Source organism: Rhinolophus sinicus, linkage group LG07 (assembly GCF_036562045.2).
Source record: "Rhinolophus sinicus isolate RSC01 linkage group LG07, ASM3656204v1, whole genome shotgun sequence".
Lineage (NCBI taxonomy): Eukaryota > Metazoa > Chordata > Mammalia > Chiroptera > Rhinolophidae > Rhinolophus > Rhinolophus sinicus.
In genome coordinates, this window is record NC_133757.1 from 55,152,002 (window position 1) to 55,434,065 (window position 282,064).

The 282,064-nt window shown below is 54.2% G+C and overlaps 2 protein-coding genes and 2 long non-coding RNA genes across 13 annotated transcripts; 3 read left to right on the forward strand and 1 right to left on the reverse strand.

The window, feature by feature from the left end:
* The first annotated feature begins 4,585 nt into the window (after positions 1–4,585).
* On the forward strand, positions 4,586–235,922 carry ZMIZ1 (zinc finger MIZ-type containing 1). 10 transcript variants are annotated; one of them, XM_019749483.2, is made up of 25 exons: positions 4,586–5,179; positions 52,156–52,273; positions 70,733–70,820; positions 92,061–92,142; positions 128,331–128,439; positions 134,442–134,555; positions 141,980–142,085; positions 201,441–201,585; positions 210,351–210,465; positions 211,454–211,671; positions 212,649–212,847; positions 213,810–214,100; positions 216,711–216,893; positions 217,807–217,884; positions 218,560–218,734; positions 219,253–219,394; positions 220,939–221,149; positions 222,298–222,403; positions 223,344–223,504; positions 224,579–224,646; positions 224,955–225,023; positions 225,487–225,731; positions 227,017–227,183; positions 230,588–230,845; positions 232,335–235,922. In XM_019749483.2, the coding sequence occupies exons 5-25, from the start codon at positions 128,380–128,382 to the stop codon at positions 232,440–232,442; spliced, it is 3,219 nt and encodes a 1,072-aa protein (XP_019605042.1). In that variant the 5' UTR covers positions 4,586–5,179; positions 52,156–52,273; positions 70,733–70,820; positions 92,061–92,142; positions 128,331–128,379; the 3' UTR covers positions 232,443–235,922. The 10 variants fall into 10 exon arrangements, with proteins under 10 accessions (XP_019605042.1, XP_019605044.1, XP_019605045.1 ...); XM_019749485.2 differs by having other exon boundaries at positions 213,828–214,100; XM_019749486.2 differs by lacking the exon at positions 230,588–230,845.
* Positions 235,923–251,188: 15,266 nt separating this feature from the next.
* LOC141572947 (uncharacterized) lies at positions 251,189–264,148 on the forward strand. Its single transcript, XR_012498536.1, has 3 exons — positions 251,189–251,319; positions 256,389–256,547; positions 263,077–264,148. It is a non-coding gene; the product is annotated as an uncharacterized LOC141572947 (long non-coding RNA).
* Positions 264,149–267,257: 3,109 nt separating this feature from the next.
* PPIF (peptidylprolyl isomerase F) lies at positions 267,258–274,202 on the forward strand. The gene is made up of 6 exons (XM_019749505.2): positions 267,258–267,556; positions 268,808–268,838; positions 269,386–269,474; positions 271,155–271,251; positions 271,794–271,869; positions 273,171–274,202. Exons 1-6 carry the CDS (start codon positions 267,365–267,367, stop codon positions 273,304–273,306), a joined length of 621 nt encoding a protein of 206 aa, XP_019605064.2. The 5' UTR covers positions 267,258–267,364; the 3' UTR covers positions 273,307–274,202.
* Positions 270,986–278,707, reverse strand: LOC141572948 (uncharacterized). Its single transcript, XR_012498537.1, has 2 exons — positions 278,570–278,707; positions 270,986–272,010 (listed from the first exon to the last, which is right to left on the reverse strand). It is a non-coding gene; the product is annotated as an uncharacterized LOC141572948 (long non-coding RNA).
* Between the last annotated feature and the right edge of the window lie 3,357 nt (positions 278,708–282,064).

A 282,064-nucleotide genomic window follows, 5' to 3' on the forward strand; every position in this document is an offset into this window, starting at 1 on the left:
ACCCTCTGTGTACGTGTTTTCCTGTCCCTACCTGGCTAGCGGCTCTGAGGGCATGCCCCAAAGCAGGGCCCCCCTCATACCCTGAAGTTCACTGTAGTTCAGTCCAAGTGTTGAAGGCTCAGACCTATAGAAGCATAGGGCAATCAGAGGCAAAAATGCCATTGGACGTCCCTTGTGTGTCCTGTACTCTCACTTGACACATGGAGAAACAGAGGCACAGAGAGTCTATGCTGTGCTCAAGACACACAGAAAGTCAGGCAATGGTAGGCTGGGAGCAAGTGTCCCAGCTCCTGAGGCACTCTCTCAGTCTACTCTTTGGGACCTCCCCTTGGAAGAAGAGCGTGGTCTGGGACCTATGAGAAGATAGCATGCTTGGAGGAAGTGGCTGGGAGAGCCAAGGCCAGGAGGCTGGGAAGGCGTGACCTCAGAGAATCGAGGGGCGATGTGATTGGGATACAGGTAGCCTGTGGACCAGGGCAGCCTGATGTGCTGAAGGGCACGTCCACTTTTGGCTGGACCCAACCACCTACCCTGAGAGGCAAAGGCCTCCAAGCTGGGCAGCAACCATATGTCTCCTGGATCTACCAGGATTAACCCCACTGCCATGGAAGGGGGCCCTGATCATTCCCTGGGAGATGAGTGAGGGTCTTTACCCCAAAGTACTCAGATCATCTTGTCTGCAACATAGCTGGTGCTGAGATGAAGGCAAGTCCCCATTCTGAACACTGAGGCCCAGCCCAGACCTGGACCAATCCCTGCCCCAGCCAATGAATAGCTGTGCGATCCTGAGGAGGTCACTTAATCTCTCTGAGCCTCTTTCCTCAGAAGGGAATTATACTTTCTGGCTCATGGAGAGGACAAATGAAAGAATATTTCCAAAGTGCTTGGTGTACTGTTAGCACTCAATAAGTGTAACTTTCCTTTAGCCCCTTAGTCCTCTGACTCCCTTTCAGAGAGTGAGGGGTGGAAAGTGGAGACAGAGAGGCAGTTCTGGAGAGGTAGGAATCTACCCCCATGTGTGCCAATCCCCTGCCCTCCATCCCACTGAGACCCCACAGGCCGAGGAGACCATACTCACTGCACCCTGCATAGGTCCTCTGCTTTGCCTCAGGACCACTGCCTTTTTCCTCACACCCTGGACTTCCTGGCTCCCTGCTCCCCAGGGCCCAGGCCTACCAACAGCCAGCTTCCCCACTGATAGCTCCCAGAATGCAAACTAATTAATAGCATTTGAGTCTGCTTTCCGAAAGTGGGTGTGGGCCACCTATACTTGCTGAGTAGGACCCATCTTCCAACTCTCAGTGGCTGGGAAGTAAAAGCACTTTCCTCTCTGCTCAGACCTCCAGGCCCACAGAGGCCAAGGCCAAGAAGTTTTGGGCTCATGACAGACAATCCCCAGAGAAGCCTGACCATGGTCATAGACCTTGCCCTTGGTTTACAGAAGCCCAGAGAGGTCTAGCAACTTTCCTAGGACCACACAGAGAGTCTATGGATGAGGATTCAGAGCTGGGGCTGGAGAGGCCAACAGAAAACCTTGCTAATGAGAGACCGAGTTTGAATCCTGATTGACCTTTGGCAAGCCACTCGCAGTGCAGTTTTCCCTGAAGGGGGGATAGTAATAAAACCTAATTCCAGGCAATGTGAAAATTCAATAAACTAATGCTAAGAGGCCCTCACCACAGTACACAGCACACAGTAGGTACTAAATAAATCATAGCTTCTTCCAAGGCCCCACAGGGATCCAATCTGTCTTGTTATTTTCCTGAAAGATGAATAGAGACAGCAAGGGCCTGAGTCCCAAGGACTGGAGCCCAGGGTCCCCAGGAGGCCTGGGCCCAGGTGAGATTTCTGGGACTTGCTGCCATCAAATGCCACGTTTGCCTAGCTGGGAAGAGGTGAAATTCCCCCTGGCTCCTTACTACTGAGTTGGGTCTGCTTTGTGTGCTGAGCTTGGCTCCTCGGCCCTCTGCAGTAGCTTCCTAGTTTTCAAAGGTAAAGGAAACTGGATGGGGTGGGAGTCCTCTGGACAAGAGCTTTTGAAATGAGTGGTCACCCCCAAGGTCATCTGCATCCTCCACTTCCTGGAAGTGGTGAGCCCTTGCCAATTCACTGAGTAATGTTCAGAGGATTGAGCATCCTGACCTAGGTGGTCATCAAGGCAATTGGAACTGGTCTAGTTCTTGGCTGAGGCTGCATTCTTACCCTCCAGGTCCTTAAACATCAGGAACTCTGCCCTGAGGTTTTGGACCTAAGAGGGGGGTGGCTTTGTGGCTGCTGCAATGCTACAGATTGCTGGAGGTGTGGGGGAGGGCTGGGGTAGCTGTGGCTCCAGCCACCATTCAGCAAGCTGAATTCCCACCTTCCAGCCCTGGGTCAGGACTTCAAGGGTTTCTTAGGTTGCCCCACTTAGGAAGCTGGGCCACCCAGATGCTGAGGTGGAGGGGATCCTTCCCACAGGGATGTGCTGGGACCAATCCTTTCTGGTGTCCCTAGAGGTCTAGAAGTGCTTTCATACCATCCATCCTCCCCAGGGATGCTCAGCTGCCACCTGTGGGGGAGCAGCGTGATAATAGTCCATGTGACAGGTCAAAACACTGAGGGCCAGAAAGGAGTGCCTTCTCTTGCACCTAATGGCACAGGGAGGCAGAATTTCCCCAGGGAAAATCAACAAGACTCCCGGCATCCCCACGCCCCCCACGTCCCCGTGGACCTGAGCTGCAGTCCTCTGAGCCCTCAGGAATCCAGGCTGAGTTCGCTGGCTGTCAGACTAGTGCAGCTTTGAGAATGAATTCAGGGCTGGCAAATTCATTTTGCCTCCTCTCTCTTGGTGGTGGAAGGAGTGATCTCGCCGGCCCTAAAGGAGTTCAAGCCGAGGTCAGAGAAGCCCTCTAAAAGATGTTCTAAAATGAGGGTGAGGGGGGTAGTCCGGCTTGCTCCCCGCGTTGGCCCAGCGTCGGCGCTGATCACTACCAAGGAGGCCGGAGACGATCCGCGAGTCTGCGTGGCACGTCCGCTCTCCCAAGCCGGCCTCGTCAATCAGGCAGCGGCCCTGGCCAAGCCGGGACGTCTTCCGCTAGTCTCAGGCCCCGGGGGAGACCCCCGCCCCTGCTGCCTCCTGGTGTCCGCCTCTGGCGGTGTCATTGTTCTCTGACGTCACGCTGCGGCCCCGCCTCTCGTCACCCCCCTTCCCTCTCCCCCACCTCGGGCTCCTGGCGCCTGAGACCCTGCAGCCTCCAAAGCTCGGGTCGAGTAGGGCTCCCCCCGCCGCCCGGCCGGGGCTGCGCCCCCTTGCGCTCTCCCCAACTTGCCTTTGTTATTCCAGCTCCCTTCCTCGCCTCGCCTCCAACACCGCGGCGGACTGCAAAACACGGAGCGCGGAGCCACCGCCACACCTGGAATCCGCAGCGGGCGCCAGGCCGAAGCCTCCCCCGTCTGTGCCGCGAGGGGAGCGCGTGCGGGCGCGCTTGTGTGTGTTCAACCATGCTGCGCGAGTGCTGATTATGATTTGGGACTGAGGGTGCCGCACATCATGAGTGGTGGGCTTGAGGAAAGGGTGTGGAAGAAGAAGGGAGGAGGACGTGTGTGCTTGTATGTGTACGTGAACGTGAGGATTTAGTGCACAGGGTAATGTTTTGTGTTTTGAGTGTATGTGCGGTTGGTTGTACAGCGATGTGTGTGTGCGTAATTGCATGTCTCTGTGAGAGTCCTTGCTATGGCAGTGTACACGCACATTTATGAGGGCAAGTGTACGTGTGTGTGTGTGGAAGCGTGTTTGTAATGCTGAGTGTGGGCGCGAATGTGTACGCGGTTTGTGTAGGAGTTTCCGTGTGAGTGGCAGTGGACCTGAGCCAAGGTGGGCGCGCACTTAGATGCTATCGGGGGTGGGTCTGCGAGGGGAACGCCGCGAGTGGGCGCACCCAACTGTGCCTCGTGAGTGTCTTCTCTCTGAGCGACCCGTGGGGCAGTGCCCGGCTCCGGACAGAGGACTGCCCCCACCCCGCCCGCGCGTTTTGGGGCCAGGGCGCTCGCTGCCAGGGCTCGGAGAATCCGTGCGCCTCTGGAGGCATGCGTGCTGGGGACAGACCCTGCGCACCTCTCCTTCCCAGCCATCGGTGTACCTCGCTCCAGCCTCCACCAACATCGCCCTTGGTGGTGGGGGTGGGGGGTGGGGTGTCCTCTGTTCGCCCCACAAGCCTGTCCCCAGGCTTTGGAAAGAAACCCAAAGCCCGCCCCCCCCCCCGCCCCCCGGGCCAGGCTTTGGCGATCCTGTTAACAACTCGCTTACACCCAATTCGGGTACCAGACCGCGTTCGCAGCCTTAAGTGCACTCCCGTCGCGGGCATGAGAACTAAGGAGGACATCCAGTGAGCTGGATGATTTTAGCCCCCTCCCCAACGTGATCCCTTCCTAAGCTCGGCATTTCTCTCCTACTCCAAACTTGCTGGGTCGGAGGGGGCGGTCAGAGAGCGGGGATGGGGGGACGGGGGGGAGAACAGTAGAGGGAGGTGAGTGGCGGGGCTGGGGTTGACGCGCGAAGCCCATCACAGCCAGAGAGGGGAAAAGCTTGGAGAGGGTCCAGACGGAGGAGCGGGGAAGAAAGAAAGCAAAGGAAGAGAAAGGAAAGGCGAGGAGAGAAAGAGGAGAAACGGAAAGAGAGAGAGCGGTGAGAACGCAGAGAGCGCGCGAGCAGAGCCCAGCCAAGCGCTGGTGGCGGTGGCGGCGGCGGCGGCGGCGCTATGCGCCGCTCCGTCCGTAACTCCGCACCGGCTTTTGCAGGCGGCCGGCGGCGCGGGGCCCTTTGGAAATAGAATAGCCAATGTAATCTGACACTTCAACTTGCTCGGCTCCGGGCGAGTTGATTCACTTACTCACCCCCTAACGCCGAGTTCCTTTTCACTGTCTGTGGACATTAAAAAAGCGAGCGGCTGCGGGCGCCCGGGAGAGCGAGCGGCCGGGCGGCGGGCAGGCGAGCAGCGGTCCGGCGGCTAAGCGAGCTAGCAGCGCCAGCGCAGCGCGGTGACCCCAGCCCCGGTCGGCGTGGAGCAGGAGCAGGAGCCGGAGCGGAGCTGTGCTCGGCGCCCTCGCAGCGCTCCTCCCGGCCCGAGCCAGCCCTGCCCGGAGGCGGCGGCGGCGGCAGCGGCGCGTCCTCCAGCGGCGGCAGCGGCGTTCGCAGCGCCTGGTAAGTTTGGGGCCAGACCCGGGATCCCGCTGGCCCTGGGCCTTCCTCCCGCTCCCCCTGGACTCTCGGGGTGCGAGCATGGGACACCGGGTGCTAGGGCTTTTTCCTTTAAGCGTCCAGCGGGGCCCCGCAAGCTGGGCGAGTGGCCGGCGACGGGGCTCCGTTGCGCTCCCCTTGGTGGCAAGGGGCCGAGGCCCAGGCGACCGGAGAAAGCCAGGCTGCGCGGAGCCGGCTTGGGCTGCGCGTGGGGACCGGGGCTTGTCGGGTGTGCGGGGCGTGAGTGCGGTTGTGCGCGCGCGTACCTGCTGTCCGCCTCCTGCCGGTGCGCCTCCAGCCCTCGTTCTGTACTCTGGGGGCCGGGCAGGACCGGGATTCGGGGAGGGAGGGAAGGACCCGGCTAGGACCACCTCGGTCTCCCTCGCCTCCTTTGGGGAGACGCGAAGTTGTGCGCCTGTGTGGACGAAACCGCCAGGGACGGCGCCGGATTTCTGGTGGCAAGGGGTGGTGGTGTTAAGTTGAGCATCTGAATTTTCAAGGAAAACACACACTTTTGTAAATGGGAGGTGGGGGGCGCGGTTAAGTTGTTTGTGTGTGAATTGCCCCGGGAGACGCGGCGCAAGGTACGAGCGGGGAACACCGAAGGGTGTGCGTAGGGGCTTCCTATAGGTCTTTAGAAGGTGGAGGGGCGTTAAGGGCAACGCCTGCACCCGGCTGCCCCGGCCAGGAGGGGAGCCGGGAGGGAAGATGTGCGTGTGTGTGCGCGCGCGCGCCTTGCAAATACGAAAGTAATTTCCCCGTGTTCTTTCTTCCTCTTAGTCTCCGGCGGCGGCGGCGGCGGCGGCGGCGGCGGCCCCGGGGGAATGGGAGGCCTGCCGCGGTGGAGGTTGGGGGGCCGGGCCGGGGCTGGAGCTGGGGTGGGGGGGGCGGGCTCTGGGAGCTTGTTTCACATTCCTGGCGTCTAGGCTGGGGAGAAAACAGTGGGGAGCGCGGCCTCGATGTCTGGGGCGCGGGCAGCGGCTCGCGACGCCCCCTCGCCGGGGACATCTGTCCAGGAAGCCAGCCGGGCGGCGAGAGGGCGCGGTGCGGAGGGCAGGTTCCCCGCCCGGCAGCAACCGGGGCGCGGGCGAGGGGCGGCCGCCTTCCTGGCTATTGTGCGCCAGCAGATTTTCACGGGAGACTGCCCCAGAGCCGCTGGAGAAGGCCGGGAGCCGGCCTCAGCCCCGGGTTTAAAAGACACTCCAGGAATGTAAACAACCCGGGCGGGAGCGCGCCAGGGCAGTCGGCCCGGGTCCCCCACCCCTCCCTGGGGGACAGTCTGACGGCGGGGCCGCCTGGCCCTCCCCCTCTACCTGCAGCAAACTTTTTCTTCCTCTGCTTCCCTTCCCACCTCGCCCCGCCGGCGGGGTACAGAGCGAGAGCCTCTCTCTAGGCGCGGACCGAGGGCGTCTGGCACTCGGTGTGGGACCCCGGAACCCTGGAGGTCTGGCCCCTGCTTGGGTGTCCGGAGTCCCGGCTGCGCCTGCCTGGGAGCCGCCTGCATCCTGGGCAGGCAGTGCCGGAGTAACTGGGGCTCCGAGAGCCTGCTCGCCTCCCTCCCTCCCCCCCTCCCTCCCGCTGCTCCTTCCCCCGCTCTCCCCCTTCTCCTCTCCTCTGACTGCTTTTCCAATGCCCTGACATGAGGGAGGAAGATTTAACTTGGCAGCCCAAACAAATGTTCTCTCAGAGGTCCTCCAAGAAGCTGGCGGCTGGGCTGGCAGGGTGAGGGCACTGCTCCGCCAGCCTTTTCCTCCTCCCTGCTCTGCCATGGTCATTTGGAGCCTCCTGAGTGGACAGCCCAGGGCCTGGGAGAGTAGGGCCCAACCCCACAGATTTAAAAGGACACTGGGAAGGCACCTATGGAAGCCTCTGGCTTGGCTCTAGGCAAGAGCCACCGGGAGCTACCTTCTGGTACCAAGGGTTTTCTGTAGGACTTTCTTGAGCAACAGTTTGTCTCCCTGCTGCAACCCCAGGACAGGGCCTGGTAGACCTGAGGGCTAAACCGTGCGGACTCCTCCCCCTGTGGGTGTGAGGACAGGCTGGTTACACAGGGCAGGGCAGGAGGCCAGAGGCTGTTCCCAGAGGTGCCTGGGTTTGCTTATTTTTGTTTTTTTGAAGGTGGAGATAAAGAGGCAGGCACTGTGGCTGCAGAATGGGTAGCTTGGTTGGTGATGAACTCTGACTTGCCTTTCCTGGCATTTGTATGGTCCCAGGAATTTAAAAGTTGCTTGTAAGCTATCTGGGAAATTTAGAAGAGGGAGCAAGCCCTTAACTTTCACTGTCCTGGCTGCCTTTAGAGGGGGTCCAGAGTGGGTGGAATTCCTGGCCCCTTGCTTGCCGGCTGCCTGGCCCTAGTGGTGTGGTTTGTGAATGCCCCAAGCCTTGTGCTGACCTTTCTTTCTTCAAGTTGAGGATGTTGAAACACCAGCATCAAACAAAAGACACATTGAAAGCTCTATCTGCCACAGAGCACGTGTGACTTTGGGGCCAAGGGAATGCATTTGGAGGGAGATGGTGTTTTCTTCTGAGTTTTATGATTTCAGTTGGGTTTTGTTTTTCCCAAAAGGACAGAAGCATCTCCTTGTCCCAAGTCACGAGGTTATGAAATGCTGTTTTCACATGTAAATCTCCAAACTTTAGACTTCTAAGTGTTGGTGGCAGTGACTTTGGGGGGGTGGTGGTGTGATGGGGGGAGCCTTAGGGAGATTTCAGAAGTTTTAAATGGTTTTTGGATTGAGTTTTGAGTTATTCAGGGTATGGCTCACAGAGGACTTGGGAATAAGAAATTGCTGGACTTAGGGGAAACTTTGATAACTAGCCCTGCCTAGGCAGAAAAGGATTGCTGGCTTCTTTGTGGGGACAAAATGTCCCTTTTTCCTCCTAAGGAAAGAGGGAAGGCGGATCCTCCTTTTCACAGCCAGGAGCAAAGTGAAGAAAGGTCCAGAGACTGGGGTTTGGCCACGGAACCACAGTTTCTCTCCCTCTCTCTCTCTCTCTCTCTCCCTCTCTCCCCCTCCCCTAGTGACAGTCACACAACATTGTGTCCATTCCTGGCCCCCAGAGATGTGCCCCAACTGGACAAGTGTCCACTGTCAACTCATCCTAGAAATTGCAGAGGGAAGGACCCAACTGAGAAGAGCTGCAGACTTCACTTTTTTTCCTGATTGATAGAGATGGGAGGTAGATAAAGAAGGAACACACTTTGAGGCCTGCTGTGTCCTGAGAGTTTTGTCAAAACGGTACCTGTGTGTGAAGTCACCGATGCTGAGTTCTCTGTCTGTGGCCATCATCCAACAGGCAGCTGTTACCCCAGTCTTAGGGAGAGACGTTGCTGTAAGAAATCCGGGCACCTACAAGTTAATTTCTGGAAGCTTTTTCTGGGCACTCTGTCATGGAACCAGGAAGCAGGGCCTGCCAGGCCGCCACTGGGTCCCATACGTTTTCATTCATAACTTTGCCCCCCAGCACCCTTGCCTGGCTCCTATCTCTGCCTCATCTTTATGAGGTTCCTTAGATTTTGTGTGGACAACAAAGGCCGGTCTGCTGTAATTACCCTGGACACTGCTGCAGCCTTGCCTCATGATTACTCTGACCTCTCAGCAGGACACAGTGGCCTCAGCCCCCACATTGGTGTGGGGGGCTCTTTGTCCCTAGAGCCCCTGAGTTTGGGAGGAGGCAGAGCCTGACGGGGCTGTAAGCTCTACAGCTTCTAAGGTTGATTCTGAGGTTGGGCCCTGCCCTCAGAGAGAATGAAGGGAGGCTGAGAAAACCAGGCACAGGCTTTGGGAAAAGTCCAGAAATCCATCATGATTATGTGGGTCTTCCCATTACCTGAGGAGATGAGGGAGAGGTGTCAGGAGGCTGTAGCTGGCTGGCTGCTTTGGGCCAGTAGATTCACTGTGTTGGGCCTCTGTCTCCTCGTCTGTAAAATGGGTCCAAAGGCAGAACCCCTCCTATCCACTTGGTTGCTGTGATGATGAAGCAGATGTTACGAGAGCCCTCGGCATGTGTCCCCTAAAGGCCTGGCAGGCTCTGGGCACAGAATGGATTGAACACAAAGGGGTTGGGTTGGAGGTGCTAGAAGCATTTTCCAGAAGCTGCTTTCCCATGCAAGCCTACCTCCCTGATAGCTTACTGTCCTGCCTTGACTTGCATGCCCCCCATGACAGGGTACTCACTACCTATGGGCAGCTTCTGCCTTCACTGGACAGCTGGCTATGAGCATGCTCTACTGCATGGCAGACTTTCTAGAAATCAACCTCTCCTGATCCTCACTCTGGTCGTGAGGTACTGGAAGTCCTCTCGACCACTACTCGTTCTTTCCTGAATGATCACTGAGGATCAGTACTCCCATACTGATGCTGGACGGGCGTATACCCTTCAAGTGGCTACTTCCAGCCCTTGTTGGGAGTGGCCTATGGGGACTGGGGAGGGGCTGCCTGAGGGGCTCACCATGGTCTGTCTTTGTCTGCTGGGTTCACCTCTTGGCGCTTTCTCTCCTTGGATTGGGTATGAGGAGAAGGAAGGAGATACATAATGGGGTGAGGTGGGGTCTGGGGCCCAGCACTGAGGCCATAGGTACTTCCTGAGAGTCCACAGTATGAGGACCACGGCCTGTGAGAGACCCAGAAATGTCTAAGACAGTTCCTGTACCTTAGGAGTGTGCAGTTCAGTCAGAGCAGGAAGAGCAGTCCAAATAAATAATTAACCACCAGCACCTGGCTGCCTGCCATGGGGCGGGCACGCAGTGACAGTGATAACCAGCACCCCTCGCCTTTGGTAGCACTTGGTGTATTTGGAAGCACTCTCCAACTTTTTTTTTTAACCCCACTAATAACATGTACGCTAGCTACGTTTTGGAATTACTCCATTTAACAGAGAGAAAACTGAGGTGCACAGACGTGAGGTGACTTGTGGCTAAGCCAGGACTCACCCTCAGTCCTTGCAGATGCCAACACTGGGCTGCCGCCTTCTTAGTCCACCGACCAGAGGACAAATGGATTGTTAAGGATTGTTACAATACAGTCTCTTTGTACTTTCAGTGTCATTTTTTGGTGTCTGACAAAAGTGGAAACGGCACCCACCCATTCTTTCTACCCCCCTTATCATTTCCCAACTACTCCAGTGGACCCCGAGAATGAGGATGGGAGCCTGAGGTTAAGGAGGAAGAGCTGTTCCCAGGAAGGGTCACAGATGGGCCCTACCTGTCCCCTTCCCCCCTCCCACTTTTGGCAGCACATGACCCACACCTTTCAGCAGCTGTGCCCCCTGAGCTTGCTCTGAGCCCCAAATCCTGCCATGACTTCCTGGGCACACATGTCTGTACATGGGCCTTCACCCCCATCCCTGGCCCTGGAGCAGGAAGCAGAGCTGTTTCTAGGCCCCAGGTTCCTGTGCAGCCCAAGGCTCTTCCCTGGGCTGCAGTGGTTTCTATAGATACAGACATTGACTCAGCCTGCCCCTCCTCTGGCTGAGTCAGTACCCGGGCTGTGTGGAGTAGCCGCCCTGTGCAGGGCCCTTGAGTTCCTTCTGCCTCTTGACACAGCCCACCTGCTGCCCATGATCTGTGCCTAGGTTTCTGAAGCTCACCTGAGCTCCACCCCAGGACAAGGTTGTAGCTCGTAGGGTCCAGAGCAGGGAGCAGCTGGGCTGGCTGAGCTGGCACCGCCCCAGGAAGCCTGGCCCAGCCTGGCACACCTGTGCAGGTAATGACTGTAGCCTGGGAGGGCCCCAAGTCCCGCCTGTCAGGCCCAGCTGCCGGGGTTACTGCAGGATCGTGCTGGGGGAGGCTGGGGTGTCTGAGCTAATTAGATTTCTTAGATTTCAATGCGCCCCTAATCCTGTTAGCCTGGCTGTAATTGTAACCACTTGAAGGTTTCAGCCGTGGCAGGCTGTTGAGGACAGACGGTGTGGGGACTCCACTCTGCCCCAGCCCAGGCTTAGACAGCCGGCTGGGGACTGGGGACTCCCTTCCCAGACCTCTGGGGTTGGGGGCCTGAGTGATGGTAGGTGGTGTGCTTTTCTGTAGAATCTTGGCATCACGGACTGTCAGAACAAGCATGGCTCTTAGAGATCATTGGCTCCAACCCTTCACTGGGCATATGGAGAAACTGAGGCCTACAGAGAGGCAGGAACTGGCCCAGGACCTCGATGGCTGGTAGAGGCAGGGTGTCAGGGACTTGTGGTAGAATGACTTTGTGATTTTTGCCCCTGGAGACTTCAGGGCAGGTCTGGAATTGCCCAGGGACTGGTGAACCCTCCAAACATGTCTTCCCCCAGAAATAGGGGCTGGGGACTTCATTTGTCTGAAGCCTGCTCCCCAGTTGGTATTACACCCCCACACACACACACACCCTGGAATTCTGGGACCCACAAGTATTCCAACCTGTGCTGGCCAGGGTTTCTGCTGAGGACAGACACCTGCGTCACCCAGGACTCCCAGACATGGAGGTTTTGTCCCTCCTTCCCCACCAGTCTTTCCCAGATTCTTGATTTCTTGGAGGGTCCAATTCAACGCAGATGATTGCTTTGCCAGAAAATGTCAAAGTTATTCTGATGGGGGGTGGGGGGTGGGGGGTAGGGATTGTTAAAATACAATCTCTTTGTATTTTCAGTGGCTCTTCCAACATCATTTTTTGGTGTTTGACCTAAATTGAAACTGCACCCACTCCCATTCCTTCTACCCCCATTATCATTTCCCAACAGCTCCAGTTGTCCACCCACAGAGGTTGGCGCTTGCAGGGGTTGGGGGTTGGAGGTTGGGACAGCTGTGCCATCTTCAGGACCCCTGCCCAGGAGGGTCCTACCCAGCAGTCACATCCTGTCCTCTTTGCTCTGGAACAGTGGGGTGAGATGTTTGAAGCCTCCTTCCACTCCACAATGTCCCTGGCTTTGTGTTTTGCACCCCTAATCATGTAGTATAGAATTGGGAGGCCACAGGGTTTATCTAGTCTGATTGATCCTTTTATAGCCAGAGAAACCAAACTATGGGAAGAAACAATGGGATGTATTCAAGGGCAGCAGCGACTTAGTGACAGAGCCAGGCCTGGAACCCCGTTTCTCCAGCCCATTAGTTCATTAAACATTTATTGAGCATGTACTGTTGGCCAGGCGCAGCCCCGTTAGCCACCCTTCAGAGCTCATAAATAAATGCTGTTCTGTCTTTGACTTGGGAAGGGCCAACGGAACCTGGGGAGGGGGGGAGCAGGGCCCATTCTGAGCTCTCAGGGTAAAGACTAGGATGGGACGTTTGTAGCAGTACCCACAAATCTATGCAGCATTAGAGCCCCAACCCAGCAGCATATTTCTTGAAAGGTAATAGTAGGTTGGTTGTATTGCAGATTTGAGGGAAGTAAAACTGAAACCCTCTAGGTAGCGTGAAAGGTTTCTCATCTGCCCAGGCCTGTTTAGTCCAAGAAGATGGGTGCTTCCTTCTGCCTGCGCCCTTCCCCCACACAACCTTCTACATGCTGCCTTTTGTCCTTTGCAGGGCTCAGGGCCCTGCTGCCTTGTTCCTGCAATCACTTCCTCTGTGGATGGAGAAGCAGGGAGCAAGCCCTCTTGCTCTGCCCTGGGAATCACCTGCCTCAGGCCCAGGTGACGGCATGTGAGGAAGAGCCAGCAGGCTCTGGACAGGATGAAGGAGGAGATGCCAGGTGCCTGGACCTTGCCCAGTCAGCTGGCTCTCACCCAAATTCCCACCCTGCTCCCTGGTGAAGCTGGGGAAAGGCAGCCAGCTCCAACCAGCCAGCACTCTGGTTGAGGGACAAACGGGGCACAGAAACCTGTGGGAAAGGGTCCTGAACCCCTTACTTGGCATTTGCAAGTGGGGAGGGCCCTTCCAGGCTCTCTGTCCAACCATCTTGTTTTGCAGGTGGGGAAACAAAAAGCCCAGAGAGGTGAAGGGACTTGCCTCAGGTCACACAGCAAAAGAGCTCCCCTGTACCCAAGTGTCTCACCAAGGAGGACTGAGTGGTCTGAGTGGGAAGGGGTAAAATTTTCTGTTGATGTGGTGCTTTGAGGCTCCTGTTGTTGTTTATATTTTTAAAACAACTTGCCAAAGTCTACCATAACTATCGCAATAGCCAGAATTTCTTGGGCAGAAATTTCTTTAATTTGTGTGAGTCTCTTTAATTTGTGTGAGGCTCTTCTTAGATTGCCTGGGTTCAACTCTCAGCTCCATCCTTTGTGATCTCTGTGATTTGGGGCAAGTTATGTTTAACTTCTCCAACTTTGGTCTCCACATCTGCAAAACAGGCTTACTAATAGTGTAAAAATAGCATACTGTCTTCCCCATAGGTTGAGAAAATGGAGTAGAGACAGTGCCTGGCACATAGTAGGTTCTTAAGAAACGGTAGCGTCAGTCATTATCATGACCATTGCTCCCATGATGCCTGGTGTAGCTATTAGCATTGTATTGCCTCCAACTTACAGATGAGGAGACTCAGGTCAAGTAGATTGCCCAGTGCCACCTGGTACCTCAGCACCAACCACAGCCAGTCCTGGGATCCAGGCTTTCCTGAGCCCTAACCCCTGACGTGATCCGATTTCCCCTTTTAGCTGGAAGGCCTGGCGGGTTGTCTCTGATAGGACCCTCCTCCACCCTGTGATAACCCGAGTTCATTTTAATTCAACCTACCCTTGAAGCCTATTCCCCTTAGAGAGGTGTTCAAAAGGTGGAGATTTGCATCTGGGTTCCTGCCTCACAACTCTGTTTTCCTCACCTGTAAGTTGAGGCTAGTGATTATACCTCCTTCTCAGGCTCTTCCTTTGGGGTGCAGAGGAGAGCATGGAGGGACCGGGCCTTGTCAACCATAAAGAACTATTGTGCAGAATCCCTGTGAACAAGAACTGATTATGGGACCTTAGGCTGGCCACAGACTCCTGTGGGCCTCAGTTTCCTCATCTGAAAATTGTGAGCCGAGACCACTTCAAGGTTTCCCAAAGTGGGTTCTCAGCCACACCATCCCACTTCTGGGAAATTGCCAACCCTGTGCCTCACCCAGCATTTCCCAAACGATAGGACACTCCTCCTACCTTCCTTTTTTATGCAAAGTAACTATTGAAGGTACCAGTGAAACATCTTGGGAAATGTCAGGCTAAATGACCCCTTCCAGCTCTGGCATCTATGGTGCTGTCTAGTGAATGGTTTCCCTAAGAACCACCTTCCCAGGTGGGACTGCTCCTGCTGGAGAGGACGAGGACAGCTTCCATGTCGACACACATCTCCCCCAGCCTCCTTTCTTGGCAGTTCTACCTGACTTCTACCCCCCTCAAGCCTGCAGTTCTCTGTCACTTTCTCTGGCCTCCTTTTCTTTTATTGTTACCAGACCACAAATCTTTTTGTGGTTGGGCAGTCCTAAAAGCAAGGGCAGCTTGGCAGAGGGGTGGGTCCTCTGCCATGTCCCTAGAGATGTCCAACCATGTCCAACACTTGCCGGCTGTCAGATCAGGAAGAGCCTTGAACCCAGCCTGCAGGGGCCATGAGCCCCTGAACCTGTGTGCACACCTTTGCAAGCATGTATTTATTCGGAGAGATGGCCCACGACTTTATTGAAATCCTTCAATCAATTTGGATGCCTGAGAGCAGTGTGAGAATCTTGGCCTTCATCCAATGGTCTAAAATTACCCTGGCCCTGAGTGGAACAGGGCTGTTGTGTTGTCTTTCCCCACCTCCTGCCCACAAACCTTTCTGGTCCGACTCACTTGTGTCACCCCCGTAGCCAGGGAGGCCCTGTGTTTATAACTCCTGCTTCTACTCCAGCCAGACATGTACTAGTGAGGAAACTGAGGCCAAGGGACACTGAGGCCGAAGGACCTGATCAAGGTCACTGACAGCGGTAGGCTCCTGGGACGCACGCCCAGGGAATTGCCTCCTGCGCTGGCTGAGCTCACTGCTGAAACCATTCCGTTTCGTCCTCTGTGAGATGTACTGGAGCATCAGGATAAAACCTCCTGAGAAAGAGCTGGGTACGGATTAGGGTAAAGGGAGGAAGTCCCCGCCCACTCCCTCTTCTAGGCAGGCGGGGCAGGACTGGTTTAGGGCTGACCTCCCCTGGGTCAGGAGGCCAGTTTCAACCCTGCTGACTGTTTCATCCTGCTCAGGTTAATGTTTCGTCCTCTGGGCCGTGGCACCCACTGGCATTTACACACAGAGGAGCGCTCCATGGTGGTGGTAAGAAACAGTTGTGAGCCCGTAGCTGGGGGTGGCGTGCTGCTGTTAGTAGGCAGAGGCAGCCTGGGGCCCTGAGGGGAGCTCTGTCCAGAGCTGGGTTGCCATCGTGGCAGACCCGCTGTGTGACTGTGGATGAGTCACTTCACCAACCTGGCTCCCAGTCCTCACATCTGACTTTCTGGGATTCTGAGGAGTGGGCTCTGTGTGTTGGGCTTGGGGACTCCTTGGTCATCAGCCTCCCTGCCCAGTTTGCTCAGCCCCCTTGAGCTCCAGGACCCCTTTGTGTTTCCAGTTCTGGAAAAAGGACCTCAGGTGTGATTTCTTGCCTGGTGTTTGGTGGTAGGGCTCTGGATGAGAAAGGAGCTTCCTTGAATCTGTGAGTTCAGTACTGATTTATTTCTTGCAAAAGGACGCTGACTCCTCCCACCGAAGCCTGGTTGACACCTTCATGTTTGCTTGTGCTTCGTCTGCAGGGGTGATCCATTTAGGCAGAAGGAGTGGAACTGCTTTGAGGGTTGCAATCCCTGTGGGCCCCAGAATCCTCAGAGCTTTCTGCTTTGTGGATGGCTGCCCTACTAGCCAGCTCCTTAGAGGTGGCTGGGCCAGCGTGATACCAACTCTTCCCGCCCTAGTCCCCAACCCAAGGGCTCCAAATACTACTATTCCTGGTATTCACGGGAACTTTGATTCTCAAGATCACAAGGGAGCTTGGTGGCCACCTCATCTAACGCCTGTAACGTAGCATCCCCACAGAGCACCTTCCGGTGTGGACTTCCATGCCTCCAGGGACAGGCTGCTCCCTGCCTCCCAGCGGTCCCCTCCACCTAAGAAGTTCCACTTTCTGTGGAGCTGGAAAGGATGCCTCGCCCTAGTTCTCATCTCAGGACCGTGTGGAATATGGTGAACTCGGGTCTCGGGAATCCCCTTCCTTACTCTACATCAGGGAAGTATCCCCAGAGGCCTCTCCTCTCTAGGCTCAATCCAAGGCTGGAGTGGGCAAAGTGGACTACCTGGAGGAGGCGGCCTTCTTCTATCCCCTTAAGCTAGACACGGTCTAACCCAGGTCGTCAAACATGGAAGTAGGCTGTGGAGATCCTAACAGTGGCTCATTGGGGTCCAAGAGAAGGAAAGTGGCCTGGCATCTGTTTGTCAGGTAGGGTCAGACATGCTGGAGGGTTCAAGAAGGCAGTCTTATCTTCTTGCCTCTCCGAACGTGCTCACCTGCCACTGGAACTGGGGCCCCTTGCTGGAAGGGGAACCAGGGAGCTTTAAGTAGTACTCCTTCCCCGTCTGTCTCCACTCACCTCTTTCCTGAGCCCCTCTCTGTCTGACTTTGCTCCCTGCCACTCTGTCAGGGAATATCCTGCCTGTGTGTCCTGAGGCCCCAGAGACCTGGGATGTCTGCAAAGAGCACTGGATTTGGAGTCAGAACTGGTGGCGCTGCCTCTCACGGATGGTCTCCCTCGGGGCTATTGCAGGAGTCAGAGGGGAGGGCCCACACTTTGGATGCTGCACAGTGTCTCGGCGGCAAGGAGTGTAATGTTTTATTACCGTGTGTGGTGATGATAACGTCAGCACAGAAAGGCCTTGGAGACCATCCAGGCCAACCCTCTCATTTAGCAGTTGAGTCTGACCCCAGAGGGGACAGAGGCCGCCCCAAGGTCGCAGGGCAAATCCGTGGCAGAGCTGGAGCTGAAACTCAGGCGTCCTGACCAGCCCCTGTCTTGTCATTGGACAGAAATCCTTTTCTGGAGTGAGACACAGCAATCCTTTGCTGGGAAGTCCCTGTATGGCTGTGGCAATGGTGCTTGACTGGCTTGGGCCTTACTATCTGCATCTCACAAAGGATTTGGGCCTTACGCCCTGGCTGTGCTCACTGGAAGTGCTAGGCCCGGGGTGGGAGGCAGGCAGGGGTTCCCTAGGGTCCTCATGAGACAGCTAGCTCCCCCAGCCTGGGCCCCACTGCCTGAGGCTCCTACCCTATGTCAGGGCACCCCCTTCACTTCTTGGCTCAGACTGGGCTCCCTTGCACTCTGCCAGCTATGACCGTGGATGGGAACAGGGTCTCTAGGAACTTGCCTGAGACCCCTACCCAGGTGTCTGGCCCAGCTGACTGCAGAATGTTACCCTGGCCTGGGACCATGGCTTGAATGTGTGGCCCTACTTTCAACCTGGTGTGATCCCTCCCAGGACTCTGAAGATCCAAAGGTGCCCAGACGGTTGGAGTAGGAAGGACCTAGGCAACCAGCTGTTCTCATCCCCATTTCTCAGACTAGGAAACTAAGGCCCGGAGAGGGAAGGAAGCCAGCTGCAGAGCCAGCATGATACCCACTTTTCCTGCCCTAGCCAGCCTGGCCTCCTTCCATCTCCACTCCCTGAGGTGGATTCCTTGGATGCTCCGGCCTAATGTGTATGAAACAGGGACACTGGGCAGAACAGCAACTGCTGCTTTTCCTTCAGGGCTCCTCTAGTCCCTCAGGCCAGGCTCTGCTTCCCTTCCAGGTTGGGGAGGTATAGGGAGGGGGGCGCCCCTGGGAGGGCAGCACGTTTCCTGTAGGTGGGTCCTTGTGCCCGCCTGAGAACAGTTTTCTGTCTGGTCTGGAGGCCCCAGTGTTCTGCCCCTAGGATCCTTCTGGACCTCCCCTGGCCCAGCTCCCCCATTTATCAAGTTGATCGAGCATCTACTATGTGCCAGGCACTATTCCAGGCCCTGGGGATACTGTAGTGAATTTGACAGAAGCCCTGCTTATGTTCTCGTAGGTGAGACAGTTAGTAAGTCCACAACTTAATGTGTGATGTCATTCTGAGTTATGACAAGTATTTTAAAGAAAAATAAATCAGGATAAGGAGAGATGGGTTCGGGAATTGGACTTCTTTAGATGGAATGATCAGGGAAGGTTTCTCTGAAGAGGCTGCATTTGAGCAGATAGCTAGATACCTCAGAGACGTAAGAGGGTAAACCTGTGAACATTTGGGAGAAGAGCACTCCAGGCAGATGGCACAGCACGTGCAAAGGCCCAGTGGCAGGAGCATACGTGGCATGCTCTGAGAAAGACAGGGAGGCTAGTGTGGCTGGATGGGGGAGAAGGAGGACGATAGAAGAGTACGTGAGCAAGGTAGTCAAGGACCAGGCCACAGAAGGCCTTATGGAGCATGGCAAGGGCTTCTGACTTCATGCTTCGTGATTTAGAAGCCACTGGAGGATTTTAATTACAGGACTGAGACTATCTGATGTGCTCTCTAGCCAGGCTCCTCTGGCTAGTGAGCTGAGAATAGACTGCAGGGCACAAGGGTGGAAACGAGGAACCAGCTGGGCAGCTTTGCCAGTAACCCAGATGAGGATGCCAATGGCTTAGACCAGAGTGCCCAGATCCGGGACGTATTTTGAAGGTTTACAAGGTTATGCCCAGAAGCCCATGGGGAGCGCAAAGCAGGCTGAGAAGTTGGGGTTGGAGAGCTGGCGTAGGTCTCCAAGTCCTGTGGGTCAGAGCACTTTTCCTTTTATGCCTGTCACCTCCCATGTAGCCATAGGCTACTCTGTCGTAAGGTGTCCATTTAACAGCTGGACAAATAGAGGCACGGTGAGGTATGCCGCATACCCTAGTCTGCACTTGTGATTTTGCCGTTCCACGTCTGGGCTCCGTCAGGAATCTCTTCCATTCTTCTCCTGCACGTTCATACCCTCTATCCCATGCACTATTGTTTTCTCACATGCTGGCACGCTCCAGCCCTGGGGACCTAGCCTGTGTCAGTTTCTCCATCCACACAATTCTATCTGCTTGACTCCTATGCATCCCTAAGAGCCCAGCTCAAAAGCCGCCACCTCTGTACTCTCTTCCCTTGTTACTCTCAGACACTGGGGATTTCTTCCTCCACTGAAAATTCTCTGGTTTCTCTCCCTCTTGCCCTCCACTGCCTGGGATCAACCGGAACTGAGACTTGGTCTGTGCCTCCCTTCACACCCCCTCTTTCTTTCCGCTCTGTGTCCTCCCAGCCTGGCTCAGGGCCGGCACAGAGGAGGGAACAAAAACATTTAGTGTATTCCTGGAGCAGTAGCTAGTTACTATAGAAACAAGGAAGTGTTGCAACTTCCCTCACTTTTGAGGTTGGGGTCACAGAGGGCAGCTCTATCGTGGCCCCGCAAGATCATCCCAGGATGACCATCCTAGGGTTCTTATTGATTCAAAATCACCTTTGCCATCCCTGGGCCTCAGTTTACCCATTAGTAACATGAGGGGCATTGGGATTGCTTGGCTCTCTAAGGTTGTTTCCAGCTTTAATGTGTCCCGTTCCTGTGTCTCTAATCCTACATACATAACCCTCGGCCTTCTCCGAGCCTCCGTTTCCCCATTTGGTTCGTCTCTGTCCAAGAAGATACCTGTCTGAGGCCGGCCAACTCTAGAATCCCAGAGTTTCAGAAGCCAGGTGGCCCTTGATCACTAAACTGGCATTCTTGTGACTTGCAGAGGCACAAAGAGGGAAGTCCTGCTTCTCAGGTGGCAGCAGGGGGGTACAGGAAAGTGGGTTGGTGGGGAGAAGCCAGGCCAGCTCGCTCTGGTCTGAACCTGCATAGGCCCTTGGGTTTCTCCTTCCCTCACCTTGAAGGTGGCTAGAGCCAGTGTTTGCTGGGTGGGTCTTCCCTCTGCTGGACGCTGTCCACTCGGCATTCTAGTGCTGAGCAGAGGAGCTGCCCCGAAGGCTGCCCACAGCAGTGAAGCTGAGTGGGTGGGCAGTGCCTTCTGGCTGTGTCTCTTCTCTCTCCACTTCATTGCTCAGAAGCCAAGAGTTAGCCGAGCACAAAACCACAGCAGGGCCACCGGCACCCTCCACAGCCCTGCAGCACCCAGGCAGGGTGGTTCTGGGCACTCCACACCAGCCACACAGCGCTCAGACTGGTGAGGCCAAGCGTCTGAGATGCCCAGCATGGGGCCAGACCCTAAGCCGAATCCCCGCCTGCCATTTGCGCCTTCCATTGGGCTCAGTGGGCAGAGGCCTCAGCCTGGTACACTCCACCTGAGTCCCGCCTGGCGCTTAGGAGTGGTTAGCCGTCCCCATCGTCCCCACCAAGCTGAGAGAGTGACTGGGGATAAGAAGGCCTCTGGGGCGCTGGGACCTGCTTGCTCCTCTGTAAAATGGGTGGGGCGTGCCTGCCACCAGGGCCGCGGGGAGGGGCGGGGAGGCTGAGGACGGCATTGTGTGCCCTATAAAAACACTTGTGAGGCTTGCCAGCTGGAGGTGAGCACAAGCCTCAGCCAGAGGATGCCCCTGTGAACATCTTGTTCGGGAAATGAAAATCCGAACCATTTAAGAATGAAAATCTGGCTCTGTGTATGAGAAGTACCTCCGCTCTGTTCTGAGCAGTTCCCAGTGGCCAGGGACCCATGTAGCCATCCTGCTGTGCTTTCCCTGCCTATCACTGCTCCTTTTGTGTTGAGTGTTGGGCTGAATAACATCCCCACAGCAGCCCTGGGCACTGCAAGGGGCCTGGCCAGGGTCAGGAGACCCACATGCCATCTGGAACACGGTTCAGCTTCCTAACTTAATCAAGCCCCTGGCTCTCTCTGCCCTCAGTTTCCCTCTGTGTGCATTGAGGCCCCTCTTCCAGCTGGGACTCTTCATGGAAGGCTATGTGAGCATTTTTACTTCCAGGTGAGGCAAGGCTTCCTCCTCCAGGCCCTCAAGATCAAATGTTGTCTATGTCACCTCTGCTCACCAAGTTCTCACTCTGTTCCGCAGGGGGCTGCCAGCTGTCACCAGGGCTTTGGCCTTCAGCATGTGGACAGTGGCCTGAGTCTCTCAGCCCCTCCTCACCAGCATGCCTCAGTTTTGTCAATTTCTCCTCCTGGGGCCTCTCAGGTGTCCCCCTCTGTACTCAGCCAGGCTGCTGCATTCCCCCCACTGGACTGTCCCCTCCTTGAGGGTACCAGCTGAGTCTTATTCCTGTATCCAGATGGCAGAGCAGAGGTGTTCAAGAAAGCCCCGATAGCTAAATGATGGAATGGAAACCCTCAGCTCTCCAGGTAGTTCCAATGTTCTCAGCACATGGGTTTCACTCTGCTGTGTTCCCTCGCCTGGAGTTTTGTTCAGTCTATAGGATCTTTTCTTAAAAAATCAATTTTTTAGTTAACTCTAAGGCCAGAACTGGTTTTCTCTACTTTTGGCCAATCCCCATCTTTCAAAACAGGTGCGCTTTCTGACTTGCATTTTTGCATTTCCTTGATTTACCTGTTTTGAGCCAAGTTATGTTTTCCTTCTTGGATTCCGTATAGTAAATAATGCTCCTTCTCCTTTTATTCAGATTTGTCATGCCCAAAAGTCAGGGAGGGTGAGTAAACATTCTGCTTTGCTTGTTCTCTGCTTTGTTGTGTTTTTAGCTTTGTGTACTAGATTTTTATCTGCCTTTTCTTCCTGCGTGAACCCCAGGCCTCCGACAGACACTCCATCTTCCCAATGCTTGTTCAGTGGCACTGTGTCTGCAAGGACCGCCAAGTGGGATCGTGCAGGGATACACTGTACAACGTGGGGGACACCGACACTGTAGGTCCCATAGGTTATACGTTTTAAATAAGCTCCTGGCGGATGGTGGCGGAGTGTTTTGAGGACGGCGAGCCCTGTAAAGCTACGGTGAGGACCAGTAGCATAAGTGCCACTGGCACCCAGCCCCGGCTGAAACTTGGGAGTTGTCCTTAACTCCTCCCAGGACTGCAGCCAGTGACATCGGGTTTCCATGTCCCCACTGCCCTGCCCGGAGCCTGGCCGTGGGGGTACACAGTCAGGGAACTGATGCCTCTCCACTCCACCTTCCAAATGTTTCCGAAGTCACCTCTCCTCTCTATCCCATGCAGCAGCCTTTTCCCTCAGGTGTCAGCCTCCAGCCTCCCCTCTCCTGTCCTCCCTCCACTTGGCCGGCTGCCAGTGTGACCTTGATAAAAGGCACCTCTGATCCTGTTACCTCCTTTGCTCTACTTAAAACTCCTTCGTGGCTCCCGAAGACCTACAGCCGGCACTCAGGGCCCTTTGCTGTCTGGCCCAAGCTGAACTTTCGCTTGTGTGCTTCGCACATTCTGTTGTCTGCTCTGTCTGCCTGGTGAACTTCTAGGCAGCCTGCAAAGCCCTGCTCAAGCCTTGGCTTTTCTTTGTGCACCAGTCAGATCAAGTGGGTTGGTCTCTGCCTTTGCCCCAGTTCCCCCAGCACTGTTTTCTGACCACTGTTGCCGTCCTCATCTGGCAGGATCGCAGCTCCCTTCAGGGTATCCCAGCCAAAGTTAAGCTCTGACTCCCGACACCTAGCTCCGTGCTTGGTATCTAGCAAACATTTCAAAATGCTTGTGGAATAGGTGAATGAACAAATTATAGCTACACTTTACACAGAGCTGGTAGGTTTTGTGATTTGGATATACCAGGGGTGCCAAAAAAATGTCAAGAAGTGGACACTGGTCAGCGTTGTTCAAGCAGTAATTCGCCGTAATCAGAAGTGTCTGGATGCTGATGGTAACCACTTTGAGCACCTCTTGTAATTGCAGAAGTCAAACGTGACTTGTATTCATCTTTTGTTTTCGGTATATATTGAGTATTACAATTTTAATAGATTTTTCCTTTCTTAAAATGTGTACACATTTTTTGGCACCTTCTGTGTATATATTTGCACTGTAGATGGGGGCCTTGGAAGTGACTTGTATACTGTGCTTGAGAAAGAATTAAAAACTTGAGTCCTGGAGTCACAGCTGCCCGTGTACATGGTCTGAGCCCTTGGCCCCTTCTTTTGCCCTCCACCCACTCCCTCCCCAGTTAAAACCAGAGGGGTATCTGGACTGGCCCGGTTTCCAGGAGCACCTCCTGGCAAGGGGCGTTTTGCCCAAAGCTGCGGGGTCTGAGGCGGCCTGGGCATCGTCTGTGCCTGTGATGCCGCCCTCTTCAGCTTGGCTTCCTGGGAGAATTAGCTCAGCAGCAGGAGCCTGGCCAGGCCACAGGGCCTCTTGGGCAAGACTCCGTGGGCAGGGCCAGGGTCTGGAGCCTTGTAAGCACAGCCTACACACCAGGCGAGTCTGAGGGCAAATGGGCTCCAGCTTGCCACAGTGCTTGGGGAGGGCAGGAGGGAGGGCCACCCTCCTTTGGGTAAACATGAGTGTTCAGGCCTGCCTAGGCACATCCCTGTGCTATGTCAGTTAGAGGCGCAAGACAGCATTTCCCTGAGCTGGGAGTTGCCAGGTGTCAGCCAGAGGGTGACAGGGAGGGACACTTGAGAGTCTCCACAGAACTTGCCTAGGACTTGGACTCGCCAGTCTTTGCTAGAAGCAGAGCAGAGGCTGCAGGAGTTTTGGGGGTCCCCAGGCCAGTCTGATGGCTATCCTTCCCATCCCTGATGATCTTTTCTCCATGTCAACGCTGGCAGCTCCCCAGGACCTGGGAAGGGTAGGCAGACCACAAGCAGGGGACTTCACAAAGCCACGACTGAAATCAGAGCTCCTATCTAGCTGTCCCCACTGTAAATGCATTTTAATCTACGTCACTTGAGGCAAAGCTCACATCCTTGGGAACACCCACTGTGTACCAGGCAGGGTTCTTTGGGGTTTCATGGTTGTCACAACAGCCCTCAAGTGGGTGGTGTTACCCCATTTTAACCAGGAGGAAGCTGGAGCTCAGAAGGGTGAAGTTGCTTCAGGCCCCACAGCTACTAAAGGGACTCTGGTCTCTCTCTCCCTACATATGGCCCCTTCTCGATTTTTCTTTTTAAAGCCAAGCCCATTGGTGCAAATGAGTAACCCTATGGCCATAGTTACCAGCCCTACTTCTGACTGAAGAGCCTGGTCAAGTTCCTGCTGCCCTGGAGGCAGTGGACGGCAGCTGGGAGCCCGGAGCAGCTGGCAGAGTTCATTGTCGTCGAGGAAGGAATCTCCGTGATCCATGGCTGGGACATTGGCACATTGTGTGATTCTCACCTCACAAAGCTGGAGCCGATGGGCCCGCTTCGGTGGACAGTGTTCCCTGTGCACTTGTGTCAGCACAGAGTGAGGGCCATGGCACTGACGGAGAACTCCAGATGCCACCCGTGAGCCCCACACTGAGGGCAGGAACATCGCTCGCTTTCTTTCTCTGAGATGAACTTGGCTGAGGGTTTCTTGTCTTTTCTAATTTCCTGTTGGAATCCCTGCCTCATGCCAGGGACAGCAGCAGACGCCTCTCCATGGGCCCTGAAAGCCTAGGGCCTAGAAACTCTAGGCCTGTGATGTTTGATCAGACGGGAGTCAGGTTGCAGTTAGGGCTGCTGGACCCTGGGCACGTGGGGTGCGTGCTGCGTGCTAGCCAGAGGTGGACTCCCATTCAGGGCACATCAGCCATAGGTGTCTTTATCTGTCAATAGGGATAACCCCTGGCTTTGGAGGGCTGCTGGGAATGTCACCTCCATGGGCTGCACCTGGAACAGAGAACCACTGGCCCTTCCCAGGACAGGGGCCAGACCTGCCTCCTCCTTTGTCCCTCTCCCACTGCCCATCGCTCCCCCTCCCCCGGCGCCACTTAGTCACCCGCACCCCTTTGCCCATGCACACGTCCACGTGTGCTCACATGAGTCTCTGGTGTTCGGAAGGGAAGGGCCAGGTTGTAGAGAGACAGGGTGAGCCCAAGTGTAATTTTATTTCTGTGGCTCTTTCAAGCTGTCACAGTAAATCTATTTTACTTGTCACTTTGTAAATCATTATGCAGGACTAAGCCTTTAAGGCCTCTGCAGCTATCGACACCCTCACCTCTTCCCTATCCCGCCTTCTGAACGTCTGTTACTGGTCTGGGCACTGGACCTACCATTGTCTCTTCAAGCATAGTTAGAATGAAAGTGGGGACCTGGGAGACAGCTCACCCGTTTCCCACTTTACTGATGGAGAAACAAGCTCAGGAGGGACAGGGACTCCAGGCTCAGTGCCCGGGATTCTTGATTTTTTTCTGATGCCCTGAAGCAGTGGGGAGGGAAGCTACTGACAGAAACATGGGGCACTGCATTTGGAGGGCTTTTCCTCATCACCCATGGGGGCCTGGACCCACTACCCACCCTTGGCTGTGCCAGACTGCTCAAAACCCACAGAGAGCTCCAGCTTGGAAGAGGTTTTGAACGGCAGGGTTAGGGTGGGCTGCCCCCATGTGCTTAGAGCCAGAGAAGGACCTTTTGTGCCCTCCCGGGCTGCAGGGCCAGGGACACAGGCTGGGGCGACTGGGAGCTAGAGGTGGCAGTGTGGTTGGAAACCACACTGGCATGTGGGAACCCAGTATTTATTTCTTCAGAAACCCATGCCCTTCTCCAGAGAAGGCTTCAGGATGCAAGAACAATGAAACCATTCGCTGAAATGTTCAGAGTTGCAGACAGTGGCCTGGGCCTGCTAGGCTGAGAGCCAGCAGTATGCATTGGTGCGTTTCCCATTGCGGCCCATCTGGAGAGGCCTGCTCAGAAAAACGGGGGGAAGAAAGGCGCCCACCCTCAAGGCTGACACACATTTCGGGAGCTGAGGCTCAAGGAGCAGTGGCTCTGAGGGGCCAGGAATGGATGTGCCCCCCCACCCCCCCTCCTCGAGCCCTGGTGGGTCGGGCTCAGCCCTGCTTCTCATTTCCGTTTCCTTCAGGGTAGACTGGCCTACCCCCCAGTCCAGGGGATTCCTTCTCGTCACTTGGGTTCCAACACTTCCACCTTCCAGTCTGATGGTGGAGGCCCGGCCATAGAGACCAACACTGCCCAAGCTGCTTCCACTACTCCCCCACCCAGACCTCCTTTGTCTTGAAACCTGACAATCACTCGCCTATAATTTCAGTCCACCAGGAGGCCCGCTGGAGTGGCTTCTTAGGGTAGAGCCTTGTGCTTGGCGCGGGAGGGCTCCCTATGGAGAACAAGAACCTGACTGGGCAACTTCAAGCATAGTTGAATGAAAGTGGGGACCTGGGAGACAGCTCACCCTTTTCCTACTTTCTCTGTCACAGCCCCCACCGTACTGGGGGAGAGGGGGGCGGGGCAAGGGGCAACTGCCAATTTATTTTCCTGTTTCTAGACTCAAACTCCTAGAAGACCAAAGCCTTACCTCTTGTATCCCCTAGCAGGGGGCTGGGGGCACGGGGGCACACAGGCTAAGATCAAATTTCTTGAGTGGGAGGATGGCTAAACAAATTTTCTGAGACCCTGACATAAAGGAGTTTCACAACGTAAATTGGAAACCAAGCCTTGGCTACTTGGCAGAATAGGCACGATACATACTAAAAGCACCAGAGAAATTGGCTAAGTTCCAAGGAGAACGTGAAAGAAGTGAGCGATGAGAATGGGCTAGAGTGGTCAGGGAGGGCATCCTGGAAGAAGCAGCCTTTAAGGGTGGGTGGTGTTAAAGATGGAGAGTCTTTAGCTAGAACAATGCAAGGAGGAAGTTAAGGAAAGGCACTACTGGGAGGTGGAAAGGCCTGAACAAAGAAAGGGAAGTACGGTGTTTCCCCCAAAATAAGACCTAGCTGGACAACAGCTCTACTGTGTCTTTTGGAGCAAAAATTAATATAAGACCTGGTCTTGTTTTACTATAACATAAGACTGGATCTTTATAATATAATGTAATGTAATGTAATGTCATATAATATAATACCGGGTCTTATATTAATTTTTGCTCCAAAAGGCACATGAGAGCTGATTGTCCAGCTAGGTCTTATTTTCGGGGAAACACGATATGCCTACCAGGGTCTAGGGGAGCTCAGCCTGTGCTCATATCTCCAGGGGACTAATCTGGGTCCAGCTTCCAGGGATGGTTGGGACCCCAGAGGGAAGGCAGGGTTAGGAGTGTCCCTTATACTAGACAGGGGAAGGGCACTGTTTTAGAAGATTAATCAGGCTGCAGCAGGTTCTCAGACAGGTAAGTGGAGCCCCTCAGGTGCACTTCAAGACCAACCACCCTGTGCTGGGCGGAAGGGCAGGCATAGTGGCACCGAGCGGGCTGGCCGCGCCTCCCACCGGCCCCTCCATACTGGTGAGGAGTATGTGGGAGCAGCAGGGGTTTTGAAGGTCTGGGTGCAGGCTTGGCCCAGCTACTCCCTGGTGACATGGCCCTGAGCCTCTGTCCTCAACCTGCAAAATGGGGAGATTTAACGCCCCCCACCCAGCCTGTCTGCCCAGCTGCTATGCGGAGTGAGGCACAGGGAAGGGACAGTCTTTGTGAGCTGACATTGTCAGGTTTCATCCGGTTCTGGAAAATCGGTGGCCACAATGACATGGACATTTCATGGCTGCTGGCCTCCCTCAGTTCTCCAGATTGGAGGGGGCCTGGGCACCTGAGTTTTATTATCAACAAACCCTGTGACCTTAGGTCAGTCACTTCCCCCCTTCAGGCCTCAGTGTTCCTTAAGTTCTGCCTCCCTGGGCGCTGAGAGTCTTGGTGAGAGTGTGCTGAGTACACTGTGGCTGGGCTTCCCTGTTAGGAGACTGAGGCTTGGGCGTCCCTCTGTGGGCAGGGCTCCACCCTGCCTGGCAAGCCCCGTTGTCACGACAGCATCGTGACGCCTCCTTCTGAGACTTGGAACCTCCTCCAGGATTTTGTCGTGCGTGTCTCTTGGTCTCCGGCGACCTCTGTGTCCATTGTGTGTTTCCCCGGCACTTCTGCACACTCCCTGGAAGCCCCGTATTAGTCTAGTGGGCAATGAGCCTTTATCAGATCCCCCCACCTCTCCCCACCCCACCTCCAATCCCTGAAAGCCTTGCACAAGTGATGCTCCTGGCTGTTTAGAAATCCTGACACCAGCTGGCAGAGGGGCGGTCAGGTAGCTCGCTTTCCTATAAGACGGGGTGGGGTTTTTTTTTAGAACAGATTTTGTTTTTCTGATAAAAGAGCCCCTGAGAGAGTGAAGAGACAGGGTTCCTACTGGAAACAGCACCCCCAACGCTGCTTGACTATGATGCAGGCAGTGGAGGCGCTGAAGCTACCAGCCAATAAGACAGGCTCCTGGGGGCTTTACAGTGGGGGAAACTAAGGCTCAGAGAGCTAAAGGGACCATCCTGAAGCCTCCACCAAGAGCACCTGGTCGGCAGGTCCAGACTTCAGATAATAATAACGATAGTCATTTCATTTTTCTTCACCACCACCATGTTCTGGAGATTTACTAGGGTCTCAGCACTGTGCCCAGTCGTCCGTGTGCATTATCTCATTTAATTCCCCAAAGAACCCTCCAGAGGAAGAGATAATTTTTATCCCCATTTAACACACGCATAAATGAAGTGGTGCTCAGAGAGATTAAGGTCACAAGGGTAGAACGTGTCAGAGGCAGAATTTGAACACAAGTCTCAGGCTCTAGAACCTTCTCTCCCACTGCCCTCCGCAGACCCCCTCACGTTCCCCTGCATGCCTCACGGAGGGCCTCTCCCTGGGCCAGCCCCTGTGAAGTGTTGTGAAGACGGTTTCCTCTTTCTAGGAGGTGTGGGTGCAGAGGGCTTTCTGTATTGGGGAGATAAAAGAGCCCGTTTGGGATGATTTTATCAGCGTGAGCAAAGCCAGTTTGACTTACAGGAAGAAGCCAGTTTGCATTTTGGGAAAGAGCTGAGTGTAAAGGCCGTAGTGAGCACTGGGAGGATTTATAAATAAACAGTTGACCGAGGGCATGTGTGTCCCCAGCTGTATAATGCCGGGCTCATATTGACACCACAGACCTGTTCCACACGTCACAGCTGCCCTTTGGACAGAAAGGGCCTAATTGAGTAACAGCACGCTGCTAGAAATGCCAAGCAACCGTCTTCCGACCTGGCTTCCCCGGGCACAGGCAAGCGGGGTGAGGCCGGCTGCAGCCAGTCCTGTGTTCCATGGCTGCTGGCATTGCAGGTCAGGTGCAGAGCCCACCTGTGATGACACGTGGGGACTCAGAAGTCTGGGCAGCCTCTGTTCTCCCCACCGCTGGGAGGGAGGCTTGAGAGCCAGGTTCTAGAAGTTTGGGCTGGTGACCAGACAGCCTCCAGAACTGGTCCAAACCCTCACTCTGCCACCAGCAGTCCTTTTGCTTTGTGGAGACTAGATTCCTTGGCCGTGAATTAAGTGAGGTAAAGTCAACAGTAAACTTATCGGTTGTCCTTGCCTTGCCCTGGGAAAACTGGGTGAGTTGGGGAAAGTGCAAGGACTCCTGGGCTTCACTTTCCTCAGGAAAGCAATGAGTCTGGATGTTGGTCAGGGGTCTGGGACCCTCCTGCCAGAGGCCCCACGGGGTCCAGGAGCTCCAGCCCCCAGTTCCCAGATCAGCTGGATTCACATCCTGCATCTTCCACCTGCGAGATCTCAGGAATTCCCCTTCCCCCTCAACACCTCGGCTTTCATGGGTATAAAGTGGAGATAATGGAGCTTGTTAGAAGGGTGAAATATAATAATGAATGGTCAGTGCTTAACGTAGAGCCAGGTACATGGTAAATGCTCATTAATAAATTATGGCTGAAATACCTATTTCAGGAGAAAAATCCATTTTCAAATCAGAACATTATCTATTAAGTCAAATACTCTGATTTGATTCCTGATGACAATAATAACCGTAATACCAATAGTTAGAAGACCACCCCTGCAAGACCTGTCTGTTCATCCTGCGTCCTTATAGAACTTCCACGTTAACCCTGTTCACTGCCTATCCGACTCTCTGCGAACTTCACCAGTTCTCACCTGGCCTTTCAGATTTCCTGGAGTCTAGCTTCTCTCTGCTCCGATAAGAATCATCGCACCGCCTCTTATCTGACTGCTCTGAGGGCAGATGTGTTGCTTCCCCTGCCATCCGTGGGCCTGTCTGTTGCTTTGGTAATGGAACGTACCTAACAAATTCCACTGCATGAACAAGGACCCTTGGGACTGGTGTGCCCAGAGACCCAGAGACACCAGCTTCTTGTCCCCGTTTTGCAGAGAGATATTATAATTGGGCAGAACTTGGTGCAGTTCGTTAAATCTCCACTCAAGTGGCGAGGTGGGGATTTGAACTTGGCTCCTGGCCTGACCTCAAGCCCTCAGCTTCTCACTGGCCCTGCTGCCTCTGAGGGTTCCTGGAGGATGGGTTGGGAGAGGGGCAAGAGATGCGTGCTGTTGGGCAAATGTTTGCAGAAGGAGCTAGAAGGGAGAGGGCTTCCCCAAACCTCTAGCGTAGAGGTCAGGGGTGGGAAGAGGAAAACCGGCCCTGAAACAACAGGCCATGTTCTTGAGAACTTCTTGACCCAAACGCTGCCTTCGGGATTGATAGACGCTGGCTCCTTTGGTCTTAGCCTACTCTTAGATGCATATGTTCATTCCACATGTGGGCATGGGGGACCTGCAAGGAGGCAGCACTCCACAAGGCTTTGGGGCCATGACGGCGACCAGAACAGATAAGCCCCCTGTGTGCAGGGAGCCAAAGGGAGAAAAACGGGTCAATAAGCTGATCAATGCCTCTTTTATAAATTATGATAAGTGCTAAGAAAGAAACAAGTGGGATGCTAGATGGGGGATCACTAAGGGGTAGGTGTGGGGGGCCTGTAGGCAGGAAACCTTTCTGAGCAGGGCCAAGAGATGATGAGAGTGGGGAGGAGAGACCTGCAGGCAGAGGGAACAGCCTGTACAAAGGCAGGCCCTGACACTGGAAAGAACTTGGCATGTTCTAGAAACTGAAAGGAATCTCGTGTGGCTGGGAGACAGTAGACAAGAGGTCAAGTGGCCTGAGAGGAGGTGGGCACCACCCACATCTTCCATCTCATCCTGGGTCTTCCACTTGCCCCTGAATAGCCGGTGGAGCTGCCAGGCTTGTGTGGGCATGGGCCCATGTCTGCTCTAGAGTTCCATACGGGACTGGCCCCCTGCCCCAGCCAAGGGGCGGATGACAGATGACGTCAGTGGCTATTTCTACCTCCCACCAACCACCTCCATCTTTGCAGCATGAATGGGAGGCCTGAGCTCTTGATCTGTCTTCTGCTCCTCTCTCCACAGGGATGACACCATGCTTGCTACTCTCCACCACCTGGTGTTTCAGTGACCCTCCTGCTGTCACGGGGTGAGGAGAAGGTGGGGGGGTGGCTGTCACCGAGGGTCCCAGGACAAGCCCACATTCTCCCACCTGAGGTCAGCCCTGGCCCTGCAACCTTTATTTACTTTGGTCCTTGCTCAGAAACTGGTAGCAAACTGCCTGGAATGAAATGTGAAGAACTCAAGATAATAATAAAATCAATTGGACTGTTTCCCCAGTAATTCTAGAGACTGATGCATCATTAATGTTGGTGATACAGTGTCTGTCAGATCACAAACTTCTCAATAAATGTGCAGCTGGCAAGCTCTGGTAGAAATTGGAGGCAAGCAGAGAATGAGATTTGGGGCCTTTGATATATGGGGTGTCAGCGGTGCGGTGAAGTTTTTATCAATTTCTGTCACTTTGGGCTTTTGTGCTCACTACATATGTGGTCTTCATGGCACCTCTCTGCGGGCTCCCTGGATGCTAACTGTCCCTCTAGTAGTGTGAAGAAGAAGAGCTGCTCGAGGGGCCTCAGTGATCCAGTCTGGAACATTCCATAGGGCCTCATTAACAAGGGCTTCCCAGGCAACCTGGCTAGATGGATGGGCAAAGCCAGAGGCCTTTTGGACCTGACCCCATGGGTTACTTAGTCACTCCACAAGCATTTATTAAGTCCCTGCTGTGTCAGAACACTACTGGGCTCTGCCCTTGTGGGTTCTAGGGCCTTTGATCGAAGCCTGTGAAGGGGGGGTAGGGGGAGTGGCCAAGAGTTCGTTTCTACCTAAAGGTCAAGCGTCAGGGGAAACTGGAAGGAGTACCGGAGCTAATGTGGTAATCAGTGTCTGCAGAGCAGACCCGGGAGGAGGGTCTGTTAGTCAGGCCCAGAGCGTGATGCACCCTGGAGTTTATGGGGGAGCAAGGCATTGGGCAGGGCCAGGCCCCAGCAACAGTGCAGAGGAGGAAAGGAGCACCTTGGAGGCAGCAGAGCATGGTGGTTAGTGCGTGGGCTCTGGAGCCTGACCGCTGGGGCTGAATCTTAGCTCCCCTACTTATCAGCCAGGCAACCTCAGAGAAGTGACTCAGCTGTTGTGTCTCAGTTTCTTTGTCTGTAAAATGGAGGTGTGGTAACAAAAGTGCCTTACCTCAGACGGATCTTGTGAGCCTACATGAATGAATGCTGGTATGGAATTTAGAACAGGACCTGGTCCATTGAGAACACCTGACCAATACTGGCATTGCTTTTGCACAGTGATCTTGGTTAACCCTACAGTGACCTGAGAGCCCTACAGATAGGATTCAGAGAGCTGGAGGAAGGCATCCAAACTCACACCACTTGTAGGAAGCAGAGCTGGGATTCACGTCCCACTGCTGCTGAGGCTGGGTTGGGCACAGGGAGAAGAGGTGGTGTGGGGCCAGGGCTGACACCCTGTGAGTTCATTAGCAGGGAGGTTAATTAGCAGGATGGGCAATGGGTGGCTCGGGCTTTATTTGTTGGTAGCTTCTAGGGGCTGGAGAAATTCTGAGACTCAGTACTTGCTTTAGTGTGGAGCATCAGAGTTAGCTCCTGGGGTTGGCAGGAAAAGGTGGGCTCCACCCAGCCGATGAGCTGACTGGGAACCACTTTGTTAGCAGATCCCAGCAGTGGACTGGGGTTCAAATGCCCCAGCTGCCCCCTGCCTTGGAGCAGGCCCTGACAGCCAGCAAGACCTGCAGCCTCCTTGACACCCACCCCAGAGCCATGGCCTTGGAAACCAAAGCTAGCGGATCCCTGGGCCCTAGGGATGACCGGGGGGCTTACATTCTGATGCAGCCATGGCCGCCACAGACCTGCTGGGGGCCCACCCTGAGGGCTGGGACTTGAGTGTACCTGTGCTGGAAGGCCAGTACTCCTTGGGCACTGGATACCCCGCCCCACTGGACAGGGATCCTCCCCCCCTTCTCCCCTCCCCCCCCACCCCCCCACCCCCGCTTCATAGACGAGAACATGGAGTTCTCTTCTATGGCTGCACGGGAACTCCAGGATTTACTCACTGGTTCTTTATCTGTGTTTGCTTTGAAAGGAAGGCTGGTTGCGAGGCCCCATGGGGCCTCAGGAAAGAGGAAGCAATCTTGTTAGACTGGGGTGTGGAAAAGACAGAGGGGCCTGCACTGGGAGGTGGTGCTTGGGCCAGGTCTGCCCCAGGCTCCCCGCGCCTCTGTAATCCCTGTGGGCTCTCCAGGGGCTGAGCCCGGGACACTGGGACTTGGTCTAGATTAGGGAGGGTGGCTGGTCCTGCATTTCACAGGCGGCTTGCCTGGGACAAATTTCTCTCCTCCATCCCACCTCCCACCATGGCTTGGACTTGGAGGAAGTGTCCTCTCCCACCCAGAGAATGCTCAGGCCCCTGTGAGAGTGGGGGCTGGGGGAGACGGTGAGAGAAGCTGCAAGGCACAATAGCTGCAGGTGCATTAGAAGGAGGAGCAGGTGGCCTTCTTTTCACTACCTGAACAGCCTGGTCCTGGAGGCAGGTAGAAACATGGGTGCTGGCTGGTTCTACCCTGAGTGGGTCCCACCACCACTGTTACAGGACCGGAACAACTCCTCAGCCCCTCTGAACTTCACTTTCCTCATTACCAAAGTGGAGGTCCTCATGCCCACCTGATTGTAGGTACGGTGGACCATGCCCCGTGGTGCCCGGAACACATCTGCTGTGCGTGCCAACCCTGTACCAGGCTCTGAGTCACTGATCCTGGTTTCACCTAGGAGCTCAAAGCCTCAATAGGGAATAAGACAGGCCAGCAACTTCCTACAGCAGCAGAGCCTAGTGGCCATGCTGAGAGCTCTGCAGAGTAGAGCAGCTCGGGTCAACCTGCTGGGAAGGGCATTCGGGGAGGGCTTCCCAGAGGAGGTGACCTTTAAGTCACACCCCAAAGGATGAATCAGGGAATGTTCAGCAGAAAGGAGACAGCAGAGGGCATCAGATCTGGGTAGGCAGGAGGTAAGGCCAGGGAACTCAGCGAGGGCCTGATCACATCTCAAAGGGCCTTAAATGCCACCTGTGCCTTAGAGTTTATCCTTAACACAGGGTCAATAAAAAATGATTTGGGGGTGAGGAGTGACGTAGCCAGATCAGATTTATAAAATGGTCACTGTGGAAGCTGCTTGGAGGATGTTCTCAAGAGGCCCCGAGAAGTCCTGCCACGGTCCAGGAGAGAGGACATGAGATCCAGTGCTGGCAGTGGCCTAGGCACAGGGGCAGGGGGCACAGCAGTGCTACATGGGGCGGGGGAGGTCAGCACAGGTACAGGGTGCTGTGGTATCTGAGGGGAATGAGTTCCAACTGCCTTGGGGTACCCTCGGCCCTCGGGGCTTCTGCATACAGAACCTCCTGAGCTCTTGTTTAACCGTGCAGATACCAGGCCTCACCCCCGCACATCTGGGCAGGTGTATTTAGAAACCTGGGTGAGAAGTGCGGGTCTGATGAGGAACACACAGGCTGGGAACGCCGAGGGCCCCGAGAGGACAGGCGCCGCTGAAGGAAAGGGGTGGAACTGACTACAGGTTGCAGAATCTTGAAGTGCTACATGGGGTGCTGCAGCTGGTGGACTTGGCCAAAGAAAGGAGAGAAGTGGACCGAACCCTTCCCTTGAGTTAATTCAGCAGACAGTTACAGAGTACCCTTCCTGTGCTGGCCCTGTGCGTGATCAGGGCAAGGTCCTTGCCCTGGGGTTGCTACTGACTGTCTAATAAAGGGGGGCACGTAGCACTGTCAAAGTGCTGCACTCACTGCTGGAGGAGGCAATGGAGTGAGTCCTCTGGGAGGCGAGGGAAGCCCCCGGCCAAGAAGCGAGAGAAGAGCAGCTGCAGAAGCTCAGGGCAACAGCCGGTGTCAGAGGGGCAGAGTCCTTACAGTCGGACCAGCGGGCCTGGACTTTGTTCTCATCTGTGGGCAGCAAGTCAGAGAAGAAAAGCCAGGGGTTACCCTCTGGATCCTGGGAGGTCTGATGTCCTCACCCAGTGGCCTTTTCGGGGTAAAGGGGGAAGTCAGAGCTGGCCAGGCACTGCCTGTCCAAGGAGGGTGACTAAGGGATGTGCCAGACCTCTGACAGCCTGTATTTTTCTTCTTGGCATGGACACACTCACGGGAGCCGTGGGGTCAAAGAAGAGCCTGTTTATCCAGGAGGAGGTGCCCTCTCCAGGCAGGTGACTGGCACCTGCCCTTCCAGTGTTAAAGTCCATCTGGGTGAACCAGGCCAGGGAAGGAGGGAGGGAGGAGGGTGGCCAGGTGACAGCCATCCTGGCAAGTGTGCCCTGTCACCCCACATGAAACAAGCCATGGGGCCCCAGGGGCCAGTGCTGTTTCTTGTGCTGCTCCCCCTTCCCCCCCACAAACACATACACACAGTGAGGATCGACCCTCACCCCTCCACGCTCTGGGGACACAATATAAGAAGTGAGGTATCAGTTATTGACCACCAGCTGCCACAACACAGAGAGGTGACTGGGGACCAGAGAGGGGAAGTGTCCTGCTGCCATTCACATATGTAGGGAGATGGACCACCAACCAACTCCCAGGCTCCCCCATGGCACCACTGTCCCCAAAGCTTTGGGATGCATAGGTTGGGCCCCCTCATGGCTCCGGATCTGGCCACCTTCTCTGTAGCTCCTGCCTTACTAGCATCTCTGATCCCCGAGTGGAGGAGCTATCTGCCAGCAGTAAGCTCTCTCCTCGTGAAATCACAGCTCAGGCAGCTTTCTTCACCTCCCTCCACCCAAGGAAACAAACCCCGAAAGTCCTGGTCCTCGCCTGTGTTGGGCCAGTCGTTACCAGCCAAGTAGAAGATGTGTGGTGAGAACGAGGACATAGTGAAGTCCTGAAGCCCTCCTGACAGGGAGGCAGAAACCCCAGCTCTGGAAGTGTGTAAACATGGTTATTTTTAGCCCTTGGAGGGCTGTGGGCACAGCAGCGTGACCTGCATTTGGCTCAGCCCCGTCCTGCCCCACCCAGGAGAGGAGGCCTCCTTTGCCTCCTCCCACCCTGCCTTCTCCCCCATCAGCCTGGGGGGTACTCCAGTGAATTCCAGACCCTCTAAGAGAAAGAGCTGGTGGGAGGTGTTCAGCAAGGCTGCCTATGGCCTGGCTGAGGCCAAGGCCAGCTCACAAGGGGCAGGATGTGGTTTTCAGAGGAGCGACATTTCAAGCTGCAAGAGAAATATTGGAGCCACACAGTTTCATGCGTTTTCCATGGGTTCTTATTCCCTTAATCCTTGTACCTTCCGTGATCTAGGCGTCAGGAGGCCTGGTCCCGTATGAATGTGCTGGCACTTTCACTGTTGTGTGAAACAGGGATGTGGGGGGCACCTCTCAGCGCCTCATCCATGCCTTTCCCTGTGAGGTGGGGTAGTTCCCACCCTTGCTGTTGGGGAAAAGGAGTGAGCTGATGAGATCATGGATGTTCACTCATCTGCTCATTCAACGAACACTTACGGAGCATGGATTTTGTGCCAGACACTATTCCAACTATTGGATATAAAGCAGGGAGCCAGCCTGACAAGGGACTGACCCTCCTGGGCCTAATCTCGGGAACGGCAGATAAGTATATCCATAAATAATAGTCATGTCACAGCACGTGCAATACAGGAATAATATGGAGTGATATGTTATGGGGTGACTGGGGTATGGAGGGGGCATGCATTTTAGACAATCAGGAAGGACTCCCTGAGAGACTTAAATAAAACAGCGCCAGCCACAGTCGGGGGAGAAGATGGTGAGAAGGAAGCAGGTGCAAAGCCCCCGGGGGCAGGGAAGCCAGTGGGGAAGGAGGTTAGCGATGGTGGTAGAACAGGCAGTGTGCTGGGTGAGACGAGCAGGGCTAGATGCACAGGGTGTGTGGGCTGTGGGGGCTGCCTTGGGGAGGGCTATAAACAGGAAAAGATGTACTTTGCAGCTACAAGGAAGAGCAGGAGGGAAGTGAGAGTGGGAGGCCAGTGTGGGGCGGTTGCCATCGCCTAGGCGAAGGAACTGGCAAGAGGTGGGCAGCTTAGAGCACAGGAGGGGTGAAGGTGGAAGCGGCAGATGGCCTGGCTCAGAGGAGCATCAGAATCAAGGATGGCTCCTTGACGTTTGGATTGGATGCCTGGATTGGGGGGTGGCAGGGAGAAAATGGATACAGAAGGGGCCAATAAAGCGTGGAGGGAGACCAGGATCTGGATGACGGAGGCTGTTCTGGACACATGCACGTGCGATATCTGTCAGCATTCTAGTGAACAGGGTTGCTCAGGGCAGTGGCCACAGGGGGAGCGCCAGGCCCCGGCCTGGCACAGCTCTCCTCTGGGGGCTCTCTGCCAGCCTCGAGCCAGGCTGTGTGGGCGGGTGATCCTTTGGGGCCCGGCCTGGGTTTGTCCCAGTGCATCATGGATGAGGGCCTTCTGGTCCCCTGGCTTGTAGGCGGGTGTGGGTGGGCGTGGTGGGTGGGGGTGGGCAGTGCCTGTAACCTTGGTGCAGAGGGGATTGAAGGCTCTGCCTGAAAGGCTGGGCTGGTCAGACCAGAGGCGCTCTGCGGGGAGACATTGGAGCACCATTTGCCGTTGGCTGGACCCAAGCCCTGGGTGTCACTACCAAGCCTCCTTCTCAGCAGGATTGTTGTGAAGTAGCAATGATGGCTCCTCATGTATCAGGACCAGGGTGCCAAGAAAGGAGGGAGCGGCAACACGTTTGGGATTTTTAACAGTCAACTCTAGTTCCCTTCATTTTATCTTCAGTCAGCTTTGTGACACCAAACATATCCCCTCCCCTGGCTGGGCCTTGGAATTCCCACTTGAGACCCCAGAATGGAGCAGAAGGTCCTCAGGGTGCTACAGTGACTCTGCTTAAGACACTGCATTCTGATGACAGGTTTGGCATTGAAAGTCAGGGTGTGAGAAAAGGCCTGCAGGCTGGACTGTGGAGGCACCTTGCAGGGCCATGGGGAGCAGATGGCATAGAGGCCACTTGAAGGGTGGTCACAGGAAATGAGGTGGGAATACCAGGGTGCCTATGGAAGGTCAACAGGACCAGCTTACCATATAAGCACTTGTGCCCTGGGGAAAATCTCTTGGCTTTTTAAAGCCTCAGTTTTGCCATCTGCAAAATGGGAGTAAGAAACATCACTGACCTCAGATGGATGAATAACTACTGAGGTATAGTGAGGAGAGTGACAGGCTCAGTTCCTGCTCGTAGAATAACTTTGATTTCTGGAGATTAACTTCTCCCTGTCCTCACCAGTTTGCTGCTGGAATCCAAATTTCAGGGGGAGGGCTCATTTGCTATTGGGGCTTCCTGTGAGAGCCACAATCCTGGGCCTGGGAGTCCTGCCAAACCCAACCCTGGAAGCAGTGAACCTCACCGTGGCCTAGGAGACTGACCCACTGGCCATGGCTTTCTGAGCATGAGCCTCAGGTATGGCTAGCAGAGGCAATGATGACCTCGCTGAAATCACACCAGTTTTGTGCTTTATTTCTCAAATCTGGGCTTTGACTTCCTATCAGCATTGATGTAGTTGTTGATGTGTTGTTGTTGTGTGTGTGTGTTTTAACCGCTCTGGGCTTTAGAGCTGTGGTGGAAAGTGAGGAAAATAGCAGATGCTGTATCCATTTGCCACCAAACTGTCTTGAAATGCTATAAATATTTTCTAAAAAGACTAGCTTCCCCCGCCCGATGTGTTAGTTACCTCCTCCCTGAGAAACTCATTCCCGAAAATTAAGACAAATAACCTCCTAAATCACAGTTGTTAACCTCAGGTGTAAAAACCGTTACCATGCCAGCTGCGGGTCAGAGAGACTTCGCTCCGCCTAAGTGACTCTGTGTGGCATTGAGACGGCGGTGGCAGCAGCAGCAAGGAAAGAACCTTGTGCTCAGTCAGGAGGCCTGAGTCAGATGCCTGGTTTGGCCACTTACTGCTGTGTGACCTCAGGCTGGTCGGCCCACCTCTCTGAGCCTCTTGTTTCCTCATCTGTGTAACAGAAACACATTACCCGCCACCTCTCGGAGCCAACAAGTTGTCACCGAACTGTGCTCGTGTACCTCAAAGGTACACAAAGGTGACTGTCAGAGGTTCGTGTGCTGCACTAATCATGACTGAGCAAAGTCCTCTGCCCCAGTCCCCTCTGCCCTCTGTCTGTGTTGAGCACAGCGTCCAGTGCCTGGGATGCTTGCTGGTCTCCATTTCAACAGAGAAAGCTGGTGTGGCTTGGAGCTTCCAGCAGGCATGCACCAGAAAAATGCTGTTGTTTACTCTCCTGCGTTTGTTTTCATGTTTGACTTCTATTCATGGCGAGCGAGGCTAATTTTGTATTTAAGGTTATACGATAAAGTTTTGTATTAAATGTATTTTAGCAAAAACTGTGAATTGATTTTAAGAAAAATATTAACCAAATGCCAGTCTAGATGGCAGGAGGAAATGACAAAACCAGGAAGCTGGTTAGGGAAAGTGAGGGGCTCTGCAAACTACATTTCCCTCTTCTTCTGTGAACCTCTGTGAACTTTTATCTCCTTCACCTCTTATCTCCTCATAGAGGAGTAAACAGGGAGGGGCTCCTGGAAGGACATTTTAGTGAATTGTCTTCCGAAGGCACAATACTCAGAGGTGACCACTATACCCTCTACCATGGGAGGGCGGCAGGAGTCCCACTGCCAGGGTCCAGGCCTTACCTCTGCCCAGTGAGACCGACCTCTGGCAGAGTGCAGTAGTTGCCCCACCGACAGGGATGTCAAATACTATAGGTTTTGGAGTGACAGCCCAGAGTGCTGTTCAGAAAAGTGGCTCTGAGGTCACGCTGAGCTCTGAATATAGGGATTGATTGGAAATGTCTGCCATGGGTGTGGGACGGAAGCTCGGTGGCACACCTGCTTATCTGTCATTAGGGAGCTCCCCCAAGCCTATGGCTAAATTCTGTCCGCTTTACACCGGGCATGGTGGTCAGCCAGTGATGGAGCCAGAGCTCCTGTTTGAACGAAGCAGGTGCTCCTTGAGTGGCCCTTGCCCCTTATGTAGGGGGCATCCCCCAACCAGGTCACAGGCCCTGGAGGGTCAGCACCCTGCTCTGTGCTCTTGAAGCCCATCAGCTTCCCATGCACCCTCCCTACCATGGCTGGTCCAGGGCTGCACCCGGGATAGCTGCCCAGGTATGCTGACCAGACCCAGGAACAGTGGATGTTCTGCCAAGGTTTCAGATCCCTCGTTGGGGCCCTTGTTCCTGGGGTCCCTGGCAAAGCAGCCATGCAGGCATCTGGCTTGGAAGTCCTAGCTGCCTCATATACAGACATCATATACAGTGGTCATGCTCTGTCATTGTCCTCAGAGGGCTCATTCTACCATTGCCTTCATATCTGGCCAGCAGACCAGGCAGCCCCATTTCCCCCATTTTATAGATGAGGAAACTGAGGCCCACGGTTGGCAAATGACTTGCTTGAGGTCACACAGCCAGTCAAATGAAAAGACCTGGCCTGAATTCATGACACTCATCTCCTGGCCTTTTTGCCTTCCACTCACAAAAATAACTCAAAGGACTTTGTGCTTCCTGGTGTTTAAACTTCATTCATTTGTTGATTCATTCATTCATTTGGCATCTTTGCAGCCTAGTGGGTAAGAGCTCTGGAGTCAAATGGCCTGCTTTGCATTTCAACCAGGTCCTGGCCTCGGGCAAGTTCCTCTCTCTTTATGCTTCAGTTTCCTCGTCAGTGAAATGGGCATAAATAACCACAAGCGGCTATGGTTGTGATTAACAGATTAACAGAGCCTGGCTCAGGGTGAGGGTTCTTGGGGGCCAGCAGGGGGTGTTCACTGCTTCCCTGGGCACTGAGGAATCAGAGAAATGGGCCAACAAAAGCAGCTCACAGTCTGGCGACTGTGAGGTAAGAGCTGCACGTGCACCCCAAGAGAGCATTTTGGATGGACAGATGAAGTCAGAGGTGTGCCAGCCACCATGGGGCAGTGCAAGGAGGGACAGCAGGCATCAGTCCCACTGCACAAGGGGGCACTGAGAAAGGCTTACCCCTCAGGGGGAGGCCATTGGAGCAGAGGTTGCAGAGGACAGGGACGGCCTGCCAAGCAGAGGAACCTGAGTGTACAAGTGCATGAAATGGGGGGGCCCTGGGTCCAGTCCTAGAGTGCTGGTGCTGGGGGGCTGGCCTGGCCCTGGCAGATGACAGCATCTGGGACTTCTCTAGACAGAGGAGCCCCCATCCCCACCCCCTTGTTACCGCCTGTGACTGAGGACTCTGGTCTCCACTGTGGGGTGGAGTGAGGGTTGAGAAGTGGAAAAGCCAAGTTGGTTTGTCCCAGTGGTAGGCAGCAAGAACACTGCCCAAGAGCCTTGGCAAGGAGTAATTAATTGTCTACTGTTCATCGTGTGACGAACCAGCTCCCCACCGTCTGTCTGTCTGCCAACCTGTCTGTCTCCTGTCTGCAGTGCAATATAAACAACCCCTCCCATACACAGCCACCAAGATCTGCTTGCAGGCCTGGGGTTGCCACCCCAGCCCACCGAGACCCATTTATTCTGCCTCTGGGGCATGGGGCCCACTTGTAATCCTCCTCACTCCACCACGAGATACAGATGGTTGTATTATTAATAGCCATAATTAATCAGCATCCATGGAGGATCTTTTCCCTGGGCGGCAGGTCCTCAGGCCAAGCAGCCACAGGAGGTCCCTTTCCAGTCGGGATGGGAAGCCAGGAGAACAGAGGTGACTCATGGGAGGTGCAGTGGGGAGCGGCCCCAGGCCTAGGTACGTCCCAGACAGTACCCCAGTGTTCCTGCCCAGAAGTGGACTCTCCCCCACCTCACTCCCACTCCCAGCCCCAGCACACCTCGGTCTTAGGTGCTGGTCACTGGGAGAAGCCCTCAGCACTGAGGGTAGAAGGGCAGCACTCAGCTTGGGGGTGAACTCAGGGGTCTTGGGCAAAGGATGAAGGTAGAATGGAAAGGCCAAAGGGAGGCAGGGCCTGGTGGGCGAGCAGGACAGGGATCTGAGTGGGGGCTGAGGATATCGAGGTAGATGGGTGGAGTGGATGCCAAATACCAGTGGATCAAATACGGTGGGTCAGGGCCTGATGCCGGCTGCTTCTGTGTTCTAAGTGCCCTGTCTCAGGGGTGGTGATTTAATGCTTGCGACAGGCAGCTTTCTGGTTTGTGCGCCTGTTCTGGACAGGCCTGACTCCGTGAGCATAGCGTCAGGGAAGGCCTCCTCGCCCAGTTCTGCAGATGGCTGCCTGCCTACCTGCTGCCCTCGCCCACTCTCCCGGGCCCTGTGCGTGTGTGAGCATTGGAACTGTCCATGTCCCTGCTCAGCAGCCCCCTCGCCCCCCAAATGCAAGTGTGTGTTGTTCTGGGTGTGAGCATGTGGGCAGATGAGCACATGTGTGTGCCTGGTGCACACATGTATGTGCCTGCATACACTGTTGAGGGCAGTGCACACATCTGTGTGAGTGTGTCTGGATGTGCGTGTCTGTGTCAGGGTGTGACGGTATGTGCCTGTGGGCAGGCAGCCACCACCTCATCCTGTTTTCCTCAGATGGATGCCATCTACACTCACCCACACACGCATACACACGTGGTGACTTGTGTGGTTGGCTGAGACGTCCCGGCCTCATCAGGAGGCTCCTCAGTGAGATTCCGCCATGGTAACAACACAGAGGGCCCTGGCCCAGGACCTGCCGGGAAATGAGGCAGTGGGCTTGTCCTCAGAACAGCTCTGGCTTATCCGCATCGGGGGGCGCTAGCCAGGGAGGGACACAGCCCCCATCGGGGCCCTATGCCGTGCTCCTGAGCCATGCCTCCCCACCATGCCCACAAGCCCACACTTACTCTGTGCCCAGCCTGGGGGATAGCCCTGTGTCATGGAAGAAGCCCCACTGGGAGTCGGGCAGAGCAGGGCACAAACCCAGGCTCTGTCACCAGCGTGTGGCAGCTTCCTCTGCCTCTCCCATACTCGGCGTTTTGCCATCTGCACAATGGTTTTAACAGCAGCCACCTTGTGGGGTGGTGGTGATTGAAGGGGTAGGTAAGTGACGATTAATCGATAAGTCAAGGCCCTTCCCACCAGGCCTCAGTGTCCCCATATGCAACATGGCAGTGATGACCCTCACTGGCTATTCCACGGGGCTGTTGGGAGGATCAGATGAGAAGAGGGCTGTGGGGTGCTGCTCACAGTGCTTATTCCAGCTCCGAGTGCTCTAGCTGAGGGGCTCGGGTCACATGGGGGTGGGTGACGCGTGCGGGCTGGGGTCAGATGCTTTCATCTGATTCGCCAGCTGCCACACTCTAGCCTTGGGAGGTGGGTGTGTCACTTCATCTGCATCTCTAGGAACTGTGGATTCCTCGTCTTTCCAAAGGGCATATTAATAGTATGTACCTCATGGTGTGGTAGAAGGCTTCACGGGTAATGTGTGTTGCATTTAGCACAGCACTTGACACAAAGCAACTGCTCGAGTCAGCGGTATTTGTTAGTGATTTTGCCACCCTTGCTGCGGTGGAGGTGGATGCAAAGTTTGGAACACAGGTGAATGCACGTGCACACTGTACTGACGTCACGTGACAGTATTACCTATGTTTCCGGACTTCGTGTCCATCAGTCCCCACCCAAGAAGGGCAGCTCAGAGGGGCTGTGGTGAAAGCGCACCCCCGCCTGCAGGATGGTGCCCTGGGGACAGAGGTGGTCATTGCTCACCTGTTAGGTCCTGGGAATCAGGGTGCCAGCCCCCCCACAGCCTCCTGGCTCCCTAGTAGGAGGCCAGTGGTCACCTCTGCCCCTGCCTCAACTGCACCTCAGCTGGCCTGAGGCCTGAAAGGAGGCCCAGAGGGGAAGGTGATATTTCACCTGAGCCAGGTTCTTCCTCCTGCTGGCTGCAGACTGAGCCCAACAGTAACCTCATCGCTTGTGGGCTCCTAGTCTGTGCGCCCCCTCATGCCAGGTGCTGGGGTCCCGGCGAGGTGCAAAGTCCCTATCCTGGCAGGAACTTCACTGAAGAAATGAGACCCTGGTGTCCAGGCCAGGGCTGGCAGACACAGCCAGGGCGGAGAGGTGTGGGGACCAAGGTGGGCCCGGATGGGTGGGGAAGAGGCGCAGGCCAGGTTAGAGCCAGATACTAAAGGACAAGGGGATTTGGCTGGCTAGAACGGACAGCATTCCAAAAGGACAGAGTGTGGGGGCAAAGGTTTGGAGTCGTTCCTGGGAAAGGGCGTGCCCTATCCCATAAGACATTTGGGCTGTTCTGGCCCAGACAGCCTCAGCTCTCCATGACCAGTGACTGTGGGGTGAAGCAGATGGCCTGTGGCGGGGTGGGGCCACCCGCAGGCCTGAGCCAAGCCAGGCCAAGTGGCCCACACAGGCCAGAGCCTGAGACCTTGGCACCAGCCACTCGGAGCTCTCAACTCAAGAGTTAATGATTAATTTGTGGCCAATTTCTGCTGGCCTTTGCCTGGAAATTCCCAAGCCTGCCCCTTCCCTTGGCTCCAGGAGCTCCCAGAGTATATAGTCTCACTTACACTTGGCTGAGAACATCTCACCCACTCTCCAGGGAATGGTTTTTAAAATTATAGGAGCAATGCAGGTTAGCTGTTAAGAAGAACTGATGCTGGTTGGTTTCAGTGTAGTAAAGTTAGAGGCCCCTCTCTGACTCTGTGTACCAAGTGCTGAGGGAAGGAACCCTGTTGGTGTTTGAAGTGCCCCCCATTTAGTTCAGAGCAGATGTGAACAGAATCCAGGCTAGTGTAATGTGGAAAATGTTGCAATAGTTACAAAGGGAGAAATAGAGCTTGACCCAGAGCAGGACTTGGCTGGGTAGAGAAAGCAATAACACATGCAAAGGCCCTGGGGCGTGGAAGTCCAGGGGAGGCTGTCCAGGGAGGTTGAGTTGTTGTGGTATGGCTGAAGTCTAGAGGGTGTGAGAGACTTCTGCAAGTATGGACACAACTCAGGTGAAGGACTTAGAAATTTGGCAGTGGGAGGTGCTGGCAGTGGGGAGTCAGAGCTGGTACCTGAGCAGGGACAGGTGTGTTTGATTTGGATTTTTGGGTTGTATGTCCATTTGTGTCTTGATTCTATGGGTCAGCACACCTGCCTTGACAGCCCAGTCTGTACCCGCTCAGGCCTTAGCCCTGCACAGGTCCCTGTACCTGCGTGGAGGTGGGCTAGAGGGAAGGGGACATGTGTAGCAATCCAGGTGAGGGGTGACAGGGACCCAGCAGAGCCAAGTGCCCTCGGTGTGAGTATGGGGCTGTGCAGAGGCAGCAGGGGGTGGCCGATGGCTTTCAGATCCACCCAGGCCCTTCGCCTCAAGTCCTTGGGTGACTGTGACAGGGTGTTGAGGCGGGCTTGAGGAACTGCATGTTCCTGGCAGACTGGACAGACCTCCTGGAGGTTACTCTGTCCTGTACAATCAGCCTGGTCGTACCAAGCCCACGTGTGCAGATGAGCAGACAGAGGTCCAGAGAGACACAGCGCAGGGCCCCCCGCCCCATTCCCAGGCCTGGCTAGTGACCTACATATCCCCCTGCAAATTTAAGAATATTTCCCCAAACCAGGCAAAATGGAGCAGCATCGTCCTCCAGGTCAAAATGTCCAGGGGCTTGGGCCGGGGCTTGCATTAGGTCTTTTCAGCTTTGCAAATTTCCTTTCTTCTGATCATTTCTTGACAGTCCCAGGCATTGGTGGTAAACAACCACTCTCCCCAGAATGTTTCCCTGTGACAGCAGCTTTCTCTGGCGAGGGTGCTATATCAACACTTGGCAGGGCCTCTTCCCAGCTCCCTGCTCCTGAGAAGCTAGAGCTTCTGAAAGGCATTCAAGAATGTGGTGTCCTCCCAATGTGCTTGCAGGGGCAGGGTCTGGGGCCGGCATGGGCCTAGCCCCTTTGTTCCCCGAAGCCACCAGCAGCCCTGCCTGGCCTCAGAGCCTCAGATGGCCCCTGGTTGTGGACGGTCCCCAAGCGGAGGGCAGGGCAGGATCAGGTGTCTCCTGGCTCCCGCAGCCCTGGTGCCCAGGTCCTTGGCCTGGCTCAGCAGCGAGAGGGAATCTGTCTCCCCAGGGCAGCTCTGCCAGGCCTGTCTATGGCCGGGGACCCGGGCTGTCCCAGGCCTGCAGCCTCTGTGGTCTGCATCACCCTGGCTTAGGTGATCTGAGTCAGAGCTGCACTGGGGTGGAGGTGCCACTGCCCCCAGTCCACCCTGGGGGGTCGGGGAGTCCACCCCTTGGCCTGGCCTGGATTTGACCAGTGCCTGGAGGAGAGGCTGAAGTGACTGGACTCCCCGCTCCATTTACTGTCCCCAAGGCCAGTAACTGCCATTGACAAGAAGAGCTGGGACACAGGCACAACCAGTCTGCTGCACCTCTGCCGGGCTGGACCGCTTTCCTGGAAAGCCTTTCCAGACTCGTCTTCTGGGCAAGAATCTACTCAACAGTTACTTCTTTGGTGCAGCCTTCCTGGGCAGCCTGTCCTGCAGCCGCCATTGTCCCCTTTTTCTCTGAGCCACCCTCTGTGGACCTCCATTACGGCTCCTGCCCCAACGTGTGTAAGCACCTTTTCCTGCAAAGGGTTCCCATTTTTTACTTGTGTGAATGCTTTGTGCGCCCTGCATCCCTGATACATAGTAGACACTCAATAAAAAGTGGGCTGGATTTAATGAAGGGGGTTCCCAAAAGCATGTTGGAGTGTCCCTTTGTTAATGTGGTGAAGAGGGGAGGCGGGAGTTCGCAAGCAGAGAGGCTAACCCCCCTGTGCCAGAATCCCTTCAAAGCTTTGGTGCCTGGGTAATTGCTGGGGGCTGTGGCGGCCCCTCGCTGGTCCATCCCGCCAGTGCCTTCCTTGTCTGCAGGAGCCAACTCCCTGGGTTGCCCGTGTGATCACTCTCCAGAAAACACCCCAGTGGAAACTGCATGAATGATTGATAAGAGCTGAGAGCTGTTTAATTTTTTCCCCCTGTTTAATGGCTATCAATAATTTAATACGCTCTCTGTATGTTTTTAAGAAATAGCACCCATTTTGCCGTCTCCGGTTTAGCGGGCTAAATGATTTAAGTGTTGGAAATGTGCTCTGAGGATGGAGGTTGAGCGAGTCAGAGGAATCTGGAGGCTGGGGGTGGGGAGAGGCAGGTTCAGAGCCAGCCAACAGCATCTTGGCCTCTGTGTGTGTGTGTGTGTGTGTGTGTGTGTGTGTGTGTGTGTGTGTGTGTGTGTGTAGGGGGGAGGGGGGAAGGGGGAAGAGGGAGGGGGCGGGGCGGGTAAAAGCCAGTGCCTCTCTGCTAAGAGCAAGATAATTGCTTTTCCGGGTCTCACTGAGCAGCAGCTGAACAGCTGTCAGCTCACCCCCCCACCCCAATGCTGAGCTTTTCTGGATGACTCTGGGGGGGCTTTGCGGGGCGGGCTAGGAAGGCACTGCTGCTGGTACTATCATGGGCGGAGAACCCCCCTCCCCGTGACATCTTTGCCCCCTTGCAAAGCTCTTAAATCATATTATTTTCATGATTCAGTTAGTCTGCAGCATCTTCCAGATGGGGTAGGAGTGGTATGGAGTGGGGTCTCAGAATCACTAATCTCGGACCCCAAAGGGACCTGGAAGGTCATCTGCCGCTTCTCCCCGAAACTTTCCAGATGCAAAGGATCACCTGGGAGGACTTATTAAAAATTTAAATTTCTGGGCTGTATTCCAGACCCACAGACTTCCATTCTCAGGGGAGAGGCCTGGGAAGCTGTGGGTTTAACAAGCAGCCCAGGTGATTCTTATCATCAGAGGAGTTCAGGAAATACAGAGGCCAGCTTCAGTTCTGAGCTTATAACCGTGTTTCCTCGAAAAGAAGACCGGGTCTTATATTAAGCTGTGCTCCAAAAGACGCATTAGGGCTTCTGTTCAGAGGATGTCATCCTGAAAAATCATTCTAGGGCTTATTTTCCGGTAGGTCTTATTTTCGGGAAAACACGGTAGTACCCAGGGCACCACATGGCCACACCCCTCTCTGCTTGCATGCCTCGGGGGATGGGGTGCTCCTATACTGTGAGACATCACACCCACCTGTGCTCCAGTGCAGAGTTCCTTCTGAGTTTGTCTGGACCCATCGGACTGCTCATCTGCATGGAGTTACCTCTCCTTCAGGACAGACTGCCTCTCCTGAGTCATCTTGACCTCTCTGGGAGCTTTTTTTCTTAGCTAAGTACTCTGGGTATGAGCGAAAATGCCCCAGGGAGAGCCCAGGCATAGGGGTGGGGAGGGACTCTCCCCTCCAGGCCTGGGCACCCCTTCCCAGGGCCCGGCAGGTGACATGGTGCTCTGTGCCCTGCCCCTGGTGGACTGCAGTGGGCACGTCAGCCTGCTGGCAGGTACCACCCCACCGGCAGCACAGTGGGGTCTCTGAGGGAGGCAGAAACAGTGCTGAGCCTCAGAACTGTCTTGGCCTGTGGGGCCAGTTCAACCACAGGAGAGAAAAATGTGTCTCATCAGAGATTACTGACTAACCAAGATCTCTCAGATGACAGTGGGGAAACTGAGGCCACAGGAGACTCCCACAAGGTCACGCATTCATTGAGGATGGAGCTGGGACTGCAAAGATGAGGCAGGAGGCCCAGACAGGGGTATCCTGAACTGAGGCCTTGGTGCTGGGGTTCACCTGAGACCTCACCTCAGTCACGTGAGGGCTGCAGGCGGGCTTGTACCTTCGGGCTCAGTGCTGATGGAGACTAGTCAGTACACTGAAGGGTTTCAGGCAGAGCCAATATCCATTTCTCTAGCATCATAGCTCTCCTTTGCTTTGCCTGGCTGTTCACATTGTTTCAGCAGAGATGCACTCACTGCCAGTCCGCCTTGCTATTTTATTTTAATGGATAATTAAGAGAGAAGGAATAGTACACATTTCATGGGTGTCATTGTCCACTGCAAAATAGGGGATCCCTGAAGTCCTCCCCTGCTCTATAGACCCTCTTTGCACCCTAAAATTCAGCCCCACCTTTGATGTATGGGGGAGAAGCCCGAGTCCTGTGAGGTGCTGGCCTACAGACCCAACTTGTGATGGCCAATCCTCCCTCCCCTTTTCCCCCCCAAAGCCTGCTCTGATCATCACAGCATCACTGTGGGGGTCTCGACCCTGGGGGAAGAGAAAGAGGGGTGCTGCCTATCTCTGACAGGGCCCCCGCTTAGAGAGCTCCAAGATCTTGGGAGACAGAAGGGAAAGACTTAACCCTACACTCAGGAAGACCCAGCCCCAGCGAGAGAGCTGTGTGAATATGGACACCTAGGCAAGGCCTGGAGAGGTCTGGGAAGGCTTCCAGGAGGAGGCCCTGCCTGCCCTCAGGCTTGAAGCACAATAGGAAGGGGAAGGGCGTCTTCCAGGTGCAGAGAGAGGTGTGAAGCGTTGCTGTGAGTGTGCAGAGGAGTGAGGTGAAGCAGGCAGACCAGGGTGGGGCTGGATCTGGTACACTGGGCGGACGGAGAGCTCCAGAAGGTTTGTTTGTTTTTCGCTTCTATTGAAGTATTACATCAATGCAGAAAAGTGTGTGTATCCTAAGTGTACCTGGACAGGTTGTCACGAAATGAACACACTCATGTCACCAAACAGATTAAGAAACAACATTCCATACTCCCTAGACACCCCCCTCCATGTGCCCCCCTTCCGGCCACTGCTCCCCTTTGAGGATAACGACTATCCTAACTTCCAACTGCCTACTCTCAGCTCTCTTTTGCTGCCCCAAAACCACCCCAAAACTTAGTGTCTTAAAACAAAGAACCACTGTTTACTATGTGTCATAACTCTCTGGTTTGTCTGGGCCGTCCCTCTGCCGGTTTGCCTTGGGCTCTCATGACTCCAGTCACCTGAAGGGCTTGCTGGCCTGGAAGGTCAAAGAAGGTCTCAGTCACATCTGCCGGTTGGTGCTGCCTGTTGGCTGGGGGGCCTCAGTGCTCCGTCCCCCAATAAGGTGGACCTGCTTCCTTCCATGGCCAGGCAGCGTTCCAAGAGAGCCAAGGCCAGAAACGGCAGGATCTCTTGAGGCCTGCTCTCTGTAAGTTACAAATGCCACTTTTACTACCAGATCCTAGGGGTGAAAACAAGTCACGAGGCCAGCCCAGATTCAGGGGTGACGAATGGACCCTACCTCTTGATAAGAGGAGCTGCAAAGAATCTGTGGCCATATTTAATCCACCACAGCACGGAGTCGTTTTGCCTGTTCTTGACCTTTATCGAAATGGACCCGTGAAGTATGTTCTGCGTTGTGTCTGGGTTTTTTGGTTAACATAGGGTTTGTAAGATTTCTCTCTATTGTTGGATATAGTTGCAGGTCATTCTGTCTCATTGCAGTGTGGTAGTCCATTGCGTGCATACACCAACTCATCCATTCCTGGGAAGTTTGCATTTTTCGGTTGTGACGAATGGCACTACTATGAGTATTTTAGTCCCTATCTTTGGGTGACCGCTTGCCCATGTTTCTGTGGCAGTGGAAGTGCTGTGTCGCTGATGGACCACAGACCATGTGGTAGGAGAGCCTTCCAAACTGGTCTCCAAGCTGGTGAGCAGTGTGTGCCCCACCAGCAGTGTTTGCAAGGCCAGGAAGGCTTTGTGGAGAGCAGATGGTCAATGGGTGTTTTAGAAAGGCCCCCAGCCGAGGCTGGGTGGAGGACTATCTCTGGTCCTGGGGCTCTCTGTTATGTCCTCTCTGCCTCAGGCCTCCAGGCTGGGGGAAGTAGGATCCTCCGACCAGATGGCCCTATTCTGAGTGTGATATCTGTCCTTTTACCTACCCCAGGGTCCTCCCACTGCCCTCTCTCTTTTACCCAGAAGCTTCTTTCCGGGGCTGTCCCGATCCCCAGCAGGCTGGGGAGCTAGGTGCCTGCAGGAGCTGACGCGTGAGAACACCGGAGCTGGGGGACTGCCGTTGCGCCTTCCATCAGGCAGGGGGCAAAGCCAGAGACTTGGGGTCTACTTCTGGCCTTGCAGCTCTCTTGCTGCAGGACCATGGGAGGAATCCTTTCCCCTACCAAGGCCTCAGTTTCCTCATTTGTCTAATGACAGACAAGAGCCTCAACCTCACTGAATCTCTTTCCTCTCACCAACCTGAACCCTGTGTTCTAGATTCTCACGGGGGCAAGGGCATCAGGAAGCCCTTGGAGAGCTTAGCAGGCTTCCTGATTTCAAGGCACCTGTCAGTTGGTCAGTGTAGTTCAGCTTGTTCACTGAATGCCTTTATTGCACCTTTCATCATTCATTTGTTCATTCATTCATCCATCAAGCAGTCTCCGTGGGTTTGCTAGTCTCAGAGAACAGAAAGAGAAACTAGACCTCATTCCTGATGTCCAGCAGCTCTGCCCAGGGAGGAGACCTGCCCGTAGAAAGCTGGAGGAGACATGGAAAGCCAGGCCCAAAGCTGCTGGGGGATGAACACGGAAAGGAAGGGCAGGTCGGAGAGGGCTTCCCGGAGGCATCTGAGTGGAGTTCTAAGGCCAGTGGGGCTTTGGAAGACACATAAGTAGGGCGAAAGGGCTCCAGGCAGAGCACCCTGCGTGTCCCAGGGCCTGGGACCTGGGGCCTGGGCTGACTGCAGCACTGTGGTGGGTCATGCCTGCGTGGCTGCTGCAGCCCAGGGTGCACAGGGGCTGACCTCACGCTGGGGGGTTCCGGCTTCTGCTGCACAAAGAGATCGGCCTTTATTGGGGGTTGGGAGGCAGCATCAGCTTCTAGAGTGGCTCTACTTCTGTGGGCCAGCTTGGCTTTCCAGGAGGTGGCCAGAGGGTCATGGGAAGGTGGGACCCAGAGGTTGGTGAAGGGGGTGGGGCCACCCACAGGGTCGGGCTCAGAGCTCACTGTGCCCCTTCCTCTCTCTGTAGGACTTGCAGCTGTGTTCTGGCCACGTCGGGCTGCTGGGCCGCTGCCTCCTTGGCCTGCATCCTTTTCCTGACGCTGTCGGCAGCCTCAAGTCCTAGTCGTGGGCAGAGGCCTCAGCAGGTAAGCATCGTGGGCTGGGCTGTGGGGCACCGTGTGTCTGATGGTAGGGGTCCCAGCCGAGTGGCTGGTGCTGTTCCGGGGCCTGGAGCGCCAGGAGCTAAGCTGTCTTCACTGAGGAATTAGAAGAAGGGGTTTATTTCTTAGCTTTCACTTCTCCCTTGGCCTCCTCCTCTCAAAGGGAGCCAGGCAGTGGAGGGGGTGTGGCCTGGCCTGGACTTGGACCTTTGTTTTGATTCTGCTGAAACTCCCACTGTAGCCTTGGGTAGCCCTGTCCCTTCGCAGCTAGGAGCCTCAGTTCTCTCATCTCGTCCATGAGGATAATAATGTGACATCGTTTAACATTTTGAGCACGTAACTCTGTTCCCTGTGCTAAGTACTGGATGGTTATTAACTTTATCATCTTCACAACAACGCTGTGAGGCAGGTGCTATTATCATCCCCATTGTACAGGCAGGAACACTGAGGTTTGTGGTTGGGAAGTGACTTGCCCAAGGTCACACACCTGGCTGAACCCCCATGGGGATCAGTTCCGGTCTGTGTGGCTCCAGTGCACTAGCCCCTCTCCCTGGACTCTTCTGCCCCGGCCTTGCCCTCCTCTGCTGGCTTCTTCTGGGGGTGGGTATCATAGCAATCTTGGATATCGTCAGAAGTGCTGGATCCTTTCCCAACTTAGGTCAAAGGGAAGAGGCTTTTACAAGGTGACAGTGGCTGCTTGTTGCCTGGTGTCATGACTTATTTGTGGACGTGATGTGATATGAACCAGACCTGGCTTCCAGGGCCCCCGTGGTGGCACCAGGGCCCCTTCTAGAGGACGGTTATGTTGGCTGCCTCTCTCCCCCTCTGCCTCCCAAGTTCATTTTCCCAAGCTGGTATTAAGCACTTACTGTATGCCATGCCTGACTTCAGGCCCTGAGGTGCAGTGGAAAGAGTGTTGCGTCCTGTGCTCTGGGGGAGAAGCAGGGAGATCACAACAGATGTGCAAAACCCAAGGCAGTGGGGTAGACGGGTCCATAGGTTAGATGGGGACTTCTGGGGCAGGTGACTCAAAATGAGTAGCGTTGTGGGAGACAGGAGCGGGGATGGATGGGAGAGCCCGGCAGGATGGGAGATGAGGTTGGCAAGGCGATGGGAAGATTGTAAAGGGCCACAAATGCCAGGCTGGAGAATTAGATCTCAAGGGCAGTGGGGAGCCATTGAGGGTTCTAAGTTAGGTAGTGGCCTATTAAAGGTGGCTCCAATGGAGGGGCCCCAGCTGAAAGCAGGCCGACTAGTGGACTGTCCTAAGGGCCCAGTGAGAGGTCAGAGGCCTCACCTAGGGCTGGAGCAATGGGCACGGACAGGGAATGAGAATCATAGGAGACAGAGGCAGGGAAGTTGGCAGGATTTGCAGTTGGCTGGTGGGGGTGTGGGGGTGGCATGAGGGCAGGAAAGCTGCCATGGTGTGGGATGACGGAGTTCTGAGTGAGTGTGGGGCGTCTGGAATCAGGAAGGCTTCTTAGAAGAAGTGGGCCAGATTGTAGGCCAGAATATCTCTGAGAGGGCTGAGATTTTCATGAAGAAGAAGACGATTTGGGTGGCATTATACGCATAGTTACACAGGTGCATGATATTCTCATCTAGAAGGACAGATACACGTACAAGTTCCAGAAGATTCTCCCAACCCACAGTCATACTTATGTCCATGAACACATGTACACTGCATACTTGTACACACAGACACACATGTGCTTGTAAATGTCCGTGCATGCTAAGGGTAGACAGATGTGCGTGTGTGTGCAGGCGCACACACACACACACACACGAATGGTGGTGTGTGCACAGACACGTGCAGAGATGTGGAGAGGCACGCTCCTTCTCATCATGCGTGTGTACACAGCCACCACTCAGGCATGTTACAAACATGCACATGTGCACACAGATAACTTGCATGCCCATACGCACTCGCAAACGTTCACAAACTTCTGTGTTCACTTGCTACACAGATGCACGGGCACAAGCTGTCACAACACATGGCATTCTCCCACACGTGCAGGGGTGCGCTCACGTGCACGCACAGGGAGGGTGTGTCCCAAGGAGAAGGGGCTGTTTTTAGGGCTGAAGTCAGCTGTCCACTCCCAGGCTTCACAGAGGAGCTGCCACTGCTCCACAGCCCCTTTTGGCTCCCCACTCTCTGTAGGATCAAGGTCAAACTCTGTGGCACAGCCTTTGAGGCGCCCAGGAGCTGCCTCAGCATGTGCTTCCAGCTGTTGTTGAATGAATTTTCCTCTCCAGTTGGATTCCTGACTCACCGCACCGCACCCCAGGAAGACCCTACATCTCTACTCTTCTGTGTAGGAATCCAGGCCCCTCCTCCAGGCAGTCTCCCCTGCCTGCCTCCTCTAGCATCAGGGAATTGCTGCTCCTCTTAGCTCCCACTGCCTTCATCCATCGATGGCATCCACCTGGCATGCTCTGCTGGAGACTCTGTGCCCTCCGCCCCAGCCTGGAGCTGTGCTCACCCAGCTCCTCAAGTGCAGATTCTTTTGAATGCCAGTGCTGAGCATGGTGTTGGAGCCTCATTAGTGTTCAACACACTCTGGCTGATGAAATGACTGGACCGCCAGCAAACTTCAAAGTACCTACCAGACAGTTTTATGTAGTGTGGAAAACACGTGTTATGGTGTCAGATAAAATTGGGCTGAATCCCAGCTGTACCCCGATAGCTCTGTGACCCTGAGAACGTTTCTTAACCTCTCTGTGCTCTGAGTTTCCTCATCTGCACAGTGAGATACTCCCAACTTTACTGAGTTGTTGAGGCCCTTGAGATCATTACAGTGTGTGACCTCTGACCTATTCTAAGTATCTGGTTTTACAGACCAATGAATAACTGCTCAGAGAGGGGCAGTGACTTGTCCAAGGTCACAAGGCAGGTCTACAGCAGGACTGAGGCTTGAAAGAAAGTCTTGCTTAGAGCGTCTGCCAGAACAGCAGCCCCACCCTGCTGACCTAGGGAGTGTCCCACCTCAGGCAGGAATGACCAGTGGGCTGTAGACTATTTTGGGCTCCAGGCTGGGGTAGGGGTTGCAGGGTCAGGGCAGGCTGGGGTGGAGGGGCCTGGGCTATAGGCGACACATTCCAGGCAGAGAGCCGGGGGTGTGCATTCTCAGCTGGCACTGAAGACTGACAGGCACGCCACATGGGGACCCTGGAATCCCAGTTCTGTATGGCCGTGGCCAGGCCTGCTGGAAGCTGGGCTTGGCATTCAAGGTCTTTGCAGCCAGCCCCAAACCTGCCTTGCACCATGTAACCCTGGAAGTCTGCTGCCTGACAGCTGATGGCACATGCTGGCAGCATGAAACCACAAACCAGGAGCTAGCCAGGGACTGTGAGAGGCACCCTAGGTCCCTGCCCACAGAGCTCTCGTCACAGCTGTTTAGAATTGCCTCAGATGAAACCCAGATCTGGCCTAGCTCCAATCCCTGCTGTCCCCTACATCCTTTTATAAACGGCAGTCCAACCGTGTTATCCCTTGTGTGGCCACAGCCCTTGGGGCCAGCTCCGTCACTCACCTCCATCTGCCCGCCCACCGTCAATCCATACGCCGTGGAGCGCGCACCACGTTCCAGGCTCTAGTGTGAGGATTTGTGTGGCTGCTTCACTGAATTCCTCCTCACTCAGTGAAGTAGGTTCTGTTCCCATCACTATACAGATGAGGAAATGAGGCACAAACAGGTTAAGCCACAAATCTGAAGTCACGGAGAGGAGTGGCAGGGCTGGAAAACCCCAAAGCCTAGGCCCAGAGTCTGTACCTTGAGTCATATCAGTGCCCTGTGCATTTACCCACCAAAGGGGTTTTGAGTGCCTTTTATAAAGTCCCAGACCTATGGGACAGTCGTCATGCCCTCAGCAAGATACCCTCTCACTGTGTCCAGACTTTGCTGGATGTTAAAGCCCAGACCAGCTGGGACCTTCTCACCTCTGCCTAATGTGGGACTTCCCCGAACCTAGGGACCACACAGTCTGCCTGGCTGGGGGAACTAGGCTGGCACCTGCAGGGAGGAGCAGGGCTGGGAACTTCTCAACTCCAGTTGGCCAGACCCCTGGCTCCACCAGGCCCCCTTCAGCACCCCAGGCACCTCTGGGGCCTCTCCTGAGCCTGGGACTAGAGTTCTTTACTAGGGGAAAAAGCCAGTCTCCTGAAATACTGAAATCTGAAGCTGTCCAGGGTGGAGCCCAGGTGTCACCCTCTTGCCACCATCTGCGTCCTTGCCTGATGTGGGCCTGATTTCAGCCCAGGGATGAAGTTAGAAGGGAGACATGAATGAACCTGTTCAGTGATGTGGTGGGCACAGAGAGGCCCAGAGACCAGCCCAGGGTCACACAGTATCATCATGGCAGGTACAGGAGGTAAGCAGGCCAGGCAGGTGGCATCCTTCCAGGCATGGTAGGGCACGTCTGGGTCCCATCCCTGGCTCTCCCAGAGTCTGAAGGTATCCTTGCCGATTGTGTGTGATCACCTGTGTAGGTGTGTGGGGCTGCACATGCACTCCAGGGACCCCTGACCTCAGCCACAAACAGGGCTCCCCAAGGACCCAGAATTGGTAAACGACACCACGAAGGGTTCCTTGGGTGTTACCCACTGTGGGTGCTTCTCCCTCCTGCTGGTGTTTGCTCACCAGGCTCTCACTGAGCTCTAGAGTTTGAGGACAGCCGCACCCATGCCCTGTGTCCCAGGTGCAAAGCCTTGGTGACCTCAGAGAGGGAGTAGACCCTGGGTGGGGCTGCGTGCACGCGTCTTTATTTGAATCATAGTATTCTGGCTGCCTGTGGGTGGAAGGGTCTTTAGAAATTACCTGGCCCAATCCCTCATGGTACAGATGGAGAAACTGAGGCTCAGAGATAGGAGGGCCCACCCCAGTGCAGCCCAGCCTGGTGCTCCAGGCTTTCAGCCGAGCTCCATTGCCACTCTAAACTGCTTTGGATGCGCGGCGGGTGTGGACGCTGACGGGGCCCAAGACCTGCAGGGGTGGTGGAGACCTGGGGCGTTCAGTGATTGCAGAAAGGCAGGACTGACCCCTGAGGGGCAGAGTCCGCAGAGGGTAGGGTCAGGGAAGTTCTGGGAGTCTTTGGAGACCCACGGAGACCGGAACTGAGGACTATGTAGGGAGCCCTCCGACCTAACTCCTTAAGCCTTGTTTGTTTCCCACCTCCTGTAGTCACCACCTCCTGCCAAGCCTGCTGCCATTAGGGCTTCTCCTCTTATGTGTTTACCCCAAGAGCCCCTTGAGGCCTGGAGGTTGCAAGCCTGAGGCCACAGCAGAGAGAATGCTCTTGAGTCAGGGCCCAATTTGAAAGATGACAAGATGCGAGAGGGTGGGACAGGAAAGTGGACTCGGGAAACCAGGGGCCATCCATGTCCCGCCTCAGCCCCCTTCACCGAGCCACAGCCGGTTGCCCAGCTGCCTACAGTCTGGGAAGGGCATGGATGGCCCCTGGTTTCCCAAGGGGAACTGCGATATGTAGAACAAGTGTCTAGCTGTTCCCAGTAGAGGGCAGGGAGGGCTACCTGGAGGAGGTGGAGCTCCCACTGGACCCTGAAGAATGAATGTGACTTTGAACTAAAAACTTTCTAAGGAAAGGGACCATCTGGGGCAAGGCCCGGAGGCAAGCGTACTTGGGGCAGATCAGTGAGGCCGAGACTGGGCAGTGAAAGAAATGAGGGTGGAGATGCCCCCTAGAGGCCAGATAGCAGAAGGAGGAGGAAGTATGCCCTTGGCTTCTAATTTGCTAAATGTCCCTGAGCAGATCACTGCTGTACTTCTGTGCCTCAGTTTCCCTGGTATCTCTGGAGCTCAGGCACCTGGGAGCCACAGCAGGGCAGTGCCTCAGTGGAAAGTCTGCCTTTGGAAAGGGTGTGAGTGGGTGCCAGGGTCCTGGGCTCACCCCCAGAGTTGGGCAGCTGGCCCAGGATGCTGCTGCTGGACACAGGGTTTCTCTCCGGCTGGGGAGAGTTGACCTCAAACTGCGAAGGTCTTCCAGAAGTCTCCCCAACCAGGACTCAGGACGGGGTGGGGGGTCAGGACCCAGGATGGAGGGGGCGGTCAGGTCCCCTGGGGCAGACCCACCTATGGGTTGTAGTTCCAGCTCCCCAGTAGACCCCAGAGCTGAGAGTTTAGGGTGGGCTTCCCCCTTTCCTTCCTGCTTCTGGAGAAGTGGGGGAGTAGGTAGCGCTCCCCAAGGCTGTGGGTGGGCTCAGAGTCCCACAGAGAAGAGGTGACCCTTTGAGCCCTGCGTGTAATACCAGTCCTGTGATCTGCTTTGGGCCCCGTGGGTGCCTGGCGCCCCTCTGGGTGTCGGCCTTCTCTGGGCTTAGCCAGGTGGTGTTCGCTGTGCCTCCACTGACCTGCAGTGGCTTCTCTGTCACCCTCTCCTATCAGTAGAGTGGCATGGCAGCCACAGGCTCTTGGACTCTCAGTACCCATGATGGTGCAAATCCCTCCAGTTTGCACAGCAGCCAGCTCAGGCCCCGTCAGCTGGGGGCTGGCCTGGGTTCCCGCTCAGGAAGCCCAGACTTCTTTTCTGGAATAATATATAGCAGTCTCCCTGCAGCAGGAAGGGCAAGCCACCCTCATGCAGTGCCGCTTCATGTCCCTGGCTCCTGTCACCCTCATACTGTCAGGGAGGGTTAGCAGGGGCCCATTTTCTAGACGGGGAACTAGAGTCAGTGAAGAGAGGCGTGAGACTTGGCCAGGGTCACACAGCCAAGCCAGGACTCAAGCCCAGTATTCTAGGCCACTAGTCAAGCGCCTTTTGAGACGGAGCCAGTGTTTCTTGCTCAGGGCCCCAAGGCAGATGGATAGGGCCAGAGCTTGAGAAGAGGAGGTAGAGGAAAAGAGCCCTACGGGGTAGGAGCCCAAGTTCAGAGGCCCCAGTCACTGTCTCTTCCCCCTGGCTCCAGCTACTTGAATTAGCTGGGGCGGCCAGTGATACTGACATTTACCTGGTGGGGAGAAGGCCCTCCTCCCTCTTGAATCAAGATGCTAAAAATAACCAGGCCCAGCTTCCCAGGGCCCCTGCCCAGCCAGCACCTGCCTGCCTGTCTTGGCGACCTTTTTCCTGGGTGCTGGAAGCTAATTGCTTTGTGAGTAGTTCCTTGTACTGAGGACTTCCCAGGGGTTGGAGCAGCGATGGCATAGTCAGTCCTGCTTGACTCCTGAGACTGAAGATGGGTTCCCCCAAGGCCTACCTGCCCTGCCAGCTATTGGGGTGATGGGCCCGTGCCTGAACCCCAGCACCCACTCCCTTTTCTCCCTGGGTGCAATACCCTGCTGGGCTGGCCACCCTACCCCTAGGTGCTTGGGCCCATCCCTTGAGCTACTAGAGTTTTTCCTGGGCTACCTGGACTCTAAGGGGGGAAAGGAGACTGTGCCGCTCACCCTCAGAGTTACCTTGAGTCCTGTACCATGCCCCACACAGATGTAAAGTTGTGGCCCCTGCCCTCATGCTGCGTGTAAATCCTGTTAACAAGCAGCCAAGAGGAGCCCAGACTTTGGAGTTAGATATGTTTAAGTCCAGCTGTGTGACCTTAGCACATTTCTGAGCCTCTGTATTCTCAACTCTGAAATGGGAAGCATAATTGACCTTGTACTGTTGTTGCAGAAAGCACTGGATCCAGAGAGCTGGGCCCCTGGGGTGGTAGGAGGCATGAGTGCCTCGGGCGCTTTCTTTTCTCTTGCTGTGTAAATAGACCTTGGAAGCCTAATACATTGGGTTGATATATTCGGTCCAGGAGGGGAAGGTCTTGAAGACCCAGGCAGAGGACTGGGGACTCAGTCTTCCTGAAAACAGGGCCCCCCTGCCCATTCCCATGCACCTCCAGGATGGCCTGACACCCTGTGTTTGCCCAGTTCATTGTGACCAGAATTGTGTTGACACTGGCCTACATGCCCCTGGCTGTGGGATCAGCCCCGTGAAATTGGAAGTAGTTTCTGAACTTGCCCACTGTGAGAAGCGGGACCGGTGGCTCATGTCCTCCATGCCTTGGTTTCCCCATGTGAAAATGGGGATAATAATGGCCCCTAACGCATAAGCATTGTGAGATTAAATTAGCCACATACATCCAGTGCTTAGCACGGGGTCTGGCACAGAGCTCATGCTTGGGGCAGGTCAGCTAGTCCTCGGAGCCGTCGGTGGCAGTAACAGCGGCCACCTGCCGTTTGTTGAATGATTAGTATCAGACGCTGTGTCAGATGCTAAGTACTTTTCACACATCATTTCATCTTCATGACAGTCATACGCAAGGTCCTCCTATAAGTTCTATGTTCCAGATGGGGAAACCGAGGTACAGAGGGTCACACTCAGTCTGAAAGTGGTAGAGCTGAAAACCAGAACTCAGACTCAGCCCTGCCAGCCTGACCCGCCGTTCGGGTTTGCCTGGGACCGTCCTGGTTTTAGCACTGACAGTTCCCCATCCTGGAAGCCTCTCAGTTCCAGACCCTCCAGGACAGTTGACGTGCTGTCCCCATCCAAGTCCTTCACCCCACTCTTAAGCCTACGGGCCCCCCGAACCCCTCCTGGACTGCGGGGCTGGTGGGTGCACTCTGGGCTGGGCCCACGCCCACACCTTTCAGATCCCTCTTCCAGCCCCATCTTCCTTGCCCACCCTTGAGGCCTGGCTTTAGTATCCCCACCCAGCTTCTCTTCACTCGCCCCTCTGCCAGCTGGAGGGGCATGGGTCATCACGCCTGGTGGGTCCTGGGCTGCCCCTCATTAGCCCTCAGTCTCCCTGTTTGCGCCTCTGCTCCTGGCTCTCTAGAGACTCTCTAGAAAACTCTTTCTTAAAAGAGGGAAGGCAGAGTGAGCCTCCGACCCCAGCCCTGGCCCAGGCAGCCGGGAGAGATTGCACTGGCCCTTCCGGTGCATTGATGGAGAGCACTGCTGACAAAAGAGAAAGGTCAGCAGAGGGACAGAGTGGACTTGGTGGCGGCTTGCTGGCCATCAGTGCCCTCCCCCAAGTCAGGGCTTCCTGGGGGGAGGGGCCCATTGCTCCTTGGGGTCCTGGTCAATTTATATTGACTTAGTCAGCGGTCAGCAGAACTGCTGGGGAGACCCCTGAGTTGCCCTTGACGCCTCCATCTCCCTCACCCCACATCTGACGGTCGGTTCAACCCTCTTAACCATCTCTGGCTCTGGGTCCCCCTTGCACCCACACCCTCTGCTGGCGTTCGGGTCTCACCCTCTTCTTGCCTCTCAGTGACTGAATCCTTCCCAGGCCTCCGTTGCCCTCCCCAGCTCCCCACTGTGACCAGAAATAAAGTCCAAACTCTGGGGCTGACATGAAGGCCCACTTGAGCTCGGTGAGGCTGCCCAAAGCTGCCAGTCCTCCCCCGGGACCCCAGTCTGTCATCCCCACACTCGGACAAGGGCTGAGCCTCTCCTGGCGCTCTCTCCCTGCCTGGGCATCTCGTTCCCCCACACATGCTTTTCAAGGACCTGCCCCACTGCCTTCCTCACCCGGGCTGCAGCGTCAAGCCCACTGCGACCAGGATTCCAGTCTGAGCACTGCCACTCCATGTATTGCCTCAGACTCCTCCTTGAACTGCCCGGTGCATCTCCCAGCCCCCAGAGGGGAGGGCAAGAGCTGTCTGTCTCTCCAGCTGACAGGGAGGCCAAGCCCCCATGAGGGCAGGAGATGCAGTGGTTCGTGCACAGGCACTGGGGTTTGACCCTAGCTTCATCACTTATTAGCTGTGTGACATCAGGCAATCACTTAACCTCTCTGAGCCTCAGTGGTGTCATTTGTGAAAAGGGGGTAATAATAGTCCCTTCTTCACAGGATAGTGAGATTCAATGAAATGTCGCATGTTAATTGTTCCCAGGGTCCTTGAACATTTTAAGCATCAATAAAGTCAGCTATCATCATCATTGTAAGGGCAGTCGGGTACCATATCCGTGAAATAAAGGCCCTTCCCTCCAGATGGGCACCTCCTAGTTCTTTGGACCCTCCACTTCTGCCCCCTCACTGTCCCCCTCTTTGTCCTTTTCCTTGTCCCAGCACTTCTCTCCCACATTTCCTGAAACCCCCAGAAGGCCAACCCTCCCTGGCCTCCTGTTGTCTCCTACAGACCTGCTTCACCCACCCCACCCCCACGGAATGCCTTCAGATCTGGGGCCAGGATTTATTGTTTTTCCCACAGCCCCTCAAGGTGCCTGGAGCACAGTGGGCGCCTAATAAGAGTTTGCTGGCTTGCACCAAGCTCCATCGAGCCAAAGTCACCTCCAAGAACAACACAGCAATGACCAGGTGGGCCTGTGGGCCCATCTGCAGGCTGTTGAGGGGGATTTCTGAGACCAGGTCTGAGCCACCTTGCACATGCCCACTCTGGCTTCCTCAGTGCTGGGTTTTGGGGGAGGTGGGGGAGGCGTGGAGGGGGCAGCACTGAGGTTGGGCCTCCCTGTAGGAAGGTTTTTCAAGGCTGGTTCCTCTCCTGTCCTCTGAACTGTTGTGCCCTGTTTTGTTTGCCCAGGTCCTTTCCCCACCCCCACATTTCTCTGTTAAATTGTGTTATTATATTTAAACAAATCAATTGCATTGCAGAGTTTTTCCTGTCCTAATGATGAGTTTGCAGCACAAATGCCATTGATTTCTCACAGCCCTGAAAACCAGTTGATGAATAGCACCGGGTTTGTCTTTGGAGAGGCACTCAGAGCAGTTCTGCGCAGCCCCCTATGCCCCTGCTTGCACTGTCCCCCATCACCGCCCATCCCCACCCCACATGTCACTGCTGCCTGCAATGGAGCTGAGGCAGTGTGACAAAGGGAAACCCCCAGTGCCCGCCAAGGGTGGAATGTCATCACAAGGGGCCTCAGCCTCTTGTGCTGGTGAAACAATCATAGTGGAGATTTTTATTGATTTTGGCCAAAGGCAGAAGCACAACTTACAGAGCAGAGAGAAGTGGTACGGTGTGATCTTTGTCTTCCTTACAAGTTCAGAGCATGGTCCTGAGAGTGACAGCAGAGAACAGCTCAGATTTCTACACCTTGATGGGGCTGCGTGGGTCCAGAGGTTAGAGAGCTGTCCACACTGGGGAATGGGAAACTTCCCTTTGTGAAATCCTTTGGAACCTCCACGTTCAAAGTCCTGGCTAAACCGCCAGGCAGGGCTTTGTCTTTCAGATCTCTGCCGGAAGCAAGGGCTTGTTTGAGCTTTCTAATGACTCCAGGGCTTGGGTGGGCAGGTATTACTGTTCCCAATTTAGAGACAGGCAGCCTGAGTCTAGGGCAGTCACGGGATGGGGGAAGGGCTGCTGGTTGTCCGAGACCAGTATTGCTCCAGGCCGAGTGCAGCCTCCGTGCTCCCATCTCTCTCCTGCCAGGGTACTGACAGGGGAGGTTCCTCTTCCTACCAGCCCTTTTGCTGCCCCTTTACCCCTCCCTGAGCTTTCTGTCTGTGGAGCCCAGGTTGTCACGTGGAAAGAGCTAGGTGCCCTTCACCCAGGGGTCTCAGTTCAGCTGCTCGCAGCATGTCGCAGGAGCCTGTGAATTGGGCTGGGGTAAGGCCGGACAGTGTGGTGGGGACTGTGGCAAACTGGAGAGCACCCTCCTCGCCTAAACCCTTAAAAGTCACAGGGGTTTTAACAACCCCAGACCCTTAAAGCTATAGGACATGCGGATAGGACTGTGGGCCTCTCACCCATTCCAATTCAAGCCTTTGTTTTGGAGACCAGAATGTGTGGCCTGGAGTTGGGAGTGGCTCTTCAAGGTCACCGCACAAGGCAGTGGTGGAACTGGGGGCCTGAGGGGGGGGGGCTCTCAGGCAGAGCGGCCTCCCCTTCCCCCAGGCTTGCCGAGGCCTCTCCAGCAGTCAGGGTTGGGGCCAGAGTAAGAGGCAGGACACTGGCCCCTCACTCAGGAGACCCAAGAGTGGCCCGCGTGTCCCCCCTTCCCTTCGCCCTCAGAGCACTCACCCTCCCTCCCTCCCCCACAGACAAACCTCCTGTCCCTCCTAATCAGGTTAGACTCCTGCTCCACGCTTGTGCTGCTGAGCTGGACCAGCTGCCTCTAATGGCCTGTCGACCTGTCCCTCTCCCTGGCTCTGGGCGTGGGGGAGGGGAAGCTAAGACGAGAACTACGAGTGGGAAGGGTGCCCTACTCCCTCAATGCAGACCTTTCCACGGCTTCTAGGATCCAGTCTACACCCTTAGCTTGGCATCCAGGACCCGCTGCCATGAGGCCCTGCTTATTTCTCCAGCCTCCATGCCCCTGATGCACTTTCCTGTGGTCACAAGATGCTCTTTGCTACCTCCTTGCCTTTGCACATGTAGGACCTTTTGCTACCTCACACCTTCTCAGAAAACTCCTACACATCCTCCAAAACCCAACTCTTGTCTCTCCTCTGGGGTGCATCCTCTCAGGACTCCTGCCCCTGTGCTCCCACTAGGTGCTCCACTGGTCTGGAACTTAATCTCATTGTGTTTGGGTAAATTGTTCCTAAACCTGGTTCCCCTTGACTTCCTAGAGGAAAGGGAGAATATTCTAGAAGAATATGCCTCAGGGTGCAGCACAGAAAAGTGCTCAGTGAAGAAACAGGGCCAGCAAAGAAGAGAGAAATGGGGACCAGGAAAGGGAAAGAGAGGCAGGAGTGCAGGGAACAGCTGATCCCAGCCCCTCCACACCACTCCAGCCTACTTCCTGCCAGGGAGGCCATTCTCTGTGACACATGCGGAGCCTGAAATAGACACATGGGGGCCTTGATGGTGCACTTCACCTCCCAACGCTAAGCACCTCCCCATCCCTTGGGCACTGGAGCTCCCTCTCCTCCCGGGGCCCTGACCCTGCATCTGAGACCTCTCCTCAAGCGGTGCCCAGGCCTCACCCCTCTGTTCTTGCTAACTTTGTTTTATAAATAAACTATATAAATAGGCTCCTCTGATTCCCTTGGAGCACAGTGTTGAAGGCGTAGGGCACTGCTGCAGGCATAATTGTACTACCCGAATCCATCAGCTGCCTAATTACCATTCATTTTGCATTTATTTCTGCTAATTAAAAAGAGAGAAACTCCTAACAACTTTTACGTAAATACTATATTTGTTCTGTGTTAAGATGGGATGCTAATTTGCTGGTGATTAGCTGATTATCTAATTTTATAGCTGTCACATAGGATGGCCTTGTGGGGAGCCTCCGCACCCCAGACACCACTGGAGGTCCCCGATCAGGTGTTAGAGGAATGGGTCAGGAGGGTCCTCATGGGTGGTTAGAGTGTCTGTCTGAGGCCCAAGGGTCACCAGGAGCACTGCACCTCGTTAGGGTTGGGGGGCTGCAGTTGGACTGAGAGCTAGGAGGAACCTTTGGCTCATTCTGTACAGATGGAGAAACTGAGTCTCAGAAAGGTCTAGCGTCCCCCAGTAAGACAGTGGTGGAGACAGAACCCTGACCCAGTGTTTGGGCTCCCCCTCCAGTGCTCGTCTCACTGCATAGACCTATTGTCAGGAGGAATTTGCAGGGCGATGGCTTCCTCTACAGCTGGAGAAATAGCTGGACCAAACTCTAGCCCACGTAGAGGAAAGAAATAGCCTAGTCTGAGCCCATGGCATAAACCAGACCCTCTTGTACCCTTCCGGAAACCTCTGCCTCCTCCCACTTCCCCATCCAGCGAAGGGCTGGGCTCCCACCGCCCCCTGGCCACACTTCCGAGGCTAGCCCCCTCAGCCAGCCCTCTCAGCTTCAGCCAGCTTCCCCGTACTGGCCTGCACCCAGCCCAGGGCCACTCACACTGCAGACTGTCAGGACATGTGTAAGGGTCTGAATTTCAGACCTTAATACTACGTACTATTTTCACATGAGTTAGAAAAAAATATTAATGTATCAAACCCTTGATTTCACAGGTGATATTGCTTTGGTTAAGTAAAAAGCAAGTGATTGGTTCAAAGTGATTTAAATAACAATACATCAATAATTTAGATGGCGCTTGGACGAGGCTTAAAGTATCTAGTAACTGAAGTTGGGGACACACTCAGGGAAGGTATGACAACACCAGGCTAGGAGACCAGGCGGATGAGGGCAGGGCCAGCAGCCGGGACCTGAGGGCAGAGTTGGCCAGTCGCTGGCCTGCAGGACGTCACTGCCCCATCCCATGCCGAGGCCGACAGTGCCCCTGGCTCATGGCCTTCTCTCCCCAGCCCTGCAGTCAGTAGGAATTAGCCCACCACAGAGTAATCAAACAGAGACAGTTTAAACAGGACTCTGTTTCAGGGAAGTCAGACTCTGCTCCATCTCACCCCAAGTGACCAGCTGCAGATGAGTGACTTCACGGGGACTCTTTGGCTGGACAGGCTCCCCCGACATTGGTGGTTGAGACCCTGACTGACCCTTTGCTCCATTTTTTTCTAGATAATCTGAAAATGGCCAGTTCTAGGTGTAAAGGGAGAATGGCTTTGACTAGGCCAGGTGTCATCTGGGTGGCCAGAGTGGTCAGGGCCGGGTGGCACGGCCTATTGGGAATCCCAGAGGCCAGGGTTCCGGTGCAGGCTGCGCTTTCTGAGCCTCAGTCTCCTCCTCTGTAAGTGGGAGGCCTTTGTGCTTTGCTCCCAGGCTTGCAGCAATGAGCCTGAGAGCCATGTGCAAAGTGCCTCTCAGAGAAGCGCTCAGTGCAGCTGGTGGGAAGCCCGATTACCCGCCCAGGGCCCCCCTTGGCCATCCACCCGCCGCCATCATGTCTGTGCTGGGTGACCCCACTGCCGCCAGAGATCTCCTGCTCATCTGCCCTTTTATCACCCTGCACACAATCAGGGGAAGCCTGGAAGGCCGCTGGGGCCAGACAGATGGAAAACAAAGAGAGAGAACAAAGGCACTGCTCTGAGGAGGCCAAAAGGCAGGGTGCCTCCTCCCTCTGCCGCCTGGCCAGCCTGGCCCACCAGTGCCAGGCCTTGGCCACCCCCAGGCTGCCCCAGTCTGCCCCACCCCTATAGAGACTAGCCTCAGACCTCTCGCTGGGTGACCCTTGGCCAGTTGCTTCTCCAAGCCCCCCTTTTCTTAGCTATAAGATGAGGGAGTTGTGCAGCATGCGACATGAGCTTCAGCAAACTGCACCCCTTCCCCCGCCAGAGGTTCCTTTGGTGCCGGCCCAACCCATCTCTAGGACACCCATCCCCCAGCCCCAAAAATCAACTTGGATGCCGACTTCTGCCCATAGAGAGGACCCCAGCATGCCCTGGGTAGAGGGAGGCAAGCAGGAGGCAGTTTACAGCCAAGATCTTAGTGCTGGGTGTGTAGCGTTTATGTGGAATGAATGAATGGTTTAATCAGAAGGGGACTTAACTCAGTGCCGGCCCTTGGTGGCTGCTGCTGTTGGAGCCTCTGAGGGAGGGGAAACTCGGCCCCCCCCCCAAAGCAGTAGCAAAGAGCAGTGGTTGAGGGCTCATAACAGCATCAAGGCCAGGCTACCTGGGTTCTATCCTAGCCGTGTGACCTTGGACTGCTTTCGTACCCTTTCTGTGTCTGTGTTCTTATTTGTTAAAATGGGTATAGTACCTACCTCATATATTGTGGTGAGATTAAACGAGTTAATTCACATAACATACTTCAAATGGGACCAGATAAAGGTCCATTCGTGCTAGGTACTATTACTATCTTCTGTTTCATCACTGTTATTGATTAGAGGTAGATGTACTGGGACATCCGTTTCAGCCTCCAAGCCCCTGCCCAGCATCTCAAGGGCGAGGGTAGGAGTTTTGCTGGCAGCTAGGTGGGGAGGGCGCCAGGTTGCTTCCAGGAGCACTTCTGTGTAACCATTTCTGGTGACTGTTTAAAGGGGCCTGGCGTCCTAAGGCTCTAGGAATTTGTTGTCATTTCTTTTCTCGTTCTAAATATGTATTTGCAGTTTTACATATATTTCTAAAGAGAACCTCCAAAATAGTGTAAGCTTCAGGCCCTGCCAACCTGGACCACCCTTTGCTTATTTCTGCTACCCTTATTGTATTTCCAGGGCTGGCCCTGCCTGCCCCTGGGCAGCCCCAGCAGAAGGATGGCCTGGGCCTCGGGGCTGGAGGGACCTAACTTCTCTCCCTGTAGACAGATGGGTTATGTGCAGGCCTGCCTCTGGACACCCCACACTTCAGTCCATACCCCACACCCCAGGTTGGGGGAGCCCTGAAGAGGGCAGGCAGGAAAGTGCGACCTTCATCGTAGGTCTCCTGAAGGAGACCCCAGACGTACAGGGGTCCCTGACACTGTGCTATAGTCTGGAACCCTGACCCTTCCCTCTCCACCCACCCCCACCCTGTGTGTGCCCTAGTGGGCAGGCATAAGGGACTGTTGGGGCCGTGGGAAGCAGGTTGCTGAGTTGGAACAGTTGCCCCTGAGCTGTCACCAGGGTTGCTGGCTATGTGCCAAGCCGCGGGTTTAGTGCTGTGTAGAAGCCCAGGATGGCCCCTGCCCTCAGAGCTCTTGAGGTATCTGGAACCACAAGATTCACACCTGGAAGGGCGAGGAGTGGGCAGGGAGTAGTGGTATTCGGCCCCTTTAAGGCTTTGGTGTATCAGAGAGAGGAGTCAAGAGAGCCCAGAGGTCATGAGGGCCGGACACGGGGCGGGCCTCCTGGAGGACGGGCTCCGGCCTGGGTAGGCCTCTGGAGGAGTGGGAGACTTGGGCCTTGGTGCCTCCGCTGGCAGCAGGGCCTCTTCCCCCGGGCTCTGACAGGGACATTTATAACTCACAGCTGTGCCGTCCTGGGCCCAACGGACTGTGGTAAACCGATCTGGCTTCAGGAAGTCGCGTCCTGAGGCCACTCCCCACCCCGACCCCACACTCTCCTTCACCTCCTGACACCCACATCCTGTTCTCCGCAGGAGGAGCAGCAGCTAGGGCATGGGGCCAGGGGCCCAGCCGGGGTCTCCAATCTGTGGGCAGAGCAGTAGAAATTAGAGAGGCTCAGTGAGGCCTGAGAGCTGCGAGGAGGGCTGGGATCACCAGGGACGGCCCCTCAAGGCACACACAGGGAGACCTGGGCCACCACGAGAGCCTGCAGGAGTCAAGGACCAAGAGCTCAGATTGTGACGGGTACATTCTGTGCTTCCAAATCTAACTAAGATGGAGATACACTCCTAGCCCCTGCTGACCATCTCCAGCCCAGGGGAGCTCAGTGTAAACGGCAGAGGGGAGCCAGGGGCTTCAGGGAAGGCTGGGAAAAGATACCATTTTGGACGCTGGGCCTCTGCATAGCCCGCAGCCCTACATCAGGACACCCTATGCTGGGACCAAATTCCTCAGCCTCGTGTCCATTTGCCTAGATTCTCAAAGCAGAGTTCACGTTTGGGGAAAAGAATGGTGTTGCCCAGTGCTGGCACAATAGGACAGTATCAGAAGTACCTAGTACTCCATGACTCGGACCCCTGACCTCCCGGCCTCAGTCGCTGATTCTCAGGTCCTGTGAACCAACCAATCCTCCCCATAGGACTGTCTTTCTCCTTTCATACACAAAGAGACTGAGTTTGCCAAAGCTTGGCCTACGTAACTCTGGTAACCTGTGACAAGGTTCTAGACTTGGTACCTGAAAGAACATACATTTTTGTTTCCTTGGCTATATATTTATTAGGAATGTATAACTAGCATATCAAACCAATTATTTCGTGGATATGGTTGCTTTGGACAAGGCCAGATTTATTGGAGCTAAAAAAAATAAGTGAGTTCAAGTAAAGATAACTATTCATTAAGTCATTGTACAGATAGGATTCAGCTAGGACCATGATTCATAAAGGGTACAGGAGAAGACCTGAAGTTTGCGGAATGCAAAATAAATAATCACCAGGGCTCTTCTCTGCTTTAAACTGTTTCTGTACCTCCTCCATCATTTTTAAGCAAAACGTCCAAGCCTGCATGCAGGACGGGACCTGGGGAATACAGGCTGGTTTTCCCCAGGAGGTGCACACACATAAAATGGCTCCAAATGTTGGTCAGAGGTCTGGTGAGCAATTCATAATGAGGAAAGAATTCAGGCAGGGGTCAAAGAGTGGCTTTGGAAGTGGCTGCCGGCCGGCCGTGTTAGATAATTCCCGGGAACCAGGCACAGCACGGAGAGTAGAACATGGCAGGGGCTCGTAGACCCGGCTAAAAATACCCAGACAGCTTCTCCCTGTGCCCCCCACCCCCAACCCGTGTGTGGGCCGCACAGGAAGACCATGGCTTTTGCTTTTCTCACCAGGAAGAAAAAGACAACACAAAGCCCCTGAGCCCCAGAAGAAACAAAACTTAGATACATTAAAAAAATTTTAAGACTCTTACTAGGAGGAGTTGGCTTGCTTGTTGGAGGCCAGCAGGCTGCGGAGACAGCCGGCTCTGATAAATCAGGCATCCCAGGGCGTGCTTAAGTGGCCCCAGAGGCCACTGAGATTAGCCCGGCAGTAGGGGACAGAGGTGGGAGGGAGTGGACTGCTGTCTGCGACCCTGGCCACTCACACATGTCCACCTCTCTCCCTGTGTACCCAGGACGAGGAGGCTGTTGGTGTCAGCCCAATGCTGCAAGGGGTGTGAGAAAAGAGCTGTCGTCTGTCACTCAGCTGCCAGGCCTAGAAAGGTAACACCAGACCCTTCCTGACTCAGGCTGCAGGCCTTCTCTGCAACTCCTTGTATGTGTCCAGCACAAAGGCCTCTGTGCTTCAGTTTGTCCATCTCTAAAATGGGTCTCCCACTTATCCAATTCTCAAGGATTCTGTGAATCTTTTAGGCCTGACCGCTATTTGAAATTAAGCCATCTTAGTAGTAGCCTGGCCCAGTTTGAACGTTGGGGGCATAGCCAGGGGTCCTAGCCCTTGTGGGTATAGCATTAAGGCCACGAAGTCCGCAGGGCCAGTCGAGGCTTGAGAAGAGAGTATTTTCTAAGGTGCTCTTGGCCAGAGAGATATTTCACTAGCGATGTGGCTATGGCAGTATTTGTAACTCCAAAGTAATCTCCTTGGCAGCTCTGTGCAAGAATTATTATCTGCATTTCTAGACCATGAGACCGAGGCACAGGAAAATGAATGGGCTTGCCAGGGGTCCACAACAAGCTCTGGCCACATCAGAGCAGCTTGACTGTATCCTATTTGCCATATCAGCCTCTACACTTTTACTGCACTACATTGGTCTGGCCTGTCCTCCCCAGACTAGTCCAGCTATTGATCCAAAGCAGCGACCAGTCTTTATTACGTGCCTGTGGAGGGATCCATCCATCCATCCATCCATCCATCCATCCATCCTTCATCTAGTAACCTATCCATTTGTCCACCCTCCCATCCAACTATTCTCCTATTCAGCCACCGTTCCATCTATCCATCCATCTTCCCACCCAACCATCCTTTCATTTACTCCCCCGTCCATCTACCCATCCACCCATTCTTCCAACCATCTATGTACTCATTAATTCACACATCAAACACTCACTGCTCTTACAGCAGGCCAGGCCTCCTGCACTCTGGGCTAAGCTGTGAAGATGGATCAGATCCAGTCCTGCCCTGAGATGGTGTAGTCTGCGATGGAGACAGACACATGATCCCAGAACCAGGCCAAATTCCATAAATTCAGTGCTCAAGGCTTGTGTCGTGCATGGGAAACGGGGTGGAGCCGTGTGCTGGCTCTGAAGCCAGGCATTCAGGGAAGGCTTCCCAGGGGAAGTGGCATTGTTCGTTTAGTCAGCCCCAAATGTTTATTGAGGAAGTCTCTGTGCTAGGAACTACTTGATGTTTTGGAAACACAGCAGGGAGTAAAACTGACAAAACTTCCTTTCCTCATGGCGCTTTCATTCTCATGAGGAGACGTGGACAATAAAATCCCCAAACTGTGATATATACCATATTTTGCCGGGTATATAATGCGCTCCTGTGTATAACGTGCACCCATGTTTTGGGCCCAAACTTTCAGGGAAATGGAATTAGCACTACCCATGTATAACGTGCATCCTTATTTTTCCCTCCCAAATTTGGGTAAAAAAGTGCGCATAATACACCACAAAATACAGTATGTCAGATGATGCTATGTTTTAAGAAGGGAAGTTAGCCTAGTAAAGGATCAGAATCTACAGGGTGGGGTAAAGCATTCTTTGACAAAGGGTGCTCAAGAAAGGCCTCTGACAAGGTGACATTTGAACAGAGACCTGAATGCAAGGGGGCAGTGAACTGGGGTACTTGGCACGTTCAAGGAAGTAGCAGGGAAGGCATGTGGCTGAAATGAAATGAGAGGCAAGAGGAGAAGGCAGAGAGATCCTGGGTGACCTACTCGTGTAGATGGGCAGGAGTGGAGCCAGGAGATGGCCGGGAAGCTGTGGTCCACATCCAGGCAGGGGCAGTAAGGAAGGAGATGGGAAGCCATCGAAACCTGAATATATTTTAAAGACCTTGCACACAAGCTTGCGGGTGGATTGGAGGTGGAGGATGAGAGAAGAGGGGGAGAGTCAAGGGAGACTCTTGAGTTTGGGACAGGTAGTCATTTACTCAGCCAGGGATGGCGGCCGGGGAGTGCTGAAGGAGCCAAGGAGTTGTATTTAGACAAGTTAAATTTGAGATGGCTTTCAGACATCCAAGTAGAAAGACTGAGGAGGCAGTGGGATAGATGAGTCTGGGAGGCACAATGCATCCCGACTGGAGATATATATGTGGAAACTGTCGTGTGTAGATGGTGTTGCAAGCCATGAGGTCACCTCGGGATCCAGTGGAGATACAGCAGATCAGCAGTCTTACTCTGAGTCACTGGGCATCCAGCCCTCAGAGGGAGGGAAGATGGGGTGGGGGCAGCAAGCAGTTGGAGAAAGTGCAGCCAGCGAAGGAGGAGAACCCAGATAGCGGGCTCTTCACGGATGAGGAATATTTTGCTGGCAGAGAGGAAAGGACATGTCAGGCAGAAGGAACAGCATAACAAAGGCACAGAGGCCCCCATAATTGAGCCATGTGTGGAAAGAGATGGGAGGGATGGAGGGAGGAAGGGCCAGACCAGCTTCCCTGTCCACACCTGGCCACACAGGGGCCAGGGCTCATGGGTGTCTGGCTGGGCTGTGGGGAAGCCCATGTCCGGGACCCTCCCTATCACCCTGGCCAGCATTCCCTGGTCTTAGCTGAGGCTCTTGCCCTGATGTCTGCATACTTTGCACTTTCTTTTAAGAAGCTTCACCTACCTCTCCTGACCTTCCACCTCCCCTCTGGGGCTCCTGGGCCCCTGAGAACTTCTTCCCCTTGACTGGAACACTTGTCTGAAAACACAGGGCTCAAGGTGGTAGCTGCCTGCGGTGGGGAAGAGCCCCCAACAGTTTCCTATTGAATCTCTAAGCACTGCCTGGATCCTTGATCTTAAAAGAAACTGTAGAAACTTTGCTGGACTATGAGTGTGTCAGAGCTGTCTGCTAGCACTCAACATTTAGAGCAAACTCACCAGTTATAGCAGCTGAACTCATTGCTTTTGGTTGGCAAGTGTGTGCGTGATTAGGGGGTCGGGGTGGGGGGAGGCATCCACCTTTGTGCACCATGGTGTTTTGCACTCAGCAGTCAGCTCTCAGCTCTCAGTGGAGTGAATGGCCACAGCTCGGTCAGCAGAGAGGAGGCGCTGTCACCCACCAAGCCCTGAGGCTTGGCAGATGCTCACCATGGTGCTGGAGGTGGGGTAGGAGGTGTCAGAAGAGCATGCAGCCCACCAGGAGTCCTCAGGGGCACAGGCCATCCCAAATGCCCAAGTGAACGCAGCCGGATGTGACTGGGATGTAGCGAAGGCTCAGGAGACTTCTCCACCCCGAGAATAGGATGGAGCCCAGCAGGGACATGTTGACCCGGCCCCGCACCAGTCCCTTGGAAAATGCACCTCTGACTCTGTATCGGGGGCTGGGAGAGCCATGGGAAGCTACCTCCGTGATGCATGGCTCTGTGGCAGGTCGGTGGCAGGAGGCCGTGGGTAATCTAGTTGGTGTGCCAGGCGGATGGGACAAGTAATCCTTACCTTAGACTCACTTCTCTTTAAGCCTGTCCCCACTCAACCTCTCCCTAAATCCTCCCACTGCCTGGATGACGGCAGGCAGCAGTGGACTTACCCCTATTGAACAGATGGGTAAATCAGGGCTGGAGAGGAAGAAGCTTGCATGATGCCACAGCTAATAAATGACAGGGTGGAACTGTGAACCTGATTGGTCTGAATCCCAAGCACTCTTACTGCTGTCCTCTGCCATCTCCCAGGCTCTTTTATAGTATCCAGACTTGTAGGCACCTTCATGTAAGCCCATCTTTCCAACATCCTCATTTTGTTGATAAGGAAACAGAGAAGGTAAGACACTTGCCCATGGCCACACAGCATGTCGAGGGCAGAACCTATACCAGGATCTGATCTGGCCCACTGTGTCCGCCTACACCCATCCTCATTATCAGGCACAAGGATCCCATCCTGGACCCTTCCCACTTCCTCTTGGAGCACCCACTGCCTTCTGTTCTCCCACAGCCTTTGGCACTGGCTCAGGTTGAAGGCACCAAGTTCCTCACCAGAAGGCTCCATTGTGCCTATTGTTTAAATATAGATTACTAATGAAATGGCTTTTCATTGCCTTCCCAGTGAATAGTTTTCATGTAAAGTTAATTTGCAGTGTTATGTAAATTCTGTTTAACTTCAATCAAGTTTCTAATTATGTTTTTACCGCTGTAATTCCCATTTGATTTGTCATCTCCTGTTAGGTGTTTAATGTTCAGTGGGCGGGTGTGCTTTCCCTCTCTGTCTTGGTTTTCCCAGGCCCTCTCCCTTCCTGACCCCCATACCTTTCTCCTTTACTACTGCTTCCTTCATCCTCTGCCCCTTCCCTGTGGGTCATTTCCCACCTCCTTTCTCCTTCCTTCCTTCCTTCCTTCCTTCCTTCCTTCCTCTTCCCTTCTTCCAGCTGCTCCTTCTTCCCCTATTTGCCTCTGCTCTTTCTGGCTTTGTTTTTTCCCCTCCCTCTCTTCCTCTCCCTCCCTCCTTCCTGCCCTGTTTCCCAGTGTGTCTCTCCCATCTTCCTTCTCTCTTTCTTTCACTTTCCTCTACTTCTGTTTTTCCTGTGTCTCTCTACCCTCTCCCACCCCTCCCTAGATTTCTTTCTCTGTCCTTATTTGTACCCCATGTTCTTCCCTTCCCCACGTTTCCTTCCCCCTCGTTTCTCTACCTCTTCCTCTTCCACCTTAGAGACTTCACAGAGGCTACCTGCAGAGGCTGCTCCCTGTGCCTGGTACAGACCGAGGATGAGAGGTGGGGCTGGCTGGGTATGCATCTCTGGAGAAGCAGGGCCTGGCCCTCGGAAACCTGGTGACGAGCTCTGTAGATGGTGGGCCTACCCCTGCGCTGGGGGCCTGCCCCGGTACGGTGGAAACTGGTTAAGAACATGGACGCTAGAGGTGGCGTCTCTGGGTACAGATCCCGGTCCACCTCTTACTAACTGTAAAATGCAGTGCCAACATTACCATAGGGTCGTGATGACAATTTAATGAGATAACATATGAAGAAGGGCTGAGCAGGTGGCCTAGTGGAAATGAGTTTTTATTCAAGAACTCTTAGCCATGCTCCTTCATTTCTTTGTGGATTTCCTGAGGTGCCTCTACAGTGGATTGCTGTACTGCTTGGGGTCCTAGGGTCAGGCCGGTGGCCAGGGCAGAATGGAAGCCAGCTGCAGACTCTTGCAGAGCTGTGGTACCCCTGGAGCCCGGGTTCCCTGCCTATCAAGAGATAGGACCTCCTTCTCCCTTAGTGGGCCGGTCTCAGGGCTATGATGACAGGCCTGCCATTCTGGGTGAGCATCTGAGGCACAGACCCCCAAGGCTAAAAGAACCCTTAACACCTTGGCCCACAGACCTTTCCCAAGCAACAGACCAAAGGCAGAGCTGCTCCTGCCAAGTTGGACTAGACACCCCATTCCCCACCCTTTCTTGTGCCCCGTATGCCCCCAGGGCTGGCCCATGGGGTCCAGCTGCAAAACCGCTGCTGTGGGCACAAGGCCCTGACAGGTCTGTCTCTGCCTCACTCAGAGACTCCTCCCTGAGCCTCCTCTCCCCTTCTGCCCCACGTCCAAGCTCTGGGCTCTGGGATTCTCCCTGCTGCAAAGCGTTTGCTCAGAGCAGCTGGGCAGCCACAGTTTTCCAGCAGGCATCTGCCCTCTGGGTTGGGTGCAGAAGGAAATCACCAGACAGCGGGTCAGGAGGCAAGTACCCCTCCCCCTTGCCCGCCCTTCTCTCCCCACTCCACTCACTTCCCATCTAGCATGTCCCTAGCGCGTCCAGGAAGCAGAAAACAAGTGTTTGGAGAAGGGATTCTTCTGGGTGAGGAAAGGCAGGCCCGTCACTTGTCCTTCAGAGACACGAAACTTGAGCTGGCCTGGTCCCTCCCCTGCTGGGCCACATGACCACCTGACGTGCTGAGAGTGGCTGCTGAGTGTGTGTGTGTGTGTGTGTGTGTGTGTATCTGTGTGTGTCCCTGGTCTAGGAAATCTTAGCCAGTCACATGGATTCTTTCCCTGTTTGTCTAAGTAAGCAGTTTGGGCCGGCTGCAGCCAGGCAGCTGAGACATCGAGCCAGGGGAGGGAGCCACACAGGCGTGGGCGGTGAACATAAAGATCAGCAGGGACAGAGCGTAGCCCTGCTGTGGGTCCCACAGTTCTGGGGCCTCTGTATTTGGTGTGAGGAAGCCTGGCCTGGGAATGGCCCTGCTCTGATCACCTGCCCTCCCTGGACCTCCCCACCTTTGTCTGTCAAGAAAAGGTACTGGGTTTGCCAACCACAGAGAACCCTCCCAGCCCTGAAACAGACAGGATAGGCATCCTCTATCTAGGAGGAGCTCGAAGAGGTAGAGCCCTGGCCAGGGAGAGGCTCACCTGTGGACACGCCACTATCTGTCGTGTCCCCTCAGCAGGAGAGCCCAAGCGAAGTCTTACAACATGCATCCAGCCGGCCACTGATTCACTCAACAGGTTTAGCATCTACTGTGCGCCAGGACCTGGGCTGGGCAGGGGAGTAGAGTTGCCAGAACACAGACCTTGCATAACCTCTGTGGAACCCCCATACCTGTGACATAACTTGCTCGTGTTGAATGGGCAGAGCCATTTTTCATAAAGACCCTGGGCTGTCGTCAGGAGTCAGCCATGTCCACCACCACCACTACTGCCGCCGCTGCCACTGCTGTTCCAGGAGGGTGAAACCCCAGAGCTGGGCAGGGGACAGCAGGCAAAGTGAGATGTCACTGAGTCCCTTGTGGACTGAGCAGAGAGGTGGGAGCCGGTTACTTGTCCTTCCATAGTTGATGTGGGCAGAGTGCAGAGGCCCGGAGCCCTAGACAACTGGGAGCCTTCTCTTAAGCCTTCCTGGGCAGCAGAGCCCCCGGGGAAATGGCTCAGGGGAATCCCCCTGAGCAGGACCTCCTTGGGCCTTCCTGTGGGTTTACCTGGCCTGCGCGGTATGGCTCAGCGATAGAGAGCACAGTGCCCCTGGGGCCTAGAGAAAGACGAGGGCTGTGGTGACCTCAGGGAGCCATGCTTCTGAGAGCCCAACTGCGTTTACGTGTCTGTCTGTCCCCCTTTCTCTCTGCTTCTGCTCTCCCTCCATCTTTGATAAACATTTCCTGGAAGCCATGTCTGTGGCAGGCCTATGCTCCATAAAAGAAAGACACCTCCCTAGCCCAGGAGATGCTCACTGCCATGCCTTGCCAGCCTCAAGCACCATCTCAAGGTGGGCCGAGGGCCCAGGCTAAGGTGAGGCCCAGGAGAGAGGCAGCCACTGGGTGAGCAGCAAGGGTGCAGTGGACCCCATCGGCTGCCCTGCGTTCCGGGGAAGCTTAGGCATTTTTCCCCAGATAGCCTGATGGCTGAGCACACCAGTCGCCCAGCATGAGGGGCATAGAGAGCTGGCATCAGGGCCACACAGAACATTGAAATATCTTGTCTCTCTTGTGATAGGATTTGGGGGTGTTCAACCTGGAAGGGTCCCATGGGCTCATGAGCTCAAGGCTATTACAGCTGGGAAACTCCTATACAGAAAAGTGATGGAGGTAGGTTGGCCAGTGGCTAAGCTGGTGACACAGGCCGGCCATCCTGTCACCCTGACTAAATGTGGATTCTGGGCTAGGATAGCTATCAAGCCACTAGGCTAGAGTCCCAGAATGCCACCTAGGCCTGTGTGTCCCTGACCTTGGCTTGCATGCCTCTAAGGTCAGGAGGCTCACTATTGCACACGTTTGTCTTAGAAACTATTCCTGGTAACTTGTGCGCTGGCCGCCCACCAGGGCTGAAGTTTGGCTTCTGTCTTCCACTTTCTTCACCTCAGGCCCACAGACCTTTGGCCTTTAGCCTCCCTGACTGAGTCCCTCCCAAGATTTGCTTCCTCCAGGCAGAGCTTCAGTCTGGGTCCACAGACAGCCCCCCCCCCCCCCCATTAGGGCCTGTTTGATTGGAGTAGTATGGATAGGTGTCCTGTGCTATGCAGCCCCACCTTCCCAGCATGACCCCCTGGGGCCATGGGCGACTGCTGTGGATTTAGCTGATGGTCTTCAAGGGGGGGGGGGGTCCCCGAGCTGCCCGGGGTGGAGGCAGGAGACCTGGATCCCAGCTCTGTCCCTGTCCTGGGGCTATCTCAGGCAAGGCCAGCTCATTCAGCCCCAGACCACCTCCCATCTGGGCTCCTCCCCAACACTAAGCTGTGAGGGGTTTTTGTCCATGATAGGCCTGCCCGCAGCTGCAAGGGTCCTCCTTTTTCTGGCCTGTTTGGTTTCTGAGGTGCCTGTTTGCTGAGCAGCCCTGAGAGAGCCCTGGGCTGCCAAGGCCTCCCATAGCCTATGCCCTGGGAAATTAGGAGGGGGAGGTGCTGAGGGCCTCTGTGCAAACCTCTCCCCTTCACTGGGCCAGGCCACCAACCTCTCCACTCCCAGCACACCCCACTGGTGGACAGGTGAGCCCCCAGCTCCTGAGGCACAGATAATGGGTTGGGCTTACCTGGAGACCATGGGTGGCCCCATAGCCTCTGGGCCAAGCTCCCATCTCGCCCAGACTCCTGGCGCTTTAAGGATCCAGGAATTCAAAGCTGGGGTGGAATGAAGGGGTCATGCCTATGGTTTGACATCACGTTGTCTCCGCGTTGGGGCTGCACTGCCCAGCTAGGATGCCACACCTCTGTAGGAAGTGCCGCACTGCCCCTCATCTTTGACCATCTTTGACCGCTAGGAAGTTCTATGTTTGAGGCCTGAAATTTGTCCCACTTCAGCTTCTGCCCTTGTCCTGGTCCCTTCGGCATGGCTCAGAAATGATACTGCCCCTCTGCCGAGTGGGGAAGATGGTGATCTGATCCCCAGGGAGGGGTTGACCCCTGCTCCATTCTGTCTGAAGTTGTGAGCTCCTAGGGAAAAAAATCCCAGTGATACTTGAGTTGAGACCTCTTACTGGGAAGCAAATAGCCAAAGGTCTAGAGGTCAGAGGCCAAAGGCCACTGAGCAGGCTGGGCCAGCCTGCCCACTGCTGCTCCAGAAAACTTTGGTGCTTCTGAGGAGGCCTCCATGGGGACCTTCCTCTCTCCTGGGCTGGGTGGGGCCTGTGGGACAGGAAGCCAGGGCGGGTCTGGAGGATGGGACTCAGGGTGGCCTGGGTCTGAGCCAGGGATGAGGTGAAACCCAATGCTGGCCTGGCCTCAGGACCACAGCCAACACAGGTCACTTGGCCTCAGTGAGTGGACACCGCCCCCACAACAGGAAACCCTGCCCAGGCACCCCCGTGTCCCACCCCATGTTCCTGAGGGTGGCGCTTCTATTTCCCGTGGGAGTTGCTGCCAGGAATCATGCCCTCTTGAGAGAGGAAGCTGGACCTAAGCTCTGGGCTGCCCTGCCTCTGACCTGTTCTGACCCCCTCCAGTCGGTGGAATCTCTAGGCCCACACCCATCCCTCACCCCACACAAGCTGATGACTTATCTTCTCCCAGACAGTTACCTTTAGGGGCCTGGAAGCCCAGGGTCTGGGACTTTGGTCTGGGATCCGCTACCAGCTTGCTGGTGCCCTTGGGCAAGTCACTCAACCACTCTAGGCCGCACCTATAGGAAGAAAGAAGAGAGGAAAAAGCTCTGCCCAGCTATGAGTATTCCATGAGATAAAGGGGGTAGGATGATTTTATACCCTATAAGGACAGCCATGTTTGAGATGAACCGCTCAGACCCCCACTCATATCCCAGACGTCTCTGTCTCCAGCCCAGCCAAGAGAGCTTTGTTTATGATGACCCCCAAGCAGGGAGGGAGACATGGGTGGCTGCCAGTGTCCCCATAGGGGATGGGTGATGATGGCGTGGCCCATCTCTGGGTCATCCCATTCGTGACAACACAGGGCAAAGCTGGGCGTCTGCTAGGAAGGAGCCCTCCCTTCTCCTTCCTCCCTCCTCCCTCCTCCCTCCTCCCTCCTCCCAGGAGCTGGGAGGTAGAACATTCGCGATCCCTCTGCTCTGTTCAGGCAGGTGGGCCAGGTTAGTGGCCTGTGGGCCTGAAACCAGGAGGGGGCAATGCCGAGGGGCAGGCTCTCCCACCACTATCTCGTCCCCTCCCTCTCCCTCCCGGTAGGTGCTGTGAGGCATCGGGTTTTCTTTTGCTTTTGGTGCTGAGCCTAAGTTGCAGCGAGGAGCAGGGTAATGATCGTAAGAGCTTCAAATGCTTCCTTAGCGTCCTGTGAAGGTACTGTTCTACTACGTTGTCTGCAGAAGTGCATGGTCACCACCTCGGCAACTCTGTGAGGTCCCTATTCCTGTGGTCACTCTTTCCAGAGGAGGAAATTGAGGCACAGAGAGGTAAATCGACCTGCTCAAGGTGGTTACACTGAGTTTTGCACCGGGCAGCTGGCCCCAGAGGCAGTGCTCCGGCCCCCCACCCTGCCTGGACACCTCCCCCAGCCCAAACCCAGCTCAGTAGCAGCGGGGGTTGCAGCCCAGGGTATTACCTATTTCCCAAAGTGGGCTGAAGTGACGCTGAGGTGAGAAGACCCGTCACCAGGACATTGGATGGGTTAATACAAACTTAGGGCCATCCTGAGCTTGCGGACCAGCTGAAAGCTTGTCAGCAACAGGGGAGACCTTAGGTCCCAGCAGCCCAAGCTCCTCCCTGTGCTGTGGTGGCAGCTCAGCCTCCTGGTGCCTTGGACACATCAGCCCTTTGGGCCTCAGCTTCTGCATCTGTCATATGGACCTTTCAAAGCCCATGTCATAAGAATCCGTGAGGAATCCTTGAGATTCTGGAAACACAATATCTGACCCCCTGTGGCCCCTCACTGGGTATTAATTTCCTTCCCAGTGGGTTAGGCCACAGGGACTGAGGCATTCCTGGCATTGGGGTTAATGTGGGCAAGGGTGCAGAGGTCGAAGCCCAGTCGTGTAGGGAAAGGTTACAGGTTGGCGTCGGGCTGGGGCTTTGAATATGAGGCTAAAGAGTTAAAATTGGGCCTCACAGACTGTGGGAGCCATTGAAGGTTCTTGGACAGAGGAGTAATGCATTCTCAGGGAGAGGAACTGGCGGCAGGGAAGTCTGGCACACTCATCCAGGTATCGGGTCCGGATTCAAGAGGAGTCACGTGGCTAAGAAAGTTGGCCCTCCTGGGTCGGTGCTGGCCGGGCTGGGCAGGCCTCACTTTTCCTCCTGTAGACTGGGGGTCCACAGGGTGAATAGCTAGCACAGGCTGGGAGTGTTTGGGCCCAGCAGGGAGGGGCAGGGGTCAGCATTCATGCTGCTTCCTCTGCGTGTCCCAGAGTCGCCCCTGCTCAAGGTTGTCTGGGTTTCCCACCCAGCCCTGGGTGCGGTCCCAATGCTTCTTCCTCCCTCTGTGGCTTTCTGGTCCTAAATGGGAGGCGACTCCCACGGCTACAGTGGGGTGTGAGCCAGGGTGGGGACATTGGCGGTGGGTGGAGTCACGGGATGGGTGGCCATGAGTCAGGAATTGCTGGGCCTGTGTGTCATCTGGCTGCATGCTGTTCTGGTCTGCCTCAGCTCTCCACCCACATCTGCGCCTGTGGGCTGCTCGGCTGGGGTGACCGTGCTTTGTTTCCAAGAGCTTAAAGACACAGAAGTCAAAGGACTGGAGACCTTGGGCATGTCCTCTCCCTCTAAGAGTTACAGTTTCCATACTGAAGCGTGAGAGTGGAGTTGGCCAGGGGTTCTCAGCCGTTGCTGCACCTGGTTAGCTAGGGCAGCTTTGACAGGGAGCCCACCCAGACTGGTGAAATCAGATCCCAGAGACAGGGCCTGCAGTCCGGTGAGAAACCTCTGGTCTGGATGACCTCTAAGGGGCTGCTCTCTGTACACCCCCTCTCCCACCCAGGAGGCAGTGCTGTGGACCAGCACATGGATTCTGGAGCCCAGGGCCTGTATTCAGTCCAGCTCTGCCACTTCCTAACACTGGCCAAGTGACTTCATGTCTCTGGGTCTCAGTTTCCTCATCTATAAAATGGGGGTAACATTACTACTTTACAGAACTAATATGGAGACTAACTAGGTTATATAAAGTGTCTGTTAGAGCCAGGCCTGGTGTGGATGTGGTAAGCCCTGTACAAGTGTCAGTGGCTGTGTTCTCTGATCTAAATGTTTCCATAACATGCCTCCCATCGCTGGTCATTTACTCATTGAACAAACATTCTGGGGGCTCATACCTGCAAGCCCTGTGCTAGGTGCTGTTGGCAATGGGCAGATAGATATCCATCAGGGGGCTGGTCTTGACCCCTCCTTTCAGCCCATCAGGGGTGCATTCCCGGCAGACAGGCTCTGTCAGTGCCCAGGAACGATGGACAGGTGTGAGGGCGCTCCCCTGAGACTCTCGCTGAGTTGGTTGGCTGAGGGAACACCTCTCTGAGAAAACCCACGGGAAACCCAGACTAAAGTGACAAAGAGAGGCACCCTCACAGCTGGTCCTCACAGCCATGGCTGAGAAGCACTTGGGGACGTCCCCAGTACCTCTGGTGGGGGCCCTGGGACACACTCTTGGTGTGTGATGGCTCAGACAGGGCGGGGCCTGGGGCTGCCCAGGAAGGCAGGAGGTGCCAAGGCCAACAGTGTATGGAACAGAACAAGGGACCTCCTCAGAGCCCATCACCAGGCGTGGCCACATCTTCAATCTCCTAGAGTTCTTCTAGCAACTTAGAGATTAGCAGGCATCATTCCTTCCACTTTACAGACAGAGCCATGGAGACTTCAGGGGGTAGGCTGTCACTTTCCCAGGTCAGGGAGGGTGAGAGGCAAAGGCAGGACTAGAACCTACCTCCATGTAAGCAACATCTGGTGGGGATAGTCGAGCTTCCCAGGGCAATTACATGGGTGGAGTGCCTTGGGACAGGTGGCAGTATGAGGATTTACACATCCTGCAGTCCCCTTCTTCCCCGGCTTTCCCACCAGATACCCTGCAGCCACCACTGGGCTATCCTTGGGGGGAGGACTGGCTTCCCTACAAACAGGAAGGACTCCGGTGGCCTTGCTCCTCCAAGGGCCAGGGGTTGGCCCACACACTTGCCCCAGTTAGACATTCTCCCTCCCCGTTGCACTATTGAGTAAACTGAGGCAAGGGGAGGCACAGGGACTTGGCAAAGGCCATGTGGCTTACAAGCGGCAGGGCCAGGATTTCCTCCAGGCCTGGGTGACGTGAGTGCCGTGCTCAGACCCACCACCTCCTGCAAGCAAGAACAGTGCTTTCCTTTGTCCGGCATTTGTAAATCTGGGCCTCGGCCATCGCCAAAGACTGGCCTGGCCCACATGTGGCCAGGATCCCAGAGGGATGCCTGTTTGGAAAGGGTGACTGCCAGGAGGCTGGCCCCTGGCCCAGGAAGGGGGTCATGAGGAACACTTGGTGCTAGGCGGTTTGTGTATGCCGTTGGGAGTGTCCGTGCCCTTCAGCCTCTCCACCATCCTGCCTGTCTCCTCAAGGGACGGGGGCACAGGGACTGGAGTCCAGCGTCCCAGGGAGCTGACAGCCAATGGTGCTGCAGCCATCATGGGTGTGGCGTCAGATCAGCTAATCCTCCAGCCAGTGTAGCCCCAGATGAAGAAACAGACCTGGAGGGACAGGTGTCTTGCTCTTCAGTCCAACCTCCAACGCCAGAGCTGACCTGAGTTCTCATCCCGAACTTGGGCCCATCTGTCGTCCTCTGGGCTTATGTCCCCTCCTCTGTAAGGTGGCAGGCCTGGACTCAGGTCCTGTAAGGACTCCTCTGAGAGCCTCTGCCAGGCCCCGTTAATGCTGCGGGGATTTGGGACGGGGGCATCCCAGGGGTAGGGATAAGGGGTGTCTCTTCAGGGCGGCCCTCAGGTGGGCAGTGCAGGGCCAGGTGACAGGTGCCAGGCCACCACAAGCAGAGAGAGCAGAGGTGAGAGACAAAACCCTTAAGAGGAGGCTGTTGGCAGAAAATTCCGTTTTGATCATTGGCATTGGGAGTCACAAATGCCCAGGTGGCTGTGAGAGGCCCTGGTTTGGCCAAACTCAGCTGGGTGCCCCACTGGGCAAGACCCTGCCTCTGGGCTAGGGAGAGGCTAAGATCCATGTGGTCTGATGAGACGGTGGGTGTAGAAGGGAGCACCTGGCACAGAGCTTGTACCTGGAGGGTGCTCAGCACTGTGGCCACTCTGGGGGAAGGTATTGGGGGCCCCCCTTGAATGTAAGAACCTAGAGCCTCACTATGCACCATCAATCCGTGTTGTGCCCTCACCTTTGATTAGGGGAGAAATTGTTCATTTGATAACTTGGGGAGAGCGGAGACCCTTCCCTCTTCCTCTAGTGTGAGTGGGCCACGAGCCAGAGCCAAAGGCCTCTGGTTGTTAGGATGGGTAGACTGGGGCAATCAGGAAAGGCTTCCAGGAAGAGGTGAGCTTCCTGTTCCCTCCCCCTTTCCCAGGTGGGAATCTGATGCAGACTCACAGGCAAGGAGAGCCAGTCCCTAACTAGGGCCTGAGTTCAAATCCTGATGCCAGTACTTACTGCTATGTGAGCTTGTAGGTCCCTTCCTGCCTCTGGTCTCATTTGCCCCTTTGCACAAGCCCAATACCAAGGAGCTAAGGTGACTTGGTGGGGGTAAGGCACACACGTGTGCAGTGTGAGCTGAGCACCTCTGAGAGACAGAATGAATGGGCATCATTCCTTGGGCCTGGGCGATGCCCACAGAGTAAGCAAGGACTTGCGGGTCTGACAGGGTCTCTGGAGCAGGTGTCACTCCAACATGACCTTCAAAGCACAGCAAATCAGGATTGAGCATGGGGTGAAGCCTTGGAGGGGCTCCAGGGATATGTCTGCATGTGCCCAGGGATGCTGTGACCCCATCCCGCGAATGCAGCTGTCCTCTGCTCACTGATGCCACCTAGAATTCTCTCTTCAGCCCACAGCTTTTCTCCTGCCAAGCCTCTGGACCTTTGCCCAGGAGGGGTGCCCTTCTGCCTGAGAGACTGCCTGAGAAATGATGCCCCTGGCCCCCATTTTGCTTCCAGGCCTAGCTGAGCACACCCTCCAGCACTGTCCTAGAATTACCCGTGTCCTGGGTCTCTCCCACCTTGCATTAGACAATGTGCCAACATCCTTGGGAAGCACACAGGCTGGGCAACTGTACAGGTTGCACTTTGGCCCTGCCTTCCCTCGCCTTACCCACCCACCCCCAACTCCTTTCTTCTCTTTCTTTTCCTCCTCTGGCAGATAGTAGGCACTGTCATGAGTCATTGAAAGAAGGAAATGGATGGATGGATGGATGGATGGATGGATGGATGGATGGATGGATGGATGGATGGAATGAGTGAACAAATGAAAGTACAGCCCCCTAGAAGTCAGTATTTAGCCACCATTTTCAAAAAGAGGAGATCAGGTTTCAGAGGTGTTCATGGGTGTAGAGAACCGTTCTGGGAGCCCCTACCATTCCCCAACACCTGCTCTCTGGATCCCCCCAGTGTCGGGGTGTAGGCCAGGTTTTCAATGGCCTTCTCCTGTTCTCTGGAGATTTTCCCACACGGAGGCATCCCTGACAAGCCAGCAACAGACTTGCTGGGCCTACACTTCCCTGGCCTGGCGTTTCTGCATCCCCAGCAGGTTAGCTGAACCCTGCTGGTCTTCCTTTCCACAGCCACTTGTGAAGATTCCAGAGGAGAGAGGGACGTGAGAAGCCGAGCGGCATGTATGAGGGTAGGGTCCTGGGCCCAGACACTAGGCTTCCCTGGGCCTGGGTGTGGGAAGGCTGTCAGAACAGCTCCAAATATTCTCAGAGGAAGTGAAGACAGACAGGAGTATTGAACCAAGGGCACTTTATGATTCTCAGGCAGCCCTACCCAGGAGGTGCCCTCAAACCCAAACAGCCAACTCACTGGAGCTGCTTTCTTATCAGTTCCTTGAGGCCAACTGTAGCTTCTGTTCTTTGGTGGAAAGACTCAGGAGTTCAGCCCTCTCCCCTGAGCAATCAGGGCCACCCAAACCCCTGGGCTCAACTCCACTGAGCCTGGAGTAAGTATGACAAGGGTCACAACTGAAGACATAATCAGGCACCCAATTTAATTATGCAAGGAGAAAGAAAGGAATGCCATCAAATATTCTGGAAGTTCAGAAAAGGGAAAGATCACTTGGCAGGGGACTATCAGGGAAGGCAGCCTGGAGGAGGTGGTCCTTTGGGCATTGATGGGTGGACAGGGTTCTGATGGGCAGAACAGGTAATGCAGAGCTATTGGAAGTGTGATTTGGGGTGAGACAGTGCATGGTCTACCACTTCCAGCTCCATGACCTCTGGTCTCTGCTGGGAAGTTTCTTTATCTGTAAAGTAGACTTCACAGCTCCCTGGTGACAGGATTGTGCTAAGAGTAGAGTGAGGCAACGAGAGCCACTGCGGTTGAGGAGAAAGAGCCCTGGCAGGTGGGACAATCTGCCGCATGTGTGGCAGGCTGAGTGGTTCACTCCATGGATGGATGAGAGAGAGAGACAGAGAGACAGAGACAGAGAGAGAGAGAGAGAGAGAGAGAGAGAGAGAGATCCGCTGCAGGTGTGAGGTGCTGAGGCCTGATGCAGTATGGTGCAGCCCCTGCCCCTGCCCCACCACACTGGAGCCGCCCAGCCCCCTCCCCCAGTGACCCAAGGGTAGGTCAGTGCTCTGGCTGCTGTCCTACTGCTCTATAAGATCAGCGTGGAGCCTCCCCTAGTGGGTGAGAAGCTAGAGGGAGAATCTGAAGGTGTCCTTTTTCCTCCTGGCCAGTGGGCCTGGCTTCCACCCAGACCTAGGACCCTCGGTCTGGCCCTCCTCCCCCCCACCCCTCCCTGTATGCCTCCCCCAACACCCCCTAGCGTGGTGAGGTCAGGGAACATGTATTCCAGGAATGTGGGAGGCGGGGCAGCCAGCCCGATCTGGATAACCATCGGGGTAAATATTTGCCTTGCTCCTGGAGCCAGCACTGGCTGCCAGGGGAGGACAGGGGCCTATTCCCAGGGTCATGTAAGGGGAGGCTTTCCCGCGTGGGTCGGAGGTGGGGGAACCCGTGTCACCCCAGAGAGCCTGGGAGCTGGGTCTGAGGCCACCCTTCCTGTGCAGGGCTGGAGACAGGGCCCCTGGCTGTTTGATTCTGACCAGCAGCTATTTGGTCCATCTGTAAAATGGGGGTAGGGACAGCTGCCAGTCCAGCTCAGTGAGGAGGGTCAGCGTGGCACGATCCAGTGCGAGTCAGTTCAGCCAGTGGAGTGACAGGGTAGACCTAGTTTGGGTAGATTCTCACATGACCACGATTCTGGCCCCCATTTGGCCACTTATGACCTTGAACAGTTACCCCTCCCTCAAACTTCAATAGTTACCATTCGCTGACCTGTTCCGTACTCTGTGGCACCTGTATCTACACACCCCATGTCTCATTGAGCCCTCGCAGCCACTAGGGCACGAGGGGCATGTGCAGATGACTTTGCAAGCAGGTGGTGGAAGCCCTGAGCTCCAGCTCAGAGGCGCCCTCAGACCACACTGGGTTAGTCGAACCTCCTCCCTCAGTGGCCTGTGGGTAGGTCAGTGCTCTGGCTAACGTCAGGCCCTACAGGGCAGCCTGGAGCCTTTCCTGGTGGGTGAGTAGCTGGAGGAGCAATTAGTCCCTGTTGAGAGCAGAGATGGAGACTCAGAGATGCCAGTGGCTTTCTCAAGTTCACCCAGCAATAAAGGGCAAGCAGGGATTCAAACCCAGCTCTACCCAGCCTTTCCCTCGACCTCACCACTGAGGACACGGCCAGGGCTCCAGCCCAGAATGTGGGCTCCCAGCCCTTGGCAGCTGTAGAGAACAACTAGTCACTTAGCCGCAGGCGAGAGCCACAGGCACAGAGCCTTCTCGGGGCCCCACATCTTGGACGCCCTGTGGCCCAGCCACTTCTGTCCTCCAAGAATCCAGGAGCAACCCTGCCTCTCTCTGGGCCAGCCCCAGCCCCAATCAGCTTAGCCTGGTGCCTCCACCCAAGCCCACACCTAGCTCCTCCCAGGGGATCCCGAGAGGAGGAGGGTATGGGAAGGTGGGTGTGGTTGGGAGAACCCATCTGGGACAGTCCCCACCCCAAGTGACCTCTGCTCTGTCCCAGACCCAGCCTTGCCACTCTCCAGCTGCAACACCTCCAGCCACCCTGTCGTCCCTCAGAGCTCCGTGTCCTGCTCTGCAGAGTGGGCACCCGTTACTGCCCTGCCTTGCCCTGGGAACTCCAGGCACACGCGGTGAGAGTGAAAGCACGGTTCAGCCTGCGGTCTGCCTACTGCCCCTTCCTGCCCTTGCGGTCAGAAGCTGTCCTGCAGTCAGGGCCTCTCCCCTCTACCCACCCCCAGAGTGAGAGTCCTGAGCTGAGGATGCCCACAAGAGCCCTCTGGGCAGTGGGGCACCATCCCATGGGGAGACTGGATGGGCCCCCACCCCCTACTTGGCCCTGAGCCTCAGGCTACACCCCCACTTCATCGCACCAAGTACCTTTTAAGCAGAGAAAACTTCCCTGCAGTGTATCTGCATTGTTTATGGCTGTGGTGTGGTCAGGCTGGGAACAGGCATGGTGACACCTCGTCCAGCCCACCTTCTCTTCTCCCTGGTCTCACCGGGTTGTCAAGCCCACACAAGCTATGAGCCTCACTTACCTAAGGGCACCCAGGGGTGGGGGTGGACTATATCGCCTCTGTGTTCACAGCGCCCCCTAGGCCTGAGCTCACCACCTCCACTCCAGCCTGACTGGGCAGCCAGTGTGGGGGTGCCCTCATGGTGACAGGGGAGCCTGGGTGCCCAGTACTGTCTGGTACAGAGCAGGACTGTTGAGCAGCTCCAGGGCTCCCTGGCTGGCCAGCTGGTAGTAGACAGAGTATGGGGCGGGCGGGGGGAGACCACCTGCCTACGTCCTGGCTCTGTTCTTACTAAATACTTTCTAGCTCCTTATTATCTGTGTGATGTTAGGAAGTTATGGGACCTCTCTGGGCCTTACGGGTAAATTGGGGATGCTAGCTTAGTTTCTACCTCACAGCATTTCACTAATGGTTATAGAAATATCCCAGGCAGAACTCCTCTGTCTTTCCCAGGTGGGGGACCAATGCAGGCCCATAGGAAAGGGGATCGAGCTCATATCCTGGTGCCTCTGGTGTGGTGCCCTCACTATATGACCTTGGCCAGGTCTCGTCCCCTCTCTGGTCTCTTTGTCCCTTTGCACAATCCCACTCCAAAGAACTGGGGTGGCTGGGAGCAGCAAGGCGCACGTGTGCACGTGAGCCGGAGCACCTCAGAGAGGCAGGATGGGTGGGCGTCGTTCCTTGGGGCCTGAACGGTGCTCACGGAGTGAGCGAGTACTTTCCGGCTCTGGCTTCTGTCTCAGCTGCCAAAAGAATTATTTTCTCTTTGTCAGCGGGTCTGTGGGCCAGCTTGCCTTTGGGAAAGGCCTGAGCTCGGGGTGGTAGGGAAGCAGAAGGCCAATTCCCATTCTCCTCCAGCCACTGACTTGTTGCGTGACACCAGGATTGGGACAGTTGCTACCACTCTCCAGGCCTCAGTTTCCTCCTCTGTGAAATGGGAGAGTTGGAGTCCGTGAACCCAAGGGCCAGTTGCAACACCTCTGACAACCCTATCCTCCCTCAGAGCTGTTTCCTGCTTTGCAAAGTGGACACCCATTACTGCCCTGCCAAGGCCAGAGTCAGAATGCAGTCTTCTTTCCTGTGCTGGTGTGGGGATGGCAGCTGGCTTTGGAGCTTGGGGCTCAGAGTCCCAGCATACCAAGAGCTCAGCACCAGCCCCTACCAGGTAACTTATGCTTCAGAAAGTTCTGCATTTGTATACCTTATACAATCTGTACAACTCTGAGGGAGGTCCCCGTGTCATCCCTACATCCCCCCCACAGATGAGGAAACTGAGGCACAGAGAGGTTTAAGAAACTTGCCCAAAGGCACACACTTAGTAAGAGGATGAAACCAGGACTTGAACCAGATTGTTTTTTATGACTGAGCCCACATCTCCAGTGCCAGGCTGTGCATCTCACTCAGGGGGCACCCACTTCTCTCCCTGGGAGCCCCGCCTGCTGCACAGTGAGGTGGGGCCCGGGTGTGAGGCCTCCACTCGTCCCCCCAGCACAAGTGGGAGCTCACGTTTAACGCGGCACGTGCATTCCCTCTCCCACTGTGGGCCATGGGCCTCATTCCAAGCTGTGCTCAGCCCTGCAGTCAGGTTTCCCATTTCTAAAAGAGGGTACACAGTCAGGGAGCATGGTGATTGCCCGGAGCCACCAGCAGGGCACCCTTACAGACAGGACTCAAACTTGGGCTCTAGGGCTTCCCATCCTGCAGCCAGGCCTTTGGATCTGCTCCTCCTGGATTGCCAGGGGGCCCTGTGGACAGTGGGGGGAGGGGAGAGTACTGGTGGCCTATTGAAAAGATGGGCCAGCTGGATCCTGCCCAACAAGAGCAATCATGCTCCCACCACTTCTCCAAACCCCAAGCCCCTGGGGGTGGGGCGTCCAGGCCTTTTTCCTCCCTCGCTCACCCCCGCATACCCGTGCACTCCTGCTCGCTCTGCTCTGAGCACCACTGCCTCTGGCCTGGACCTCTGAACAGCGTCCCCACTCGTCTCCCTGCCTCCTCCTGGCCCTTCTAAGCCCTTCTTCCCCAGCAGCCATGGAAATCTTCTCCAACTAGAACTAAGGTTATGTCCTTCAGCTGCTCAGACCTTCCGTGACTCCCATCTACCTTCTCGACCACTGGCCCTGCCTCCTGGTCCCCACTCACCCCACTCCTTCCCTCCGTCACTGCACCTACCACACCACCCACTCTCAAGTCCTCCACTGGACCAGGCTTTTTCCCGTCTTGAAGTCTTTATATATACTGTTCCCTCTGCCTAAAAGACTTTTCCGTGCATCTTGGCCTGCCTCTCTCTGGCTCATCCTTCAGTTTTACTTCCCCCAAACAGCCCTCCTGAACCTTGAGTCTATGCTGCATAGCCCCTGTACTCATTTTTTCTAGCAGACACCATTTTTAATTATGTATTGTTTGAGTCTTTGCTCATTATCAGGGTTTCCGCAAGGGCAGGGACCACTCTCCTGTTCACAGCTCAGGGTGTTTTTTTTCAATGTTTCTTGAGTGAATGAATGAATGCCAAATGCCTCTGTCACCATATATCCTCAAATCCTCCCACAAACCCCGAGAGAACTATTATGATCCCATTTGACATGTGAAGAAACAAACCCAGAGAGGCCAGGGGCGTATCCACAATCACAGAGCCGGTAACTGGCAGATAGGGGTGACGGGGGATTTGGGTTTGCCTGCAGTAAACTTCCTACATAGCAGGTGGGTGGGCTGTGGCAGCATGTTCAGTCCTAGGAGCCCTGCCACAAGTGGACCCGCTGACCGCCCCTTCTCATTGCAGTAGGATGGAGCTCGAGTGAAGCGGAAGGCACCGTGAGCTGCTGACGGGCACGTGGGACGCTGGTGATTCTTGGGTCGCTGAGGTAGGTGTGCAGCCAGCCTGGCGGGGTGGCTTGGCCTGCATGCTTGGGGAAGGGGTAGTTGTGTCCTGAACGGGACACAGGTGCTGGTCCCACCACACTGCACCTTTGCCTGGAGCCTCGGCCCTCATGGGCGGGATTGGGTGCGGCCACCCCTGCTGAGATGTCAGCCCCCCGCCCCAAAGGACCCCCAGGGGGCTCTTAAGCCTGGCCTTTCTCTAAAGTGGCTGCCAGGGCAGGGGGTAGAGAGATGCACCCTGGGAGAGGGGCCGGTTCAGTCCCCACCTTTGGCTGAGCAGCCCTGTGTGTACCACTCTGAACCCCATGGCGTGTAGGCCTCATTCACTGAGCAACATGGCAGCCACGCAGAAGCAGCCTACGTGAGCAGAGAGAGCTGTTCATGGAAATGGGTGCTGTGGCTGCCCCACCCTCTTCTCTCCCACAAACACACTGAAGCACGCACGTGAGCCCTCGCATATCTCTGGGTTCTGGGGTCAGAGTGCCTGCATTCACGAACTGACTCTGCTGCTTGTCCACTATGACCTTGTGTGGTTCCTCTGTGCCTCAATTTACCTGTCTATAAAAGGACTGGGATCCCAGCACCTGTCCCCACAGGTGTGCTGGCACACCTGGTATACAGTAAGAACTCAGGATATGTCAGCATTTTCCTCAAGGATGCTGGGACCCTTCCTTCTTCCCGCATCCTCAGGTCTTACCATCCCCTCCCTGAGGCCCACCAATGCCTGGATGGACACATCCTGAGGACAGGGCTTGGGCCTCCCAGGGAACTCCTGAGAGCAGCTAGAGCCAGAGGTCCTGAGTCTGAGCCTCCTGGGCAGGCCTCTGGCCTGGATGTCAGCGTCTCTTATGACTGAGCGGCGTTGCAGGGTTGATCACACTTGGCCCTGTGCTTGGCCCTGTTTGATCCCTTTCTGTGGCTCCCAACCCAAACCTGCGAGGCCTGCACCGAGATGCGGACTGGGGCTAGAGCCTTCTGTCCCAAGGCTCTGGGGCCCAGCTGGGGGAGTCAGAGTGTTCGCCCCGGTGTAAGACCTTGCCGATTCATGTCCCTGCTGCCCTCAGCTTCTCTGCTAAAGCCCCACTGCCCCCAGGTGCCCACAGACAGGTACAGGTGAGCCCTGGGGATTCTCCGTGCTTCAGTGCAGCTCTGGAACCAGGGAGCAGGACCTGGTCTTCCTTCCTGCTGTCAGTTATGTGACCTTGCGGTAGTCCTTTCCCTTCTGGGACAGTCAGCTCTCATCTGAAAATGAGGATGAGTATTATATCTACATTGCTGAGAGGACGCTGTGGTGAGAATGCTTGGAAGCCTGAGGTGGTTTTAAATGTTACTGCTTGGTGAGAGTCTACTTTCTACCAGCCACTATGTGCCTTAAATACATACTTCTTCCCATAGTAACCTCCTGAGGAAGTGTGTTTAATGCCTCATTCTTCAGAGGCCCAAAGTGGTTAAGAAACCCATGGAGCTTAAGTGGTGGGGTGGGGATTTGAACCGTGGTCCATTGGAATTAAGCATGACACAACTCCTTAGAGGCCATGGACGGAGCCACAGGGCAGGCTCATGGTAGGTGCTCAGGAAACTACCTCCATTTCTACCTTGCAGCCTTTGCCCAGCCCTCTAAGCCTGGCTGCCCTCAGAGGCAGAGGGTGGCTCCTGAAAGCTGGCAATCTACCCCTCCCCAGAGGGCTTACAGGCAACTCAGTAAGGCTGGGGGAACCTACAGCTAATTGTGAGGTAACCTTTGAAATTCTCCTTCACGGTGGGTTCTCTTTTCGGATGTTTTTCAAGGTAATTCATTCCCTTTCCAGAAATTGTCAGTGGCAGAGCATTAGGCAGCTGGTAATTAATCATAGGAGCGGCTTGGAGCATGTTCTTTAAAAAAAAAAAAAAAAAAAAAGGAGGAACAGAAAGCCTTGGTGGAAAAAGAAAAGAAAAGAAATCCACTCCAAGGCGAGGGTGGTAATCAATACCTCAGTGTCCTAGAAACGCTGGGGGTGGGGATGGCGGGCATGTGGCCTTCTCTCTTTCTTCCCGATGCTAGCAGATGGTCAGTGCCTGCAGCAGCACGCCTGAGGCTCTGCCTGGGACCACCAGCTTTCTATGTGACATTGAGCAAGTCTCTGCCTTTCCCTGGACTCAGCTTTGTCACCTGTAAAATGGGTGAAGGGCAGGTGTCAGACTAGAACAGAATATTAAATGATTATACTTGTGTTTGGCACATGGTAGGTGCCCAGTTGATATTTTATTAATTGAGTGAGGGAGTGAGTGAGTGAATGAAAGATTACCTTGGGTCCTAGTTAGCCATCATCGGTCAAGGAGGCTAGACACAGTTTCTCTAGTTCTGTTATAATTTGAAGTGACAGCCAGGGTGATGGGCCAGCTCTGTCACTTTTCAAACTAGTGATGAAAGGACAGTCTTGCCTGGCGAACTCTGGCCAGCGGCACAAGCCCCTCAATGGCAACCACGCTGTCCTCCTCACAACCTCAAGTTTAGCTTTCCAAGAGTCTGAGCTGACTAGAGATTTTTTTTCAAGCTGCTTTCTGGGAGAGGTAGTAAGTTCCTCATCAACAAAAAGTATGCAAGCTGGGAGCTGCACGGGGCACTCAGGCATCAGATTTGATGGCGCTCAGAGCATTCCTGAGTCTGGGAGAGAGCATGAGGCTCTCCAGGATGGACCCTCAGGAGGCTGGACTGGCAGAGAGGGAAGCCTCTCCCCTCAGGAGCCCCTTCCCAGAGGTCCCCCAAGTAGGGCTGGAGGAGGCTGCTGAGAAGGGAGCTTGACCATGCAGGGTGTATGGGTGTGGGTGGGGACTGGTATGTGCCAACAGGTGTGATTGTCTAGCCACTGTATGAGACTGGAAGATGTGTGAAGATGTATGAATATGCAAGGGAAGGAGAGTGCCCACCTGTGTGAAGGAGTGCCACCCACCCCCTATATGCAGCTCCCATCAGGACCCTAGCACCTCAGGCTCCAGGCTTAACATTCAGACTGGCCCAAGGGGCCCTATTACCCCAGTGACAAAGGTGGAGCTGACTGAGGGGACAGGATGGGCTCCTAAGGGGCTCCGGAGAGGAAGTACACCCAGGCCAAGAGCACTGACCTCTTATCACACTGCTGGCCATTGCGGCAGCTCCCCAGGGTCATGGAAGGAGACTGCTCTTGGAGGCCCATGCCTCCTGCTCTGGACTCACAACCCCCGAGTGTCTGGTCTGAAGTGTCTAGGTGGGACCCATTCCCCCCTCGGAGGTGGGAGAGCAGGTCTCCTTGGGGGGTCCTCTGAGAAGCCCGGCATTCTTGGCCCCAGTCATTTCTTTACTTCTCTCCTCGGCCTCCAAACCGCAGGGGAGTGAGTGAGTGATTGAATGACTGTTTGCTTTTCCAGGGGACTGTGTGTCTCTCTGTGGTTCTCTCTGTGCGGACACCTCTCTTCTGCCTGCGTGCTCTTCTCACACCAGCCAGCCCCGCACTGCCTCCTCTCAGCTCAGCCGCTCTCTCCCTGTCCTATCACGTCTGAGGCTCCCCCTCATACCCCCTGAGTCCTGGGACCGTCTCAGCTCTGCTCTCCTATCCTGTGGAGACGCTCCTTGCCAGGTGTCCCAGCAGCACATCTGCTGTGTGTCATCACCCCCATCAGCACCAGGACTCAGCAGAACTGAGACCTCCTGGGCTCCCAACCTGCCATCCTTCGCCTTGTTTATCCAGCTCTGGCCAACACATAGCTTCCTCCCACCCAGCCTTTGAAGGGGTCCAAGGCAGCGCCCCATACTCTCAGCTGCTTAGATGCTGTGCGCTGTGTGTGGCCAAGTGCTGGTGGCAAGCACCGTCCCATCCCATGGACCCTCCATGCTGACTGCTCAGGATGGAGCCTGATCTCCCGACTCAGACATCTGCCCCTATGGCTGCCCTGTGCTGCCCTGGGCACGTGGGCCACTGGCCACAGGCTTGAGCAGGGGAGCAAGAGGGGGCTGCATCCACTGACAGGGGCAGTTGGAAACCCGGTTTCCCTCCAGCACTAATGAAATTCCTGCTATAATTAGAAGTGAAGTGTCCAGAAGCTGGCTGCCTGGTAGGAGCGGGTGTATGCTGATGAATAAATCAGTTGTCCTCCCGAGGGGAGAAGGAGCCAGTGGGTGGGCTCCTGGAGAACTGCTGGCCTGGAAATCTCAGTAGTCTGTGAGGTGGGCTGGTGGGCTCTGGTGGCCAGACTTGCCTCCAGTCACCTGGATGCTATCAGAGGAGCTCCCCGGTCCCAGTCCCTGGCCAGCCAGTCTTCCTGGAGTGACTGCTATGTGCCCAGCCGACTCACCCTGGCATTCGAAGCCTCCACCGTCTGGCCCCAGCCTTCTCTCACAGCCACGTCACACACTAGCGTCTGCCAGTACCCCGGGCTGCAGCTTCACTGCGCTCCCACACCCCCACCTGTATCGCACAACCCCACAGCTGCTTGCTCTTACACTTCCTCCTGCCTCGAAAGCCCTCCACCTCTGTTATCGTATGGCTTGGACCTCTTGGAGTCTTCCTCATTTCATCTCATGCTTTCTCCACAAGGTCAGAGTGGGCTCCATCCCCACTGGGCCCCGTCAGCCTCCACCTCTCAGAGGCCCTGGTCGTTTCCTCCCTGAACTCTCCTAAACTCGAAACCCTTCCCTTTATGCTCTTATACCCTTCAAAGTACTCATCAGACTGTCTGCCACATCATCTTTTATTTTGTATTATGTATTGGAATAACACATTGGCTATCATACATTCTATTCTCCTACTGAGTCTTTGAAGCCTGGTGTGTATTTAACACATTCACCACACTGCAGACACCGGTGTTTAGTCACCGAATGTGGTATTGAACCGTGCAGCTTTGGCGGGCCCTTTCCTCCTTTGCAGGTGGGGAAACTGAGGCTGGGGAAGGCAGTCTTGCAGATGAGAGTTTGCAGAGCGAGTGCACTGTCTGTAGGCAAGGCTACCACTGTCCTGCAGTTCAGAATAAAAAACTCGGGCATGCTGCGCTGGTCAAAAAGGTAAATCGAGGCAGGCAGGACCGTAGCTGGTACCCAAGTGACCGAACCTCGATAGGAACAGAGGGAAGATGATGAAAAGGGTTCCGTTCCCCCTACAATGGGTTCCAGTGCTCCAGGACTTCCCCACCTAATGCCCAAAAAGCCAGACCAAGGCGGCTGTCACAGGCTGAGCTACATTGGGTCATTCCCGCCCATTGTCACTCCCAGGTTCCTAATAGCAAGCACACAGCCTAGAACATAGCCTGGAGGTGCTCTCCAGAGATGAGATGTTTCTCAGGAGCCAGACTGGCAGCAGAACAGCCCCTCAGAGCCCCTGCCCTCCAGAGCCAATTTCCCCTTTGTTCTCCACAGCCCCTTTGCTGCCTCTACGTTGGCAGACTCTTGTTTGTCTCTGCTTAAGCAGAGTGTTGGAAAGTCACAGAGGTGCTGGTTTGTGCTGGGCTTGTCCTCACTCCATGGGTGCCCTGGGCAGGGCTGGGGCCACAGTCCCGGGGGAGCCCCCTCCAAATGGCTGCCTCCTCTCATCAGTGTGGGGCTGCAGGGCTGTGTGTGCTGAGCTAGCCTAGTGAGACACAGCCATCCACTCCCTCAGCCTTTCCTTGTCTCCTCCCCGCCAGGCAGCCAGCCGCCTGCTGTCTACCCTGCAGGACTGTAAGCCTCTTGCAGGCTCAGGCGGCCTCTGCACCATGTCCCCAGCACATCGCCTGGCATGTGGGTGCTGAATGGCAGCAGAAGCCAGCAGGCACCCAACCCGTGTGCCCTGCGCTTCCTCTAGGGATGGCAAGGAGGCTTCATTCGGTATGCCAGTTCTTAATGTGCTGGGTAGGCCGTGTTAAGAAGGATTCTGAGGCTGTGCACAGGCTCTGTGAGAAACAGTGTCATGCTCTGCATGGCGTCCATTTGCCCTCAGTCCCAGCCCCTGGGTGTCAGGTCCACTTGCCAAGTGTCCCAGTTCTGGGCTGTGGCCAGTTTGGGCATAGGGAGGAGGCAGTGACCTCGGTGTGGTCCCACAAGGGTCGGTCCATCCTGGCTATTGAGGGAACTATGGCCCCCCAGGTTGCATGGATTGTATATACACGCCCCCACCTGAAAGCTGGTTAATAGGAATCTGTGGCAGCTTTTCCCTCACATCTGTCTTTCCTGGTAAGTGCTTCTCACCCTTCTTCAGTTCCGGTTTGGGAAGCAGCACATCTTGCCTCCCAGCTGTTTGGGACCCTCCATTGCTTCCCTGAGGCATCTTTGGGGACCTCTTTTGGAGCCTGTGGGAGCATCTCTGCTTCATAGCCTCCGTGGAATGCTTCCATGGTGTCCCCTCCATCTGGCCCACACTCCGGTGGGACAGTCTAGAGGGTGACAGCTCTCATTGGGTGGCCTGGTGAGCTCTCTCAGCCCCAGCCCCACCCCCACCCAGACACCCCACCACAGTCCCCTACTCCACCCCCACTTCCCCCAGGCTCTTGTGCCACCTGGGAAGCCAGCCCCCTACACCCAGCCCTCTCAGCTGAGGCACCCAGGCATCCTCTGGCCCACAGCGCCAGGGTGGCCAAGAATTGAGCCAGGAAGATTTTGATGAACTGGAACCTGTAAATAATCTGGAACGTTTTTCTCGGTGTGAAAGAAACACAAAGAACACCCTTGCGTCCTTTAGCTAGCTCAACCTGTCCCCAGTCACAGCTCCAGGAGGGCTGATCAAGTTCACCTCATACCTGCCAGGGCTCCTCTAGCTACTCCTTGCACACCTCCACTGCTGGAGAGCTCACCACCACAGGTTCACTCATGGAAATTTCAATGTGGTAAAGGATGCAGTGTGATGTGGTTAAAGCATGGGTCTTAGGGACAAATAGTTTGGGGTTCAAATTTCTCCTCTGTCATCTATCAACTGGGTGACTTTAGACAAGTCACTTTGTCTCTGATACCCTCACATTCCTTATCTGTAACATGGGAGAAGCCTGCCTGCCTGCCAGCGATGCTATGGGGATGGAATGCAGCACTAGCTACTCCAGTCTTCTCTCTTAACAGTAGATTGACGCCCTCAGAGAGCCACCTGCCACCCCTCAGCACGGGGGCATCTGCTTACAGTTGGCGTCCTTAGCTCTGCTACCCAGATAATTCCCTCTCCAGGGACACTGGCCTCCCAGGTCCTCTCTGTAGCTCTTGAGTGGGAACTTTCATGATGACACTTCAAGATGGAGACACAGCATTTCCCCAAAGTGCCAACACATACAGGCCACAAGGATACTTATTTAAATGCAGATTCTGAGGCCCCTCTCCTGGAGTCAGAGTCTCTGGGTCTGGAGTTGGGCCCAGGACTCTGAATTTTTAACCAGTGCCCCATAAAATACCTGTGATTGGGTCAGCCTACGACACACAGATGCCTGCAACCGGGAGCTGGCCTACAGGGAGGAAGGGCCCTGGACCACGTCATAGCCTCGCTGGGTGAGCTTGGTAAAGCCTGTCCTGCTCTGTGGCTTGGTTTTCTCATCAATAAACCGGGAGTTGAGATGATCTATAAGGGCTCTTCCTGCTCCTAAAACCCCAGGAGCTTTCTCTTCATTCCCGTGGGGTTCAATTGCTGCTAAAATAATAATAATAGAATGTAAAAATTGGAAAATCATGTTTTAAAAACTCGTAATAATCAGACAGGCATTCCCTGGTATGCCCTCTGCTAGGCTCCTTGAGGCCGATCTGTAGGTTTTAGCCCCATACCCACCGGCCATAGTGTTCAGGTCAGCAGCCGCCTTCCAGCCCCAGAGCCCCAGGGACAGAAAAGCTGTTCCTTGGGTGTGACACGCCATTTAGTGGTGGTTCCCCTGGGCCTTCCAGGAGACCTGAGATCTGCAGGCATCTGCTGGGTCCAGTCGGATCTGAGATCACTTCTGCAAACTGAGCTCGGCCACTGACCTGGAGCCGGCCGAGGGAAGCAGGGGGGAGTGGAGTGGCCTGGCTCCTGTGAGGGGCCTGGGAGCCTTATTAGTTAACACACTTGGAAGCCTGGAGTGTCAGAACTGGGGGATGGCCCTCTGGAGCCCCTTCTCTTTATAGATGGGGAAAGTGAGGCCCAGGGCAGGACATGCCTTGCCAGGTCACCCATGGAGACAGTGGGGAACAGGCCTGGGACCTAGACCTCTAGGCTTACAGTCTGGCCTCTGGGCTGTGCCCTGTCACCTGCCATTCCTAACTTGGGGAGTCCATCTGGGACAGGCAGCCCCACCAGGCCTGAGCCCTAAACCAGCCTCTGCAGCGCCTGGGAATGGACAGGGCCATCTCAGGACAGGGACCAAGGAGCCACCTGCTTCTGAACACTGGGCCCTCTTTGACCCAAACTGTCAGTCTGAATCAACAGCCACCGCTTGGCTCCTGGGCCCTCTCGCCCCAGCCAAGGCAGCCCCCATGGAAGTTTTCCAGGGATATCCACACAGAGGGCAACGTGCTCCCGAAATGAAAAGGCTCTCACTCCCTGGCTCCCTCCCATTTTCCACTCACTGATGCTGAGGGGAGTTAATAATTAAAGCAGAGGTGAAAAAGCGGCCCTGTCCTAATGAAACCTCCCTTGAGGCAGTAGGGCCCTGGCAGGTGGCAGAGGAGGAATTATTCACTGCTGAGGCCTTCACCTCTGGCCTGGGATGATTGTCAAGGTCTGGGGCTCAGGGACTGGGAGGCACTGTCACTCCCACAGGGAACCAGCGCCCCTCTGACCACTGGCATCCTGATTGCACAGCCGGCCTAGGCGGTGGGCCTGGTAGGTAGCTCCAATCTCTTCCCTGGGCTGGGAGCCCGCTGGGTCCTCCATTCATACCTGGCACCTGGTACAGGGCCCTGGCCTTTGCACAAGCCAGTCCCTTCTCCCCACACTCTATCTGAAGTCAGTGCAGTATTTAGTAAGTACCTGCTGTTTGCATGGGTCTGTGCTCAGCTCCTAGGGAGACAAGGAAGCAGAAGTTTCTATGCCAGCCCTCAGCCAGCACACAGTCTAGGCCAGGGCTCACCTTCACATAACAGAATTAATGATACCCAGTGTCCCTGGAACCAGGGAGCTATTGAGGGCCAGGAAGAGTCCTTGGGGAACAGGGGTAATGGAAGGCTTCCTGGAGGAGGCTGATTGGAGCAGATTGACACAGAGGATTTCAGGAATTATAGGTGGGGCCAAGGATGAGATAGGGAAAGCCACAGCCTTAGGGCAGGCTGTGGCCCAAACCAGGACCTTGGATGCATGCCTGTGTTAATGTACTTTATATACACATTATCTAATAAAATTTTTGTAGAGCCTATTTTGCAAAGAAGTGAACTGTAGAACAGAGAGGTTAAGTAGCAGGCCCATGGTCACACAGCTACTGGGAGGTGGGGCCAGAATTTGAACGCAGTTTCATCTGACTTTCAAGCCTGAGTCCTCACCCAGACCCAAAGCACCCCCTTCAGCTGTTGCAGGGGCAGAACCTCCTGCCAACCACAAAGATCAGAGGAGGCTTCCTGGAGGTACATTAGTTTTGTCTCCCACAGACCTGGTCCCGAGCTGTGAATGGCCAGCTAATCTAGGTCAGGCCAGGTCTCCTGACTTCACAGAGGCTCTTCCTCTTCATCTTAAAATGAAGAGAATAGGGCCTCCTCCCTGGGGCCCGAGAGGATTAGGCACGTAGTAGGTGCCTCCCCAGATTCAGCTGGGGTTGCTAGAGTGGCCAGCGCCTGTGTGGATCAGGCTTGCCCATATCAGGGTGCGTCCCAGAGCTCTTCCCAGCATCCACTCTGACGGTTCTCACAGCCAGAGTGGGCTCAGCTGCAGGGATGCCTGGGACACACGGCTCCCACTGGGAGGGGCAGGGAAAGGCCAAGACAAAGTGCGTGAGTGAAGACAGGGCACTGCCAATCCCCAGCCACCCAGTTGTTGACTCCAGAGAGGCGAGGAGAAGGAGGGGCCTGCGATGAGAACCCACGGTGATCACACCTCTATTTGATGAGTGGCAAGGAGCCAGAGAAGGTTTTGATCTGTAGAAAGACGCAGCCACATCATTTCTCACTGAGCTTTCATTGAAATCCAGCATGTCAGAGCAGAGACTGAACGTGGGCAGGTAGGGGGTCTGCTCCCCTGGGTGCTGGCAGGGAAGGTGGTGCTCATCTTGGGGAGCCCATTTGTAGCTGAGATGACCTTTTATAAGGCTGGGCTTTTAAATGCTAGCCCAGTGGGCTTCGGGTTGGAAGAGTTCAAAGAGTTCATTCAGAAATGGGGGTGAGGTTGGGAGGAAGACACTGAAAACATGGAGCACACACAAGACGCCAATTAAATATGAAATTCTGGAGACAGGATTTTAGGGGCTGGAGCAGCTAAGGAGCCAACAGATCCCACCTCCTCTGTATGGGGTAAACTGAGGCCCAGAGAAACAAAGGGTTTGTCCAAAGGGGTGAGTGCAGCAGCTCCCTGGGCCTTCCCACCTCCCGCTCTGTCTGACCTTCCTCCCCAGGCCTCTCCCTGGGCTCTAGCTGGAGGTGAGGGAAGGAGCTGAATGGGAGGGGAAGGGTCATTATGACCCACCTCGCTAGGCCTTGGAGGTCAAAGGGCAAGGGGGTCCACGCAGGACACAGTGGGGCCTCAGGGGCTCAGCAGCCAGTCTTTCTCTATTCCTACATGCAGACCTCACAGCACCCAGAGAGGGAAGGAGACTGCTGGTGGCAGGAAGTCTTCCCAGAAAAGCCCACCAGGGCTTAGAACTGCACTGGGCTCTGTCTGTCCCACAGCCACCTTCGCACCTGTTGGTTGCTCTGTCTGCCTGTCTGTATAACCCTTTCTTTCCTGCTCACCCTTTCACTCTCTGGGTCTCTTTCACACACCCGTTTTGTCTGTACCCATTTTGTCTGTTCCACTTCCATGTGTTTCTTCTGTTCGTCCTTCCTGGGGCAGCTGCACTGCACAACTCCAGGGGTTGCCCTTTCCACAGAAGCTCTCTGTCTTGAGGCCTTTTTCTGACTTCATTTCAGTGCTAGTTTGTCTCTCATGCCTCCCTAACTTATGCCCCCTTTCTTACTAAGTTTCTCCCTCTTTGTTTCCCCCTCAATCTCTCGTTTTCCTTCTCTGGCTGTATGCATACATGTAGGTGTGCCTGTATGTATGTGTCTTCCCTCATCCTCATCCCACACATGGACACACATACATACACACAGTCTGTCCCTCTGCGGAGTGGGTGCTGGTTGGCTTCGGAGGGCAGCCCTGGTGTTCTCCATGCCGAGAAGGCTCTGTGTCCATGTCTAATGTGGGCCTCCCTGGCCCAGCTTGCAGGACGCCAGGGAGCCAATGTGAGCCTGGCCATCACCCGCCTGGAAAGGGGCTCCCATTTGGGAACAGGAATGTCCTGGATGGGAAGAAGCAAAGAGGGGACAGTTTGTGGGGAAAAGAAAAAAAAAAAAACAAGCAAGGGATTATAATCCCTACAAATGTGCCTTTTGTTTAGTGCTGGAGCCCAGCAAGTCCCAGAAAGTGAGAAGCAGGACATGGGGAGGGCTCTGTACAGATGGGGCCTGTGATGGAGCCGTGGGATGGGGCCACTGCACCCCCAGGGGCGTCCAGGCCAGGGATGTGTCTCCTCTTCGCCTAGAAACATAAATACGTGGCCAATGGGAAGAGCTTCCAGGCCTCTTCAAACCCACTGTGCGAAGAGAGCCTCCTACCCACGCAGCGCTTCTCAGTCAATCCACAGATGTTTAGCGCCCATCTACCAGCATGCTTCCGAGTGTTTGGGATACCCCGGTGAGCAAGAGATCAGGTCCCTGCCCTCATGGAGCTGACATTCTAGCAGGGGGAGAAAGAAGCATAGGTCGTCAGAACTCCACAGCCTCGACATTTGTATAGCCGGGGGAGGGGAGCATCAGCCCGGGGTTCTCCCGTGTGCCAGGGCACAGCCACCTGCCCACCAGGGGAGACCAAGGCCTTCAGTGCACACTGGCTAAATGGACACCCTGCTGCAGATATCACTCAGTTTACCAGGAATTCCCAGACGCTCTCCAAGATGAGAGTTGCTGGCAGGTCCTACATGATAGCAAGGCTTCCTGCCAGCCTGGACAAGGGCAGCTCCGAACACCAAGGAAGAGATGGAGAGGGGCAGCTTTGTAGTGCAGTCCCCAACTACCAACTCCGTGGTCGCCAGCCGCATGACCCTAGAGAACTTCTTAAACCTCTGGGCCTTAGTTTCCTCATCTGTAAGGTATGAAGGTCGGACAACTCATGGGCTTGTTCTGTGGCTCAAATGCAGTCATGGCGCCTGGCCCATAGGTTTGTGGTGGAGGTCAGCTGTCCTCACTATTAGGAAGGAGTCGTGAGGGATGCAAAACTGTCCCACTTTGTCAAGGGGCTCAGTTGGAGGTCTGCCATTCTGGGTTGAGCTTGTTCTTCTTCTCTAATAATCTGGTGGAACTGGAAGTTTCCTCTCTCTGGGGACCTCAGTTTCTCTTCTGTCCAGCGAGGGCGTAGGACTCACAGATGTGAGAGCCAGGAGGCCAGGGATTGGAGTTTGGAGTAAAGTCACCAGGTGCACCAGTGAACAAAACCATGTAGAGCTGTCCTGGGACAGGGATCCCCTGGGGACCCTGTGGGGCTGGAGTTCCACCGAGCCTGCCACAGGTTCCCAGCTGCAGTGGGGCCTGGAATTGCTCTCCCGGCACAGTCGGACTGGTAGGGTAGCGGCTGCTCTTAGTGCCTGGCAGGGACCCGTAAATTAAAAACATGGTGTTTCCTGTCGGAGGCCAGCGCAGGGCTGGACTCGGTGTGGCCTTGGAAAGCTGGCCTCACTCTCAGGAAGCCCTGCTCCCCACAGCACCGCCACAAAAACAGTGGAAAAGTGAAACCTTTTCAAGTCTGTGTTTCCACTGTAAACAGGGGATGAAAGCTGGCCCTTTGCCTCCTGGCACTACTCAGGCCCTCTCCTCTGCCCTGCGCCGGCCTGCCTGGTCTTTGGAGACACCTCAGCTGCCCATCTGCCCCAGACAGTGCCCCTCCGATCTGAGAAGCCCTGAGCCCCTAATTCACTTCCAAGTTTAGCTCAAGCATGCCCAGGACTCACAGGATGAGTCTTCGGCACCCATCCTGTGAGGTGAGAAGGGCAACGGGAGAACACCAGTGCACAGAGAGGTACAGGACTCACCTAAAATCACACAGCAAAGTGACTTTAGCAGCCCTCGTCCCCGCCTTTCTACCTAGAGTGACCTCACAGAGCCTGCAGACCACGGAGAGAGACTCTCATGGGTGGGCATTTGTACCTAAGCGAAGCTTCTGTGTAATCCAGCAAGAGTTTCTGTAACTGTCCTGGAGTGGGGCATCTAGCACCAGAAGCATTTAGTGAGAGAGATTTATCTATTTTAAACTCTGATAATGTCCTTTTTTTCTTATTGTAAAAGTAACGTATGCTTGTTGTAGGGAGTCTGGAAGTCACAGACATGTTGAAAGAAGAAAAATAAAATCTTCCTCCTGTTCAGATGTCATCCTGGTCAAAATTCTGGTGTATTTCTTTCTGGTCACTTTATAATTTTCTTTCTGTCTCTTTTGGACTTAGGTTATGAGCAGGTTTTAGGGTCATTCAATGTTCCTAGAAAACGTGATTCTCAGTGGCCCCGTGGAAAGGCCCAGAGGGGTGTCACATCCCCCTCACAGGTCTGCTCAGCTCCTGGCCTGGGATGGGTGTGATGTGCTATTGTTGAGGACATGATGGGGAGAGGACCTCAACGCTGTAGTTCAACGTAAAGGTGGTCTTGCCTGGACCCTGGGCTGGAGAACCCAAGTGGCTCTTATTTGCCCTGTGACTTTAGGCCTATCTGGTCTGTCTTCCATTCTGGGAGATGAGCAAGTGAGTGAATTGGGCTCCACCCAAGTCTTCGTGTCTAGTCAGCCTGCTACAAAAGCCCTGCTCCATGGCTACCTGCAGACACAGCAACGCATTCCTTCTGTCGGTCAGTCCGACATTGAGTGCCTACTGTGTGCAGGTGTCTGTGAGCAAACTGGACAAGAAGCCCCTGTTCCCGGCCCTGTTTTCTCCTTAGTTGCACCTCCCACAGTTCTGCCCCTCTTAACTCACAAGCCCTCCTGGATCTCTTACTAGGTGGAGACTGGAGCCCAGCTGGGCAGGGGCAGCTCGGGTCCCAGGAGGAGCCATTTGTGGCCTCTTCCTCCCACCAACGTCCTTGGTGGCCCTAAGACAGCTTTATGGAGGACAAATAGAGGCTGTCTCCTTCCTGGCAGGTTTATTTCTTCATTTTTCAAGCCCTGTTCTGATTTTTCCATGTCGTCTGCTTCCCTGGTCTCCAGCCCCCTCCCCCTGCATGCCTCCCTTTTCTCCCCTTCTCATCTGTCAGCCCAGCCAGGAGAGAGGGCCACTGGCCTCCAAGGTGATTGAATTATTTGGGGGGAGGGGGACCGGGGAGACAGGCCAGGGTTTTCTGCATGAGTGCTTTTGGCTTCCTGCCCTTGGAGAGGGGTTGGGGGAGGGGGTGTGATGGCGGCGACGATTGTAGGCCATGGGTTTCCCAGATAGCCCTGCTCTCCCGTCTGGGCCACAGATGAGCTACTGATGGTGTGGGCTGTCTGAAGGCCACTGCTCTATCACCCTGCCCTCTGCCCAGCCTAACCCTGCTTGGGCCTCAGTTTCACCTCCAGCCGAATAGGCAGGTCTCTATCCAGATGCAGGAAGGAAAGAGAGACTTTAGGACAGCTGTGACTGCTTAGTCACACATGAGAACTTCTAAAATATCTACTATCTCTGTGCTGCAGACCAGGGACCCAGGATGAAAAAAAGAAGGGAGGTTTGTTCTTATAAAGCACCTACTGTGTGCACCAGTACCTTTCATGTGCATAACCATGAAAATCCCCCAACAGTAACTCAAAGATAGGTAGCAACAGGTAGGAGTTAGTGGCCTCATTTTTACAGCTGAGAAATGTGCCGAGTACAAGCTCCTCCTGCTAACCTGTGGGCTCCTGGAGGACAGGGACTCTGCTTGGATCTCCTCTGGACCTCCAGGGACAGCAAAAGGCCAGACACTCAGAAGGGACTATTCCAATAAATGCTTGGTGAACCTGGTTCCAGTGATGTGAGACCAGAGAGGTGAAGTCACTAATCTAAGGTCACACAGCTAGAAATAGAGCCTCGCTGTGCCTGGCAAGCCACCTCTGCTATTCTGGGTGTTGGCAGGGAGGCCTGCAGTTCTAGCTGACATTGTCCATCCATATAGCTGTTGTGGTGGGCCAAGAACTTGGTGGCTCCAGGTCTCATTCCCTTTCCGCTGGGGTGTGTGCTTCTGCTGGTCAGGCCCCACAGCCTCTCTCCAGCCTGCCTCTTCCCAAAGAGGAGGGGCCAAGAGGGGAACCCCCCTCCCCCCTGCTCTGCTCAACTCCAGCTCATGGAAATGGAAAACACATTGGCTTCATTATCCGGGACTGAATGAGCAGGGTTGCCATAGCGACAGCCATCTCAGGCCCTTGAGGGGGCAGGGAAGGGGCTGGTGAGGCCGTGGCAAGTGGGGACCTGGCAGAGGGTGAGCAGGCACGCTGAGTGGACAGGCCGCAGGAAAAATTGCCACTCGTGTTACCTGCCCTTACACTGGGCCCCCTGGCTTCAGATCACTAGCCTTGGGCACAGAGAAGTAGGCAGGCCCCATTCTCCACTGACTGGCCCCTCGTCCACCTGTCCTACCGCCAGTCCATCTGTCGCCTTCCTGGAGGGGCACTGAGGGTGAAGAAAGGCCTGTGCCTCGCAGCATACTGGAGGTCAGGAGGGAGGAGAAAGGGGAAGGTAGGGACCAGGAGAGGGTGCTGGGCTTGTTCCCCAGCAGAGACCAGCCCGGGGCCCCCACTGGCAAGGCCTGAGGAAATGCCTGAGGATGCCAGGCTGTGCACACCTCAGCACTCCAGTATGACCAGGATCATTCTGGTGACCCATCCTCAAGCATAAGCCTAGTAAAAGAAGTTGGGTCTCCAAATAGCAAACAGGAAAACAGGTGTGCCGGTGGCTGTGGGGATGTCAGCAGGGAGTCCTGGCCCAGCGCAGCCTGTGTCTGCGAATGCCCCAGGCAGGTATCCTTGGCTCAGGCCAGAGCTGGGCCATCTCCATGGCCACAGCCAGGTGCTCTGATGCTCAGATGGGCCCTTCTCTCCCCAGGGCCTGTGTACCACCTGCCCCATCGCCTGTCATGTTACCTACCGTAGGCTTGAGTCTGAGAGCAGCACCCCTGGCAGTCCCAGGTCCTGTCACCCCTGTGTTCAGGCTGGTCCAGGGGAGGCTGGCTGCATCCCTTCTCCAGGCTCCCTGGTGATGTGGGAGCCCAAGCTGGCCCTCTGGAGTGGCCCCAAGCAAACACTGCCGCCTCCCTCTGAGCAGGCAGCCTCAACCAGTCCCTCCATGTGATCCAGAGACATTGGGGCACCTGCCAAGGGCCCCTGCTCGAAGTTACCGAGTGCCCACAGGAGACTTTCTTTTCAGACACTGCCAGTCGGAGAAACCCAGTGCTGTTCCCAACTGCGCTTTCAACCATGACCCTAACCCTAACCCCAGACCTAGCCTCAACCCCAGCCTCCTGGCCCAGCCCATCTGGGCACGTGTGTAGCTGCTCTCTCACCCCAGCTTCTGTTGAAGCCATTCCATCCACGCTGAATGCTCTTCCCTCACTGCCTACACATAACCTCGTCCAGTCTCCTCCCGCTTCCTGTTTCTGATGAGAAAACCCAGGCCAAGAGAGGCATGTGACTTGTTCAAGGCCACAGAGAGTCAGGGCAGCAGGGCCTGGAGTCCTTTTACCAGGAGGCCAAGCCTTCGGTTCCCCACTGAGACGGGCCGAAGGATCCCTGTGGCCCTGGATGGAGAGCACAGCAAGTCTGGGGGCCGGGTTTCAGCTCCTTGTAGGCTGTTCTCAGTGGAAAGGGCCCAGGAGGAGTGCTCACAGGCTGACCTCAGCCTTGCTGACCAAGCCTTAGTAAACAGGGACAGGGACAGTCCTGCAGCCCAGCCCACAAATGGGCCTGTGCCTGTAAGGAGACAGGTGGTGCACAGCCGAGCTTGGCAAACATGGGCAGGGTGTCCGTGGCACTGCTGTGGCCTTCCCCTCCTACCAGATGGAGATGGGTGCCAAGGGGACAGCAGCACGGACAGGAGAAACCCCAGCACCTCCTTGGGGCAGAGAAAATCCAGGGTTCCCGAGCAGCCACCAGCCATCCCAGAGGCTCATTCTAAAATGCAGTCCCAAGCCCTCCCAGGGAGGCTAGGGCAAGGCCCAGGAATCAGTGTGTTTGCAGCTTCCCAAACCCCAAACCGAAAGCCATGCTGGCCTTTCTTCCTCCAGAGGCCGGGCCAGCCTGCCTCAGAGTCTCAGGCCCTATCCTTCTGGTTCCAGGGTCGCGACCCCTTATTGACCCTTCCTAAGCCTTGTCCTGTAGAGGGCCCGCCTCAGACCAGCCCAGGGACCTTGTGCCCGCCCCTCCCCCGCTCCCCTCTCATCCATGGTCCGCCCACCCCAAAGCCCACAGTCCCTATGGCATTTGTCCTCTGCCATTGACCTCCCCTGACTCGGCGGCTCTTTGTCCCAGGCCTGCCTTCCAGCCACCACCACGGCCACCGCCCAGCTCCCCGCCTGTCGGCTGAGGGAGGCCTCTGCACAAGGCTGTCATTTTCCCTGCCTGGGATTATAGGTTTGGGGCCGAGGGAGTCTGAGCTGGAGGAGGAGGAGCCAGGACTTACCCTGGTGCCAGGCCCAGAGACACCTCGTGGAAGGGCAGCCTCGTGTGGAATGTTTGTGGGGCCACTATGGGGATTCCTGTAACCCGATGTCACCCCAGCTCAGTGAGTGTGTGTATGTGTACATGTGTACATGTGTTGTATGTGCATCCCTCTCAAAAGGGTCAAGGGATCTCTGGTGCTCATTTAATTTAATCCTCCCAATAATCCTGCAGGCAAGTCCAATCTATTTTCCAGATGGAAAAGACAAAAGTCAGAAAGGGCCGTGGACTGGCCTGGGTCACAGCAGGTCAGGGCAGAGCCAACGCTGGGGCCTCCATGTCTCAGCCTCCTCGCTCTGCCCTCACCCAGCCTCCCACGTGAGGGTTGGGGCAGCAGGGGATTGGGTGTGCTGCAGCCACCACACTGGCGGCTGGGGAAGGTTCTGGGAGGTGAAGTAGTGGGGAGACAGCATGCGTCCCTTTTCTGCTCTGCCTTCACTGTGCCCCCCAGGGCTGGGTTTGGTGGGGATAGTGTGAGCCATTCTAGGAGTGTGGAAGCACTGGTTCTGGGTGTGCAGAAGCCGGAAACATCTTCCAGGTTCACAGGTGTGGGAATTGGGTTGGTGTTGAACACAGATGAGATGGCCTCAACCAGACCCAAACCCGGGCCCTCCCGCTGTCCCATCTGGCGGCAATGGAGTTAGCGTGTGTGTCAGAGACAGGGCCAGAGGACCCTTAATTGGGTTTGAGGATTTGAGAAAACATGGTGGAATGATTCCCCGCGCAGGCTCTGGAATTAGGGCGTCCATGTTCAGATCTGGGACCCAAGCCACATAACCTCGCTGAGCCCTGCTTCTGAGGGTGGCTGTGCTGATCACATGAGACGAACTAAAACACTGAATATAGGTGAGATGCACCATACGTGCTCAATACATGTGTGCTACTGTCCTCCTCAGTTCTGGAGGTGCCAACGGGCCCTGCTCCCCACCAGACGAGCAGTGAGGACCAGAGCGTGAGGGCTGGCAATGTGGGGGACCCACTGGGGAGGTTCGGGTAACCTGTGCCTCATGGGGTTCCTCCAGAACCAGGTCTGTCCAGGGCCAGCGTTTCTGATGAGCAGGACCAGGCCTCCCTAGGTTGGTGGCCATTCCCATGGCTGAGCTGGCCTCACTGCAGGCCGCCAGAAAGACCTCAGAGCCCACCCACGGGTGTCTGGTCCCCTGGGTCTAGTCCAGGAGCCAGGAGAGGAAGGGAGCCAAGGCTGGGGGAGGCCTGCCTGTTCTTGGGAATTCACGGCATGTCTGCATGTCACAAGTACCTCGATAGGGAAGATTTGTGGATGAGATTTGCAATTCTGTTTTCTCTGAGGGTTATAAATCAGCTGCATGCACACTCGGGATGCAGGCCTGAGGCGTGCACACACTCACGCTCAGACGCACACACCAAATGCAGTCCAAGGCCGCCTCATGTTCCCCAGGGAGGGAGAAGAAGCTCTCCGGGGCTCTTCCTAAGCTCTAGGAAGGGAAAAACCTGGGTACCCAACTGCTGCCTGGTCTTATGCAATCCCAGAACCATCTGGAATCAAGGACTCAAGGCTGGGAGGCAGGATGTCCCAGTGATTAGAGAAACAGCTCATTATACAGGTTATAAGTATAAGCTCAGGTGCTTGAATGACTAGGTCCAAACCTTGGTCCTACAGGTTACCAGCTGTGTGTCCTTGGCTATGTTGCTTACAGAGTTCTGTGCCTCAGTTTCCCCATCTGTGAAATGGAGCTCATTATAGCATGTACTTCAGAGGATGGTTGAGAGAATAATATGCATAGAGGGCTTGAAACAATACAGGCACCTAGTAAGAGCTCAGGAAAATGTGGCTATCATCATCACCATCACCACATCATTAGTTAAGACTATACCTGGATTTGGCTTCAGACCAGGGCTTGAAACCTAGCTCTACCTCTTGCTAGCTGTGTGAACTTGGAGGTGCTACTGAGCCCCCTGTTGCTCACCTATAAAATGGACTATTACTACCTACTCTGTAGGGCTGTTCTGGGCTTTGAAGGAGGTAAATAAAGCTTATAAAGCCTGCACTATCAGGCCCTCAGGACACGTCAGCCAGTGTTCCATCTGCCTCGAGGGACTGGGGCCTCCAGTTGGGAGCCTCCAGGTGGCAGGTGGCTCTGCTCCAGAGGCCTGTCTTCCTGGGGAATGTTTAGATGTGGGGAGGGGTGGGGGGCCTCTGTGGACGGGAGAATTCCGGGAACCTTTTGCCACCCGGGGAGTAAAGCGCTTGCCAGACCTGCTCTCCTCTTCCTGCCTCTGTCACTGCTTCTACCCTTCTCCTGAGAACAGGGCTCTGAAACTGGCAGGTGTGACTCACAGTTCTGCCACTCACTTACTGGGTGGCCTTGGGCAGGTCACTTAACCCCTCATTTTCCTCCAGCAAGGGATAATTGCGCCTGCTTCAGCGGGCAACTGAAGAGCGAGTTAAATGAAATAATGTATGTGGAGCACTTAGCACAGTGCCCGGCGGCCAGATAAGTGCTCTGCAAATGCCATCACCAGCCCCCTCTGCTTTCTCCCACTCCCGCCCACACTGATGCACAAAAGGCATCTTCCCAGGCCAGATGTTAAAATACTTCTCTCTGGGAAGATGGGCTCTGAACTCCACGAGGTGCCACTGGAGCTACAGGAGCGAGCCTGGATGGAGGGAGATGATTTCAGAAACTCAGACCTGCTCTTTCTGATACAGTTCCCCTGTGCCAGCCACACGAGGCTGAAGCATGCTGGACATGAGGCTGGGCCTTGCTGGTCCATCAGCCACCCACCCCAGAGCCTTGCCTGTTTCTTCAGGGTCCTCAGGTGCTGTCAAATGCAGGCTTGCTTCCAAGCTGTTTCTGGTATTTTTACCTGTTCAACCATAGAGCCCTGGAAAGCGGTGATCTGGGGATGAGTAGCTGCTTGCACAAGTGCGGGAGGGGTGGGGGGAAGGGGAGGGAGGAGAGACGGGAACCAGTACTCACATTTTTGCAGAGCCGACATTTTTGCACCTCTCCCACCCAGCTCACTGCCCCTCTGAGCAGGATGGTGAAGCCTTGGCGGTGGGTAATTTTTGGGACCATCCCAGGCCAGGCCTTGGTCTTGGGGCAGAACTTTGGAGTCTGGACCTTTTTGTTGCTAGGGAAACCACTGTGTCCCCCAGAAAGGAAACCACAGCACTGTGGCTGTTAAGACACCCCCTCCAAAAAAATGAATTCCCTCCAAAAGTGATTCCCCCTGAAACTGTCAAATCTGCATCGTCCTGCCTCCTCCCTGAGCCTGCTGAAATTACAGAAAATGAAATCTGCCCCTGACCTTGTGCTTTTCACCTCTTTTTTAAACATTCCACTGTAGCACAAGGACATGTTTTGTTTTTTTCTTATTTATCTTCCTCCTGTGCCAGCTGGGGCTCTAAGGCCTTCTCTCCTCCTGTTGACTGGAGCCAGAAGGGGAAGGACTTCCACATTTTTTTTTCGTTCAGCTGTCAGCAGAAATAAAACAAGCAGGTTTATATTTGGAAAGCAGAGGGTCTCAGCCACCAGATCGCTATGTCCGGGGTAGGTCACAGCCTTTGTGTCCCCTCAGGGCAACAAGGGCTTGAAATTTGATCTGCAGATTTGCAGAGAGAGGAGGGTGATGGCAGCAGGCCTGCCTTTAACTCGCATTGACTTTTAAATGCCATTGGAGGAGCATGGGCCCAGGGCCTGGGAAGAGATGGTTCTAGAAAAGAATCCCCTGAGCAAACAAGGTGTGGACAGGGTCTGAATTTCTTTCCCGTCCATCTTTTGATCCTGTGCAAGGAGGCAGGGAGCTTTCACCCGTTTCACAGACCAGGCAGCTGGGCCTCAGTGGTGTTTTGAGATTGTCTGAGGAGTGAGTGAAGTCAGGATACATAGCCAGGTCTCAATGACCTCACGGTTAGGAGACAAAACAGGAAAGAAAGGAGGGAGAAACACGGCCAGTGTGCACTTTCAGGTCCCTGGATGCTTTGGGGGACACAGTAGAGAACGAAAAGGATGTAAAGAGACCTTGATCCAAATCCCAGACACGCCCCTCCCCCGTCTTGTGCCTGGGTCCCCCGTCTTGTGCCTGGGTCCCCCGTCGTGTGCCTGGGTCCCCCGTCGTGTGCCTGGGTCCCCCGTCCTGTGCCTGGGGCCCCCGTCCTGTGCCTGGGTCCCCCGTCTGAACCACTGCCTCCGACCTGCACCCTCTCAGGCTCCTCCCAGGCCTGCCCCACGCTCAGTGTTCCCAGAGCCACTTTGTTTTGGTGATCTGAGCAGTTAATTTTTCACCTAGAACTGACTCTCTGTTCCGTAAGTAATTTTAAACAAATTCTGTTCCTGTCCTTGCACTTCCGTGGGGGAAAAAACAAGACCCAGCTGGGTTTTCCACCGTCCTCAGCAGACGAGGATTTGCAGGCAGCTTGCGCTTCAGGCCGAGTACTTGTTAGAGCCCCGGGCAGCATGGATCCAGCACCGAGGGGGCACAGAGACCCTCACTCAGGTCAAGCAAATGGATCCCAAGGAAGTATTTTGATGGGGTCTCAAGTCCTTTTTAGCTGCGTTCTGGATTTTCCGTGGAAATTTCTTGGAGATTCCTGAAACCCTATCAGATCTTGCTATTAGCATGAGGCTCTTAGAGTGTAGAGTAAACTAATGAATTACAGCATGATTACACAGCACATAATTAACTTTGTAATTAATATGCAACTGCCACTTAAGCTAAAACACTGCTTATGGAGACGTACGGTAATAGTAAATCACAGGTCAGAAATAGCACTTTGGAATTTTCAAAAGAATGAGTGTAAGCAGGGAATCACTTAAGGCAGCAGGGCGAGTTAATTAAAAAGCAGATGAATTGTGAGCATCTTCCTTCATTTCAATACCTTCTCCCTTAAGAAAGAGCCCGGTGCCACCCTGCCAGGCTGACTGACCAGGCCTGGTCAAAAGGACACTGGGCATGTGGTTTTATTTCCAAAATAAGATAGGCCTTCCCTGCCCCTGCCCAGCCCACTCCCACTTCCTGGCCCTCTGCCTAGCCACAGTCCCTGCTGAGGGCCAAACCTCCTGGGCCTCAGGGCCTGGCTCTTCCACACCCCCTCCTCCAGAAACCCTGTGGGGATGCCCCCAGCCCAGCCCTGGTCTAGCCCCCATGGTGGGCACTGCCAGCAGGTAGGTTAGTACCACTTGTTTGCCTTCACCTGGATTTTAGGCTTCTGGGAGTCAGGGATGCCATCTTACTCTTTTTGTTTAACCCTTTCTTCCTTTATCCTCGTACCAGAGCATTAAAGCTAGAAAATGCCTTAGGAATCATCTCACGCAGCGCCCATTTCACCAAGGCCAGAGAGTCGAGGGGCTGAGTGCCAAGATTAGACAGTGACCTGGGCCTGGCAGGAATCCTTCCCCTGTTCCCTAGGCCTGCATCAGGCTGGGTGGGCCTTTGAAATGACTCAGACCCGAGTTTCAATCCAAGCAACCCCACTGCCCCACGGTGTGACCTTAGGCAAATTACATAACCTCAGTTTTTTAATGTAAAGTCTGAGCAGTGATGCCCACTTCCCTGGATCTGTGAGAATTAGATGAGATAACGTGCGTGAACGGGCCTGGTGCAGTGAATGCTTACAAAAAGCCCAGTGCCCTCTGCCATCCTCACAGATTTAGGGGGTACAGGGAGACCTATGTCACATCTCAGCCAACCCCATCCTTCAGGGGCTGAGAAGATGGGCCCAGAAGTCAATTGTGTGTCCACAGCACTTGCACGTGTGCTGGCATGCTTAGGACCCCCAGGCCAGGAACCGCCTAAGGATGGACACCTCTCATCCACGTGCCCTACTTGGCTGTGCACAGTCAGTGCAGACTGGCATAGAGCAAGCCAGGCGATAGCTGAGCTGAAGTGCCTCCTTCGGGACGGCCTGGGGCCCAGCTCTCTGTGGCACAGTTTTCCCAGCCCCCAGCCCCAGGATGGTGCAGAGGGAGCTTGGTTTGGGGATGGATGCTGGGTTTTGAAGTTTGACAGACACGTGTTTGAATCCCAGCTTTGTCATTTGCTGATCTTGGGCAAGTTCCTTAATCATTTCAGTGTAAGTTTTCCTATTTGTAGCTGGTACTAATCACCTGACCTTTGGCTATATTGTTATAAAGATAATTCATTTGAACTGCCAAAGGTGCTGCTTGACACACAGTAGATTCTTAATGATACCTGTATTGTTCTCATTGTTATTCAAATTATGAATGGAGAATCCGAGAGCTACACACCATCATGGCTTTAGCGAGAGAACTCTGACCATCTGGGCCCCTTTGACCTGTGCCCGAGGGTCCTGTGGCTGTGGCAGCCCTGCCTTTAGGGTTCATGGCTTGGACGGGGCAGAGAAGGGGCCAGTCTGCCCAGCCAACCTAGTCTGTGCTGGGACTTTCCAGCTCTGGCCTTTGCCCTTCCAGGAAGTGGCCTTGGGTCAGCCTTGCTGTGGGCACGGAGCCGAGGGGGTCCTGGTTGGTTGGGAGTATGTAGGTGGCGGTGGCTTCACGAAGCTGGCCATGATGTTGAATTCAGAATCCAGGGCCCCAGTCCTGTGGGGGAGGGGCTTGAGGTGTTGGCGAGGGTGCTCTGTGGCTTCTGGTCCTTCAGACGCTTCAGTTTCTGGCCTCCCACCCTGCCAGGCACCCTCGCCCAGCCTGCCAGCCTGCCCGTCTTCCTCTGCGTTCTCTCCCTGCTGTCCAGCCTCTCCACTCTTTAGCCGCTCCCCGTAGGTCTGAATTTCTCAAAGTGAGTTCCTGGGACAACTAATTCTATGGGATTTTAAAATGTGTTTAGTGAAAAAAGTGTTTTGCGATCCAGTAACTTTGAGAAAAGTCAAATTCTTTTAAGTCCCTTCACAGGCGATGGTGCTTCAGTAATCTCGGGGAGGAGGGAAGAATCTACAGCTTTCCCCCAACTGATCTGACCAGGGAATCCTTTGTTCAGGGAGAATCTGACCTCAAGCAGCCTTGTGTGGGGTGTCCCGGCCACCACCCTCCTTTTGCCCAGAAGAGACAGGTGTTCCTCTCTGGTCTCCCAGCCTCCAAAAGCGACACTGCCCACCTGGACAGACATCACTGGGCATCCAGGCCGCTGACCTGGAGGGAGCAGTGCTCAACCTCACATGTCCTGAAGCTCCAACCCTATCCCTCCTTCCTTCTGGAACTTTCCATGACTGGCCTTTGCCAGCAGGACAAATCCCTCCAGCTCCTCAACCTGGCATTCTGGCCAGTGGGTATGGCGTCCCTGCCACAGCCACCCATGTCCTCTGAGGCCTGGCATTGAGCTCATGAGGTGGTTCCCGGAGATGCCCATATGAGGGTGAGTGGAGCGGGCAGCCTCATTCCCGCCCCTCCATCCAGAATACAGCCCCTTTCATTGTTGCATAAATGGAGCTTCTGCAACAACATAAGATGTTGCAATGTTTTTTAAAAAGTTTTAAAAGTAGGGTTTAAAAAAAAAAGAAAATGGTTGAAGCTCCTTGTCTAGGGTGGTGGCTTTTAACTTCCCTCCCCTCCCCTCAGCGAGTACCCGCTCCTCTGCCCAGTTTCCTCCTGCCTGTGATGGAGATGATAAGGCCCACCTGGGCCCTGTATCGAGCCAATGAGTGCTTCCTACTCACTGCCTCACTCAACGAGCACAGCAGCCTGTGAAGTAGGCACTATTTTTATTGCTTCCGGTTTACAGAAGGGGAGCTTGAGGCACGCAGAGGGCAGCATTTTGTCCCAGGTTACAGAAACTAGCAAGTGACAGAGTCAGGATTTGAACTCAGGCAGCCTGGTGTCCGTAACTGCTAAGCCACACTACCCATGTGAAATAAAGGGTCAAATGAGGTTCTAACACCAGTGCTTTGTAAACTGTAGAATGCCTTGCATAGTTAGAGCATCAAGTCAGCGCGCAGCTTTGGAGCACTTAGTGTGAAGTTTTGTCTCAGAAGACATCAGGAAGTGTGTTTTCAGGTTGCCTGTGGGGTGCACAGCTTGTCCTTGGAGGGTTCCAGGGATGAGGTCCCCACTCCCAGCCTGGGGCGGTAGGTGGGAGGGGTAGCCTCACACCCAGACTCCCTGAGTGCAGACCAGATGACAGGCAGGGTGATAGCCACCAGATCCAGCTGACTCACTGCCCCACCCCCACCCCCGCCCCCCACCCCCCCCACACAGACACACAGGACATGGGGCTTTCTGGAGAGGTGAGGGGGAATTTGTGGTGTCAGTTGCCAGCCTCAGCCTAGCTGGGATGGTGAAAATTTCCACATAGAACCATGGGGACCTTGTAAGGCTTTTTCAGGGGAAACCACAGGGGTTACCCAGTGGGAGCAGAGCCCCTGCTCTCTTCAGGCTAGGCACAGACTATCACAGTCACCCTGTCTTACCCCACCCCTACCTCCAGGCTGCTGGGAACTCCACAAGGCAGGCTCTGCATATCTGAGCTGTCTATGGCCATAGGCCTGGCCTGGGCAGGCATCTGCAGGGGGTACCTAGATGCAGTTAGGGGCAGAGAGAGCCAAGAAGTTCAGGGTAGGCTGGGTATGGGCTCTGGTCTCTCTCCACTCCCACCTCTGCCGCAGGCCTCAGTTTCCTCATTTGTAAACAGGCCCGAGCAGATCCCCAGATCCTCTCCAGATCTAAGCTATGAGGACTTTTTTTTTTTCTATCTTCCACTTTTAGCTCAAATAAATAAATGTCTGTTTTATGATGTTTTTGTTTCCCTAATTTTTGATTTTTGGGAAATTAAAAACAAAATCTGAGAATTCATAGCAATTAACTAAAGGAGAAGACATATACAGTTAGTAAAAATGAAAAGCTCAGGCTTGGGAGGAAAAGCTGTCCTAGGTCAGCCTTACTTCCCTGTGTGACTAGGTAAAAAAGTGCCCACCCACTCTGAGCCTCAGTTTTCTCATCTGCAAAGTGGGCTAGTACTTGTCTGTGAGGCTGCGATATAAGGTTGTTGAAGTGTGGCTGGCTCACCGGAGCGGGCCATATGTGGGCTCTCAAGAGGAGCCTGGCTCTGACTCTCAGTTTAGGGGAAAGAGCACAGTCAGGAATCGAGACTTCTTCATGCGGAACTCTACTCATGCCTTGACTGGCTGGTGACTCAGGCTAAGCCCTCTCCTCTCTGGGCCTCTGTTTACTCTCTTTTCAAAGATGGGCTGCCCAGAGGTTTCTTCTCATGTGTCCATACCAGGTAGTTAAGCAAGGCTGGCCAGAAGGGTGTGTGGAAGATGGCCTAGGCACGTCCAGACTCAGTGGAAAGAGTGCGGTGACTGATTAGCCATGCCTGCCATGGGTGCCGGAGGTTGGGGCGGTATCTAAGCCCTTGGTCCTTAAGGGCTCATCGAGCTCTGTGTGGCTCTCGCTGGGACATGTTGTTGGCCCTGCGCCTGTCTGGACCTCCTACTAAATGCCAGGTGGGTGGATTTGGAGCCTTGAAGAGCTGGGGGTAAGGAGGAAGCAGTGGGGAATACCTCTTTGTCCCTAGAGCCAGAGCACTAAGAATACCTGCAGGGTGTTTGCAAGTTTCTAGAGGGCACCAGCTGGTAGTTAGGGCACCTGGCTCCATCTCCAGCCTCATCCCACCCCATGTCCTCCAAGGGCCCTCAGGGAACTGTTCCCACCCTCCCTCTTCCCCACTTCAGTGGCAGGTGGGCAGTGAGCCTTTGGAACCGTAGACAAAGCCAGGCCAGGGCCACTGCATGAGCACAGCTATCCTGAGGAAGGCTGTGGCCCAGGCCCAGCACCTAACAGCATCAGGCAGGACTGTGACTCCCTGTCTCTGCACCATCCTCAACAATCCACTTGGTGACAATCACTTTGTTCACGGGCAGGGCAGTTGGGGCCAGGGAAGAAAGTGACTAGTTGAAGAAGGTCTGTCACTTTCCCATGGCAAGCATGATGCAGGAAAACATCATCAGACCCGAGTTCAAGTCCTGACACTGCCACTTCTCAGTAGTGTGACCTTGAGCAAGACATGGGACCTCTCTGAGCCTCAGTTTCTTCATCTGTAGTATGGTAACAGTAACTGGAACATCACAGCAGAATTCTGAGGCTTAAAGTGAGGTGATATAAAGCAAGAGCCTAGTGGCTGGCACATATAGGCTCCATAGTTGTTTAGTTTCTCTTTCCACTCTGAGGAAACAAAAAGCAGGGTCATAGCCTTGGAGAATGACTATCCAGGGCTGAATCTGGTGACCTTGTCCAGGGCTAAATCTGGCCCTCCTTCACCTTTTAGGTAGAGAAGCTGCCAGAGGAAGTTCACTCTGAGGTCAGAGATTTGGAGTACCACCAGAGGGGGACAGGAGGGTTTGGCCTCAAGGGCATGGCCTGTGCCTGCTAAGGCGTCACATGCCCCCAAGGGATGAGGGACACCTGAACACAGCTGCAGCTCCCAGCCTGGTGTGAGACAGGCCAGTAGACTGGCACCTTTGTCAGGACAATATCAACACATGTTCTCCCAAGTAAATTGTCGTCCCTCTGGATTAACTTTTGTGTCCCAGAGCAGGCTGTCAGACATGGCAGTGTGGGGCCGGTCCTCAGGAAGCCCCCACCTGAAACACCAAGGGTCCATTATGTTACCCACTGACCACCATTGACAATGGATGTTCCTGTAGGTGAGGGTGGGTGCTGGGAGACTGGGTCATGGAGAGAAGTGGGTCCACCCTACCAGGAGCTCCTGGAACTCTGGCCAGGAGGTGTGGAGCCTTGTCAAGTCTTGGCACGGGGCACTGCCTGAGTTGAGGAGAGAAGAACTGGAAATGGAGGAGCTGTTGTCCAAATCAGAATTTCCCTTTTCAGAACACTGTCCCCTAAGTGACTTCACTTAGTCAGCTCTTCAGCCCAGTGGAGCAATGAGGGAAGACACCTTCCTGTTTGACAGTTGAGGACACAGACTCAGGGAGATGAAGCGGCCTCTTACAGACTCAAAACAGCCAGGAAAATCTGACTCTCAGGGCCCGTTCCCTACCCAGGGCCCACACCTACTTCAAGGCCTCAAGCTGGCCCAAGGGCCTGTCCTAGCTGCCTGGCCAAGTGGGAGGCAGCGGGTTCTAGGCAACTGCCCGAAGCTGCTGCTTTTTTTTTTTTTTTTTTTAATTTAAAGTGTGTTTTTCTAGGACTCATCAACTCCAAGTCAAGTAGTTGCTTCAATCTAGTTGTGGAGGGCGCAGCTCACACTGGCCCATGTGGGGATCAAACCGGCAACCCTGGTGTTACGAGCATCATGCTCTAACCACTGAGCTAATGGGCCACCCCTTGCCTCCCCCTCCCATTCTCATCTCCCTGACTTCCCTGGAATAGGGTATAAAGTCACTTTCTTCTGCCTGTCTTTGTTTCACTACCCATCTCTTCCTCTGACTCCAGGCAATGTGCCTGGTGCAGGTTACCTAGGATTGGGAGTGGAAGAGTCATACGCTGTGTGACCATCAGAAGCTCCTACACCTCTCTGAGCCTCTGCTCCTTCACCTTGAAGACAAAGGAGGGCGTTGGACTATGTCAGTGCTTCCCTAACCTCAGTCACTTTCATCCCATTTATACTAAGTTTAAAATGATTCTTTAACCTACTTACATCTGCCATCGCCCCCAAATTTAACCTTATCCTAAATAATAATGTCCACAAACTCAGTAGTGATCACTGTTCTAGTCCAAATACTTCACTATGGATACGTAAAATATTTGCCCATGGTCCACCTGAAATCATTCTTGTTCCACTGGTGGTACATGCATCCGTCTTTGGGAACCCTGGAGGCTCTCCCAGTCCCAGGACACTCTGATTAGGGTTGGGTCATGGGGTTTTCAGCTCTTACAACTTTCAGTCATGATGGCAGTCTATCCACCCATCCGTCCATCCATCTAATGAGTATTGCTGAGGACCTGCTGGGTACTGGGGCCTGGGCTAGACTCTGGGAATCCATAACCGGATGACATCCCAGCTGATGGGGGAGATGGATGCAAAGATATACCACTGTCTAGTACTGTCAAGATGGGGTATGTGACAGAGATACTGGGGACATAGGAATAGAAGTGAATGGCTCTGCCAGGGGAAACCAACAAAGAGGGTGACAGTTGAACCCGGCCTTGATGAATAAATAGGCCAGGCATTTTGGGCTGAGGGGCAGAGGCAGAGACATGGCGATATGCTCTTCAGAGCACAGTCCAGGAGACAGAGCAAGCCCACGTGGAAGACACAGGGTATAGCTGGAAGGGGTGGAAGGTGGAGGCCAGGCTGAGGAGGACCCGGACTGATGCTGTCACGTTCAGGGTTGGCAGGTCACTGCTGACCCTGGGGCCCGTGACGTCTGCCCGTCCAACAATCTGAGAGCTGGTAAAGGGGTGGGCCGGGATAGGTTTCCCCTGAGCCCCCAGGATCTCCCACCAGGAAGAGCAGTGGGCAGGTCCCAAGCTCGCTGGCCCTGGTGATGTCTTAGAACGCAGCCTCTGCTCTGCAGGCTGTGGGTACAGGCCCTCCACCCCCACTGCCAGCACCGCTCGCCCCGGGGGACCTGTGCTGCAGATGTGCATGGTGATTGAATCATTTCTGCACACCGCTGCTCACACAGCTCCCCTGAGGACCCTGCCACTTGCCTGTGCAAGCTGTCATGAGATGTGTGTGCTCAAGTGCATCTGTGCCAGCACTTGAGTGTGTGCACGTACCTAGTCTTGAGTATGCAAAGGGAGACATATGTGTGTGAGTGTGCATACACGTAAGCAAAACCTCTGCCCCGAGTGCTTGTGTGTTATGTGAACTGGTTACCTTGTTTGGCCTCAAAAGTGAAAAATAAAATGCTCTGGTTGTAGTACAGCTGACGTGGGCCTGCCACCCTAGGCAGCTACCTCCGGGGCTCCATCCATCCACATGTCCATGAGGCAGCTAAGAGCACCCTGCTCCCCATGTCCAGAGAGGAGCCCACTCGAGGGCCATGTGCCTCCTCCAACCTTTCAGACCAGGAGACATGCTTCCGGGGGACCCCGAGGAAACCCGGCGCCCAACAGCCAGATGGGTTCCAGTCCCTCTTGGCCCTTGTCTCCCTCTGTGTCCTAACCCTCTTTCAGCCCCTGCCTCTGATCCTGCCCTGTGAGGGCACAGGACCAGGGGGTCCCCAGGCGCTCTTTCAGCTCCCAGCATTCCCTGAGCTGCGCTGTGTGTGTAATCGCAGCTCGCTTTCCTGGAACGCGTCTTAGGCAGTGCTCAGGTAAACTTGGCCAGTGCTATGCTAGGTGTGGAGAAGCGTGCGTGACATGGAGGATTGGCCCTTCAAGAACTCAGCTAGGGGTTGGGAAGACTGGCTAACCCAGATGTGACCATCAGTCAGAAAACTTACATATGTGCAGTTAAGCCAAGCGAGCATAAGATGCAAAGACAAGTATGTATCTGAGAAAGGGGCAGCATGTGCCGTCTCAGGTTCCCCTGCAACAGCAGCTATTCAGGAGTTTCCTAGGCCTACCTTGGGACAGGCTTGCTTTGCAGTCTGAAAGCCAAGTATTCTACACTTGTCGAGATGGACTTTTCCAAACAGCTGGAACTCCTGACACAGAAATCGTAAGATGTTGGCGTTTGAAGGCCTGCCAGAGGATGGCTAGCCTTCATTTTACAGATGGGCAAACTGAGGCCTGGAGGAGGATGGCAGAGCAGGGTCCCCTCCAGGCTCCCCAAGCTGACTACCTTTGCACCTCCTACAAGCTCGAGTCTGCTCAGAACAGAGGGTGGGGAGCTTGACCCTTTCAGCCAAGAGGCAGACGGGGCTGGAAGGGCTGGGGCCATGGGTGCACCCAGTGACCTCCAGCTGGGAGGGAGCGCCGAGGTGGGCACTGGAGCTGCAGCCACGGAGGATTTATAGAGACTTGTAAAGGCTTATAGGAATCCAGAGTCCAAGGAGGGAGGCAGCAGTGGCCAAGCAATGCTCCTACGGTGGAGGGCGACCTCTGCTGGCCACTGCACGCTCTGCACTTCGCTGCACCGGCCAGCATGCGGGGAGCCCAGTGGCACAGGACAGCCTTGGAAGCAAGTAAATGGATTTGGGCAGTTTGGGTGGAATCAGGGCGACAACTCTGGGCCCACTCACAACCTGGGGTGGGGACTTCCAGGAGGCTCTGACCTCCAGTCTTTGTAGAGTGGAAAGAACAACATGTTAACAAAAAGGCAGAAAGTTTGAATGTCAGCCCAACGCCTTTCCCTCTGTGTGACCCTGAGCAAGTCACACCACCACCTGAGACTTTTGGGACTAAGTAAATTAGCAATGCACAGGACCAGAGCTGGTGCCTGCACATAGCAGGTGCAGAGCAAATGGAAGATCCCAGACCGCCCCTCAGTGAGCTACCTCTGTCATGCCTCCTTCAGCTCACCCCTCCTCTCTCCATGCCTGGGACTCTTCTCTTTCCAGGCCCTGACCCCTCTTCTGCAGGGACTGGAGCTGCCAGCCCCATATATTCCTGATGTAAAGACCCCAATTGTCCATTGATCTCAGCAGTTTAAAAATGTCACCTCTCCTGTGAGTGCCTCCTTGATCAGCCAGACATTTGTCCTTTTATTATAGATTAAGACACACATGACACACAGTTGTGATCTATGACGTCTCTCCTGCTAGCCGCCACCCACCCTCTGGGTCTCACAGGTGTCCCAGACCCAGCCATTCATTTCTTGGTTCCTACAGCATGGAGCGCTAGCCTGGGAGAAAAGCCCTGTGGGACCTGGACCCAGCCCAGACGTGCTGTGTGGCCTTGGATAAACTGCTGTGGGCCTCGGGCTCCCCCCCAAAAAAACCAGCTGAACTGTCAGGTTGGTGCAAGGCCTCAAAGCACCTCTGGCTATTGATACTCCAAGAACCTTTGAATCCAGAAGCCAACTCTGGCTTCCAGACAGGATTGCCGTGAGCCAGCGTGGAGACTGACCTGAACACAGACAATTCTGCCCCCTCCTTTCTTTTTTGTTTGCTTCCTAAAGTGAGACCCCTGCCCACCCACCACCCCCCTGCGTCTGGGGCCTGGGTGGATCTGGACAACTAGTGCCTGCTAGGGGTGTCCCTGGGTGGGCTGAGCACCCCCAGGCTCCAGAAATGATCTATCAGTCATTCAGTAAATATTTTATCAAGGCCCCACTAGGTCACTACACATAGGCAAAATGCTGTGCCCATCCTGGGCAAAGTGCCTTGTGAGACCATCCAATCCCCCCTCCTCACCATCCTGCTCTACAAATGGAGAAACAAAGGCCTAGAAAGCCAGAGAAGGTTTATCAATGCCTCTGGTTGGGAGCACTCATGCTCGCTGCATTGGAGGAGGGCCCCGGGAGAGTCCCAAATCTCTCCTGTGCAGGTTTCTAACCCTCTGGGCACTTAGGTTTGTCGACAGTGCCCCCTCCTGGCCTTTTGGGCCACCACAGGCCCTTTGTCCTGGGTGGCTACAGCCTGAGGACAGGGGATTGAGGCCTGCACAGGCCTGGGGTTTCTTTGTCCTTTGCAGGCTCCTCCCGAGCTGACCCAGGCCTTTGTGTAATGGGTCCCATCGGCTGGCTGTGCAAACTGTGCTCTGTAATTGGGACTCTGGCAGCCACTGTTTACCCATGCCCAGGGTGGGGGCCGTGGTTCCTGGGAGACCACCAGGGTCCCTTTGGCTCAGATGGGTCTGACGTCAGACACGAAGGTGGCCTCACTGAAGGTGGCCCTGGCTTGCTCCCACCTGGGCTATCCCATGTTCCTGCTAACCCCACCATGCTTTGTGCTGGCTGAGGCTCTGTGCAGGTAAACTCAGTCCCTGCTTGGGGGACCTATGGGTGTAGCAAGGGGAGTAACATGCCTAAAATACCACAGCAGCCTCCTGTAGGGACCCTTGGCGCCTCCCCAGTACCTGTGCAAAAGTTTAGACTGTAATGGGAAAGCCAGCTGCTACTCTAACCTCTGACCCTCAGTTTCCTCATCTGTAAAGTAGGGAGATAGTAACAGTGTCTATCTGTGCGCAGTACCTGGACCCACACCTGACTTACAGGAGGAACAAATAGTCACCTGAAAGGTGACCTGGAGTGAATACAAGCTTAGACCACGAGTTCGTCCTTTGAACATAAGAAAATTATTTCATTTTAATCCTCACACGCCCATAAATCTAGCAGAGGATTGGCACAGTATAGCCATTGAGAAGTATTTACTGGTTGAGTTAGAAGCACGCTTGGGTGGGCAAGTGGAGACTTAAGATGTGTGGACAGATGCATGGGTGGGTAGATGGATGGACGGACAGACATTTAGATGGATAAATGATGAATGGAGAAGTTGGATATCTGGGAGTATAAATCTGTGGTAGGTGGGGTGAATGGAAGCATGGTTGGCAAGGCAAGGATGGAAGAAATACACATGGGGCACTACCCCTATTTCTACCTTTTGTTGCTTGGAGAGCTCCCAGATAAAGTGAACCTGGAAAGCGCTTATTAAAAGTACAAGTGCCCAAGTGACCCAGTAACTCCACTTCTAAGAGTATGTTCTCTAGATTAATTCACACCTGGATGATACGGCCAATGTAAGAGGTGATCTTACAACACTGTTTGCAGTAATGAAATTTGGAGGCAGCTTCAGGCGTCATTACTCAGGCTGGAGTGCAGCCCCCTGAGCAGAAGGGTCTTGTCTCAGAACAGGCCCCAGGCCGTAGAACAGTGCCTGGTGGGGGAAGACATTCAAATGTTAGCTGGATAAATGATTCATCCGTACCTTGGAATACTGTGTAGCCATTAAAAAATGAAAAGGCTCTTTATGTCCTTATGTGGAATAAACTTTGAGATATTATTAAGAGGGGAAAACGCAAGATTTAGATAGTGTGTATACAATGCTTTCGGTTTGTGTGTGTTGTGTGTGTGTGTGTGTGTGTGTGTGTGTGTGTGTTTTAAGGGGTGGCAGAGGAGAGTACACATAGATATTTGCTTCTCTAAGATGAGCCCGATGGAAGGAGACCGATGACTTGTTATCCCAGGAAGGGCGCCTGGGGACTGGGGACAGGCCAGCACTTCAATGGATACCCTTGTGGACTGTCTCATTTTTGAACCACGCAAATGAGTTGCCTTTTCAAGCACAAAGTGCTTTAAAGGAGCTGCCAGTAAAGGACTCCTTGCGGAGGACCGGGGCTTTCTTCCTAAGGCTGGGCCCAGGCATGCTGTCGGTTCCCTCGGGGAGGGTACTTGTGCTGGGGGCAGTCTAGGCCCTGGAAGCCGACTGACATAGGGACACAGTTCTAGCTCCTCCTCGCCGTGTGGATTTGACAGATCTCTGGACCTTAGTTTCCCTGCTTGTAAAAGAGATCATTCTAGTCTTACAGAGTGAGAAGGCATAAAGAAGAGAATTCAGGGGCCCAGCATACAGAAAGTACCCAGTAAATGGGGCCTGGGACGACATGGCCAGAGATGAGGGCCCTTCCAGGGTGCAGTGTCTCCGGATAGCAGAGAAGGCCAGAGGCCATAAGCCTGTTTAGCACCCTGTGTCTGACCCACGTGTCTGCAGCCTGAAAGGCCCACTGGGTCATGGGAGAGCAAACCAGCCAGCAATGGGGCAGACTTCTGCTTGGCCCGAGGGCCTGGTGCACTGGAGCTAAACATGCTCTCCTCTGTCTCTGTCTCCGTCCCTGCCTTTATTGTCATGGCCTCCCTGGGGAGGCCTGGAGTCTCCAGGGTCTTTCTGGAGCTGAGGCAATTTCCTCTACTTCACTCCCTGGGAGGAAGTGGCAGTCACGTTAGTATTCCCCAGCCCCCCGCCCGTTCAGGAAGAGTGAGCCTGGTGCCCAGGACTTCCACGTACCCAGACCACTGAGCTGTGGGCTGGCAGGCAGAGCCCTGGTTCCTGATTGGGTCCTGATAACTGGCTCACTATGCCACCCTGAGTAACTCCCTTCCACTCGGTGGGCCTCAGTTTCCTTATCTGGAAAATGGGGGTGGTGCTAATTGCTTCCCTCTTTTCTCACGAGGGCAAAGGGGAAAAATTGAATTGTGAATGGTTTGTGAAGTGTGAAGAAACTCTAAAGTCTGGGGGATTTGAGGAGGCACCCGTGACAGGATTGCTATACTTACACCATGCGTGCAGTAAAGGTCATCACATGGGAAGACCCCCCACATACACACGCACGCACGCGCGTACACACACACACGCACGCACACGTGTGAGTGTGCAGTTCAACGTCCCGTGGTGGACACATTCGCCATCACATTCGCCACCACAGAGAACACCCAGGAGCACCTCCTGCCCTCACGCCCAGTGGGACTCCCCAGCCACGCGTAGGCAAAGGCTGGCTGAGCAGCTGGGGCCACCCCTCCAGCACAGGGCTGCCTGAGGCAGAGACCACCATGGCTTGCAAAGGGCCCTGGAACCTGCCAGGAGCCACTGGGGCCAGCATGTTGGTGTTGCGGTTGGAGGGTGGCTGTGAGTCTGGTAGGCCTGGCACAACCCCAGTGATACCCACTCTCCTCTCTCTTCACAGGCTGGACAACGTTCATGGCTCTCGGGTAGAACCCAGCGAAACGGCCAGAATGAATTCTATGGACAGGCACATCCAGCAGACCAATGACCGACTGCAGTGCATCAAACAGGTGGGTGCATGGCTCAGTCCTCTTCCCCCGCCCAGCAGCTGGCGAGGACAGGGCAGTGGGGGTGCTGGCCTGTGCTACAGCTGGGTATCTGGGGCTCTGGGTGGAGGTACTGATGGGCATGAGCCTTCTGCCCGGGGTTCCCTGACCACCCACCTCAGGAGAACATAGCTGGCATGAACCATCCTAACACTGGGATCACACACATCTGGATTCAGATAGCAGCTCTGCCCTGTCCTGCCCCCTCCCTTCCCAGCTGTGTGACTTTGGACCAGTGTCATGCTCTCTCTGGGCTCTGCTGTGCACGCTGGGCTGTTGTGAAGACGCAATAAAGTACCTAATCTCCTTCCCACACCTAAGCTCCTGCCCCTCTGCTCCAGGGATTCTCTATAAATAAACAGAAAAGAAAATGTCCTGGGTAATTAGATCACGTTACAGAAAAAGAAACCAAGGCACAGAGAAGGAAAGGGAGTCACCTGAAGTCACACAGCCCAGCCCCACTGGTGCTGGTAGGGCCTCCTCCAGAGAGTGGCGAGTTCCCCCTCCTGCTGACGCTCACACCAAGCTCAACAGGCTATTTGTTGGCCAGCAGCCCATCTGGATTGTTCAGAGGTGGGGAACGCTCACAGTGGGCTCAGAGGCCCCCACTTTAAGAAGCTCGGTTAAACCTGAACAGGCAGGTGCCCCCGAGTGGTGGTCAGGAGGGCTGTGCCCACCCTCTGGGCTCAGGCCCCTGCAGACCTGCGTGGCAGTGGCAGTGGCAGGGAAAGTGTACAGACTCCAGATATTATTTTACTCCAGGAAGGAGCAGATATGGTGGAAGGAGTGTGGGCTTTGACATCAAACAGACCTGGGCCCCAATCCTCACTCCTCCATGTCCCCACAGTACTCTGTCCCTTTGTTTCTCTGAGTCTCAATTTCCCCACCTGTCAAATGGGCCCATGAGACCAACCTCGCGGGATAGTGTGAGGGTTATGGGTGAAGCACATAGCCTGGTCCTGGCATGGGAAGGGGCGTGATCAGCTAATGGAAGCAGAGCTATTGTCTTCAGTGTCTCAGCGACAGGGAGAGGAGTGCTGGGGCGAGGCCCCTGGTTTAGGCAGGTTTAGCAGGAAGCTCGGGTAACCAGCGTGGGCCACTGGCTGCAGGACCTCAGCCCATAGCCCCACCCCGACACGGGTTGCCCTCCCTGAGCTCCAGGGCCCAGTGGAGCTGAGGCTAGTCCCTGGGAATGAGGGATGTGTGTCCTCTCATTAGCATCAAGCAGAGCAATCTCGGAAGCCTGTGCGGAGTCTGAGGAGAGGAAATTGAAGAAGACTTGTTACAGATTGAACTCAGCCCGAACAGCTCTCCCAAACGCCAATTACGCCTCTGTTCACGGTCACAGAATAGAAACCAGACGTGCGCGCCCTCCTCCCCGCCTTCCCTCCTCCTCCTCTGCAGGGCTTTCTCCCAGCTCTGCCTTTGACCCAGTTTCTCCCGCTCATGAGGGATCTGCTGTCAGTGGCCTCCACCCCCCCCCCCAACAATACAGTCAAGCCCCCTGTGCATGAGCCTCTGTGTGCCAGGCGCACAGCTGCCCTTGAGACCTGCTCACAGCTTGACCCCTCTCCCCACGCCCGGCTCTGCATCACCAGGAATCAGGGTGCCCTTTATTCCAGGAGCCCTGCCCTCTCGAAGCATGTCACACCGAGCTCAGATTTCCTAGTCGTGAACCTGAGCGCGGCCCTCAGTAGCTACCTGACCTTGATTCAGCTGCCACTTTATCTCACTTTGTCTGTGAAATGGGCATGGTGATGCATGCCAACCAGTGAGTGAGAAGCTGCTGGAAGGCCAGGGGTCACCTCAGCAGCCCTCCCCCAGCCTGCCCCGCCTACCATGTGCCTGCACACATATTGGAGCTCTCCGTTTGGGCCAGACTGAGAGTGAGCGGGCTGTCCATATGCCCCCTGCCCCCAGGCCATCCAGAGCCCCCTGCATCCTCCAAGCCTCATTCCTGCACCTCTGGTCAGACACAGCTTGGCACTGACGTCTGTCTGCTCCCCAGCTGCCGGACAGTGACCACGGCTGGCTGAAGACTGTTGATTCTCAGACATCTTGTATCCTAATTAGAAGAGAAAGGCGAGCAGGTCTGCATGCTCGGAGGGTGACGGATGTGTCAGCTCTGCCTACCTCTGGCTGGAGGGGCTGTGGGGCCTCACAGCCTCCAGCTCTCGACTCTTGTCCCCGACTTACTTCTATAGCATGGTCTCCCCCCGCACCACCCACCCTGGTTCTCGCCCGTGCTATCCTTGCCACCCCCCAGCACCCTGCTGCCTGTCTTCACTCCAGGCCTCTGACTCAGCCGCCTTTCCGCCGTCTCATCCTCGGCTACCCAAGGAACCAGTGGTCTCCCTCTACAGTGTACCCCACTCAGAGGTCACAGGCACAGCTGGGCTCTAGGTGCAAAGCAGCTAATTCCCGCACAGCTGCCTCCCTAAACCCCAGACGCCCTTCTGAGCATCTGTACCCCCATCTCTGAGCCCCAGTGTTTCCTGGGCACCCAGCTACTTCACCAATCCTGCTCTTTCTCGCTCGAGCTATAGGCCCCACAGGGCATATATCAGGCCTTGCACCAGCCTATGTTCTTTAGGGGCAGACGATGCACCGTATTCACCTCTCAGTCAGCAGAGGCTACTGTCGTACCCAGACCAGGGTGAGGCCCAAGTATGCTGCGGGGAAGGAGGCAGGCATGGACTGATGGATAACGAAGGGAATGAATAAATGGGTGGACAGATGGACATATGGATGGGCAATTAGGAGGGTGGGTGGTGGTTGGATGTGGATGATGGATGGATAAATGGGTGAATGAAGGGATGAGTGGGTGGTTGGATAAATTCTGGATGGATAGGTAGATAGGTAGGTAAATGAATGGATAGACGAGTGATGGATAAAGTAGTGAATGGATGAATGGGTGGGTAGGCAAGTGGATGGATGGTTATGAGCTGACTCATTTTTGGTTGGATGGATGGCTGGCTGGCTGGGTGGGTGGATCATTTGATTCATAGATGGATTGACAGGAAGATGCATTCTTCACTTGGTCTGGGTAGCTAATCCCTGCGCTGGGCGTTCTTTGGCGTCCCCTACTCCTGCCCCAACAGACTCAGTGGCCGGTGGATGTAGCCCAGATCTCCTGAGGAATTGTGGAGATGGCCAGGCTTTCTGGTAGGGGACAGGATATTAGTATCCAGTCACAGCCGCAGCCAAGGCAGCGTCTGCCTCTGATTCAAATCTGTGCTCTCATCCCCAGACCATCAAAGGCTAGCCACGGTCATCCACCCAGTCCTGGCCTCTCCATGTGCCACTGGGGACCTGTTCTGAAGTGGCCATCTTGAACCATCCTTTGGACAGTTAACTGCTCACTGACCATTTCTGCGTGGGCCTGGCCTTGTGCCATTTAGGGTTCCAAAGGTGAACAGGGCGCTATTTCTATACTCAAGAAGTTCATAAGAGAAACAAGAAACAGTACAGAGGTCGCAGCATACAAAGCAATAACAGCGTTTACCTGGCATGTCCTCTGTAATGGGAGTCATTAAGTCTACTGTTTCTACACCTTTCAGCAGCCCTGCAAGCTGTCATCACCCCATTTTACAGCTGAGGGATCTGAGGTTCAAGAACATACCCAGGGCTGTGTGGCTCAGTGGCTGAGATGGGATTTTGTCCAGGTCCGTCCTGCTCATTTCACTACATCACTCAGTTTCTCTGTGCACTACAAAAGCACCAAGAGGGGAGGGGGTTGGGCCAAGGCCACAGAGTCATTGAGCAACAGCCACTGAATGGGGTGCCGGACATTCTACCAATGAGTTGCGCCCACAGTTGACCACCCAGAGCCCAAGCTGACAGTCACATGAGCTGGCCAGGGTGAGGGTGGAGAAGCTCAGAGGTGGGCTGGCCAGGTATGGAAAGCTGAGCGCTCAGAGGCCAGAACAAAGCTGGGCCACTGAGCCTGGCCTCAGAAACCACTTGGGAGCCCAGAGCCCCGAGGGGGGGGGGGTGCCAAGGGTCGGGGTGCGGTGGGTGGGCAGCTCTGAGAGCAGCCTGTGGTGGCTGATGACCCTACTAATTGGGTGTGACATCATGTAAATAAACGGAATAACTCGGTTAGCAGAGGGAGGCTGCTGGGCAGGGAATGAGCTGGTTTGCTTGGCTTCCCACATGGAGCCCAGGTGCTGCCCGAGGCCTCGGAGGGGGCCCATTTTAGAAAGAGGGCACAGGGGCAGAGGTGAGAACCCACTGCTGCCCTCTCAAAGGGCATGTTTCTATATGTGGAAGTTCCTCCTGTCTTCTGCAAATCAAGTGCAGGAGCTCTGTCTTTGCAGAAACAGCGCTGAGCAGAGCCAGGGCTGAGAGCTGCCGAGCTGCTGAATGCAGCTGTGCTTCCAGGGGAACCTCTGGGAGACAGTCGGGGCCAAGGGCAGCCCCATGTGGGAGCACCCCGTGCACCAGGCGCTTTGCCAGGGCCCGTATAAGCCTCACCTTGTTTAATCCTCACCACGACCCCGTGGCAGAGGGCTGTGTTGCTGCCCACTTGCTCGCTTTCTTTCCTTCATCTCTCCCTCTCCTTATTCTCCCACGAAAGGATGATATTCTAATTTGTTCCACTTTCTTCCATCCAATTTTAAATCTTGCCTTGCACAAACCACATTGTAACACCAGTCATGTAACCCTAAGCAAAAGAAACAAACAGTCCTACCCCTTGCCTGTGATCTGCCATGCCCATTTTACAGATGAGGCAACTGAGGTTTGAAGAAGAGAAGACTGCCTTAGGTCAGCAGCTAGTTAGGAGGTGAAGGCAGAATGTGACCCCCAGGCCCTTGCCCCACAGGGGCAACCACAGCACATCCTGCGCCCCTCCCAGTTCTGGGAACTGGCAGTTCCTAAGACCCCTTCCTGCCTTGGCTCTGAGGCCAACTCACGCTGCAGGTAGAGATGCTGCAGTCCCCGGGGGCAGCTACTGTTCCCTGTCTCTGCCAGCACCGAGGCCATGGGAACCTCAAAAGGTACCAGCTTCCCTTTTGTAGCTGCTTACACTCCGGCCCTCGTGGTCACCCTCTATATGTCCCACTGGAGGACCCACAGGCCGTCACACCCAGCACTGAAATCCTAGCTTTGTCCCAACGTGCTCCGTGACCCTGGGCTCAGTGCCTCGCTCAGCGTGGCCTGGGAAGTCATGAATAAGTGTTAAAGAAGTGAGGTGTGGCCATGGACTCCACCCCATCCTACCCCATCAGCCCTGTGGCTGGGGTTTGAAGGAGGATCTAGAGACCTTGGCATCAGTCTCTGCTGACTCAGACCCCCAGACTGGGAGGGGCCTGAGCTCAGGCTGGGACCTCTCCCAACAATGCCAGCAGCCCCCGAGCCGAGCCAGACTAGGAAATCGGGTCGCTAAGCCATACACTCCAGACCACGGTGTGACAACCTGGCCACAGTGTGCTTTAGTCCACCTTCCCAGCTGGGTGTGGCCTGGACGCTTGTCTCTGACCGCCCTGCTCCCACCCTATTTGGCTGTAGCAGAGTTTGCTCTGAAGCTAGAGTTGGTGTGTGTGTGAAGGGGGGCGGGCGTCATTAAGAAAAAATCTCCAGGGCCAGCCTGTCCTGGCGCAGGGAGAGCTGCCTCCAAGTATTGTAGCCAGATGCCACCCTCCTGAATCCTGCAGGTTCGCCTCCCCCCACTGGCAGCATCCAGAAAACACTAATATCTGCTATCATTGCCTTCCTCTAGACCTTGGTTTTCCTGTCTTTACAATGGGGCTGCTAATCCCCATCCTGCCGGGGATCCGGCTAGGGGCAGAGATGCAAAGGGAAGGGGCATGAGGGGGAATTGGAGGAAGCTCGTGAATCAGCCCGTCCCTTTCTGCAGGTCTCCTCCTGGGGAGGCCTGGGGTCTGCCCCAGTCCTGGCCCCACTGCTGCCCATGCTGGCCTCGTTCTTGGGGCCTCATGCTTCCTCCTTTCCCTCTCCCACAGCACTTACAGAACCCAGCCAACTTCCACAATGCCGCCACAGAGCTGCTGGACTGGTGTGGAGACCCGAGAGCCTTCCAGCGGCCCTTCGAGCAGAGCCTGATGGGCTGTTTGACGGTGAGTCCACACACTCCTCCACCTGCGTGCACCCAGAGAAGATGGCTAGGGTCTGGCACGCCTAGCCATGTGAAGGGGAGGCTGCAGACCATGGGGGACCGGAGAGAAGAAGGCATCGGCGCTGGAGGGCATGGCCCGTCTGTGCACACCCCTGATATAGGCACCATGGTCTGATGGGGAGACAGTGGCTTACATGGATTACTTGGGCTCCCCACACTTGGTGAGAAAGACAGGGCCTACTTTGGGGGAGTTCCAGGGCTGATGGGAGTAAATGTTCCGTCATAAACACAGCAGAGAGACTCTTGAAGGGTTTGCAGCCATCTACCCAGTCATTCATTCATTCACTCAGGTAAACATCTGTCTTTCATTCATTTCATTCATTCACTTAGGAAAACAGCTCTTTGTATGGTCATCTATTGACTCACCCGTTCACATAAGCATTTATTGAGCTCCTATTACATCTATCCATTTATCCAAATAAACACTGATTGATCCCTTATTTGTCATGTACAATCCCCTCTGCTAAGTTTTGCGAGACCAACAATGATAAGACTTTGCCAAGCCCGATTTCCTCTTTAGTAGGAGAGACAAATGTGGAAAGAGATGGCTGAGAAAATCGTGGACAAGGTAGAGATAGCACAGAGAAAGGAAACATTAACTGCCTGGAAGGTGAGGCCAGTCGTGGAAAACTGACAAAAGGAGCCACTTACATACCTTTAGACATTGGATCCATTCGCACAAGCAGCTGAGGACAGCAAGGGCATTCCAGATTCTAGGCACATGGAACGGCACATGCAAAGGCTGAGCCGTACACCAGAACCCAGAGAACTGAAATTAACTCAGTTTGATAAGGCTCTAGGATACATGCGTGGCAGAGGCCAAGGTCAGAGCTGGTGGCATGATTTGCCAGGCTTAGAAGCTTGGCAGCTGACAGCCACACGGAAGGAGCGTGAAGCTTGTGAGGGTCTCCAGCCACATGATCTGTATTCATAAGTGTGAAAACACCTCAGCATCCAGAGAGGGCAGCTGCTCAGAGGACCCTGAGTCAGTTTTGAAGGGAATGTGGGTAAACAGATTGCTAGGGAGCCTGGCTTCCCCACGGCTTGCATAGAAGGGGCCAGGATGGATGCCTAGCCAGGCAGGAACAATGGGTAAAGTCCAAGGGCACAGTGTTTCCTGTACTGCTGCCAGCAGGAGGGAGGCGGACGGCCCAGGGTGGTCCTGGCCTAAAGTGAAAGGAATGGCAACAACAACGTGGGCCATCATTACCAAGCTCGTCTTCTGTGCCTGACACTGAGCGTGGCCCACTGGACGTGCCTTCTCACTGAATCCTCACACCCACTCTGTGCAGCTGCTCCTGCATCTTCCCCACTTTATAGAGGAGGAAACTGAGACTTGTGACTGACGTCCCAAGGTTACACAGTCCATGAGAAGTAGACCTGGGATTCAAGCCGAGACCCATCTGCCTGTAGAAAGGATGCTCCTGGCCATTAGGGATGCCAGGCAGGGATAGAGCCAAGACCCTCCCAGGCTTCTCTATTTGTCCAAAGCCGGCACCATCTGGCCCCCATTGGGGCCACTGGGCCAAATCAGGCAGCCACCTGCATTGGCCAGCCCTCCTCATCCTTCAGTCCACTGGGCTCTCCCTCCCTCCCCAGCTCCCTTAATCCTCTTTGTGGGGATCCTGGTTCAGGCTAAGCCCTGTGGGCAGGGACAGATGTTACCAGAGGCCCCCTCACTCCCACCCCAGCTGCAGGCAGCCAGAAGTGAAGGAGAAGGTAGGGATCTCACACAACACATGGCTGACTCAGACAATGGCCCTCGCCAGGCTGGATGAGCAGCTGGGCATGAGATGATGACCAGTAACTGGCTCTGCCCTGGCCTTGTCGTTCATCTATTCATTCAACAGACATTCATTAAGTCCCTGCAGTGGGCCCGGCCCTGTGCTGGGCACCGCAGGGAATACACTGAGCACAATGGACCGCTCTCAAGCAGCTTACTTTCCAGTGGGGAGGCTGGCAGCAAACACCCTGCCCCCTCTCCAGGGTGTATGTCCTTACACCCCTTGAGAGGGTCAGGGTGGTGGTCAAGGAAAGTCTCCCGAGGCGGGAACCTCCAGCTGAGTCCCGAGTGGTAAAGAGTCAGCTAAGGGAGGAGGAGAGGAAAGGATCCTCTAAGCCCAAAGTGTGTAAACTGCGGCCCGCCATTTTTTATTGGCCCACAGCAAATTCCAAAAATATATTTAGTTTACTTAAATAAACCAGGTGAGGCAATACGTACTTCACCTCGAGTGAGTGGCCGGCTGTTTGTGTATTTTACCGCATATGGCCCTTGGTAAAAAACGTTGAAAAAAGTTTGGACACTCCTGCTCTAAGCAGAGGGAACTTCTAGTGCAAAGGCCCTGAGGCTTCATTTGTTCAAGGAACAGAGCACAGGAATGGGAGAGGGATATGAGATGAGGCTGAAGAGAGAAGCAGAAACCAGCTAAGACAGGGCCTGCAGAGCAAACGAGAAGAGTTTAGATATTTGAAGGGCAATGGGGAGCCTTTAAAAGGGTCTTAAGCAGGTGAGTGACGTGATATGATTTGTGTGAGGATAAGAGCTCTTAAGGGGAACATCCTTGGAGGGTCGGATGGAGGGATTGTGGGGTGCTCCCTGGAGGAGGAGGTCCAGGGAAGACCCTGTAGGATCTGACAGGACAGGGAGCAGGCTGTGGGTCCCAGGCCGGGGAAACTGGACAAAGGCACACTGCAGCTCTCCTGGGCCTCTCCTCATTACACCGCAGGTTAGGGCGTACCCATGGTTCAAGGGCCGGCTTTGCCCCCAGACCTTCTAGCCTGCTGCTTAGCCAGAAAGATGCCCTTGGTTCACTGGCCACAGCTGCAGAGACCCGAGTCTGACTATCAGTAGAACCAGTGGCAGGAAAAGGTGGAGTCATAGAAGACACCCTCAGTGCCCAAGGCACTTGCCTGGGCACTGTCACCTTGTATCCTTATGAAGACCCTGCAAGGTGGTCAGGAAAGGGATCATTACCCCTGTTTTACAAACAGGGCAACCCAGAGGGGGGCAGTTTGCTCTAGTCCCAGGCTGGTACACTGACTGCAGCCCCACCCCCCAGCCCCAGGGCCCTGCTGCCAGCCCTCCCCTCCCCGGGCATCCTTACTCCCCACCCTGCCCGTGGGGAGGGAGGTCAGCGTCCCCAGCGGCCTAGCCTGCGAGCCTTTCTAGCCCCCCAACACACGCCCCCCCCCCATCCAGGTGGCAGCCTGAGCACTCCAGGTTGCTGCAATCCCCTGGGTGATCTCTGGGAGCAAATTTCTCTGGATCCAGCTTACTTGGAGGATATAAATGAAAAACCACTTAGCCTCAGGCAGAAAATGGACACATGTGCCATACCAGCTTCTAAGCAGCTCGGACACAATTCGAGTAAGAGGCTCTGGACCCCCGGGCTGGGCCCTGGGGTGAAGAGCCCTTCAGGCCACTGCCAGACTCCTATCCCACCCTCCCCTTCACATCCTCTGCCCCCAGGATGCAGAAGTGCAGGAGCCCAGGGCACCACTTCCTCCTCAGGACCAGGTTTTTCCTGATGATGCTGGCGGCTCGCCCTGCTGGCCCCCTCCTTCAGCAGCAGAGCTGAGACCCCTCTCTGGTGTCCCCCTCACAGTCAAGCCTCCTGGACGTCCTCCCTCTTCCTTCTATAAGAAGGCTCAGGTGGTCAGAACACAGGAGAGGGGAGACAGAAGAGGAGAACAGAGACCAGTTAGCACATCAGCAGGGTCCTCATCTCTCCAGTGAGGAATTCCCCATGGCCTCAGAGCCTTCACTGCTGAAGCCCTGGGTGTACATTCACATACAGCACTCACTGAGCTGTGTGCCCAGTCCTGGCTGTCACCCTTGCAAGAAGGGCAGTTTGTACCCATTTCACTTATGAGTACACTGAGGCCCAGAGAAGTTAAGTCTTGAGTGAGATAGAACAGCTAGTAAGTGGCAGAATCAGAACCCAGTCTCATGCCTGACTCCAAAACAGCAGTAGCAGCCAGTGCAAATATCAGCCTACCCCTGCATTGAGATTGGTAGCAAAGGGAAATGACAGTTCTGCCCTAAGGGGTTAGGGTATAACCATGAGACAGAACTGGGACACATTGAACAGCCAGAGCCATTACACATAACCCTGGAAATGTAGGACAGCCTCGAACCTTTACAGGAGAAGAACCTGAAGTTCAGAGAGGTTAAGTAACTTGGCCTTAGGTTGCACAGTATAGGGTGGAACAGGATTAGAGGACAGGCCCACCATGCCTCCAGTTACCCTGACTATCAGTCAGAAAGGGCTGTGGGTCCAGCCCCCTGCCAGCAGCAGAAACTCCTTCTCTAGCATCTCCCAGACAGCCTGTCCTGCTTTCTGGCTAGTAGGCTCACCACTTTACACGGCAACAGACTCGTTTTATGGGACTAACGAACTTGCCATGTGACCTTGAGCGCGCCCCCCACTCTCACGTGTGGGCTTTAGTTTCCCTTTCTGTGGCATGACTGGCTGGGCTCCCTGACGTGTAGATCCCCCTGGGCCCCAGGGTCTAGGTCTCAAACAGCCAGGTCCTGCAGGTCAGACAGCCTGAGGAGCAGCGAGTCGGCGTGGCTGAGCTGGCTGGGCCTGGGCAGCCAGCAGAGGGCAGCAGCGCTGCAGCCGCTCACCTCCCGCCTTTATGGAAGAGGGGTCTTCCTACCCCCAAAAGACCTTCCTTGAGTGTACCATGCCCATTGCAGTAGGCACGTTACGTGTGCTGTTACTCTCTGAAACACAACAGGCTGCTCAGCTGAGCTCACCCTCCCCACCACTGTCAGTCAGACCCCACCGCACAGGACTTTGTTGGGGGTCCTCAGGCTGGGCCAGAGGAATCCAGGGGTAGACATGAGGCCCTGTAGGGTCACAGGGTCCAGCTTAGCCCACTCTGCCACACCTGTGCTGTGTGACCTTCCGCAAGGTCCCACCTTCTCTGGGCGTCAGCTTCCTTGTCAGTGAAAGGAGGCCGTTGGAGCCAATGAGTCTTCTAAATGCTGGTGCTCAGTGGACTTGGTGACAAACAGACACTCCCTGCGCCTCTGCGGGCCAGGCCCAGGCCTATAGGACAGCCCTTGTACCAGCACCAGTCCCCTCTTGCTCAATTTAACTCGTTGTTTTTTAAACCAGAGCAACAGGATTAGCCAGTATTGGCCAAACAGAGGGACCTTTGCCTTCCTGCCATCAGCCTAGGGCCTGAGGCTTCTCCAGGCCAGTTGGGAGTTATGGCCTTAAACCTTTGTGGGCTGAAAACGAGCCCGGACCCTGTGGCCCAGCTGCCTGGGCGCATCCCGGCCTCTCACGGACAAGCTTTGGAACCTGGGGCTGTTATGCATCCTGGGTTTCCTCGTCTATAAAACAGAGATACTAACACCCCCTCATGGAGCTGTTGTAAGAATTTGATGCTTCACTGCTTACAAAACATTTACTTAGCCTGTAGTACCTGGGAGCCAGCTTTCTCACTACACTGCTCACCCATTAGACGTTTCCCACATACAGCAGCCTCACTGATGCACCGGTTCAAACGGACTGTCTGTGCTTGCTTGAATCAGTCCACCCAAGTCTTTTCTACCAAAAGGGGAAGGCACCGTAGTCAGCATCTGAGTGAAAGGACCCTTCTGGAACCCTCTCCCTCGCTGTGGAGTGTCTGTCTGCCATAAAGAATTAGGGGCCTTAGTTTTTATGCTTGGACAGTGAGACTAGCAGTGAGGACACCCCCGCCCTGGCGTGGCCCAGAGACTCTGGAACACGGTGTTTGCGTGGCGTGGGGGTGCATGAGGACCACAGTACAGGGGCACATGGAGCCCGTGGGAACGAGGCCTGAGGGGAACAGGAGACGTCTGGGGCAGGGGCTCCTGTTTGTCCTAGAGAAGCTGAGTAAATGTTCTAACCTGAAAAGTCCCTTTTTCCTCCCTGCACAGGGGGTTCCCAGTGGATGGGGTGGGGGGGACCTGTCCCAAGAGGCTCTGGTAGCCCTGGAAGAGGTAGCCACTGGCTCCTTCCTGGTTCCCCATAGACGATGTCTGGGCTGCAAGTGTCTATATTTGTTATATGAGAGTGTTGGCCTAGATGAGTGGTTTTCCCACCCTTTTAAGGCCTAGAGACCTTATAATGAACCCCTAACTATAAAGCCGGTGATGGGGAACTATTCTAATGGCTACAGAGGCCAGAGGCTCCCTGAGGACCTCCAGCACCTCTGGAACAGGTGGTCTCTAGGGGCTTTCTCCGAAGACGAGCCCCACATCTGGGAGCACTCCTTGCCCAGTGAGCCATAACCGCCCCAGCTGCTTCCTGAAACGACTCCATTTTCCAAGGTCCTTCCTTCTTAATAAGGAAACCTAATTTGCCTGCTGTTAACGAGGAAGGCAGGCAGGAGGGAGCAGAGCTAGCAGTCTTGGGACACCTGGGAATGGGCTGGGAGGGAGCGAAGCCTGATGGCAGTGGGCCTACAGAACCATTCATGGGACCCAGGAGCACCCATTCCACACTGCACGCTGGGGGGACTGCCAACTCTCCCAGGCCCTTGCCTGTCCCCCTTCTGAGGCATAAGGAGATGGGTGGCACCTCCAGGGTCCAGGTACACAGCTGTTGGCCAGCCTCCACCGACACCCTTATGGAAGCCTCCTATGTGTGCCGACCCGGGCTTGGCGCAGAAGACAGACCCTAGGCCAAGCGTGAGAGCCCTGCACTTTCTGGGCTGGGGTCTGAGGGGCTGCATGGGTGCTTGGCCCAGAGCTGCGCACTGAGGAGCGTTAGGTGTATCCATCTGGGGAAGCCTCGGCAGTCCATTGGACAGCTCCATGGGAGCCGTGTGTCCTGTCAGTGCTTCTTACCTGCAGATACAGACTCAGGAGGGGCCAAGGCTCTGGGTGGGGCCCTCCTTGGAGTGGTGAGGGCAGTGAGTGCCCTACGATGGTGGGTGCAGGAGCTCTGAAGGACGGGGGCGAGGTGGTAGGCGTGGGAGACTTCCTGGGGGCCAGGGACTGCGAAAGGAGTCTGAAGAGCTGCTCTGGGGGAGCAGAGACCCTGGCCTGGCGCCTTCATCACATGTGCTACCTCGTCCCCAGCCAACTGCTGGAATATGGCCCAATTTGAGTCCTTGAAAGCAACAGGGCCTGAGCTTTGGGATCAGGCCCACCACCTCACTGGGAAACCCCTGAGAGTGGAGGCCGGGACCCCAGAGCTGTGTGTGGAAACGGGCCTTGTCAATTTTGCTGAGTGACTGAATGAGACACAGTTAGAGTCCCCGCTCTGCCTAATCCTGGGGACCTGCCTGGCTCGCCTGGAAAATGGGTACATCCACCGCTCTGGGCTCAGAGGCCGGGTGAGGGCAGTGACTCACCGCTGCTTTCTCCCCCCTTGCCCACAGGTGGTCAGTCGGGTGGCAGCACAGCAAGGGTTCGACTTGGACCTCGGCTACAGACTGTTGGCTGTGTGTGCCGCGAACAGAGACAAGTTCACTCCGAAGTCTGCCGGTAGGTGACCACTGAGGGCTCCACAGATGTCACTGGGAGGTGGGAGGGAAACCAGACTCGAACCCAGGGCTGTCGGCCACCCCTGTTGGCTGGTACCTCAGTTGGTCCAGGTGTGCTGTGAGCCTGCAGGGACAGCAGCTCATCCACCGGGCTCCAGAGCCCACAGGTGAGTCTTGTCCCTCGTCTCAGGAAGTATTCTTACCTGCAGGGCCACTTCAGGGCCAGCGAAGGGCCCAAGGCACACCACACCCCGACAACAGGCCATGCATCTGTCTCATTTTATTACCACAGTGATCCCTGCACATAAGCATTGGGGTCATTCCCACTTTATAGGTGAGGAAACTGAGGCTTAGAGAAGCTCGAGAGATTTCCTCAGGTCACACAGCTGGAAAGTGGCAGTGGAATGCAAGCCCACCCCTGTGCTCCATAGTCACCATTCTTAACCCTGACACTCCACGGTATTCACTGAAAAATGTTTTATTTAACATAAAAACAAATCCATACATTCAGAGTTCTAACAGCCTGCTCTGCATAGTATCCTTCATTGCAATTTTGTTGCTGAGTGAGACCTCATGGCCTCACATTAAACAGGCCATGGAAGGTGCCAGGCTGCAGTCTGTCCGTGAGGGTTTTATGCTCACTAAAGATAGAGTGGCACATTCCCCACCATCCTCATTGCTGAAGCAGAGGGTAAAGCAGTGTAAGCTTTAACTCTGACAGACCTGTCACAAGCCAGCCCTGTGACTTGGGGAGCACGTGGTTTCTGAGCCTCAGTTTATCTCCCTGGGAAAGCAGGAGTGACCATGAGACCTACCTTGCAGGGATCAGTGTAAGTTCTAGAAATACATACAGTGCCTACTAGCACAGTGGCTAGATGGTGACATGCTTTATCTGTCAGAACAATTCATTGAAAAAACAAAAACATCAGTTATTTCCTCCGTATAACAATAAAACAGACGTTTTCTCTGAATTCGTCTATCGGTTCTTTGGAGTATAGGTAGAAACAGCCTTAATGAAAATGTTTAACGGACACCTCACGGTATGTTTTCCTAAGTCTGCTCCACCCCTGATCCCTTGAATGTGGGCGTGGGCTCCCCTCCGCATGTGCTAGTGGTCTGTGCCCAGAGACCGTGGGGCACCAATAAACAGGCTGTGAGGGTCTTATTAGCCATTAGCTACTGCGCACTAGCTATGGCGTTCACCCGCTTGCCAGAACACGGTCTTGGAATCTCGCAAGTGATGTCTATTCCTGATGGAATCTGTAGTTTTCATAATAACTGAAGTCAATACAGTTTTGACAAGGTGAAAATTGCTCCTTATCCAGAAAACATCCACATCCGTGTCTCTGTTCAGCACCTGCTCTGTGCAGGCAGCTGGCCAGGGGTGGGGTACAGTGAGGAAAACAGACGGGCCCCACCTCGAGAAACCTACAGTCTGGAGCAGGGCTTGGCAGAATTTTTCTGTAAAGGGCCAGATAGTAAGTAGTTTAGGCCTTGTGAGCCGTAACAAAGCAACTATAGACAATCCGTAAGCAAACGAGTGTGGCTAGTTTCAATAACACCTTCTTTATGAAAGCAAGTGATAGGCTATAGTTTCCTGACCAGTGGTTTAGAGGGAGAGAAAACCATTGATCAAATAATCACAGAGACGTGTGTGTGTGTGTGTGTGAAAGCTGTGATAAGTGTCCTGAAGGAAAATTCAGGGATGCCGTGAGACCACCTGGGGGTGGGGAAGGCTTCCCTGAGACCCGAAATTTGAGTAAGAGTTGAGTAGGTAAAGAAAAGGAGGAAGAGCTTCTTCCCAGGTCAAGGGAACAGCCTGAGCAAAGGCCCCGAGGTAGAAGGAAGCATGGCTTTTGGCAGAACTAAAAGAAGGGCAGTGGTTCCAGAGCCCAGAGGCAGAAGTCAGCAGCAGTTAGACACACAGGGCCTGTCTTAAGGGTTGTGTCTTCGTCCGAAAGGTAATAAGAACATAGCTAAATTCTCATTCTGTGAAGATCAATCCAGCCACAAAAGAACAGATTGCGAGGGTTGTGGGGCGGGAGGCAGCGGCCATGTGGATGCAGGGAGCCGTCTGACAGATTGCTGGGAACCTCGGGACGAGGATGCCAGTGGCTGGGCCAGAAAGGCTTCCCTTCCTGTGGAGTGAAGTGAAGACAAAGGGATGAAGCTAGGGGATAGGTAAGAGGCCAAACCAAGAGGGGAAAGCATGGCCAGAGGGATGGGGGGAACACAGGAGAGTGGGCTGTCCCAGAAGGCCCAGCTCCTCCCCAGTGAGGGAGGAGAGGCTCAGGGCCTCGTGCAGACCCCCCCCCCCCAAGGGTCTTTCATTCCCCTGCTGGTATGTGCTGGGTGCTCTCCCATGTCTGTTGCAGTGCCCAGCTTTGAGCCACAGGGTATTATCTACATTTATAGTTGAGGACATTGAAGCTCAGAGAGGTCGTATGACTTGCCTGTTGTCACACATCTCGTCAATGATAGAGCTGGGACTTGAACTCATGGCCTGATTCCAGCCCTAAGGCTCTGCTCATTCCATCACAGCTGACTCTGGGGCTGGTCAGGGACCTAGATTTAGGAGGCCTCTATTCTTCTGGACCAAGATCTGGAAAGCTGCTCCATTGTAGAGAGCCCTTCATTTTGTGCAAGTCTCTACAGCATGGCCCTGCCCTCCTCTAAGTGGTATTTCTAGCATCACTTCTCCTGAAACAAGCGATTTGTTCTTTCCTTCATCTGCACCCCCTATTGTACACAGCTCTTTACAGTTTATAAAACCTTTTCCCCTGCATTGTGTCTATTAAGTCACATGATATGCCCTGGGCCCCTGAGGTGAATTCTCAGCATACCCATTCTGCAGATGAGAACACTGAGGCCCAGTCATGCCTTTGGCTTAGTTATCACTTAAAATTTCCTTATTAGGAGTCAAACCTTCATCAGTACTGACAGCAATGACTACCTTTCACAGACCACCTCCAACCCTCAAGAAGATGGGCCTTGCAGCTTTCAAAATACCCAAAATACCAGCCATCCGATACTTAGCCTGTCTTCTGGGAAGGCCTGGTGCCAGTCTGAAGGGGGTGGCTTCAGCTGCTGGTTTCATTGGGGATAAAGGGACTGCCAGGGGCAGGCTAGACCACGAGAGAGGTGGAGGCCACAGGGAGCAGAGCAATGACCCCAAGTTGCAGAGGCATCTCCAGCACTGGCTCCTGTGTGCCATGTTGCCCACCTCCTAGAGCTGTGGCCTCATCTGTAAAGAGGGATTATAATGCCAATTTCACAGGCTGCCTGTGAGGGTTTAATATGATTCCCTAATCAGGCAAGCAAGGGGCTCAGCTAATACCTGATGCACAGTGGGTGCCGAGAAAATATTAGTTTTCAGCCTTCCTTCTCTGTCTCTGTCTGTCTTTTCCCCAACATGGTTCCCAAATTCTCAAGGCACTTTCTGCCCCAGCAAAGCTGTTTCCCCTCTGCTCTCTTTCCTGAGTCTCTGTGGGCACAGGATCTACCATAACCCCACGTCTGGCTGCAGCTGTGAGGGTCCCTGTGGCCTCAGCTGTGTGTGTAGGGGCTACGCTGACCACAGCTGGACCTGCCAGGCCTCTCCCAGCCAGACCTCTGCATTCTACAACACGCTGTCCTCAGATTTCCTGCAGCCAGCCTGTGCTGCTTCTCCACCCTCCTGTCTTTCTGTCTCTGTCTGGGCTCCCACTCTGTCTGACTGGCTGGTGCAATTTGTACCCTCCCAGTCTCTCCCCCTGCTTTCTCTCTGAGGGTCTCTGATGTCATCTATCTGTCTGTCTGTCCTTCCCTTCCCTGCTGCCTCTCAGACTTTCTCCATGTGTGTGCGCGCACGCGCCCACATGCACGTACATGTCTGTGTGTGTGGTAGGGGGTGTGTCTGTGGGGGGGGTCCATGGGGGGGCTGTGTGCATGTCTGTGTGTGTGTGTTTCTGTGTGTGCGTCTCTCCTCGCCTGCCTCTCCCACCCCTTCTCCTACTTCATCTCCCTGTCTGTCTCTCTTGTCAGGAGGCCAGGTTGGGGCCAGATGAGGGCTGGTGGGATGAGATCATGCAGCAAAGAGCGGTGCTTTGTCAGGAGAGATGGCGGTGAGCTGGGCTGGGCTGTGCGTGCCAGCATTGGTGGGCTCTGGAGCAGGAGCTCAGGCCTGGGGGCAGTGCTGCTCAGGGTGTGTGTGTGTGTGTGTGAGAGAGAGAGAGAGAGAGAGAGAGAGAGAGAGAGAGAGAGAGCAGACGCTGCAGCAAACCGCCAAGTCAGGCGTCTCCACGTGGGCCCCTCGGATACCCAGCCCCCAGCTCTTTGTTCTGGTGCAGCCTTTAGCTGGATGCTCGCACACGAGAGTACAAGCTCACGCGCTCACGTGGGCAGGAGCCTCGTCATCGGAAGGTCCTTGGGGGCGACGCTGCTCCCTCCTCTGCCTTGGTGCAGAAGGTCACCTGCCTCATCCCCCAAGACCACGGCATGCCCACCCACCCCACTGCCACTGTGTGCCAGCCTGCAGCAACTTGGCAGGCAGTGCTGAAATGTCAGCCTCCTCGGCACCGAGCGGGCCCGTGCCTGCTGGCTACGTGAGCGCCAAGCACCAGGCAGTCGCCATGTCCAAGGTCCCCAAGAGCCCTCTACATGCCTCTGCTACTGTCCACGCTTGAAGGCCTCTGTGTCCCCTCAGCTGACCTCTGTAAGCAGCCCGGCGGCATGTTAAAATAATAGACTAGGGAATGTGAGAACCCAAGGGATGGGGAAGCTCAGGGCCCAGAGAAAAGGGGACCTGCCCCAGGTCACAACAAGGCAGGACAGAGCCCACACGAGAGCTTGGGGTGCCTGGTACCTGTCCTTGCACCCCTCCTATCCCCCTGAGGTAGCTCAGTGATGGCTCTGGGCTCTCGTCTGGGAGATGAGAGGCATGGGGCTGTTGGCAGAGTGGAAATGTGGAAAGAGCAGCAGGTACAGGCAGTGCCAGGGTGTCCTAGGGGCATCCTGGGAGAGGCGACCAGTAGGCATCTGGAGAAGGGACCAGAGAACTTAGGAGAGAGGTCAGGGCTGGAAGAGGAAGTCCCTGAAACCTCCGAGGGAGAGGAGACTAACCTTCCTTGGTGACGAGAGGAGGGTGAGCTGGATGTGGCCTAGAGATATCTGAGGTCCTACTGCTTACTGGTGTTTTAAAATGCAGATTAGTTGCCAACACTTGCTCTTGGGGAGATTGCACCTTTCAGTCAGATGCCTGGCTTCTTTTCATTGGGAACCTTTGGCGCAGGACTGACTGAAGGTGGCTGACCCCCACCCCACCCCCCATTGTCTTACATCCAAGCATTTCTCATAGTTTGAACCCCCCAACCCCAGGCCTTGTGGACTTGTGCGTTTCTGACCTCTGTTCTAAGCACACGCTCACATCCAAACACAGCAGCCTCAGCCCAGGACCAGGAGGGGAAGCCCAAGCAAAGTGGATCGCTTACTTTGTGTCAGGCAACATCTGCTTGGTCTGTTTCTCTGATGTGCTGACAGCCCCCGGAGGAGCTGACTGCAGACCCTGAGCAGGGGACTGAGGCATGGCCTGGGCCCCCAGCCAGCCAGGGATGTGAAGAATCAGGAATGTGATGGGGCGCCTGCCTTGCCCCTCCTGGTCTGGGGTCCACACAGGAGGGGCTCGGGAAGGGTTCAGTCCTGCTTTGCAGCCCTCAATCCCAGGGAGCCTTTAGAGCAACTTGTGCGGCAGTCCCAGGACTCACGGACAGACCCCACCCCCGGGCTGCTCTGTGGTGAGTGTCCCACCTCCATCAGAAGTTTGGGATGGGACCCAGGCATCAGAGTCCAGCCAGGTCATTTCACCGCCTCTAACTTAAGCAGAAGGCAGGTCCCTCTGTCTTTGAAAACAATCCCTCCTGCTCCCACCTGGCTGAATGGGGTCTCTCAGACCTCCAAGGTGGTGGGGACATTCCTGGCCTCCTGTCTCGACCCTCACACCTTCCCCATGGCCTCTCTCCGCCCCTCTCTGCCTTTGCCCACCCCAGGGCCTGCAGGCGCCTTCCTGTCACCATCACCGGAGAGGACAAATGGCCTCATTCAGGGACACCCTGCCAGATCTGTCTCTCTAAGACAAAGCTGTGAGCAGCTCTGCGTGAAAAACGGCTTGCGGCTGCCCAGCGAGCGGGCGGGATTGGTGGGTGCAAATTGCAGGGGATTTGTTAAAGCCTGCCGGCTCCCCCAGAGACAGTGAGCAGGCGGGCCCTCGCCCTTGAAATGCCAGGCTGCCTGGCTGGGCGCCTTGTCAAGGCCAGGACAGACTTCCTCCTGCATACCAGCCCCCACCCCCTCATCTGAGCTCAGCAGAGCTGAGAAGTGGGGGAGGGACTCGCCTCCCTCCCTCCTGCTCGGGCCTCTGCACTCCAGGTCAGGTCCTACTCTGGAAAGGGCTCTGGGTTTCATCACTAGGCCTCTGGGAACCGACTGACGGTCAGCCCTGTTTAATGGATGAAACCTGTTCACACACTCACCTCCCACGTATTCACTACTGTGGGAGAGCCCACTGGGGCTCTTAACAGCTTGCCCATTTTATAGAGGAGGAAACAGGCACCAAAAGAGAAGACACAGAGCCAGATTGCATGGCTTCCTGGGCTAGAAGCAGGACTTGCACCTCTAGATGGTAATATCTGGACCACAGGGAGCCATCCCCCTTCTGAGTGACCCTGAGTGAGTAGGTGGGGTCGGAGGTCCTGGGCCAGTGGCCCCTGGCTCTCCTCTCCTCCCCTCCCCCAGCTCCCTGAGGGCTAAAGCCTGGGATCCACTGGCCTCACTTTGCTCTTAGAGGAAAAGAACAGTGGAGAAGAGCCCACGTGACAGGGTTTGTGGACACAGCGTTCCCAGGCTGAGGAATTGGGGGGAGGGGTGGCTATGATGGTCCCTGGGGTGTCCAGTGAACAGTGAGGAGGGCGCAGTGCCATGGAAGAATGAGAGAGGGCAGATTTAGAAACAGCTAAAAGGCCCTGGAAAAGGGAGCTGAGTATTTCAGTGGCCACTCTACAGCTGTTGAAAACAAACTCTCCCAAGAATTATTACTGTATGGAAGTGCTTATGACATAATATGTTTTAGAAGGGTAACAAAATAGTATGTTCACTATGACCTCAACCAGGTGCAAAAACAAAACATATATTTATTTAGGCACAGGAAACAGAAAACAGGGAATATACCAAAATGTCACTTAAAAGTAATGACTCTCTCTCTGGGGGGGGGGGGTGACTGTTTCTGCAGGCAGCACGGATTCTGTTTTTAAGCAGAAGCAGAGAAGGTCGTTGTGGGTTGTTTTGGAGTTTGGCTGGAGTGGCAGGGGTGGTGTGAGACAAGAGCGCCCCTGTGTCCAGGCCAGCTCAGCAGTTTTCCCAGCGTAGCCCTCTCTGGTTCCCTGAGAGCCCCTGGGGGGCAGGCCTCTGCTGGTGGGGAGGCTATTCTTCCTGCCTCCCTGTCTTCTGCGGGATTAGCTCATCATGGGCTCCCCCACAGAGCCCGGCTGTGCAAGGACATCGCTGCCTCAGTCCCAGCTGGTAGATATCTGCTTTCCAGGCCTGTCCCAACTGATGAGGAGGGGATGTGAGGATTAGCGTATCAGCCCGGGGCAGTAGGGCCTGGGGCCAGGACGCTGCGAGGCGGTACAGAACCCTCCCAGGGTAAGGCTGCTTGGCGTACCTGGAGCTTGGGACTCCTTGCCCAGGCCACACGATCGGGGCAGGGGTCTGCGAGATGTGGGAAGGCATCGAGGAGGCTTGGGAAAGCCAGGCTGCGGGAGGAGCCTCAGTGAAATGATGTGTCTGTGTTTGGGTTCCCCCAGATGCAGTCCCTGCAACAAAGATTCCAGTGCAAGTGACTTTTTTAGAAGCATGCCAGAAAGCACTGGTAGGAAAGCAGGGAAATGAGACAGGGAAGGGAAAGAGGTTGATGAAAAGTGTATTGTTAAGCAAGTTACCTGCTGTGGGCACCTGCGGGGAGCTCTGAGAGAGAGTAGACCATGTCCTCAGCGTGAGAGGCAAGGACAAGGCTGTATTTATTCAGCATCTGGCATCCAGTGTTGGTTGAGGGCTGCTTGGGACCAGGGCATGGGAACACCCCATAGCACTTGCCTGGGTGAAAGCCGCCAGCAGTCACGTTGCACTCGGTAAGCAGAGGGCAGGGCGTGTGGTGAGGCACACACAGTGCCTGCTACAGATGCTCTCCCAGGGTCAGACATTTGCATCCCCGCCTCATCATCCCTGCCATGTTCTGGTCCCACTCATATTATGATCACATTCATCATATTGTTCCTCGTTCGTTATGACTTCAAGGTAGGAATTTTAAAAGGCAACTTTGTATCTTAGGTCACTACCATAACTTGCAGACCAGTTTCTCTTGCCACATTTAGAAACTAACTGTCAAAATAAAGACAACAGAGGCCCCCCAGTGTCTGGGTTTAGCTACAGGTGCCTATTCCATGAGCTCTTCGCCAGTTAAAAAGGGTGATGGCTTTAGGAAACTGAGACTTCCCTCCTTGAAATAACAACATCCAAACATGGGAAGAAAGCTGACGTGACATTGGTTTTCTCACAGGTCCCACGACCACCTAAGCCATCTCAGGGGCCACATCCCCTAACCTACACTTGAAGGTGCCTCAGTCAAAGAGGACGGACCGATGAGACCATGGGGGGTTGGCTGCCACCCTCTACCGCCATCTCCCCTGGGCAGGTCTAGCATCAATTTCTTCCCCAGTCCAATGCATCTACACCATTTCTTTACCTTCACGGACACAGAAAGACTGGTCTTGGACGTGAGAATACCTCTCAAAAAACACTGAAAAGGAATTTTCAGGGCAAGGAATGATTAGCATCTTGTGCCAGGCCCACTCTGCACTCAGCATGGGGGCTACAAATGCGTATAAATGCACCACACACAGTCCCTGCTCCTAGGGTTTGAAATAAATGAATGCCCCCTTTCTGTAAGGGACAAATGACAGTAATCTTACTCCACACAAATACAGCCCTTCATGGCCATCCGTGTCCCAGGCGCATGAGATTCCCAAGGCAGGCTGGTTCCCATTTAAAGAAAAGGAGACCACGGCTTTTTTTTTTAAGGGGAGCCCCCCCCCCCCAGCTGACAACCTCTGGGGAGATGCAGAGCCACAGGGTTAGAGCCCTCTAGCCACCCAGGTTGTCACCCTACAGCCTGGGTGCTGCCTTCTGCCTCCCAGCCCAAAGGTGCGTCCAAGACCGAGGTCCTGCCCAAACAGTTCCCACCAGCCCAGGGTGCCCTGAAGATGTCATGACTGCCCCTGAGAAGTCAATAAAGCCATTGGCAGCAATTAATTCTGCAGAGCAAAGAGCCAGGTAAGAAGATTAAGAAAACCAGAGCTTTGGTTTAAGATGGAGCTTAGCATTCTCACCCCCAGAGGAGGGATTTTGGGGGATTCTCAGGTGTAAGCATGAAATGGAGCAGGAACCTGGCAGAAAGTGGTTCTGGAACTTTAAAAGCAAGCATTGCCAGCCACAGCCTTGTAAATACCTTCTGGGTTAGACAGACAGACAGGAATTAACAATGTGCAGGTTACCAGCAATCTTGCCTATTTCGACTTACAGGGCAGAGCAGGGCACCGGGATTAAGAAAAATTCTGCTGATGAAAGCGGATACATGGTCAGCATTTTTTCAGGAACCGGTACCATGAGGAGCATCTGTGAACTCACTTACCCACATGATGATTCCAGACCCATCTCCCCCCTTCCCACACATGAGGAAACCGGTGTTTAGGAGGATTGAGTACTTTGATCAAGGCCACTTGGCTACAAAGAGCCGGAATTGTGATTCTAACAAGAATGTCTGACCCTGAAACCTAAGCTGCCCCTTATTCTCTTTGAGCAAGTTGAAAAGAAGTCCTGGGAAAGGCCCAAGAGCTTGTCAAAAGCACCTGAATTGCTTGTAGGTGGCGACATTAAGTACAGTATTTGACCATGATTTGTCCTTGGTAGGTTAAACACCCACCCATCCTCGAGCTCATTCAACACTCTAGAGTCCCATGGACGGTGAGTAGCAGAGCCTGGCCCAAAGTAAGCATTCAGTACATGTCAGCTGTTATTGCCAAAATTTCCCGGTCGGCCCCAATTTCAAATATATTTTCTAGAAACCATTCAGCTATTTCATAGAAGCAGCAGTTAAAAGCTTGCCTGGGTGTGACTCCTACCCAGCCTCCACTCACCAGCTGTTTGACCTTGGAAAAATCATTTTACCTCTGTGCCCCAGTTGCCTCATTTGATAAAAGGAGATGGTAATAATAATGCCTACATCATAGGCATAAGTGAGTTAACATATATAGAGGCGTAGAATAAGGCCTGGCGTATAGTGTGCTGTAGACATGGTAGCAATCTTATTCCCGTATATGGGCATTCACACTTCCTTAGGACGCCTCTCATACCTGGAGGTAGCTAAAAACCCTGTCTGTGCCTGACCCTGTGTGGTGGTTTGTGTTCTGGGATAATGTGGAACCTCTGTGTACAGGTAGGGCCAAGGTAAATGCCAACCACATTCACCTCCCAGTGAGTAGATAAGTAGAATCCTATTAACTCAGGTTGGGGAATGGCCCCTTCCTAAGGCTCCAGGGTCAGAAGCCCATAGCTGTCTTCAAGACGGCCAAGGCTTACATAGGATTAGGAGTGCATCTCCTTTCCCCCAAGCAAAGTAGGCTCCGTTTCAATGAGGGAATGGAGAGCAGAGAGCTGAGGAAGGCTGGACGGGGCCAGCAGGACCCTGTCTGTCTTGGGCTGGGGGAGTTTGAGGGCCTCTGTCTCACCAAGTCTCCCAGCAACCCTTTCCAGAATTCTTTGAAGAGAGACAATAACGTTTAAAGTGCCGTCTGTTGGGCTCCTGCTTTATTCCAGGCACTATGCTGGCTGTTACGAACATCAGCACTCATCCTCACAATGGCCCAGCCCATTGTATAGATTGGTAAACTGACAACAAAAGAGATTTATTAACTTGCCAAAAGTAACTCAAATCCTTTGTGCAACAAGGCAAGGGATGAGTGGATAGATGGGTCTGAATGGATGGCTACTTGCACAGCTGAGACCAAAGAGGAGAAGGAAAGAAGAAAGAATGAGGGAGGGAGGGTGTGGACCAGGATGAAAGGGCCTTCCCCCATTGCAAGTACTTGTTCCTTCTTCTGGAAACTGTGGGTCTCAGCCTGCAGGCCCCAGCCCTCCCGGGCGCCACACTTCAGTGGCCCTCGAAGCAGATCCAGCGAGCTGCTGGTACAGGGTTGGCCTCAGGACATGTGCAACTGAGATCTGGACACCAGAGTGGGGACAGCATGGGACAGGGGTCCAAGCTCAAGCTTCAGGATCAGGCTGACACAGGCTCAGCTCGACTCTACCACTGCCATGCCATGTGTGACCCCAGCCTCTCATGAAATGATAAGTACAAAGTACTTAACACAAAGGGCTCCATGCATAATTGTGCTGATGCTCACGTCCTGCCTTGTAGTACAGGTTCTGAAACCTACTTGCTGTGTGACTTTTTGCAAATCACTCTAAGCTTGGGGTCCAACAGATCTAGAATCCCAGTCTCCTGGCTGGAGAGGCAGCAGTTCCATTTCCATGGCAACCCAGCTGCCTCTCAAGGGACCATCTGGATCACGTCACCCTCGCAAGGTGCTGCCCAGGCAACCAGGTGTTTGTGTTTGTGGAAGCTCTGCAAGGTGGTCATTCCCCTCACTGGAGACAGGGTGGTGGCCGGGCAGGTGGCTGCCCGGAAGTATGGCCACAGAGGCCATGCCTGCCCTTGCTGTTCCTGGGCTCAGACAGAAACAGACCCCAGTCTGGCCAATGACTTTCCTTGAGGAGCGATTAACAGTTGCTTCATTATATTCCCAGGCACATTTCCCAGCTTGTTGAGGCTGGCCAGGTGGAAAATGGTGCCTGGGGCTGGACTCCGTAGGGAATTCCAAAGGTTCCAGTCTCACCTGTTTGGGATGAAGAGCCACTATTGTCTCTAGCAGGAAACAGGAATTATTAGGATTAGGAGTCTGCCTTTCAAACAGGCACATAACTATAACAGCAAAGACTCAGTGCAAAGGATAAACTATGTCACCGTTTCAACAATGGTGCGTGGACACCTGTTTATATGCAGACGTGGTGGTTGGCACTTAGGAAACCCTAGAGATTGCCTGTACCCTTAGGAGCTCACAGACCGGGATGTGCTTAGGAAACACACAGAGTCAACAGACCTACACCAGCAAAGAGGGGAGCTGAAGAAGAAGGGAACCCCCTGGAGGCCAGCTACTTCCACCCGGAAGCTCCCAACCCAGAGAGGGTTGGAAAAATAAGGGACAGTTCAGCCATAGCCCTTGCTCTGCCATCACTTCGCTTAGGGGACCCCCTTGACTTTTACAGCTGCCCACAAGAGAGAGCTCTGTCCCCTTTTTCAGATGGGAAGACTGAGGCAACAGCAACATGAAGTTCATGCCCAGGGTCTGGGCTGGGCAGAGATCAGAACTGGGTCCCTCTGTCCCCACAGTGCACCCTGTAGGGGGAAACTGCTGTCCTGTGGGCTGTCTGGGGAGACTCCGTTTCCTAGAAGCCTGAAGCCTCTCTAAGCTGAGTGAAATAATCCTCTGCCTCTCTGTCCTTCTGTCTTTTCCTGTCCTCCCCTCTCTCCCTCTCCCTGCTTCTCTCCTCCCTCCCCCTTCCCTCTTTTCCTCTCTCTCCCTCTCTCCCCCTCCCTCTCTTTTCTTCTCTCTCCTGCTCTCTACTTCATTGCCATTGTCTCCCCTTTCCCCTTGGGACTGCAGCTCCATGCACCACTGGTCCCAGCTGGCTGCAGCTCAGCTCTGCCCTAGAGTCACCTGCAGACTCTCGCCCTAGGCCTCCGGCTCACTGTCCACGTATGCCCTGTCCTGCACCAGCCCAGGCCTGGACTGTGCCCCACAAATGGCTGCTGTTGTTTCCTGCTGCCCCCTCCTAAGCACCCTCAGCCGAGGAAGTGACATAATTGCATATATTGCCATTTCCTCCAGGCGTGTGGTCTTGAGCCTACTCTCAGATGTGTGCCCCAGATGTTTAGAATCACTTCCTTCCAATTAAGCCTCTGCGTCTGCGGTGGGGGGCGGGGGGGGGGGTGGAGAGGTAAGGGGCCCCTGTGTGAAGGGCCCAAGTCTGCAGACAGGGCTTGGGAGAGAGAAAATGGGAACCTCCCTCCCCATGCACAGACGGTGGGGAAATGGGTGTGCTGCTGTGCTGCTGTGCTCTAGGGAAGCGAGCCTCTGGGAAGTGTGGCCAGACATCCAGTCCGCTTCATGAGCCACAGTGGAAGTGAGCCTCCTGGGTAGTCTCCAAGGAGAGATTGGTGGGGACACTCCCTGGGGACAGGGCTTTTGCATCTGGTTCTTTGCCTCCCACCATAAATGGGGAGAAAACTGGGGGAGGAGAAAAACAAAAGAGGAGGAGATAGGCGCTGCCCCCTCTAAAGAGAGAGGACTGGGAGTGCAGGGGGCCCCACAGGTCAGGGTCTGTTTCCTCTGAGGCGCTCGTGTCCTGGGCCCGCCAGGGCTAAGCTTTGGGGTCTTGGGGGCCCTCCCTGTGCAGAAAAGGCTGCCTTAGCTCCTTGTCACAGACCCCTCATGTGCACCCAGCCAGTAGGTGGCACAAGGAGCTGTGGCACCCAGGCGGAAGACACAGGTGGGTCTAGGCGATGGGAGAGCCCAGCGCTCCCAACATGGCAACCAATGCACAAGGGACCACCTGAGGCTGTGAGACCCATGCCCAGACCTACCAGGGCTTCCAATTCTGCAAGAAATCTTCTGAGGTTTTTATTGTTTTCCCCACCTCTTATTTAAGACCCAGTGCTGGCCAGTCCAGCTACGACTGAGGGCTGGCTCTCAGGTGGCCAGGGGAGGCATAGGACTTAAATCATTGAGGACCAAGGTGGCGATAGATGGACCCATGAGTTATAGGAGGAGGAAGGGTCAGTCTGTAGAGTGCATGGGACTGTGGGGTCTTCACCGAATACAGAAAGAGGTCTCAGGCCATGTCAGCAGGGGCACTGGTACTGAGGTGTACCTGAATTTAACTGGGGTGGCAGGGGGTGGGGGACAAGACCCTTTGAGGTATAGAAATCACCCACGTGGTGAGTGTCCAGCCACGGAGGTAGGCCACTCGGGGCTTACATCCTGCTCTCCTGCTTTCAAGTTGTGTGACTTTCGGTAACTGACATCACCCCTCTGAGCTTTAACTGTAGTAGCATCAGGAAATGGGGTTAACCATACCTCCCCCCAGGTTGTTTGTATTGAGGATTAGATGGGGTGATGGGGGGAGAAGCCGTGCCCTCCAGTGTTGTGAAAACTTGGTATCCATTTGCCACATCCCAGCCACTGAGGCAAAACTGGCAGATGAGAGGACGCTCCCCCCAAAATCTCAGCTGTGAGGAGAGAAGGCTGGGCTGGGGAGGAGGATACTGTGTGCTCGAGAGGAGAGGGGAAGCAGGAGGACAGTGTACTTTTAGAGAACATGAGGTATATAATAATATAAATAATAAGTGTATATAGTAGTATTGCTTTTATTGCCACTATTACTCTCAGAGTGCAGAGGGTCTTTGGGGATCACCTGGTCCAATCCCCTATTTTCATCTGAGAGGAGACTGACTCAGAGAGAGAAAGAGAGAGCAGTAGCCCTCATCATACCAGGAGTGGGGGTGAAGTGATATAATACTTACCACTAATACTCTTCCCATTACCACTGCTAGTACTAGTACTCCCAGAAGTGCTACTATTACTGTTAATACTACCGTTATTAATATTACCAGGCTAAACTTCTAATGCTACCATTACTGTAACTATACTGAATCAACTAACGAGTTCACTTGTACTGAGTCCTTACCATGTTCCAGACAATGGGCAAAATACTACATATACGTCCTCTCCTTTCATCTTTACAAAAGTCTTTTAAAAAACTGAGACCCAGAGAGGTTGATTACTGGCTCAAAGCCACACAGTTAGCAAGTGGCAGGGCTAGAATTAGAGCCAGGCATGCACAGTTGGGTACCGGTCAGACTGCCTCCCAAAAGGAAGTGGAGAGGCTTGACAAGCCCTGAGTCCTGGATGAATGGAGGCCTATTGCATCCCGGGAGCAGGGCTGCCTTGTGAACTGGCCCACTGGGCAGCTGCTTTTGTGGGGGGATCTCATCATCTCTGTCCTGCCTTGTCTCATGAGCCCTGAAATTCTACTATTTACAGGATTCTCTGGATTAAAGTACTTGCCCCTCTGTAAGTTATCCTCATTCGTTCGCTCCGTCAGTGAAGGATGGCAGTGAGGGGTGGTGAGGGCAGGTCCCAGACTCTGGCACGCCTGGCTTCCAGCTCTGGCTTGTTGCAAGCAGGGTGACCCTGGTCCTGTCCCTTCACCTCCCCACGGTGGGATCTCGTATCTGAAGCTCCGGCTCAGGGCCTCACACAGTGGACCTGCCGTCCATTCGTCCTGGAGGCCAGTGTGTCCAGCGGGTGTGCCTGCCCTGCAGCATCACTCTAGCTCTCCTGGGACACTGAGGGACTCCTGGCACAGCAAGGAGATACCCTGCACCCCAAGGCCCAGGCCAGTGATGGCAGGAAACCAATAGACCGTGTCTGGAAAAGACCCAAGATTTAGAGGTTATTCAGCCACTGATTCGGCCAACTTGTACTGAGCTCCATAGTGCCCTGGACCCAGGCTGGATGCTGGACACAGAATGAGTGAGGCGGATGTGGCCATCGCCCTGCAGGAGCGCCAGGGTTGGTGGAGGGGACAGACTGGGAATAAACACCCTCCGCCGATGATGTCATCACTGTGATAGGTTCAACAAAGGACAAGCGGAGGGGATCAGGAGCCTGGGAACTTAGAGAAGTCTTTCTTGAGGAAATGACCTGAGTAGGAAGCCTCCAAGGAGAAAATCTGCCCAGAGAGGAGGCAGAGAAAGGCATTCCAGGCAGAGGGAGCAGCATGTGCAAAGGCCCCAGGCACAGAAGGAATGGGGGTTTCAATGTCCTCGCTCCTTCTGACGTGGTGTGCCTGTGTAAGACGCTTCTCTCTGAGCTTGTTTCCTCCCCTGTAGAATGGGGACCGTGCCACCTGCCTCCCAAGGTTCCCGGCAGCCAGGAAGTTAAGGGATCGAAGGTCCTTGTCCCTCAGCACTGCCTCCCTGAGTGCCGAGGGAATCTGGAGGCTGCCTCTGGGCTCCTGGCTTCCAACCACCGTCAACCCGAGGCCTCTGTCAGTACTGGTTGTTCCTCAGTGCAATTAGGTAATTAGGCCAAATTCAATTACACACCACACTCCCAGGTCTGTCTGGGGCCCGAGGGGGTGTGAGCTCCCCTTGCTGAGGGGGAGCAGCAGGAGTGTTGGATTGGTTCCCAGGGCTGCACCTTCCTACCATGCATCCTAGAATACTGCCTGCATCCCAGATGAGGAAACTGAGGCGGGGTAAAGGCAGTGTTGCTTGTCCCCAAACCATAGCATCCTCAGGGCTATGAGCCCCAAGGCTGACTTTTTTCCTTCCTCAAGGGCCCTGACCTAGGCTGCTGGCCCGTGGCTTGCCCTGCCTCTCAGATTCATCAGGGATGTCTGGTTCCTCATCCCCCTGGAAAGGGGCCCAGACTGGTGGAATGTGGGATTCAGCTTGCCTACCACCCTTGGATTTGTAGCAGTTTCCCTTCCCGGCTGCAAGCTGGCACCCAACCACTGTTCAACTCTTTGATTGGCAAGTGAGTTTTGGGGGAGAATACACCTCTAGTAAATTTGGACAAATCAGAGATTATAAATGCCTTTAAGGAACTTGCTGGAGGCATCCAAACAGCAGCAACCGAAGTTGAGGGTAGCAGAAGTGCCCTTGTAGAGACCATGCATGAGATTTCCAGGGCTTTGAATGCCAATCTAAGGAACTCAAACTTGAACTTGATTCTGACAGCACTGGAGAGTCATGGAAGGTTTTAGACAAGGGAGTGACATGGTCAGATTTGCCTCTTAGGAAGCCGGAGCAGATAGAGGGACCTAGGAGCCAGAGGCAGAGAACACACTTTGGAGGCTATTCCAGGTATCCAGACCAGAGACTGCTGGGGTGGAATTGTGCCTCGTAGAGAGAAGGAGATGGACGGTGAGTCTCTGGTGGTGCCGTTGCCCACGTCCTGCTCAGGCTGCCCACAGGCCAGGCCTTGGAAGCTCAGTTGGGTGCTTGATTCTCAAGTTATTGGCTCTGAAGATGGTGCACAGCGTCTTTCCGGAGGAAAAAGTCTTAACTTTGGATTCATTTAATTTGAAAATGAAAGTGGTTTTATGGGGTGCTTATTTCTTATCACAAAAGTAATACATACTTATTGTAAACAATTCAGGCATACAGAAAATTCTAAAGAAAGTAAAAAGTAGCTGAAATCCCACTACCATGGGGATAATAGCTAGATGAAGAACCACTATTTAACAAATATTTGTTGAGCACCTACTATGTGCCAGGTACAGAGCCACCATGGATTTGACAGTGATCAAAACAGACAAAAGCCCTGCTCTTACGGAGCTCACAGTGTACCAAAAATGACAGGCCTACAGATCCGCTGCCAAGAAATTTACAGAAATGGGACCATGACTGGCCCCACTACGTTGGACCTAGCTTCTTTGTCTCAAGAGGATTATGTATATCGTAGGCATTTTGCCTGGCCTGCTGTGGCCTCAATAGGAAATCAGTGGAGGTCAGTTCAGTAATGACACTTCTTGGGGCCTTGTCAGCCAGGCTTGGGGAGACCAGTGCCCCCAATGGCAGAGAGAGATCCAGCTTCTGCACTTGATATTTTCACTGGGTGGGGAAGCTGCGGCCCAGACAGAGGCAGTGACCGGCCCAGACAGAGGCAGTGACCTGGTCTTGGTCACACCGCAAGCCCCAAGTCTCTCTCCCAGGCAGCGTCTATCTCATTTGGAGACGTGGCCTCTGGGCGGAGGAGTAGGGGCTGTTCCTACCTGCCAAGCACAGCTCTGCAAATCCTGATTTCAACATCAGGCCTCCCACTCCTTGCCCTGCCCTGGCGGCCACTTTGGATTTTCCCCAGACAGACATTCCGATGTGGCCTGTCTGCTCACGTCCGGGGCCCCAGGGGATGAGGGACACCTGGGACCACACTGGGGAGTGAAGGAAGGAAGCCACCAGATCCCTGGGCCGCCATGGGTGGGGAACAAGGGGCTGGAAGGGAGCAAGCACTTGAGAGAATGTTGTCTGACACAGGACAGTCAGGAGAGAGGGGAGGGGAGTGTAGCAGGTGATAAAGGATTCTTTGTGAACTTTAATGGGCTTGGGAAGTTCATAAAACTGCTATACTGCTGCCCAGAACACACTGAGGGGATTGCACATACTTCTCAACCACCCTTCCTCTCCTCTTACCTATCTCATAGCACCCCAAAGCAAAAAGGGCCTCAGCAGCCATAAGCCTACCAGTGTGGGATTCCCTCTGCGACTCTCTGTCCTCAGCTTACACACCTTGGGTGACAAGGTGCTCACTACCACCCCTGGGCAACCCTGACTATCAGAAACTCCTTCCTTCTTTTGAGACCACATCAGATGCCCCCCTCCATCTTCCGGCTGTCTGACTCCCACTGTGGATCGGGAAAGAAGCTGAAAGGTCCAGGGTCTGACCCCCAGCCTCCCTGTGAGGAGGAAGAGGAACAGAGTAGGGCGGAATCCCACCAGCTCATAGCAAGAGGCAGTTGATGGGCATGAGCCCTTCAGAATAGTAAGCCCTCGTATCTGTCTAGCACTTTACGGTTTGGAGAACCTGTCTGTGACACTACAGTCGGTGGGAACACAGCCCTGGGAGAGAGGGAACAAGCCAGGAGTTCTGGATCTAGTCCTGGCTGTACCACTAGTTTGCTGTGTGACAGGAGGAAGCCCGGTCCCTCTCTGACCCTCAGTTTCTTCACTTAAAAATTCAGAATAGGGCCTCATTACTCCAAAGCTAAATGAGTGAATGGTTCCAAATGGGTAAGTAGAGGCTCTAAGAAAAGGGGCTGGACATAGCAGGCCATGCAGGATTGGGGGCCCACTGGGGTCAGATGGTTGCTGGGGCAGCCTGCATTCCGCCCTGCCAGGCCCCCCAGCCTTGGGCTAGAGTTTGTGGGGCCTTAAATTCTCCTCCTGCCTGAACCCCATTTCTTGCTCTGCAAAGTAGATAGCATCCTTCCGGGGCCTGCGTGAGCCTTTGTCTGAGGAGCGTCAGGAGTGTGTATCGGCTGCCCCAGCCCAGACAGGGGGGTGTGCTGCACAGCCAGGCCGGCAGACAGACAGACAGCTTCAACAGGAAGGGAAATTGCCTTTCCAACTGCAGGGAGCTTATGTCAGTCCAACCCTGGGGCTGTCCGGAAGCCCAGTGTCAAAGCTGTGTCCTGGGAGAAGCAATAAAACCCCAAGACTGCTGAGGCACGGACATTCGAGCTGCCTTGGCCGTCCCTTCCCTTCAAAGGAGACTCCAGAAATCAATGGGAAAAGATTCATTAGAGGCTGGGTGGTGAGCTCCCTACCACCTCCGGCAGCCCCTTTGTTAGCAAGCCTGAGCTTCCTGTCTGAGCAGGCTGCCTCCACTGAGAAACAACCCAGGTTCTTCCAGACAACAGGTCAGGACCTCATCCCTGGGGGGCAAGCGGGGGTGGGGGGGAGCAGGGCACCACAGACCCTACTGTTCACTCATTCATTTCTTGGCTTCCTCACTCATTTAGGCTGTTGGTCCTTGTTTCATTCACATAGCAAATGTCATGCATCTGCCTGACATATTTTAGATACTGTCGCTTATAATACATACAAAATGGACAAAAGTCGCTGTTGACATGGAGCTTGCCTTCTAGGAAGGAAGACAGTGAACAAGAGAAATAGTTGAAATACATCAGTCATAAATACAAAGGGGAACGCTAAGTCAGGAAAGAGTCATAGGAAGTATTGGGAGAGGCTGCAGTTTAGGGCAGTGCGGCTGAGGAAGGTTTCCCTAGGAGGTGTCACCTGAGTAAAAGTCTGCAGGAGGTGGGAAGTGAGCGTGGTACCTGGAGAAGAGCTGCCTGGCAAACCTCTGAGGGGGCATCTGGGGCACTGGCAGGCAGAAGGTCAGCAAGGCCAGAGCAGGGGAAACCAAGGAAAAACTAGAAGGAAGTGAGGTCATAGGTGACAGGGGCCAGGTCATGCAGGGTCTTGTGGGTAATAATAAGAACTTGGGGTTTTACACGGACTGAACCAGGGCCCCTGGAGGAAGGGGATGGAAGCAGAGAAATGATGTGCTGCAATTTCGTTTTTCACAGCGTCACCATGTGTATTTATCGCTAGGGCTGCCGTAACCAAGAACCACAGTCCGGGTGACTTAAACCACAGAGATGTATTGTCTCACAGTTTTGGGGGCCAGAAGTCTAAGATCAAGGTGTCATATTGACACGGTCAAGTCCCTGCTGAAGGCCCTAGGGAACGGTCTGTTCCAGACCCCTCTCCCAGCTTCTGGAAGTTCCCTGGATGTGGCAGCCTGATTCCAGTCTTCACATGGCATTCTCCCGTGTGCATGTCTGTCCCTCTGTCCCAATTTCTGTTCTTTGTAAGGATACCAGTCACTTGGGACTAGGGCCGACCCTGATGACCTCATCTTGGTCATCTGCAAAGGCCTGTTTCCAAACGTCACATTGACAGGCACTGGGGGTTAGGACTTCAATATATTTTCAGGGATACAGATCAACACAGCACACCACGGCCTCCCAAAGCTCTGTATCCTCACTGTCACCTCCTGTGGTCCTCCCAAGACCTGGTGTTAGGTGTCCTCCCTCCCCATGTTACAAAGAAAGAGGCAGAGACCCAGGAAGCCTGAATGACTTCTCCAGGGCCACTAGCTAGTCAGTACATGTTTCCTGAGCCTCAGCCTCCAAATCCAGGCACGTCACCCCACCTCCACAGCTCACCAGCTACAGGCGACGTGGACAGTTCCTTCCTGTCTCCACTCCGACCCCTGCCTGCCGGTTTCTCTATCCACAAGACACGCTGGTGGCTGAGTGTGATGGCCAATTCTGTGACATGGGCAGATAGCCTAGGGGGCGGCCACCTTCCCGTCTGAGCATGTCGTCGAGGGGCAGGCCGCTCTAGAAGACTGAAGCCACCTGAGTGACCATTTTGTGCCTGGTTCCTGGGTTCCGTCCCCCATCCTCTCTCCTCCAGCCTGGCAGGAGGCTTTCCTGGATCCCCAATAACCTTGCAATTATAGGGCTTCTCGAAGGTGCCAAGTGTGGGTGTGGGGCAGGGGTGGATTTTGTTTTCTTAATGAAAGATTATAAGATTTGGGCAGAAGTCAAATGCAGACTACTGAGAATGCAGTCTGAGTTTGACATGAGGGCCCTGCCGGTAGATAAATCCAGGAAAGGGAAGGGCAAAGCCCCCTCAGGTGGCGCCCCAGCCAACCTAAGATGTCAGGGGGATGCTAAACATGAAAGAGAAACACAAAAAAGAAATTGTTTCAGTATATGTAATGTGGTGTGCTGGAAAGAATATAAAACAAGAGTCAGGTGGACGCAGCTCTCATCACAGCTCTAATTTGCTGTGACTTTGACGGTCCCTGTCCTCTGGATGTGGAGTCCTGTCTTGGAAATATAGGATGATGGTTACTGATGCACTTCTCAGCCAGATTGCTGGGTAGTTTAAATCTTTTGGCAAGTTGTCTGAACCTCTCTGTGCCTCCATGTTATCCTCTGTAGAATGGAAATAATAATCACACCTTATCAGAGAGGGCTGTTGGTGAGGATGGCATGTTGATACTTGGAAAATGCCTGGAACCATACCTGGCAACTAGCAAGCATGCTGTCACTGTGAGCTCTTTATTATTAGGGACAGAGGAGAGGCCTCCATCCAGCTTGGGGCCTCAGCTCTGTGTCCCAAGTAAGAGTGTGCCCTCCTGCTGTCCTGGTGTGTGGTTAGGGCTCTGAGGCCCAGCAGGGACCCCTGCATTGGCCAGGAGCTGAATCTCAACTGTGCCTCCCTTCTGCAAGACTGTATGTGTAGAATTGAAGAAGTTGACCAGGGTGGAGGAAGGAACAGCGTTATCAAAAGACAGGAGTTTGTTCCTGGACCCCTGAGAGGTGAGAGGGCAGAGGCCCCAGAAGGTGTCTGGAGGCAGAGCCCCAGAGTCAGCGTACACCCAGAACGGCTGCTAGAGCCTTTGTGGGGTAGCTGAGCTGCCAGTGAGATAGATACTGCAGGGCTGGTTACTCTCATTATTTGTGTGTTCCTTTGTTGATGCCCTCCTGCCCTGCACTCCCTTCCAGGCGTCCTGAGAAGGACCAGTTGTGTGAAGGGGGATGGCCCAGCGCCTGAGCTCATACCTGTCACACTCATCCACAGACCTGCCCAGGGCCTTCCTGTCTATCTCACTCTCCCTCTGAATGCTCAGGCCTCCATGGGTGACATATCTGAGTCCTTGGGACCCTTGTTGAGACCTGCTGAATCAGCAAGGGCTGCTGGAGGAAGACAGAGCCAGAAGAGCCACTAGGGGTTCATTGTTCTGCCTCTCCTCAGTCTCAGGGGAGAGAGCTTGGCTTTTGTATGCCCCCATGTTTCCCACCACACAAAGCTTTGCACTAAGCCATTTTCGACTTCTGGGTGACCTACATCCTAGGTGGCTTTGCTCTTTTTCCGCCTCACTGGCCTGGGCTGGTTCAGAATCTGGGAGGCCCACCCCTCTGTAGGTAGCTAGGGGAGGCTTCCCCCGCACCAGGACTCCACTCTAGCAGTCCCCTCCCCCCATGGCCCGGTTGGTCCTTGAGGTGGGTTCCGCATCACAGGCTCCCCCAGTTGGGGGAAGCATCCTCCCTCCTGCGCCCTCTGCCTTCCGGCCGCAGCGATGTGATTTATTGGCAGCTCCTTCTTGCCAGGGCCCATGGCAGGAGGAGTTCAAACACCCGCAAGAAAAGCCACCGCTATTGATCCCCGCGTCAGGCTTCCCGAGCGCTCACGGACATTCATCAAGGAGCCCGGGCGCCGGGGCCGCTGCTCTCCCTTTTTTCTTCCTTTCTTCTGCCTCCCAAGTCATTTCCCCGGGCTGGGCCCCCCTCACCCGAGGTCACTCGGAGAGCTCGCGGAGTGACTGAGCACAGAGGTGGAGAGAGCCTTTGTCTGCCGCCCCTTTCCTGTAGATTCTTATCAAGGCAGGCGCCCAGGGGGTGGAGCGGGCCACTTTGGGCCCCAGCCTTTTGAGCAAATCTTTGAAAGTTGGAGTAGTGGAGTTGGAATGTGGAGTTAGTCAGGAGAAGCCCTCCCTTCTGAAGCAAGAACGGGTTGCAGTACCGGTTTCTGTCGGCTCGGGAGTGCGGTATTAACAGGAGCTTGCTACCAATTGGGCCTGAGAGGGCCATGAATTGGGCCACGCAGGCCTTGAAATTAGCATGTGAAAACCCTAGCGTTGGCCCGGAGGCCTTCTGTGGTGGCTGGTGAATGGAGGCTCGAAAACAATGTGTTTTCCTAATTACTTAAATCTAGTAGTGGAGAGTATGTATGTATGTATGTGTGTGTGTGTGTTTATTTGTTTGTTTATTTTTGGCCTACCTGGGGAAAGTCAAAAAACATATGTCCCTGTCCTGAGAAGCTTAAATATTAGCCTATCATTGCTCTTCTACCCCAGATTGGGTCCCTTGGAGGGGGGCGTGGAACGGGTGAGACTGTCTTATGAGATGTTTCCCAGGCGTGTGCGTCCAGTCTGTGTCGCTCTGGTGTACACCTCTGCTCAATTCCAATACAAATTCTGGCTCCATCTATACCTGCAGTTTTTCTGAACTCAGTGCCTGGGGCTAGCCACATGGTACCAACATATACAGGGTATTTTAAGAATGAACCTGGGGGTTACAGCCATGGTGACTCCGGAGGCACTAAGGATCAGGTTTCTATTGTGAACATTGCACAGAACTTCTGGGAGGGGAGGATCTGAGACAAACGTGACCCAGGTGTTTGAGGTCTTGGCTGTTTGGATTTTGTATAATCGAGGTTTGAGCCCTGACATGTTAAAACCAGATGAATGTTAGAAAGTGGGTCTGAGGGACATCCATCGCAGTGTTTTCTTCTGAGCGGTGGGCCAAATTGTCATGCCCATCTGTTTCTAGGTGTCATTGGCAGAGCACTAGGCTTTGGAGTATGTTGTCTTAGGGACCTGCAATGGGGACTGGGCCAACCAAAGAGAGAAAGATAGGAGTCTTCACTGGGCCACAGAGCTCCTCCCTCATGGGATCCCAAACCCCTATGGGGCTGCTTGGGAGGGCAGGGCCCCAGTGAATGTCTCAGTGAATAAATGACAGTCCTCAAGGGAGCCATGCTAACCCAAGATGTGGAAAGGCTCCTTAGAGGAGGTGAAATGAGCAGAGCCTGGAATTTGTGCAGAGCAGAGAAGTCCTTCCCCTCCCTAGCTGCTCCCAGCTTGGACCCGCAGGAAGGGAGTGCCAATTAATCTCTCTTGCAGGAAGCTAGTTCTTGTCCAAAAGGCAGTAAGTTATGAAGTCTGAATTAATCCATTTAACCAGCTCCTCGGAGGGAAAGCCCCATGACAACTGCATTGCCAAATGCCATCCCCAAAAGTGATATTTCAAGTGGCAGCGGGTGGGATTAGAGCCTGCTAACCGTTTATGTCAAACAAGGAGCAAGAACGTAATTTCTAGATAAGTGATTTGTCTCAGCCACTTACTTCCAGGCGGGCAGTAGGACAGACAGGAAGGTTTAGGGGCCGGAAGCTCAGACTCAAAAGGGTGGGGGTGGAGTGGAGTAATCAGGGAATGAAATCTGGAGAAGCAACGACAAAGGCTAGTGGATCTGGTCAATTCCCCTTGATGGCGAGGAGAGCAGTGCAGGGCAGTCCAAAATAGAGATTTTAAAGATAGTTCTGGATATCTTTACTTAGGGTGAATGATGAGGCCCCACTTACCTTCCTAATTGTTTGGGGCAGTGAAGTCACCAAGAAACTTTCACTGGCAGGTGGGCGGGGCTGAGGGAGGGGTCTCTAAAATATAGTTTCTCCCAAGAGGGTGGTAGTGATGGGAAGTGCCCATGAAGGGATAGGACAGCTGGCTGGCTTCCTGGGGTGCCTGCGGAGCGGAGGGGCAAACGGGGCAAGCTCAGCTCAGCCCCCGGAGCCCACGAAACGGACAGGCTGGAAGGGAGAGGCCGCGGCCACCACAGGATGCAATGTCAGGAAGGCAGCAGCTCCCGTAGCGGGGCGGGGCCGCGCTCAGCAGCCGCCCGCGGCCTCCCTACAGCCTCTGGCTGCAGGGCACAGGAACTCCCGAAGTCAAGGAGCTCCAGCCTACGTGCGCCCGCTCACCCTTCCCCAGGTTCCACGCGCGGGGAATCCCAGGGGTGGCTAGATCCCCGGTGCCTGGGAAGATGCCATGCCTGCCGCCTGCTTTCTCCGCCCCTAGCCGGTTCCGAAAATCGTTTAAACCGAGGTCTCAATCCGGATGCCCTAGTCGTGCCCCGCCCCCTCCCCTCCCCCTGGCTGAGGCCGCCTCCAGGCCAGCTCCCTCCTCCGCCCCCACCCCGCGGGGGACCCTCATTAGCGTGACCACTTGGGAAGATTCGCTGGGGGCGGGAGACACCCGAAGTCATCCACCGGCAGCGCCTTCCCGGCGGCCCCCTCGGGCGACAGCGCTCCGGGAGCCCCACTCGCACAAGTGTTGCTTCCAATTAATTGCCCGGGCGGGGGAGGGAAAGGGGCCTGGTCGCCGCCCCCGCCCGGAGGCTGGAGCGCGGCTGGTCTGGCGTTGCGTTCGCTCGGCGGCGGCGTGCAGCAGCACCACCCCTGCCTGCAAGTTTGAAATGTGAGCTGCCTCCGATTCATACTCGCTCGCGCTCCCTCGCAGCGAAGTGGCTGGGCCGGCGGTCTACGCGCGAGTAAGTGCGGGCTGGGGGCTGGGGGCGGGGGTGCGGGCGGCGAGGCTCGCGGGGCGGGGAGGGCGCGCGCGAGCCTGGGCTCCCTGGAGACGCCGAAGCAGGTCTGCGAGTCTTTCATCTTCCTCCCGCGCTCCTCCTCCCTCCCCTCCCCCCGCCGCGGCGCGCCCGGCCTCCCCTGAGCCCCTAGCCCCACGCGGGCACACGCAGGGTGGGTGGTCGCGCCGGCGGGGTCCGGGCACGCGGCGCAGGGCGCGGGCCGTGGGAAGTTGCGCTGGCGCGCCCAGTGCGCCCCCGCCCCCCGCGCGCCCCCGGCCCATCCCCGTCCCTGGAGGGCTGTCGCTTGCGCCCGGGCGCGCGGCTGGCTGCCTTCTCGGCGGCGGCGGCCCCATTAGCTGAGCCTCCGCCTGTGATTGGCTTCGCCTGGGAAGCTGGAGACGGGCGATGAATAATTGATGTGTGCGGTGCGGTAGCCGGACGGCGGCGGCGGTGGCGGGCAGCAGCGAGCCGGAGCGCGGGAGCCGGAGCGCCCTCAGAGCGGGCAGCGCGGAGCGAGCGGTCGCCGCAGCCGCCTGGGCCCCCGCGCCGCCGCCGCCGCCGCCCGGGCGCGGAGCGGGGATGCAGGCGGCACCCGCTGCCTGCGCGCAGCCTTTGTTCAGCGCCGGCTGAACCCTGCCCGGAGTCGCTCGCCACGGTCGCCCCCAGCAGGGCCCCAACCTCCCGCAGGAGCCAGGGCGGGACCGTGGCCGGTGCAACTTCCAGGTAAGTGCATAGCTGGAGGGGTCGGCGCCGGATCGGCCGCGGCTGGGCCCGGGCTCCCTCCCGGAGCGGGGTGAGTGTGCGTGCCTGTGTGTGACAGAGGAGGGCCGGTGCATTGTGGGTAGCGCCGTGTGCTGCATGGTGTCAGCCCGAGGCTTGGCCGCGAGAGTGCCACCGGCGTGCACCGAGCCCGTTTTGTGCGCCCACAGAAGGGGCCTTCTTTTCTCTTCAGAGCCCGGGGCCAGGTGCTCCCCCACACCTCCTTTCTGAAGGTGAAGTGTTGGCTCTCCAGCAGACGTTTTACAAGGCTCGGTCCTCAATAGGCTCCCCTTGCAAAAATAAGAATGGCCAGGAAGCTTTCCACGGAGGTAGCGAACGAGGGTCCTTAACTTCCAGCGGCTCCTTTGTCAGGATTTGGCCTTGATGCTAAAATCACCTGGAGACCCCCATGGGGGCTGGTGATGCCACCATTGCCGCAGGGCGGGCTTCGGAGAGGTGGTGGGTGCAGAACAGACTTCTGACAAGTGTCTGCTGGGAGGCTGGCTGGAGGACAGAGATGGGTTTGCACTAGAGGGCAGAAAGGAACCTTTCTGGGGTGCCTGACACCAGGTTGTAAATATCTTCTTTAAGACCTTGGAGAGTGGGTTTCTCAGAGCACTGCCCTGTGGCTACCAGGTTTGAGGCTAAAAGGTTTGTGGCGCGTGGTTTTGGTGTTGGGATCTTATAAGCCTTGGTGCCCAGGACACTAGCTAAGTCCCAATTCCTGGGTCCACTTGGAAACCAGCTTGGGGGGTGACTTTCCCTGCCCTAACCCTTTGCACCAGTCTGGGGAGGTGGCACCTTCTTAGATGGGCTTCAAGAAACCTTCATTCTCAGGATGGGGGCCTGGGTCCCCTACCCTTGACCATCAGGCTGGATTGCCAGATGGGCACTGGGCATGGCTTGTGGCTCCTCCAGCAAGAGGTTTTGTAAAGCAGCTGGCAAGGAGTTGGTGCCAGAGTGCTTCTTAATGGCCCATCCTTAAGAGTGGGCCACAGAGGGAGCCAGAAATCTGGCCGGGAAGTGAGTTGGACTGGGCAAGGTGGTGCCACCCTGAAATCAGGGTGACCCTAGATGGTGTATAGGGACTCAGGCCCCTCCAGTTCTGGGACTCTGGACATGAAGCCCCTCTCGTATCCAATAGAGAGCAAAAGGCCCTGCCCCACAGTGTGTGTGTTGAGGGGCAGGGGGCAGAGTCTTGGGGTTCACGTGTCTACTAGTGAGCTTGTTCCCTTTTTTGTGTATTAGCCAGGCAGTGACTACCCCCCAACTCGCTGGATTCAAGTCTCCTCCTGAGCTATTTTTACCCTGAACTTCCTTAGTGAGAAAACACTAAACAGCGATGCTTTGGTGAGAATCTGGGTCTCTACCGGAAGCAGCAGCCTGCACAGAGTTTGAGACTTGCTCCCTAACGCTATCCCTGCTCCTTTGCACAGCCTCCCCCTCCACCAGAGCTCCTAGACCTGTCTCCTGCTCTTGGTTCTCACCACAGCCTGTGCACTCAGGACTTGAGAGCCCCAGTTTCAGATGGGATAACTGATGGGCTTGAGACAGACAACCCAGTAGGGGACGGAGGAAGCCAGTCAATCCTGTGCTGGAGTAAGACCTTGAGTACCGTGTTTCCCTGAAAATAAGACGGGTCTTATATTAATTTTTGCTCCAAAAGATGCATTAGGGCTTATGTTCAGGGGATGTCATCCTGAAAAATCATGCTAGGGCTTATTTTCTGGTTAGGTCTTATTTTCGGGGAAACATTGTATGAGCTCCATGAAGGCAGGGGCACTGTGGTACTCATCACCGTCTACTCCCATGCCAACCACAGTGCTTGGCAGGTGGCAGACGTTCAGCGACTGCTGAGGGACTGCCTGAGCAGAAAGCTAGTCCGGTGCTGCTTTCACTATTGACATGGTGATGGAGGGATTGACAGCGCATCTGGATTTAAGTCAGTGTTGGCTGAGCACTAAGAAGCCAAGCTATGCTCAGTCCCTGGGAACTCTAAGGTAAACCCCTAGTCTGGTGTCAGCCAGTCAGACTGAGAGAGGCGCTCCCACAGATGTTCAGCCAAAGTCCTGCCTGGGAGCTTCCTGAAGGCTCTTTCTGGGTCACGCCTCAGAGAGTAAGGATGGTGGAGCTGCATACAGAGCTCTGCAGGCCAGTATGCTAGTCACTGGCCACATGTGGCTGTTTATAAACTTAAATTAATTCAAAGTTCCGTTTCTCACTTGCACCAGCCACATTTCGAATGCTCAGCAGCCACGTGTGTCTGGTGCTACCAGACTGGGCAGCTCAGATTATAGAACGTTTCCACTGTAGCAGAAAGTTCCAGTAGACAGCTTTGGCCTAGAAGGATGGAGATTTAGGACAGAAGTGAGCCGAGGACACACCCACAGGTGTGACAGTGCAGGATGAGTCCATTCAATAAAGGCACCTTCCTTTTTCTTGGCACTTTATTTTCTGACAGCATCCCAATGAGGGCTGTATAGATAAGCCAGGTGTTTCCACTTAGCAAGGAGAAAACTGAGGTTCAGTTTTGCCCAAGGTCACCCAGGGAGTGGCTTGAGCCCCAGGTCTCCAACTCCTCTGCCAATGCCTTGCCGCCCAGCAGAGGTCAGCCAGGGGGCAAGGGTGGGCAGCGGTCCCAGGAGCAGCCTCAGACCTCCCTAAGGACCAACTTGGTGCCCGGTAGGCGTCAGTCTTTGTGAAGTCATCCATCGATCACGCGGGAGAGCCAGCTCAGCCCTGGGTCCCTGGGAACAGAGAGTTCTCTGCTGGCAGAGCTACAAGGAGAGGGAGAGAGGCTCTCTGGGCAAGGGAGGTGTTTACCTTGATCAGTGCCGCTTTGGTCCTGAGAGAGATACTGGATCTTCTCTACAGGGAAGGACCCTGTCAGTGGGCCGGTGGCCAGGTTCGTCAATACCACCCCAGAAAAGAGGTGTGCAGGCCCCAGCCCAAGGGGAAGAAGAATTTGGGGATGTCTGGCTGGCACTAAATGCCCTTTGCTCCCACCCTGCCAGAGCCTGCTGCCCCTCACGCCACGGGCCTTCGCTGTGCCACGCTTCCCCCAGAAGCCTCAGCTGCAGGAGGAAACTCTCCCAGGGCCTGGCAGAGAAGCAGCAGCCTCACGAGGGAGCCTGCTCAGAGAAAAACAAGGCCCCTACCCTTGAGGCACTTGCAGCTTCTCAGGGAACTCCCAGGTCACTAACCACAGGCAGGGAAGGACAGTGAGCCCACCTCCGAGATGGGTAAAGGGACTTCTGCCCCAAGGTCACACGGTAGCACAGGCCTGAATGGAGCTAACGCCCTCTCACGGTCCACCGCAAATCCCAGTCTCCCGTTTTGAACTTGACATATAAAGATGTGATTGTGCGTTGCTTCAGTGTCCTGCTCAGCCTTGAGACGAGGTCACTTTTTCTCTGGCCTTGTCCCTCTGTCCTGAGGTGCCCACCTCCCCCCAGCATCAAGCCTCACTGCAGCTTCTAGCTCCCCTTGGCTGTGAGCTGCTCTGAGGGGAAGGTCTCAGTAGGGGGTGGCTGTGCCAGGAACCCCAGCACACCTGAAGGGGGTCTTCAAGGCCCATCCAAGGTTCCCAGTCCCCGGGAGGGAGGGAGGGCTAGTGTGCATGGCCCCTGCACTGCGCCTTTTCCTGAAGTCAGGGTGGGCTGCCCTGGGTTCCCCAGAATGCTGTGTGCCCTTCAAAACTGACTGACAGAGCCAGGCCCTGACCGCCACCCCCGTAGCCCGCCCCCCCCCAGAGCGTTAGGCTGGGACTGCCAGGCTGTCACCGCCCTCTTGCCCAAGCAGGCCCAGGAAGTGGGCCTTTCCTCCCTCTCAGCAGCCCCACGCATGGCACTGACGTCTGCGTGGAGTCAGCTGCAGGGGCTTCTCCAAGACCCCATGACCCTGCTGAGTTCTCCCACTGCCCCGGCCCACCCAGGGGACAAGGCCAGGCCTATGAGTGCCAAGCCTGGGGCAACAGTGGGTGCTTCATACATGTTTGGTGAATTAGGGGCTTTAGCTAGGATACCCACATTCCAGGAGGCCAATGCTCCCCAATCAGCTTGGGGATCAGGCTTTTTGCTTTGGTTTTTGTAAAGCTCCCCCAGATAATTCTGACATTCTTTGTGAAAACGTGGCTCTCAGGGCCTAGCCCTCAAGTGATCGGTATCTGTCATCTGGTGCCAAATTAGTGTGTGACCTTTGGCGAGTCACTTCCCCTCTGGGGGCCTCTGTTCTCATCTCCGTACTGAGAGCGTTGCTGTGTTCTCATCTGTAAAAGGGAGACTGCACTCCAGGAGTTCATCTACTCGTCTTGTGCTAGAGGGTATGTATGATGGGGAGAGATAAAAGACTGACAGAGGCTTGGCCCTGCCTTGGGGCGCTGTCACCTGCGTCGGCAGATACAGTGGAAAATAGGAAGGTGCAGCAGGGCCCTGAGAAGAGAATGAGCAGAGGCCCGCGCTCCACACCCAAGGAGCTGTAGGAGCAAGAGGGGAAATGGTGACTCTGGGGCTCAAGTAAGCACCTCTTCCCAGGCGGAACTTGATTTTGGAAGATTTGGGTCTTGGGCGAGAAGGGGAATGAATGTCAGGTGGGAGGGCTAATAGGTGCAAAGGCTGGGACGTCAGAAGAGGTGTGGTGGCACTTTAGGAGAAGGGGGGATGGAGATCCTGAGGAGAGCACAGGAAGTGGGGCCGTTGCTGAAAGCCCATCTGGGAACACAGATTTTATCCTGAGGGCAGTGGGGAGCCATCAAAGGCTTGGGAGCCACAGAGACCAGTGGGTCTCCTGGGGCTTCCAGGAGTTGGATGCTGCTGAGTTGCAGGCAGGAATCATGGAGGCAAGTGTTGGAGCCATGCGAGGTCGGAATTCTGCTGCGGGAATATCCCTGCCTCTGCTGACGCAATGGAAAGCCTGTCTTGTTACAGGGTTCCTGTTTTGCGGTTGCCCATGGTGGGGGGCGAGGGCAGCCAGCTCGTCTTCTGAGAAGCTCCGGGAACTTAGTGGAACTCGTCCAGACCTCCCCTTGGCACCCTCTGTGCTCCTCTGGACAAAAGGGCTGTACTTGTGGAGCCTGACCCCAGTCTCTCAGGGGTTACAGCTAGGCCCAGAAGATTTTATATCCATGTGGGCAGTTCCCTGGGGTTGGGACTGGAGGTGACGGGAGAGCCTCTGGGCTTGTAGAGTTTGGCCTCACGCCCTTGCTCTCACACTCGCAGTGCTTCCTCGGTCAAAGCCTGATGTGGCTGAGATTTATAGGCACCCTCTCCACCTCCCAAGGGTGTAATCTGGTTGGCAGATTCACAATGTGTACAAATTTAACAGGCTCTGGTTCAGCCCCTATGTGAGGGAGGGCGGGCTATGAAAATGGGGGTGGGGGCATATTTTAGAGAGGAGAGAAAAGACCCAAGGATGCCTTCTTTTCTATCTTCTCTCCATCTTGCTGCTTCCAGGCCCTGTTCAAATGTCACTACCCAAGAGCCTTCCCTCATCCCCTACCCTGAGCTCACGCGCGTGTGTGTACACACACACACACACACACACACACACACACGACCCATCTGTCGGCATTCCTTTTCACTCTTTCATATGTCTGCGACCCAAAACCTTACGTCAGTCCATTTTATGTGGTCACTTGCCACTCGGGTGTTGGTCATACTAGGTTATGTATAATGGGACAGGACGTCCATGACTTTTCTCAGTGTTGGGTGCTCAATAAGTGTCTCTTAAATGACCAGCCCAGGGCATAGGTAGGTGACGGCAAAGGCAGTTACCCAGGAAGAAGCGGAGAGGCCTGAGTTCTTGGCCCAGCTGTGGCTTCCCAAGTTGACCATGTGATGTGCGGGAGCCCTAGTTGGGACCCCAGCTGTAGGAAGAAGCACTGGCCCTGCTGTGCTGTCCTCCAGGATGGACACCAGCCACCTGTGGCTATTTAAATGTACATTAGTAAAAATTAAGTGAATTTAAATGTTCAGCCCCTCAGTATCACACTGGCCACATTTCAAGTTCCCAGTAGCCCCGGGGACACTGCGGTGGTTGAACCTTTCTAGCATCACAGAAAGTTCTGTTGAACAGCGCTGCACCTGAGGGCAGCAAGGGCCCTTGTAGCTCCGGCGCCTTGGCTCTATCCGGAGGCGGGGTCCCAGGGCCTGAAAGATGGAGCGCTGTCTGCCTCCCTCTTAGCAGCTCTAGAAGCTGCTCCTACCACCACTCCCACCCCCACGCACAGGGCCCTGGACTTGCCCCACCTCCTGGGGCTCTCAAAACGGGGCGCACAGTGTTCTTTTTAAGAGTGTCAGGGAGTAATTATGAAACCCACATCTGTCGTTTACTAGGTGACTTTGGCAAGTCACTTAACTTGTCTAACTCTGTCTCCTAATCAATAAAATAGAGCTGCCTGTACCCGCCTCTGCCTGGCAGGGTTGCAGTGGGGCGTACATGAGAAGGGGCTGAGAGCGCTTAGCTCAGTGTCTGAGAGCGCTTAGCTCAGTGTCTGGCACATAATAATTGCTCAGTAAGTGGCAGCTCTCATTACTATCAGGTTGTCTTGATTCTGCACAGCAGGCATTGAGCTCCCAAACCAGCTGGACTTTTAGTTTCTCTTGAGTGCCCAAGACACTGGGTTCGTCCTTGTCCCAGAGCCATGTCGAGCCTCAGTTTCCCTGTCTGTAAGATGCTGCTCACATGGTGTGTTGTAACCAGAGAGATCTTGCTGTGTAGTGTGGAGGACGAGTCCCCCGTCCTGCATGACCATAACTGCTGCAACAGGAGAGCCTGCGAAGGCCAGTGGAGGAGAGAGGGGTGCGAGTGTGCCTGTCCCTTTTCTGTCCTGAGAGCTATTGGTCTACCCCAGTGGCAGCCGCCTGGGAGGTCCCAGTGTGTGTCCTAGCCCCACAGGAAGTATGCATGGGCCAGCACACACACCCACTTTCGTTTCCCTTTTGGGGAAGGAGCTGTCAGTCTGCACATTGGACTCCTGAAGCCCCCTGGGTGACTTGCACGCGAACTTCTCTCCTCAGGTTCACAGAGAGTTTGTTGGGATCTGTGATCCCCCAAATTGTGTGACGTGCCTTTTCTGGTCCACGAGCTGTGCCATATTGAGGTGGCTCTTAGGGTAAGGCCCACGAGGCCAGGCCTGGCTTCCAGCTGACTCAGTGACAGGAAATTCTAGGAGTTGGGGAGAGGTCGCAGGAGCTTGTGTGCTGCTTCCTCTCTCACCCGTGGCTTTGAAACCCACTGTGTGCTTGGTGCTGGACTCTGGGAGGCAGGAGGGATGCAGCAACAGTCTCAGGAAACAAAGTGCATGCAGGGAGAGTGCAGGTGCATTTGGGGGTAGGGACAGGCACTTACAAAGAGGGTTCTCCGCAAGTGGGTATGGGGTTATTCCTGGTGGGGAGGGAGGGCATGGCCCTTCTGTGACTCCCCTTATTAGAGGCTGGAGCCCCCACCCCTCAAAGGTTTCTCCTCCCGAGGCTGGCTCACCGTCAGCTCTCCCCCTCCTCTCCTGTCCATACACTGGGACCTCTAACCCTCTCCAGGCCTCAATTTCCTCATCTGTCAAGTGGAACAGTACCTATCTCACAGGGTTGTGGGAGCTTTAAAGAGTACGTATATTCCAGCTATAGCTTTGAACACAGTACTAGGACCTAGTGAGCCCCCAGGAAACGTTAGCTGTTCTTGCTGCTCTGTCATGGGTCTCCTTGCATTTGTGCAAGGCCCATTCCTCTGGGGACATGTCCTGCTTCCCTACCTCATAATTCTCCGAACTTGTCCCAACACCCCCCACCGACACTTGGTCCATGAGCTGCACAGGGTGCCCTCACTCCAGTACAACACTGAAATGTCCACCTCGCCCACACCCCAGCCTGAAAACTCCTGAAGGCAACAGCCACCCCACCCTCGCCTGTGGGGCTCCAACAGCTCTTGCCCCGAGGCTCAGGGCTCCCTCAGTGTTTGCTGAGAGAAGCTTGTGCCTTTTCTGAAGGGCTTGGGGACAGCCTGTGTAACCTTCAGGTATGTCTGCTTCTCATTTGTCGACAACAGTCCTCAAACACTCCTGGTCAGTCCCAGGGGTGCCCTGGGGATGCCCAGGATGGAGCACAAACCCCACTGTCCTAGGAGCTCAGGGCAGTGGCACCCAAAGCACCGAACACCCCCTCCACACACACACACTTACTGGACCCAGGGCAGCCTTAACCCCTGGGTCTCTAATGACTTCTGGCTGCCTTCTCCCCACCCTGGGGTGGCAGCCCAGGCCAAGAAAAGGGGCAATGGCCACGCGTTTGCTTTCCTTTGAGAGCACAGCCTCCGGCTCCTGCTGTCAGGCCACTCTGACCCTTGAAACAGCAGCGGGTCTTCCCCCTGCTCTGTGCCCCTGCCCAAAGGCACTAATGGGCAGCGGGCAGCTCTGGTGGACAGGCTCCTGTTGGTGAAGAGGGGTGTCCCCGCCCAGCACCCTCGACCCTGCACCCCCACCCTACCTGATTAAGCCCCCCCAGGATCAGGCCCATCAGGGGATGATAATCCTCTCAGAGCTTTGCATGGTGTTGTACCTTCGAGAAATAACATTCAGTGACCTGGATAAGATCTTTGTCCTCTGCAGTGGAGATTTCTTCCATGCTGTGGCTTCCTGATTGTCCCCTCCTCCCTTGCAGGAGTGTGGGGTGTCCCCATGGTGTCCTGTGGACTCTTGCCCAGACAGAACCAAGCCTCTGAACAGGCCTGGCCTGGGCCAGCTTCTCTGGATGCCTCCCTGGTCTTAGATACCTGTTACGGACAGACTTGCTGGCACTCCACCCGTGATCTGCAGTTTGAGACTTCCCTCTGCCACTTGAGTTGCCTCTTCTATAAATGGGGGTGCCCTCATCTCGCGGGCCTATTGGAACTACAGTAGCTACTGTGTGTGCAGGCGTCCTGCTGAGGGTACTGTGTGCATACCCTCCGTGTTTGCGTGCTCACTGATACCTGTGCCCCTCCCGGGTCACTGTGCAGTAATTACAGCACTCAGTACAGCCCTCAGTTGTGCAGGAACATTGTAGTTCAAGTTCATGGCTATAGCTCATCCAAGTTTGTATGTTCCAAATCCAAATGTACACACTCTAGTACATACTGATATGTTTTGAATGAGTGAATAAACAAATGAAGAGGTGGTTCTGGGTGGGGCCCTGTGGGGAATGTGAAAAAAGGCAGGTTCCCTGCCCTCTGGGAGATTAAGTCCCCAAATGAGATGTCAGAGCTGAAAGCAAGGCTCTGGGTATGCAGGGCTGTACGTGTGCCTGGGAGTAAAGTGGGGTGAGCCTGGACAGGATGTGTGTGTTGGAGAATAGAAATATAAGGGGGAACATTTGAAAATGTTACGTGGGGTGTGTGTCTGCATATGTTGTTATATCGTGTTCCCATGCAGCTGAACATGCGTCTGTCCATGTGGACACGTGCGGGACGTTTACAAGTTGGATGGGTGTCTACGGCCATGTTCTCATGGGTTTGTGCAGATTTGCGACACAGGGAATGTTGGGAGTGTGTCTGGCGTGGGAGCTGCGTGCTGTATGTGTGTAAAAGTGAACACGTCCTGATTCTTCTGGGGCGTGCAGGTGCCCGCACCGCCCCTCCCCAGCATGTAAGGGAGAGACAGGACCAGGCTGTGTGTGCCAGCCCCTCATTCACCAGTCGTGTGACCTTGGGCAGGTCTTCAGGGCCTCAGCCTCCACCTCCAGAGACAGGGATGATAATAGCAGTGACCTCGACATTGCTGCCAGGACCCGCCAGGTCCAAGTCCATGGCACAAAGGATGCATTTCAGAAATGTGAGCTGTTATCATCATGGTGGGGTAGGTGGGATGGTCCCCTGCCTGCCCTTGGGGCCCAGGACTCTGAGAAGGGGTGCCAGGATAAAGGTGTCACTGTGTCTGGCCCTGCCCTGTGCCTTCCCCGGGGGAAGCAGGTCCTTAGCCCACTCAAAACAGAGGGCAATCCTGGAGCTCTGAGAGGGGGCGCACCCGATGGACTGCACGTTTCTAGGGATGGTCTCCCCCTCCCCCTGAGAAAGAGGGCCCAGGGCATCTGGCCCAGCAGCCCTGCTCATTGCATCACTCCAAGGACTGGGGGAGGGGCCTGGGACGGCTCGCTGGAGCTGACCCCAGGAGGCCCTTCCCATCCTCGGGAAGATGACTAGACCCTCACAGACCTCCAGGAAAGGGCGTTCCATGGCTTCCCAGGGAAATCAGCCCCTGGTAGCCACAGCTTCCTCTTGGCCTGTCCCAGGAATGGCAGAAAAATTCTGCGAATATTCTCAGTTACCTGCGGAGAGAGACTTTCAGACTGTTGGTATATCAGAGCGCTGCAGAGTCAGAGGACCACCTTCATTTCATTCCACCCCTCATGAGAAGTCACTCTCCTCTCAGGACCCCTACTTTCCCCATCTGGAAAATGGGGTTGTTGATTCCTGTCCTACTTCGGACTAGGATTAAAGGACCTGGGGTAGGCTGGGACTCTGAGCCCTCACAGCCCTGTCTCTTGGACACAGCCAGCAGCTCTCCCGGGAGCCTGATGGCCTGGCTCCCTGACCTCTTCACACAGAGCCTCTGCATCCTGCCGCCAGCCGTGGGGGCAATTGGTGCAGGGCCAGAGAATACCCTGGCCAGATGGCCCTACCCTAAATTCCCCTCCCAGGGACCTGACTTCAGGATGCTAAGTAAACAGAGGTCAGGGGTCATTGGCTGTCCCCAAACTCGAAGGTACAAGTTAGAGCAGGAAGTAAAAATATCTGATGTTTCTAGAGCTCTTCAGAGTCCCCTGGGAGGGAAGATACTGTCATTACCAATACTGGGGAGACAGGGGAACTGAGGGTGGGGGAGCTTCTGGGTGGGGTTGAGGCTCCACCTCTGACCTTCACCTTCAGAGTGCCTGTCTTCAGTGCCCACCAGGAGACCTCCTCTCATCTCCATGACAGTGCCTGGGCTAGTGTGGGGTCCAGACCACAGGATCCAGGGCTTGGTTAGGGGCCCCCTGAGCAGAGTAAAGATGAAACTGTGGCCCCAAAAGAGACACACTGCTGAGCCTCCAGCATGCACTGTGTGGACGCGTGGGCCTGCGAAGGCGGTCGCACACACGTGCACATGTGGACTCCCCACCCTGGGGTGTCTCTCTCTGTTTAGACAGCTTCACTGTAGCGTAAATTCCTGCTTTAGCCAACTTTGTTGTAAATGTTATACGACTATCTCTTGTTTGTATGTACTTCAGAAGCACAGTCCCTGGGGTGGGGTGAGTGGGTTGTCTGTTTTCTTAGGCCGAACCCTGGAAGTCCAATTAGGAGTGATTGTTCTGTATCTAAGGTTTTCCATCAGTTTCCTGGCATGCTCTGCTGAGCCCCTAATTAGGCAGCCGGGGCACCCCAGTTCAGGGCCCAGCCCGTCTGGGGGTAGTCTGTTGGAGGGCCAGGCTAGGGCAACTCAGGGCCTGAACCCACACAGGGGAAGACCTGTGGGGGAAAGGGGATGGTCCTCTTCTCCATTCAAGGAGGGCCGAGCTCACTGCCCACCATCCCAGGGCCCTGGCTGCCTTTGAGATGACCTGCAGGGCGTGACAGCAGAGCCGGGGCACCTGGGTTGGAGGGAAGCCATGTCATCAGGTCGGGATGACCTTTGTCCCCACGCTGAAGCTGGAAGGCTGCTGAATGATGTTTGCGCTCTAGCCATTGGGAGGTCACCCGTGATAAGACACAGCCAGCCCATCCCCGTTTACTGTTGAACAAAAAGGCTCAGAAAGCTGAAGCAAGCTGCTAGAGTCACTGAGCCAGGTCCGTGGGCCCCCAGAGTCCTGCATCACAGTCAGCATGACATTCGGTACCATGGGGCCCAGGAGAAGAGGGTTCAGTTGGTGGGGAAAGGCTTTCCTGGAGTGGTGAGGTAGAACCATGAAATCCGAGGATGGTTTAGACTGCTACAGAGGGGTAGGCAATGCAAGGGGAGCTCCAGAGGTGAAGGACATTAAGCCTGCAGGCTTTGGAAACCAAACACCTAATATTTTTCACCGTATTTGTGATTTTCAGTACTTGCTCAGTGGTCTCCATGCACTTTTGCTGGGGAAGAAGGTTGTGTAGTTGAAGAAACATATGCCTTGTAGCCAAGCTCAGCCTGCGACCTAGAGGTCTGCCTGAGCTGCACATAACAGCTGGTGCCTGCTCGCTGCCTGCGGGGCCTTGGCCTCCAGCCTGGGCGGGCTCAGTCCTGTGGTGCCAGAGTGCCCGTGGCTGCCCTGGGAGGCGTTGCCCCTCATCCAGCCCAGGCCTGTTCCTTATAGCCTCTGGGAGGTTCGGGTTTCTGCCCGCCAGGTGGGCAGCTCCCCCTGTCCCCACAGCAGCAGCTCAGCTCACAACACTGCCCTGCTCCTGCCACCTGAGCCCCCCAGGTACCATCTGCCGCCCTGTTTTCAGGCAGTCTTGGGGCAGAGGTGAGGAGAAGGCAGGCAGATCCCAGATGGGGCAAGTAGGGGACTCCAGTCCTGAGAGGTAGGTAGTGCCCAGCCTGCCACCTGGCCCCTGGATTGTCCCCACCTCTCGAGGAATGGGTGACGGCAGATCTGGTAAAGTGTGGTGTGTGTGAGGGGGGGGATCCCCTAGTATCTCTCCTGGTGTCTCTGCACGTATGAGCAGTGGGGTCTCTGGGCACCTCCGTGTGGATCTGCATACCTGACCGTGTCTGTCTCAAGCCTGGCCGTTCCTTCGGCATTCCTGCCACCTCCCTGTGTCTCCACTCACTTGTGCTCTGTGCCTCTCCACCTGTACCTTCTGTGTCTCTCTTGTGGCCTCTGCATCCCTGCCTGTCTCTGTCTCTCAGTTCTGAACTGAGGAGTGTGCCTCTGCCGCCCGAGCCACCACCCCCACATTGGGCTGCTCTACTTAATTTCATTTTCCCGGGGCTCCAACTCACAAAAATAAACCCTCCCTTCCCACCCCTGCACTTTTTTGATTTAACAAGCCTGCTGGAAAACAATAGTGATTTCCGCATCGATCATAAACAGAAGTGATTACCATACAATTACAGCCTGAACCATCAGCCTTGCTGCAATCACTGAGCCGCATTGTAAATCGGAAGACAATTGCCTGCAGAATTACCCCCAAATTGGTTTAAGTGGCAACAAAAGAGTGTCAGCATTTTGGGGAGGGGGGGAATGCTGGTGATCCTAGCAGCAGAGGGTCCCTATTGGGGAGCTTTTGAGGGTCTTACCTTAGAGGAGGTGGCTTGCTGCAGGGAGCTACCTGCTACCTTCCCCCACCCCATTCTTTTTCCTGCAATTCCTGCTCCTTGTGTATCTTGGCACGGTTTGTTATAAACTCATTTATACTAATGTGTGAGTGGCTAAGTGTATCTTCAACTGGGACGGCAGAGAAGGGTGCCTCTGGGGGAGGGGGTGTTCCAGGGAGGCCTCCTCAGCTCCCTTGGTGTTGTCCTCTCCCCAACTCCCATCTCATCTCTGGCTCTTCCAGGTCACCTCATCCCTCTAGGCCAGGGGTGTCCAAACTTTGTTCAACGTTTTTCACCAAGGGCCATCAGCGGTAAAATGCAGCCACTCACTCAAGGTGAAGTGCGTATTGCCTCACCTGGTTTATTTAAGTAAACTAAATATATTTTTGGAATTTGCTGCGGGCCAATAAAAAATGGATTGCGGGCTGCAGTTGGCCCACGGCCGCAGTTTGGACACCCCTGCTCTAGGCTCTTCTGGTCTGGCTCCCACACTGCACCTTCCTTCCCCATCTCCCAGCCTGGTAGTGAGCTCCCGCCAGGAACCTCCTACATTCCATCCAGGGCAGCCTACTCCCTTTTGCAGCTGCATCCAGCTGCAGGCCGCAGTGCCCAGCACAGTGGGGCTGGTCAGCCCACTCCCAGGAGCCTGCCAACCCTAGCTACAGCAAGTCACAAGCGCTGCTGGTGACCTGGGCCTGCCTCGTTCCAGTCTCTGGTGTTATGAGAAGTCTGCTGCCAGCGGGACATCTCACAAGTGTCTGAAGACTGGACTCCTAAGCTCTGGCTGTTTCTGTAGGGGGCTTGTCTTCGCATGGGGAGGCGATTTCTCTCCAGGGTCAGGCTGCTCTGAAGTTACCGGGAAGCCTGCCCACTGGCACACTTAGATTCTATCAGATTTGCTCATATCCAGGTTATAAGTGCTTTCGCGTGTCCCATCTTATCCTCACCAAAGGGTGTGCACATGCTTGTGATTTTCTGATTGTTTTTGATAAAGAAAAGAGGCCCCCGAGGGTGACTCTACTTTGTGCTGGGTCACACGGCAGATCCCTGAAGAGTGGGGTCTCAGGCCCCTACTGGAGTGCCGCTCCTCGCCACCCTTCCCAGGCCTGCGGGATACAGGGTGCAGCGGGGCGGGGGTTCACCTGGTCTCTACCTGCCCTGAGACCTCGGACAACACCAATAATGTAAACGAGCCCTTGCAGGGTGTTGTGTTCTGTCCACACATTCGCTAGCGCCTCTCGTCCCCACTATAGTCCTGTAAAGGGACTTGACTCACCCAGAGCCATCATGGTCCTGGTTCCAGAAGCTGGTCGGAACCCACATCTGCCAGCCTTCCAGCCTGAGCTCTATTGGTCCAACTATTCCCTAAGGCTCCCTGTTTGGTTGCCCTGGTCCCTGTGAAAGCCTCAGGACAGGGCCCATCTAGAGTTGGTATATTTAGAACCCCAAATTCTGTCGGTTGCCCCCAGCTCTGCCCTGTGCTCGCGAGGGGCCTCAATGCCACCCTGGGCTTGGCCTGAGGGGCTGGGACATGCTGGGAAGGGCCTGGCCTGGGGGTAACTGGCGTAGCTCTGTGGCTGGCATTCACTTCCTCGGCTCTGGCATTGAAAAGAGATAGTCCAGAGGAGAAGCTGGTCAATGCAGTCGCCACAAACTGGTGGTCAGGGAGAGGCTGCTGCCCCCACCTGCCCAGCAGTCTGTGGTCCTCACTCGCCCCGTCCCAAGCTTTGCACCTGCTGTGTGTCTCCCAGGTAGCCAGGTGTGCCCTGGGAAGATGGGGTTCAAAACCACAGACTTGAGTTCTGTCTCTGCCACTTCTAGGTTTCTGCCATCTTTACCTCTGAGCCTCACTGCTTGTTCTTTACTGTGGAAGCTTGCTGCCCTAGTGGACCACGAGACAGCAAAAGTGGCTGTGCTATCTATCAGTGCAGGATTTTCAGTAACGTATCCTTGGCCTCAGAATCCAGCCCTCTGAGAACGAGGGGGCCTAGCCTTCGGCGAGCACTTACCGTGTGCAGAGCTTTGCGCTGGGCATTTGAGGGCTGCCTGGTTGACCCTCCACTACAACCTCGAAAAGGGAGCAGCCATGTTCAGCGACGGAGCCAGAGCCCCGTGTGGCCATTTACACTTAAATGTCATGAAGTAAAGTTAAGTAAAATCGAAAACTCAGCTCTTCAGTCACACTAGCCTCATTTCAAGGGCTCAATAGCCACATGTGGCCGGTGGTTCCTGATTTGAGCAGTGCAGATAGAGGACATTTCCATCATTACAAATGTTTTGTTGGACAGCACTGCACTGTGTTATCATCCCATTTCCCGGTACGAAATTGAGGATTTGGTAGGTCAGGGACATGTCACACTCAGGGTCCCTGCAGGAGGAGAGGGAGCTGGGACGAAAACCTGGGCCCAGCAGCTGTATGACACACTGAGCTCACCCTCACGGCCAGCTCAGCTGCTTCCTCTTTCACATGCCCTCTGTGGGCTCCTCAAGGGCAAGGACTGTGTTTTCTCTGTTCTCCCCCAACCCCGTGCCCAGCCCAAGGCCCACCCCAGGGTGGGCATTTGGGGCAGCGTTTGTGGAGTGGGTGATGGAATGAACGATGAGTGAGCAGTGCCTGCTGAAACTTGGGGGCACACTTCCCCCCCTCCTGCAGGAGGAGGCGCACGCACGGCCAGCTGCTGAGGAGTGATGGATGGCCCCTCTCCCGAGATAAATGTGGCAGTCAGGGTAATCGGATTGTGTGTGACGGTCTAATTTGTAGGCGAGGGTAGGAAGCGCCCAGCCATGCTTCGCCCCAGCCGCCCATATTAGTTTAATCAAATGCCCAGTATCTAAATGACTGGGCTCCAGTGATGGATGATGTGAGCTTTGTTAAATGCTCTTGCCCTGTCAAGCCAAACTTCCCAAGGCCCTGCCAGGTTCTTGGGCTCTTTAATTTGTTTTTTCTTGCTTGGTTATCTCTGCGTGGGGCAGGGAGGAGGGGGGCTGAGGCTCTTCTGTCTGTCTTACGTCTCTGATTTTTCAGGGAAGTGGAGGAAGAGGCAGGACTGGGGGACGAGTGAGATGGAGTTACCTTCCATCTCTTTTGAGAAGCCTTCCTGGGTGGCTGCTCAGTCTTGGGGGGCCTGATGCCCTAGAGCCTCTGATCTGGGCCTTACCGTGCCCTGTGCGGCTTCTGTCTCTCGGCTCTCCAATCACCCTGGGCTAGTGTTTTCATTCTCCCAATGGGGTATTTTGGTATACCAGAAGTTGTTTGCTTTCATGTTGGAAAATTTATCAGCTTTTCCTTAGGCTTAGAGCTCAGTATGTTCTCTTTGAGAATCTTCCCCAATCCGAAGGTCGTGGAGATAATCTCCTGTATCATCTTACAGACAATGTATTATTTTGCTTTTTTTTTTTTTTTTTTTTTTGGTCTGTGGTGTGAGGTAGGGAGGGGTGTCAAGTCTCCAGTCCCATCGTTCTGAGCATCTGCTGTGTGCCCCAGACCAGGCTGGCTCCTTGGGAAAGACAAGATAGAAAAGGCACCGTCCTGTCCTCCAGGGGTCACGATCCATTTGAGCTGAAACGTGTGTTCTTAGAAAAGAAGTTGAGAACAGCCTGTGTGACATGCCACCCTTTGTGCCTGTCTGTGCCTTGCCCGGGTCCGGCCCTTCCATGGATGTTCACGGGCGCCCCAGTGTCAGGGATTGTTCTAGGCACTGAGGGTGAGGCAGTGAATGCAGTACTCGAAATACCTGCCCTGGGAGAGCTTTTGCTCCAGTGAGGGGAGTGGGACATCAGATGAGAAAAAAACATAACAAGTAGAGGTAATAAGTGTTGTGGGGAAGGATAAAGGGGGAAGGAAACAGAGGGAGATGGGTGGCAGGGGAGGTGTTGCCATCTGTAGACTGGAAAGGTCAATGGAAGCCATCACTGAGTAGGGACAAGCTGGGGAGGGGTACATCACATGGTCATCCAGGGCAAGAAGCTTCCAGGCAGACTTTGCAAGGGCCGTGGTAGACGTAAATGACAGAATAACTGGGGGAGAAAGCAAAGCCACCAGCATGATTCCCCTGGTGGGAGGACCTGGGCAGCAAGACTGGGGTCGTGGAGACTGTTTTTCAGTACATACTTGTTTTCTACTTCTGTATATTTTTAATCATTTTCACACGTTACTTCTTCAAAATAACATTTAAAAGTTAAGAAGGGAGTGTGGTGAAATGTACAGTGAGGTGGAACCATCAGAGGTAATGGACAAATGTGGGCCCTCATCCCTCTTCTGGTCTCTATCTGAAATATTAGCTGTCTAAGGAGAATGGATTTGTGTATTACTCATATAAGTAAAAAGTTAACTTCGTTAATTAAAAATAAATAGATCCCACTTTGCCAGTTATTTTGGTTATTTTGGCTGGTTTTCCTTGAGCAGGTTCCTTAACCTCTCTGAGTGCCAGTTTCGTCCTGTGAAATGGGGGTAGTGATCTCCACTCCACAGGAGTGTCAGGAAAAGGAACAGAGAAGAGGGATGTGTCAAGTTTCTGCCTGGCCTGCAACTGACCCTCCAGGGGCATGTCCCTGCATGCCTGGCTCTCTTCAGGGCAGAGACAGAAAAAGGATTCCCAGCCTCAGATTCTCTAAGGGTGTGACAGCCCAGGAAGGCCCAGGCTCTGCATTCTAGCTTCCTCAGAGGGAGTCAGATTTGCTTTAGACCCTCAGGCTGACAGCCATTCAAAACCCGGTGGCCCTGCTAGGTGGTCAGTTGTGTGACCAACAGGCCCTTCAGAGCCCCCTCAGGATTCAGGTTGCCCGACTGGTGCCTGGTGGACGGGGCCTGCTGGTCATCTGGCTCCGATGGCCCCCCTGCTCTGGTGTTTCCTTCTCTCTGGGTGCTGTGTTAATTTTTCATGGCCTCCATCAGAGGCAGAAGGCAGAGAGCTGCTTCCTGCAGGGAGAGAGCAGGCGCTGGAGGGGGGAGGAAGGCAGGAGAGCTTCGTGGTGATGATTAAACACTGCAGAGGCCCAAACAAATGACGCTCCCTCCCCCAGCTGCTCTGGAAGAGAAACGGGGAGCTGGCCTGGACTGCAGATGGCCCAGGCTGCTGTCTGTCCCTCGTCTGCAAGCACAGCTGCCCTGGGGCTGCTTCCTGAGAGCCTAAGCGTGCTGAGCGAGCCCTGCAGGGCCTAACGCAGTCTTTACAGCGCTCTGTGAGGCAGGCAGACCCCAAGGCAGAGGGTGCAGGGCCACTCAGCTGACACACTAGCAAGTAGTGGAGCTGAGAACTGTCACAGGGAGACAGTAGTAGTTACCTCACAGAGTGTAGGCTTGAAGGAGACATGCAAGCAGAGTGCTCAGAACAGTGCCTAGCCTGAATCAAGTTCTCCACAGTGGCCGCTGTCAAGTTTGCCCCATTACACCTTTAGAGCAACTAGATGAGATAGGTTTACATGAAGGAACTGGTGCACACACATGCCAGTGTCTTGCCCAAGACCACGCAGTTCATAGCTAGTAGATAAAAGCTGGGCACACCCACTTCTGACTCTCTGCACAGTGTTCTTTCTCCTATACCACGGCCAGGAAGAGAGTCCAGATGCAAACCTCCAGGGCCTTGAAGGCAGGGGTCAGGGGAAGTCAGCGGCGGAATTGGAGACCATCTGCCAAGCACACGGTGCTCCTGGCCTGAGAATGTTTGTGTCTTCTGAACCCAGAAGGGGGGAGGGAAAGAATTGTCCCCTTCCCCTCTGTTCATGCAGCAAATGACCACTGACCTCACCCGTCATTCTAGAGCAGTGGTTCTTAAAGTGGGGTCCCTGGACCAACACCACAAGGAATGTACAATCTTAGGCTCCGCCCCAAACCTCTGAATCAGACACCCCACTGGGGGTGAGGCCCAGCTCTCAGTATTTTAACAAGCTTTCCAGATAATTCTGATGCACAGGTAAAATTGGAAACCCCTGGCCTGGAGACCCAGGTGGGTCAGTCCTGCCTTGGGACCTCAACATCCAGGACCCACATTTACCCAGACGTCACCCAGGTGTGTTAACACTCTTGAGTAACAGTGCAGCCAGGAAACGCTAGATGTAAATGGAATCCTTATAAATGATTCTTATTTTCATTGCAACAAGGCAGCTGGATATTTAAAGAAACCTCACAGAGAATCATTTCATCACACAAGAAGGAACTTCTGCAAAGAGAAAGCTCTGCTCTTGTTTCCTGCCCAACACTCCAGGTGTTCTTTAAATTCAGTCTGTGTGTCAGGTTTTGTTTGCATGGTTGTCTACCTATACATAACTAAAACAAGTAGATCACATGCTAAAAGAATAACACGTAGTCTCCAAAATGCACAGATGCCCCTGAAGTTTAGGAGAGCCCAGTGGGATGAATGGGAGCCAGTCTGGTGTTTTGCAGCTGGGTCACCCACTGCCAACCCCTGCTGGGCACGTGGAGAGGTCTTAACAGCTGGGTATGGGTGGTTTCCAGGGCTCCTTCAAACATCCACACTCAGGGTTTCTTGGGAAAGGAGTGGAGTGACCACCTAGGAAGCCAAGACATGGAAACGTGAAATGTGTGGGAGATGCACTGCTCTTCCTGGATAAATGGACAAGAGAGGAAACCCTGCCCCATGGTTTTGGGTAGAGAAATCACTGGAAATTGTCATCTCCCATATTGCGGGGTCAGGAAGGAGCATCTGAATTGACTACTAAATGCTTGTATGGGGCCAGGTCCTGTGCCCCTGAGCTAAAACACCTGCCTGGTGCCCAGAGTGACTGCCACTGGAGCAGGAGCCTGGCTGCCACCTCTACGCCAGCTGCCTGTGGCTCGGCCTCACCCTTACAGGCCTGCAGTGGAGAGGAAGGAATTACCATCTGTGTTTCTTGCACCAGGAGCCTGAGATTCTAAGAGGTTAACCAGGTCACTCCGCCAGGGGAAGGAAGCAGAGCAGGAGGGGTGGGGTGGGGGGTGTAAATGGTTGGAGACAGGAGAGCTGGGGGTTCAGTCAGCAGGTTTTTCCTGAATCTGCTCCTCCTCAAGGAGCAGTGGCCTGAGCCCAACTCTCAGTAGTGAAGTGTCACGTGGCAGAGCCCTGCCCACCCCAAAGCTCTCCTCTGCCCCGTCACCACAGCACACACCCCCTCAGGCACTCTTCAGGGCTGACACGTTTTCCAGACAGTGCTGTTATAGAAACGAAGGTGCCTAAGATTGGCACCTCCCCACAGCTTAGTCTCCAAACCAGAATCCCAGGAAGGTCTCTGCTGTCTTCATGAGCCCAGACTGGGTGGAAGGAAACCACCATTTTAGAGAGTCCCAGAGTTTGTTGCCGGCTCCCACAGAAAGATCTGAGGACCTGGGGTTGGACATGGGGGCCGGAGTGAATGGAAGGGTGCACAGCAAGGCCTTTCCGCCCTCTTGCTTTCCTCGAAGATGGATGGCCATGCTGTTTAGACTGGGGGGTCTCATTGATCCTGAGAAGGGCCTGGCCTCACTCTGACCTCTTATTATGCTGGATGCAGGACTCCCCCAAACTGTGAGCACCCAGCTGGGCAGCCTCAGGAAAGTCAATTACCCAGGGAGGAAATGGGTTCCTGCAACCCCTCCTTACCTCTCTGGCTCCTGGAGAGCAAGCCACAGGCAGTGGTGGTTAGCCCCCAGGAGAAACTATATGTACAGAATAGAAAATAAGCTCTCTGGATGCTAGAGTGAGGGGCTCTGAGGTTCCTAGGGACATAGCTACAGGCGTGCAGAGGCAGGGTGGGTATGGCTCGGACGCAGTGGGAGTGTGTCCTCAGGGCCAGCAGCCTGCCGAGAGCATCCTTGGTACCTTGGAGTGAGATGGAGGTGGGAAGACTCTTGGCTCTTAGCACCGCCACCCCTGCCCCCATGGATATTCTGGTCAGTCCTTGGGTAGCCCAAAGGATCTGTCCTGTTGGAACCCATGTCCTCTTGGAATATGGGGTCAGCTGCACAGAGGCCGCCTGGCCTCCATCTGTTGTGGGGATGGCTCAGGGCCCCTCTCCCCTCTTCAGCACACTTGCTTTGCTAGTAATGCTGTGTAATTTTCAGTGGAGATACTCTAGATTCCCACCCTTGCCCCACTGCCAGCAAATATCCCAGGACGGAGGAGAAGAGCCTGCCTTGGTCCCGGCCTGCCGCAAACTTAGGTGTGTCCTGAGCCAGGTTAGCCTGCTTCCCTGTGCTCACCCCTCGTCTGTAAAATGGGGGCTGTGGTACCCTCACCACTGGATGGCTTGTGAGAGTCCGGGGCAAGGGGTGTGTGAGGCGGCCCCTTGAGGGGGCACAGTGCCTACCCAGTGGCAGCTCCCTGCCAGCAGGTCTCCTTTGATGGCAGCCGTTTGACCAACACCCCTGCCCAGGCCCGTCCTTCACGCTGAGGAGTGCCGGCCAGAGGACAGGGGCATCCTCTTCCTGATGAAAATGTCCCCTTGAGCTTGTGTCGGGTGTTTTTTCACTTGAATCTGAGTTATCCAGGAAGGCCCAGGTAGGCAGGGAGTTTTCCAGCCTGGGATTTTCCTAAAGCCCAAGGACAGGCTCAACCCGTCTGACATCTCTTGGGTCCAAGCATCCTGCCCGCAGGCCCAGCCTCTGCTAGGTCAGGGACAGCCAAACCGGTTTGGGAATCAGCCCTGCCAGCTCCGAGGTCCCCGGAGTTCAGTTCCCAGGGTGAGTTCACACGCCTTAAGACTCCTACTTCTAGCTCCTGCCAACCCGGGAAGCCCTTGGGGAGAGGGGGTGGGAGTGTATGAGGAGTGTTGCAGGAGGGAGGGAACAGCCCAGAGGCCCTCTCGGGCTGGGCTGGACCTCAGGACCTGAGATGGCAGGACCTGCCAACCACTGGGAAGCAGGGAGGGCCCAGGGGACGGGCTGGGCCATGAGCCTCCAGGTGCATCCTGGGCTGACCGCCATCAACCTGGTCGGTCTTCCCTGCACATGGGGCCTGAGCATGTGCAGCTTGGGGGGCAGGTGGGAGAGCGACAGGGTCACTTGCAGCTAAAGGGCCAGTAAATGATACTCCTTGTTTTGACTTTCTTAACCACTTAGTAATGGGAGATGACGGAGTGGGGAACAGTGTGGGAATGATCTAGAAAAACTAGAAGCAGCTGAAACTCAGGACAGCGTGCTGCTGCTGCTGCTGGTAGTGCAATGATACGGCGATTTTGCAGGAGAGTAAGATTTGCCCTCAAAGAAAACATCTTTGGTTTTATGTTTCAGGAGTCAGCTGACAGGGCCCCCCCCAGTCCAACCTACACCTTCCAGAAATGATGTTTCCTGTAACCAGGGGGAAGTCCTAACCCCTCAGCAGCCCCCGCGCCTGAGGCTGCAGCATCCTCCCCTCCTGGTCCCCGTCACCCCTGGGTCCTCCACCAGCTGTCAGACCTCTCAAGAGATCCACCCCCCCACACACTCTGGGCTTGCGGCCTTAGTAAACGGGACACCTGGGCAAGGTGAGATCCTGGAGCCCGTTCCATCTATAGCCCATGCTGGCGGGGGGTGGGGAACCTGGTCATGGGAGTGTCCAGGCCAGGTGTGAGAGTGGGCAGCTCATCCCACAGCACCTGCAGGATTGAGACCGGGTCAAAGCTGACCTTGGCCTTGAGAGGTATGACCCCACTGTGAGGCCAGGGCTGATTCATGGGCCCTCAGACCTCAGAGCACTCGGTGCCCACTCGCTCCTGTACGTAGATCCAGAGAGGAGGAAGTTGTCCAATATCCCACAGGAAGTTGGTAGCAAACTGGAACAAGAAGCTGGGATGGCGCTGAATCATGGGAGTGGAAGGTGGGAGGGAGGTGCAGAGCTGTCTCCTGAGGATGTGCCTGCTCTCAGATACGTGACATCACAGACTTGTGGGGCTGAGAGGGAAACCATTCTGGACCAGTGGCAGATTCTCTGCTGTGGTGAGATTGTGGGTGAATCACCCCTTCTTGGGCCTCAATTTCTGCTTCTTAAAACACAGACAATCTCATCTTTGGCCAGCTCCTCACTAGGGGGTTGTGAGGCTCCAGTGAGGCAGAGGGCTCCAGGCAGTTGGGAAAAGTAAAGGGCTGTCCGTATGCCTTCATGACCCTGTTAGGTCCTCGCTGTCCACAGTGGGAGCTGCCACCCCATTTCACAGGCATGCATATTGGGCACCACGGGGCGGAAGCCTGCTTTCCTGCGGCCCAGCAGCCACTGCCCCGGGCTCCCGCCTCTCCGTGGTCACATGCATTCTGTGCTGCTTCCTCCTGGGAGACGACCTGAGAGAACTGGCGGGGACGGGACCCTTTTTCCATGTCTGGGGGCACCCAGCAAAGGTAGGCCTACAGAGGAGGGCAGCTGAATACCAATTCTGTGGATAGCTCTGTTCCCAGGGGTCACAGGTCAGACCACCCATTCCTGCTGGGAGCATAGGGGTGAGAGCAGGGATCCTGGCCGTGGCTCCGGGCCCCATCCCAACTTCTGCTGGACACACAGGGGATGGGGGCTGAGGAGGGGCCAGGCCTCCCAGCGACCCACCCCTTGTTTGTGGCCACTCTGTTGGCCCAGTACAGAGAGGATGGCTGCAAAGTCCAGCCCAGTGCCCTACACCCAGGTGCTGTGAGGAGAAGGAATTGGCCCAGACTGGCTGCCTGCACTGCATGGCCTGGGAGCTGATGCAGAAGTGAGCAGCCACCAGGGCTTAGTTTTATGGTGCCTGGGGTCCACCCCATGCAGAGCGCCTGGCAGGGAAAACATTGGGTATGGGTACAGCTGGGAGCTGGGGAGCAACTCTGCCCACCCAGAGAGTACCCAGTGTGGGGGTACTGCAAGGCTGGGCCCAAGGCATGCACGCACTGTGATGCTCTTGGAGATGGGTGCAAGAAATTGTATTTTATTTGAGCAACAGCATGTAGATGGGAAACAGAGACGCCTCTTAATCCTAAAAGGATATGTGCTCAGTAACAACAACCAAATATCCTTATAGGCTCCTTCCTCTGTGCCAGGTATCATACTAGCATTTGATGTGCATTAACTTGGCTAATCCTCGTGACAGTTTAGGAGGCAAGTAATATTTAGCATCCCCATTTTATAAAAGGGAAAACCAAAGCTCAGAGAGGTTAAGGAACTCACTCAAGCTCACACAGCAGCCAAGTGGCCGAGTTGGAATTTCAGCCTCTGGGGACAGAATTGGAAAGAGGTGAGCAGAATGCACTGCTGGAAGAATTCCTCTGGCCGCCTTGCAGAGTATGGGTTGGCAGGAGGCAGGTTTGGAGACTGAGATAAATTATAGTACGTGACTGTCATAATTCCGGGGAGAACGGATGTGGCTGCAGAAGGTGTTTGGAACAGGCAGGAAGCACAGGGGACAGCCTGGCTCCAGAGTCTGTGCTGTTGGCCATTCTGACTTCAGAAGCAGAAGGTCATCAGCATTGTGTAGCTTCCAGGTTCCCAGCTGAGACTCTTTGGATGAGACTCACCATCTCTCACATGTGGTTTGAAGCTCAGGACCTTCCTTCATCTTGGGCTCCTGACACCAAGCCGGAGAGCAGAGGTTCCTTCTGTTGTCTCCACACTTTACAGATGAGACGGAGCGACTAGCCCAGGCCTATATGGTCTCAAGTCCCCATGTCTCCCCCCTTCGCCCTCCCCTCCTGCGCCCTAACCTCTCATATGCACTGGTCCCCAGATGCAGGCAGGAGCCTCCACTGTCTCTGACGCTCAGTTTTCCCTGGGCAGTGGTCCCAGGATGCCATGTTTGGGAGATGAAAAAAGAAGGTCATAGGGTAGGAGGTGTGGCCTGGGCTGGGGAGGCAGGAGGAGGAGCAGCAGCGTCTCCAGGGAGCCCTGGGTGAGATGCTGTGGGACAAACACCATGAACTCGCACAGCGATGCCAGCCCATGAGCAGAGAAAACCCAGGATTGCAGCTGGCTCCCAAGTTGTACTAATTGATACTGTTTCTGTCTACTGTTTACCTTCCATTCCCCATTTTGGCATGGCCCGCCAATAGCTGTGCATGTCACGAAACAGGTTATAGATTTTATTTGATAACAGCACCCATCTCTGGACACATCCATGGTCGGATTCCTTTCAGGGTTGATGCTCCTGAGGCTAGGTCCTGCCCCCAGGGAATGGGAATCTGCCTGCAGGCTGAGACCACAGGGTGCCAGGTCGCAGGTATTACCCAGACAGCCTGGGTCTCGGACAGTGTACCCAGTGTCTATCTGACTCTGCCATCCTTTGCATATTGGGTTATCTACCTGTGATTCATTTCAGTCCCTTCGTCACATGTCAGCTGCATAACCTGTGACAATCACGTCCTGCATGCCGAGCTAGTACAAATGAGCCCCTCAAATCCCATCGTGGCCCTCAGGGCTCCTGCTCTTGCTATAGAACATCACAGCTTTCCTCCAGATAGCAGGGTCGGTCATTCATTCTGCATCCATTGGGCATCTGCCATCCACCAGGCCCAGTGCAGCCTCTGGGGACACAGTTGGAAAGAGATGAGCAGAATGCACTGGTGGAAGAATTCCACTGGCCGCCTTGCGAAGCATGGGTTGGCGGCAGGCAGGTTTGGAGACTGAGATAAATTATAGTACGTGATTGTCATAATTCCGGGGAGAATGGACACGGCTGCAGAATGTGTTTAGAACAGGCAAGAAGCATGGGACAGATTGCAAGGACCATCAGGCCTCGATGAACTGCGGGTTGGGCAGGGCGGGGTGGGGGGTGGGGAGGGGTGTCTTCCTGAGGTGGCTTGAGGTGCTCCTGGGGAATGGAGAGATGAACACAAGAATGTGTCAGGGAGTAAAGGGGAGGCGGAGGGGAGGAGCCCAGCCTGGATGCCTGGCTCCTCCGTCTGACACCCCAGGCAAGGCCCTCCAGCTGCCCCAGCCAGGCTTCCCCGTTGGGAAATGGGACTGCCACCCTCTACTGCTACTTCAGAGGATCTTGTATAGATTTAGTAAGCGGATGGTATGGAAGCGTTTGAAAATGTGTCTTTAGTATTTTTCATTGACAGTGAACCTCACTTGTGTGCTCCCAGGACCTCTTTCCGCCTCCGTCTGCCCAACTCTCCTCCCCCCTCCCCCAGGGCAGGACTTGAGAGGCCAGTACTTGGCAGGCTGCCTCCTGGTCACCCCGAGTCCTGCCTGGCCCTGGGTCTCAGAAGCCCCTTCTCTCTCTCTCTCTCTCTCTCTCTCTCTCTCTCTCTCTCTCTCTCTCACATACACTGTCACACACTCACACACAGAGTTCCTCTGTTCTCCAGGCTTTTAGCAACTGAGATGCTCTTTGATACTTAATGCTCCTTTGTTTCATTTGCGGGAGGCATCCCCAGGCTGCAGCACATTTGATAATTCTCCTGCTTGGTCCTTCCATCCAAATGTCTGTACCCTCCTCCCCATCGGCCTTTCATCCTCCCCACCCCCCACTGCTGCTCCCACCCCTTCCTGATGCGCAGACCTTATTGGGAACGAGTGTTTCCAGGCCACTTAGTGTCAAAACATCCCCCCTCTTGCCTCCATAGAGAACAAATCGCCTTTTTTCCTGTGGCCGCAATGGCTACCTCTGGTTTCTGGCCCCTTTTCAAGCCTGAGTCCAGCCTGGCAAGGAGCAGCCTCTCACACATGCCAACAAGCTTGTCCACCCCTTTGATGCTTCAACTTGCAGACCTTCACCTCTGCCTCCCCTCCACCTCCGACTGGCTCATTGTCTGCTGGCTATCAGTCTGGTCTGGAAAAGGCAGCTCCACCCTCCTTACCTGGAGCCAAGCAATTGCCACATCGCGAGTGCAGCCTCTTCCTTCTGCTGCCTCTCAGATAAAACCCGAGCCCTAGTGCTAGTCCATCTGGTCAGCCCATCCAGGGCGCGCTCTGCCAGGAGCTGCAGGCACAGAGGCAAATGCAGGGCTGGACACTGTCCCCAAAGAGGGCACATCTGGGACAAGCCCGGTCTAAAACTCCCCAGTGGTCCACTGTAGACCTGCCATCACTCTCACATCTGATTTCCTTTTCCTTGTCCCTGAAGGATACGGGTGGCTGCTGGCTGCAGGGGAGTAGCCAGGAAGATGCTGGGGAGCCCATGTCAGATCCTGGCTCTCCCTCGGTGCCTTCCCTCAGACCTGTGTCCTGCACCCCTGAGTCTTAGACCCAGCGTGCCCTTCCATTTCTTGCCCAGAGGAGTTCATGCTGCCAGAGCTGTGGCATCTGGTGCAGGGGCCCCCAGACACATCTACTGGATACCATTAAATAGAAGATGTCCCCCGTTGTCACACACACCATGATTTTATGTACCACCAGGAAGGAAAAGCACACCACCCATCACACCATGACCAACATCTACTCTACTGTAAGATGTGTACTGAAGGCGAATGACCTTAGTTGTTTAAGTCCAAGGTGGGTCTGGAATGGAAACCCCAGTGCCCTCCTCCCCGCCCCCCCGCCCCCCCGCGGTTTCCTGGATAAACTACAGAGCGAAGGGCAGGTAATGGGAGTGTGAAAGGTCACCCCGTCGTGTCTTCTCCCTGGCTGGAATCCCTCAGGACTGTTGCTTCCCCTATGGACGTGACCTTCTGAAATTTGGCTGCTGAAGACCAGGGCTCTAGACGGTGCCAAGTGGATGCCTAGGCCGGGGGCTTGGGCTGTTCTGAAGCCTAAGAAACCTGCCCACCCCACCCCCATTCATGATACTGCCATTGGCCTGGGGAGCTGCGCTCTGCCCTATCTCCAGGGAGGCCCCCAGAGAGACCTCACAGAAGCCAGAACGCCTCCCTGCCAGGGCCACTGATGCCTTTCCATTGGCTGAATTGGAGGCAGAGCTGCCTCTGAACAGGGAATTGATTTTTGCTTCCTGTGTCTCAGGCAAAGCAGGCACACAGTGTGTCCTCATTCTGCCCTTCAGTGCCCACCTTGGTGGCTCAGAAGGGGCCGCTCTGCAAAGCCTGTGGCCGAGGGGACAGATGGTCCTGGTCGTCCCCAGGGGCCTGGCCGTATAGACACTCAGCACCCCACCCTGTGAACTCCCAGAGCTACACTTGTCTCCAGTTCATTTGTGTCTGTGCTCTGCCATGTGGTTCAAAGTAGACAGAGATGCCAAGGCCTCGTGACCGTCCTTGGTCATCAATCTCCCAACCAAGGTCAATAACACTAAAGGTCATTTTGACAAACACGTGTAGCTGCCACTGTGTTGCCTGGTGCTGTTGCTGTGCTTCATCAGGTAACTCGGCTCATCCTAACAACTACGAGTGGGGAGCAGAATTACCACCACCCCATTTTAGAGATGAAGCAACTGAGGCACAGGAAAGTTAGATGAGTTGCTGAAGGTATCACACGGCTGGCAGAGACAGAGTTCCCGGGTTGGTGCCTTTCCAGCTTTCCCAATATTACGTGATGCCGTGGTGGGTACGGGATCGACGGGCTGCTTTTCTGGGGCTGCTGTGGGTCCCAGGGTCCCTTGGTCTTCACCTGCTCTCCCTCCCTTTCTGGCTTCTGCTTGGCTGCCCCTGCAGTTGATTGACAGCATTCATTTACAGCTTACATCCACTCTCTGAGGCGGGCAGCTGGGGAGACTGGGACTCCAAACTGTGAAGCAGCCTGCATGAAATCTCAGAGCTAGAGACTGGCAGAGCACGATTCAAGCCCTGTGTGTGGGACTCCAGAGCCGGGCTTGCCCGCTATTACCCCACTGCTCCCCTCTCCTGAGTGTTGTGGCACTGGTACCCATCAGGGCTGCCGTGGCACCTTCTGGAGGGGCCTGGGATGGCTTCCTCCTATTCATGAGGCGTTTTACTGCCTGCGGAGAGCAGAGCACATTTGCAGATGTCCCCTTGCTCTCCAAAGACCACACACAATGCTTTCAGGGACTCCGTGCTTACTATGCGCCAGATGCTGTTTAAAGCACTTTATAGATGATGGTGTCACTCAATCACAGTAATACTAAGGAGTGAGCATTAGTTTTATGCCCATTTAACAGATCAAGAAACCGAGGCCCAGAGAGCTTCTGCAATTTGCCTAAGGTCATATAGCTCTAAGTAGTGGAACCCAGATTATCAGGGTGAGTGGTGCTCATAGGATGAGGTGAAGGGTGGCCTCAGTGGCTGCCTGGGCAGTAGAGGGACACTCCTGACCCTGCCTGCTCAGCTTAGGATCACTAGTGTCACCCTGAAATTCTTCCCATCCTTCCCACCCCATCTTGGGACTCTTCGTGCTTGGTACCCCTTTCTAGTGCCAGAGCCTGTGCTCAGTGGTCCTTTTTCATGCCCTGTCCCAACGAGTACCCAGAGCAAAGACACAGGACCAACGAGGCATGCAGGCAGGACCTGCCTCGTCAGAGCAGGCAGGCTTAGCTCAGCTGTGTCTAGACAGCCAGGGCCAGGCACACACGCAGACACCCATCCCACTGGGCTGTCTGTGTGATCTCTACCTGCCTCTGTCTGTCTGTCGGTCCTCGTGCTGACAGTGCCCAGACTCCCTTTTTGATCGCAACTTCCTACATGTTGTCATTAAGCAGCATTTGCCTCAGAACAGCCTGTGTTGGTTTGCGCCATGCTGAGAGCATGCACTGGGTCTGTCTGCCGTGTATCCTCCCGCCATGTGTCTGCCAGCCTGGCCTCTGTGTTTGCCGGTCACTCAGGCCAACGGGCTGAAGGGCGGTGTTCCCTTGCTCCCCGTCCTTTCCCTCTAGGTTGTAGGAAGGTGGCTGTCCTGGCATCTGTGTTGTGCCACGGCTGCCTGATACACGCATCCCATCTGCTCACAGCACCCCAGGCCCTGCTACGCTACCAGCCTCCCTTTATTTTATTCTCTTTAAGGAAAATCACTCGGATGGTGATGGGAACACGAGGGCTGTCCTTGGCCAAGCAGGGGGTGGCCCGTGGCATTGGAGACAAGGTCTGAATGCCTTCATGGTGCCTCCCATGCCTCCCTCATGGCAGGGTGGCCCCCAGGAGAAGCGGAGGCTGGAGGGCAGCGCGGGCAGGGCAGGCAGCGGGCGCACCATCTGTGGCCGTCCTTTGTGCTGGCAGCCGAGCAGTCCCTCCATCGCTGCGATCCAGCGCCTCGTGCTTGGCGTGCAAATGAGTTTCCAGATGCCCAGTGCCCCCCGCCCAAGAAGCAGTAACTAGGGGCCTGGCAGAAGAATGGAGCGATCTGGAAATTCATTTCTATTTGTTCTAGCCTCTCTGAATAGGCTGTTCCCCTCCCCACCCCACCCCCACCTCCAGCTGTGGCAGATGTGTTCTGGGCGTCCGCTCTAGGGGCGTTTTGCCACAGTTCCTGGGCAGACACATGCCAGGGTGGGGCACTCCACTCCAGCACTCTCCTCCCTGTGTAGTGGTGGTAAGGTGAGCCCCACGGAGAGGGGCAGGGTGCATTTTTTAAGACACAGCTCACCCATCGGCACCTGCTCCTGGAGAGAGAAACAGGTGTCCTTTTGGGAGCAGGCACAGGCTGGACTTTGGCCCCGTGTGCCTTCTTATTCGTTATCTTTGCACACCACGCACGCTGAACAGATGTACCCAGCAACCCTAGTGGGACCCCTCACCACCCCGCCCCATTCCCTGCAAGAACCCTTGCCCTTCCCTTGCCCTTGGCCCCCCACCTAGCTGCTGGGAAAGTGGGACCCTCCCTTCCAGCCAGCTCACAGCAGAACTGGATGGACGGGGTTCTGCTGGTTCTAAAAGCTTCCTCCTGGCCTCTACCCACTCAGTGAGGGGCAGGAAAGAACCTGCTTCTCCCCGAGGTGCTGGTCCCCACTCGCTCCCCACTAGCTGGCCTGGGCCATGGGCAGGGTAGAGCTTGGCAGGGTCTCACAGGCTCCCCAGCCCTCTCTGGGCCCCAGGCTGACAGGACCTGGGGGGTTGAAGTGGCAGCCCTGCCCAGCCACTCCAGGGCATTGTGTATCTGGCCATCTTCCCCTAGTGCTGTTCAAACAAGGCCTGAAGGGTTCCTCCTAGAATCGGAGGTGATAGAAACAATGCCACTTGGTTTTGCTTTCTGAAGGGTTTCATCTCCTCCCCCACATTCTAGTCCAGCCTTGGGCTCTACTGCCAGGGTGTGGAATAAGGGCATCATCTGTGCCTCAGCCCCTCTCTGGTTGTGGTTACTGTGAACTAGCAACTTCGCCTGCCTGGGCCTCAGTCTGCTTATCTGTAGAATGGGCATAACCGCTGATATCCTGGATTAAGCGGGGCATATTGGAGGAAAGGATGCAGAAGCATGTTGCACAGCATCCAGATGGGATACCCTGGAAATGAGGGAGTGGGCTCTGTGTCCAGGCAAGTGGCTGAACAGTCCTGGGTTCAAAAGGCTCCTGGCTGCCTGACTGGGTTGAGTACTTCCAGAAGAACTATCAGATCAGTCTGGCTGAAGTACTCAGGGCAGTGGTGGGGCATTGGCTAGGGTGCGGTCGCCCCTTTTTGCTTCTGCAGTCTCAGAGATTCCCCCATCTGTCCCTCACACAGCCCTGGGAAGAAGGCAGGGCAAGAGTCATTACTCATCTTCTGTAAGCCAACTGAGGCCCAGAGAGGGTCTGTGAGCTCCTTAGGGTCACACAGCAAGGTGGTGACAGCCTTGCCTTCCCGACTCCCCACTCTGCCCAAACCTCAGCTACTTTAGAAGGACTGGCCGGACACACTGACCTTGAGGGTGCTTTTGGCCCCTGGTGGCTGCACTGGGACCGTGAAGAATGAAAATTTCACTTTCCCACAGCATCCAGTGAATTCTAGCTGCCTTTCTCTTGGTTTTTAAGGCCTGGATGTGGAAGGGTCTCGTGTGCTCCTGCATTTGGTGCCTCTGGCAGACTCTAAGTCAGCCCCACCCCACCCCTGAGCAGCCCTCTGCCCTGGAAATCCTTTGTCCTCCCAAGCCCTGTGCACAGCCGTGCAGGGCCCGTTAAGGTTTGACCAGAAGGTGTGTGCACATGAGCTCAGTGCTGCCCTTTGTGGGGAAGAGTTTCAGGGAGGACCCTGTGGGCACTCCTGGGGTCATCAACAGGCTCTAGGAAGGCTCTGGGTTTTGTTTACACCTTGTGATTTCGGCCCCAGCTGTGGGCAGAAGCCATGTCAAGCTGCTTGTCCAGAATCCAGGGGGTGGACTTCACTGAGAAGTTTAGGGGTGGCTGGCAGTTCCTAAACTCGCCCCACACGACATCTTTGTCCCCTTTGGTTTCCCGTTGGCATCATCTCTGCCATCCCCTCCTTCATCTTGACTCTTCTCTGCCCGTAAAATCGGCCTTCCTCTGATCTGTGCCTACAGCGACAGAAGCTTTTCAGTCCTCCTTTGGAGGTGTTAGTCCCACTTGACAGAAGGGAAAACTGAGGCCTCCTGAGCAGGCTCAGTGACTCTCCTGGTGTCGCACAAAGGTGGGAGCAAGGCCAGCGTGGGTAACAGCCACTCTTGCAGGATGAGATGGGGCAGGCATGTCAGGGTGTGGTTGGTGGCCGAGGTTCCCACTGACCGTCCTGTCCTTCCTTGTAGCCCTGCTGTCCTCCTGGTGCGAGGAGCTTGGCCGCCTGCTGCTGCTCCGACATCAGAAGAGCCGCCAGAGCGACCCCCCCGGGAAACTCCCCATGCAGCCTCCCCTCAACTCCATGAGCTCCATGAAACCCACTCTGTCGCACAGGTGAGTGGGCATGTGCCCCTAGACCAGGCCAGGGATTGCTTGGGTGGGCGCTGGGTAGCCACCCCTCAGACCCCAGATCTCCTTGGAAATGCCCTTCAGGTGGGATACTTGGGTGGAGGCCTCTGAGCAGCTGTGGGGATGTTATGTTTTCTAAAATACAGTTGTTTAAATCCTTGTGTGTGAACACGGTTTCTCCCCCATCAAAACAGAGGTTGAAAGCGCTGGTCTTACCCAGCCTGACTGCTTTGTCCCTTCTGGGGAGGGCCATCTCTTCTTCAGGTTCCTGACTTCTGGTGGAAAGTTAGCAGTCCTGAGCCCTCTGTTCCTCTCCTGAGCAGGATACCTGGGGCTGGAGGGGGCTCAGGAAGGTGTCACAAGGCTGCTGGTCCCACCTCAAGTTGGGGACAGAACTGGCCCAGGCAAAAGAGTCAAGGGAGGCTGGGTTAGTCAGCAAGGGGCGGGGCTGCCAGAAGCCCACGGTCACAGGCAGGGATGGACTTGCCAGAGGCCACCAGGCACCAAGGAACTGGTCAGTCCACTCTGCAGTAGCCTCAGAAGGAGCCCATGGTCAGGACGAGCAAGTCCCCCATTAATTACCTCACTGGTCCCTTGCTGAGCTGGGTGTGCTCTCTCCTAGCTCTCTGCGGGCTGACCCTGGAACAACAGGGCCTGTCTTGCTGTCTGCTCTCCCCGTGCGGGTCCCCACTGATGGGTCCCCACTGATGACCAGGAGGAGCGTCTGCAGTCAGAGCTCGGTTCATTCCCCAGCCTGACCGAGCCACCCACAGTCCAGAACTCACTGCAGGAGACCTGGGTCGCACTATTGAGGTGCTCCCTGGAAGTGGGGTACTGACCATGTTTTATAAATCGAATTAGAAGCAATTGACTCTCAGAGCCAGAAGGGGCTTCAGAGCCCCTGGAGTCCAGCGCCCTGCCCGGGCAGGGCGGCCCTTGACACATGGCTCCCTGCCTACGTCAGAAGCACTCTGCATGGCCAGCCCTTTGCCAGGTCTTTGTTGAGTTCAGCTAAAGGCACGAGACTATTCAGTCCTAGGGTTAAACAAAGGGTATCCATGCTGCAGGGGCAGAATCCCATTCACTGGGGAAATAGAATTCAGTGAGGCAAAACTGGGAGCTGGCAGATGGAGGCAAGGTTAGGGCTGGGTGACACGCAAGCTTGGCCTCAGAGTTCAGAAGGAGAAAGATGGCCATGCTAATAGTCAGAGGACAGCTTGAGTAATGCAGGTTTGAACTACACAGATCAATTGAAAATCCACTTTAAAGTGGATCCATGCTGTTCAAACCCACGTTGTTCAAGGGTCAGCTATACTTTCACAGATGGGAAGCTATTCTCCACAGCTCTATTGAGTGAGGAGTGACTTGGAGAAAGCAAGCTCCTCTTGCCTTTTCATTAAGAAGACATTGAGTTTGGGGGCCCTGGGATACTCAGGATTTGGTGCTCAGAGGTGCCCAGCTATTGGAAGATGCAGGTCCGTGTCTGAAGGCTTTGAGGATAAGCAAACAGGAGCGGGTGAAGGAGACCCGGAAGCTTGAAGCCCCGGGCTGTTTTGGAGGGTGCGTTATAACTGTTGGAGGCTGTAGCTCAGGCATCGCACTCAACGTCCATTACAGGCCATGGAGGTCGGTGCCACAGCACCAGGCTGTGAGTTGGGGCCTGTGCCTCCAGGCAAAGCCCATGACTGGGCATGTGGTGGCACTCAGCACCGTAAGGCAAAGGGCCATTCAGGCTGCTGCAGCCCCACGGTGTCCCCGAGGGTGCCAGTACTCAGGAGGAATCCTGAGCACCCACGTGCTTGGGGAGCAGCGTTTGGACCAGCTCCATGTTCGGTCTTGCCCACGGAGATGTTGGTGGGCGCCGTCCTCGCCACCACAGAGGTGCCCAGAGCGCTGCACAAGGGAAGACAGGCCAATCAAGGGCAGGAAGGGGCTCGGACCTGCTGCCAGGGAGCAGGACTCCTTCCCGGGCCCTGCAGTGACCCAAACTTGATGCCAACAAACAATGCTGCCTTCCGCTCCCAGATTTGTAATGAGCGGTTAAAAAAGAAAGCCATTGGCGATTAGCACATTGTCCGTATGCAAATCAGCGCTGCAAAGGTAATTAAAATCCTAATAAATCTTGTTTACACTCTTAATTTGATTACAATCAAAGCCTGCAATTGCTGGGAAACATTCTGAGACCAAGGGCTGCCACCCTTCCTCTTCCAGGTGAGGGGTTTGCAGCCCCCAGAGGAGAGGCTTCTGGGCGGGGCCCTGTTGCTCCCCTCTGCAGAAGGCAGGGGCACAGCCCTGGAGGCAGGCTGCCAGGCGTCAAGTGTCAGCTCTGCCATCTTCTAGCTGGGTGATTTAGGGACAGTTTCATAACCTCTCTGTGCCTCAGTTTCCTCTTCCATAGAAGTAGAAAAACAGCAGCGCAGGACTTACAACATGCTCATGACCAGGCCTGGAACACAGGGAGCCCCACAGACTAGTCGTGATTCCCTCAACCTCAGTTCGGTGCTCTCCGACTTTGATGTGGTCCTTTGTGGTCAGCTAACAAAGAAGTGGTCAGTTAGAACGGGTCCCCAGTCTTCTCCTTCCCTTGGTCACATCACACGTGACCTTCATACTTCATTTTTAGCTCTTTTGGCACAGCTATACCTAAAGCTGTTTGCAATTGACCCTTCTTCCTTCTTGCCCACAGAAAATTTAAAAAAAAAAAATCGGGGATTGAAGGACCCATAAATCCTACTCCATCAATTCCAGATTGCCAAGATGCAAGGATCTTCTCCTTTCCTCCTTCCTATTGAAAAAATTTTAAATCCTCTAATATGCAGTTAGCTGCACAAGTTCCCCTCTAAGTTTCACCACAGGGAGGAAAGGAAGCAGGTCCCAGTAATTGTGATGATGGAGAATACGGTTAATGGTTCCCCTAAATTAAAGAGGGTGGGAGCTTCAGCTCCGCACTGGCTTGTGTTTCCTTAGTGGTAACACTGCAGCCTTGCACGGAGATGGGACCAATATAGCTGGATCAGGGAAATTCATTAGGGTCTGGCAATACCCTTATTCGGAATTTGTTATTTCTCCTAAATAAAGTGGCTGTTAGCAGTGCAAAGGAAGAAATAACTCAGCCCTCCCTCCTCGTCCCTCCGTAAATGTCTGTAGACACTGCAACAGACACTGGGGAGGTGCCCAGGAACCAGGAATCATCCCTCCCTCTTCCTGGGCTTTACTCATTTCCCCACATTTAGCAAACATCGGTCACTACCCATGGAGCTTTCAGACAGACATGAAAACTGTCTAACTGCAGTGTGAAGAGCTCTTTATCAAATATATGAACAATATGCTGAGGGAACTGAGGAAAATGCCCTTGGTTTTGCTTAGGAGAATCACAAAAGGGAGTATCCAATGTACTTCAGAGGGCTTTGAAGTATAGGCAGGAGTTCACTAGATAAGGAAGATGGAGGAACACTGAGGAAAGCCTCAGAGGCTTTTAAAATAAGCAGGAAAGATAATAACAGCCCATCCCAATGATAGCATGTTTGCAAAATTTCTAAACACCATCATTGTATCATCAAGTAAATATGGATACCTACACGGCAGTCAGGCTGGAGCAATGGAGAGAAACATGTACGTACACCTGAGCAGGGGCTATGTGTCAGGCACTGTGCTAAACTTGTATGTTTCAATCTAGGAGCGTGTTAGTCCCACTTTACAGATGTGAAAATTGAGACTGACTTAAGTAACATGTCCCAGATCATAGAAATCATTAGTGGCAAAGCCAAGACTCCCCAAAGAGACTAAGTTCAGATCCCAGAAAGCTAAGTAAGCACTGTCCTGCAAGACCTCCCTCTGCCGTTTGAATATGACTCTCAAAGCTGTTTAGTTGGAGTCTGTGAATATTTGCCACACTGAGTCCAGGTCAAAGCTAGTGATTTGATGTATAGTGTTTTATTTCCTGGGACACTATTTGGGTTTTCTCTGCAGCCAGTCTTCGAGGCCAAACTTTACATATCTTCTGTCCTTTCACGCTGGGTGGATTCCCAAGACGACTTTCCTGAGAACACCCGAGAAACTCGACCCCTTTTAGAATTCTTGTGGGCTTCTGGATCACCTTTGTAGCACGTGCTCCCGTGTTAACACATCTTTGTATGCGGAAGTGCTACCTAATTGGATCCTAAGCTCCCTGAGATGCTGGGATGTGGTCAGGCCCACCTGGCAACCTGGCCCTCAATGAGCTCTGGGACCCTCTGAGCCTCAGCTCCTAAGAGGTGCTTCTGTTGAGCCCACTTATAGGGATTAAACGAGTTTTTAGAAGAAAGTCACTTCACATAGTTCCTTGCATCTAGAAGCCACAAACAGTATCAATAAATCATAATAACAGCATCAATAACAGCAGCGAACAATTTTAGGGTGCCCAAGGTGTGCTGGACATGGTCATTTTGCCTTACACATTTGAGCTTGCTTAATCCTCATGACAATCTCTGAGAGGGGCTATTATGCCCATTTTACAGATGAGGCACTGAGACACAGAGAATGAGTGATGGCTCTGTTAGTTTTCCTCCGTCCCTCTCCCTGGAGGGCAGGACCTCCCACATTCTGGATGCAAGTGCCCATGTAGTCACAAGTGCCCTGTAGGTGGTCAGCAATCAGACTGAATGCATGGACATGTGCGTTCATTCTCAGGCAGCCCTCTGAGGGCAAGCATGAGTGGTGCTGTTTCTCCCTGGCAATTTGGTTAGCAAAGGCTCCTGAGCCCTGTAGGTTTGTGAAAGCATCTTTTTTGCAGGCACAGGGAGCCTGAGAACTCGGGGCTCCTGGGGCAGAAGGAAAAAGGCAGGAGGGCTCATTCAGACCCCAGGAGCATGAGAAGTGGACCTCAGGCCAATGGACATGGCAAGGGCTTTCTGGAGGAAGTGAAGTGGCCTTTGGAAGAGGAGGAGCCTAGAAAGGATTAGTGGCAATTTTCAGGGTGGGGACGAAGCATCCCAGGCTGAGAAGAGGTGCAGAGGTGGGAGAGCAGCTGCCCCAATTTTAGAAGGCGATTGACAGGAGAACACCACTGAGATTCCAAGACAATTCTGGCATTGGTGCCTCTGTAGGTGGAATAGGATTCTGGGGGCAGTTCTGGCTGGACAAGATTGTGACTGAGAGCAGCTGGTGGCCTGAGGCTGGCTCATGCTGGATTGAAGGTGTACAGAGCTGGGCAGAATTACTGAGAGTAGGGTTCTCAATCCCAGGGGTTCTGGCCTCCCTCTGCAGCCAGGGATGAGGGACAAGAAGAGGGAAGTAGTTCCCAGTGCATGGCCTGAAACGCCAGGGACCTATGACCTGGGTTGAGCACATCTGCTGGTTAAATATACTTGCGAGAGGAAGGAAGGGGCCTCAGGACACCCCCCACAGACCTCTAGGTCATCTCTTCCTCACCCTGGGCCCCCTCCCACCTTGGTGGTGCCCAGAAGCCTGGCTTGTCCTTGAAACTTGGGCACAGGGAGCTGGGCAGGCCCCCAGTGATGAGGTCTGAGTCTGGCCAGAGGCATCAGCAGGGCTGACTGCCACGCCTGTGGGGGCGAGAGCTTCGCTGCTACAGCAGGAGCTGTCTCCCCAAGAGATGAGTCACAGCCCTGTCGGTGCGGCTGCCACTTCTGCTTCTGCAGCAGGTGTGAGTGGAGGCGAGCAAGTCCCTGAGACTGCCTCTGTGTGTGTGTGTGTGTGTGTGTGTGTGTGTGTGCCCATGTCTTCCCCCACGTGTGCGTGCACACACAGGTGTCCCCCGGACACACGTGTGCACACCGGTGTACGCCAGGGCTCTGGAGTGAGTCTTCCCGCCAGATAGCGGGATGCCCAGTTTGGGAACATTGGCTAAGTTTGCTTCTCACCGAGTTTGAGGTGGTGGGGGTGAAACAGGAAGGAGCCGGTTTCCGCCCACAAGGCCCACCCACGGAGTGGCAGGCAGTTGGAGCTTGTTTGTGGGCCTCTGAAGTATCCTGGTGAGCTGGGGGCCTCCCCGCCCCTGCCTGAGGTGGTAAGGCAGCAGCTGCTGGCCCAGGGAGCTCAGGAGGGGCCCTGCTGGGCTCTGGGGGCTCCCAGGGGGCTTTACTTCCTGAGTCTGCCAGGCATCAGAAGCGGTAGTCAGCCTGCAGGGTTGATGGCAGCTTGTGGGGCGGGAGTTCTGGGGAAAAGGACGGACTCTGGCTTGTGCTCTGTTCAGTTGCTGAGAGTCCTGGATTCAGTCCAAGTACACCTAGGACCAGGGCCCGGCAGGAGAGCCAGTGTCCGGGGGTCTCCTCTTTGTCATTCAGAACCGTAGCCTACAGGGCCTTCCTTCCAGACTCTGGAGTGCCAGCCTTGGGACCAGGCAGAGCCCCCAGCCCCGCTGCCCTGAGGAGCAGGCCATTGCTTGCTTTGCTGTGCTTCTCTGCCCCACCATGCTCTCTTAGCTCCCAGGTCCCCAGGCAGCCTCCCCACATGCAGAGTGAGGTCTGTCACCTTTGGCCTGTGCCTCTGGGCCTCACCCCCTTTCTGATGATCCACATCATGTCTGGCCGACAGGGGGCAGGCAGGAGGGCTGGGTCCCCTGAGGACAGCACTTCTCCCTGCAATTCTAGGCCTGCTGTTTTCTCCCAGAAGTCGTGGGTAATACTCAAGTCGGTGTCGCTTTCCAGTTGAGAAAACCTTTTTGTCTGCATTCTCCTTTTTGATCCACATCAGGGTTATGCCATCCAAGCCTATGTTATGTTGTTCACACCTACTTGACCCGCAGTAAATACACATATTACACTGTGACCCAGGGCGCATGTATACTTGTACGTGAAATCAAGACGTCCGTTCAGGGATAATACTCATCCTTGCTGTGTGATCACACTTGATTGCTTTGTTTTATTCCCTCTTTTTTCCCCTCATGCTGGTTTGGTGTCATGACCTCATAACCAACTCATGTTTCATGCCAGTGTCTTGAAAACAGTGGGTGTGGGGGCAGGGAAGGTGCCATTCTTATGCCAATTTTTATAAATGAAGAGACAGAGTGCAGTCAAGTTTGGGAACTGGCACCTGGGCTGTGAGCCAGGGAAGAACAGGTCCAGGATAAGGACCCAAAAAAAGCCAGGGTAAGAGGAGAAGGGAGGGGAGTGGGTTGCTGTCATACCAGGAGGTTGGGGCAGGCCCCTCCAATGAGGTGACTTCTGAGCAGAGACAGAGGCAGCCCAGGCTGGCCAGGCAGAGGGAGAGCCAGTGTGGGTACACAGTGATACGGTTCTGCCCTCCAGTCAGACCACCCAACTCAACCCACACTGCCCAGGGCTCTGCCCAGGAAGGGCCAGGTACAAGACGCAGACCCCCAGCTCCCCTCCATGCCCGCGACGCAGGACAGGCCTCCCTCCTGGAAGTTCTGACCTCTGGGCTGGCTCCCCGCACCTCCGCTCCCAGTCTCCCCAGACTCTAGGGCCTCAGCTGGGCTCCAAGTTCTCCAGGTATAAGTGAAGGTCTTTGCGTTCTGCTGACTTTCTGTGATGAGGGAACAAGCCAGACAGAGGCACGAGATGCTCTCCCACCAGGCCGCCCTCCAGAGTCCCCCCACCCCCGGTACCCAATAGTACTACTCATAGGCCTCACCCCTGTCGGGTGCCGTGGGCTGAGGTGGGACCGCAGACGTGGGCGCTCTGCTTTTCTGCCCTTCCTGAGGCGTGTCTGGGATTTTATCTCAGTGCGAGGTGCTGGAGAGTCCGTAGGGACAAGACAGCTCCAGCCCAGCAATCCCAGGGGCCAGGATCCCACCATCCCCTTCTGGAGCTGTGCCCTGGTCCTCTCCCTGGGGTCTGCCAGACCTCACGCTCCACCTGCACCATGGCAACTAATAGGAAGCCATTATTGAGCACTTGCTGAATGCAGGGCAGGGCATGAGGTCTAAGGTTAAGTCCTGGCTTCTGATGTTTGGGGGTTCCTTGGCAGATGTCACCAAACAAGGTGGGTACTGCTGGGCCTAGCAAGGCGACTGGGAAGACATGGGAGTGGCTGAGGGAGCTGCAGGATGGGGGAGCCAAGGCGGGAAGCAGGGCAAACATTCTGCGGTGTAAGTTTGGAAGTTGCCTTGTAAACACTGGAGCCCCTGAAGCTGTCTGATTGTGCCCAGTGTCTTAGGTGCTAGAGGGAGGTTAGCTTGATGGGGGTGCACACAAGACAAGGGTGGGAGCAGGGAGGCAGTGCATCAGGTAGGCCTGTACCTGTGATCTGGAGTTGGGAAGAAGGGAAGGAAGCTCCTTCCAAAGGCCAAATCAGTGGGGCTAGGCGGCCAGCCTGCCATGAGGGTTTGGGAGGAAGGGGGAAGAGCCAACCCTCAGACTGGGGGCCTTCTGACCTTTTCTGAGAAGGGACTGGGAAGTTCCGAGGGGAAGCTGGTGCTGGGGAACGAGAGCTCTTTCTGGAGAGCCGCTTAGTCAGAGCGCGGTTGAAGGAGGAGCTTAGGTGGAGCCTGCAGTTCTCGCTTCTTCCTCCTCCACAGCATGGCCTGTGGACTTTGGGCTAAGGTGAGACAGACAGCTGTGGGGGTGACACCTCTGCAGTGACAGGGGTGGGGGGAGAGGTGGTCACTCTCGCACAATCTGTCACCATGCAAGGTGCACCTGTTCTGGACTAGACACCATGCCAGGCCCGGGGTCTCCAGAAATGCCTAGACTTGGCTGGAAGCCACGGAGCATGGCAGGGTGACAGGGCATGCCTCCGCCTGAGTCTCTGTGTGTAGACCCTGAGGCCCCCCTCTGTCTCCTCTGCAGTGATGGGTCATTCCCCTACGACCCTGTCCCTTGGCAGCAGAACACCAACCAGCCTCCCGGCTCCCTCTCCGTGGTCACCACGGTTTGGGGAGTGACCAACACATCCCAGAGCCAGGTAAGAGCCTGTCCTAGCCCCAGCCACAGCCCCTCCCAGGTGGGACCATCCGTGGAGCCCCAGGGCCCTCGGGTCATCATGCCGTGCCACCCCTGCTCTCCCAGGCTCTGCCCAGCTGGAACGACCAGCATTCAGTGCACACCCAACTGTGGACACACCTGCACCCAAAATGGGCCCACATCTGCCTTCCGGGGGGCAGCAGCTGGCCCTTGGGCACTGCCCCATCCCAGGGCCTTTCTGGGGGCATGGCTTTCATCTGACCGACAGACAGCAAGAGGTTCTTCCTGACCTTGTTTACTTTGGTTGGATAAACAGAAGGACTTCCTGCGTGTCTTGGGCCTCGGGGCTCCAACATGTGGGGTCTCTGACCTGGGTGACCTGGGTTAGATTTCAACAAAACGTTGAGCCCAAACTGTAACAAGTTCCTAATCAGCCCTGCCTGCCACTGCTGTGCCTTCCTCTTTCCTCCTCTCCCCCACTCTCAGTCTCTGCCACTGCCATGAGGAAGGCTCAGGGCTGGTTGCTGCCCAGGAGGGAACCACTGGGCTCACCTGTGGTCTCGGGCCACGGGGCCGCTTGGCCAGGATCCTGCTGCCTTCCACTGCTGGCACGTTTGCTTCTCTTTGCCCTCACAGAGCAGCCACCAGGGCCTTTGTGTGGCTGACGCTCTGGCCATCCAGGCCTCTTTGCAGGGAGGGAAGGCTCAGAGGTCCAGTGCTTTCCCACCTGCCACCTGATACAGGCACAGCCTCACCTCATTCCATCGCTGGCTTAGGTTGTCCTTTTCTGTGCTGCTTGCTTCCAGGCTGGGTTACCCCCTCTAATCATTTGTACACTCTGGGAGCAATAAATGACCCCCATTTTTTTCCTCCTCCCTTTCTTGTCTTCCCTGTTTCACTTTCTCCACTGCCCCTCGCCTTTTCTCCTTTTTCCTTTCCATGCCATTTCTGGTACCCGCTTGGGTGACAATTACTCTCTCTGCCCACAGGTCCTTGGGAACCCTATGGCCAATGCCAACAATCCCATGAATCCAGGCGGCAACCCCATGGCATCAGGCATGACCACCAGCAACCCCGGCCTCAATTCCCCCCAGTTTGCTGGGCAGCAGCAGCAGTTCTCGGCCAAGGCTGGCCCCGCACAGCCATACATCCAGCAGGGCATGTACGGCCGGCCCAACTACCCCGGCAGCGGGGGCTTCGGGGCCAGGTGAGCAGGGCTGGCCGGGGCAGCAGCCTTCAGAAGTGGTGGGCAGCCCTGCCCTTCCCCCATCCGGGCAGAAAAGTCCGATTTAAATCCCAGCACCGCACTTCCAGGCCTGTGCTGTGTGGGCAAGCCCTGGCACTGACGTCATCTTCAGTCATCCCATCATTTAAAGGGACAGTCATCCCCTGTCCTTGGAGCCAGTGCTCCCGGGCAGGGCAGCATTGGGTGGTATTTTGAGAGCCGTCAGGCCTCCGGGGTAGGATCCCATTCCTCAAAATGACCTTTCTCCTCTTTGTGTTTTTATACATTGGAAGACACTAGGAGAGCTGGATCAGGGGAGTTCAGTAGAAGCTGCAGATGCAGGGGAGCTCTCCCCTGCCCTGCTGGTTAGGGAGGCAGAGCTGTGCACAGACTGGAAGGAAGGGCAAGGAATGCCAGGAAGGGGCAGAGGTCTCGCAGGCCTCCTCCTGCTGCCCTGTTCTGTCCAAGATTGCTTGGCCTCACACCCCCCTCCCCCCCAGCTCCCAGACTGACCGTGGCTCTGCTGGTGTCTGCGCAGTAGGGCCTGATGGTTAAACACAAGAGCCAGACACAACGGAAGCTGCATCCCCAGCCTGCCATCCACCTCTGGAGGGCCGTGGGCATGTTGCTCAAGTTCTCTAAGACTTGGGGTCCTCCTCCAGAAAATGGGCTGAGCCAGGAGGCCGAGGTGCAGTGATTTAGTGCACATGAGAGTGAGTGCCGGCCGGTACCCAGCCAGGGCTCCAGGAACACAGCGGCTTGGTAGTCATGAAGAGCTGCCAGCCCAGAGGAGGCCCCTGTCCTCTCTAGCATCTGATCTAGACACCTCCCCGATCTGTGAGCTGGGTGCAGGATGGCCTGGAATGGCCTCATCCTCCGCCTCCCAGCCCAAGGCTTGCTGTGGGTTCATCTCTACATTCAGGCCTTCTCTAACTCTTCCCTTCTTTTCTCCCTCACAGTTATCCCGGGGGCCCTAGTGCCCCTGCAGGCATGGGCATCCCTCCGCACACCAGGCCGCCTGCTGACTTCACTCAGCCGGCGGCCGCCGCAGCAGCAGCTGCAGTGGCAGCAGCGGCAGCCACGGCCACGGCCACAGCCACAGCCACTGTGGCAGCCTTGCAGGAGACGCAGAATAAGGATATAAACCAGTATGGACCGGTAAGGGCCCCGCTAGTCCTGGTCCAGCCTCGCCCAGCCAGCCAGACACACAGCCCCCGGGGAATCAGAGCTGGGGTGTTGGTGCCTGTGGGACCGTGTGTGCTGAGGGAACTGATGGTGTCAGGGTACTTTTGGGTTTTCTTGGAAGCACATGGAGGTTGTGTGTTAGGATGTGGGTGTGTCTGTGATTGGGTGTGGTATGGGTGGGTGTTTGGGTGCTTGTGTGTATTCTGCGTGGGTTGGAGGCTCGTGCATGTCTGTGTATGGGCAAGGAGGACCCACATTGCTCTCAGGGCCCCTACTCACTGAAGAGCCAGCTAAAATAGCCTTGTCACCAGTTTGTCCCCAGAGTGGCCTCTGGCCATTGCTCTCCTAGTCAACCTGTCTGTGAATTCTGCCCAGATCCTAGCTCTGCTCCCCTGACTTTCTGAAGGACAGGGTGGGGTGGGAGGAGGGGTAGCCCCACAGGAATGCAGGACAGGTGTGGAGGTTACAGGATGGAGACAGCAGGGCAGGTGGGCAGAGGTGGGAGCTGGGGCCGCATCAGACTTTAGGGGTGGAGTGTGTGTCTCCATTGGCCAAGGACCAAGGGCGGGGCCAGGGCTTCCAGGAAAGGGGCTCCTGCCTCCATCCTCATCCACCTCCATCCTCCCATGCCCCTTCCCGCCCCTGCACCCTCTTCCCCACTTCCTGCCTGCCTCCCTGCAAATGCCTGTGCATTGGAGTGACCGCGCCCCACCCCTTAACACCTCTTGGGCTGCATCTTTCCGGTACGGCCTGCAGAGGGCAGCAGTGAGCCCAGGAGGCTGGCAGCCCCTAGGGGCCTGGTCACCAGTTGCAGCCACACAGGAAAGTGTCCCCCACCCCACCCCAAAATCCCCCACCTCCCCACCCTTCCCTCCCTGCACTTTCAATGCATGTGGCATTTTATTCTTTTTTTTTTTCTTCTTCTCCCGTTGAAGGTCTGTTCCTCTTTCCAGATGGGTCCCACCCAGGCGTATAACAGCCAATTCATGAACCAGCCCGGGCCGCGGGGGCCTGCCTCCATGGGGGGCAGCATGAACCCTGCAAACATGGCGGCTGGCATGACACCCTCGGGGATGAGTGGCCCTCCGATGGGCATGAACCAGCCCCGGCCACCGGGCATCAGCCCCTTTGGCACGCATGGGCAGCGGATGCCCCAGCAGACCTACCCAGGCCCCCGGCCCCAGTCCCTTCCCATTCAGAGCATCAAGAGGCCATACCCAGGAGAGGTGAGTGTGACGACAGGCAGGTGGCGGGCAGGGTGGGAGGAGGGAGAATCCCGGGACTTAAAGACGGGTTGTGGGCAGCCCCTTGGAAAGGGCCTGGATTGACCTTATGATTGACTTGAATGAGGAGACACATACACGAAGCACTTTGCTCTGGACCAGTGTGGATGGGCACTTAGGGAGCAGTAGCCTCTGTTAGTGTTTTCTTTTGTCTCAGCACAGACACTCGCTGGGTCCCTTTGGGTAAGGAACTGAACTTTCAGGGGTCCACAGTCTTTATACCCACACGAGGGCTTCTCCACTTCCCTCCAAGAGTGAGAGATGAAACAAAACCCTGTAAATATCTAAATGCTGGCACATCAGAGACGTGATTGGAAGGCAGACAGTGTGTTTCTTAGAGCTCGTCTCCATCAACAGTCAGCTGCTCTGTCGGGAGGAAGGCTACCTCTCCGGCTGCCCAGCCAGCTCAGCCAAGGTAACGGTGAAGATTTAGGGAAGTAAAACACACCTTCTGTCCTCCGGGAACTGAGACGTCAGCAGGAAAGATGAGGTCAAAGCAGGAACCCCCACTGGAATGATGCACGGCATGTTAGGTCAGAGGAGGACTTCCTGAGGGGGTGTCACGGGGCCTTCAGCGAGCACTCGGAAAACAAGCTGGCAGCACGTGGCCTGTCCGGGTCAGCTGAGGACCACACAGGGACCCCACAGTCCCGACCTGGCGCTCACTGTTCGGGAAGCGTGTCTTGATTTCTTTTTCTTATTTTTTTCTGCCTTGATTTCTCACCCGAACAAAGTCCATTCCTTAGCATTTCTCCCAGTAGCCCGCTCGTGCGCCCATTCTCAGATGGGCTTCATCCCCTTTGTCCCAGAGCTGTGGCCTTCAGCTTGGGCTCACAGTGAGTTCCTTGAAGGTCTGTGGGCTTCCCGTCAGCTTCCACCCTAATTTGGGCTAGAAGGTGGCTTGGCCACTAGGGGAGATGTCCTTAGTGCGGGAGGGGAGAGGTCAGGGACCTCCACAAATACCCCGGAACCTGGGTCAAGCCCTGACACTCCTTCAGGTTGGCGGCACCAGTTCAGGGAGGGGCCAGAGAAGGAAACTGGCTCATGAGATCCTGGCTGTTCTTGGAGGACCTCAAGCTGATGGCCTCACTCCCATGCACAGCCCCCATTAGAGTTCTGTGCCCTTTCTCAGCCCCCTGTGCCCAAACTCCCGTCATCCCTGCTGGCTGCTGGCACATAAGGGGGTATCCACGAAGAAGGCACCAGGTGTCTCAACATTAGTCAGACGTCAGCCCTGCACCTGCACCAGTGTCATGCTTCCTGGCTACCGCTTGCCTCAGCGGTACCAAAGGCTCTCGATTCTTTTTACTAAATCATCCTCTTCCTAGAACACTGAGCTACCCAACTACAAAATACCTGAGTCTGGGCTGTGACACTGGGTGGGCACAGCCTGCAAGGCCTGACCCTGTCTGGGAAGACTGGCCTCACATCCAGTGGCATGTTCATAGAACCTTTGAGTTGTTGGACCCTTCGGGTGGGGACTAGAGTTAGGTCGCCTGGTCCTCTCAGGATGCCCTTCTCTAGTCTGGTGGGCGGGCCCCCACTGCCACTTCCACTCCTCCAGTAATGTGATGGGAACCTCACTGTCACATAGAGCAGCCCCCGTGTCACAACACTGAATTGGACAAAGTTCTTCAGCTCTGATGCAGAAGCCTCCCATCCTCTGCCCTTTATCCCAGGTCGTCCCTTCATTCATTGAGCGAGTATTTATTGAGGGCCTATTCTGTGCAGACAATGGGACAAAGCCATGTCCTGGACCTCTGAGGCCAGCGGGCAGGAGACAGTTCATACACAGGAGTTGCACTAGACAGGGCAGAAGAAACCACCGACTGCATGGCATGTAATGGCCCGGGGTGTTTGGGGGCAGCTGGCGCTGAGAGTCACTTGGTCTTCCAGATGGGGAAGGTGGCAGACCAGCAAGAGCAGAAGTAGTAGTGTGTGTCATCTTGTAGATCTCCACAGTGACCCTGCCCCTCTCTCTCCCTGGAGTTGTCTTCTCTTCTCTCTCAAGTGCCTCTCCGGAAAGGGCTTGTCTTGGCCCTTCCGCAGCCTGGTTCTCCTGACCTCTGCAGGGATGGCCCAGAATGAACGTCAGTGAGTGCTGCACACTAGGGTACAAGGGCAGTGCCTTCCACACTCAGCCTCAGAAGGCAAGGATGGGGGTCCCCTTTTGAAGGCACAGCCTGTTGTCTGTGTCCTCCTGTCACATACCAAGCACTGGGAGACACACAAAGGGGACTTTAGAATCAGGCCCCCTCATAATGGCATGAACAAAAGGCTCTCACAGCACCCCCAGAGTCCAAGGGGCATGGTGCTTCGAGAAAGACAGCTTCAAGCCCAATGGGCAGCATGTAATGTCACTGGATATCAGGCAGGAAGGGGCCCCAGGCATCGTCTGCTTTAGCCTCTCCCCTTTCTCAGTGGGGAGGGTGTTTTGTGGGTGGAAAACGGTTGGGACAAAAGAGAGGAGGTGAAGCAGTCCTGGTATTCCAGTGAGTGGCTCTGCTCTGAGACTCTGACGAACTTCTCCCCCTCCTTTCTCTGCCGCCATAGCCCAACTATGGAAACCAGCAATATGGACCAAACAGCCAGTTCCCCACCCAGCCAGGCCAGTACCCCACCCCTAACCCGCCACGGCCACTCACCTCGCCCAACTACCCCGGGCAAAGGATGCCCAGCCAGCCGAGCACTGCACAGTACCCGCCCCCCACGGTCAACATGGGGCAGTATTACAAGGTGAGTCCCACCACCCCTGCCCTGACCCATGTCATCTAGGCCTTGAGTGTCCCCTGAAGTCACGAAGGGGCAGGCAGAGATTTCTTGATGTGTCATTCTGTGCTAAGAGCTATGGATACGGTGACCAAAATGTCAAAGTGACTTTTCTTGGTTCCTGTTTGCATGAGTTCAGATGATTTTCCTTCTTCTACTATTACGGGTACACACAAGATAATATAACAATAAAGGAGATACACTTTTTAAAGAAAAGCACTCTGAATATATTAACATAGCACTCGAAACTTTGTTTCTCTCTACATGCATGTGGACACCCGTAAACTATGTAGTTGTTAGGACTGTAATTTTGAATCTGTTTGTTTCACGTGACATCGTAAGTATGTTACTTATTGCTACAGTGTCTCTGGTTTTCACTTAATGGCTGCCCAACGTTTCACTGAGATAATCGTGCCATATTTTGTCCTTTCTTTTGTACATTGGTTTTTTTCTGATTTTTCACCTTTGAAATAATACTGTGATCAGTATCTTTAGGCACATAGCTTTTCCTTCTTTGGGGATTATGATAAAGAACCTTCTCAGGAGTAAAGAAGAATGAAATATTTTACATTTATTTGCCAAGGAATCATGCCAACTTACATGACCACCCGCCAGGTGGGGTTACTATTTTTGCTCAGGCTTTAGCATACTAAGTGTTTCTATTTTTGTACACTCTTTTGCTCCATTAATAGCTATGGACAAAACCAAGTGACATGCTGTCCCCAAGGGGTGACCTGCTCTACCTTCGCCCTGCTCCTGGGGAAGGGGACATCTTCAGCATCCCCTGTACTCCTAGCAGATTTTCATTGCAGGAGGGAGAGCAGGCTTCTGATCACTTTTCTGCCTTCCACTCACAGCACTGTTTATCTTGTTTTAACAGCCAGAGCAGTTTAATGGACAAAATAACACCTTCTCGGGAAGCAGCTACAGTAACTACAGCCAAGGGAATGTCAATAGGGTACGTTCCAATTTTCGTCTTAGGAACTATAACCCACCTGCCATTCCCACCCCAGCCTCTGGACCTTAGTAGAGGGTGTATGGAGCTGCACTTTCGGGTCACCTGCTCTGGGGCACAGAGATGCCTGAACAAAGAATCCGCAGGGTGGGTGGGCCAGGGGCAAGTATGGACCTGGACACTCCTGGAAGAAACAAAGGGGGGACTAAGAGAGAAGGGGAGAGGGGCTCCTGGGGAGCCGTCTCCCCATGATGCTGCAGGGCTGCCTCCATCTGGGGACCCTGCAGCATCCCCAGGTTGGGGAAAGGACCCTGGGTTGGGGAAAGAGGTGTGGCCTAGCGTCATGATGTGGGTGGGCAGCCCGAGCCCTGAGCTTGGTCAGCTCTCCTCTCATTCCGGGGTTATATTAGACAAGTCCCCCCTCACCTTACACCTGGGTCCCCATTTGTCAAATGGGCCAGGGTACCCTTACCCCACAAGTGAAGGGTAGGAAGACGCTTCCCAGGCCCGCCTGTCTTCCATTGGGGGCAGAGGCCTGAGTACAGCAGGAAGGAGAGAGAGGTTCTCCCAGCAGAGCAGGGCCACAGTCCTAGGGCCCTGGGTGGTATATGTCCACAGCCGTGGCCCCTCCTATCTCTGTGACCCCATAACCTATGTGTGGTTTCTCTTTCCCTCCAGCCTCCCAGGCCAGTTCCTGTGGCAAATTACCCCCACTCACCTGTTCCAGGGAACCCCACGCCCCCCATGACCCCTGGGAGCAGCATCCCCCCATACCTGTCCCCCAGCCAAGATGTTAAACCACCCTTCCCACCAGACATCAAGCCAAATATGAGCGCTCTGCCGCCACCCCCAGGTGAGTGCCCCACTCTTCCTCCCTATGTGTGGCAGGAGACAGGGGCGTTAGAAGTCAGACTACCTGTGGGGCTGGGCATGTGGAAAGGGTAGGAGGGCTTGAGAGCAGGTAGACTCCACCCTGAAAGGAAGGCTGAGCCAAGGCTGGGCTGCCAACAGCCCTCATTACCTGCCTGAGTGGCTAGGAGGAAAAGCAGGTGGGAGGGAGAGCCTGGGGCTTCCAGAGCAGGGAGCCTGTGGGTGAGAGGAGATGCAGAGCCCATCTGAGTGTGGGAGTGGGATGCAGGGATGGTCAGGATGGGTCAGGTGGACTAGAAGTGCTGGGCTCCCTTGTGTACTTGGCACACAGCCCAACTTCTGTGGCCCTGTTTGCACCCACACCCGTGTGTTCCTCTGAGCGTGCAGTCAAGGGTGTGTGTCCTGTGGGTGGGTGAGCCCCACCTGTGGCCTCAGAGCCCAGGCCTCTGTGTGCCCACGGTGGCCAGGGGTGTGTGGCTCACCGCCTCTTCCCCCGCCCAGCCACCCACAACGATGAGCTGAGGCTCACGTTCCCTGTGCGGGACGGCGTGGTGCTGGAGCCCTTCCGCCTCGAGCACAACCTGGCCGTCAGCAACCACGTCTTTCACCTGCGGCCCACAGTCCACCAGACACTGATGTGGAGGTGAGTGTCGGGGCGGAGGCATAGGCCTCAGGTGTGTACAGGAGGCCCCGGGGGGACATCCCCGAGCCCTGGCATTGCCCTGATGGGAGCAGTATCAGTGACGGAGCCCTCTGTGCGCAAGGCCCTGGAGATGTCATGGGGAGCCCGCAGGGGCAGGAAAGACAGACAAGCAGCCTCGGCATAATGGCCAAAGGCAGGGAACAGCTGTCACTCACCCTCGTCCTGAGAGAGTAGTCAGGGATGACTTCCCAGAGGAAAAGGTGGTTAGTTCAGACCTAACAGCTTAGCAGGAGGGTGTTCCAGCAGAGGGTGTTCCAGCCAGAGGAACTTGAGCATGGCTCGATGTGGCCAGAGCTAGGAATGTGGAGAGATGAGACTACGGTGGAAACAGGGCTGGGTCGGGCAGGACCAGCCAACCCTGCAGATTACAAGGAGTTAGCCACCAGGCTGGGCTGCTACTCACACACCAGACAAGCCAGAGAGCAATGGCTGGAAGTCCCTTGCTGGACCTGGCCCTGTGTCCCATGCCTTCCAGTGGACAATGCTTACCCCGTTGGTGATGAGGAACCTGAGTCCAGAGAAGCTGGTTAGCTTGGGGCAGCTCTCAGCTAGTGAGCGGCAGAGCGGGGACATGGGCCTGGGTCTCTTGGATGCCAGAACCTGGTGATGGTGTTCCCACCCTCAGTCCTTCCTCCTCAGGCACGACTCTCACTGCCAAGCCGAGCCTGTGACCAGAGCCCCTCAGCTGCGCAGTGAGCAGATGAAGGCATGAGATGGGTCTGAGCTAGAAGTGTGCACACACACAACTGACCCATTGTCTTGACCACGCTGAGCAGGCCGCAGTGAGGGCCAGAGACAGCTGGGGTGGGCGTGAGGGCATGGGAGCCCACACTCAGGCAGGAAGGTGGAGAAGACACCGCTGTGCTGGGGCCTTGCTTACCCTCCCTTTCATACCCGGGTGTGCCCTCACCTGGGAGGCTTCCTGTGGCCCTATGCACTGGCGCTGCTTGGTTTTCATGAATATGTGGTCACTTGGGGGTTCATGTGGATTCCCTTTAGTGCCATGTCTTTGGGGTTCATGGGGGGGGGGCAGGACTGAACCAGATGTGACCCTGGCCTGTGGTGCTTCTCCCAACAGGAGCCCTGGGAATGGGCATAACCAGCTTTTCAGCTGGTCTTGTCAAACTAGTGTCTTCTTGCCCCTCTGTGTCTGTGCTGGGGGAACAGGCGTCATCTTTATAGGTGGAGGGCCCAGGGAGATTGCGGCCGAGTATGGGGGTGGCTGCGGTGAATAGTACGTGGGAGTTATGAGGGAAATTGGGATATTGGGATGGGTTTTGATTAGAGGTGGGTACAGGGGATAATATCCAGGGTGCGAAGGGAGCTTCAGGAAGCTGGGGGAGCCGTCACTGCCAAGGGTGGGGTCCTGAGGGACTCATGGAGCTTGGTGAGTTAGGGGTATGTGACCTAGCCCCCCCCGTCATCGAGGCCACGGGCAGCCCCCGGCAGAGCCAACCTGAGCCCCACCCCTGCCCCCCACGCAGATCTGATCTGGAGCTGCAGTTCAAGTGCTACCACCACGAGGACCGGCAGATGAACACCAACTGGCCGGCCTCAGTGCAGGTCAGCGTGAACGCCACGCCCCTCACCATCGAGCGCGGTGACAACAAGACCTCCCACAAGCCCCTGCACCTGAAGCACGTGTGCCAGCCGGGCCGCAACACCATCCAGATCACCGTCACGGCCTGCTGCTGCGTGAGTGGGCGGGCATGTGGGCACCCCGCCGGGAGCCTGAGGTCCTCGGTCCCCTCAGGTCCTCAGCCTCGTCCTTAGGTCTTCGTCCCCCATCCCACAGCCACCAAAGTGACCTTTCAGAAACGTTCTTCAGAAACGTGCAGTGGTCCCCCAGGGCTGTGGAATAAAATTCAAACTCGGTGGGTCTCCAAAGCCACTGCTCTGGGCTCTTCCCCGGTCCTGAGGCCTCCCTCTGCTCTGCACTGTCACCTCCACTTACTCCCGTAGGCCCGTCCTCCTGGACACCTCCCCTGCCACCCCATGCCCACCACCTTCTCCCAGCTTCCTCTGGTGAAGCTCTGTGTCCCTCAGTGCTAGGCTCTGTTCTGGCCACATTCACAAGAAATTTTTATATCCTAATCACCTTTTCCCCTAGACCCAACTCCAAGTCTGGAGTTAACGCCCCCTTCTTCACCCAACCCACTGTTTTAGAATCATGTATGGGTGTGTCCCTCCACCCTATGACTCATTGCCTTAGGGCCATATCTGAGCCACACGTCCGTCCCCCAGAGATCAGGGCCTGGCACACATTGCTTGCTTGGGGACCTGCACGAAAGTATATTGCCTTACCCTGCTCTGCTGGTGTCTCGGGGGGACAGACGCAGGAGAAGGAAAAGCTCTGATCCTTCAGGAGTCACAGGGCTGGGGAGGCTGTCAGAGTGGGGAGACTGTGGGGCCTTGGCTGGGGTGCACCGTCCTGGAAGGCGTCCTGGAGGAGAGAAGACGGGGACTCTGCCCTCTAGCAGAAAGGGTGGAGGACGTATAGTGGGGCGCAGTGGTGTGTGAGGTTAGGAAGCGCGGCAGGCTCTTGTCCTGGCGCCCAGTGTCCCATAACCAATCTAGGGTGTTCTGGTGTCATAGTCTTATTGGCCTAGAGCAGAGGCAGGTATTCCCAAGTGGTGAACCCAGCCTGGGTCACAGGTCGCAGGACATATACTGGGCCTCGAAGGCTCTCTCTCCCAGATCCTGGGAGACCCGCTTCTAAAGTGCATCAGTGTGGCCCTGGCCTCCAGGGGCCTTCGGGCATGGGGCAGCGTGGGCCTGCAGAGGCTGCGGTGGGGCTGGCCGTGGGGGCCACTGCAGGGCCTGACACCCGCTCTTCCTTGCAGTCCCACCTCTTCGTGCTGCAGCTCGTCCACCGGCCATCTGTGCGCTCTGTGCTACAAGGCCTGCTCAAGAAGCGCCTCCTGCCCGCTGAGCACTGCATCACCAAAAGTGAGTGAGCAGCAGACCCCGGCCCGCGGTGGTCCGTCTGCACCCAGGACTGGCCTGTGGCTCTGTGCACGGCACCCCAGGGCCCTGAGTGTTCCTTGGCACCGCCCCCCGTCCCCGACTCCTGCCCCTCCTCTGCGTCTATGCAGTTGACCAGATGAGTGCTGCCCTTGAAGACCAAGTGGGAATCCAGACCCACCTGGCTCCCAGCACAAACCACCGTAGTGCAGACAGTCCAGGCAGGCTTCCTGGATGAGGTGATCACCTAAAAGGGTGGGAGGAACAGGGTCTTAGTGGGAGGAAGGTATGGGGTAGATCAGGCTGGTTTCCAGCCTGGCCTCCCTGCTCCAACAGTGCACACCTAACTCTAGATGAAAAGCCTTGGCTCAGAATGCACTCCTTTGGAGGAGACCCCCAGGTAGCAACTCTGGGGAGCACCATGCAGGGCACGCACCACTGTTCCCTTCTTCCGTTGTGCTTCTTCACACTGTCTGTGCCCTAGAATCCCAGCAGGCAGATGTCCATTTCTGTTTCCACACTTGCAGAATTAAGTGCAAAAGGGCCTGAGGGGGCTCTGTTGACCCAGAAAATCAGTGGACAGGTGCCAGGCGGGGTTTCTGCAAGTTTTGCAGAAAGTCCTCTTTCTAGTGAAGGTGAAGCCTGTTCCACAGAGACTGGGGAACCAACATGGCCACCTCCAGGGGCACATGTGCTCTACACATGTCCAGCGTGGGGGCTGCCGTTCAGAGTGCCACACGGCCTAGGGCACCCGGCACGCCAAACTCCCCTTTGACCAGGCGACAGTGTGCTAGGCATCCTTGTGACCTCCCAGTTTTGGGGGTGGGGGGAGAACGAGGTTGTGTTTCAGCCACATAAAGGTGTGGGGGGGGCGTGTGCAGCATGACCCTACTCATCCACCGGTGCCTCTCCCTCCACCCTACAGTCAAGCGGAATTTCAGTAGCGTGGCGGCCTCGTCAGGCAACACGACCCTCAATGGGGAGGACGGCGTGGAGCAGACGGCCATCAAGGTGTCTCTGAAGTGTCCCATCACGTTTCGGCGCATCCAGCTGCCTGCTCGAGGCCATGACTGCAAGCACGTCCAGGTGAGCCATCCCGTGAGAGCCACCTGGGGTCTGGCTGTGATGGTGAAGGGTAGGCAGAGGGGGCAGCAGGCTTGTCTCTGAGCCCCAGACAACGCCACGGCCGTCAGCAGCACTCCCACTTCAGCCATCATTTATCCTTTTATCATCTTCTCTGCTTGCTCGGGGCGAGGGCCCAGCGGGCTACAGAACTGGATTTAGGCAGTCCCCACCCTGGCAGTGTCAGATGCCAGCTGGAAATCTGGCACGTGTGGCCAGGGCTGGTTCGCGACTGAGAGCAGAGATGCCTCTGCCTGGTCGCTGCTGTTCCTGCAGACCCTGGCCCTGAGCACGTGCTCAGGAAATGGGTGGAATGAATGACGGTCACAGCCTGGGTGGCTACAACAGAGCACTGTGCAAATGTGGGCAGCCCAGGGCAGGCTGGGGCTGCTCAGGGAAGGAATCCCAAAAGGGGTGTGAGAAGCCATCCCTGAGGAGCCTGGGTGTGAGCCTGCAAGGTGGGCAGGAGGGCGAAGAGGCGGCAAGGCCAGGCCGGCTGCACCCTAAGTCCCACCCTCGAACACAGCCTCCCGAGGGCCTCCTCGTGGGTCAGGAGCCTCCTTGCCTCCCTCCGGGAGAACGTTGTGGGCACAGTGGACCTCTGGTCACTTTATGTGATACACACTGATGAACTGGATTGCATGTGTCCTCGGTACCTGGGCTGGGCTCGTGGGAAAGCTGGAGTTTTCCATACTGACCCAAGCCTCAGTGAGAGGGGCTGTCACAGGCAGGGTCCATGAGGGGCAGCTGCAAGGGAACAAGGAAGGCTTCTGGAAGGATGTAGGCGTGGGGGTGGTGTGAGGAGGGTACGCAGAGGAGGAACTCGGCATGGCCAGTTTGCTGTATGTGCGGCAGAAAAGTGACCCAATCCATCACACTACCCAACAACTAGCCTGGGTCTCTCCCACCATCTGTCTCCCTCCCTGGTGGGAGGTCTTCATAAGAGTCTCAGAGGCAGTAGTGATTTCATCGAGGTGGTTTCTGACAGTCCTGATATCATCTGTCTGTCTGTCTATCCATGTCTGTCGGCCTCTGCAGTGCTTTGACCTGGAATCATACCTGCAGCTGAATTGCGAGAGGGGGACCTGGAGGTGTCCTGTGTGCAAGTGAGTGACGCCCACCCCAGCAGAGCTCTGCTAGCCTCCCTCTGGCCCTGCTCTTTGGGGTTCAGCCACCTCCACCTGCCGTAAACGCAAAAGAGAGAACCCAGATACAGCAGAGAGGTTCAGCTATCCAGAGCTGTACAAAATCCCTTGGTATCGAGCTGTCCCAAGGGCGCCCTCTCCTGTCAGTGCTGTAGTAGTAACCGCGGCAGGAGCAGGGTGTCTCACTGACAACTGTGGGGAGGGTGGACTGTGTCCCTGCCCTCTAGGTTCCAGGAGCAAAGACCAAGCCCTTTTCTCTCCTTTTCCAGTAAAACTGCTCTGCTCGAGGGCCTGGAAGTGGATCAGTACATGTGGGGCATCCTGAATGCCATCCAACAGTAAGTGAGCCTCCCAGGCTAGGGGCACATGGGCTGGGGTGGTGGGAATGCCAGCCTGGAGTGAAGGAGGTGGGCATGTGAACATGTCTGACACTCCTAACCCCTTGCCCCCGGGCTGGGAGACCCTTACCTACATCTCTCACCTTTCTGTGACTTCACCTCTAGGGTTTCTGTACCTGGGGGCAAATGAACTTTCAGAAAAGACTAAGCAGTTCCCCTGACAGCCATTTCCTGTGTGGGAGGCCCTGGGGCCAGGTGCCCAGACATTTGCTAATCTGAGCCTCAGTCTCTCCACCTTTCAAAAGATGCAAAAATCCCCCACAACTCTTATCGTGGGTAGAGCCTGGGGAAGATGGGGGCAGGGGGCCAGGGCAAGGAGACCTCAGTATCTGTCCAAACTGGAGGCTCTTGCGTCCGAAGCTCAGCTCCCTGGAGCCTCAGCTCTACCCCCTTGCCCCCCCAGCTCCGAGTTCGAAGAGGTCACCATCGACCCCACGTGCAGCTGGCGGCCAGTGCCCATCAAGTCAGACCTGCACATTAAGGACGACCCTGACGGCGTCCCCTCCAAACGGTTCAAAACAATGAGCCCCAGCCAGATGATCATGCCCAATGTCATGGAGATGATCGCCGCCCTGGGCCCTGGCCCGTCCCCCTACCCGCTCCCGCCTCCACCTGGGGCCACCAACTCCAACGACTACAGCAACCAAGGTGGGTGACAGCAGACGAGGGCAGCCCCAAGTCCCACGGGGGGCACAAGACTTCTGTGCTGATGGTGGCAGGTGCGGGGTCGCGGGGGGGATGTCATATAAAGGCACAGAGGTGACGTGCACCCCTCAAAACAATCCCACATCACTGGACTTGTGGGTACAGTGGCCCGTGCCCTGCCATCGTCCCATCTCCATCCAGCCCTGTGGGTTGGCATCCAGCTAGGAAGCTTGAGTGAAGAGCTGCCGCATGACCCAGCCTCCTGCCTCTCCCATCCCACCCTGCCCAGCCTCCTCTCCTGACTCTGGGAGCCCCTAGGGACAGCTCCTTGCCTCCAGGCAGGCAGGTGCCAAGCCCAGGGGCTTCAGAACCTGCTTTGCTGGGGACACAACAGCCACCTCTTTCCTAGCCTGAGTGTTCACCAGTACCAACAGCAGTCACTTGGAGTTCTTGGCCCTGCCCCCGGCCCTCCTTCTTCTCTGTGACATCAATATTGTTCCTGTCCCTGCCACTCTCGCACCCTCCCAGAGACAGAGTCCAGGGGCTTGAAGCTCCAGCCTTGGCCACCAAGGTCACTATCACTGCCCTCTGACTCTCTGCTGCCCACACCAAGCTTCACCCGTACTGTCCTTGGTTCCTAGAACGTACCCAGCCTCCTCAAACACAGAGGGCACCTCCACCACTGGACCCTGCTCTTGGGTGTCCACAGTGCCTGGATGATTCCAGGCCCAGGGAGGTCAGCCCACCCAGCCAGAGTCCCACAGCACGCTGAGGGCCCCAGCTTCCCAGCATGCTCGTCCTCTGACCTATTGCCACGGCCACATGATAGAGGGGGCAGCGGCCAAAGAGGCCAGGCAGCTGGCTCTTAATCGTGTCATCTTGAGTTGCATGCAGCTTTGTTCATGAACTTGGTTGATTCTGACGTCCCCCTGGCCTTGGGTCACCCCAGTGATGAGGGGCAGCCACGTGGGGGGCAGGCCTGGCTAGTTCAGAAGATGCTGTGGAAGGCTGAGACTTCTCATGTCCTCCCACCCACAAGCGGCAGGCCCACCCCTTTCTCCCACCTGCCCCTCCTCGTAGCCGTGGAACTGCACATGCCCTGGGGACAGAGGCCCACTGAAGAAGGCTGCATCGCTGCCCCATGGCACAGCCCAGAGGCTAAGTCTGCAGGAGCCAACTCGGGCCTCACAGGAGGGCAGAACTCAATTAATTTACACACGGCCTATCCCCCGGGGATGGCTGTCTTCCCTCAGGTGACCCCTGCTCCTGCCATCTTGTTTCCTCCCAGGCAACAACTACCAGGGCCATGGCAACTTTGACTTCCCCCATGGGAACCCCGGCGGCACGTCCATGAATGACTTCATGCATGGACCCCCCCAGCTATCTCACCCCCCAGACATGCCCAACAACATGGCCGCCCTCGAGAAACCCCTCAGCCACCCCATGCAGGAAACTGTGAGTACCTGTTCCTCACCCCCACGTCCCCCACGCCCTAGCCTTTGAGTTGGGCAGAGGGCCTGTCTGATGTTTACCTAGTTCCCCCCAGGCAAAGAGGAGGACTAAGAATTGGGTCTGGGGGCTCAAGAGGAAGTGAGAGGCCTGACAAGCTGGGTAACAGCCCATCAACACCCATGGACTTAGTTGTTTCACCCAGGATATCGGATTCTCAGGAAATGGGGGAAGGTTCGGGCTGTTCCCTACACACACGTGTGCATGCACAGCCCCCAGGTACAGACACACACACACGCACACACGCAACGCCCAACCTCTCTGTCCCCACTTACACTCTTACACTGACTTATGTAACCCCAGCCACCTAGAATTTTGTCTCAAACCTAAGTACTTACTCGCCCAAAGGTCTGAATCCTTGGGGTATCTCCACCTCCTGCAAAAAGAAATGCTGGGAAGTCCACTTATCCTGAGAGTGTTCCCTTCTTGTCCTGTTTTACGTATGAACACATACCCTGCGTTGCTGAGAAAGGCCTGCGCAGGTAAGGTGTGCTGGGCCGTCCAGAGGCCACGCTTTCTGTGGCCGTGGCGACAGTGGTAGCAGCCTGGCCACCTCCCGAGTCTTCATCTAGTGAGCGCTGGATAATTCCACTTGATTTAAGAGTGTTTCCTGAGCCTGTGCTCCAGACCGGGCCTTGTACCAGGTACAAGCAAGACAGGCACGGGCCCTGTGCTAATGGAGCAAAACTTCTGGCAGGGCCTCGATCGAGGAAGAACAGTTCGGGTTTCGAGAACTCAAAGGCCTGAGGGCTGAAGTGTGAGGCCCAGGGATTCTGTCTGTTCCTGGTCGCTCACCCTACGAGAAGGAGAAGTGGGAGGGCCTGGCAGTGGGCTCTGGGCCACACCAGCTAGAGAGAAGGTTCAGAGCTTCCAGAGAAGGTCCTGTTTGGCAGCAGGGTTGGATGGTCCTACACCAGGGGGCGCCACTCAGGCCCTCTCATCCTCCATCCTGTGGCCTGGAAGGAAGGGGCCTCTGGATTGTACTGTGATCCACACCCATGACATGAAGTTGAGCCTCTGGCTGGGCCAGGGGCTATCATTTGGGCCAGAGCTACCTGATTCTTAGTGACAGTGGCAATTAACCACAAATCTAGGTGAGGGGCACTGTAGCAACTTTCCCTTAGGACCCCAAATGCCAAATCAAAAATAGCTCCTTGCACAGACCTTCAGCCACATTTTTGCAACTTCCTTTCTGCCCCGTGGGGCTTCTGACTTCTGGGGGCGTCGCTCCCAGTTCCCCTCCCCACCCTGCTCCCTAGGACCCCAGCATTCCACAACCCCCCCCCCACACACACACACATTCATAGGTCGCACATCCTGAGTCCTCATGATTCCCAACACTGGAGAATGGCAGCGGGGTGCCGTGTACTCTGTGTTCAACGAGGCTTTCTCCTGCCTGGTCAGCCCTGCACCTGGGTTCTTCAGTGGGACCTAAGCTTATGAGTTGACTTCACAACCCCCCAGGATGCCCCCCAGATATGCACTGTCCTTACCGTTTCTGGGCTCCCTAGATGACAGCTGAACGCAGGAGTACAACTGTGCAAGGTAGGGTGGTCAGTGACAGACAAACTCCCCTCACACCTGCCCAACGACAGCAGCCTGACCCCGGCTGAGCACAAGTCTGGGAAGGATGTCCATGCATGCGGGGACTGGTGAGAGGGCTCCCACCAGGTCCTGGTTTACCCAAGGACTCACCCATGCAAGGTGGCAGGTTGACAGGTGTATCAGCAGGTCCCAGAGAATACCGGCCCCTACGGGTTTCGAGACATTCCAGCAAGATGTCAGGGTCAGAGGGGACAGCTGTGTCAGATCCAGGGACTATCCTGTGCTTGGCTGCCCCAGAAGTGTGGTGCCACTCCCTGCACCCCAGAATGGGCACCGTGGGGCATCCACAGGCATGGGTGGGAGTCAGAAGCTGGCCTCATACTGACAGCAGTGGTAGCCGTCCCTCCAGCCTCTCCTGGTCCTTAGCTCGTGTGCATCCCACACATGGTGCCTGAGGGTCACCAACCCCATGTGTGTGGTCATCCCGCCATTCTCAGGGCCCACGCTGGAGGGGCACTGTGCTACGCAGGGCCACCTGAACCGTGGGCAGAGGCCAGCCCGCAGCCTCTGTGGGAACAGCTTTTAGGAGAAACAGAAAGAAGAACCAGGGTCTAGAGAAAATCAGGGGAGGTGCAGCTGCCGTTTTCAAACCCACAAAGGGAAAAATTAATGTTTCTGTGTGGCCTCGAAGATGGGGAGGGAAGGGGTGTACTAAAGACCAAAGAGACATTTGGTCACGGGCTACCCTTTCCAAGCAAGTAGCCTGGCAAGTCACTGAGCTCTCTTTAGGTAGTAGAGTGTGAGTGGGGCTGGGGGCCTGTCAGAGATGCTGGGAGTGGGGAGAGGGCTTGGACTAAGCCTTTCCCTCTAAGATCTGAGCTCAGAGGGAAGGGTGCTTGGAACAGCAAACACACTAGCAGAGGAAGTTTAAATCCCACCCACCACATGCCCCCTGTCCATCTACAGCCTGTGTTCAGTACATATGTGCATGGGAGGGCCGGGGTCCTCTAGTTCATGTGTCAGAGAAGCACCACATGCCCCACCTCAGCAAGGCACACTCTTGCTGAGCCCTGGTGCCCTGAGAGGTGTGGAGGTGCCTGCCTTCCTCAGCTGGAACCCCTAGTGGCTAGGAAGAAGAGCCTGACAGTGCTAACAGGCCCCCACTCTGTTCCTTTGACCTCGGCTCAGTTCCACCCTCCCCCGGGCAGCAGGCAGGGCTTGTACCAAGGCTCTTGGAAGGAACCTGTGGCCCAGCACTGCCCCTGCCCAGGGCCCACTTGGGGGGCGCAGACCCCCCCCCCCCGAGCTGCACGCCTGCCCCATGCTGTCTGTCCGTGTCTGCTCTCCGCCACCCTGGCCCTCGGCCTGCACCACGCTGCCAGCAGCACCCCTCCCACTTCCCCGCTCCCTGGAAACATGCCCATTTTGCTTCTCCATCTTGCCCTTGCTGTTGTTCATTGTGATGGTGGTGTCCAGGCTGGGGAGGCGGAGGGGCTCCGGACCCCTCTCTCAGCGTCTGTGCTTGTCTCAGAGCCCCTGGCTACCTCCGTCCCGGCCCACGTGGCCTCAGAGGCCCCTTCCCCGCCTTCCTCTCCACAGTCCCCCCTGACTGGCGGTTTTGGGGGAGGATTTTGTTTGTTTCTCTGCCGAAGGAAAAAAAAAAGCATTCAGCTTTGTAAAGGGGTGGCTTTGTTTTGGGGGTTTGTTATTTTCCTGGTTTTGTTTGGTTTTCATTTCTCCAGGCATCTCGTCGCTGTACCTCGTCACCTCACCTTTCTTTTCTCCTGCTCTCTCCTCCTCCACAGATGCCACACGCTGGCAGTTCTGACCAGCCCCATCCCTCCATACAACAAGGTTTGCACGTCCCACACCCCAGCAGCCAGTCAGGGCCTCCATTACATCACAGTGGGGCTCCTCCTCCTCCTTCCCAGCCTCCCCGGCAACCGCCACAGGCCGCTCCCGGCAACCATCCACACAGCGACCTGACCTTTAACCCCTCCTCAGCCTTAGAGGGTCAGGCCGGAGCACAGGGAGCATCCGACATGCCGGAGCCTTCGCTGGATGTAAGTTGGGGTCCCCACTTGCCTCGGCCTGGGGCTAGGCCTGGCACCGGGACCTGCCCAAAGAGCAGGGGTGGGTGCTGAGGGCTCAAGGCCCGGGTGGAGGAGGTGTAGTTGTGAGGGGGCGGGTGGGTGGTGGATGGGCCCAGCCAACCTGCCTCCCCTGGGTCCAAAACCAAGGAGCCCCACAATGGGGGAGCCTCACTGAGGGTCCAAGTGTACCCTCCCCCACCTTGCCAGCCCCTGCCCCCTGTGCCCTAGGCTACAGTTCTGCAGCCCAGCCTTGCCCCACCTTCCCCCCAGGCCCTATAGACTCCCTCTGGGGCTGGGGCTGGAGGCTGCGCAGGGAGCTCCCTTCCCTTCTTCCCACCCCCCATCTCCTTTCCCTGTCCTCCCACATTGAGCTTGCCATCTCCGTGTCTGCCACACACTCTGGCCCGAGGCAGGGGAGGGGCTGGAGGGACAGGGTCTCTCTGTCTCGCTGGTGTATGTCTGTCTCCAGTTTCTTGTCCGTGTGTTATCCATGCCCTGTGCTTCTGCTTGCTCCATCGCTCACTCTGAGAGAGGCCCCTGTAGGGGGTGATCGCAGGATTGGCCTCGGGTCACATGGGGGTTACTGAGGCGGAAGTGAGTGGCTGAGATTCGGGGGTCTCCCACCTTGAGACCTGAATGGTCTGGAACATGGGGAGGGTGCTGTGAATGATGGGAGATGACTGGGCAGCTGGCCAGGGCTGGACAGGAAGGGATGTAGAGCTTGCCCCTCCCATCCCAACCCCTAGGCTCTAGATTCCCAGAAAGGAGGCCCGCCGTCTCCTCAGCCACTTCCGTCCCTCACGTCCCAGGCCCACTGTCAACCCTTGGCCCCCAGCGGTGTCACTCTTTGTGGTAAATGGTGTTCACTCAGTTGTGCGGCCATCTTGGCTTCTCAGCCCAACTCCTCCGCAGAGCAGGCCGGGGCAGGGGTGCTTTTAGATTCATGAGGATCCCCCCCATATGACAGAAAGACTGCAAGGATCTCACAGTAGAGGGCAGGGACGGTCTGCAGCCTCTGCCCAGGGCCCACAGGGAAGGATGATGCTGTCAGCCAGCTGCAGGCTCACCAAGGAGCCATTAGCTCTTGGGAGAGCTCCAGGGTGGTGAAAGCTGCAGGCACCACCCAGCCTACATACAGAGGCATTTCTGCTGGGAGGCCCACTTGACGTGCAGCTCCTCGGGGCAGGGTGCTGGGGCCAGAGGAATGCTGATCATGAGAAAGCCTCTTGACCCACCATGGACCTTCCTAACTGTTGGGCTTTGAATAAGTATTGGTGTGCCCCAGACTAGCACGGTGGCCCAGATGCGTTTGGGGACAGCCAGCACTGGTAGTTTCCCGTTTGGGCCAGGACCCCAGGAGGCAGACAGAGGGCAAGCAAACAGGCGTGGGGGTGTCCCTGCATTCCTCACCCAGCCCCTCCGCCAAAACCTCATCTGGGCTTCTGTACTTTTTTTCCAGCTCCTTCCAGAACTCACAAATCCTGACGAGCTCCTCTCGTACCTGGACCCCCCCGACCTGCCGAGCAATAGTAATGATGACCTTCTGTCTCTCTTTGAGAACAACTGAAGCCCCCTCTGTTGGGGCCATCCCTCCCCACTCTGCTCCTTCCCTGTCTGTCCCACACACACTTTCCCGCTGGGAGCCCATGTCCTCAGCCCCTGCTGCAGCCTTCTCAGAGCAGAGGGGCGGGAGGGTGCATTGTGAAGGCTGTGTGGGTCTGGAGCCCATGCTCAGAGCAGGCCCCGAAGATAACCCTCAGGATGGAGAGCCAGCCGGTGAGGGCATACACTGATGACGGTTCCTCGTCCCTCTTTGCTGATTTCAAACCACCCTCCAGAGACCCCCAGGTTCTTCCAGTTGCTAAACGGTAACCCTGCCTCCCTGCTTCCTGGCCCAGAGAGCCTCCTTCAAGTGACTGAGCCTGACAGAAGGACCCCCCAACACCCAGGCGGCCCTGAGCCTTGAAGGATCAGTGACAGTTGGCTGCAGTGAGAGCAGCCCGCCCACAACCACCCACCACAGAAAAGCACAAACCTCTGGGAAAGAGAACTCTCTTAGGGGCCACAGTCGTCACTTTGATCCCTGACCTCTAAGCCAAGATACCCTGTAAACACTCTCTCTCAGAAAGCAGAAAAAAAGGACAAGATTCTGTGTTTGAGAGAGGGTGTGCCATTCCTGCTTGGGGACTGGTGGGAAAAGGGGTCAGGGTCTCCTCAGAGCCAGGACAATGCAGCAGGTGGCGACCTTTGGACTCGGGCCTGGGCCCAGCCTTGGGGGGCAGAGAGCGAGTACCCAACTGAAATGATCGCCCTTAGTTGGGTGGCAGGGGAATGCCGCCAGGTGGAGTCGATAGGAATGGCAACTTAGAAGTTTGCTCCAAGTCACTCCCTGTTTTTAAACAATTTAAAGCTATGAAGTCATCTGGAGAAAAGGAATGTTGGACTTGGACAGCAAGCAACCCATTTCTCCCCGTGCATCCTGTTCCCTTCCTCCTTACCCACCTCTCCCAGACTGTTACACGGGACACCCACTTCCCTCTGTACTCGTTCCCCTCTGTCCCCCCAGATGGCAAGGTGGGATGGTGGAAAGGCCTAGGAGACCCCGGCATCAGGATCTCTCCAGCCCCTCTATCCGTCTGTCCCTGTGCTCAAGGCTGGCCATGTGTGCCGGGATGTACCCACAAGCGTCGAGGGGTTTTTCTGTGGCCACCACAGATGCCCCACTTGGCTGCCAGTCTCTCATTCCCTCTGTGTCCCTCTGCCCCTGATAGCTCGCTCACCCCACACTCCTGCTCGCTCACACAGAAGCAGCCTCTGGTTTGCCCCCCACCGCTTCGCTCCATCCAGCTTGCTGCTCTCCGAGTCTCCCGGGTAGCGTGTCCGTCTTTCTCTGGCTCCTCTGTGCTTCCTGGAGCCACATGGCCTGGGGTGCCGCTGAGCTATCAGGCCACTTGGGTTACATCTGTAAATTTGTTGCGCCCCTCCCTGCTGCTGCCTGGGGCCCTTTCCTGCTCTCCTGTCCGCCATCTGTGTTCTCAATCTCCGTCTCCCTCTCTGTGGCGGCTGGTCCCCAGCACTCCTCTGGATTTGACTGGAACTGTGGCCCAGCTGTTGATTTCCAGTCACTGTACCAGACAGCCAGCACAAGGTTTTCTGTAGGAAAGCTGCCATTGTCCCCCCGCCTTTTTTCCTTTGTCCCGTGTCGAGGTTTTTTCAAACAGTGTGGTGTTCAGTATGCAAATCAATTATTTTAAGAATTGCTTTTGTAAATATCTTTGTGAATATTTTAGTATTGTCTTTGATAATATTCAACATTTTCATGACCTGGTTATAGCCTTTGCTGGTGTTTTTAAAATACCTTGACTCAATGACAAAGACCGAGTCTTTTTTTTAAAAAAAACCACAAGAAACAAAAACAAAAAGCAACCAGGGCTATTTGTACAGATGAAGGGACAAAGAGCATGGGTGGCTGTACTGTGAGGTAGAAGACCAGGCCTCCCACTGTTTAGAGCCATCCCCAGTTGTCTGGTGGGGACACGGTGGCACCAGGTAGCACGGGATCATCCTTGCCCAGTGGCCGATAGCCCCAGCAGATAGCCACACTATGTTGGGCCATGTGGGAATGTTCTGCCCAGACAGACTTACAGATGCCTTCCGTAGAAGTTCCTGCTTCCTGCCGTGCTACTTTTCCCCAGGACGGCCCGGGGTGAGTTCTGGTTCTTATCAGGTTGTCCCCACTCTGCTCATCAGCCTGTCCACAGCTTTCTAGTGCAGAGGGTCAATATGTTCCCCAGGCTCTAGGCACCTCCCTCAGCCATCACTGTGGAAGCCCTGGTCTCAACACCTGAGAGGTTTCCTGGATCCCCTTTCAGGCGAGCCTCCACCAGCAAGTTCAGCAAAGAACTTTCCTGAATCGTGCCTGAAGCCCGTGCTCGGGGCATGTACTCTTCCAGAGTGATTTTGGAGCCAGGCCAGGGAATGAGGGAGGCACAAAGGCATCCGGGGCTGGAAAAGTCCCAGCTGGTGACAGATTCAGATGACAACAGCCTCTCCAAGCAGGGGCAGTTCTGAACTCGGGAGATGCTTCCCTGATCCTTTTGGATGACTACTTGGAGCCATAAGTAACCTCAGCAAAAACGAGGCCTCAGCAAGCCACTTCTCCATGACGGGCATCCACCCAGGCCATAGGCACGTTTCTGCTGCCACTCCACCAGATGGGCAGGGCGCCACCGGGCAGGCGGGAAAGCCCCAGTACAGGCAATCACCCCTTCTTGGTTTGAAGCTTTACCCATGTATCATGTTCCCTGTAGCCATTTTATTTTTTAAGAAACTTCTAATACTTTCTCCTTAATGGAAACCCTAACCCCCCCAGAGAGCTACACGTCTGCTCGGCCTGACCCATCCAGATAGGGCAATGTCAGCAGCAGCGACTCAAGGGACGTGTGTATATATGTAAATGAGAAATAGAGACATGTTAACAGATGCATTCATTTCCCTTGGAATGTGTATTGTTTTTATTTTACAAAACGAAAAAAAAAAAGGCTTGGAATCCATCTTAACGTGGAAAAACTAGATCCTGTTTGTTAGCGTTTGTGAGGTCTCCGCATCTGTCTCACCCATGTAATATACTCTGACCCTGTGTGGAAAGGATTTTTTGTTCTGTTTTGTTTTTATTTTATCTACATGTACTATTTAGCTCCAGTGTACTAGTCCTGCCACCTGTGTATTTTTAGGGTGCTATGGAAATAATGAAAAGAAATGGGGATTTCAGAAGAAAATTGTAACCAAATTCATACTTTGTATAATTTTTGATATCATGATCGCAGGTGATTCCCCGTACACACATCCACACCCAGAGTGCAGCCTGAAGTAACTTCCACAGGAATTGTCATTGTCTTTGTACATCTCTGTACAATGCAATCATTTCATACTTTAAACTGGTCAGAAAAGTAATTGTGATTTCTAGTCTTGCAAAGCTGTATGTAGTTAGATGATGTGACAACCTCTAATATTTATCTAATAAATATGTATTCAGATGAAACCTGTATATTAGGTGTTCATGTGGTTATTTTGTATTTAAAGATCAAATTATTTGACTATTGCTAGACATTTCTATACTCTGTTGTAACACTGAGGTATCTCATTTGCCCATGTTAATTTTTTTCTAAATAAATTGACAAAAACGAAGGTTTGACGAATTATAGCTATTTTGTGGATGTTAAGGAGTGGTTTGGGTGTTTCTGTTTTTGCTTTGAAACCACCACCCCTGCCTGATAGTCCTGCAACCACCAAAAAAAAGGGCAGAAAGCAAAGAAAGAAAGGTGGTTTGGATGTTGAATTGGAGGAGCCCCTGCTATAGGTAGCTGTTTCTGAGAGGGGCCCTGCAGAGCCCAGAGTGTTCAGAGCCCAGCACCCTCACCTCCTGGGGGGACCCTGGGCTCCAGCAGGCCCTGTCCCTGGCGGTGGGACAGGCAGGCGGGGAGCGGGGGCCTGAACGCGCCAGGCCCTGTGTGGTGTGCTGGGGACTCGCGTGTGTGCAGTGCTGGCCAGCCTGATAACATGCATCTGTGTAGTGTCTCAGCTGAAGGAACAGGAGCCTATGCCTCCTGTTAAGCCCCAGAGGGCGTTCGCTGTCCAACAAAACATTCAGGAATGAAGAACTGGAAGCAAGGCCGTACAGAGCCTGGAGTGTTATTCAGCTGCTCTCCCTGTCAGCCACCTCTCCACCATCGCTACCTTCTCTCCGGCCATCCCACTTCTGAGCACCCCTGCCCCCCACCCCTCTAAGGGGACCTGGGGTTTTCTCTTTTCTGTGACCATTTTACATGGGGTTCTCTTGCTCCAGGCCCTACCCAGGCCTCAGCCCCCAGCACAAACCATGTCTCATTAAAGTTCAGGGAAGTGAATCTGACTCTTAGAGCCCACAGCCAATCGCCACCCATCCTCCACTCAGTTCTGGCTTCCTGCGATAGGAAAAAAAAATGTGGTTACTGTGGTCCTCTCTCCCCCCGGGACTGGGTGAGGGCAAGTCCAAAGAAGGAAGTGGAGGCCGGTAGGCACCCCAAAATATATGCCCCGAAGTGTGTGTGGGCATGTGTGTCAGGAGAGTGGGGGGTGGGGTGTATGTGCAGGAGCGAGCCAGGGTGAGGGTGTGGGGTCTCATCGGTGACAACTGCCTGTGGCAATCGGGTGCCCGGAATTCCCCACCTCGGACTTCTCCAAGGTGGCCAGTTTCTCTTTTTTGGTGGAAGGTGAAGGGGACAAGGAAAATTGACATTAAAACTGGAATCCTGGTCACTGATAAACTGCGGGCACTGTCTGCCATCATCACCAGGGTAGGAAGCGTTTTCTCTACCCTGGGAGCATCAGGGAGAGCTTCCTTAAAGGGGCCACCTCTATTCCCTGTTGCCTTAGAGCAGTGCTTCTCCACCAGCTGTCGTCGAGTGACCTGTGAGATCATTTTGGTGGGTTGTGACTTTTAAATGACAGAATAAAGAAGAAACATCATGAGCACCCTGCAAAATAAGGGTGAGGACGCATCGTGAAACTTTCGTTGCAGTTGTGTGAGTGTCTGCTGAATCATGATGTAAAATTAATTCTTGTGGGCTGTGGTTAAAAACAAAAAGGTTGAATGCCATTGCCTTAAAGGCAGGAAGTGGGCAGGGGGGTGGGGAGAGAGAGGCAGGGCAGTGTGCTCTCTTAACTTCACAATAAGCAAATCTTCCTGGTGTTCTAGCTTTAGAGCCTGAAACCAGTGATGCAGCTAAATGCTAGCCTGTGCCTACCTTGCAAGGCTGCGTGGAGACCCCGCCGCTCACCCCACTAACTCCTCCTGAGACCTCGACTTCCTCCTGTGGGCCTGGAATGAGACAAGTCCATGGGAAAAGCCCAGCAGAGGGCCTGGCTCCAAGCAGCTTGGAGTTCAGCAACCCCCAACCTGGGAACAACATATCACATCTTCCAGCCATTGCGTTATCTTGGGTTTTTGTTCCCAACTCGTCCCACAAAGCTTCCACCCTGAATCTAAGAAATCTGCCCCCACAGAAGGCCAAAGGGTGTTATTGGGGAAAGTCATTCAGCCCCACAGGTGGATGCCTGGACAAATTAGTGTCTTCAGCCTCACTGAGACCTCAAGGAGACCTCAGGGCATGGCCTCCCTACCTACCCACCCATTCCCTTTGTCCTGTGCTCCAGCCTCCTGCTCAGCCACGCCCACCTCACTCTACACAGGTTATCCAACCATCCCACAAACGCTACTAACTCCCCCACCCACCCACAAACCTACCTCTCTCCTCCCCTAGCCTTATCTTCTGCCCAGGCCCACAGGATGTGGTGTCCCTTCCCTGGTCAGGGCCAGCCCTTCCCCAGCCCCTGACACCATCACCTCTTCTTCTGGGAGGGAATTCACTCCATCAGCCACCCCTTCCTGGACCCTCCCCTCCTCCCCGTCCCCAGCTCTGGAGCTTTGGGCCCTGGCTGTGCGGTCTAACAGCCTGCATCCCCACCCTTTGCTGTCCAGCCTCTGCTTCTCAGGCAGACTTCTTGGTTGAGAACACTGCCCATGCTCCCTGTCTTTCCTTGATCCCTCGTCATCCAAGATGCCCGTGGGCTGTCTCTGAAGTTCTCTGAGACTTCTCTTGCAAGCTCTCCTATGACCTCTTGGTTACTAAGGTCCATGCTGCTTTTAGAGACTGGACCTCACAGCTGCCTTTTACTACTACCGTTTCTGCCTTGAAACTCTCTTCTCTTGGGTTCCGTGACAACACCCTCTTTTGGGCCTTTGGTTCTCCTTGAGTCCCTCTGACTGTGCCTTTTTTGTCACCTTCACAAATTCCTGTAGTAATTAAGTACTGTGGAGCTCCTCTACCTGCTGGCACACATCCCTCCCCTCCTAAGGGTATTGGTGGCCAGCAGCTCACAATTTCTCTTCACCAGAGGCACATGCACACATTCACCCGCCAGGAGGCCCACAGCCTAAAGGCCACCACAGGACAGCTCTTTGCTGCAGCGTGTTCCAGAGTCTTCCCTGTGGATCAGGTCGGGGCTGGCCGCCACCTAGGCTACATGCTTGCTCGACTTTCCCCTAATCCCAGGTTTCTCCTGAGAGCACTGCCTAATAAATCACAGGAAACTGAAGGCCTGTCTGAGACTCTGTGCCTGGGAGCCAGACAAAGACAACAGGTGCCAGTCAGGCTGGTGGCAGCCTGAGAATAAAACGCTGGAGGCAGATCACTGACAGGTGGGAAGAGGTCCCATCATTGGTGATAGTTGCTGGCATGGGGTAGCCATGCATCTGCTATGACGTCCACCTGAGGTGACCTGGGATGACACACAGGTGACAGGGCTGTGCCAGCTGGTACAGTGTCTCGGGCATTTGAGAGGTCGGAAGAAAGGATAACTATTAAGACCACGGACTTGAGTAGCTATTGCTAAATGTCACTGATTCATTAAAGAACGGAAATGACAGTCCCAGATCTCAATCAGTGACTTAAAACAAAGTGTGAGAGTTCAAGAAAACTCTTGGCTGGAAGCATTGAAACACGTTTGTCTTCTGCAGCTGGAGGGCAGAGTGAAGACCCCCAGGACTTCATTGTTAAGGGCTGCAGAACCTCAGAGAACGCTGCGTACTCTGTCAAGACAAGTCTCCCACACCAAAATCGGTCCCTGGTAGGGAAGAAGTGAGACCCCAAGAACTGGGTTGGGGACAACTGCACCAATACCTACCCCTTGGCAAATATCTATTGTCACATGGACGGTTTGTTATAACCAGCTGACAGAGAAGGAAATTTTCTGAGCTTGGCTCACAGCTGAGGCAACTTGGTTATACAGGCAGAAGCCACAGATGGACTGAGCCTGCCCTGTGTCTGCAGTCCAGGGCGGCCCTGAAAGACTGTGGTGAGGGGCAAGCCTTCCAGTAAGCATAGAGGGGACAGTGCACCTGGTCATCTAGTTGGCATGGAGAGAGAAGTGCCCTGAGAAAAGAATATACATGCACCAGTAGGCAATGGCAAATGGCTTAGCTTAGCTAGTTGATCAGAGGCCTAGAAAGAGCAGGATTAGACAATCAGGGACAGGAGGACTGGGAAGGTGGCATGTGGATAGATTGTCCCCTGTCCTGGAATGCCACACTAGACTTCTGGGAGTGCCTGCCCACTCTTACCTTCCTACCCTGCAACTGCCATTGTCATGCGGGGTGGCCTGCGGGGTCTCTGCTCCCGCTCCCCGCACAAGAACGCAGGACATGGTGAGGCCAAAAAGGAACACCCACGGAGCCATAGGTAGGGGAGTCAGACCACTATGGTCTCACTGGAGGCTGGATTCACACAACGTGCGACTTGCTATCCACTTTTCTGCCAGCTGACCAACTCTCCTTGACTCCACTCCCCAGTGCAGCTGTGGCAGTTATACTAGTGACTAATGGCTCAAGGGTTACAGCTGACGGCCAACTAGCCACAGCTGACGGCCATCTACTACCCAAGCCAGCACCTTTCCACGTGAGGCTGACAGCCTGGAAACTGCTCTCTGGGGCTCTGTCCCCACAGCCGCCTACATCTGCTGAAGGGCTGCCATGTTTAGCCACCTAGACCAGGATGGACACACGACTCATAGATGGCCAGTGACAAATCATATTATTTCCCTCACTCAGGAATTTGGCCTGAGGTGAAAAGATTGCAGGATGACCACCTGTGGCCCCAGCTGGGCCAGAAGCCTGGCCTCCTGTTTGAACTCTTCCTGCTTCTAAAGGCTGCTGTTAGGCTCCGTGTTTGCCTGGGACTTCTTCCCTCCCCCTCTGGACTACATGTCTACTTGTTCCTTCATATGAATTGTCTGATATCAAAAGTCAAGTCTTCTGACCCCTGTCACTAGACCAAAAGGAGATGTCTCGCTTTTAAATAGAAAGATGCCATTACAATGGGAATACATGTTAAACAAAGACAGGGCCCAGCTTCGGTGGACTTGAGAGACTCTGAGATCGCCCCAATGGCTCTCCCCCCGTTACTACTGTTCACTGTCCAGGACCCAGTGTCCTTCCTGCAAGGCCAGAAACTGCCCCAGCTAGAGCGCTGCTGGTGAGGAAGCACACAGACCCGCAGGCTTTGCCCTTGGCAGGTTTTGCCCCAGACTCTGTCTTTGGGTTGTTTTTGCAGCCTGGCACTCGAGGCGGCTCCTGGCTCCTGGAGTGGACATTTAATGCCCTGCCAGCCAGCACCCCTTCCTTCTTCTGGGCACAGTATTAGCTTCTTTTTGGGAATCACTCTGCTCCTCTCTCTGCCCCCCTCTGATATGTGAGCCGGGCTGCGCTGCTGTAATAGATACACACTGAACAATCAGTGGCTTCATGCAGTGATCGTGTCTCAGCGCGATGTGCGTGCTCCTGGATGGGCACGGTCTGCGCGGTCACTTACAAACGCAGGTGCTTCTCATTTGGTAGCTCTGCCTTCCTCTGGCTCCTAGAGTTCTCTACATTTGGCTGCAGATGGGGAAAGACAAAGGGTGCCCCGTTGGGAGTGAGTTTGTGGGCCAGGCCCACATTCCATTGACTGGAGCTCAATCACATGGCTACGCCTAAGTGCAAACGTACCAGGAAAGGAGCTGAGAGAGAAGAGAAATCTCGTCTAACTACTTCAGACCCAAAGAGAGAATCCCAGGGAAACGTTCTGATTGGTCGATTGAGCTGGGTTCTGGGCCTGCTTCCTGCACTAGTCACTGGGGACTGGAAGGCAAGGTGTGTCAGTTCACATGGATTCGATGAACACGTCGCCAGTTAATTTTTCCTGCATGACATTATGAATGGCTTAAAACAACTGTTTGTTTTTGCCCATGAGTCTGTGGGTTGAGTGAGCAGGTCTGCTGATCTGGGTCAGACTCATTCAATCTGAGTCGGCTGCCTCATGTGCCTGCAATCAGTGGGCAGGTTAGTTCAGAACGGCCTCACTCACCTATTTGGTAGTTGGCTTGCAGTCACCTGGGGTTGATGGAGTAATTGGGCCATATGTATCTCATCAGCCATCAGGCTAGCCTGTGCTTCTTCAAATAGTGGTAGTAGGTTCTGAGAGAGAAAAAGGAAGTATACGAGGCTTCTGAAAGCCCAGGATTGATACAGTATCACTCCTACCACATTCCATTTGTCAGAATAATTCACAAGGCCAGCCCAGACTCACAGCATGGGGAGCTAGACTTTATCTCTTGATGAGGAGAGCTTCAGCATGACATTGCAAAGCGGTACGAGGAGAAGGAGAAAACTGCAGGGTACACAATTGCAAACTACCACAGCCCGTTTCTGTTCCATGGTTCCACGGAAGCTGACATAACCCTACTTTCCAGTCTCCTGTTCTCTGGTTTGGGGGCAATCCCAGAACCCAGCTGGACCAATCAGAATCTTTCCCTAGAGTTTTTCACTCTGGTGCTAGATGGAAAGACCACATGGAGAGACCCCATACAAAGTGACAGAGGCCCTTGCAGATGGAGAAACTATTTTCCTCTGGCCATGAAGCTATGAGGATGTAAGTTTGAAAGTACCTAGTTGTCATGTCTCAGACCATACGGAGAAGGAGGCCTGCAGTTAGAGACCATGAGACTGCCATTCAAAGGGTAGCAGAGAAGAGTGACAGAGAGAAAGAGGCAAGTAGCATGGAGACCCTAGTTCTCATATTTCCCAGTCATACCCATGTCTTCCTCTGTTATATGGGCCAGTGATTTGTCTTTTCTCTAAGCTAATTTGAATTTCGTCTATGCCAGGCACTGCTTTATCCACTGGAGAAACAATCTGACAAATGCAGCCTTTTACTTTTTGGTTGGCCTAAGCCAATAATTATTGCACTGATGAGGGCAGGATAAATTCATGAAAGGGCCATGAGAGAGCTATTTGACTTGTGTGTGCCAGCCAACCATTCTCCTAGCTGTTCTATCCTCCCCACAAGAAGAAGGGTGAGTTCCCTGAGGTCCATAGGAGAGGGGACATGGGGACTTGGAGACTGTAGTGTCCAACTGGGTAGAGTCTCAGGGCCTGGGATCACAGCAACCATCCCATGGGATCCAACACCCTGGGCTTTTTTGGGTTCCTGTATGCAGAGTTCATGCCCAGAAAATTCCATTGTGGCTGCACAAAGTGAGACCACCAGTGTATATGTCAGCCAGGGAGTTTTGGGTGGGAAGGAAAAAGGCATTTGTTGATAGGATGTGAGCGAGGTGAGAGGTTGGGAGGAAAGAATGGAAAATGAGCTTATGACACACAGGAGCACTGCTCCAGAACAGCTTGGGGTCAGAAACTAGTAGCTTTATCAGGCACAACGGTAGGAATAAAATGAATGAATTCCAACTGTTTTTCCTGTCCTGGTGTCACACCCTACTAGAGAGGATCTGATTGGTCAAGCTGAGGTTACAGGCAAAACTATCCTCTACCCACCCCCAACCCTCACCGCCACCCCCCGACCCCCACAGGCCTCTGAGGAAGGGTCTGGTGGAAAGTGCCTCTGGTTTATACCAGGGGCCTGCAACCAACAAGTCCGGGGCCAAATCCAGCCAGGTTCTTGTTCTCAGAGCCTGTAAGCTAAGAATGGTTTTCATATTTTTAAGTGATTACGTTTTAAATGATTATGTAAGTGCCTACATCATAGCCTTGATTTTGCCTCTTGACCCACAAAACCTAAAGTATTTATTATCTGGCCCTTTAAGAAAAGTTTGCAGTCCCCTGGCTTACACAGTAAGGCACATTGATCCACAAGGACAGTTGTAAAGGGAGAAAGATTTCTTCCAAAGGAAGTCTCCAAAGTGTTGTTAGGAAGGGGGAGAATTGTGGAAGGCTAGATATAACAAAGATCTAGGGTATGTGTGAGTGTGTGTGTGTGTGTGTGTGTGTGTGTGTGTGTGTGTCTTCAAATTGAGATGTCTCTCTTCCAGTTCTGTGGTCTAAGAAGAAATCCAAGAATTAAAGGGCAGTGATTTGGATAGGATACCCTTCATTGTCATTGTTAACAAGAGAGATTCAGAGCAGGGAGGAGTGGGAGCTGTCTAAACATCGAGTATCATCAAGGTCACTGTCAGGAAAAAGGTCAAGTTTATGTAAGACGCACAAACATGTCTCTTATAGATCTAGGACCCTGCAGCCACCATGTATCCGGGTATCTGAAGCTGCCACGTGGAAAGACCACACGGAGAAGCCACATACAAAGTGAGAGATGCCCTTGCAGATGCCCAGCTGCTCCAGCCCCACCTGTCTGAGTCTTTTCAGCCCAAGTACTAGACATGGGAGTATGGAAGCCTTCAAAATGACCCCAGGACAGCCACCGTCTGGCTGAGGCCAGGAGACCCCAAGGGAGAACTGCATAAGTGGGTGCAGTCAACTCCCAGATCCATGAGCAGAATCAGCAATAGTTATTGATTGAAACTGCTCTTCTGGGCTGGTTTGTCCTACAGCCACAGGTCACCAAACCATCAGGGTGAAGGGGAGCCATCTTTGCCGTGCAGGATGTGTGGGACGTGTCCTTATTTTAGAAGAGCACAAGCTCAGGAAATGGGGGTGGGGGAAACTTTCATCATCCCCCACACACACATCACCCCTAGGACCCAGTCTGGACAGGACCCCAGGACTCCAGAGCAGTGCAAAGACTCAAGAAAGGCCTGGGTTTCATTGTGGCTTGGGGAAAGATGGGATGTTCCAGGAGAAGGGTAAGAGAGAAAGAGGATGGTGAGAAGAGAAGGAGATAGTGCCACGAGGTACCTGTGGGCAGCTTTTCAGAGGCCTGGAGAGGGTCCCTTCTCCTGTCTGTGTGAGGCAGGCGTCAGCACTATAATACTAGGATGGGCAGTGCCTGATTCCTTGTCCTTCCCCAAGGGCTTTGAGACTTCGAAACATTCACCCAACCCGTTTCAGTACATTCACAGGGGCCCCACACATAGGAGAAATGCTGGTGAGGGGCTGCAGCTATATAACCAGAAAAGGTATCTCCTGGCTCCAGAGAGGTAGCAGCTTCTCCCTCACTGTGGCCTCTGAGCTGAGCAGGGCACCTGCTCCCCAGTGCAGATGGAGAAACAGGAGTATATCCTGTGAGGCTTCTTTCTCTAGCACGGGAGGGGCTGGAAGGAGACACCCTGACCTAGGGTTCAATCTGCGGGACCCAGGGCTCAGTGCCCAATGGAAGAGGGAATAGCCCCAGGAAATACTGAGTCTGTCGGTGTAATGGGAGCTCCCTGCCCTCCTACTGCAACAGAAGTGGGGACAGTGACAGGATTGCAGGCAAGCGATGCCACCAGCCTTTGGGGGCCTGACCCCAGGCAACCAAAGAGAAATGGGCCAGAAACATCCAAGAATGCAGGTTACAGGGAGGTCTCAGTTACCCACACTGCTTCCTGGAGACCTTGTTGCTACCAGAATAGACCAGAAGGAGCCGTGTACAAAGAGGAGCCAAATGTCTGCAAGGCCATGGAGGAGATGTCACCATGAGCAGTGCTTTGAGCCACCGTCACCACCTTAGCATTAATCACACCATTAAGGAGGCTGCTGCAGGCCCCTTTGCTGTGGCTTGCCTTGTAGACTGCATACCTCCTGGGAGAGAAAACACAGAGGATGACTTCCTGCTCAGGTGTTTGTGGCTCACCCGAGCCAGGCTGAGAGCGAGGAAGGAGGTGCAGGAGACACACTGCTGCTCCCTGACAATCCTTCCGCGTGATGCCCCCGCCTGAGTAAGGGAAATGCCCACAGCACCAGCACCTGCGCCGTGCTCCCAGCTGGGCCTGGAATCACTTCCTGGTGTGGGGACACCAATCCTTGGCCTTCAGAGCTAGTCAGGCCCAGAGCAGAGAGAGAGAGAACCCAGCTTCCTGCCGAAGCTCCACAGACAGCTGTGTGACCTAATGCAATCCAGCTGTTCTCTTGGGGCTCAGTTACCCCATCTGGGCAGTGGGCATCCTTCCTTCTTATCTCCTCTTCACAACTCCTGACTTGCTGAGTAGAGGAGGTGAGCAGATGAGACCGGGGCTGCGTAAGGGACGTGCACGTGGAGGAGTCATCATCCTTGATCTGATGCCCAAGAGAGCTAGTCCTGGGTCCCCAGCCCACAGAGCCCCTGACCTTGTGCGGGAGGCACACCCACCATTGACTTTTGAAAGTCTGAAGGGGTTAGTGGTGAAACAGCACCGGGCAGGGCAGGGGCGGAGACATAGCCGTCACATTTACTAAGTGCTCCGCTAGCATTTGTTTGTGCAGACAGTCACATCTCCATGAGGGCTGTGCTCTGGGTTTTTTGCTGGTATATCCCCAGTGCCTAGAACAGGTACCCACTGGTGTGCATCAGATGCCTAATAATGACTTGTCGCATGAATGAATGAACAGAAGAGGGTTAAGAGAAGGCTGTCAGGTGAGCTGGACCACAAAGAATGAGTCAGAATGAGGTGGGAAAACATAGAAGAAGAAACAATATGTGCACACACTCAAAGGCATGCTGGTACACAGCTCATCTGAAAAGGCCGAATCTCTTGCGAATTTCTTGCTTGTAGAAGAGGGTGATGGTATGGACAAATCTAGGTCTGAGAATCTGGGTCTTTACCTTGAAGACACAGGGGAGCTACAGGGGTTCTCTGGCTAATTAAACATTGGTGGGTTTTGTTTTGGGGTTTTTTTGTTCGTTTGTTTTAAATTTTTATTGGGGAATATTGGGGGACAGTGTGTGGTTCTCCAGGGCCCATCAACTCCAAGTCATTGTCCTTCAATCTAGTTGTGGAGGGCGCAGCTCAGCTCCAAGTCTGGTTGCCGTTTTCAATCTTAATTGCAGGGGGCGCAGTCCATGCCCAAATTCAACCGGCAACCTTGTTGTTGAGAGCCTGAGCTCTAACCAACTGAGCCATCTGGCCGCTCCTCCGGAAGCTCAGAGGCAGCTCACTATCTTCAATCTAGTTGTGGAGGACACAGCTCACTGGTCCATGTGGGAATCGAACTAGCAACCCTGCTGTTCAGAGCTCATGCTCTAACCAACTGAGCCATCCGGCCACCCCAACATGGTGAGGTTTTTCAAACAGCTTTATAGAGATGGAATTCACAGACCATATCATCTCCCCATTCAAAGTGTACAATTCAAAGGCTTTTAGTATATTCACAGAGTTGTGAGTCGCCACAATCAGTTTTGGAACATTTTCATTACCCCCAAAAGAAATCCCATGCCCATTAACTATCGTTCCTTAACCTTCCATCCCCTCTGCCCAGGGTGGGCACTAATATACTTTCTGTCTGTATAGATTTGCTTATTCAGGACATTGCATACAAATGAAATTATATAATATAATATATAGTCATTTGTGACTGTCTTCTTTTTCTTTTCTATTTCTTTTTTTATTTTGAAGATCTAATTGACTTTATTAAGGATTCCTAAATTGGGCATCATCCCATTTAGCAACTGAAGCAGTGCTCCAAGGGGTTGTACTAAATGGAAGGGTTTTTTTTTGTTTATTGTTTTTTAATTTTTAAAATTTATTTTTCAATTACAGTTGAGATACAGACTACATTAGTTTCAGGTGTACAACATAGTGATTAGATAGTTATAGGAGAGCATCGTAACACGTGAGCACCCTGATAAGACTAGGACCTGCTTGTGACTGGCTTCTTTTAGCAGAATGTTTCCAAGGTTCACTATGTGGCCACGTGTCTGGATACTTACTTGTTTTTATTACCAAATAATATCCCACTGTATGGATTTACTGCATTGTGTTTGTCCATTTATCAGTTGATGGACATTAATTGTTTAGATGTGGTTTTTAGAAAGATCCTCTGGTGGCTAAAATGAATGAGACTGACAACATCAAATGTCGGCATGGATGTGGAGCAACCAGAACTCTCATACTTTACTGGTGAGAATCTGTAATGGTACAACCACTTTGGGAAAAGTTTGGCAATAAAACTTTCCTAAAGATAAACACATATTCACTATATATTTACTACATATTTACTACATACCATAGCAACTCAACTTGTGGGTATTTCCTCAAGAGAAATGAAAATATATGACCACACAAACACTTGTGGCATTTTTCAATAATTGTAAAAACTGGAAACAGTCTACCTGTCCATCAACAGGGGAATAAACAAATTGAGTTAAGTTCATAAAATAGAATCTTATCTAATAAGTTACAAAGGATGGATGAGGGTCAAAAACATTATGTCAGTGAAAGAAGCCAAACATAAAGTGTAATTACTGTGAAATTCCATTTTATGTGAAATTCAAGAACCTACAAAACTAATCTGTGGGGATAGAAGACAAAACAGAAGTTACTTTTATGCAAGGTGGGTGAGTGGAAGGGGGTACAAGGGAACTTTTCTGGTTGGTAGGAATGTTTTGTATCTTGATTGGGGTGCTGGTTGCAGAGGGATATACATTTGTCAAAATTCTTCAAACTCTACTGTTAAGATCTGTGCATTTTATTGAGTGTAAATTTTACTTGAAAGTCAGTGTGGGAGTAGCTCCTCTTGGAAGCACTGAGGAAATTGGACTGAGGGGCTCAGGCTAGAGCACATGGAGGGGCCTCCTGCAGTCTCTAAGGTGAGGGGCTGTGGCCTGGACCTAAGGCAGGGGCCAAAGAATGAGGAGGGAGGGTGGATGAGAGGGACGCTGAGGATGTGAAGACGGCAGGGTGGAGAACACACTCCTCATTGGCAGGAGTGGGGACAGTGGGAGAAGGGGTGAGGTGTGTGACTCAAAGGTTCCTTTCTCTGCACCTGTCATGGGTTAGCACCTGTCATGGGTTAACTTGTTCCACTCCATCCTGTGAGCTTCCTGCCTGGCAGCTTCCTATGTGCTGTGCTTGCTGTGCTCTACTTCTGGTTGTGTGAAGGGCCTGACGGGAGGCCTCACTAGCTGTCATCTGTGTCAACACCTTCTGATGCTCCCTGACTCATGGGAGAAGAAGCACAGATGACTTCAGCTCTGTGAAGTCAGCAGACTGGAGCCCTCAGGCTTTCCAGATGTGCTTGCTGCCTGTGGGGCGGAGGCATGGCCCTGGCCTTATACCCCCTTTCCCAGCAATCCCACCCCCAAAAGTCATCACCATTCTGACTTCTCTCACCATAGATTAGTTTTATCGATTCTTGCCTTTCTTATAGATGGAACAATACAGTATACACTCTGGCTTTTTCTTTTTTTGGGGGGGGCATTCAATATAATGTCTGTGAGATTCACCCACATTATGGAAGCAGTTTGTTCTTTTTCATGGCTGAGTGGTATTCCTTTGCATGGATGCACCACATTGCACGTACTGTTCACGCACACTGGGTTGTTTCCCGTTGGGGATTTTTATGAACATCCATATAAAATGTAGATGTTCATATTCATTTCTCTTGGCTATATGCCGAAAGAGTGGAATTTCTGGGTCACAGGTAAGCATACCTTTAGCTTTACTAGATAACTGCCGAACGGCTTTCAAAAATGATCGCACAAATTTACACTCCCAGTCATGGCACATGAAGTTCTAGCTACATCACATCCTCACCAACCCTTTTTATTTCTAGCTGTTCTACTGGCTGTGTGATGGTATCTCGTCGGGCTTTAATTGGCTTTCCCCAGATGACTAACAATGCTGGGTGTCTTTTCATATGCTATGGGTCGTTTGGATACCCACCTCCCTTTGTGTGTGTGTGAAATGCCTATTCAAGTCTTTTGATCACTGTTTACTGGGCTGTTTGTCTTCTCGTGTTGATTTAGAGAAACTCTGTATATGTACCAGAAATGAACTTTTGTCATATATAGGTACTATGAATATTTTCTCTTGTTTTGTGGCTTCACTTCTTTATTTCAATTTCTTAATGATGTCCTTTGACAAGCAGAAGTTATTAGTGCTATGTAGTGAAGTTTAAGTTACCCATCTTTTCTCTTATGTTTAGTGCCTCGTGCCTCTGTAAGAAATCTTTGAGAAGCTAGGCTTTGTGCTGGTAAGAGACATGCTGGCTTCCACTCTGGCCTCCTTCCGGTGCAGGGTTCAACAGTTATTTACTCACCCAGCCCTGAACATAAAGTCAGCTATTTATGAGTTTGCCCAACCACCTAACCCTCCATCCATGCACTCACCCCCCATCCGTCCTCTGCCACCGCATTCATCCATCCATCTACCCAATGAGCTAGCCAGTATTTATTTCCAACACCCTGAGCTTAGTGATGACGACAGGTAGTAAGAAACTGAGCAGAGATATTGAGATGAACAAGACCCCCAAGGAGCTTATGATCGGTGGGAAAAGTACATCATACACAAAATTCTTGATAGATTTCTATCCTTATGCTGTCCTGATTTCTGTCCTCAACCTGTAGCTTTCATTCATTACTCTCTGAAACTTCCATTCATTTGTTCTTCGTCTGTGACACTCCTTCTAATATTTGTAGATAGTCTCACTGCCGCAAGTCTGAGCTACAAACAGCAAAGGTGATTCTCACCTCCCTCATTTTAGATACTTGGCCTTTAATGATGCAGCCTGAGATGGTCAACAGCCCTGGTCCACCACTGGCTTCAATCCCACTTGTTCTCAGAGAAGTATTCTTCAGTGGGGGCAGGGGTCACCTCCCTCAGGGTTGACTGGCCATCAGTGGATGTTTGAAGGCTGGGCTTTTGGGATCAGTAGGTGGCCCAATCTGGAAGCTGAGAGGAAGGCAGTGGGTCTGAGCAGGAGTTTCAACAATCAGGTAACACTGGCCAACAGGGAAATGGGGGTTGGGGTGGGGGTGGAGGCACAAGCAGAAGTGTGGTCTCCTTCCAGGCTGAAGGGAATGGACTCTAGCTCTCTGTTGCCGGGCCTTAGGTCTATCTAGGGCCTAGGGCTTGAGGTGAGGCCTGGGGCTAGCAGTGGGGAGGGTAGAGAGGCTGTACCCCTTCTGGGAGGCCCTCACCTAGCCTCTAGCCACTGACTTGGCAAATACAGAAGGTGCCAAAAAAAAATGTATGCACATTCCAAGAAAGGAAAAAACTGTATTAACATTGTAATATTCAATATATACTGATAACAAAAGATGAATGCAAGTCATGTGTATACATTCTTTGGGTACCCCCAGTATGCCTCAGTTCCCAGTCTGAGCCTCTGCCTGCCTCCCTCCCCTGACCTCTTCCTGGGGACACTGGCTAAAAACCAACAAAAACAAACGGAGACCCTGGTGGCCCTGGCCCCAACCAGCAGGCCCTGGTCAATTCTCTGTGATCTGACCGCCCAGAAACCCTGGCAGGCCTGGCTGCCATCCTGCTTACACAGCACCTGCCCTCCGGAGGACACTGGCCCTTTGTTGGAGGAGGTGGCTTGTGGGGACACCCCTGAGAAGGGGCCTCACTGAGCAAGCCAGACTGGCGCCAGGCGGGACCAGGGCCCTCCACAAACAAGGCCTCCTACACAGAGTCCTACAGGGTGGGGGAAGGGCCAATTACTGAGCAGCAGTCAGTCCAACCACAGTGCCCAATAGGACTGGAGCAGGGATCAAGGGCAGGTAAGGAAACCTTCACCAGACCCACACCAGTCACAGAGATTCTTCCCTCTCCCTCTCCTCCCTCACCTCTCTGCCCAAGCTTGGTCCCTCAAACAGTGACCCTGCCAGGTCTGGATCAGGAGACCACATCCACTCCTGCCAGGAGTGACTGGACCTGCCCCTCTGGTCCCTCAACAGGCAAAGAGAGCCTGAGAGCAACCCCTCTGCTCACTCTCCTCCCAGAGATTAGGAGAGACAGAGACCCCCTGGCCTGAAGCCAGCCCCTCGTGAGCTCTGTGGCTGGGCTGAGACGCAGGTCTGTGGTGAAAAGAGAATTTTTGCCCTTTCTCTGTGCCAGGCATGGCACTAAGTGCTTTACTTACAGCATTTCCTTGGACCCCGGAGCAACCTTTAGAGGAGATGCGAAGAAGAGCAACGTAAAGTGACTCCCAGGTAGTCAGCATGGGCACAGGTGTGAGTCCAGAGCCTGTGTCCCTGCAGTGGTTGGTGCTGCCGTGGAGGGTGTCAGGTGGAAGGGTAGAGCCCTTGATGGCCAACTCAGGAATTTTCTCCTTATCCTGTAGGAGATGGGAATTAGCAGGGGATTTCACAGCGGAGAGATGTATTTTAGAATGATCAGTCCAGGCAGTTTGGACTGATGGACCAAAGTGTGGCAGTCTTGATAATGCAGGTGGCAGCCATGGGGTGGGGGGCCCAGGGCTCTCCCTTCATGGAGAATCTGTATTTAGTCGCAAGGAGTGGAGTGAACTAGGAGGCCACCTCCTCTGGGCAGTCCCAGCAACTGCGCACCGTGGGGATAGGAAGGCCTGGTCATTGGAGCCCAGTGGGGCTCCTTTAACAGCCACCTGTGGTCCGGAGCTTCCACTGGGTAGGCCCAAGCTTGGGCAGATGCGCATGGAAGTCTGGGACTCTCCCTGCTCTGTCTCCTTACCGGAACGTCTTCCCCAGGAAACGTCTGTCTCAGAGGACCCATGAGACCTCAGCCGCAGTAGAAGGGAGGGAGAGGGTGTGGATTGGAAAGAAACTGCATCTCAGCGCTTCCGCTTGCTAACACGTAACCTCAGGGACCCCACTCAGCCTCTCTGTGCTCTGGTTTCCTCATCTGAAAAATGAAGCGAATGATCTCCAGAGTTAATAATCTCTTCCTCGTGGGTTTATTACAATGACTGAATGAATGTGAAACACTCAGCTCTGTGCTTAGATTAATTAATGCACACAGGTATTAAAATTTTAGCATTTGCTCCACTTGTCATGAATAATTTGCTTTACCAAAAGCTTCCTGGGGACTGGGACTAGGTCAGTCTTGCTCTCCAGCATGTGCGCAAAGCTAGTGCAAAGCTTGACACAGAATGGGTGCTCCCTAAAGGTTTGTTAATGAATGGATGAATGGGGGCAAATTAGACGGGACAGGTCAGGGAGAGGGAAGAATGAAAGGTGACAGCTGGTTGGTAGCTGGGGTCCCTGGGTGGATGGCGGTGCTCTTGTCTGACATCTGGAAGGAGCGGGGAAGGGGCAGGAAGGATAATGGCCTCACTGGGCCATGGTACCTGAAAATCCTGTAAGCCCCCCAGGGAGCTACATGACTAGCGCTCCTGTCAGCTCTGTCAGGTGTCCACCACATATTCCCACCAGGTATTCTGTTGAACTCTAGCTGCCTAACTACCCACACACCCCCCGCCGCCCGTAAAGCTAGTGGTGTGAAATAGTGGCAATCATTTATTACTATCATCTCTCATGATTCCTAGCTGGCTAGGCTCAGCTGGGCGGTTCTTACTCAGGGCTGTATGGTGGTGGCAGGCAGATGGTGGTTGGGGCTGGAGTCCTCTCAGAGGCTTCCTCATGCACAGGTCTGGCAGGTGGGACCTCATCAGGGGCTGTCTGCTGGAGCGCCTTCCTGTGGCCTCTCCATGTGGCCTGGGTTTCCTTACAGCATGACAGCTGGGTGTCAAGAGGAGTCAGGGGAAGCCACATTACCTTTATGGTCTACAATAGGAGGACCTGCCACTCTACTTCTGCCACATTCTACTGGTTAGAAGTGAGTTACTGAGGCCAGCCCAGATTCAAGAGAACGGGAAATGATTCCTCCTCTTAACGTCAGGAATCACAATGCAATTGTGGGCATGTTTTACAACTGCCACAGCAGGGAATCACTGGGAGCTTAGCCCCACAAACTCTAGGAGATGCTCTCACATTTGGACCATGCCTGGTCCCTCAGCCTTCTGTGTGTTCTAGCTCTATGTCCTAACTGTTCTGGGCCATTTAGGCTGTTAGGCTGGAAACCTGCCTCACTCTCCCTGGAGTCCGGCCCTGGCCCTGGCCCCAGGCATCTGTCAGAAACCCTGTTATGGATGACCGTCATCTGCCAGTGGAGACTCCAATCAAGTCTTCTGCAAGACCCTACTGCAGATCGGTCGGGACTTCCACTCCTGCAGGCCTTCTCAGATGCCAGCTGATGGTTTAGACTCTTACATATCTGCCCATCCAGAGATGCTCAGCCTGGCTGGATTTCCTCCATCACTGCCCCATCCCAAGTCCCCTCTGATACTGCTCCTCAAGTGCCTGAAGAGTTGGGAGCCCTAAGCTTGAGAAGTTGAGAAGCTGAGAAGGAGAGTTCCGAGTCCTGGGACTGGGTGAAAGCATGGACAGAGAAGAGACCAGACAAAAGATAAAGCCCTGGGAAATCCACACAAAAGGGCTGGGCAAGTGGAGGTAGGACGACAAGGCAGTGAGAAGGGGCGGTTGGAGAAGTCAGTGGGACACCAGGACAGCCTACTGTCCAAGAGAGCAGATTCGATGAGACTATATTGAAGGGAGCCAGCAGCTGCAAGGATGACCGGAGGAGAAAAGTATGAGTGGGGTAAGGAGGTGAAAGCCAGTGAGCTGAGGGATGAGAGGAGGTGAGGATGTGAAGAATGTGCGTGCTAATAACTCAGCTGGCATCTGGGAAACTGCCCACAGAACATGCAGCCCGGAAACCTTGAACTTTCAAAGGCAGAGCCCCCAGGAAGTTTCTCCTGTTGGTGAAATCACAGCCCAGAACATTCCAGGCTCATGTGGGTGTTTCTCCAGAACAGACACCAACAGAGGCCAAATTCCCTTTGTGAGTCTCTAATAATGGCCTGAGTCCTCAAGTCAGAGAAGCGTGCAAGGTCTCCAGGTCCTGAGTGACCCCCTCACTGTGCCCCTCATCGCTCAATGGGACCCCAGATGCTCTGAAAGTTTCCAGACTAGAAGTCTTCAAGTTGAGCCGGTGAGCATCCACATGTTCTATGCAAAATAGGGGAGAGAAGCAAAGGAAACCTGTTACCTATCACCGAGGACATCACCAAGTAACAACAGTACTGGAAATGAGGACGGTGATAACTGCTATGCATTGAGTGCCTAGTGAGAAGTGCCTTCAGATATCATCTCGTAACAGCTCCTGAGATTGAAAGCAGACGTCCATACGCAGGCTACATCCAGGTCTACGTGTGTAAAACTGAGCTCTGAACCGGGTTCCCAGCTGGCATCTACATGGGGTTTGACTATGTCTGGGGCTGTCTGGTGAACTGGTCGGCCTGACCTACTGAAGTCCTCCTCATAGGAGGCTGGAGAACCTCCTGGGTAGGGACTGGGGCCAGCTTGGTCCAGTAAGAAACCTGTCATCAGAGAGAAGGACAATTCTGAATTCATTCTAGCATCTGTAAATGGGACTGGTCCCCTATCTTGCCTCTAGCGGGCTCATGACTGAGTCTTATAGGGGTTTAGGAGGCTGTAAGTGCATAAAGGAAAGAGAGGAGAGAGCTATTTCACTAAAACCTTTGTAAGACATTGAGGCCCAAGTAAACCTGCCATGAGGCCATGTTATGTGGATTGAATTGTGTCCCCTCAGAATTCATATGTGAAGTCAACCCCCCGTACCTCAGAAGATGACCTTATTTTGAAATATGGTCATTGCTGTTGTAATTAGTTAAGATCAGGTCATTGGGGTGAACCTTAACCCAATATGACTAGTATCTTCATAAAAGGAAAATTTAGACACAGGACAGACAGGGGAGCCATTGTGAAGAGACACAGGGAGGAGACATTCCTCGACAAGCTAAGGAGAGGGGCTCGGATCAGATCCTTTCCTCAGAGCCCTCAGAAAGAACCAGCCCTGCTGACTTCCTGATTCTTCTGGCCTCCAGACCTGTGGGATGAATTTCTGTTGTTGAAGCCCCTCGGTTTGCAGTACTCAGCCTTGGCAGTTACGGCAACGCTAGCAAACTACTACAAGACCCCCAACAAGTGAGAGGGAGGTCTCCCTGACCCATTGATGGGGCCACCCAGCAGAGCAGGGACAGCCTTGAGCAGGAGCAGACCAGCTTGGGGGTACATGTAAAACCTCCTGGGGTGGGGTAGGAGAGGCTTGGGGGAAATGCAATTATTGTGGGTCTCAGAATCTGGCCAGCAGGTAGAGTAGAATCTGAGATATCATCAATAGTAGAATCTTCTTTCTCTGGCCCCCCTGGTGAGGTCTGGGTAGACTGGGTAGCCTGCATTATACTGCAAAAGCACAGAACACCAGCATTGTTCAGGGAGGGAGGACGCTACAATCTGGCAGCGTGGATCCACACGGTAATAGCCCAGTCTATGGAGAGGAGCCATGGTCAGGGGTTACTTGGATGTCTTCAGAAAGCAAATGCTAAGACAGGAACAGATGTGAAAGATACGTATTAAGAGAAATACCTGAGAAAGGAAATGGAGTGGGAGAAGCGGGAGGCTGAGAGGGCTGTCAGACTGTCAGTCAAGTCTGACCTTGACTGAAGGAGAGAGGGAAGAAAAGAGGGAGGAAAAGAAGGAGGGAGGGAAGGAGGACAGTTGGTTGGATGGAAACCTCTTGCACAGCCCTTTGGGGAGTCCTCTAGCCAAAATCAGCCATCAGAGGGGTCCACCTCTCCTAGTGGGGAGGGGCGGGTGCCTTAGCACTCCTGTCACACTCAGTCATTGGCTGGGAATGTGGTTCGGGGCAAACGTGATGATTGATTTCAGAGCACAGTGCCTTGTGCCAACTCCTTGCAGGCAGAGATCTGAGCTATGCTTTCTCACAGCTTCCACGCTGGGGCAGTCAGGAAAGGAGGTGTGGACCCCAGTGGAGGATGATGAAAAAGCATGCGGCATTTGGGCGTAATTGATGGACCAATGCACAAAGCTGATGGTGCTGAAATGATATCCCACATCTTTTATGGACATTTCTTCCATCATTTCCAGTGAGTTTGAACTTTCTTTTTCTTATGATGACTGGCCTTTATATTTTGCATTTTGTGAACTGCCTAATCATTTTCTATTGCGGTGTTAACATTGTTCTGGTTGATTTTCATGAACCATTTTAATACTGATGTTGCACATACATCACAGGTATTTTTCTGGGTTGGTTGAAAGCTCCTTAATTATGTAACGGACATGAATTCTGGCCCACAAATACAAGTAGGCAAGAAGCACAGCTAAATTTACTTTTCTATAACTAACTTTAATTCCTTTTACAAGCTCCCATTTTGGCCAAACGGTGGAAACCATTTGAGTAATTTTGGGGAAGACCCTTCTCCTGTCCTTTCTCCCACCGTTGCCTCTAAGTCCCTGCGGGCTAAGGGGTGCCAGGATAGTGGAGCGGGGGCATCCGTCAGAGCTGTCCTTGTCAACCCCTGGTGTGTACTGAGAGCCTCATTTCTATCTGGCTATCGACCATGCCCTAGCATGATCTCGTCCAGCCACAATGCCTCCAGGTCTTCAGGCTTACTGGTCAGGTGTCACCCTGGGCCCTCTTGCCCCTCCCCCAGGGAAATCAGTCCATTGCTGCCTATGCCACACCACGGCTAGGAGAGGATTTGGAGGCCCATTTGCTGAGGCACACCATGCACTGGTTTCTTACTCCTTTCTTGGGCTCTACTCAGAAACACAGCTCAGGATGCCCCTGCTTTCAGATTCCTCGATTCATCCATAAGTTCTCATATTCCTCTGGGGAGCTTCACTTACTTGCTTCCCCTCCACAAGCTTTTTCCTCCAACCCTAGGGGTCCTAAGTCAATCAGGGTGGATGACGGTGGAGGCTGGACGAGAAGACTGGCTGAGTCATTATGCATATTTTCCAAACCAAATGGCTGTGTCCTCAGGGTGTTCTGGAAACCTCACAGCCAAGTACTGACTTCTTGGCCGTTATTTCTGAAACCCACCTGCCCCAAAGCATGGGGGGAAAGGGCAGCAAGAAATACCTGGGAAAGAAATATAGGTTACTGTTCTGCAGTTGTGCCATGGTGCCTTCTGAAGAGCAGATGTTTAACATATGTATGTCACCAAGGAGTGCCATATTTTTCTTTACAGTTCCTTCCATTTGCTTCTATATTTCCAACCATTTTGAAACCAGGAACCATATAACAGTGTTCTCTTCTGACTGTTATAATTTCATGTTGCATTTCACTCACCAATATGCCAATAAATGCCTTTGAGGTTGTGCTCTGCTCTTCTTGCTCCCACAAGCTGCCTGTACCTAAGGGATTAAATCAGAAAGTCTCAGAATCGGAAGGAACCTCGTGAGTCAGTTGGACCCATCACCCACCCACCCCCCACCCCCAAGTAGGAAGCTTCTCTATGGCATCTCTGCTTGGTGTTTCTCACACACCTCCAGTCAGGGGAGCTTACTACTTCAAAGCATTGTTAGATGAGAGCAGTGATTGATAAAAAGCTTTCTTATAAGCCCAAATCTGGCTCCCTGCTGGTTCTGCTTTGGGCCTATAGAGCCTGACTGTGTTCTAACCATGACAGTCCCCATCACCCTGGAAATGGTATCCTGTCCCCCCCACCCCACCAGTGAACAGAATTGTTAGACTGGCTCCATACACCCTTGAATCACAGGGTCTTCTGCTCCCCTTTTGGGTTGCACCTTCTGCTGAATTTGCTGGGCTCATCCATGGGCGTCTGAGGCCACTGTGGTGATTTCCTGATGCACTCAGACTAGCCCGGCATCAGGGCCTGTGACATGGACACGCTGTCTTTGGAATGCAGCCTGTGAGTCGATCAATTTTCTGAGTCTCTGCTCACCTAAAAGCTCAGATCTTTGTTACATAAATTGAGGGCTCTCCCAGCCTGATCTGGACCTGCTGACCTTTTGTACTAAAATTCAGCAACAGTAGTGATAGAGGAGCCAAGTTCTGGGATAAGGCAGAGTCAGGCCAAATACAGGCTGCTTGGCCACTTAATGCAAGGGAAGGCCCGTGGTACCTTGGGCAGCTTACATAACGTCTGTCAGCTTTGGAGACCTCATTTATACAGAGCAGCTAACACTAGTACCTGTTCTTACGGCCATATGAGGATTAAGAAATAAGGTTGTAAATTCTTCCCACAGGCAGTTGATTAAGTGTGTGATGAATGACAGCTATTTTCCTTATTGTTATCACGCATCTAAGACTGTAGTGCTTATTTTAATTAAAACACAAACACTCGCCATCAATGGTGGGCAACATCAATTAGAAGGTAGGCAATGTCAATTAAAAAGGGATTTATTCTAATGCAAGAGGGAGAGGTATAAGTGTTGGTAAGTAGACAAGAAGAGGGTCAAGCCAACAGATTCAAGAAAATTACATGGGTCAACAGGAAAAACAGATCAAAAAAGGGAAAAGAGACTGCAGACTGGCAGGTTGTTTGCCTCCTTGCAACCACAGAGCTTAGATAAGTTCTGCCCAAGTAACATTTTAGTCTTGGCAGAGGCTCAAGCCCCACTCCTGGGGAGCCTGGCAGTGGAAGCCTCTCTTTAGGATAATGATGCCAATTTGTACTGGTCAACAGAGGTGGGGATGGGGCACAAACAAAGGCTAACTGGGCTGTGCTTGAGAACCTCTTGAGTCCTGCCCACCAGATCCTTTTCTTATTGACTCAGGGCAGGAATTGTGTAAATAAACTCAGTGTTTATATGCTGCTCACCTGTACTAGTGGATGCCATCCCTGCAGGGCTGGAAGCCAATGGTAGATTCTCTAGGGCAAGAAGGCCCAACCAGAGTGGGGTGGGGGCAGTGCAGGCTTGGGAGTCAGCCAGACCTGGGTTCAAATCCAGTTCTGCCACCTGGTATCTGTGTCGCTCTGGGCAAGTCATGGGCTCCCTCTCAGCGTCAGAACCATCATCCATGACATGGGGTCCACAGCCTCTCCCCTGCAGGGTTACCACAAGGATTAAATGGGATTGAAGATCTAAGTCACCAAGCACGGTGTCAGGCTAGCTGGAAAAGAGGCTGCATGAAGAGAATGATCTCTGGCCTAATCCAGCTAAGAGGCTCTGCTCAGAGCCCACAAGCTCCTGAAGGAAGACACACAGCCCAGGGGAACTGGGAAGAATTCAGTCTCCACTTCGCACTAGAGTGACCCTGGACAAATCGCTTACCCTTGCTGGGCCTTCATTGCTTCATTTGTAAGAGATCATCTCCATTTGGCAGGGTCCCCTGAGGATCAGATCGATGTCTCCAAAGTGCTTAGTGCAGAGCCTGGTATGGAGTCATAGAGTGAGGTACCATCCCTTCCCAGAGGCCTCTGAGACCCCAGCTATTCTAGCTCAGACCCTCTGAGCATTTCCTACCAGCTCCTTTCCTCTCTCAGGCTCCATGCATTCACCTTCAAAGGAACAAGACAAAAATAGCCCATTCCATGTGTTCACCAAGATTGGTCAGCCCTGTCTCTCAGGGCCAGTTCTTCCTGGCTATGCCCATGTGGTCTTTGCCAATGACAGCTAGTGACACAAGCCAGCTGAAATGTCAGATCAGTGACAGGCTGCGTGTATAGCAATGGGATGGTCGTTGGCCTTGAAAGGGCTCTGTCTGCGGGTGGGATGCCCGTGTATTACTTATCTATAGCTGCGGAGCAAATGACCCCAACACTGAGGAGCTTAAAATAGTAGACATTTATTACCTCACAGTTTCTGTGGGTTAGGTGTCTGGGCGTGGTTTAGCTGGTACCTCTGGCTCAAGTTCTCTCAGGAACTTGCAGTCAAGCCATCTGCTGGGGCAGCAGTCACCCCAAAGCTCCTCTGGACCTGCAGGGTCCCTTCTGAGCTTGCTCACCTGCTGTGGGCAAGCTACAGAAGGTTCACGTCCACATCCCTTGCAGAGTGGCTGGCAGGCCTTGGTACCTCAACACAGGGACCCCATAGATTGCCTGAGTGTCACAATATGGCAGCTGGTGGGTGGGGACGGGGGAGAGAGAGAGACCCAGCCCAAGGCAGGAACCACAGTCTCTTTGTAACCTAACCTTGAAGTGGTGTCCCATCATTTTTGCCATATTCTGTTCATTAGGAGGGACTAGGTCCAGGGTGATGAGTACCTAACTCATTAGGGCCACCTCACATTCCTGGCGAGGGGACTACGCCAGGCCGTGACTATCAGGGCATCACAGGGGGCCATCTTAGAGACCACCTGCCTCAAAGGGGTAGGAGGAGGGAAAGGTGCCATTATAACTCTTTTTATTGAGTGCAAAGAGCCCAAACCCAATATTCCCAGCTTAAACGCTGGTTGTTCTGTGTAGCCTGGGGCTACTAGCCACCACACTCCTTAGAGCCCCAGCCTCCTCCTGGGTCAAATGAGATAACAGCCCAACCCAGCTGACCTCACAGGCTGTTTGTGGATCAAAAGACATTGGTGGCTGTGATGATACGTAAGGAAGCCTCCAAATATTACACACCAGTAGGTGTAAGGACGGCATGATTATATTATTAAGGGAAGTCAAGGGTGAAGAGCAATAAAAACCACCCGTAAAACTCCCACACAGGCATGCCTTAGGGCTCATGTCCATGGGGCACAATATCATGCACTTGAAATCACCCTTCCCACCACGACCGACTCTTCAGTGGGCCTGGGTTAGGTGGTGTGCATTCATTCATTCACGGAGGCCCTAGTATGTTCAAAGCCCTTCACCATGTCACTTTCCTTAAGATGAAAAATTCTGTGACATAGGCATCATTAACCCCTCTTTACAGATAAGGAAACTGAGGCTCAAGGAAGCCCAAAGTTACCTCTCTGAGCTCATACAGCTACATGTGATTTGGTCCACGTGTTTCCTCCTTGGTCAGGCCATAGGGACCTCACTCATAAAGTGCCACCCTCACCCCAGTGACTCTATAGCACACCGCTTGGCTTCACTGTACAGAGCGCATACAAGGTCTGAAATCATCTTTCTTCTTTTCTTTTCTTTGTAAATTGTTGTTGTCTGTCTTTCCCATGAGAATATAATGACCAATGTATTTCCAGTGTCTAGTCAAGTGTCAGCACACTGCAGGGGCGCAGATAATAGCTGTGGAATGAATGAACAAATGAGTGAACAAATGAAACGAGAAACCAGGTCTCCAGCTGAGTTCTGCCTGAATCCAAAACCCGCACTTCCCAGACACAGTGCTGGTTCACACTCGCCCCTTCCCCAGGGACTACCTCCACAGTCCTTCCAAACTCTTCCTTTGGTTGCAGCTTCTCAGGAAGACTTCCTCAGCACCCAAGGCTGCTCAGATCACACTGGGCAACAGGTACACTCAGAGGGCAAACTTCCACTCCACTTGGTGGCCAGGTAGGCTGTGCAAGAACCAGGTGGCTCGGGCATGAGCCCTGCCCTGCCCTGCCCTGCCTTGCCCTACCCTGGTCTTTGCCCCACCAGTGGCCCACATGGGTGACTGTTAAAACCCAGCTGGATTCTGGGTTTCCCCAGGCCTTCCTCTTGGGGGCTGTCTCTCCTCATTGTACCTATCCACACCCTGGGACTTGAAGGAAATTTCCCCTGCCTGCCCCTCCCTGCTTCCCACTGTGCTCTAATCAGAGCCTGCTCTGCACTGTGGTTCCTGGAAGCCAGCAGAGGGAAGCTGATGCAGTCATACTGACTTTGTAAAGGCTGGTGATGCCACAGGGGACACTCCCAGAGAATGCAGAAATCACAGTGGCCTGTTAGCAGGCTCTGGCTCTGGCTGATTTCTGAACTCTTACCCAAGAACCTCTGTTCCGGGTGCCCATGATAGATGCTCTTCTGGACCCCACCTCCAGTCCCCTCAAATGGAACTCAGAGAGATGAAGTCCACGGCCTCCTTCTACGTAAGGCACATGTCCCAGTGACTGATACTGGCAATGATTAACCATGAAAACCCCATCCCATGAGTATCCCTTCCTGGAAGGCTCTCCAGGATACCTGGAACTTCACAGCCCAGGACAACCATGACATTCACCACTGCGGTGCGTGTGGGCCACCTGGGAGAGGCCTGTTCAGCTGAGTGCCTTCCTGTCCCTATCTGTGTCCGTCTGTATCCCCAGGCTGAAGCTCAGGCCCGGCATATAGTAGGTGCTCTGAAAACATGTCTGCTCATTGGATCTTGCAAAAAGGGCCCTGGCAAGAGTGATGACGGGAGTTTGATGAGAGTCCCAGTACTTTCTGGCTATGTGACTGCAGGCAAATCCCTGTCCCTCTCTGAGCTTCAATTCTCTCATGTACAGTGGAGATCAAAGCTTGCAAGCTACTGGCCCAGAAGCCCCACCTAGGTTGTGAATATATTGTTTCTGGTTCATTCAGTGTTTAATTTTATTTTAAAATTAGTTCCCAACATTTAAAAATTGGGGAAATTTATATTAGGTTGGTGCAAAGGGAATTGCGATTTTTGCATTGTTGAAATTTGCTGTTTGATATTGGAATACATTCTTAATTATATGTGGTTATGTTATACATCATTTTAATGCATATTTCTCGCTTTATGTTTTTTTGCTAATGATTTATTACTTACTATTTATTTTAGACTATGGAAATGATGTTAGCCAAAAAGCAAATTCGAGTGATTTTTTTCATTTGAGTTCAATATGGGTCATAAAGCAGCAGAGACAACTCACAACACCAACAACGCATTTGGCCCAGGAACTGCTAACGAACGAACAGGGCAGTGGTGGTTCAAGAAGTTTTGCAAAGGCGAGGAGAGTCTTGAAGATGAGGAACATAGTGACCGGTCATCGGAAGTTGGCAACGACCAACTGAGAGCCATCAGCGAAGTTGATGCTCTTACAACTACACGAGAAGTTGCCGAAGAACTCAACGTCGACCATTCTGCGGTCACTGGTCATTTGAAGCAAATTGGAAAGGTGAGAAAGCTCGATAAGTGTGTGCCTCATGAGCTGACTGCAAATTTTAAAAAATCATTATTTTGAAGTGTCGTCTTCTCTTATTCCACACAACAACAATGGACTATTTCTCAATCAGATTATGACGTGCAATGAAAAGTGGGTTTTATACAACAACCGGTGACGACCAGCTCAGTAGTTGGACCGAGAAGCTCCAAATCTCTTCCCAAAGCCAAACTTGCACCAAAAAAAGGTCACGGTCACTGTTCGGTGGTCTGCTGCCGGTCTGATCCACTACAGCTTTCTGAATCCCAGCAAAATCATTACATCTGAGATGTATGCTCAGCAAATCAATGAGATACACCGAAAACTGCAACACCTGCATCCAGCATTGGTCAACAGAAAGGGCCCTATTCTTCTCCACGACAATGTCTGACCACAGGTTGCACAACCAACACCAACACTTCAAAAGTTGAACGAATTGGGTTACAAAGTTTTGCCTTATCTGCCATATTCACCTGACTGACCTCTCGCCAACCGACTACCTCTTCTTCAAGCATCTCGACAACTTTTTGCAGGGAAAACGCTTCCACAACTAGCAGGATTCAGAAAATGCTTTCCAAGAGTTCGTCAAATCCCGAAGCATGGATTTTTAGGAATAAACAAACTTATTTCTCGTTGGCAAAAATGTGTTGATTGTAATGGTTCCTATTTTGATTAATAAAGATGTGTTTGAGCCATGTTATAATGATTTAAGATTCACGGTCCAAAACCACAATTACACCAACCTAAAAGTTTTGCACCAACCTAAAGTTTTCGGCTTTTATTGAAAAATTAAGAGACTTGGCTACACTGTACCCGTCGTCTCACATACAATAATTGGCTGGTGTGAGCAGCAGCTGCCCCTTTAATTGGGGTGTTTGGACACAGTGCCATCTCCCCTCACTCCCCAGAGTCTTATCTAGCATGCTTCACTCAGGTATGTCACCTGCTGGCCCCCATAGACATCTGAGTTTGCAATCCCTGAACGTCCTCTCCGAGCCCAGCACGACCTGACTGTTCTTTGTCTCTGTGAGGTCTAAAGGCTGGTGTTACGGGATCCCCAGGTGATGGAAACCATTAACACAGTGGATAAGAAGCCCTTGGGCTTAGTGGTAGAGAAACTGCTGTTTCTGAGGATGACACAGAGCCTATAAATAGCCTCAGAGCCAGGTGAGTAATGATACCTGCCTGATCTCACCTGGGCCAGAATTCCTCAAGGGCTGGTTTCAGTTCACAGCTCAACCCAGGAATTGTCGCTCTTCCTGATGCTACTGAGGACAGTACAGGTAGATGACTTTACAGCTGAGCCTGTGGAGGAGGTGGAACTTTTTCCTGGCTTGGGCAGCAAGGTAGTGATGATGCTTGATTTTCCAGAGAGAGAGAGTAGAAGGAATAACATGAATGAAGGAGGCTGGTTCTTAGTCCAGGGTCCTTGGGATGAAGACATTGCACCATCGATGGACCCCCAGTTCTATCCAACGTTAGACCTCAGTCTGGTCTTCAGGGACCTCTATGATTGCCACCCCTCACCGTTACCAAGCCTTTCAGCTCATGGTCAATATCTCAGCTTTTCCTTGAAGGTGCCCTGGCTTCTCCTAGATCTGGGCTGGCTTTGGCTCATTCCCCCTCTGGAATCTCTTCTCCACATCTTTGCGTCTCTGCCACTCAAATGCAGTTCTCTCCAGGCTGATCTCCCAGGCAGACATTTTCCCAGTCCCCATCTTCCAGTTAGAAACTGTCTAACTCCTCAGTTTCTATCTTGCTGTGTTGTCCAAGCTTTGCCTTTCTTGCCCTTCCCATGCTGTCCCAATAACTCCTTGATGATAGTGAGAAAAGCTTGACATATGGAATAATCCCTGATCTTGGAGTCTGACAGACCTCTCCCAGCTCCAACACTACCCAAACTCTTGAGGGCCTTGTTTCCCCATCTGTAAAATGAAACCATCTAGGCTGTGGTAGAGAACAGACAAGCTAAGGGTTGGGGAAGGGCTTTGAGAACTAAAGTGGTTAAGTGAATGAAGGAAGCTCTTCCAGGACAGGGCTGTTCATGCTTCAGCGAGGTGGAGAATAAACTGAGAGCCTCCAGGAACAGGCTTGAGGGACAATAGGGTACCACCAATCCACTTGGTGTGGCTAAGGGCTATGTGAGCTGAGGGCCTGGAACTGACGCATGGGGTGATTCCTCTCTTCCTCTTTTAAATCTACAGTATGTACCGACATGGGGGAATCTTGGAGATGTGCTGGGCCAGATGGGGCAGGGAGTAAGGTGGCTCCTCATTCAGGCCTCTTCTACTTCACGACACAATGATAAGAAAGGAAGAGTCATTCCCCAGGACAGAGTGAGGCCCCATCCTGAGCTGCACCTGGGATGCAACTGGGGCTTCACTGAGAGAGCAGGCCTTCCTAGACCAGGAATACAGAAAAGGTGACTGTGAACTTCCAGAAAAGGGCCAAACCAGCATTCTCATGAGGCTAGGACACTCTATTCTGATCTCATGAATTTGCTTGGGCCAGCATGTTGCTGCCCATTCCCTTCCCAGCTGATTCAGTCTGGGCAGGAAAGCCCAGAGTTGTTCCCAGCTCAAGTCCACCTGACTCCAAGGTCCAGCCACCATCTTCTTCTCTGGCCCTTCAGACCTCTGAGACCCTGCAGCTGAGACCCACTGCTGTCTGAGCCCCAAACCTTGAGCAAAGACCATTCAGACTCTGTCCATCACTGATGCTCAGTACTTAACAGTTGACAAATTCCTCTGTTTCTTGTTCATTTTATTTTTGGAACAGGCATGAAAAAAAAGTACCCTTATTCTCCAGAGAGGAAACCGGGAGGAGTGGCACAGGCTGATGGTAGGGACTCCAGGCTTCTCCTATCCCTGGGCAGCGCCTTCCTCTCTCTGGGCCTCAGTTTCCCATCTGGAGGGTGCAGGTGTTGGCCCAGATGCCCTCGGAGGACCCCTGACTGTTATTCCTTTGCCTCCCAGGCTTCTGGGAAGCCCACCTCAGCATGTGGAATCAATCCCCCTCCCCATGGTTCCTCCCACTCTGTCCCTTCTCTTCCAGTCTTGTTTTTTCACTTTTCCTTGCACTCCCTATGGAATGGTCCCTGTGCTGTGTTACCAGCAGATTTGGTACAGTCCGTGGGAGGTCTGTTTCGGGGTGAGTGGGGGTGGAGGGAACCAGTAGCTGGCTACCCTGGTTGCACCAAGACTGTCAGTCTGTGGGTTAAGGAGAGGGAACCAGACTCAGTCCTAGTGGAGGGCTGGGGCCTGTGGGAGCATGAGAGGCCCAGGCAGTTTCCAGTCTTGTAGGAAGAGAATCTGATCTCTATAAGCAACAGCAGACAGGCCTAGGCTAGAACAAGCCTGTGGTCACCGTGGGTGAGATGTCTCTGCCTGTCTCCTCCTGCCACCCCTCACTCTAATTCCACCTCTCATCGCCACCTTTCTTTCACTCTCAGTGCCACTGTCTCTCTTGGTCTCTGTCTGCAGGGGCTATGGGGGGAGGGGAGGCCTATACAAAAGGCTCAAACATAGATTTTTCTAATATTCAAATAAAAACATACCGAGTTAACCACCTTTTAACATTTTCCCCCTTTTTTAACATTTAATCTATTGGGACCCTCACGAAAAGGAACCGGCCTCCTTTTGCAAGGTCATGTCTGTCCCTCAGGTGTCTGGCCCTCATGAAGTTCAAAGAACTTCACGCTCCGCCGCTCCACCAGCCCCGCGGAGTTGCCCGCCCCGGCCGGCAGGGGTCGCCCGCGGACAGGTCCGGAGGGGCGGGACGAGGGGGCGGGGTCTTGAGGCCTGACGGGCCAATAAAGGCGACGGCGCGCGGCCGCGGAGCACTCGACCCTTTGGGTGCCGGTGACCTCTGCTGCCGTTTCTTCCGTTCGCACCGCCAGTCTCCTGCCCGGACTCGACCCGCGCTGCGATGTTGGCGCTGCGCTGCGGCTCCCGCCTGCTCGGCCTGCTCCCCGCCCCGTGCTCCTTGCCGCTGCGCCTCTCCGCGGCCCGCGCCTGCAGCGGCGGCGGCGCCAGCGACCCGTCCTCTTCTGCTGGGAACCCGCTAGTGTACCTGGACGTGGGCGCCGACGGGCAACCGCTCGGCCGCGTGGTGCTGGAGGTGAGACCACTGCACTGGAGCGCGCTGGACTGGGCACGGGGGACGCCCCTGGAAAGCCCTGAACCCTGGCCGGCGCTATGCCTGCACTCTGGATGTCCTTGCCTCCCATTTCCGGGCTCTGGGCTTCAGTTTCCCCATCTCTAAGAAGGGACATTGGATTGCTCTCTTCCAGTATCCCCTCGGAACTTTGGAGTAGTAGGGACGGGAGAGCACGTGTAGAGGAGAAAGCTCAAGGTCACATCGTAGAAGTTGAGGGGCCGGCTGGCCGGCATGGGAAGGGGGAGGGGCTCCGAGACCTCACGGGTTCGGTGTCTGGACCCGAACTCTAAGGTGGAGGGTCCGGAGGGTCCTATTCCCCTGGCCCGGGCCGGGCTGGGTGCTCACGTGGCCGTCCTTGCCTAAGGCAAGCGGGGCCCGGCTGCGCCCCGCCCCCATGGGGTCAGCCGCCGGGCTCTGGGGAATGAGCTAGGGTGTTTTTGGGCCTGCCGCTCGGCAGTGAGGGCCCGCTGGGCAGGCAGCGGGCTTCAGCGACGAGTCGGATCTCTGATGGCCCTCCTGTGAATCTGGGCAGTGTGTCTGGAGCCCTTCATCCCAACTCCAAACCCAGCCACCCTCCGAGGGCGATACTCAGTTCCTACCGCTGAATCTTTGGACTTTTTAAAAAACAAAGCAAGAAGTAAATAGTGGGGAAGGTAACAGAGGAAGCTGGGTGTAGTCTTAAAGCTCAGCGCTATTTGCAACAAAGAGGCCTCAGTTTCCTTTTCTGGAACATGGAGAGCACCCTCCAGTTTATTTTAATGGTTTGGTGCCAGGGCAGCTTTTGAAGCTGGGAGGAAAGAGGCCAGCTTGGATGGGGCTCCAACCTCCCCTTACCCCCACCCCTCCCGCCTCTCTGAGCCTCAGTTTACCATGCGCATTGAGGAACTTGGACTGGTTCCTCCCTGGACCCTTTCTCCAGGCTGAGTCTGATGCTTTGGGCGCAGCTGTAGTAGTTCTGCCAGTTCTGCCTGAGGAGGTCTCCAGGATGGCACTGTGATCTCTTCCAACAGATTAGGAAACAGAGGCCGCCTTCTTCCAGCCTTGGGTTCAGGAAGCAGCTGGCAGAAATGATAGCTGCTTAGGCTGCCCCCTGGTTAGGGTTGGGAGTCACAGGAATGGAATAGCACATGTTCTCAGTCCCCTTGGCCCCTGTGGAGCTTGGGTGGTGAAGAGGTTCCTTCATGCTCTCTTGTCCCTCTTCTCTCCCCACAGCTGAAGGCAGATGTCGTCCCAAAGACAGCAGGTAAGACAGGGCCTCGGGCCCCGTGAATCTGGTCTAGGTGAAAGAGAGAGGGGCAAGATGAAGTGGGTGGGCTGGCGAGAGGAGTCTGGGCAAGGAGACCCGGGACCAGACAGGAGCACCGTGTGTGGCTCAGCCACTGTGTACATTGGGGCAGCCTTCTGTCTCTCTGGGCCTCAGTGTTGGCCCTGCCCACCTGTCCGGTAGTAGTAGTAGCCTCAGTATCAGTAGAAGGCACATGTAAATTTTTCTGGGATAACTTCCTCACTCCTGGTGCCCAGTGTGGCCGTGTGGTGGTTCACAACCCTCGGACTCCCTGCCCTGCTGACCTGGTGCTGGAACAGCCATGAGTGTGTGCTCTGCCACTGAGATCAGAGAAGGAGATGACTTGTCCCATGTCACACAGCCAGAGCAGACCCAGGGCGCACGCCTAGGGTATTCCATGCCCTGCTCACCTGGGGGGTTAGAGGGGGGTGCTGGTTGGAACGAGGTGTGACCCCCTGGAGTTGAGGCCTGGCCCTGTTGACCTGCCTCTTCCTTCCATCCTCAGAGAACTTCCGCGCCCTATGTACTGGCGAGAAGGGCTTTGGCTACAAAGGCTCCACGTTTCACAGAGTGATTCCGTCCTTCATGTGCCAGGTCTGTGGCCCTTTCTGTGCTCAGGTCCCTCTTCTGTAAGTGGGGATAATAATGGGAGCCGCTTCTCAGGAGTGTTATGAGGATTAATGAGTGAGCACGTGCCTGGAATTTGGAAAGTACTGAATGGAGGGTAACTGTAATTACTCTTGGCCTGTCCTCTCACCCTGAGAGGCTGGATCTTGTCTGAGCTGCCATAGCCCTTCCTGGCCCCAGAAGTTAAGCAATAGGGCAAGTGGCAGGGCAACCCTACCCAGCTGGGTTGGGAAAGTTGGGTTGGAGCAAGCACTGGCATTGGGTGTGGATGTGCATGGGGGGTAGATTTTAAGGCGTATTCAGAGAGTCTCTGACCACGTACCCCTGTGTGTCACACTGAGCACTTGTCATGGGAAAAGAGGAGGAAGAAGTGGAAGGAGAGAGAGAGGGCACGGACAAGAACACACAGGTCTGGACTTGGAGCTTCTCTCTCCAGAAAAGAGCATGTCCATGGTTAAATGAATGTGTTCTTTAGTCACGTGTCCTGTCTGTTGGTCAGAAGCATTCGTATTGCTGTGTCAGAGGTTTAGGGGTTGGTGTTGACAGCAAGAACTTCCCCAGGGGTCAGGACCTGAGCTACACTGGGTATTTTCCTCCGGTAAGTCAGACTCTGCTAGGTCAGGGGTTCATGTCCTGAGCCAGCAGACCCAGAGGCAGGGGGCTTGGATGTCATGACCTTTTTGAAGTCCTTTCAGCCCGAATTCTCTCTCCATCCCTTCCACCCTGCCCTGGTGGCTGTCATCATATGGTAAGTGCCAGTGGGTTGGGGCTGGGCCTGCTGACATATCGACTGTGACGAATGCCTGGAGGAGCAGGCAGGGAAACTGTGGTGTGGGACAGGCTTGGCCAAGCCCTGTGGCTTTCTGCTGCAGAGGCCCCCAGCTCTTCTGCGGCTGTGGATGTAGTAGGAGCTGAAGTGGGTGTCCTGAGCCGAGCTAGGGACGTCCAATGCTGGAGGGCTCTCTGAGGCATGAAGTGGCAGCACTGGGGGCCCCAGGCCAAGGTTTTGAATCATCCCTTTTTGGGGACCTTTTATTAGCATTTGCAGATGCTTCAGCCAGGCTGGTCAGGTGAGGATTCCATCTCAAAAAAACGGCAACGTGGCCTTGGCTGGAGCTGGCAGCCACTGGGCTCTTCTGGCCATGGAAGCGTCAGGCGAGCCCTGAGGAAGGCTGGCAGCCCTGGGTGGACTCTGTCCTGGGAATGCAAAGCAGAGGGAAGCCACTGGGCCTGGTGAGGGGGAGATACTGGGACAGGGAGGGGGCTCAGCATAGGGAACGAGCCCTGTGCCAGCTGCTGCTGTTCCCCACAGACCAGATGTGGGAAGGAGGACCCTGGACACCTCCCTGTTTATCCTCTCAGAGTTGTGGGTAGAAAACTCTGGGTCACTGAGAATCATATGATTGGCTGTTAGACCCTTTGAGGATATTGAAAAACTTGCTCCGACGGAAAAATGAATGATTCGGAAACCAGGACAGTTATTGTGGCAGAAAATACTTAAGCTTTATTTTGGATGTTTTTTGACGTCTGCTTGAAGGCCTTCTAGCAGGGTGGGCCTCTGGTGGGTTGGGGGCCCCCCAGTGCTGCCGCAACGCCCCCCTGCCAGCTGTGGGTGGCAACAACTAAGAAGGTGCTCTGTGCCTGCAGGCTGGCGACTTCACCAACCACAATGGCACAGGAGGGAAGTCCATCTATGGAAGCCGCTTTCCTGATGAGAACTTCACCCTAAAACACGTGGGGCCAGGTGAGTGAGGGGGCCACCATTTCATGGTCTGAGTGCCCAGAGCTTTGACCCAGCCTCTGCCACACCTGGCAGGCCTGGGAAGCTGCCATCTGGTCATCGATGGCTCAATATATGATGATGCACCTTCCTTCCTTCCTTCAGTGCTCGGGCTGGTTTGTTGGGTTTCCCTAAAGCTTTGTCATTCTGAGCTTTCAGTTGAAAAACAAACTATCCTTTGGGGACTTGGCGGGGATGGGCAGCTGTAAGCACCACGCCAGCATTATGTCACCTTGAAGACCCAAGGTACAATGTGGAAAAGTCTAGAGTCAAGGCTTGGGTCCTGTTCTCTTGTTCTACCACGAGAGCCACCACAAGGCCCTTTTCTCCCTGTGGCTCTAGAGGACGGGCCCTGGGGAGCTACTTGCCCTCTGGTCCCTGGTTCTCTTCTGAGCTCCAGGATCTTCAGACTCGAATGTCCTTATGCGGTTGGAGCCATCTGATCTGCTCGTTTGAGTGAGATGCCTTCTGGGACAACGTGGCTCACCCCTGGCTTGTCTTTGCAGGTATCCTGTCCATGGCAAACGCAGGTCCCAACACCAACGGCTCCCAGTTCTTCATTTGCACCATAAAGACAGACTGGTGAGTTCCCCTGCTCCTGGCTCCAGGCCCTCCAAAAATGAGGGGCAGCCTTGCCCTGGGAGGAGCGTTCGTGTGATTTCAGAGGAAAGTAAGTAGTTTGAGGCTGGATGATCTGCTCTGGGACAGTTGCTTTCATCAGGGCTGTGAGAGAGAGAGAAAGTTCCTGAAAGGATTGAGGGAGAATGTGGGCTGTTCTTGCAACTCTGTCTTAATTAGGCTTCCTGTTGTTGCTGTCAGTTGGAATTTTCTCAGTGTGTTCTGCACACACACACAAAATATGTTGGGAAATGCTGCCCAACATATCAGACCTAAGATGGCCTGTAGGAGAAGCCTGTCAGCCTGGTTTAACCTGTTGTTTCCCAGGCTCATCTTCACCGTCGAATGCAGCTTAGGAAACGCTGTGGTAGACATTTGGATGTCACACTAGAGTTTTTATCAGGCATTAACATAGGCCTGCAGATACCCCCAGCCCCTTCGAGCCCTCTTTCCCACAGGCCCATGGATTTTAGGGATGTAGTCCCTGGGAAGTATTCCAGTAAGGGATAAGTTTCTCTGCCCAAAGTCCCTTGTGTCCCAGCCCTGAGGTATCTGGGGTTCAGGGGACAAGAGCTGGCCAGGAGCTAAGACTTAATAAAGCCCACTTCCAAGCACTTTATAGGGAGACCCAGGTGATGGGTGGATACTAGCCGTCTCTAGCCTCCAAGGCAGAAGGGACGTGGACGTCTGGGCTGGCCAGGTCGTGCTTGGCTCTTTCCCCCTAATGGCTTCTGCCATTCTGCCCCTGGCTATAACCAGTCTTGGCCTTGCTGGCACTGGACTAAGCTGCCTTTTAGGTCCTTGGAACTAAGGACCTAAGGTCCTAACTAAGGACCTAAGTTGAGAACTGCTCCAAACTTACATAGTTTCACCACACTTGTTATCTTGGCTCTCACCTTATAATTTATGACTGTTAAAATAGTTCCATTTGCACAGACCTTTCATTTCTTCAGAGTAGTTCAATATCCTGTTATCTCCTTGAGCAGAACAAGAATAATTCAGTTTTCATAGATGACGTTACCAGGCAAGGTCATACAGTGTAGGAGAGGCAGAATGTGCCCTGGAAGGGAGGCATTCTCCAGTGAATTTGGGGAGCTCAGCAAGGCTTGACACTGCGAGCTTTGGGGAGTGCCTCCAGCTTTTCAGTGTGAGCTCCTTTCAGAATAGCTGGTTTTGGTAGATAGTTCCATGAACAAGTGACCATGACGTTGGCTGACATTGCACTGCTCTCATTTTCTGCTCACCTGGCTCCCCTGCCCTTGCAGGTTGGATGGCAAACATGTTGTGTTTGGCCACGTCAAAGAAGGCATGGATGTTGTGAAAAAAATAGAATCTTTTGGCTCCAGGAATGGGAAGACCTCCAAGAAGATTGTTATCACAGACTGCGGGCAGTTGAGCTAAGGCCCTGTGGCCAGGTGCTGGGCCGGCAGCAGCTGCACGTGTGCTGACTCTCACCCAGGTGGCCGCCTCGGGCTGCCAGCATCACCTGTGCTTGTTGCACCATCGCCGTGAGCTTGAGGAAGCCCTCTCGGAAGAAACATCTAACCTCAGGACCCACCAGGACGGACTGCTTCCTTAACGCCTCCCCTTCCTCGTGACCCCGTTTCTAGACCCCCGTCGTGGACATCCTGTTACTATTCCTTACCAGGCAGCGGCTCTGATCGTCCAGCCCACGTTCACCTGTGCCTTGGATGTTGGCGGGCGGGGGTTGGATTAGCTTCCAGGGCAAGTTCCTGCCTTTTCCTTGACCTCTGTTAGGTCCAGGGGGAAAGCCAGTTGCTGCAAAAGGGCTGTTACGTATCTGTTTGATGGTGCCTTCCTAACTGGAATGATTAAATTAACAAGACTGCCTGGAGAGGAAGCTGTGACACTAGCAGCTCCATGCTGTGGTGTGACCTGAGTTGGTGGCCCAGGTCACACAACTCCAGAGCTTGGCCTCTGGAGCACAATCAGGGCTTTTGTGAAGGGTCTCATGTCGAAGGCCTTTGATCCCAGCCACTGAATCCCGTGGGTTTGCTGCTGTCGTTTTTTATAGAGTCTGTGTGGGTAGAAGTAGATGAGCCTGGTGACAAAACCACTGTGAGCCATGCCTCGTCAATGTGAATCCCTAGTCAATGTGGAAAACGGAAATGGCCTGTAAGTGCTGTGGGCTCGGGAGAAAGTAGACGTGCATTTCCTGGTGGGCTTTGATTTTTCTGTGTTTAATAACTTAAATCTACTGATTAGGTATATAATATACTTCAGCAACGTTACTTGTGTTCACCTTACATGTGATAATAAATCCTATTTTCTATAAAGGCTGGTGTCGTGGTTTGAGGAAGCAGTGTCTGTAACCCAACCTTTATTAAATTACCTGTGTCTGGTGCTAGGCTGAGGGCATTTCCATGCACTGTCTTATTTAATCACCCCAGTCACCCATGAGGGTATTATTATTGTCATTGTGTTTTACAGGTGAGGAAATGCGCTCAGACAAACTACCTCAGCACCCACAGTCTACCCCTGAGCACTGGCTGTCCTCTGAATCCCAGCTCTGCCTCTTGCTAACTCTGAGCCTGTTTCCTCAGCTTCACCGTGGGGTAACAGTAATGCCCACCTCACCGGGTGGTGAGGGTCAGATGCAGGTGAAGAGCATAGCTGAGTGCCTGGCACGCGGTCTTAGTAAGCACTCCGGAGTGATAAGGGTGCTGACGGCATTTCCCACGTGTCAGTTTTAGAGGAGGATCTGTGCTCATCTAAGGTTAGAGGTGGATTGTACTGTCCTAGATGTGCCGTTTAAATTTGGAGTTAACTTTCAGGTGTTTCTGAGTTCACAGGGAAGGCAGATTAGGGGATAAGAGGAACATTAGGAGCTTCCTTATAAACAGATATGGCACAGTCTGAATAAAAGAACCATCACATGCAGTCAGTGTGAATAGAATTACTTCACACTAGGGTTCCCTGAGTCAGATTATGTGCAATCACAGGTCCTTGTCGTCATTCTGAGGTCAGTGGCTGGAGCTGGGTCATTTGGAGTATGGGGTCTGAGTCAGGTTTTGTGAAATCACAAAGCAATGCAGATGCTGAAGTCATGGCTGGTAGGGTCCTTTGGAGTCATGGAGAATTTCCATGACGTCAGTTCAGCCGCATGGATTGGGAGGGAGCTCAACTGGCCTGGAAGGTTTTAAACAATTTTCAAGAGCCTTACGGGTCCTCAGAGTAGAATAAGGGGGAGATAAAGAGCATGGACCCCTAAACCCCGTTTTCAGTAAGATAACCTTCCTTTTTTGTTATTGGGGCTCTGCAAGGAATTTCATTTGAAGAATAGGATCTTGAGCCAAGTGCTAATAATTGGTCATTGTTCACCCAGTCCAACATTTTATAGATGGGTAAACTGAGGACCCAAGAGGGTCCATGATTGCCCAAGGTGAGCCTGTGAGGCAGCTGGCAGAGTGAGGGCTGGAACGCTGGACCTACCAGTCCAGAGGGTTTCTGTTAGAGGCCTTCCAGAATACACAGGCCCCTTTGTCCTTGGATCTCACCTGTTCTGAGGTCACAACTTCAGTCCCTGTGGAGTTTTCTCTTGACCTCTAGGGAGGCAGGGGTGCTATTGACAAGTTTGAGGAACAGCCCCTTGAGATAAGACCTGTTGGCCCTGTGATTTCTAAGGAGTCTCAGGGTCACACACAGCCTGTAGGTCTCGTGTTTCGCTTGCAGAGCTTTTCCTTTTTAATGAGTGTGTGTGTGTGTGTGTGTGTGTGTGTGTGTGTGTGTGTGGTGTCCCTCCATCTAGTGGAGTCTGATGTATGGGGACAGAGCCAGTATGCAGGAATTCCCTAAAAACTGTTCCCTGAAAACGGGGCCATTTACTGCAGTTTTCTTCCCAGCAATCTGCACACAAGCCTGCGCCTGGTCTTGGTTCTGATAGGAAGCAGGAGGCTAAGCAAGATATTGACGTGTTGCTGGCACATGGTGCCTAATACATGAATGAGGAGTGAGTCATACAGAGATGTACTCACACGTGACGCCCTGTAAACACCATGTGTTTAAATATCTGAAATAGTTTTCTCAAAACAACATGTGATAGCCTTTCAAAATGACTTCATTGAGGTATAATTTACGTACAATAAAATCCACACATTGTAAATGTACAGATCAATGACTTGGCAAATTCATACGCTGAGTCACCACCACCAAATCAAGTTAGAGAACATGTTCTTCTCTCCAGAAAGTTACCTCCCTGCCCCTTCCTAGGCAGCTACTGAATTCTACCACTATAGATTAATTCTGCCTGTTCTAGGACTTCTGACTGATAGAATCCTACAAGATTTACTTTTTGTGTGTGACTTCTTTAGTGTAGCGTGTGTGAGAGCCTGGAGAATGTCCTACCCTTCTGGGCTCTGTAGAATGCTGCGCCATGGAAAGGAATGTCTGTACATATTTCCCGGTCTGGTAAGGCTTAAACAATGCTTCTCCTAGAAATCTTGGGGTGCTGGTAAAGCATGGAGATTCCTGGGCCCCCCTCTGAGACATACTGAATACAGACTTCTCAGGGTGGGATCTAGGAATCTGAATTTTAAAATAAGAATTCTGCTAAAGTGTGAGGACTGAGTGTAGGCCAGAGTGGACAAGATTGAAAAGGGAATTGTGGCTCGCCACTTGAGTCACTATCTAGTTCTGGACACATTTTTTGCTGACGCTCTAGGGATCTGTGTGAGACCCTCCACTTACAAAAGATGCCTCACTTGAGGAGTCTGCTAACTCTCGGGTGGTGGGTGGGGGCAGCCCGAGATTTGTGGGGGCTGGTGGGCAGCTATGCTCTTCCATAGTGCTGGGAAAGGCAGCTTCCCACTGCCTCAGCCTATGGAGGTGACTTCGAAGGAAGAGCTCCCATGTTGGTGGCCTCAGCTCTTTCTTTGCCATCCAGGAGGAGGGTCTGCTTGGGTGGGCCCACCCTGGAGAGCATTTCTCAGTGAGTGGCTGCTGGGGGCCATTCGTCAGATCCATGTTCAAGGTTCACTGAAACAGAGTAGTTAGAGAAAGTCTTGGCTCTATTCTGCCCATCAGGACAGTCTCAGCCTTTAGAGGCTGTTGAGAATTATGATGGTGGTATTATTTTTATTTTTATTGTATCATATTGTAATGGTTAATTTTATGTGTCAATTTGACTGGGCCATGGGAGCCCAGACATTTACTCAAATATTCTTCTGGGTGTGTCTTTGAGGGTGTTTCTGGAGGACATTAACATCTGAATCAGTAAATTGAGTAAAAAGCAGATTGCCCTCCCTAATTTAGGTGGGCTTCATGCAGTCAATTAAAGAGCTGACCAAACATAAAGGCTGAATAAAAGGGAACTCCTCTTGCCTGTCTGAGTTGGGACATCAGCCTTTTTCTGCCTTTGGACTCAAACTGAAACATCAGCTCTTCATGGGTCTTGAGACTGGAAATTACACTATTGGTTTTGGACTGGAAATTACACTATTGGTTTTCCTGGGTCTCCAGCTTGCTGACTGCAGATCTTGGAGTTCTCAGCATGAGCAATTCCTTATAATACACACACACACACACACACACACACACACACAGTGTGACAATTGAGTTTGAGAACTTATTGCAAGGATGTTGCTAACCTTTTTTGATATCAGAGGGATTATTCATTATGAATTCGTATCAACTGGACAAACAGTTAACCAAGTTTGCTATTTGGAAGTGCTGAAAAGGCTGTGTGAAAAAGTTAGACGACCTGAAATTTTCACCAACAATTCATGGCTCTTGCATCCTGACAATGTACCAGCTCACATGGCACTGTCTGTGAGGGAGTTTTTAGCCAGTAAACAAATAATTGTATTGGAACATCCTCCCTACTCACCTGATCTGGCCCCCAATGACTTCTTTCTTTACCGAAAGATAAAAAATATACATATTGAAAGGAAGACATTTTGATGACATTCAGGACATCAAGGGTAATATGACGACAGCTCTGATGGTCATTCCAGGAAAAGAGTTCCAAAATTGCTTTTGAAGGGTGGACTAGGCACTGGCGTCAGTGCATAGCTTCCCAAGGGGAGTACTTTGAAGGTGACCGTGGTGATATTCAGCAATGAGGTATGTAGCACTTTTTCTAGGATGAGTTCTCAAACTTTGTTGTCCAACCTCGTGTGTGTGGGTGTGTGTATACATACACACACATACACACACACACAAACACACCCTATTGGTTCTGTCTTTCTGAAAAACTGTGGCTAATACACATATCTTCATTTTTTTCTAGTTACAAAACCAAAATGCACTTACAAAAATTCAAATGTTACATAAATACGTAATATAGAAAATTAAAATTACCCATAACCCTATTTCATAGTCAGTTTAGGTTTCTGCATTTGCTTAGGATATAGAAAGCTGCAAAAGCCATCATTTCTACCCCAACAATAATAAAAAGCTGAATAAAGGATAAAAGCATAACATCTGAATTCATCAGAAAGGCAACCAGGTAAGGTGAGGTCCAAAAAGGGACAAAGTCCTGGAGATGGGACATCAATGGGACAGCGCTCTACCAGAGCATATGGCTACAGAGCACATGGGTGAGGTGAAATCAGGTGAACTTGAATGAATTCTTAAAGGCAAGGAGGGCTAGTGTGTCCATCTAAACCAGCTGGGGGGCCCCCACACATAGCGGGTTTATACTCACCTGTAAGATGTCTCACCCAGCCTCAGTTAGATGCTCAGGAGAAGGACGAGTCGGGCAGAGGACCCTATAAGCCTGCCTTGGAAGAGACCTGCAGTGATCTTCAGCTCCCGGAGAAAGGCATGAATCCATGCTCACTTTCTCTCCTAATCTGCCAGGGGAAGGGCAATACCCTCCTCACCCCAAGAAAAAGTGAAAGCTCACTGGCTGGGGAAAGGGAGAAGAAAAAAATCCTGTAACCCTTGGGGACGGGCAAGAAACCATCCAGGGCTCAAGGTTCTATACTGCTACCAACTGGAAATCGGCTACTCCTGGGGAAAGGGGCAAACGTACACCGAAAACATGCTTAAGACTGAGGCTGGCCCAGGACCACAGAGAGCCCTCCTAGCCCCACCCCAAGCCTAGTCTACCTCTGGGGGAGAAGAAAAGGCATGGAGGGAGCTGAGAGTGGAGTTCAAACACAGAAAAACCCTTCAGCATCCCAGCTCCACCGCAAGCACTAGGCAGCATTTGCCCACCACTGCAGGAATTTGCACCTATGGGCTCTGAAGGTAACAACAGTAACAACAAAACCAAAACCCAGCTCAACTGGCAAAACAAACTCAATTCCCCACAATAAAGAGCTGAAACAAGAAGCAGCTCTCCCATTTTCCAGTGTGCATACCATACCATGTCTCTTCTGTTGTACAATAGTGTTCAGCATTCAATGCAAAAATTAAAAGACACAAAAGAGAATGAGAAAAAAACATTGTTAGTAAGTAATCAACAGAATCGGCCTCAGATATAACTGCCAGACAAGGACATTGAAATAACTATGACTAACATATGCTAAAGGATCTAGTGGGAAAGGTGGACGACATGCATGAACAGACAGGGAATAATTTTAGCCGAGAAATTATAAGAGTCTAATGGCGATGCTACAAGAAAAAGATAAGATACTAAAAATGAAGAATTCCTTTGATGAGCTCAACAGTAAACTCAGCGTGGCTGAGGGATATGTCAGTGACTTATTTGCCAAAGGATTATAGATTCGACACCAAAGTACAGTCAACAAAGAAAAAAACAGATAAATAGGACTTTACCAAAGTAAATGTTTTAAATGTTTGTGCTTCAGAGAACACCATCAAAAAAGAGAAAACCCATACAGTAGGAGAAAGTCATTGCTGCTGGTGGGATGTAAAATGGGCCAACTTCTTTGAAAACCAGTCTGACAGTTCCTTAGATGATTAAACATAAAGTTATCACATGACCCAGCAATAACACTTGTAGGTACTGTTTCCCCGAAAATAAGACCTAGCTGGACCATCAGCTCTAATGCGTCTTTTGGAGCAAAAATTAATATAATACCTGGTATTATATAATATTATAGTATATGAGACCCAGTCTTATATTATAGTAAAATAAGACTGGTCTTATATTAATTTTTTTTTTTTAAAGATTTTTTTTTTTTAATTGGGGAAGGGCAACAGGACTTTATTGGGGAACAGTATGTACTTCCAGGACTTTTTTTCCAAGTCAAGTTGTTGTCCTTTCAATCTTAGTTGTGGAGGGTGCCGGTTCAGCTTCAAGTTGTTGTCCTTCCAGTCTTAGTTGTGGGGGGCGCAGCTCAGCTCCAGGTCCAGTTGCCATTGCTAGTTGCAGGGGGCGCAGCCCACCATCCCTTTCAGGAGTCGAACTGGCAACCTTGTGGTTGAGAGGATGCACTCCAACCAACTGAGCCATCGAGGAGCTCAGTGGCAGCTCAGCTCAAGGTGTCATGTTCAATCTTAGTTTCAGGGGGCGCTGCCCACCATCCCTTGTGGGACTCGAGGAATTGAACTGGCAACCTGTGGTTGAGAGCCCACTGGCCCATGTGGGAATCGAACTGGCAGCCTTTGGAGTTAGGAGCATGGAGCTCTAACCACCTGAGCCACCAGGCTGGCCCTCTTATATTAATTTTTGCTCCAAAAGATGCATTAAGAACTGATGGTCCAGCTAGGTCTTATTTTCGGGGAAACATGGTATGTACCGAAGAGAAATGAAAACACATCCACACAGAAGCCTGTATACCAGTGCTCATTGGAGCATTATTGATAATAGTCACAAGGTGGAAACAACCAAATTGGTCATCAGTGGGAAGATGAATCAACAAAATGTGGTATATCCATCCAGTGGAATATTATTTGGCTATGAAAAGGAATAAAGCACTGATACACACTACAACTTGGATGGACCTTGAAAACCTTATGCTAGATGAAAGAAGCAAGTCACAAAAGACTACATAGTATATGATTCCATTCACATGAAATGTCCAGAACAGGAAAATCTAGAGAGACAGAAAGTAGATTAGTGGTTGCCTAGGGTTGAAAGGGTTGAGGGAGGGAGAAAATATGAGGGTACCAGCTAAAGTGCATGCGGTTTCTTTAAGGGATAATGAAAATGTTCTGAAATCGACTGTTCTGATGGTTGCAGGTATCTGTGCACATACTAAAAGCCATTGAATTTTATACTTTAAACGGTGAGTCAGTTGTATGACATGTGAACTCTATTTCAATAAATCTGTTTAGAAATCTGCATGAGTAAAGTCTCGCAATTGGGGTGTGTGTAAGCTGTTTCCTTGGGGGTCCTCCTGTTCCTCTGGAAAGTGCTGAGATTTGACGTCGGTAGGGGAGTGGTTGTGGTGGGTCTTGGGCATCACGTTTGAAAGCATGTGTCCCTGGTAAAGGTATAGTGTTTATAAGCAAAGAAGCCTACTCTTCCTAGACACAGAAGGGTAAGCTACTTCTGGTAAGAGAGGAACAACGTGACTTGAGGATTCAAGCTGTTAGTTTCATTTGGATCCAACGAGATGTCACCATTATAAATTTCAGGATCCCATTCTTTCCCAACAATGCCCTTTCACCTGAAAAACTTAATGAGACTGTGAATTTAAATGATGATGTAATTCATCAACCTACACAATTAAATTATTGTTTGGTTTGAAGCACTATCCGCCCAGTGCCTACACATGAGACAATCTTTTAGAGTTGCAATGGAGGCTTTCTGACTCTCTGACCATAACCTGAGCTGAGAATTAAAGGACATAAGTATGTCATTTTCTTTTGGTAAACAATCTAGCATGCTCAGAATAATTCATTCCATGCCACAATCCTTCTGGCCATCATTACTGCCTGCAGCCACCTGGCTTCCCAAGACACATGCTTCTCTCGTCACTTAATCACAGGTGATAGCATGATAAACTGTGATGTCACTGCAAGCCATGCATTACCAGCACCCCATGTCCCATTGGCAGGTAGTTGAGCCCTGTCTTCAAGTCCAAGAGCACAGCCAAACAAACCTCTAAATCCTATCTCTGTGGGGTTATCTTCCTAGGACCATTCTCAGTATCAATTCTATATTGGGTAGGTCCAAACAGGATACAAACACAACACAGTAATTCTAACAGGGGAACTTTAACGTAAAACATTATTAACCATAACATGGGCTTACCTATGAAAGGGAAAAGGAAACTCTAAAGAA

What these genes read in the sequence shown, in the direction of transcription:
- ZMIZ1 (XM_019749483.2), top strand. Translation starts at nt 128,380, where the DNA reads ATGAATTCTATGGACAGGCACATCCAGCAGACCAATGACCGACTGCAG. An exon ending in ACATGGGGCAGTATTACAAG is followed by an intron (nt 216,894 to 217,806) that starts GTGAGTCCCACC and finishes TTGTTTTAACAG; the next exon opens with CCAGAGCAGTTTAATGGACA. An exon ending in CAACGACTACAGCAACCAAG is followed by an intron (nt 225,732 to 227,016) that starts GTGGGTGACAGC and finishes GTTTCCTCCCAG; the next exon opens with GCAACAACTACCAGGGCCAT.
- PPIF (XM_019749505.2), top strand. Translation starts at nt 267,365, where the DNA reads ATGTTGGCGCTGCGCTGCGGCTCCCGCCTGCTCGGCCTGCTCCCCGCC. An exon ending in TCGGCCGCGTGGTGCTGGAG is followed by an intron (nt 267,557 to 268,807) that starts GTGAGACCACTG and finishes CTCTCCCCACAG; the next exon opens with CTGAAGGCAGATGTCGTCCC. An exon ending in TGCACCATAAAGACAGACTG is followed by an intron (nt 271,870 to 273,170) that starts GTGAGTTCCCCT and finishes CTGCCCTTGCAG; the next exon opens with GTTGGATGGCAAACATGTTG.